Source organism: Doryrhamphus excisus, chromosome 17 (assembly GCF_030265055.1).
Source record: "Doryrhamphus excisus isolate RoL2022-K1 chromosome 17, RoL_Dexc_1.0, whole genome shotgun sequence".
NCBI classification, from domain to species: Eukaryota; Metazoa; Chordata; class Actinopteri; order Syngnathiformes; family Syngnathidae; genus Doryrhamphus; species Doryrhamphus excisus.
Window position 1 is genome coordinate 7,141,167 of NC_080482.1, and position 246,180 is coordinate 7,387,346.

General features: G+C 41.8%; 21 protein-coding genes, 1 long non-coding RNA gene and 1 other non-coding gene across 48 annotated transcripts; 7 read left to right on the plus strand and 16 right to left on the minus strand.

The window, feature by feature from the left end:
- Nucleotides 1–2,264: 2,264 nt before the first annotated feature.
- Nucleotides 2,265–11,437, minus strand: gnl1 (guanine nucleotide binding protein-like 1). Its single transcript, XM_058052862.1, has 12 exons — nt 11,063–11,437; nt 10,279–10,423; nt 9,804–9,940; nt 9,536–9,687; nt 9,143–9,214; nt 8,026–8,218; nt 7,865–7,963; nt 7,596–7,778; nt 7,344–7,522; nt 5,160–5,343; nt 4,915–5,055; nt 2,265–4,765 (listed from the first exon to the last, which is right to left on the minus strand). Exons 1-12 carry the CDS (start codon nt 11,133–11,135, stop codon nt 4,503–4,505), a joined length of 1,821 nt encoding a protein of 606 aa, XP_057908845.1. The 5' UTR covers nt 11,136–11,437; the 3' UTR covers nt 2,265–4,502.
- A 395-nt stretch (nt 11,438–11,832) lies between these two features.
- znf384b (zinc finger protein 384 b) lies at nt 11,833–22,191 on the minus strand. 3 transcript variants are annotated; one of them, XM_058052864.1, is made up of 11 exons: nt 21,767–22,177; nt 19,941–20,008; nt 19,437–19,674; nt 19,083–19,196; nt 17,400–17,527; nt 17,224–17,315; nt 16,509–16,733; nt 13,563–13,730; nt 13,401–13,479; nt 13,050–13,208; nt 11,836–12,893 (listed from the first exon to the last, which is right to left on the minus strand). In XM_058052864.1, exons 2-11 carry the CDS (start codon nt 20,001–20,003, stop codon nt 12,537–12,539), a joined length of 1,623 nt encoding a protein of 540 aa, XP_057908847.1. In that variant the 5' UTR covers nt 20,004–20,008; nt 21,767–22,177; the 3' UTR covers nt 11,836–12,536. The 3 variants fall into 3 exon arrangements, with proteins under 3 accessions (XP_057908846.1, XP_057908847.1, XP_057908848.1); XM_058052863.1 differs by having other exon boundaries at nt 11,833–13,208; nt 21,767–22,191; XM_058052865.1 differs by lacking the exon at nt 16,509–16,733 and having other exon boundaries at nt 21,767–22,173.
- A 518-nt stretch (nt 22,192–22,709) lies between these two features.
- On the plus strand, nt 22,710–36,572 carry si:ch211-154o6.3 (uncharacterized protein LOC563854 homolog). The gene is made up of 13 exons (XM_058052866.1): nt 22,710–23,015; nt 25,440–25,561; nt 27,235–27,491; nt 27,650–27,770; nt 29,290–29,411; nt 29,838–29,924; nt 31,575–31,664; nt 31,962–32,050; nt 33,911–34,124; nt 35,506–35,628; nt 35,714–35,879; nt 36,033–36,124; nt 36,249–36,572. Exons 1-13 carry the CDS (start codon nt 22,926–22,928, stop codon nt 36,350–36,352), a joined length of 1,677 nt encoding a protein of 558 aa, XP_057908849.1. The 5' UTR covers nt 22,710–22,925; the 3' UTR covers nt 36,353–36,572.
- Nucleotides 36,573–39,395: 2,823 nt separating this feature from the next.
- On the plus strand, nt 39,396–50,874 carry pianp (PILR alpha associated neural protein). 3 transcript variants are annotated; one of them, XM_058052870.1, is made up of 6 exons: nt 39,396–39,519; nt 39,918–39,970; nt 40,042–40,439; nt 40,812–40,890; nt 46,486–46,632; nt 48,887–50,874. In XM_058052870.1, exons 2-6 carry the CDS (start codon nt 39,960–39,962, stop codon nt 48,906–48,908), a joined length of 657 nt encoding a protein of 218 aa, XP_057908853.1. In that variant the 5' UTR covers nt 39,396–39,519; nt 39,918–39,959; the 3' UTR covers nt 48,909–50,874. The 3 variants fall into 3 exon arrangements, with proteins under 3 accessions (XP_057908853.1, XP_057908850.1, XP_057908851.1); XM_058052867.1 differs by having other exon boundaries at nt 39,918–40,439; XM_058052868.1 differs by having other exon boundaries at nt 39,481–39,970.
- A 5,002-nt stretch (nt 50,875–55,876) lies between these two features.
- On the minus strand, nt 55,877–66,198 carry cops7a (COP9 constitutive photomorphogenic homolog subunit 7A). Its single transcript, XM_058053939.1, has 8 exons — nt 66,096–66,198; nt 61,707–61,829; nt 60,895–60,970; nt 59,956–60,044; nt 57,987–58,189; nt 57,785–57,890; nt 57,013–57,182; nt 55,877–56,300 (listed from the first exon to the last, which is right to left on the minus strand). Exons 2-8 carry the CDS (start codon nt 61,827–61,829, stop codon nt 56,261–56,263), a joined length of 807 nt encoding a protein of 268 aa, XP_057909922.1. The 5' UTR covers nt 66,096–66,198; the 3' UTR covers nt 55,877–56,260.
- A 5,441-nt stretch (nt 66,199–71,639) lies between these two features.
- On the minus strand, nt 71,640–81,216 carry cd4-1 (CD4-1 molecule). The gene is made up of 10 exons (XM_058053061.1): nt 81,085–81,216; nt 76,919–76,979; nt 76,690–76,848; nt 76,468–76,620; nt 74,618–74,860; nt 74,164–74,550; nt 72,266–72,526; nt 72,105–72,205; nt 71,982–72,025; nt 71,640–71,853 (listed from the first exon to the last, which is right to left on the minus strand). The coding sequence occupies exons 2-10, from the start codon at nt 76,971–76,973 to the stop codon at nt 71,787–71,789; spliced, it is 1,470 nt and encodes a 489-aa protein (XP_057909044.1). The 5' UTR covers nt 76,974–76,979; nt 81,085–81,216; the 3' UTR covers nt 71,640–71,786.
- A 1,204-nt stretch (nt 81,217–82,420) lies between these two features.
- LOC131105196 (netrin receptor DCC-like) lies at nt 82,421–86,384 on the minus strand. 2 transcript variants are annotated; one of them, XM_058053066.1, is made up of 10 exons: nt 86,234–86,384; nt 85,780–85,874; nt 84,994–85,169; nt 84,750–84,911; nt 84,535–84,615; nt 83,584–83,814; nt 83,479–83,508; nt 83,277–83,413; nt 82,708–82,775; nt 82,421–82,565 (listed from the first exon to the last, which is right to left on the minus strand). In XM_058053066.1, the coding sequence occupies exons 3-10, from the start codon at nt 85,016–85,018 to the stop codon at nt 82,481–82,483; spliced, it is 819 nt and encodes a 272-aa protein (XP_057909049.1). In that variant the 5' UTR covers nt 85,019–85,169; nt 85,780–85,874; nt 86,234–86,384; the 3' UTR covers nt 82,421–82,480. The 2 variants fall into 2 exon arrangements, with proteins under 2 accessions (XP_057909049.1, XP_057909048.1); XM_058053065.1 differs by having other exon boundaries at nt 84,535–84,675.
- A 242-nt stretch (nt 86,385–86,626) lies between these two features.
- Nucleotides 86,627–96,041, minus strand: usp5 (ubiquitin specific peptidase 5 (isopeptidase T)). 2 transcript variants are annotated; one of them, XM_058053058.1, is made up of 20 exons: nt 95,689–96,041; nt 95,114–95,242; nt 94,969–95,032; nt 94,759–94,886; nt 94,540–94,685; nt 93,658–93,842; nt 93,485–93,579; nt 93,213–93,406; nt 92,011–92,082; nt 91,829–91,916; nt 91,618–91,743; nt 91,362–91,515; nt 91,120–91,282; nt 90,960–91,048; nt 89,013–89,198; nt 88,600–88,743; nt 88,354–88,496; nt 88,084–88,234; nt 87,859–87,943; nt 86,627–87,129 (listed from the first exon to the last, which is right to left on the minus strand). In XM_058053058.1, the coding sequence occupies exons 1-20, from the start codon at nt 95,794–95,796 to the stop codon at nt 87,036–87,038; spliced, it is 2,544 nt and encodes an 847-aa protein (XP_057909041.1). In that variant the 5' UTR covers nt 95,797–96,041; the 3' UTR covers nt 86,627–87,035. The 2 variants fall into 2 exon arrangements, with proteins under 2 accessions (XP_057909041.1, XP_057909042.1); XM_058053059.1 differs by having other exon boundaries at nt 86,629–87,129; nt 89,070–89,198; nt 95,689–96,011.
- Nucleotides 95,582–102,953, plus strand: p3h3 (prolyl 3-hydroxylase 3). Its single transcript, XM_058053060.1, has 16 exons — nt 95,582–96,878; nt 97,089–97,273; nt 97,595–97,753; nt 97,867–98,059; nt 98,131–98,262; nt 98,659–98,792; nt 98,985–99,074; nt 99,142–99,194; nt 99,265–99,338; nt 99,417–99,544; nt 99,612–99,707; nt 99,783–99,933; nt 100,721–100,838; nt 100,932–101,007; nt 101,095–101,235; nt 101,532–102,953. Exons 1-16 carry the CDS (start codon nt 96,593–96,595, stop codon nt 101,685–101,687), a joined length of 2,172 nt encoding a protein of 723 aa, XP_057909043.1. The 5' UTR covers nt 95,582–96,592; the 3' UTR covers nt 101,688–102,953.
- Nucleotides 99,575–113,996, minus strand: LOC131105197 (uncharacterized). 2 transcript variants are annotated; one of them, XR_009119895.1, is made up of 7 exons: nt 113,549–113,996; nt 112,511–112,727; nt 111,210–111,279; nt 111,011–111,109; nt 102,865–102,976; nt 101,507–101,710; nt 99,575–99,689 (listed from the first exon to the last, which is right to left on the minus strand). It is a non-coding gene; the product is annotated as an uncharacterized LOC131105197 (long non-coding RNA). The 2 variants fall into 2 exon arrangements; XR_009119896.1 differs by lacking the exon at nt 101,507–101,710.
- On the plus strand, nt 105,065–115,452 carry gnb3a (guanine nucleotide binding protein (G protein), beta polypeptide 3a). The gene is made up of 9 exons (XM_058053064.1): nt 105,065–105,285; nt 107,990–108,110; nt 110,064–110,209; nt 110,315–110,378; nt 110,959–111,121; nt 111,216–111,282; nt 112,258–112,459; nt 112,530–112,746; nt 113,923–115,452. The coding sequence occupies exons 2-9, from the start codon at nt 108,054–108,056 to the stop codon at nt 114,027–114,029; spliced, it is 1,023 nt and encodes a 340-aa protein (XP_057909047.1). The 5' UTR covers nt 105,065–105,285; nt 107,990–108,053; the 3' UTR covers nt 114,030–115,452.
- Nucleotides 114,705–118,107, minus strand: cdca3 (cell division cycle associated 3). Its single transcript, XM_058053062.1, has 6 exons — nt 117,974–118,107; nt 117,194–117,360; nt 116,959–117,064; nt 116,096–116,887; nt 115,971–116,035; nt 114,705–114,998 (listed from the first exon to the last, which is right to left on the minus strand). The coding sequence occupies exons 2-6, from the start codon at nt 117,323–117,325 to the stop codon at nt 114,903–114,905; spliced, it is 1,191 nt and encodes a 396-aa protein (XP_057909045.1). The 5' UTR covers nt 117,326–117,360; nt 117,974–118,107; the 3' UTR covers nt 114,705–114,902.
- A 278-nt stretch (nt 118,108–118,385) lies between these two features.
- Nucleotides 118,386–127,352, minus strand: pex5 (peroxisomal biogenesis factor 5). 4 transcript variants are annotated; one of them, XM_058053958.1, is made up of 17 exons: nt 127,108–127,352; nt 125,456–125,614; nt 125,334–125,372; nt 125,117–125,234; nt 124,898–125,044; nt 124,619–124,703; nt 124,291–124,381; nt 123,976–124,098; nt 122,808–122,921; nt 122,423–122,506; nt 122,080–122,199; nt 121,804–121,947; nt 121,655–121,725; nt 120,262–120,483; nt 120,023–120,188; nt 119,792–119,949; nt 118,386–119,289 (listed from the first exon to the last, which is right to left on the minus strand). In XM_058053958.1, exons 2-17 carry the CDS (start codon nt 125,567–125,569, stop codon nt 119,043–119,045), a joined length of 2,043 nt encoding a protein of 680 aa, XP_057909941.1. In that variant the 5' UTR covers nt 125,570–125,614; nt 127,108–127,352; the 3' UTR covers nt 118,386–119,042. The 4 variants fall into 4 exon arrangements, with proteins under 4 accessions (XP_057909941.1, XP_057909940.1, XP_057909942.1 ...); XM_058053957.1 differs by having other exon boundaries at nt 124,898–125,234; XM_058053959.1 differs by lacking the exon at nt 122,808–122,921 and having other exon boundaries at nt 127,108–127,351.
- A 652-nt stretch (nt 127,353–128,004) lies between these two features.
- clstn3 (calsyntenin 3) lies at nt 128,005–161,817 on the minus strand. Its single transcript, XM_058052999.1, has 19 exons — nt 161,499–161,817; nt 160,941–161,007; nt 157,097–157,219; nt 154,394–154,604; nt 154,108–154,316; nt 152,652–152,801; nt 151,145–151,330; nt 150,779–151,066; nt 148,845–148,957; nt 147,351–147,510; nt 143,534–143,581; nt 143,306–143,454; nt 140,358–140,506; nt 135,547–135,773; nt 135,144–135,305; nt 132,626–132,771; nt 132,419–132,548; nt 130,811–130,995; nt 128,005–130,743 (listed from the first exon to the last, which is right to left on the minus strand). Exons 2-19 carry the CDS (start codon nt 161,005–161,007, stop codon nt 130,588–130,590), a joined length of 2,859 nt encoding a protein of 952 aa, XP_057908982.1. The 5' UTR covers nt 161,499–161,817; the 3' UTR covers nt 128,005–130,587.
- A 255-nt stretch (nt 161,818–162,072) lies between these two features.
- On the minus strand, nt 162,073–183,700 carry lpcat3 (lysophosphatidylcholine acyltransferase 3). 3 transcript variants are annotated; one of them, XM_058053001.1, is made up of 13 exons: nt 183,422–183,700; nt 180,297–180,404; nt 175,774–175,883; nt 173,073–173,166; nt 172,863–172,900; nt 172,151–172,329; nt 171,966–172,074; nt 171,807–171,893; nt 170,390–170,553; nt 167,478–167,625; nt 167,068–167,223; nt 163,891–164,011; nt 162,073–163,800 (listed from the first exon to the last, which is right to left on the minus strand). In XM_058053001.1, the coding sequence occupies exons 1-12, from the start codon at nt 183,504–183,506 to the stop codon at nt 163,892–163,894; spliced, it is 1,398 nt and encodes a 465-aa protein (XP_057908984.1). In that variant the 5' UTR covers nt 183,507–183,700; the 3' UTR covers nt 162,073–163,800; nt 163,891. The 3 variants fall into 3 exon arrangements, with proteins under 3 accessions (XP_057908984.1, XP_057908985.1, XP_057908983.1); XM_058053002.1 differs by having other exon boundaries at nt 163,886–164,011; nt 175,774–175,880; nt 183,422–183,699; XM_058053000.1 differs by having other exon boundaries at nt 163,886–164,011; nt 183,422–183,699.
- Nucleotides 183,701–184,360: 660 nt separating this feature from the next.
- Nucleotides 184,361–184,417, minus strand: LOC131105757 (U7 small nuclear RNA). Its single transcript, XR_009119990.1, has one exon. It is a non-coding gene; the product is annotated as a U7 small nuclear RNA (small nuclear RNA).
- A 571-nt stretch (nt 184,418–184,988) lies between these two features.
- tpi1b (triosephosphate isomerase 1b) lies at nt 184,989–190,258 on the plus strand. Its single transcript, XM_058053228.1, has 7 exons — nt 184,989–185,305; nt 187,009–187,132; nt 188,399–188,483; nt 188,550–188,682; nt 189,381–189,466; nt 189,550–189,637; nt 189,707–190,258. The coding sequence occupies exons 1-7, from the start codon at nt 185,197–185,199 to the stop codon at nt 189,823–189,825; spliced, it is 744 nt and encodes a 247-aa protein (XP_057909211.1). The 5' UTR covers nt 184,989–185,196; the 3' UTR covers nt 189,826–190,258.
- A 1,246-nt stretch (nt 190,259–191,504) lies between these two features.
- LOC131105533 (zinc finger protein 431-like) lies at nt 191,505–214,161 on the plus strand. 4 transcript variants are annotated; one of them, XM_058053719.1, is made up of 5 exons: nt 191,505–191,744; nt 191,814–193,849; nt 194,908–195,033; nt 208,467–208,528; nt 213,358–214,161. In XM_058053719.1, the coding sequence occupies exons 1-2, from the start codon at nt 191,582–191,584 to the stop codon at nt 192,461–192,463; spliced, it is 813 nt and encodes a 270-aa protein (XP_057909702.1). In that variant the 5' UTR covers nt 191,505–191,581; the 3' UTR covers nt 192,464–193,849; nt 194,908–195,033; nt 208,467–208,528; nt 213,358–214,161. The 4 variants fall into 4 exon arrangements, with proteins under 4 accessions (XP_057909702.1, XP_057909704.1, XP_057909703.1 ...); XM_058053721.1 differs by lacking the exons at nt 208,467–208,528; nt 213,358–214,161 and adding an exon at nt 197,165–197,266; XM_058053720.1 differs by lacking the exons at nt 208,467–208,528; nt 213,358–214,161 and adding an exon at nt 195,121–195,563.
- On the minus strand, nt 197,444–208,874 carry atn1 (atrophin 1). 7 transcript variants are annotated; one of them, XM_058053704.1, is made up of 10 exons: nt 208,644–208,874; nt 207,442–207,573; nt 205,317–205,418; nt 204,992–205,111; nt 202,131–204,826; nt 201,819–202,029; nt 199,717–201,184; nt 199,449–199,592; nt 199,134–199,314; nt 197,444–198,134 (listed from the first exon to the last, which is right to left on the minus strand). In XM_058053704.1, the coding sequence occupies exons 2-10, from the start codon at nt 207,466–207,468 to the stop codon at nt 198,101–198,103; spliced, it is 4,983 nt and encodes a 1,660-aa protein (XP_057909687.1). In that variant the 5' UTR covers nt 207,469–207,573; nt 208,644–208,874; the 3' UTR covers nt 197,444–198,100. The 7 variants fall into 7 exon arrangements, 6 of the variants coding, with proteins under 6 accessions (XP_057909687.1, XP_057909685.1, XP_057909686.1 ...); XM_058053702.1 differs by having other exon boundaries at nt 199,425–199,592; XM_058053703.1 differs by having other exon boundaries at nt 199,717–201,187; nt 208,644–208,873.
- LOC131105529 (gamma-enolase-like) lies at nt 211,437–220,118 on the minus strand. 3 transcript variants are annotated; one of them, XM_058053710.1, is made up of 14 exons: nt 219,698–219,812; nt 219,579–219,615; nt 219,396–219,481; nt 218,760–218,855; nt 217,397–217,455; nt 217,244–217,313; nt 217,035–217,168; nt 215,427–215,649; nt 215,154–215,351; nt 214,860–214,936; nt 213,658–213,782; nt 213,476–213,584; nt 212,276–212,334; nt 211,437–212,178 (listed from the first exon to the last, which is right to left on the minus strand). In XM_058053710.1, the coding sequence occupies exons 1-14, from the start codon at nt 219,810–219,812 to the stop codon at nt 212,109–212,111; spliced, it is 1,458 nt and encodes a 485-aa protein (XP_057909693.1). In that variant the 3' UTR covers nt 211,437–212,108. The 3 variants fall into 3 exon arrangements, with proteins under 3 accessions (XP_057909693.1, XP_057909695.1, XP_057909694.1); XM_058053712.1 differs by lacking the exons at nt 219,579–219,615; nt 219,698–219,812 and adding an exon at nt 220,049–220,118; XM_058053711.1 differs by lacking the exon at nt 219,579–219,615 and having other exon boundaries at nt 219,698–219,842.
- Nucleotides 220,119–221,760: 1,642 nt separating this feature from the next.
- On the minus strand, nt 221,761–227,391 carry mlf2 (myeloid leukemia factor 2). Of its 2 annotated transcripts, none has more exons than XM_058053724.1 (8): nt 227,081–227,391; nt 225,652–225,763; nt 225,529–225,564; nt 225,384–225,437; nt 223,877–224,005; nt 223,527–223,686; nt 223,242–223,459; nt 221,761–222,207 (listed from the first exon to the last, which is right to left on the minus strand). In XM_058053724.1, the coding sequence occupies exons 1-7, from the start codon at nt 227,122–227,124 to the stop codon at nt 223,245–223,247; spliced, it is 750 nt and encodes a 249-aa protein (XP_057909707.1). In that variant the 5' UTR covers nt 227,125–227,391; the 3' UTR covers nt 221,761–222,207; nt 223,242–223,244. The 2 variants fall into 2 exon arrangements, with proteins under 2 accessions (XP_057909707.1, XP_057909706.1); XM_058053723.1 differs by having other exon boundaries at nt 221,762–222,207; nt 223,235–223,459; nt 227,081–227,390.
- A 577-nt stretch (nt 227,392–227,968) lies between these two features.
- cdc42l (cell division cycle 42, like) lies at nt 227,969–234,863 on the plus strand. 2 transcript variants are annotated; one of them, XM_058053725.1, is made up of 6 exons: nt 227,969–228,118; nt 230,923–231,027; nt 232,037–232,109; nt 232,217–232,326; nt 232,547–232,744; nt 233,541–234,863. In XM_058053725.1, the coding sequence occupies exons 2-6, from the start codon at nt 230,923–230,925 to the stop codon at nt 233,628–233,630; spliced, it is 576 nt and encodes a 191-aa protein (XP_057909708.1). In that variant the 5' UTR covers nt 227,969–228,118; the 3' UTR covers nt 233,631–234,863. The 2 variants fall into 2 exon arrangements, with proteins under 2 accessions (XP_057909708.1, XP_057909709.1); XM_058053726.1 differs by lacking the exon at nt 227,969–228,118 and adding an exon at nt 229,610–230,111.
- Nucleotides 234,864–235,150: 287 nt separating this feature from the next.
- Nucleotides 235,151–240,477, minus strand: wnt4b (wingless-type MMTV integration site family, member 4b). Its single transcript, XM_058053728.1, is given in 8 exon segments — nt 235,151–235,875; nt 235,943–236,105; nt 236,770–236,911; nt 236,913–237,123; nt 237,335–237,632; nt 238,807–238,960; nt 239,287–239,582; nt 240,320–240,477. Coding segments are annotated over 7 exon segments (1,227 nt in total). The 5' UTR covers nt 239,376–239,582; nt 240,320–240,477; the 3' UTR covers nt 235,151–235,705.
- Nucleotides 240,478–246,180: the final 5,703 nt, after the last annotated feature.

Here is a 246,180-nt window from a genome sequence, read left to right on the forward strand (position 1 = left end):
ACCATTACTGTACAGTATATTTGTACTCAGAACACTATTACTATACTACAGTTATTTTTAGTATATTTACAATGAGTTAATAGTTGTACTCCATCAATCAAGCGTATGTGTGACTCCTGCAGGAGATGCTGAGCCAACAGAGGTCAGCCCACTGCCGCACCACGCAGCACTCCAGGACAGTTCAAAAGCTGGAATCCCAGTATGGAAAAGTCAAATACAACAAAATATAAAATAAAATAAAAATCTTACAAAAGAATCTGAGGGAGAACATTAACGACAGGAGGAGATGGAGGCCAAAACAGGGATGTTTTTAAACCTTGAAATGATGCTTGCAACTCCGGTTTCCTCCCACATTCCAAAAACATGCTAGGTTAATTAGCGACTCCAAATTGTCCATAGGTATGAATGTGAGTGTGAATGGTTGTTTGTCTATATGTGCCCTGTGATTGGCTGGCGACCAGTCCAGGGTGTACACCGCGACCCTAGTGAGGATAAGTGGTAGAAAATGAATGAATGAATGAATGTCTAAAGGCTGCATGGTGTGCAAGTGGTTAGCATGCAGGCCTCACAGCCAAAAGACACACGTTCAATTCCACCCTCGACCATCTCTGTGTGGAGTTTGCATAGGTGGGTTTTCTCCGGGTAATCCAGTTTCCTCCCACATTCCAAAAACATGCTAGGTTAATTGGCGACTCCAAATTGTCCATAGGTATGAATGTGAGTGTGAATGGTTGTTTGTCTATATGTGCCCTGTGATTGGCTGGTGACCAGTCCAATTCGAAAATGAAAATGAATGAATGATGCTTGCTAAGGTTTATAATATTGATGATGACGTTTGTTCTATTGTTCTATTTCAAGTATAACTCGGACAATAGTACACACAAAAAATGGTTTGTTGAAAGAACATTATTGTAAGTAGTTTCACACAATAACCTTATCTGAAACTAGATATTTTAAGTTGACTGAACTAATAAGTTTTAAGTATAGTCAAATAAACTATATTATAAAACTCAACTTCAGATTTCTTTAAGTGGTTAACGCACAGGCCACACAGCTAGGAAACCTGCCACAGTCTCAATTTCCTTCGCCAACTGTCACAGTTCTTCTTGTTAGCCTGTCTGTTCCCGTGAAAATGAACTCCTTTACCCTGACGTTGTGTCCTTTCCTCACTTCCACACTTCCCACTTAACAGCATCTCACCTGCCTCGGTGTGTGCCAACGCTAAGACTGTTTTTGCGCTTCACTTCTCATGAATCCACTGACTGATGTCAGCCACATGTCAAGCGTGTGGGTCATAAAGTGTGTACAGTGAAGTCATGCAGACCGAGTCCATATGGAGCTATAAGAGGTCAAAGGATCAAATCTAAAATACATGGATTTGACAGCATGTCTGAGTCAAATCAAAAAGCTTCAACACGGTACATAATGTTTGAAGTGATGTCATGCACCAGTACGTCTAGGGGTCCTGCGTCTGGATATAATTACTGCTATCTAGGTTTGGAGGGCCGCAACATTCGGGGGTTCTGGCTGGGGGAAAAAATCAAACAATGAGAAACAATTCCAGATGTCTTTTGGAGATGATCTAGTCAGAAAAGAGCCACGGATGAGAACCATACGAGCTGGCACGTCACGTGAATGATGCAAAATGAGGGAGTTTCCACCCCCGTGTAGACCGTAAATACTGTTTATGGTGATGATTATCGTCTGACTGTCTGCAGAGTGGTGCTCAATTAACATAATGAGATAATAACTGTGGCCAGATTGTCTCGTCACAGGAAGAGCGGAATACGTGGAATTATCCGGTTAGTGACAATCCTCAAAATGCAAGCGTCACTGTGGAAATTCATGTTTAATGTACTGTTATCTACTACTGGTTCCCTATGTACTTTAACTAGGCTGCACGGCGTGAGTGGAGACCAGAGTTTGATTCCACCCTCGGCCATCTCTGTGTGGAGTTTGCATCTCCCCGTGCATGCATGGGTTTCCTCCCACATTCCAAAAACATGCTAGGTTAATTGGCAATTCCTAATTGTCCATAGGTATGAATATGAGTGTGAATGGTTGTTTGTCTATATGTGCCCTGTGATTGGCTGGCGACCAGTCCAGGGTGTACCCCGCCTCTTGCCCGAAGACAGCTGGGATAGGCTCCATCACCCCCTTGTGAGGATAAGCGCTATAAAATGAATGAATGAATTCCGCATGGTAAATATAACATATACGCTGTTCTATAATACCTGAAATTGGCCAATCAGAACAGTCCATTTGTCTTCATTTCTTCCAATCTACCTGTTACAAACAGCCATCTGCAATAGGCCAATAAAGCGGTTTTAACATGTGAGCCTCCTGCATCTGCTCCATTTTCCTAACAGTGAAGATTATCAGCGGTAATTAATGTGACAAAGCTCATCAAAGATTTCCTCACCGATTAAAAGGCTTTCTGGCGTCAACACAGAGAAGAGGGAAAAAGTTCACGACGTCATCTGTTATCGCTTTAATGACATGTGGGAGAGCGGTTGTTGTATCAGAGATGGTGTTAGCTGCGCCGAGGAGGTTGTTTGCTTTCCTGGCAGCATTATGCAATAAATGATTTCTGCACAACTTTTCAGGAAAACAGAGGGAAAAAAAAAAGCATCCGTAGTTACCGTAGTTACCACTTTGTATAGCAGTTAAGCAAAACAAGGATTACTTGATTGATTTCCAATGTGCAATTAGCCCAAAGCTTTTTAGGAGGATAACGCAAAAACAAATAACAAGATGGCTTAGAGGACTATTTTTTTTATTGCATAAAGCAGTCCAGTTGAGAGATGCTGGGAATGAAAGAAGGAATACTGCAGGTATTATGAACAAGCATCCAGCCTTCACACTTAGGAATGTCCTTTCAGTGTCATTAGTAAATATAAGGGACAGCTTTTAAGAATCCATAATGGCGTGCCTGCCTATTCCGGTTGTGTGCACTTAATGTAACAAGTCCACATTTTGGGGGAGAAAAAAAAACTGGAGTTTTGTTTTACTCTTTGCTGAAATGCTGGGCTTATACAAAACTAAGAAAATGTCTCCATTAATGCTGAATACTTCCTTGAAGTGCTTTGTTGGAACGAAAAAGCATTAGCGGATAAACGCAGGCAATGATTGTACAGCCAAATTCTTACTCGTTTCAAACATGTGAGGCTTCATTGAGAAACACTGGATCCTGTATCGTCCTGCCAACTGTGCAAAGCCACACCAAAAAGACCACAGCAACTCTCAGAAACACGATACTCTCCGTTTTGAGAGAATCAAACTGGTAATACTGGTTTTCTGCTTACCTGAGTATGAAATGTTGTTGTATCCTGCCATATACCAGCAGCAATAAAAAGTGCATCCAGTGAATGACAGCTTACAGACAAGGAACTTCTAATGTGTGCATTATTTGGCATGTCAGCTCATGAGGTCACGTGTCAGTATACAGAATGATAGATGGCCATTTGACTGCATTTCCATATTATTTGGAACCAGTAGAGTCGCTGTTGATGGGGTGTTGTCACATATATCAGCTTCAGTTCAAGTTGAATACTTTCATTCATTCATTTTCTACCGTTTTTTTCCTCACGAGTGTCGTGGGGGGGGGGGGGGGGGGTGCTGGAGCCTATCCCAGCTGTCTTCGGGCGAGAGGCGGGGTACACCCTGGACTGGTCGCCAGCCAATCACAGGGCACATATAGACAAACAACCATTCACACTCACATTCATACCTATGGACAATTTGGAGTCACCAATTAACCTAGCATGTTTTTGGAATGTGGGAGGAAACCAGAGTACCCGGAGAAAACCCACACATGCACGGGGAGAACATGCAAACTCCACACAGAGATGGCCGAGGGTGGAAGTTGAATAATTATGTACTCAAAAGAAGTTGCTGAAGCTGCATCATCAGCGCCTCTACTGGTGACAGTCAAGTACTGACCTTCATTTCGCATTCATTGCTGCAGCAATCAGTTGCACTGGATACACTTGATCATTGTAAAATGACCAACCCGACAGCAGACTGGTGTTTTTTTTTTTTTTGTACATTGTCTTGCAAAACAAACCCCCACCACTACTGAAAGCTTTGTGCATGAACGTGCAGAGCCGAGGCACAGCATGGAGTAGAAAAATAATGTTTTGCAAATATTGACTCAATTATGCATTTTTTTCCCCCCCACTTTTGTTATGATTTGTTTACCTCTGGTACAGGTATCTTTTGTTCGTTTTTGTTCAGTACCTTGTGCCATCTAGTGGCTGCTTATTGAACTGCAGGAGGTAAAAGCAATGGTGGTGTATGGTATCTGCAGGCATGCTAACTAGCTTTTTCCTGCAGAGTTTAGGCCAATACAAACTCACAATAGTAGCCTTAGCATAGGGAGAAGGACATGTTATTTTGGAAATGAGAAGGAATGCATATTCGGGGGAGGAAACAAAGAGGAGTGTAACGAGTCAATCCGGGAAGCATCGGGATACTTTTCCTCTCTGTTTATCCCTGTTCCGTCACTCACAGTCATTCTCCCGAAGGACATTAAACATGTTAACAGCTAGACTGGGCTTCGTATTTTCCTTTCGCCTTGCCTGTCCAAACCCCTCATCTTCGTCGCCGTCATCGTCGTCGTCCGCGTCCCGGTCTCTCTCTTCCTCGGGCTCAGTGCTGGACTCGCCGTCGTCTTCATCGTCCTTTTTTCCTGCGGCATCCTCCTCAGATGTCCTTCCCTGCAAGGCCAAGATCTCCGGGATGTCGGTGTGGTTTTCCCAGTGCTCTGCAAAGATTACAGAGTGAATTAGATAAATAAACATACAGTTTATTTTATTTAATATAGTTTTATAGTGGCCGGGTGCGTGGTCCGTTGGTACGGCAGCTCCAAATTTTCCAAATCATTGTTCAGTTTGAAAACAACAGAGCTTCTACCTTTCAGGCAGCTGTAGCCACGCGGTCTGAGGCAGAGGCAAAGTCGCCCGTCGGTGGCTAACCTCAGAAGGCTATTGGCTGCTCGGTAGACGTCGTTCCGAGCAGCTTTGGCTGTCTTATATCCTCTCCTCTCCGCCCAAGCTGGAGATCAACGTAGAAGATCGTCTCATACCAATATCATAATACTGTATAATGTAAACAAATGCAGTACACTATAGTAGTATGGCTACTGATGTAGGACTCACCCTCGCAAACATCCCAAGCGGTCCAGGGGGGCTCTTCGGGACTCTGGTCTCCTTGGGTGCCAAGGTCTTGTAAATTGGGATGTTTGAGCTTCAACACAGAGAGGAAGGGGGTCCTTTCACACAGATAACCGACAGAGCTGTAAGGCTCCTGCAGCTGGGACACCGGGTAGATGCCGGCCAGGATCTAGGAAAAGAAAACACAGTAGAAGAGGGACAGACGAAAAACAAAAGGCCATTTTAGAGTAGAAATGTTCAGATCAGGGTTTTATGGTACCGATACCGATCCAATCATCCATGAGTGCAATCGGCTGATACCGAATGTGTTAAATGTATTACTAGCCATATTACGGGTCAACAAAGTTTTTTTGTTGTGAGATACTTTTACATAATGAAAATCACAAATAGCCAAATAAAGCCAATATGCTTGTTTTACCAAAACATTACAAAATTCTGGTATACACAACTCACGTTTTGTATTTCACAATGCATTTATTTATGCACATGCTCACTCTACACCAGGGGTCAGCAACCCGCGGCTCCAGAGCCGCATGTGGCTCTTCAGCCTCTTTGTTGTGGCTCCCTTTGCAATGCTTGAATATTTTTTAACACCACAGTGGGGAAAAAGCATGTCTTTGTAATGAGTTTAAAAAAATCCAACTTTGTGTGAGTCCATGAATGCATCCTGACTGAGTTCTGACTGGTGATTGGATGAGTACAAGGATGAGCAGACAGGATGCTATTCAGTTCTCTCTCACAGGTAAACATTAAGGAAAATACTTTTCATACTTTCCCAAAGCTATTTGACAATTCTAAAAAATAAATTAGAGATCATATAAAACAGCGACATTGGAACTTCAGGTATCAGGTAAGTTTACAGTAATTTACACATATATTTATGTAAGTTTATATTTAATATAATAATAGCAAGAGTACTCCAACTTGTTTTTTTTCTTATCTGAACTACTTTGATAGCCCCAAATTCCCTCCAATTTTGTTTTAAACATACTATGTTTTGCGGCTCCAGGCTATTTTTCTTTAGTGAGCAAGGGGGTGAAATGGCTCTTTTCATAATAAAGGTTGCCGACCCCTGCTCTACACAGTCCAACCGAGCAGAGCGCGCTCATTGGACAGGCAAACTGGGAAAGTGCCGAGACTGACGTGCACCCATCACATGTGTGGTCAGAAGTGACGCAGACCCGCACACAACAAAGAAGTGCTACATAGTGCATGCTTTCAAATCTGTACTGAGGCGGTATTTTGCTCCCCACCCTTGCAAGTACAGTGGGTTGATCATGATCACATCACAAGCCTCAAACTCACCACAGCCTGCCAAGTGTTCGCACCCAAATGCCACACCAAGTTTTCTAAAGTGGCACATTTTTTTGAGGCATGTTTTGCAGGGTGCAAAACTTGTATCACTGTAGAGCCGAAAGACTCAAAACTAGTTTGAAAAACCTCAACGGCTTAATGTTTCCAAATTAAGAGAGAACAACTTGTACCTGTGGTGGTTAGTGCGCAGACCTCACAGCTAGGAGACCAGGGTTCAATTCCACCCTCGGCCATCTCTGTGTGGAGTTTGCATGTTCTCCCCGTGCATGCGTGGGTTTTCTCCGGGTACTTCCGGTTTCCTCCCACATTCCAAAAACATGCTAGGTTAATTGGCGACTCCAAATTGTCCATAGGTATGAATGTGAGTGTGAATGGTTGTTTGTCTATATGTGCCCTGTGATTGGCTGGCGACCATTCCAGGGTGTACCCCTCCTCCCGCCCGAAGACAGCTGGGATAGGCTCCAGCACCCCCCGCTACTCTGTGGTAGAAAATGAATGAATGAATAATTATATGCAGCTTGCAGCTAGGAATCCCGGGTTCAATTCCACCCACGGCCATCTCTGTGTGGAGTTTGCATGTTCTCCCCGTGCATGCGTGGGTTTTCTCCGGGTAATTCCGGTTTCCTCCCACATTCCAAAAACATGCTAGGTTAATTGGCAACTCCAAATTGTCCATAGGTATGAATGTGAGTGTGAATGGTTGTTTGTCTATATGTGCCCTGTGATTGGCTGGCGACCAGTCCAGGGTGTACCCCTCCTCCCGCCCGAAGACAGCTGGGATAGGCTCCAGCATCCCCGCGACCCTCGTGAGGAAAAAGCGGTCGAAAATGAATGAATGAATGAATGAACTTGTACCTGTAACTGTTTGTCGACACGGGAAGGAAAGACAAGTCCGGGGCAGTCGCAGAGTTTGACAGTCGGGGTGAGGTAGTAGGTCTGGAAGTATTTAGTGTGGCCTGGGGTCCGTGACACGCTCACCACCTTCCTCCCCACAAGGCTATTGATGACAGATGACTTGCCCACATTTGGAAAGCCTACAAAATAAAAATTTTATTGATGAACTTCAAGTGAAGAAGTATCCTCTAAACAAGTGCGTGTCACGCAGACCTATGCAACCCAGAGTGAGAACGCCATCCTTGTAGAGCTCCTGTGATGGGTTGCTCATCTCCATGGCGCTATCGCTTTGATGCTCCACCAGCACCGACTCTGCATCCTCGTCCGGCCCGTCCCCGTCCAGTTGCTCGGCAACGGCATTCGCCTGGATCTTCTGCTCCCAGCTGGACAGGTCGACTGCGTGCAGAGAAGTTAACGAAATGAGAGCATCATGCAGGCATGGCATGCTAATAGATGTTTAAACAAGACAGCGCTACGCTAACCTTTGCCTGCTGTGATATCTTGACATGCCTTAAGGATCTCTGTGGGTCCTCCAGCATGACTCCAGTCAGCCTTCCGCCTCATCCGCTTTTTCTGCAGCACTGTTTGGCCAACATACAGTACTGTAATTGTTCTTACTTACTAGCATCACTGCATGCTTTACCTGTGCTGTAAGACTGTCCGCGGTGAGAGGTGAAGCAGACAATGTGCAGCTGGGGGAACTGCGAGGTCATGTAGTGTTTCCATGATATCACCAGCGGGGGGGGACACAGGTCCACTTTGTTCAGCACCAGCACCACCTGCTTCTTCAGCTCACCTGTGATGCAGCGGTACACCTCAGGGGGGAACTGTAGCACCTGGGGGGGTGTACACATGTAGGAGACCAAGATTTAAATGAGAAGGGACACTTTGGCATACATTTACAATGAAGCTGTTCTCAAAGTTATGCTTTCACAAAAATGATAAAACCTGTTCTCATAACATTCATTCATTTTCTCCCGCTTTTTCCTCACAAGGGTCGCGGGGGTGCTGGAGCCTATCCCAGCTGTCATCGGGCGAGAGGCGGGGTACACCCTGGACTGGTCGCCAAACAATCACAGGGCACATATAGACAAACAACCATTCACACTCACATTCATACCTATGGACAATTTGGAGTCGCCAATTAACCTAGCATGTTTTTGGAATATGGGAGGAAACCGGAGTACCCGGAGAAAACCCACGCATGCACGGGGAGAACTTGCAAACTCCACACAGAGATGGCAGAGGGTGGAATTGAACCCTGGTCTCCTAGCTGTGAGGTCTGCGCGCTAATCACTCGACCGCCGTGCCGCCCGATCTTATAACAATATTTGCGCAGACCTCACAGCTAGGGGACCCGAGTTAAATCCCACCCTTGGCCATCTCTGTGTGGAGTTTGCATGTTCTCCCCGTGCATGCGTGGGTTTTCTCCGGGTACTCCGGTTTCCTCCCACATTCCAAAAACATGCTAGGTTAATTGGTGACTCCAAATTGTCCATAGGTATGAATGTGAGTGTGAATGGTTGTTTGTCTATATGTGCCCTGTGATTGGCTGGTGACCAGTCCAGTGTGTAACCCGCCCCTCGCCCGAAGACAGCTGGGATAGGCTCCAGCACCCCCGCGACCCTTGTGAGGATAAGCGGTAGAAAATGAATGAATGCCTATGGTGTACAAGTGACCTGGATTGTTCTTTTATGAATCCCTCGGCCTGAACCACTCGCCTGGTTTTGGTTTATTCATTCATTAAAAAAGGTACCTACCGGATGCCTGATGTCCACGATGAGGAGGACGATGTCGGACATCTCTAAGACTCGCCATAGCTGCCTCCATGTCTGAAAGAAAGACAACAAACAAGCGGGGAGAATGAGTAAGACTATAAACCACATCAGAATGAAGAACAACAACAACAACAGTGAGGAGCTGCTGTGGTGGAGTAACTTCTGCCATCTGCTGGCATCTTCTTGAACTACACCCTTCACAACAAACAGAATGAAGTCCTCTCGTCTAGTATATCCTACAATCTGTTACAGATTTGTGCAAAAGCCAGGACAATATGGCATAGATGTATGCGCTAGTAAACATGCAAAATATGCTACAGTGGACAGAATCATTCAAATGTGCCAGGAGATCTAACAAAAGCGCCAGTATTATACCTCCAGATTGTGCTCAAAGTGGCTGAGAGATCCAGGTGGGTTTTTCAGGTGCAGCTCATCCAGATACTGCCTGTACGATCTCTCCTCTTTCCTCAGCAAGTCCTCGCGGCTCATTTCGTAGTTCCAGGGCGGCCGGCGTGGGAAACCCAGGCCTGGAATAATCCATTCATGGTAAAGACAATGACTTATTAATCTCTACTGACTTTAGGTGGCAGTCATGTGATGAGTATTTATATAATAATAAAAAAAATAAAAAAAACAGCACAACCTCGCTCAGGAGGGTAGATGTCATTGATGCCGATCTCCAGTTCTTTGTCCGAGACGGGCTGCAGAATCTTCTCCCGGGCGATCTTCTTTCGTTTTTCCACATCCTCTTTACTCTCCTTTTCAAAGTGTAGACGGAATCTTGAGAGATGAAAGAGAAGGACTTAAGTTCACGTACTTTTCTTTTGTCTTCTTCAATAATGTTCCGACTGCAGGGGAAAAAAACTCTTAAGAAATATCAATCGGTATGGATTACTGTCCTCTGAAAATGAGTGAATGAACAGCATTTATTGGCTAAATGGCAGGAATATTGTGGTGGTAGTGTCATAGTTTTCCAACATAATAAGGAGCCTTAACACACCCCCCAGCCTTGCTAAGTCAGTTGAATTTACTGTATTTATAATGTACAAGTTTTTACTTCCACCCTTTATGCCATGATCTGTTATAATTAACAGCAGCTAATTACATCAGCAACTCACCTATTGGGATCATATCTCCCTTCCCTGCTGGTGGGCTGCTGGTTTATTCTCCTGACGTCTGTGGTTTCGCTGTCTGATGTGTCCGACTGGCGCTCTCCTCGCTCCACGCTGGCATTACGGCTACTTGGCCCGGACCCAGTGTCACCTAATGAGATGAGAATGGCAAAGATAACACAACAGGCCCTCAAATCATACTATTACTTCTCAACACATCTAATATTTCTGTTTTTTTTTCCATTTGGAATAAGCCTTAACAGCACCATTAAAGCAATAACATCAGCAACATTGCTAAAATCAAGAGAATTGTCAACGTTACCATAGCATAGGTCCGGCTACCTATGCTAACAGAGTTTAGTGTTTGTGTCTTGTTTTTTTTATTTGGAGCATTCCTGTGAACGTTATCGGCCACCGTAGGAATCTATAGTTTTTGGCACGCATTAAAAGGGAACTGTTTAGATAAGATATGTATTTAACATGCGTGTTTCAGCTAGTATGTTCTTTCAATTACTCTTTGTGATAGTGACTTTAAAGAGAGCTCTAGTGGGACTAAGGGTTATATGGTACAGTTCCCTACACTTAAATAAGGCTAACCGATTCCTTTGAGTTGTAATGATGTAACAACAATGACAGCAGACTACCGCAACAAGCGATATTCACGACAATGCTTAAATTCAACACACCCGAGTCAAAGCGTTAAAGTGTCACTGTAATAAGAACAACATCAAGCGGCATTATTTGAAACTTTAATTGGCTAACTGCTAATGCTAACAAGCTAACACCTTACCTCGTTTTCTCTCCCGTTTGACTTGCAGCTGCTTCTTCTTCTGCTTGTTGCTGAATGGCTTTTTCCTGGGCATACCTACAAAAATATATGTGTTCACAAAAATAATTTTGGTTGTTAGTGTCCTCTTCGTTAGTTGTATTTACTGAGGGGAAGTTTCTAGAGTCTGGCTACTTTTCTGTGACGCCATATTTACTGCAGACTGCGGAGAATGTCGGACGAAACCATTATGATGTTCGCAAATCGACCAAGCTCGAGTATTTGAATTTTAATCAAATATGATCACAAATGCGTTTCTTTCGATAAAGCTGGCACATCTGTATACGTATTTATAAACAACATGCGGCAAAAACGGTAAATATAACAAGAATGTACAACCCCCCGCACAGGAGTTTAATAGTGAAGTCCACTTTTGTAAACACCTCATAATGCTGCGTTCAAGTGCTGTGGGAATTAGTTTAACAGAAATGCCGATTGCTTGGTTTAGCGAAAGTTAGAAACGGGCATAACTGTGGCGTCAATTAAGCATCAATCACCTTTACCAACGACCGTTTGACGGATGTGAAGTTACACCACAAGCGTTCCATAAATAGCTGTACATTTTCAGAACATTCATTCCAAACAGAGCATTTTTGTTTGCTTTCTAGCTAAGTTCTAAACGCATACATAAAATATGGCGTCAATACAGCTTCAATCACACGATTGTTTGACGTATTCGCTCACAAGCCTTCTGTAAATCAGCGTACACTCTTCGAACATCAATCAATCAAACGTATAAACCAAATAATAAAAGTTGATTTAAAAAAATAGGGTTTCCAAAGTTTTATTATTATCAAAAACACATATCCACATGTGCAAGTGTGTCCGGTAAAGACGTCATTACAAATATTCTGAAAGTATTATAGCAAGACAAACTTACATACACCATAAGCAGAATGATAGGATTACAATGTAAGAATTGCAATTGGGTGTATATATATATGTGTATATATATATATATATAATGGGAGATATGCAACCTTTTTTAAACACACGTCACACTTTTACCAGCTGGCCGTAAGTATCTACATAATTATAGACTTGTTTTAATTTCCCGAAAAAAGGAAATAACCACATTGTCCCTTTTTTATAGCATTGTGTAAAGGTGATAACACCGATGTAAAAAGCATTACAAATACTTTCAGGAGCATAACATGGTTATGAGCCGTGGCTGTACTCGTGTGGAAGAGCAGAAGAAGGTGATAAACCAACAATAAAGAGAAGCCACTCTCGTTTTGTTTCTTTCCATTTTAAAAACCATCACTGTGATGGACCATTAATGTTCTTATTGCGGCCTTTCCACACAAACATTTTATCGGGCTCTTTGTCCTGTTTGCAAAAAAAAAAAAAAAAAAAGAAATATTCCAGGCACAGTTCCAAAAAGCTCTTATTTCATGTGAGTATTGCTTCTATCCGTTAACACACTGTCCTCCATCTTTTAAGAGTTGAGGTGCTCCACTTGGATGCTGGATGACGACACAGTCAGGCAGAGGTCCTTATGGGAAGAAAGGTCCGATACGGTGACTGGTTTGTACTGGATGTCACTGGCAGACACCGTCTTATACTGGTGTAGGTCAAACGGGCATGGGAGGGGTTCAGGTTGGGGGTAGCTGCCTTGGCTCTGTCCGCTTCCACCCACTCCGGGTCGGCCGGACCTGCCATCCGGGCCCTCCGCCTGGTTTTGAGCTCCAGGCTGCCCGCGAGACTGGTTTTGGTTCCGTTGTGCCTCTGGAGCGTCCGGTGCGCTCAGCTGCCCTTGGTTGTGTTTCTCCATGTGTTTCACAAGATACGTCTCCTGGGGTGAGGGGAGGACAGGTAGAGGGGAGACAGTGGACACATGACTACACGTAGTACACGGTGGTGTAAAGTAGCTGCCAGGAGTCTGATGCCAGTGAGGCCATTGGCAGTGATTCATGTAGGAATTCTCTTCAGAAATGGATATTGGTCTTACTGAGGTGTACGTGCGGTTGCACAGGCCGCAAGAGTAGATCCTGGCGTGCTTGACTGTGTGTTTGGACATGTGCACCTCCAGACTTGCTGCGTCTATGTATCCTTTATTGCAGTTGGAGCACTTGTAAGGTTTGTCTTTGTTGTGCTGACGTCGATGGGACTATGAGCAAAGTTGGAAAAACGTTGTAAAACGTCGTGTAAAAAGAAAACAATACAGTATCTCACTAAAGTGGGTACACCCTTTTTTAGGATACGACTAAAATATGAATAAAATTCATTTCTTAAAATGTGAGTGGTGTACTCAATTTTGAGAGACACTGTACATATTTCACTCGAGAACTTTTCCCCCCACCTGTAAATTTGAGAGCTGCGTGAAGGATTTCTCGCATCCAGGTTGTGTACACTTGTACGGACGATCTCCAGTATGAATCCTGATTAAAACCACAAACACCACTGGTCATCAGCGTGACCAGAATAAGACACAGCGAGACACCACCAGTGACGAGTATTTTACCTGTTGTGCTGCTGAAGGTGGCTAAGCTGCCTGAAACTCTTCTGGCAGTAAGAGCACGAATAAGGCTTCACTCCGGTGTGAATGCGGATATGCTGGGCCAGGTAGCTGGAGTTGGCGAATGACTTGGTACAATGTGGACACTTGTGAGGCTTTGACTCTGTGTGGTTGCTGAGAGAACATGGAAAAAAAAAAGACATTTTATGGGTCATATGGAGGGAATTTATTTTTTTCCCGTTTCAATGTCAACAATTAACAAGTACTGTATGAGTTACACTGTAATTAATGTAAATGCACCAATTCTCTATTACCGGTTGTCTACAAAACCAAACAACTGCTGCAGTTTCGAATTATCGCTGGGTCAAAAACAGTTTACATTAAGAGCTGTGGCTGTAGGCAACCTCCTGATGTATGTTATGAACTACATGAAATGGCAGTAGCTGTGTTTATCATGCCTTATCTTCCTTTGCATAATTAGTGTAAAATTCATGCATGTTACACTTATTTAGTGATATTTTTGCTCTTTACAGCTATTACAACATTGGTTCTGTTGCTGCTGTGTTGTCCAAGAGAGCTACGCTAATGCTATCTAAATCCATACTAGAGTTAAAAAAAATTGTTATAGTTTTTTGTTATGATAATATAATTGTTACATTGTTATAGACCTGACTTTTCAAATGTGGGGGAATAACAGCCTCTTCTTCCAAGTTGGCATACTGCCCTGTTTGCGTATTTGCTACATAAATACTCTGGCTATAATTACAGCAGTTACAGTAATGGTAAAGGAATACGTAATGTACACTTGGCAATGTTGGCTTTCTTGTTTAACAGCATCAGCAAGTATCTATATTTAAATATTTTTTTCATAATCTGTACTAAAAAAAAATTCTAATTAAAGCTTCTTCTTCATATTTAGAAAAGTAATTCAGCAGCTTATTACAACACAATAGAAGCAATGTCAACCACAAACAGAAAAAAAAAAAACAGCAAGCAGCAAAGTTAGTCAAACACAAAATTTGAGTTGGCGCCAAAATCAACTTTTGGCTACGACTGTACATACATACAAGGGGCGGGGTGGCAGTGTGCAGATCGTGCCTGCGACTCCCATGTGTGTACACAGCTTTAGAAAGCAGATGTAAAGAATGTGCATGCATGATTGGACTTGTGCAAACAGATCAAATCCAAACAGTTCTACGGATGCGGCACCCTGGAAGAATGAATGAGCGACGCTACAGCAGAGCAGGGGCAACACAATGTTGCTCCACACAGACAAAGGAGTTTATTATTGTGGGGGGAAAAATAGCATTAAACAACCAATGAAAGGGTTTTAAATGACAAACACATTTGGGTTTAAATGGTGACGTTTTCAAGAGGAAAGCACATGCAGGGAGGATGAGAGAGCATGCAGTCAGGAGAGAGACCAACACAAATAAAATAAATGTTGACAGTGCCATCTATTACAAGCTATTTTCAAAAGAGCAGTCCCACTAATGCATGAATTATGGGACCCATTCAGTGTGGAAGTGGTACATTTTTTAGTTTGTCCATCTTCCCCGCTAAGTTTAAAATCCCTTCTTATGTTTAAAATAAATAACTTGGATGCTAACAACAGGGTAATTGAAAAGTAACTCCCTGTTTTTAAGTACTTTATTTCAGAACTTCTTATAAGAAATGAACATGGGAAGAAAGTGCATTGTATGAAGTTTTATATATATATAACTAATATATACTTTTTTACTTACATACATTACACCATATGAATAAATTATAAATATTTTAAAATAAGGAGTTACCTTTCAATCACCAGTTGTTAGCTCAGTAGCTTAGCTTAAAGCGCAGCCTGTGCATTGGAGTTAACACAATGTGGTGTAAACAAAGTTACATCACAACGAGGATCGACGACATCTGCCGTTGATACAAAATACTACAAGGAAATTTTCCATTGCTAATGTGTGAGTTATGTCTTATTATCGCTTATCTCTTCTACCATATTGGATAATACAAATATAAAGGTGACTATAGGGCTGTTATTTCATGTCTGCAGGGCTCTAATAACGTTAAAAATGTTTTAGGAGGTCAGAAACGGGTTATTTATGCTCTAACTACAAAATATTGCATTTATCATTATTGAATCCTACTTTTTACTTATCGTGGTCAGGTCTGGAGCAAATTAACCACAATAAAGAAGGGGCAACTGTACTTGCACTTGGGAGTAGGGATGGGCATTTGGAGCATTTCCTGTTAAGCAAATGGGGAGAAATTGTTCCTTTTTTAAATATGGGCAAAACTACAAACAATTTATTGTTATTAAAATGTATATATTTTCCCATTAATTAATACTACATGGCAGGAATGACTACAGTGTTTAGGGTTAGGGCATCACATTAAATGCTATGTAAAAAAAAAAAAAAATTCAAGAGCCGTTATTATCGAACAACTGACCTTCCGGTTTCTGGACTACCCGCTCAAATGCTCAGTTGCAAATATGAACGAGATCCACTGCATACATTTAATATTTGCATTTGCAAGTTATAAAAGGGTTCATTACAAATGTGAAGGTATTTTTCTAGTAAAAAATATATAAATCAAATTTTCCTTATTCCAACTTTAGGTTTTAGTGGGATTTTTGTAATGTGTCACATCACAGGACTTCAAAATAAAAAAAAATAACACAGTAAAAGTACTTAAAACATCTTAATCCTATCCTGGACTCCCAAGAGTTTTTTTATTTTTATTTTTTAGAATTTTTAAAAATGAATTAACTGACTTATTAATATGCCCATCTCTACTTTGGAGCCATTTGCATCTAATGCAGGGAGGCGCTACACCATGCAACATCTAAATGGCATTGTGATATGCACAATATGCATTCCACTGCACTCTAGGAAGGGTGGGGTGGTGTGGGGTGGGGTGGGTGGTATACATGTAGGATTGGGGTAGCTGCAGTACCGTGTGTGCTGCTGTAAGTGACTGAGCTGCCTGAATGATTTCTGGCAGTAGGAGCAGGTGTAAGGCTTGGCCCCGCTGTGGATGCGGATGTGCTGGGCCAGGTAGCTGGAGTTGGCGAATGACTTGGCGCAGTGCGGACACTTGTGAGGTTTGGCCTCTGTGTGCGACTTGGAGTGGATCTGCATGTCAGACTTACTGAAGAAGGTCGCCGCGCACATCCGGCACCTACAGGCGGGAGAGACACAGAAATGGGAAGAGGGGGGTGGGGGGAGGCAGGGTGGTGGATAGCACAAGGAGGAAGTGGACGTATGTACGGAAGAGGGGATGCAAAGACAAAGGAAGCCAAATGACAACAACGAAGGAAAGAATATGAAGGCACAGAATAAAAGTTAATGAAGACAAGGGAGGTGGGAGGGGGGTAAAGATAAAATTTATGAAGTCAGGGAAAGATCAGTGAAAGCAGAAGAGGGGGAAGTCGATACTAAAATGCGCTACACTGAAAGGGCATGCCATGTAGAGGAAGCAGCAGTTTATGTGTGCAGCACAAATTGCGTTTTGATTTATTTGTGTTTCAAGAACGAGCTACAGAGGAGGCGCATCCTGGGCCCGACATGCAGTGAAGCTCTACTGAAGCGTCTAACTGAGGGTGCGCTTGCATTCCGCAAAAAATCAAGCATGAGGATGCCCTTTGTTTCATTCCGTTTTGACGTCATACCTGTATGTTTTGGTGCTATCTTTCAACCCAGGTTCCTCGTCCTCATTGGAGAGGTCATATGGGTCCCTGGTGTGATGCTGCAGAGATGCCACCTGCACATAGACAAAGTCGCATTGTTGACGTGACAGGATTGTCGTCGTCTTTTATTCCGGCTTTCAACACGCATGCCGTCTTACCTGGCCGCCGGGGTTTAGATGAGCCAGTATGACGGTTTCGTTTCCGCCCGCGCTCTTCTTCTTACGGCCTCGTTTGGAGGGTGTCGGCATCACCACTACGTGGGGCGCTCCGTCCGCTTCTTTTTTGTCTTGGGGATAGGATCGAAGAAGGCAGGTTGAGATAAACATAGTGTACCATAACTAGTCCTCCTTTTAAACATAGTGTACCATAACTAGTCCTCCTTTTAAACATAGTGTACCATAACTAGTCCTCCTTTTAAACATAGTGTACCATAACTAGTCCTCCTTTTCCACTGCACAGTACATCACGGCTTACCCACTTGCAAAACCGGCTACTATCCTTAGTTCTAGACATCTGTATTATACTCCATGCATTTAACCTGACAATATAATACTCAACACCGTCTACTTCGCTGCCCTCAGTCTCCTCTGGGATAAAAAAAATGTCTACTTGCCAAAAGCCACACGCCAAGAGGTAACAAAAATCAACCAAACAAATCACATATGTTAATAATATTTGTTTAACATGTTATAATATCTATGGTCAAGAGGTTAGCGCGCAGATCTCACAGCTAGGAGACCCGAGTTCAATTCCACCCTCGGCCATCTCTGTGTGGAGTTTGCATGTTCTCCCCGTGCATAGGCGGGTTTTCTCCGGGTACTCTGATTTCCTCCCACATTCCAAAAACATGCTAGGTTAATTACGCGACTCCAAATTGTCCACAGGTATGAATGTGAGTGTGAATGGTTGTTTGTCTATATGTGCCCTGTGATTGGCTGGCGACCAGTCCAGGGTGTACCTCGCTTCTCACCCGAAGACAGCTGGGATAGGCTCCAGCACTCCGTGCGACCCTCGTGAGAAAAAAGCGGTAGAAAATGAATGAATGAATGTTATAATATCTATGGTCTAGTGGTTAGCGCGCAGACCTCAAAGCTAGGAAGCCCGAGTTCAATTCCACCATCAGCCATCTCTATGTGGAGTTTGCATGTTCTCCCCGTGCATGCGTGGGTTTTCTCCGGGTACTCCGGTTTCCTCCCACATTCCAAAAACATGCTAGGTTAATTACGCGACTCCAAATTGTCCATAGGTATGAATGTGAGTGTGAATGGTTGTTTGTCTATATGTGCCCTGTGTCTGTCAGTCTGTCAACAGCAACTCACTCCCCACTTTGTGTCCTGAACAGAGTTCTGGTCGGATTTCGGTGAGGCAAATGTGCGTAACAATAGACAGGCGGGAGCACAAAGTGATACGACAGCAGAGAAAATAACACCAAGTGATTAATGAGGTCTGATTTTTTTTCTAATAGGCATTTTTGTGATGCAAATATATTATATTTTTGAACACAAATTAATTCCAGAAGCCAAACTCTTTACTTAACTTTTTCAGCACCAAAATCCGACCAGAACTAGGCTCCGGACACAAAGAAATATACATTACACATTTTAACTATATTTCGGGGATGAGTTTGTTGACATATATGTGTTACCACACGCACAGGCTACGCAATTTTTGAGAAATTAATTGGCTGCGGTCAGCACGTAGAGTTTGATTGGCTGGCGACCAGTCCAGGGTGTACCCCGCCTCTCACCCGAAGACAACTGGGATAGGCTCCAGCACCCCCCGCGACCCTTGTGAGGATAAGCAGTAGAAAATGAATGTTCTAATATGTTTGTGTGCTTTACCTGGAGAATGAACAGCAGAGACGATCATGGTGGTCGTGGGATGCGCTGACACAAATGACTGCGAAGACGTGGGGGAGACTAAAGTTCCCTGTGGAGTGGTGATGACTAGACCCGCTGCACACCACACACACACACAAAAAAAAAGAAGATGAACTGCTTTCACATGAGGCAGTTTAATTTAATGTTAAGAGGTAGGATATTGCTTTTTATTTGGTGTTGTTCTAGAAGCTGTAATGCCAATCAGTCTCTACCTAATGGAGTGTGTGTCTTTTCACGGTACCAATGACAGCTCCTATATAATCCAGCTCCAATTAATTGTGGAAAACAACAACGGAGAAAGAGAACAAGACCTACCTGCTGTCATAATGCCAGTGGAGGGGACAGGCAGCACTGTTATGTTCTGGCTGCTGTGTGGCGGGTGGAGATGTGCGGCAGCAGCAGCAGCAGCAGGATGGCCACCTCCATCTGTCTTGGCCCCAGGAGTCGGGATGGTGAGTAGAGCGGTTTGGTAGTGGGACGCCGAGGACGGAGGAAAGGATGCATTCTTTTCCTGCTGCTCTTTCACTTTGTTTAGGAACACGGCGTTCTCAATCTGCAAGCATGTCTGCGTTTACATCACTGATGCTTCTTGTGTGATTGTGCAGTTTAATATTCTGGTCACTAAATAATAAAGAATGTAATAAAACGTTAATTTTTTACATTTCGGGTGAACTGTGTTTCACTTTGGAGGTTCCGCTGCATTTTAACAGGCCTTTTTGAATTTGTGTATGAATGAGTTGAACTGGTAAATGTACACAAATATACCCATGTACAACATACAAATGTACACAAAATCAAGTAAACAAATATCTGCCATACCTGTCCTGGCACAGTAGGGATGGGAGACCAGAAATAGGATGAGTTAAAATGAGAATCCTCCATTATTCCTATAAATAAAACATGACATACCATCAAGGCATGTAAACACAACATGACACAGTCCTAAATAGATAAATAAATTTGGATGTTTCTATCCTGCTGCTTTGTGCAGCACAAAATAGTCATTAACCCTTGCAAGGTCTTTAAACACGCACTTTTGAATCTAGCAACAAGATACATATATACACGTATCACATTATTATACAGGGCTGCACGGTGGGTTGAGTGGTTAGCGCCGTGGGTGAGTGGGTTTTCACCGGGTACTCCGGTTTCCTCCCACATTCCAAAAACATGCTAGGTTAAGTGGCGACTCCAAATTGTCCATAGGTATGAATGTGAGTGTGAATGGTTGTTTGTCTATATGTGCCCTGTGATTGGCTGACTATTGTTCACACATCAGTGTTTGTGAGCACTGCCGAGATAAGGCATATCAAGATGCTGATGAGACAACATGATTATCGCACAGGTGTGCCTCAGGCTGGTCACAGTAAAAGGCCACTCCAAAATGTATTGTGGGAAGGTCCGTCCGTGGGTGTCAGTATCTGGTATGACTGCCCTTTTCCATCTGCTGTGCAACATATTTTTGCATAAAGCTGATCAGGTTGTTGATTGAGGCATTTTTGTGATGCAAATATATTATACTTTTGAACACAAATTGATTCGAGAAGCCAAACTCTTTACTAACTTTCAGCACCAAAACTAGGCTCCGGACACAAAGAAATATACATTACACGTTTTAACTACATTTTGGGGATGAGTTTGTTGACATATATGTGTTACCACACGCATTGGCTCTGCATTTTTTGAGAAATTTGTTGGCCGCGGCCATTAAGTAGAGGAAATAGGGCCGTCAGAGGGGTTGCAAGTGTGTCTTATTTATGGAGCAAGTGATTCACATGCCGCTCACCAAATCGATGACAAACACACAAAAAAAAAAACCGCACACTTCCATGTCAGTAACAAATTAACCTTGCAGAAACAATTTTGCTGCATGCTTTGAATGGGAAACCTTAGCGCCAAATATAAAAATTAAAAAATTGACAGCTAGTAGAAGAAATTTAAAACTGTAACATAAAAGGTGTTAGCATGTTCGGATAAATGCAGGATCAAAAATGGAATTTAGGGCATTTTTCTCTCACAAACATGTTGGTTTTTGTGGAGTGTTGCTATTTTCGTCTACTTTACGAGCAACCCAGATGACAATTATAAAGTGTTTTGACCTATATTCACTCAAGACAGCTTGAAAATGAAAACTGGAATCTAATCAAGGGTTAATATTCAAGGAGGTAGAACATGAAAGTCCACCATTGACACATTATTATTACATTTTGTATCATATAAATGTGATAAGACACAGACACATTTGTGTTGTCTATTTATTACATAATAGTAAACCGACTGTTGAAGTGCTAGCTATACAAGGAACCTATATGCAAAATAATGAAAAGCGATAGCAGATTAGATAAAATATCGGTTATAATTAGTCCAAAAGCCATTTGTTTTGTAAGGTTAGCTAATCAGGCCCGACGTGCTGATTAGCATAGTTAGCAAGCAACACTAAACCTGTGCGTATGTGTGTGTGTTCGATGGTGTCCGGGTGCTAGCCATAAATAAAAAGCAAAAAAAAAAAGAAAAAAAAGGTACGAAGGGGTGAAAAAAACAAGAGAAGGTCCACACACACTTCCGGTAGCACAGTGAGTGAGGCGCCTGCAGAGTCATGCAAATGTAGCAACAAATAGCACACACTTGGGTGAAGAAAAGCTTACCGGTTACCGTCCACTCCTCCGTCTTCCTCCCGCGTAACGCCGATTGTTGTCCACTATTTGTACACAATGGATATAATGTGTCGATAATTCCCACAAAACCGATGGAACTTCGTTTCCCTCTTTTTTTTTTTTTTTTTTTTAGTTTTTTTTTTCTCCGATGAAGCGACTGCCTAGACTGGGCTTTACTTCCTCCGGATGAGGTCGTCAGACAAAAGGAGTGCAACGTCGTGACATCACTTCCGGTAACAAAATGGCACCTCTTTTTAAACAAGAGATGCTTAAAAGTCTCATTTTTTACTCAGTTATCCTGGATTTTTGTGACCTTTAGGAATTTATAACATGACCTGTAATTGAATCTTTATCATTTTTATCTTCTCGGTTATATCGCATAATTACGTGAAGTGTTGCATTCATGTACTGTGGTTCTTCAAGAATTATTGTATATTATAAAGGCATTCCAATGAATCTACTTTTTCCATCTGTGTTTTTTTTTCTTAGACTATATATCAATTTTTGTGTGTCTTCTCTTCACTCAATTATCCTTGTTTAATTTGATGACAATGATATTTCCGATAGAAATAATTTTACTCTTTGATCTTGTATGGATGCTAATTATAATAAACATGTATGTTTAATAATACTATTGTATATTGTGTTTATGATGGACTGTAAACTGGGCCTTTAATTGCTTTATCCAAACATGTCATGATAAATGTCGGCTAATCATATCAACTCAGTGTTTTTATGTAATCATATTCGGCTTCTCAGCAGCAGTAATACCAGTAGCACATCCTTTCAATTAGTTGTTTATTTTTGTAGTAATTTAAGACGTGAAAGGCTATTAATAATTAGTGTGTATATTTATTTTCTACAGTCTGAATTATCGGACTTCCAGTTCACTATCTAGCCACAGAGTGGCGCTGCAGGCACAGCTCGACACCTTTTGAGTAACTCGTCAACATCCGGCGACACGTTTCCCCAAACAGCCTTAATTCCCACAAGATCTCCCTCTCCCTCTCTTTCTCTATCTCTCTATTCAAATCCGATTATTGCATTTTTTCCCCCAAATCACCATCCTACGTCTTTTTTGTTATTTCACACGATATCCCAATTCGAAAGCTAGTTAGTCATCCAAGCAGAGGAGTACTTGAAAGCCCAGATGGGGGAGGTGAGGAAGCTGCAGAAGAAGTTAAGGCAGATTGAGAACCTGGAAATAAAAATCAGTCTCACACCAGAAGAAGAATACAAGGTACAATAACATTTGTGTCTTTCCCGTTTGTTTCTATTGCATAGATTAACCTCAGTCCATGCTAAAAAAAATTATTACTATAAACAGACAAAATATCTGATCACAACAAATCATAGCACTCCTCTGAAATGGCACAAATATACACCCCTAATTGACCTTACTGTGAATTAAATCCACAATTTTGCTTATAAAAGGACCAATACATGAAAATACTACTCTGCTCTTAGCAATTGTTTAACACAATCCAGCTTTTTTAAATCCTCATGATGCATGAAATGATCTCGAAAATGAATATGATGAATTAATAATGAAGTGGACTGAGTCTACTTGGCACCTATTTCCTCGGGATGTGAACAGATGAGCAGAGGCCACGGTACCAAAGTAATTAGCAGGGCCAGCTACACTATATTAGTATGCTGTTGTGTACGTGGAAGTGCATCCCTGCAACTGTCGAAACTTTCCCTGCATCTGGGAGTAAGCAAACAAATAGATTCACTTGTGGGCTATACAGCATCGGCTCATTGATCTGCTTTCAACGCTAAACACGTTTGTGTTGCTTATTTATTTGCAGCATTTCAAGAATTAACTGTACTGTATTTGTTTTCAGCAATATATAGCCTTGTTGCAAAACACAATATTGGAAAACTATATACATTTTTATTGGGTGGGAGCGTATGGTGATGCATGGGGGTGGGGGCAAAAAAGATTTAAAACGCAGTGGGGGGGGACTAAACATAAAATTTCTTCAAGGTTAGCAGGTCTGTTAGCGTCTTTATTAATGCTTCTTTAAAGATTCTGACGCCAGTAACTCCTACAGTGGTTTGTACAGGTAAATAAGTATTATCAGGTTCTTATAGTACAGTGGAACCTTGGTTAGCATCATTAATTCATTCCGGAAGGTCTGACTCTTAACTGAAATTGACATAATCGGATGAATTCTTCCCCAAAATAAATAATGTAAATCCAATTAATCCGTTCTAGAAAGCCAAACATGTTAACACAAAACATGTTTTTGTAGTTTTGCAATTAGCATGGTTAGCATGCAGGTCTCACAGCTAGGAGACCCGAGTTCAATTCCACCCTCGGCCATCTCTGTGTGGAGTTTGCATGTTTTCCTCCCACATTCCAAAAACATGCTAGGTTTAATTGGCGACTCCAAATTGTCCGTAGGTATGAATGTGAGTGTGAATGGTTGTTTGTCTATATGTGCCCTGTGCCTGTGATTGGCCGGCGACCAGTCCAGGGTGTACGCCCGCGACGCTCGTGAGGATAAGCGGTAGAAAATGAATGAATGGGTGAAAAAATGATAGTAGCGGCATAACAGAAATTATCTAAAATGATATGACCGCAAACTATATGTCACATGACCTTTATGTGATGGCTAAGCAGAGTGCTCCTCCAATTCAGTTTTAATTGAGATTGTTAATGCAAAATTGTCCCGACCTAATTCATATGTAATACCGTATTTTCCGGACTATAAGTCACACTTTTTTTTTAAAGGTTGGCTGTTCCTGCGACTTATACTCCAGAGCGACTTATAAATGAAAAAATTGTTCATGTTACATAAACACTGGTCACCTTTTCTGTTCATGTTTATTTTTTGTGTAGTTGAATAACCATTGTGTTAGCATATCTTACATTCTTTCAGACTGTTCTCTATTATTTTATTGTTAGAACTTGCCTTCCGGCTGCATGGTGGTCAAGTGGTTAGCGCACGGACCTCACAGCTAGGAGACCAAGGTTCAATTCCACCCTTGGCCATCTCTGTGTGGAGTTTTCATGTTCTCCTTGTGCATGCGTGGGTTTTCTCCGGGTACTCCGGTTTCCTCCCACATTCCAAAAACTCCAAATTGTCCATAGGTATGAATGTGAGTGTGAATGGTTGTTTGTTTATATGTGCCCTGTGATTGGCTGGCTGGTTGTACCCCGCTTTCAAAAACATGCAAGGTTAATTGGCGACTCCAAATTGTCCATAGGTATGAATGTGAGTGTGAATGGTTGTTTGCCTTGTGATTGGCTGGGTGTACCCTGCCTCTCGCCCGGAGACAGCTGGGGTAGGCTCCAGCACTCCCTGCGACCCTTGTGAGGAAAAGCGGTAGAAAATGAATGAATGGATGTCAAGTAGTTTGTAAAATATATTACCTGCAAAAAATGCGACTTATACTCCAGTGCGACTAATGTATGTTTTTTTCTACCTAATTATGCATTTTTGGCATTTTGCGACTTATACTCCGGAGCGACTTATAGTCCAGAAAATACAGTAATAAGTCAGACAGGACTGATAGATGTACCAAGCTTGTTGCTGCCACGTGAAATGAAGACAGGCGGGGGTGGGGGTGGGGGTGTACATCACTTGCGCATATCAACAACTTGTGGATGCACTGCCTTGCTTTACAGCCAATTTGGCTTCCTCTTTCTTCTCAGATCTCCACGAAGGAGGAGCTGCGTCGCAGATTGGCTGAGCTTCAGCTGCAGCTCTGTGGCCCGCAGCGAACTCTGGGGATCCAGCAGGCAGACGGCGAGGAGTCAGAGATGAAAAGACATGTGTAAGGAAGCGAGCGGGCCCTATCGGCAGATGGAGAGAGGCGTAATTAGTCAAAACATTGACGTGGGAAGCATTTGATCTTTTTTTGTGTGTGTGTGTGTGTGTGTGTGTATCATTCCAAAACACATAGCAGGTCAAACACTGTCTTTCAGAACACAAGTTCTCCTGCTCATTATGTTTAACATCATTCAGGGATTACTACAAAAAAAACCCTCAAGGGCTTTAATAGTAACGAATCACATGAGACACAACAACAGGTGTGTGCAGCTTACCGTGCATCCGTCCTACTTTTTCCGGGGATGCTGGAGCCTATTCAGCTGACTTGGAGTGGGAGGCATGGTACACCCTTGTCGGATCACCTGCCGATTACAGGACCACCTTTGCACCTTTCATTCCTATAGTTGGCTTCCATTTGTTTACAGAGTACACATGTGACAATATCATGAGACAGTTACTTGTATCAGGGCTGCACGGTGGTCTAGTGGTTAGCCACACAGCGAGGAGACCCGAGTTCGATTCCACCATAGGCTATCTCTGTGTGGAGTTTGCATGTTCTCCCCGTGCATGCGTGGGTTTTCTCCAAAAACATGCTAGGTTAATTGGTGACTCCAAATTGTCCATAGGTATGATTGTGAGTGTGAATGGTTGTTTGTCTATATGTGCCCTGTGATTGGCTGGCGACCAGTCCAGGGTTTACCTCGCCTCTCACCCAAAGACAGAGTTACTCGTATCCAACTCGCCACAAGTCTGTGAATGCATCTAGACGAGGGGTGCGCCACTCGATCGGCCACAGATCGGTTTCGGCCGATATCAGTGAAAAAAGACGGTATCGACATTAGCCGATACTTGCTTTAAAAGACCCCCTCCCGCCCCCGCTGCAGCATCCAGAACAAGCATGTCTGCCGTGTGTGGGACTTCCTGTCTTTGTAAGAGTGATGTAAGTTTTGTACCTCGGAAAACATGCCTCAAAAATGTCTCATCTGGGTGGCTCTTTGAACAGCTTTAGATTGGGGGTTGAACACTTGGCAGTGAGTGTGGTGAGTTTGAGCGGCTATAAAGCCCCGGTGCCAATCCGGTGTATTTGCCAAGTGTGGGCAAAATTTGTGGATGAGTACCACCTCAGTACGGATTTGGGAGCATGAAGATACGATGTAGTACTTTTAGTGCAGGAGGAACTTTAGTTGTGTGCGGGGCTGTGTCGGATTCCGGATGATGTGTTAGACTCGACGAGTGTGACGAGTGAGCGTTTGCGGCGCGCTTGAAACGGGTGTTGTGCACGCTGATATCACGCTGCTATCATATTGTATCAATGAGGCAGCGGATGCGGCTGGAGGGGCCCTAGCAGAGGTGGATGAACATACTTTTCATTCAGGTTCAGTTAATAGAAATAAGTGGATTGTGTAATACAAAAGCTATGAAAATAATGTTACAAAAATTAGTAGCTTTGTAGAAGTATCTCTCACAAGAAATGTAAACATTTATATGCATGTATGTGATCCATATTGTCGTTTTTTTTGTTTTTTTTTAAAGACAAATTTGTGGTCTATTAACAGGTAGCATCAAACGATGAAACAGAAATATTCCCCATATTCAGTAAACACTTAACCCCTAATAAGATGTCCCCTCCATCTTTCCTGCTTAGTCATTCCACTCTTGTTTTGTTCACCGGCACAGTGAGGACACCCCTGAGGCCCTTCCATCACAAACGCCTCCGGCCTCAAAGATCCTGAGGGGCGACGATGCAAAGTGTAAATGTGAAGCCGGGCCGACTCTGCCTGCCATGCAGAGGACAACAACAGAAGGGGCGGTGAAGACGGCCCAGACGCAGGAAAGGACACATAATGTCACAGTGTCACGTCATCGCAGGCGGGACATGTCAGAAGGATGTCCGGACCGTGACGACGACGATGATGATGACGGGGGGCAGGAAGGTGGGACAGAGAAGAGAAAAGAGAGCTGGATGGATGACAAGCTAGTGACCTGATTAGGATCTAAAATGAGATGCTACGTATTTGCTAGCGTTACAGCTTACCATGTCAGGACTGCACACGCTCATTTTGTATCCTTACAGACGCTATGTTTCTTTCAGATGAGTTCACGTCCCTAAAAACGAGTTGGCAGAAAGCAAAGTTCCGCTTGAGACTGTTGGAGGGTCACAATGACATCATCACCTCGGTGGTTGCTGTTGACAACCTGGTGATTTCTGGCAGGTAAAGACCACACAGTCGAAGAAACACTACCCAAATAAGATGTAGCATAGAAATCACAATCGAAATAACATATTTTCTTAATTATCAATACTTTTTCAGGATCGTTTTGATCCTCCCCTATTTTAGCCGAGATACCACCGTCAAAGTCACAAAACAAACAACATTTTTTTTAAGTCAAATAATTAAAATAATGAATAAATATTACCAAAAATTTTTTTAATTTTATGAGAATTAAACGGTTGATGTTACAGTGATATTACTAGAAAAGATCTGTTATTTTAATAATGTTGTCACATTACCAAAAATGTCAGAAATTGATTAAAATAATGTAAAAGTCAGAATTTGATGAGAATAATGTCTTAATATGAGGAAAAAGTTATAATTCTATAATAAAATAAGTTGTAATAGGAAAAAAAGAAAAACAATAATACAAGAAAAACATTAAAATGGAAGTTGTAATATGAGAATTTTTTCATAGCCGAGATACCACCGTCAAAGTCACAAAACAAGATTTTTTTTAAGTCAAAGAATTAAAATAATGAATAAATATAAAAAAAAAAATTCAATTTTATGAGAATTAAACGGTTGATATTACAGTGATATTACTAGAAAAGATCTGTTATTTTAATAATGTTGTCAAATATTATTACCAAAAATGTCAGTAATTGATTAAAATAAAGTAAAAGTCAGAATTGGATGACAATAATGTCTTAATATGAGGAAAAAGTTATAATTCTATCATAAAATAAGTTGTAATAGGGAAAAAAAAGAAAAACAATAATACAAGAAAAACATTAAAATGGAAGTTGTAATATGAGAATTTTTTCATAGCCGAGATACCACCGTCAAAGTCACAAAACAAGATTTTTTTTTAAGTCAAAGAATTAAAATAATGAATAAATATTACCATTTTTTTTATTTTATGAGAATTAAACGGTTGATATTACAGTGATATTACTAGAAAAGATCTGTTATTTTAATAATGTTGTCACATTACCAAAAATGTCAGAAATGGATTAAAATAAAGTAAAAGTCAGAATTTGATGAGAATAATGTCTTAATATGAGGAAAAAGTTATAATTCTATAATAAAATAAGTTGTAATAGGAAAAAAAAAGAAAAACAATAATACAAGAAAAACATTAAAATGGAAGTTGGAATACGAGAATTTTACGAGAATAAAACTGTAAAATACAAAAACATCTGTACTTGTAATAAAGTTGTCATACTACAACGCAAACGGCATAGTATGACAAAACATCAGAATAAAGTACGGATAAAATACAAGAATAAAGTCATAGCATTACATATGAAAGTTTTAATTTTTAGAATAGAAAAGTTCCGCTTGAGGCTGTTGGAGGGTCACAATGACATCATCACCTCGGTGGTTGCTGTTGACAACCTGGTGATTTCTGACCACACAGTAGAAGAAACACTACCCAAATAAGATATAGCAATCAAAATAATGTCAAATAATATTTTCTCAATTATCAATACTTTGCTACTGTCTCCTATTTTAGCCGAGATACCACCGTCAAAGTGTGGCACGTTCCCACAGCAACGGAGCACAAGAACCTTGGGGGTCACACTGGCGGGGTCACCTGCCTGTCTGCCCCTCCTCCTGAGTACTGCAAGAAGCTGGGTGAGGACACACACTCGCACACACACACACACACACACACACACACACAACTTCAATGCTCCACCTCCTCCTCGTGTCTCAGCGGTGTGGTAATTATAAGATCGCTTCATCACATCAGGTCCAAAGAGAAATAAGCCCAGAAGACTCCTGCCTGTCTGTGACAGCCATGATTTGAACTCTTATGCTCTCTATACGTCTAGGCTCCTATATCACCCCCGCATCATTAAACACACTTGTCTTCCAACTTAAATTACCATAAATAATCATAAAACGTGGCGGTGGTGTAAATGTCTCACTTGATGTTGTACACCAGCACTTAATTGGAGTTATGTAATCCTCTCCTCTCCACCACTCCCCCAATCACCCTACCCGCCATCTATCCTTTCTTCCTCCTCCTCCTCCTCCTCCACTGCCCCTTCTCCACAGCCTGGTCACTGTCGTTGGCAGACAAGGAAAGGTTTATTTTGAGCGGCTCGGCCGACTGCAATGTCAAGATCTGGGCCCTGGGCATCGGTACGTTTCAATACAGACAAATCTTAACGCTTTGCATTGTCAAAAGTACACCTGAATCACTGATCTATGCAGTACAAACATAGTTGTACTCTATTATTGAAGTACCCATCCAAAGTACATCCACTCATGTTTTTCGATTAGTATTTCCATTACAGCGTTAGGGCCACAAAACAACATTTTTTAAAGTCAAAGAATGAATAAGAATTACCAAAAATTCAACAGTTGATATTACAGTGATATTACTAGAAAAGATCTGTTATTTTAATAATGTTGTCATATTACAAAAAATGTAAAAATTTGATTAAAATAAAGTAAAAGTCAGAATTTGATGAGAATAAAGTCTTAATATGAGGAAAAAGTTATAATTCTAGAATAAAACACATTGTAATAGGAAAAAAAAGAAAAACAATGATACATGAAAAACATTAAAATGAAAGTTGGAATATTATGAGAAATTTAAGAGAATAAAACTATTCATATTACAAGAAAAAAATACTTTAAGTCATAGTTTGACAAAACATCAGAATAAAGTATGAATAAAATACGAGAATAAAGTCATAGTATAAGTATGAAAGTTTTAATTTTTACAATATGAAAAAGTCATAATATTTTGATTTAAAAAAGTTATTATTGTGCGTCAATAAAGATTGTATAGCAAGAAAAGAAAAGATAGAAAGAAAGACAAAAAAGTCCTATTAAACAGAAAAAAATATGAAAATGAAGTTGTAATATTATGAGGAAAATGTTAATTTTAGGATATAATATTAAGAGGAAAAAGGGCAGGATTTAAACTGTATTATTACGAGTGGAAGGCTCGAATTTTATTTCAGTATTTTTAAGTATATTTATATTAGGAAAAAGTGAATTTTATGAGAATAAAGTCATAATATTAGGAGAAAGATGTTCCAATTGTATGAGAATAAAAGTTGTACTAGGAGAATTCTGAGATTATCAGAAAAACAATGATGAAAATGAAGTTGTTATATTATGAGGAAACATTGGAATATTACAAAAAAGTGTTGTATGGGAATAATCTTGCAATGTTATGGGAAGATTATTTTAAGAAATTAAAGTCCAGAAATTATGAGGGGAAAAAAAAGGAGTAACATAAGAAAAAAGTTGGGATTTTCTAGGAATAATGTAATATTATGAAGAAAAATGATGATTACATGAAAAATCTTACGAGATTAAAGTCAGAATATTATAAAGGGAAAAAAAATACCATAATTAAAGAAAATGTAATCATAATATTATCAATAACATTGACAATGGAGTCGAAATATCTCAATAAAAGGTAATTTTATGAGGAAAAAAACGTTACATAAGAAAATCTTGACAAAAGAAAAAAAAATGCTGCAATTTTTAAAGATAAAGTTGAAATATTCCAATGAGAATTTAACAACTTAATAACATGCTGCAATGAAATCCCACCATTTACTTATTGCTTCCATTTGCTTATGCAGCCAATCCACACAAGCCTGGTCAAGATTCAGTGCTGTAAAAGCAGAGGCAGTCGAACTGTACTGTCAGTAAACCCCCCCCCCCTCCACATCCTGTATACGAAGGAAGAAACCGCCTTGGGCGTGTGTCTGTGTGACTGGTGGTCCATGTCTTTTTTTTGCAATTAAGCCTATATTTTCTCCTCTCCAGGGCAGTGTGTAAAGTCTCTCTACACTTTCAACGCGGTGACGGCACTCTGTTTTGTGCCTGAGGGAGATGGCTACATCATCACTGGCTCAGGTGCGGTGTGAACAAAGAACAAAGAAACAGTCAGTCAAAGCCTGCTGCATCAGATAGAGTGGATGATGTCTTCCTCTGTATACACTATGAAGACGAATGCATGATGGGTTGCCAAAAACACACACACACACAAACACATTCACCCACTGAGCATATTGCAGGGCTAGTGGGCTGCATCAGGGACACGGAGGCACACAATTTAGGCAGGCAGGCTCAGGTGTGTTGACTGTGACTAACAGTAATGGCTGCCAGACGCCTGTCGCTGCGTGTTAACCTCACACTCGGTCTCCCTCTCAGACGGGGGCAAAGTTCAAGCCTGGAGCTGGCACACTTTGGACAACTGCCAGTCAATCAGTGCACATCAGGAAGCAGTCACCTCCATCCAGGTAAGTGGCGACATCGTTTTAAAATACTCGATTTCCTCATAGTGGCTCGAGGTGTTTATCGACTCAACTTCAGAGAGTAACAAGGCATCTATTCAGGGACAGATGTTTGCTAACTTTCAGGTTAAATGTTTGAAATATTTTGCAACTTTGGCTCACGATCAAGCATAGCATAGCATAAACATAAACATAAACATAAATCAACTCCTTAGTCATGAAACTTAACTTCATCCCCAAAAAACATTTCCACTGCATTTCAGCCCTGCCACAAAAGGACCAACTGAGTCTCAGGTTAACAATAATGTTAACGACTGGAAGCTTTAACGGGATGGTGGTACTTGGTATCTTTCTTGGTTCTTCTGCTAACCATGGTTCCCTTCAAGGAAACAAGTGGAAACGACTTGGGATCATGAAGAGTGCAAAATATTTTAGGAAAACCATCAGGGACAAACATTTTCCCTTCAAATCCAACAAAACATAGCATAGCATAGCAAATCATAAACATAACTCAACTCCTTCATCATGAAACTTCATCCTCAAAAAACATTTCCACTGCATTTCAGCCCTGCCACAAAAGGACCAACTGAGTCTCTGGTTAACAATAATGTTAACAACTGGAAGCTTTAACGGGATGGTGGTACTTGGTATCTTTGTTCTTCTGCTAACCATGGTTCCCTTCAAGGAAACAAGGAAACAAGTGGAAACAACTTGGGATCATGAAGGGTGCAAAAATATTTTAGGAAAACCATCAGGGACAAACCTTCAAATCCAACAAAACATAGCATAGCATAGCATAGCATAGCATAGCATAGCAAATCATAAACATAAACATAACTCAACTCCTTCGTCATGAAACTTCATCCTCAAAAAACATTTCCACTGCATTTCAGCCCTGCCACAAAAGGACCAACTGAGTCTCTGGTTAACAATAATGTTAACAACTGGAAGCTTTAACGGGATGGTGGTACTTGGTATCTTTGTTCTTCTGCTAACCATGGTTCCCTTCAAGGAAACAAGGAAACAAGTGGAAAAACAACTTGGGATCATGAAGGGTGCAAAAATATTTTAGGAAAACCACCAGGGACAAACATTTTCCCTTCAAATGCCAACAAAACATAACATAACGTAGCATAGCATAGCAAATCATTAACATAACTCAACTCCTTTGTCATGAAACCTCATCCTCAAAAAACATTTCCACTGCATTTCAGCCCTGCCACAAAAGGACCAACTGAGTCTCTGGCTAACAATAATGTTAACAACTGGAAGCTGGAGCCTACCCCAGCTGTCTTCGGGCGAGAGGCAGGGTACACCCTGGACTGGTCGCCAGCCAATCACAGGCCACATATAGACAAACAACCATTCACACTCACATTCATTTAGAGGCTGCCCTTTTTCAGTTGCTTTCTTTCGACTTCCTCCCAGGAGGATTGTTTTGTGTAGCAATCCACCTGCCTTGTCAGGTTATTTTTAAGCTTCTTTCGAATGTAAAAAAAACCCCAAAAAACATGAAAATGTTCCTCCCTCTGTAGAAGTAGAGGAAGTAGTTTTACGACACATTTTTATCCTTATTTTGTCCAAGCTTGCAAGTATTTATTGTGGAGATGTAAGGTGTTGCGCCTACCAAAAAAGCCTTTCACATGAACAATATGAAATCAATTTGCTAACGTCATTACAGACCCGATGCATTAAAGCATAGCCGTCATTGTCTTTGTTTATCTCTCAAGGCACACCATCCATTTCCAAATAATTGCCCCCTCAGAAGCATACATTTTGATGCTGTTCACACAAACACACAAGCTGTATAGTAGTGTACACACTGGCTACAGAGGCCCATCGTCATGACAACTGTGCCCACCCCAGTGTCAGGGGCCGCTTGTGTTCAGCGGTTCTGCCGAGGGTGAGGTGTCCGTGTGGGAGAACTGCTGCTCCGACCGAGACCCCTTGAGGCTTCTCCATCGCTGGAGCGGCCAGGTGACGGGCTGTGGCGGAGGGCGTCTAACTCTCAGCCCCCGGGGGGACAGAGTACTACTGGCGTACGGTCAGGCGTGGATCAAGATCCTGGATTGGAGGACGGGTGAGTGACATTCATTTTCTACCGCTTTTCCTCACGAGAGTGGTGGGGGGTGCTGGAGCCTATCCCAGCTGTCTTCGGGCAAGAGGCGGGGTACACCCTGGACTGGTCGCCAGCCAATCACAGGGCACATATAGACAAACAACCATTCACACTCACATTCATACCTATGGACAATTTGGAGTCGCCAATTAACCTAGCATGTTTTTGGAATGTGGGAGGAAACCGGAGTACCCGGAGAAAACCCACGCATGCACGGGGAGAACATGCAAACTCCACACAGAGATGGCCGAGGGTGGAATTGAACCCTGGTCTCCTAGCTGTGAGGTCCGTGCGCTAATCATTCGACCACCGTGCAGCCGGTGTTGTTTTAGTTTTTTTAAAAATTGGATTAAACTTAAATTTTAAGCGAGTGATTAGCACGCAGGCCTCATAGCTAGGAGATCCGAGTTCAATTCCACCTTCAGCCATCTCTGTGAAGGGTTTGCATGTTCTTCCTATGCATGTGTGGGTTTTCTCCGGGTACTCCGGTTTCCTCCCACATTCCAAAAACATGCTAGGTTAATTATGCGACTCCAAATTGTCCATAGGTATGAATGTGAGTGTGAATGGTTGTTTGTCTATATGTGCCCTGTGATTGGCTGGCGACCAGTCCAGGGTGTACCCCGCCTCTCGCCCGAAGACAGCTGGGATAGGCTCCAGCACCCCCGCGACCCTCGTGAGGAAAAGCGGTAGAAAATGAATGAATGAATGAATGGATTCAACTTAAATTTTAAGCGAGTGGTTAGCGCGCAGGCCTCACAGCTAGGAGACCCGAGTTCAATTCCACCCTCGGCCATCTCTGTGTGGAGTTTGCATGTTCTCCCCGTGCATGCGTGGGTTTTCTCTGGGTACTCCGGTTTCCTCCCACATTCCAAAAACATGCTAGGTTAATTATGCGACTCCAAATTGTCCATAGGTATGAATGTGAGTGTGAATGGTTGTTTGTCTATATGTGCTCTGTGATTGTACCCCCTGGCTCTCGCCCGAAGACAGCTGGGATAGGCTCCAGCACCCCCTGCGACCCTTGTGAGGATAAGCGATAGAAAATGAATGAATTAATGACATTTTAAGCAATGTTTTTACAAGAGACTTCAGGGAAAAATGAGTTCAGGGAGCCAGCCGGGCTTCATGAACTCAGCCTAGCAACAAGTCACTACAGCTTAGCAATTCTGTTTCTAACACTGCAGTCATAAAAAAAACAAAGTTTTCTTCTAGTAGTAGCTGGCACCTGACCATTTCTTCTAAAATACACACAAAAAAACTCCACTACTGACGTAGCTACAAAAACAGATTAAATAAGGTCGAGTTAATATTTCAAATAACATCTGTCCAATCACCACAGGAACCGTATCCAAGCTGACCAATCACAGCAGCATCACAGGCGTAACAGATTGTGTCCACCAGACATCCGGCCTCCTAATTGGCTCCTGCTACGATCTGGCCAATGGAGAGAGCATGCTAAATTGTGAGTGAGCCCCAAAATTGATCCCCCCCCCACCACCACCACCACTTCCTCCTGTGATTCACGACCTCATTTCTGTCCCTCCAAGTATTCTCTGTGCCTCAGTGTCGCTACCTGGCCTCTCTGACCTGGCAGCGAGCCCCCAGAATGGTTTGCTTCGCGGCATGGACCACAGGGAGCGGAGACCACCGTTGGGTCACGGGAGGGCGCGACCTCGTTGTGTGGGAGCAGATCCCCAGCTCCGGGAAGCAGAGGTGCGCTATTATTAAAGGGGGTTGGGTTCATCCTGGTCAATCATGCTGTCCTATTTGCATTGCTAATCCAATCAGGATTGGTGCGAGTGCAAAAGGTGTGGGCTGATGTTCTCCTCGGACAGTTGGGGTTAAATGCATTTGTCAATGCTGCAGGGGGGACATCACTGTGAGGAGAGACAGACGATTAGAATCGCCTCTGGAGTCCGAGGGGGACACGGAAAACGACGAGGATACAGATGATGACGGTAAAGCGGTTTTTATTTACCGAATCACACGTCACAGTCGGGCAGATTAGCATGTTAATTTTAGATGACGTGCGTCGTGACAAATTCTTCTTCTTCTTCTTCTTGGCCTCCTTGTTAAACTTAGAACACCTTGATGATGAAGAAGAAGAAGACGGAAGACGGGGAGGTGGAGAAACTGATGGCGAGGATGGGGGGTCCGGCTCGTGGTTACGCTGCGTTCTCCAGTGAGGACATGGAGACGAAATAGACAGCGGATTAAGAGCCTATGCACACTTCTGTAAATATGATTTTCACATCAAATAAAACTGTCATAACCCCAAAGTTGCATTTTTTATATTATTCATCACATATGAATGCTGAATTCTATTTATTATTCATTTCATTTCATTCATTTTCTACCGCTTATCCTCACGAGGGTCACAGGGGGTGCTGGAGCCTATCCCAGCTGTCTTCTGGGGGAGAGGCGGGGTACACCCTGGACTGGTCGCCAGCCAATCACAGGGCACATATAGACAAACAACCATTCACACTCACATTCATACCTATGGACAATTTGGAGTCGCCAATTAACCTAGCATCTTTTTTAGCATGTGGATTTTGGAATTTTTGGAATGTGGGATGGAACCGGAGTACCCGGAGAAAACCCACACATGCATGGGGAGAACATGCAAACACTGATGGCCAAGGGTGGAATTGAACTCTGGTCTCCTAGCTGTGAGGTTTGCGCGCTAACCACTCGACCGCCGTGCAGCCCCAAAAATTCATTCATTCATTCATTTTCTACCACTTTTTCCTCACGAGGGTCGCGGGGGTGCTGGAGCCTATCCCAGCTGTCTTCGGGGCGAGAGGCGGGGTACACCCTGGACTGGTAGCCAGCCAATCACAGGGCACATATAGACAAACAACCATTCACACTCACATTCATACCTATGGACAATTTGGAGTCGCCAATTAACCTAGCATGTTTTTTAGCATGTGGATTTTTGAATTTTTGGAATGTGGGAGGGAACCGGAGTACCCGGAGAAAACCCACACATGCATGGGGAGAACATGCAAACACAGATGGCCAAGGGTGGAATTGAACTCTGGTCTCCTAGCTGTGAGGTTTGCTCGCTAACCACTCGACCGCCATGCAGCCCCAAAAATTATTTTCTGAAATTCCAGATTTTCCGTGACACAATTCCCATCGATGTTCCCATCGAATTTGTTACTATTTTCACATTTGTCAACCAATTCAAACCACTCAACTGATTCAGCAAATGTCCAAAAAATGACAAAATCTCCGTAGAAAATGAATGAACCATTTTTTACAAGCTCAACTAATTCATCTCACTTGAGAAAATGAGTAAATATTCCACATTTCCCAACTTACTTAAACCATTTCAGCACCTTGTTTGCGTGTCCCCAAGTTGTGAGGGGCCTTTATGCCCCTGGTAGGGTCAACCATGACAAACAGGTCCTAGGTGATGGACCAGACAAAGAGTAGCTCAATAAGACGCCTATGAAGAAAGAAGTTTTCGCTTACCCAGACGCAGATCACTGGTGCCCCCTTTTTGGAGCCAGGCCTGGAGGTACGCCACAGCACGATGGTGAGCGTCTGGTGGTCGGACCTATATCCATGGGGCCCGGCCGGACACAGCCGAAAGAGACAGCATGGGCTCCTTACTCCACTCCTCCATGTTTTTACTCCTGTATTAATTTTAAAAACATATTGTATAGCTATTTCATTCATTCATTTTCTTCCGCTTATTCTAACGGGGGCTGCTGGAGCCTACCCCAGCTGTCTTCAGGCGAGAGGCGGGGTACACCCTGGACTGGTCGCCAGCCAATCACAGGACACATATAGACAAACTACTTGGCATTACAGACATTACATCAGGCGAGTTCATTCATTCATTCATTTTCTACCGCTTTTCCTCAAAAGGGTCGCAGGGAGTGCTGGAGCCTATCCCAGCTGTCTTCGGGCGAGAGGCAGGGTACACCCAGCCAATCACAAGGCAAACAACCATTCACACTCACATTCATACCTATGGACAATTTGGAATCGCCAATTAACCTAGCATGTTTTTGGAATGTGGGAGGAAACCGGAGTACCCGGAGAAAACCACGGGGAGAACATGCAAACTCCACCCAGAGATGGCAGAGGGTGGAATTGAACCCAGGTCTCCTGGCTGTGAGGTCCGCACGCTAACCACTCGATCACTGTGTAGCCGGTGTTGTTTTAGTTTTTTAAAAAAATTGGATTCAACTTAAATTTTAAGCGAGTGGTTAGCGCGCAGGCCTCAGAGCTAGGAGACCCGAGTTCAATTCCACCTTCAGCCATCTCTGTGAAGGGTTTGCATGTTCTCCCCGTGCATGCGTGGGTTTTCTCCGGGTACTCTGGTTTCCTCCCACATTCCAAAAACATGCTAGGTTAATTAGCGACTCCAAATTGTCCATAGGTATGAATGTGAGTGTGAATGGTTGTTTGTCTATATGTGCCCTGTGATTGTACCCTCGCCTCTCACCCGCAGACAGCTGGGATAAGCTCCAGCACCCCTTCAACCCTTGTGAGGATAAGCGGTAGAAAATGAATGAATGAAAATTAAAGGCAGGGGTACACCCTGGACTGGTCGCCAGCCAATCACAGGGCACATATAGACAAACAACCATTCACACTCACATTCATACCTATGGACAATTTGGAGTCGGCAATTGTCGCCAACATGCAGGGTGGGATTGAACCCGGGTCTCCTAGCTGTGAGATCTGCGTGCTAACCACTCGACCACTCGACTCTATATATTTTGCTAATTATTTTGATGTATATTTTTTCTTATACATTGTTTTAACACCTCTTTCATACTCCCAACAAACTATCAGTAATTGACATGGAAAATAAGCTCTGATTAATGTTGAATTGTGCAAATGTAAATTTAATGTTCCTTCGTGTAACTTTGTTCCATCTGTCCAATGAAACAAATAAACCATTACCATACATTCCAAAACCATTACCATAAATTCCAATCTAACCCCGTCTCCTCTGGAATCACCACTTTCATCCCCTGCTGCCATGCCATGCTGGGTGACCTATGTAAATGAATGTAAATTCAATTTCAGTGCATCTCTCCCCCCTCTGAGGCTCAACTTTTTGGTCGACCCCTCCTTCCTGTGAAATGATCTTTTCTGTTTGTCACATGTCATTTTCTCCTCTACGCCCCTTTTAATTTGAACACACACACATAATTAGCATTTAAATCTCTCAGTCGCTCTCCCTCCCTTGCTCGCTCTCTCGTGGACTCTACATGTCTCGGTCGCTAAGGCAACCAATGCTTTTTTTTTTTTTCCTTCTCCCTTGCTCTCCCCCTTTTTTTTTTTCCTTTCTCACTGTCTCATTCCCTCTCTCCACTTGCCAGAGGTAGGCATGAAAACTGATATGTGTCGGACCGTGTGTGTGTGTGTGTGTGTTTTTGAGTGACATTTTGCTTGGCATTTACGCAGCAGCTGGAGATAAGAAGTTGCCACTCGCCGCTCAAAGTGTCATTTGGACTAATGATGATTTACGTGATGGGGTGCGAGGACCGGTTGCGGTCCGGAGTGGGGGATAAATGTGTACTTTTTGTGTGGCGGGGTGTTATAAGTGATGCATAATTGAGCGTTAAAACTTCAATAGCCCAGGGGGAGCATGTATATTTAGAGGAGATTAGAGCTGGAATTGTGCCGCTACTATCATTGTTCGCATCCTTCTGATCTGGCAAGCCGGACCCTCCCCCTTTGTTTTCCTCTCTCTCTTGCCCCCTCGGTCTTATCTTCCAGAGATGATCGGCGTGGTGGCGTCTCAGTGAACAGAGCGAAGCGATGGAGAGATGGTAAGGCGACAAAGCATCGGACATTGGATATTTTTTCCCCCTCCGGATAACTTCTCACCTTTCTTTCCCAGCTCCATCTCTCCTGTCGCACGACTGACTGCCCTCATCCTGGTCGCCCTGGTGACGCAGCCCACCACCTGTAACCGTGACGACGGCGAGGGCGAAGAGCGAGTGGATGCCCTCTCGGTCCAGTTGTCTGTCACCACTCAAGTGACGCCCACCCCTCTATGGGCGGTGGTGTGGGGCCCCACGCAGCCTCTGGAGGATGAGACCTATCACTTCCTCTCCAGCCAGGAAACGGAGCACCTGCGTCAGCAAGGGAACCAGCGGGAGGCCAGCTCTGCCCCTGCTACCTCCGAGGACTGGCTCTATCCTGACGCCAGCACGCATCCTCAGCAGGAGTCCTGGAGTCAAGAGGGTGTAGGGGACGGGGGGACGCAAGCGGAGGGGACAGAGCTGGAGGAAGAAGGTGGGCATCATGATTTAAAAAAACAAAACAAACAAAAAAAAAACAAACAGTCCTGCCTGACTGCCAGGAGTCTTCCCAGGAATTAGCTGTCACCCGAGTGAAGTCTGGCGCCTCCGTTCAGTGCAGTCAGCCGCATCCGTTGCCTGAAAAACCTCATAAAGTTGGCATCGCTCACTGCCAGGAATTGGCCGCCATCGTGACGGAAGACGGGATTGCTGTTGTAGTTGGAGGCCGCTGTCACAATCGTGCATCCAATTTCATGTTCAGCTGCCCTCATTGATTTGTCCCTTTTGTTCTCACTACAATTATACATGGTCACGCTCTGAGAATAGTAACTATCGGAATGTGTGTGTGTGTGTGTGTGTTTTACAGTGGACCCTCAGTTCTATGTCACTGTGACCATCTCCTCGCTGCTCATCCTGACTGCAATCATCATTACGGCCAAACTCTGGTAGGAACTACTACTACTACTCCTTTGTTTATGATGATGTGACAGTTTAAGAGGTTTTTACTATTGTTACTGCTTTTATGGAGTTTGTAGTTAAAGAGCAATGAGCTCCACCACTTGAAGCAACAATGATAGTTGCTATGTGCATATTTGTGGCAATACACGAGACAGGTTTATTCTTCCTGTGATTGATGATCCTCCGGATCAAGAAACATGCATTTTTATTGTCAAGGGAAAGAATACAAAACAAGGCTTTGTATTACGTTACAATTTGTTTACTAACTACAACCACAATGGCTAGTGTTAGGGTTCATTCATTCATTTTCTACCGCTTATCCTCACAAATGTTGTGGGGGTGCTGGAGCCTATCCCAGCTGTGTTTTGGACGAGAGGCAGGGTACAACCTGGACTGGTCGCCAGCCAATCACAGGGCACATATAGACAAACAACCATTCACACTCACATTCATACCTATGGACAATTTGGAGTCGCCGATTAACCTAGCATGTTTTTGGAATGTGGGAGGAAACCGGAAAAAACCCACGCATGCACGGGGAGAACATGCAAACGCCACACAGAGATGGCTGAAGGTGGGATTGAACCCACCTCCTAGCCGTGAGGTCTGCGTGCTAACCACTAGACCACCGTGCAGCCCGTATATCTATATATTTTGCTAATTATTTTGATGTATATTTTTTGGAGTCGCTAATTAACCTAGCATGTTTTTGGAATGTGGGAGGAGAACATGCAAACTCCACACAGAGATGGTGGGATTGAACTCAGGTCTCCTAGTTGTGAGGTCTGCGTGCTAACCACTAGACCACTGCGCAGCCCGTATATCCATATATTTTGCTAATTATTTTGATGTATATTTTTTGGAGTCGCTAATTAACCTAGCATGTTTTTGGAATGTGGGAGGAGAACATACAAACTCCACACAGGGATGGTGGGATTGAACTCAGAGGTCTCCGAGCTGTGAGGTCTGCGCGCTAACCACTCGACCACCGTGCAGCCCGTATATCTATATATTTTGCTAATTATTTTGATGTATATTTTTTTGAGTCGCTAATTAACCTAGCATGTTTTGGGAATGTGGGAGGAGAACATGCAAACTCCACACAGAGATGGTGGGATTGAACTCCGGTCTCCTAGCTGTGAGGTTTGCGCGCTAACCACTCGACCGCCGTGCAGCCTAGTGTTAGGGTTTTGCCTTGGATTTGGTTTAGGTTTGAGGTGAGGTTTGGGTTGTGGGTCAGGGTTAGGAAATTGGACTTGGGTTTTAGTGCAAGGGTTTTAGTTTGTGTAGGTTGGGTTAAGTCTAAATCTAGGGTCAAGTGTTGGTTTAGGGTTAGATTTGGAGTTAGTGTCAGGTTTGGGCTAGCGCTAGACCATTTGGGATACACTCCAACCCACTAGGGGGCAGCATCTTACCATTGTGTACCACTACTGTATTAACTACAGATGCTAAGGATCTGAAGAAGTACTAAAATGGACAGTTCGGTTTGAGGTAGCGAGCTTTGCTGTGTCGTTATTGGTCAAAGGCTCTGATACTGGAGTTGGACTCTTCTAGATCTACCTTGGGCCACATCTCTTATATAAGCATTGATAAAGCCTTTCCAGTATAAGCGGTTTTCAAAACTGAATATGGACTACTGGGACCTTTTGGATGGAACCTGTGTACCGTGAGTACTGGTACCACAGTTTGAGAATCAATGCAAGAAGAAATTGCTGGTGTTACGGCTTGCAATAGGAGACTCTCAGACATTTGATTTTATTGTTTAGTGTTTGTTGTTATTGTTATTTCTATGTTACCTTCCAGGGGACTCTAGATAGAAATTAGCATTTGTGCTATAATGTAGCGTATTTCATCTGTATTGGTTGTAGATGTTCATTGTCCCTAATAAGCAATAATAATTAGCATTACCAGATAGAAAGGACAGGCGGTACCTTGTTCAAATGTGTACAAATAGCTCCTTTAAAGATTTGCTATCGCTTTAAAAAAACATGTAATATTCCACCTGCCATTACGGCGCTAATACAAGGATGGGCGTTCCTTATATATATATCGCCCTGCTGGGGAGCCTCGCCATTAGCGGGGAAACGGGGACTCATCTTGTTGATATAGTGAAGCGCTTCCACGCTTTGCTGATCAGACCAATAATGTCAAGTTGATTTGACCGCCAGGCTTTTTCTTGCCTTGTTTTCCTCACATCTTCTGTGATTTTTTATTTTTATTTTTTATGTGGCTTATTTATACGTTCGTTCTCTTGTCCCTTACTGCCAATCATAATTTTTCAATTCAGCGCCTGGAACAGTATAATTTGTTCCACTTCATATTCCCTTTTCATATCTCTCAGCTGAGATTTGCCCCCCCTCCCTCAGTCATACATTATCAAATGCACTCTCCTTTTCCTAGTAGGGATTTCGCTCTTATTCTGAGTACCTGCTTTCCTTGAGGTTCTTGGCTTTACAGTACATTAGTATGTAGTACAGTAAACCTCGGATATATCGGACTCGGATATATCGGAAATTCGCTCACAACGGACAGATAAAAAAGAACAGATTTTTCTGTAATGCATTTCCAATAAAAATTCATTGCATATATCGGATTTTTTATAACGGATTTCGCCTATTTCGGACAAAATCTCCAGTCCCGTTCCAATGCATTTCCATTAAATTTCCCTCGCATATATCGGATGGACGCAACGTGGCGCTCCGATTCGCCGAATCGTGACAGGCCGCTATACGACGTCATTTGCAGCGTTGCGTGCGCGTCCAGGTACATTGGAAACATAGTCAAGGAAGTGCCTTTTTATAACGGATAAAATCCGATTTACGCATATACCGGATATAAATCCGATATATGCGTAAAACGGACATTTTCCGGTATACGCATATAACGGATTTCGCTTATATCGGACAAAACCAGTGGGAACAATTGAATCTGATATATCCGAGGTTTACTGTATATTAGTTACCTCCAACACCAGTCTTTTCTGATTAATCCTCCATTCTGCCGAGAGCTGGTACCCCAAACCTTCTAAACCTAACCATAACTCATAAAAATTTGCTTCTGGTCCTGAGACTGGACCTGTCGCTTCTATGCTTGTCACATTTTGTTCACTTAAAACAAACTCTGGTGCATTTACTCTGCTAGTATGGTTCGTTTGGTTCACGAACGCCATCATCCAAACACTGGTGTGTGTCAAACAAGTGGACCAAAATTCATCTCTCCGCTTGCAAGTGGACATTTGCAGTGCGAATAAAGAAATAACCTGGCTGCACGGTGGTCTAGTGGTTAGCACACAGACCTCACAGCTAGGAGACCGGGGTTTGCATGTTCTCCTCTTACAAGTGTGTTTTTTTTCCGGGTACTCCGGTTTCCTCCCACATTCCAAAAACATGCTAGGTTAATTGGCGACTCCAAATTGTCCATAGGTATGAATGTGAGTGTGAATGGTTGTTTGTCTATATGTGCCCTGTGATTGGCTGGCGACCAGTCCAGGGTGTACCCCGCCTCTCCCTCAGAAGACAGCTGGGATAGGCTCCAGCACCCCCGGCGACCCTCGTGAGGATAAGCGGTAGAAAATAACCTAAATTCCTATATACTATTGAGTTCTTCGGTTCTTGGCTGTGCAGCCTTTGGTCCCATGACAAAAATACTAGTGGGAGAACGTAATTTCTGGTCTGAACCAAAGTACTGAACCACAAGTGTGACGTTCGTCACCTGCTTCTGCTTGGCATGCAAACCAAAGTGACCTTATTCACACTGGAGATTCTCGCTCTCTATTTCGGTGGTGTGATAGACTGGCTGGCACTCCAGTGTCATAAATGTGTAAATAACGCCATGTGTTAGATGCGAGGGGGGCTGGGTTGGTGCAGATGGACTGAAATGATAACGTATCGTGGAAACTGGCCACAGTCCAGTTCATTACGAGCACAGAAGAGTGGCATATTGCGCTATGTGTTGGTTTTCGACTAAAATCACGGGTCTGGTGTTGTGAAGCATGACAGAAGATGAGGACAGGTGTTGCAGCAGAGGGGAGACGAGGACATTGCATGTGGCTTTTATGACCGTGAGAACGTATAGCTATGTGACTTCTGCAATATTGGCAATTTTAGAAGAGCTGAAATGATATTTTTCCAAAGATGGATTTTATAGGAGATTTAAATCAGAATACTTTATTGAGGGAGGCAGTATAGTGGTGCTGATGATACTATATCCAAGTTGTGTTGCTTTGCAAGTTAGGGTAGGGGAACTTCCTATCTGTCTGCATGACCAGAGAAGGCTACGGTCTGGATGCCGCAATGCCGCAATTTGCATTGTGACGTACGGCCTCTGTAACCGGATTTGCACGTGGGCGTACAATGCTTCCAGGGGCTGGAACCGTGCTGTTCAGGATCCAGTGTGAACTACCCGTCCCGTTGTATATGCTTCTCTATGTTTGTATTGAATCCCAGTCATGCAGGCTACGGTACTACACAAGGGTTGAATCGAGGGAATGTTTGTTTTCCAACTAGCAAGAAGAGTCCGGTTGCCTCGATTCAACTCCCAGACTGTTAATTAGCTTCCGAAGTTGAAGTTAAGACATTATCCGCCAATTGTTTCCGAGCTTCATTCATTCATTTTCTACCGCTTTTTCCTCACGAAGGTCGCGGGGGGTGCTGGAGCCTATCCCAGCTGTCTTTGTACAAGAGGCGGGGTACACCCTGGACTGGTCGCCAGCCAGCCAATCACAGGCCACATATAGACAAACAACCATTCACACTCACATTCATACCTATGGACAATTTGGAGTCGCTAATTAACCTAGCATGTTTTTGGAATGTGGGAGGAAACCGGAGTACCCGGAGAAAACCCACGCATGCACAGGGAGAACATGCAAACTCCACACAGAGATGGCCGAGGGTGGAATTGAACCCTGGTCTCTTAACCTACAAAATTATCATTTTTTTTTTTAATCCATCTTATAAAATGCAGTACTGCACAAAAGTTTAAAGCCCCCCCGAGACCCGAGTTCAATTCCACCCTCGGCCATCTCTGTGTGGAGTTTGCATGTTCTCCCTGTGCATGTGTGGGTTTTCTCCAGTTTCCTCCCACATACCAAAAACATTCGTTCATTCATTTTCTACCGCTTTTCCTCACAAGGGTCACGGGGGTGCTGGAGCCTATCCCAGCTGTCTTCCGGCGAGAGGCTGTGTACACCCTGGACTGGTGGCCAGCCAATCACAGGGCACATATAGACAAACAACCATTCACACTCACATTCATACGTATGGACAATTTGGAGTCGCTAATTAACCTAGCATGTTTTTGGAATGTGGGAGGAAACTGGAGTACCCGGAGAAAACTCATGTGTTTCCGAGCTTATAATATAATATTTAGCTTTTAGGTGCAATTTTTCCGTTTCCTCTACCTCCTTCCATTGTAATTGTTCTAACAAGTCCAATGCGTGCTACTAATCCTCTCAAAGTGGGAACCTTAAAGGCATCATCAATACTCTGCTGTTCTGTGTTATTTCTCTGCCTAATGCCACTTCGTTGCTTCTCTCTTCTCCATCCATCCATCCATCCATCCATTCATCTTCCTCCCCTCAGTTATGATCGCAGCTGTTCCCAGCATCCGCCTCCGCTCTCCCGCGGTGTAGCGCCACCCCTGTCCCGCGCACTACCGTGTTCCCTTGCGTCCGAGGAGAGCCGCCAGACACTGCACAGCACCTCATCCTCCTTCGTCGACCGGGAGAGGTAATGTCTCCCCTTTGCCAGCGAAGGGGTCTATGGTTGCATTCACACTTGGGGTTCAGTACTTTGGTCTGGAGGAAAGATTTTTAAAGATGACTTTGGCGCTACTTTACTTAGTGTTCACTGGTATTTTTACTGCAAAAAAGGTCAGTCAGGATAATTCATAATGCCGCCTACAGAGAACATACTAACTCATTATTTCTAAAATGACAAATACTTAAACTTGCTGATATAGTTAATCTTCAAACAGCTAAAATAATGCATAAGGCTAAAAATAACCAATTCCCTATAAATGTCATCCAATACTTCTCTACAAGAGAGGAGAAATATGATCTCAGGGAAGAACTACATTTGAAACACTTATATGCTAGGACTACGTTAAAAAGCCATAGCATTTCAGTATGTGGAATCAAACTATGGAATGGATTGAGTAAGACCCTCAAACAATGCACAACGATGAGCCAATTCAAGAAACAATACAAGCAGTTGATGTTTGCTAAATACAAGGATGAAGAGTCTTGAACCAGTCATGATGTGCTATACATATCACTATAAACTGTATTATTACTATAAACACTTAAACTGTATTATGGAAAGCAGGAAGTGAACAAATGTAACAGTTACTGATTGTAAAAGTACCAGATGGAGGGGTAGGATTTAATAAGCTTTGCTTCTTCCTACTCCTTTTGGACATGTGGAACTGTGAACTGATTATGTGTTGCATTCAATTGTAATCTGATGCATGTTCAAATGAAATAAAACCATTACCATATAAAATTTGAGGACTCGCCCACTATATTGACATATTACTATGGTACCCATTATGTTATTGGATGGTCATATCACCTCGTACTTATGGGACAAAAAATTACTAAAAAAAAAAAAACAAAAACCTTAAACTGTATTACAGAAAGCAGGATGTGAACAAATGTAACAGTTACTGATTGTAAAAGTACCAGATGGAGGGGTAGGATTTAATAAGCTTTGCTTCTTCCTACTCCTTTTGGACATGTGGAACTGTGAACTGATTATGGGATGCATTCAATTGTAATCTGATGCATGTTCAAATGATATAAAACCATTACCATATTTTTGTCATGGGACCAAAGACTGGGGAGTAAAGAACATGACATATTATGTGATGTAATTCAAATACAGTAAACCTCGGATATATCGGATTCAATTGTTCCCACTGGTTTTGTCCGATATGAGCGAAATCCGTTATATGCGTATACCGGAAAATGTCCGTTTTACGCATATATCGGATATCCGGTATATGCGTAAATCGGATTTTATCTGTTATAAAAAGGCACTTCTATGTCTATGACTATGTTTCCAATGTACCTGGACGCGCAGGCAACACTGCAAACGCTGCAAATGACGTCGTATAGCGGTCTGTCACGATTCGGCGAATCGGAGCGCCACGATGCGGCCATCCGATATATGTGAGGGAAATTTAATGGAAATGCATTGGAACGGGACTGGAGATTTTGTCCGAAATAGGCGAAATCCGTTATAAAAAATCCGATATATGCAATGAATATTTATTGGAAATGCATTACAGAAAAATTGGTTCTTTTTTATCTGTCCGTTGTGAGCGAATTTCCGATATATCCGAGGTTTACTGTATTACAAACCAATTTAAAAAAAAAAGTTTTCATGAAATGCTTCTCCATGTACTTTTGAAGGGCGAGGTTGTCACCCACTCAGGGAGAGAGCCGAGCAGCGAGCGTTTTTCTTACATATTTCTCATTTTAACATTGGCCCATGTCTTTGGACCGTGTTGCATTCATGTGAACCCGAACTTGCAAGCTTAACCAAACAAACTGTACAAGCAGAGCATCCTTTTAATCAAACGTGAAGGCACTCTGTGTCTCCATCTTTGTGTTCGAGTTCAGTAGAGTTCCACCATAATTGGACAGCAGCAACTATTTCTCAGAGGACCACTCAGGCCGGGGGTGTTGTTGCTGTTTTCAAACTATCCTCGCCGTGATGAGTCATTATGGAGAAGGCGCCTAAACTAAACCCGTGCCGCCATCCACAGAGCGTGGCTTTTGTTCAAGGGTATTTAAAGTTAATCTCAAATCAGGATAATTATAGCGCCGCACTCCTCCTTCTGAGTCCCTTGTGAAGCGGCTTGAGTAGTTTTAGGAGAGCACCCCTTTCTCCGAGCTTCAGGCCTGAGTGTTCCACTTTTCCGGATTCTGTTTTTTTTTTTTTTAACTGTTTTTTTTTGTCTCGTCTCTTGCTGTGTCAGGATCCCGGTGGTGAACCTCTGAGGTGGCTCTTTTTTCCATATGGTGAATATTTCTACAATTGGAGCATCAACATTTTTGTTTTGCCTGCAGCATCGTTTTTATTTTCTCCGAAACTTTGAAATGCATTCAGGGACCAGCGCGCACACTCCTTGGCTACCCTGAGGTCTTTTAAAAAAAAAAAAAACCCAACCCAAACTCATCTCTTCTTCCTTCCCTGTGTGCTAAATTTTGTCCGTGTGGCTCTCTGCGTCACTGTTACGCCCCCCCTCCCCCCGAGCTGTGACAAGCGACTCCACAGCTTGGACCCTCCATGACTAATTCACAAACAAACAGTTTAACAGCCGTGCAGCATCCCATTTGAGGACCCAATCACGCTACCTTTACTTCCACATCAACACTTCCTGTCATAATACTCTCAAACCCAAGAAAATGACGCCCAAATTCATGTTTTTGCCCCCCCCCACCCCCTCCAAATGGAAAAAGCCAACATCAAGCATCGGCATCTCCAAAGAAGGACTCTAACAAAGCTGTTTAGCGGGGCTGCTGCCAACAGGCAATGTGTTTAACATGTCACGCTCCAAAAATGCTGCTTGCTTCAAGCATGCTGGATAAAAAATGCAAATTACGTTTGTGTACCCCCCCCCTCTCCGTTTTTCCTCATGATTTGTTTCCTTAATTATCTGGCATTCACCTCATAGCGAGCACCCTTTGTTCACACCGAGGTGTGCGCCCAGCGTGTATTTCACCGTGCAGATAAAATATTCAAGACGTGAATGGATCGTGGTGGAATTTCTGCCAAGAAGCAACAAATCCCAAAGGGTTTTTTTTTCTCCCCCCCCCCCCCCCCCCCCTTGTTGACAGTCAAGACATTCTTGAAAACAAAACCCGCCATCATCTGCCTTGGCATCTAATCATTGTATGTCGTCTGTCACCGTGGCACCAAAGGAACTTTTGAAGGAACGTTCATGTCGTGTCTGTGAGATTGGCTTCAAATCTATTATTCATAAATGTCTATTTTATCTATCAGCTCCTAGCGTCCTGTAGAACCTTGCAAAAGCCAAATGTCCAAAAGTTTTGTTTTCTCTGCAACTTTTTTTTTTAAAGCAGCTTTAGGAATGATGCTAATGGACAAAAGTCTTGAGACAGCAGACCTTAATTAATGAATCAGATTACATTTTGAATGATTCCGTATTGTAACGGTCCATTACCTTCACATCCGTAACCTTTGGGATGAACTAGAACAGAGATTGAGTGGCAGCCAGGGGTGTCACAAGATTTCTCATTGTGCCATGTAATTAATTCATTACACAATCAATGAAAATTATGGGTTGCACGGTGGTCATGTGGTTAGCGCACAGACCTCACAGCTAGGAGACCCTGGTTCAATTTCACCTTTGGCCATCTCTGTGTGGAGTTTGCATGTTTGCACTCCGGTTTCCTCCCATATTCCAAAAACATGCTAGGTTAATTGGCGACTCCAAATAACTGGGACGCACGGTGGTCTAGTGGTTAGCACACAGACCTCACAGCTAGAAGACCGGGGTTTGCATTTTCTCCCGTGCATGCGTAGGTTTTCTCCGGGTTCTCTGGTTTCCTCCCACATTCCAAAAACATGCTAGGTTAATTAGCGACTCCAAATTGTCCATAGGTATGAATGTGAGTGTGAATGGTTGTTTGTCTATATGTGTCCTGTGATTAGCTGGTGACCGGTCCAGGGTGTACTCCGCCTCTCGCCCGAAAACAGCTGGGACAACAGCCCCCCCCTCCCCGGCGACAGAGTGAGTGTCAGCCATTTAGTATCTTTGTCTCGGTGGGTGGAGGCTGGGCCAGTTGCATACACACAGTCCAGAAGAGTGTAACGTAGTAGAAATTATATTAGTATATTCATTCATTCATTTTCTACCGCTTTTCCTCACAAGGGTCGCAGGGGGGTGCTGGAGCCTATCCCAGCTGTCTTCGGGCGAGAGTCGGGGTACACCCTGGACTGGTCGCCAAACAATCACAGGGCACATATAGACAAACAACCATTCACACTCACATTCATACCTATGGACAATTTGGAGTCGCCAATTAACCTAGCATGTTTTTGGAATGTGGGAGGAAACCGGAGTATCCGGAGAAAACCCCACACATGCACGGGGAGAACATGCAAACTCCACACAGAGATGGCCGAGGGTGGAATTGAACCCTGGTCTCCTAGCTGTGAGGTCTGCGCGCTAACCACTCGACCATCGTGCCACCTATATTAGTATATTTTGAAGTGAAGTTCAACTTCTCGTGACCCCCCTGATTGTCCACCTTTACAAATGTTCTTCTGGATCAGTGTTTCTAAAACTAGAGTAGTCAATGTACAGCTACATTATACTGTATATTTACTATCCACTGAACATGGATTACTATCTCCATAACCGGAAACACAAGCAGCAGTCAAGCATGGCGGTGGTCGTGTCATGGTCTGGGACTGCAGTAGTGCTGCCAGCACTGGGGAGCTACGGTTCAATGAGTGGGAAAACATGAATTCCAACACATACTATGACACTGTGAAGCAGAGCATGATACTCTCCCTTGGGAAAATGAGTCGTATGGTATTTTTCCAACATGCGGAGTCCAAACACACCATCATGTGCCTTGCTGAGGAAGCTGATGGTGAAGGCCGTGGATGGAATAACCGAGTAGTGCATCTTCAATCAGACGTAAAGGAGGGTGGGGGAGCGCAAGGAGTCTAACATCCACCAGCTACCAGTGATGTCATCATGGAGGATGATTCCTAGATAACAATTGTACTCCCACTAAACGTAGACAATAATGGCTGTCTGTTGACTCATTTTCAGTGGATAGTAAATCTATGGTGGTTTGAATATTGCTCCCTAATTATGAATTATTATTATGTCAAAAAATATCAAAAGACAAGATATATGTAGTATTCTGATCACTAGGCATCAGTAATGTTATGAGAAATAACAATAAATGACATTACTGTTCAAAGTGCATGAAGACTGCGTGCTATGCTAGCAGCAGCCGTTTGTTATGTCCCTGCAGTGATCGCGTAACCTGTGCAATGTGACGTAAACAAAAAATAATAGGTATAAAAGTGACTATAGGGGTGTTATTTTATGTTTAAAGGGCTCTAATAATGTTAAAAACTTATACTTAAAAGTCCTAAACAGGGTTTCTATGCTCTAACTACAAAAATATTTAGTTTATTAATATTGAACCCGTTCAATTCCACCCTCGGCCATCTCTGTGTGGAGTTTGCATGATCACCCCGTGCATGTGTGGGTTTTCTCCGGGTACTCCGGTTTCCTCCCACATTCCAAAAACATGCTAGGTTAATTGGCGACTCCAAATTGTCCATAGGTATGAATGTGAGTGTGAATGGTTGTTTGTCTATATGTGCCCTGTGATTGGCTGGCGACCAGTCCAAGGTGTACCCGGGCGGCCTCTCGCCCAAAGACAGCTGGGATAGGCTCCAGCACCTCCCACGATACCTTGTGAGGAAAAAGCGGTAGAAAATGAATGAATGAATGAATGAATATTGAACCCGTTCAATTCCACCTTCGGCTATCTCTGTGTGGAGTTTGCATGTTCTCCCCGTGCATGCGTGGGTTTTCTCCGGGTACTCCGGTTTCTTCCCACATTCCAAAACATGCTAGGTTAATTGACGACTCGAAATTGTCCATAGGTATGAATGAGAGTGTGAATGGTTGTTTGTCTAAATGTGCCCTGTGATTGGCTGGCGACCAGTCCAGGCTGTACCCGGCCAGCCTGTCGCCCAAAGACAGCTGGGATAGGCTCCAGCACCTCCCACGATACCTTGTGAGGAAAAAATCGTTAGAAAATGAATGAATGAATATTGAATCCTATTACGGTCGGGTTTGGAACCAATTAACCGCAATAAACGAGGGATTACTGTACATCTCATATCCAAACACAACCGGTCTCCATATTGATTCAGCAGAACAATAACGAGTTCACCTTAAAATGCTAAGAAAACTACTGTCCAAAAGCTGATGGGTTTGACTATATTCTTTTTACACTTGCATTAAATTTCAGAGGCAGAATTAAAAAACTAACTCAGAGATCAAAGGTGTCCCAATACTTTTGTCCTTTCCAGTGTTTGAACCTTCCTTCTACCAACAAGTGTCGTGCTGGTGGGGTAACATGCGTGACTCATGCGTGCAATGTCACAGATATTCCTTCTTGTGATTTTTTTAGTACAAAAATAAAAAACCCTGTAGGACAATATGGTCTTGCTGTACCACGCCAGTTCAATAAAGACTGTGTTTTAGCTTTGTGCTGTTATCTGTCTATGTCATTGTCAATGCTTGGAGCTGCGTGAAAGGCAGTGCTTACGTTGCAAATGTTATTTCAACAGCTATACTGTATCCCCGTGGTGCAACGCGACTGCGGAGGCTTGTATTGATTTCCAAGCATGGCACTTTTTTTTTTTTAACAATCCTCCAGCATGTGTCAATCATGTTTTTTTTTTTCCCCCTCCAAACCAAAAGACTAGAGCAAGCTGAGGGATTGAAGGAACGAAGCGTCAGCTCGTGATGCGTCTCCTTATCTCCTCACCTCATATGGATTGCTCTGGCTTCGAGGCAGATTAGCGTAGGTAAGAATTTCCCCTGTGCACAGTTCCTCACACAAGCACCAATAAAAAAAACAGGGAGTGCGCTGGAAAAGAAATACCACACAAGTGTACCGAGTCACTGCAGAGCCACTGTCAATCAAATGGGGAGATCTTACTGATGGTGGTAATTAATTGGTTGTGTTTTTGTCTTTGTTAAGATGTGAACTCATGCCATCACTGACATGGTCACACCTAAAAACACATTCACTGGTGTACAGCTGTTAGAATTCACGGTGGAAGAATGAAAAAAAAAAAAAACTGTGAGTGAAATTAACGCCACTATTTATAGACGTGGAGGACAAGACGGAAGATTTAACATTGAACGGGATTATTATTGTTCTTCTCTCCACTCCTAGCGAAACAGCTAATTGCTGCCATGAGGGAGACAGGGAGTGAGCGCAAGGAAAGGAAAGATTTGCAGTTTATGACCTTAAAACAATATAGTGGAACTACCGCGTCAATCATAATGTCTTACAGGACGCTGGTCAACTTCATATTTGTTCTTATTAACAAAAAGTGGTCTCAATAGGGACCAATTATCATTGAAATCATCTGTTCCACAGTCAAACCGTGACCACCATAAACACTTATTAACTGTCACATAGCCTTTATACAGGGTAGCTAACCAGTGGACAGTTTTTGAGAGATTTTCGTACGTTATTCACACAGGGCCATGTAGGTTTGGATTTTTTTTCTCTCTCTTAATAATAAGCAGTTTCAAAATTTCAGCTTTTGGTTTGATTTTTACCATTTTTGTTGTCAAGGGCCGTATGGATGTACAGGATAATGTATGTCTATTGTTCTTTCCCACTGGTTTACATACATTAATTCATTTTCTACCGCTTATCCACACAAAGGTCACAGGAGGTGCTGGAGCCTATCCCAGTTGTCTTCAGGCAAGAGGCAGGGTACACATCCTGGACTGGTCGCCAGCCAATCACAGGGCACATATAGACAAACAACCATTCACACTCACATTCATACCTATGGACAAATTGGAGTCGCTAATTAACCTAGCATGTCTTTGGAATGTGGGAGGAAACCGGAGTACACGGACAAAACCCACACATGCACAAGGAGAACATGCAAACTCCACACAGAGATGGCCGAGGGTGGAATTGAACACGGGTCTCCCAGCTGTGAGGCCTGTGCGGTAATCACTCCCCGTGCAGCCCATTGTTATTATTCATTCATTTATGTTCTGCCGCTTATCCTCACGAGGGTCTCAGGGGGTACTGGAGCCTATCCCAGCTGTCTTCGGGCGAGAGGCGAGGTACACCCTGGACTGGTCGCCAGCCAATCACAGGGCACATATAAACAAACAACCATTCACACTCACATTCATACCTATGGACAATTTGGAGTCGCTAATTAACCTAGCATGTTTTTGGAATGTGGGAGGAAACCGGAGTACACGGACAAAACCCACACATGCACAAGGAGAACATGCAAACTCCACACAGAGATGACCGAGGGTGGAATTGAACGCTGGTCTCCTAGCTGTGAAGTCTGCGAGCTAACCACTAGACCATAGATATTATAAAATGTTAAACAAAAAACAACAAACTTAAACAAAAAAGTTGACTTCCGGTTCCTGTTTTCATGTACCTGCATGCTAATATGTTGCTAACAAGGACATTTGTCATTAAAATACATTAAGAACACAGTTGGACTCACACTTCATCATCACAAGGGTCGCGGGGGTGCTGGAGCCTATCCCTATCCCAGAGTACACCCTGGACTGGTCGCCAGCCAATCACAGGGCACATATAGACAAACAACCATTCACACTCACATTCATACCTATGGACAATTTGGAGTCGCTAATTAACCTAGCATGTTTTTGGAATGTGGGAGGAAACCGGAGGACCCGTAGAAAACCCACGCAAAAAAAACACACAGAGATGGCAGAGTGTGGGGTTTACATACAATGTATGCTAATTTTATAGAACAGACGTCCTCAGAATGAACTCTAATTTAGGCTTTCAACTAAAAAAAAAAAACTTTGGGAAGCCCTGCTTCATTTGCTCACCGAGCTGAAGTCTCAGGGGTGACTTCCATCCTGTTCCGACTTTTAGAGTGTTCAGCATTGGAGGTTCCTCTTGTAGAAAAGCTCAGGGCCAAACAGGAGAAATATGAATGCTCTTTGCATGTAGCAACACTGCTTACACACAGGGGAAGCCTGGGCTCCGTAATGCATGAGCGTCTTCAGGGACACGCCCTAATTAACGGCTTGACCTCCTAATGGTAGCCCCCTTTCTGTGAGTTAACATTTAGCAGCGCGCCCTCCAGAGATGCACTCAAAAGTGCATGTATTAAAAGATGAGACAGTGACATTAATGAGGGCTCGTCAGCATTAAGTGCAAGATTTTCTTTTTATTTCCCAACATTTTCCACAAGTCAGCGGAAGGAAAATGACAAAGAAGTCAAAGCCAAAAAGGAACATGTTGAAAGCAATAAAATACAAGCACACACATCAAAATGCGTCAGACAGGCTCGTGCTTATTATGGGCGAAGGCATCCGGCCGTCCCCTTCTTGTTCAACTGCTTAAGAACAGCAGGAAGTGACGTCGCAATGGCCGCGTTTGCAAATTCATCAAGGTGAGATTAGATGACTTATAAAAAAAAATAATAAGAGGTGCCCGCGGCGAGGGTGTCCCCCCCAACCCCCGTTTCAATGCTCTTGTCCCACAACAAATCCAGTGAGAGTGTCGGATCAGTGCTGTTGATTCTCACGTCTTCAGTTGGACTTGGACCAGATCTTCCCGCTGCCTCGCAGCCTGGCGAGTATAGAGAATGATGTCATCGTTATTTCTAAAAACAAATACTACACGGAGGAGGGGCTGGATGGGTGCTGATTTGGTGTTCACATCCTTTCAGCAGCTGTTTCAGAATGGCCATCAAAAACTCATTTTAATTCCAGGATTGAGGTTAAGCTATTATTATTACACATCAAGTGGATCTTCTTCCAAGTGCGGACAAGAGGTGGGTTCGGTCACAATGTGGTCATGAAATCACGACTTTGTCCTGCAGGAGCGGGAAGTATGTGGACTGTTTGGGACATGCAGGGTGGATCCGGGTGGTATTTTTACAATCCATGGACAGATGTGCAGTCGGAAGCTGGTAATGGAGGTGGACCAGAACAACCCTGATAGTCACTTACTGCAGCAGCTGGCTTTTTAGTGTTTATTGAAAAAAAAAAAGTGCGCCCACGGAGGCTCCCCGCTGAATTAACTTGGCACTCTCTGAGAACATTGGACTAATGGCTTTCATTTAATGTTGAAGGAGACACTTAGTGGTGTTGTCGTTATTACTCGGCAAATGCATATTTATAAAGCACACTTACACAAAAAAACACAAATTACACCACGGGAATCTATTTTTAAAAATTCAGCCGCGCTTTTTAGAACAATTATGTGACTTTTAAAACATATTTAAGGACAAAATTTGATTTATTTTTTTGTTTTGTTTTGTTTAAGTAGCAGTACTCACCCTTTCACCTTTGAACTTTTTTTGCCTGGTTGTCGCGGTTCCTGAGAGGAGGCGGGATCTCGTGGTTCAGCCGGCTGGTCCGCATCCTGATTGGACGCGGCTCCAGCAGGGGCAGGTCCTGATGACGGTGAGGCAGCACTGGCCTTCAGTGTTTTCTGTAGGTTTGACACCTGGTCGAGGGGGGGGGGGGAGTGGTAGTGGTTTGGTCATGAGTTTACCCTTTTAAAAACAATCTGCTCTTTAATTGTGACTAATTATGATGATGGCAAAGTAGAAGGTCACTTTTTAATGATGTTCTAAGATTATTGTTTGTCCATAGAGCCCGTTTATGAGCACCAAACGGAAGAAAAATCTATCATCTCTCTTTGCTTTAAAAGGTCACTATTGAAGTTCAGGGTTTTCACGACAGAAAAATCTCCTTCCGTGCGGACATGACACCACCGTCGATGAGCTTGCCGTGTGTGGACTTTCAGCTACAGATGTAGAAACTCTACGTTTAGCTGTTAATTTTGCTGTTGCTGTTTATTTTGTTTAATTTGGTAATAAATGTAATTGAGGGGCTTTTGAGAGATGACTTTCATAAGAGAGGGACTGTCAACTAGCAAACATAACTGGATTTACGACAGCTGAGAGCAATGAAGAAAAAAAAAAGTACCCAGTTGGCATTTTTTTTCCTTCTTAAATATCACAAGTATCCCACGGGTAAAGCGACGGCTGCTCAAGAACTCACATTGAGTGGAAAAAGGAAAGGACTCGAGCCTTCAGCACTGACCTCTGTTTCCACTTGGACTTTGACTTTCAGCTGGCTCTCCCTGTACTGGTTCGCCCGGGAGACTTGTTCTTCGATGCCACACAGCACCGCCTCGCAGCCTGTGCACCTGAGTGGACGAGAGGGTAGACGGCGATGATGCTAACAGCTAAGTGAGTTGTAAAACGGCAAGTGTTCACGACGACAGGACGTGGCGATGACTGACCACTCTTGCAGCGTGTTAATGATGTTGGGGAGCTCGTTGGGGCCAAGGTCGCGGCCCACGCTGCAGTCCACCTCCACCTGTTGGTTTCGCTGGTCCAATTTGCCCTGGATGATGTCGCAGTAAACTGCCTCAATCAGCAGGTCCTCCAGCTCGCGTACGTTCTTCAGCTCGAGCTGCTGCAGCAGCAGCGAGTACGGCAGGCACTGGGGGGGGGGACACCAAACACACCACTCAATCACATTCTCGGCTCTGAAATCGAGGAGAGTTGTTGACCACTTTGGTGGAAAATGACGCTATAATATTACATGCCATGGATTGCTCATTTGCTTAAATGTCGCTGGCAGAGGAGAGGCATTTAACAATCTGCTGGGGCAATTAGAGACGTCAGGCTTGTGACATTAAAAAGCAGCAATACACGAGGCAAGAGAAAAAAGGAACAAACTCAGCAGGAAGTGAAAAAGGACACAGGTGGTGACAACATGAATAATCACTGAATATGAGCAGAGAAATAAATATAGACAGGTGCAAATAGACTGGAAATACCATTTTACAGTAGGCCCCCGTCACTTTGCGGTTCACCTGCATTCTATCACGGCTTTTCAAAATAAATAAATAATGACTGTTTTATAGGCTAAATCAGCGGTGGGCAAACTTTTTGACTTTTTGACATTGATATAACAAAATTTCCGGGGGGGGGGGGGGGGGGGGGGGGGTAGACTATATATTTTACACGTAACAGTCCACCTGGTATTATTGTATCTGTAAAATTGTCATGCAATCTGCTATTATTATTTATTATTTTATATTTATATTTAAATATTTTAAAAATAAAATATTATAATAATTAAAATATAATTAAAATAATAATTATTATATTATTATGTAAAATATGCAAATATAACAATATTATTATATATAATTAATATAATAATTAGCATTAAGATAATAAATATAATAATCATAATAGTTATAATAATAATATAATAATTCTTATTTTAATTTTTATTATTATTATGTGCTTGTGTCTCTTTTTTCAGGAGCACTTTGTAAACAACAGACCATGTCAAACAACGAAATTGATACAACCATCAAAAGGTTGGCTCAGGCCATGATGCCAGGTTGTATGTTGAGTTTAAATTAAATACTTTTGAAAGATTGGGCGGGCCGTATTCAAACACTTGGCGGGCCGGATATGGCCCCCGGGCCGTAGTTTGTGAACAAAAATGAACAAAAATACATATCCAGAAAACACATTTAAAACATGTGATATGTAGTATTCTACACTGGTGACTAAGTGTAATGTGTATTATGGAGTTCTGAGTTTAGAGTGTCGGCTACATCGGTGATGTTCTGCATGCTGGGTTAGTCTGTACAAGGAGCATCACTGCCCTGTGTCTATTTCCAAATAAAAAAGGCTGACTAATTTACAGCCACCCAGACACGGTGTCTTTCAGACACCAATAAATTACATTCATGAGACAATAAGCCCCGCAGGATATACGCTGTCCAGAAAAAAACAAGGAACTCTGAACCCAATGCTAAGGTCTTATGTGTTATTATGTCTACTAATATTAATGGTGACTATAAGGGTGTTATTTCATGTCTTAGGGGGCTCTACTAATGTTAAAAAACATATTTAAATAGTTTCGATCAAAACATTCAGTTTTAAATAAGTAATGCTACTTTGCTGAATCCACTTAACACAGTTGGGTTTGGAACCAATTAACCAAACAAGCAAGTGATTAGTGTGTATATTCTCAGGGCATTGAATCGATCTCCAATGAACTGTTCAGGTTGTCAGGTCCAGTCATGATCAAGTCAATGCCCTTATAATATAATGACCTGGATTAACGAGAAGATTCACAGGCGTACTCCAGACCGTGTGCCTGACAATAGTGAGACAATAGAGCCAAATACAACATGACACTTCCCTGCAGGGTGAGAAAGAAAGTGGAATAGGAAGTGATACCTTGAGGTTGGAAGCTAAGCTGATGATGGACAGATGGCGAAGTTTGTTTCTCTGAGCGGGAGTCAACTCTGGGAGAGAGGCCGCTCTCTCTAAAACAGTATGGAATAAAAGAGTAAAAATTAGTTATGATCTAATACATGAGCTGTATCCAAAAATATGTATTTAAACTTTAGACAGTGTCAGATATGTATTCATTTAACATTCATTCATTTTCTACCACTTCTTCTCACAAGGGTTGCGGGGGTGCTGGAGCCTATCCCAGCTGTCTTCGAGCGAGAGGCGAGGTACACCCTTGGACTGGTCGCCAGCCAATCACAGGGCACATATAGACAAACAACCATTCACACTCACATTCATACCTATGGACAATTTGGAGTCGCCAATTAACCTAGCATGTTTTTGGAATGTGGGAGGAAACCGGAGTACCCGGAAAAAACTCACGCATGCACGGGGAGAACATGCAAACTCCACACAGAGATGGCCGAGGGTGGGATTGAACTCGGGTGTCCTAGCTGTGAGGTCTCCGCGCTAACCACTCAACTGCCGTGCAGCCTCATTTAACATTATGTGTATTAATGTGGTTGTACTTTGTAATAGTGTTGCACTGGTGTATGTAATGAATGTGTTATATATATATATATATATACGTATATATATTGAGGCACTTGTAGCCGGGGTGTCCAAGAATATTAAGCAGATACCAAAACAGTAATGAATATTTGTGTCTTTCCGTATCGTTGTTGTGACACAAACAGTAATGAGCCAGCCAGAAGAACTGCGGCAATTTGCTTGTGAAGCACCTGCCCACGGCGCCTTTGGAGACCATGTTTATTTAATACCTCCGAGTCAAAGCTCCTGCCTTGAAGCAACAAAATACAGCTTGTAATAATAAAAGAGTTGTTTGCGAGAGAGGAATGACTTATTTATGCCACCTCTTACCTTTGTAGTCGCAGTAGGTTCCATAGGCAAAAAGGTTGAGGAGCTGGTACACGGGTGCGTGAGGGCCGTTCTCCAGCTGTGTAAATGACATAGGTGATGAGAATTGATGCACAGGGAGCAAATCTTAAAAGATTGTGATGTGAATCAGAGGGAGGCAGTCTGCAGCTTCACTGTGTGATAATTAGTCTCCAAATAATCAATTTCCCCTTTTTGGTCATTATTAAACACCGCTCCTTTATTGTTGTGCAGCAAAAAAAAACAAACAAACTGGGACTAAATTGTCCTTCACACATTTTAAGTGACTCATATCTGACTGAGCATGTGAGGATGAGGTGCGGCGCTTCAGTGACTAATCACACATGGATCAACCAATCACAGAAAAGGACGCTATGCATCTGTACTATTCTGGCCTCAGTTTGTTTCTCAACCACCGACACAATTTTATGCATTTAGAAGACAGAGTAGAAATTACCAGGGATTAACCGAGATGGGTTTTAAAATAAATTCCTCTGAAAGTAAACAAGTGTATTGGCAAATTAGCCGCTCCAGTGCACAAGATGAATATGCATATTAGAGCAAAGTGTCTCAACAGGCCCAACTGCATTTAGCTTCCCAAATATTACTGACAAAGCCAATTCGCATACATCATAAACACTTCATTTGGTACACCTACGCAAGCAAATGAGATCCAATGTGCTGCATTGAAAAAATGTTGTCTTTAGAGAGGCATTCGTTTTCAATGGGATGGCAGCTGCAGATTAAGTGTATTGAATGGAAATGTGCAGGTGTGTTGTGCAAAAGGGTTTTTTTACCTCTCTGACGTTGGGCAACTCCAGGATGTCGGAGAAAACGTAGAGGCCAGGGGTCTCAAGTAGAGAGCTGACAGCCTGGGCCAGTGCAGAACCAGACAGAGACAGGAGCTGCTCCACCTCCATCTGACATAACGTACACGACACAGAGTCTGACAGTTAGTCACCTGCAACACAGCTACTCATAAAACAGATGTGGCACGTTCAGGAAATATCACTGTTATAATCTCTGCCATGCTGTGTGATGGCAGAAAACACCATTCCGGGACAGCGTTGCATATGAGCATATTTTAAAAAGGGACTCCCTCCACTATTTTCATGCCCTTCAAAATGAGATCCAGTCTCTCGTGGTGCAATGAAAGGACATCCAATTGAACACAAGCCCACCGCCTCATTTAAATGTGTCAAAGCCACACACATTGGAACTTCTAATGATGAATGAACACAACAACCTCTGATTTTCCGGGATTTCTCAACAACTTTTCCCATTGGAAAATAATCTGAACATCTGTTCCAGGGTCAAAGTGTTCGAAGCTTTATTAATGCAGTGTGTAAAAAATTAGTTAACCACTGTTAATATTTACAAAGACAACACTCATTTGTCAGTGACTAAGGCGTGAAGATCTTTGTCTCCTTATTAGTGTTACAAAAAAAAAACCAAGTGTAAAAACAAGTTAACCAATGTAAAAACAACAAAAGACTGTGCCTGAACTTTGATTATAAAAAGGTGACAGCAGCTCACACTCCTTTTATACAACTTCTCCAGAACTTTTTGGTCCAATTCTGAAGTTTACATAATTAGGAGCATTTGACTTTGGAGGTTCAAATTCAGTCACATATTGTCTGTGTAAGCTAACTCATCTACACATGTATGCTAGCATGCATAACAAGATTAAGATTAAGATATGCCTTTATTCGTCGCTCAGTGGGGAAATTTGTATTGCACAGCAGCAAGAGTACAGAGTCAAAATAAACAATATAGAAAAAATAAACAATATAAACAACCCAAGTATTAACAAAATCATTTTTCCCAGAGTTATATACAATACAGTATGTAGATAATATGAAACGAGATGAGATATATGACCAGTCTATACACTGAGATCATGTTAGTGAGTTAATATGAGGCATTATGGAAATACTTCACATAGAACTTAGTATATTGCATTTAAAGCCCTTAATATTGCACATGGAGGTTGATCAGATATTGCACAGTGAATGGGGGTCTGGAGTAACTATACTGACTAGAAAGCAAGTATTACACAATGCTTTGTGAATTGTACCATGGGGCCTAATTTTTCTCATGTGACATTTATTGCATATACATAAACATATGTTGTGAAAATGCAACTTCAGACAAACAGTAAGCACCTCGTATCGATCATATCCTGTAACAAAGCGTTATAAGAAATAACAACACAAAAATCTGATGTAGGTTTGAGTGAACTTGTCAAATTAAAAGTACAAAAGATGCCAGTGCAAAGTTATTGACTTGGATGTGCTATTTCCGGAGCTTCCTCCCAGAGAACACATTGTGGCCCACATGGGACGCTAGTCTACAGATACAGGATACAATTATTCAGCTTGCATCAGATCACTTTCACAACTCCGGGGCAATGTCTTAAAATTAATACCGCAGAGTGAAAACCCCCCACTTCTGACGAATTCCTATTATTCATCTTGTTTCTCAGGTCATTGGCTTAGGCGTCTGACTGTAAAGTACATACAGGTGAGGTCCATATTACTAAGAGTGTCACAAGATTATGCCTGGGATGATAATACATTAATTATTCATTCATTCATTCATTTTCTACCACTTCTTCCTCACGAGGGTCGCGGGGGTGCTGGAGCCTATCCCAGCTGTCTTGGGGCGAGAGGCGGGGTACACCCTGGACTGGTCACCAGCCAATCACAGGGCACATATAGACAAACAACCATTCACACTCACATTCATACCTATGGACAGTTTGGAGTCGCCAATTTTTTGGAATGTGGGAGGAAACCGGAGTACCCGGAGAAAACTCACGCATGCACGGGGAGAACATGCAAACTCCACATATGGCCGAGGGTGGAATTGAACCCTGGTCCCCGTAGCTGTGAGGCCTGCGCGCAAACCACTCGACCGCCAATACATGAATTAATCACACAATAAATGAATATAAACGTGATAATTTTGCTGGCCTCAACATATTGCCATGTGTATGCGTTGCGTATGAGTTTTCCTCGTCTCCCGCCTCCAAACAGGGACAAAGAGAGTTCACTCCATGTATTGGTGTCAGCACTTAGGTGTGTTCATTTCATAGAACAACGGCATGAACGGACTGAGCCCTTTTGTTATACAACTTCACACACTGCAAAAGAGTTGGCTATTTTGGACAATAATAGCTATGTGTTGAGTCATTTTTAGTGGATAGTAAATTTATGCTGCTGTGTAAGCTGTGCACTGACTACTCTGAAGTGTATCCCTTGAGAAGATACAGCAGGTGTGAAAACAAAAGCATTTAGCAACCAAGAGTTTGTCAGTGACATTGAAAGCAAAATATGTCCCAGCTTCTGTCTGTGCATACACAATGTGCAATTGTGGTAAGCAGCAGATGGCGGCATAATAATCAGGAAAGAAAAAGATTTAACAACACAGCGCAAATACAAGTCTGATATCCAGCAGCTGACAGTTAGGTCACAGGAGCACATCCCCAAGTGACTTGGAAGATTTCACATCAGCAAGTCTCAAGTTTTTGGACGGGTCTGACAGGCAGAGTATCAGCAACTAAGAAAAATTCTACACAAAGATGTGCTACATATTAAATAATAAACAATACTCTGGTTTATGCACTAGATATTAAATTATAAACTCTACACTTCTCCCAGAACTACCAACAACATCAGCCATGCTGTTTTTTTTTTTGCTTTACTATTGCAGTATTTGATCTATCAGGGGGCTTTGGATGTGGAAAATATAAATAATAGGCTATGAAATAATAAAAAGAAAAGAATATATTGGATCTGGACTGAAGGAGCAGCAACTTTCTAACACCAGAATTCTCCTGAGCAGCACTTGCTGAAATAAGAAGACGCTGTCAGCTATTTTTATGCTAGTGTTTTACTGAAATTGAAGGAAAACTGCACTTTTTCAAATTTTGCCTGTCATCCACAATCACGAGACACGTTAATCCCGCTTCTGTGGATTCGAAAGAAAGAAAAACAGTTAGCATCTAGTGCTACTTCCCTCAAAAAGCAGCATGTCAAGCATGTTGTGTGTTTGCAACGACTTTGTGAGAACTGCTGCCGCCATAACTTTTGAACATATGAGAATGTAGAACCTTTTCTTTTTAAGACTGAATATATTGCAGATGAGCTACAGGTTTTAGAAGCTGACCCCGCAAGGAGAGTGTGTGGAACTTCATAGCAGATGAGTGGAAATCCTTTACACTGGCGTGACTTGGTGGTGTAAACGTGGAGCTTCCCAAGCCACACCGACAGAAAAGGAGCTTTGTGTGTATGGCAAGGAGGACATTACTCCAAGAGATTGCCTCACAACAAAGGAATAATTGTTGTACCAACTTCTTTCCACCTAGATAAAATAAACTGGAAAAGACGCAACAGAAAAGCTGGACCAGACACACAACAATCCATCCAGCAAGTCACAATGATATCATGATACTGATTTTGATACATAGAGCACACAGCGTATGATATCCCACCACAGGCCATCTATCCGTGTATAAAAACAATAAAGAATGTGCAGGGTTCTGGTACATGTAATTGATCCTCCTACATATAGAGCTGCAGTACATTTCATGTAATGGCGTTTGTAGCGTTCCATTAGTGAAGATTATTTGATCCTTACTAGATTTTTATTCAGATTAAAAACAAAAAACTCCAGCAAATAGCATCTGCGATGTTTGTATTGGATGAGGTTTCCTAGATTCCATAAATAAGTGTAATTAAATCTTTAAAATTAAAGTTGAACCTAAACCATTACGTCACTTGATAGTTTCAGAAAATTCAACTGCGTGGAACACAATAATGATATCACATTCGCCTATAAATACATTTTAATGTAAATTGTTTTAACACTACCCAGGCCTTGTTATTATACGAAACACGCTCACAACTCTATTTAATATATTGTTAATATTATTATTTGTAAATGGAGCAAACGCAAAAGCGTTAGGCTTCATCACTACTTATTTACATGACTGAAGCTTAGTGTGTCATGCTAACTAGCATATTAGCATCCACAATGCTATGAAACGATAGGCCACAGTCCATTATTATCCTCTCCACGGATAAAATTACTACATAAGTACGCCATACATGTAAATACGATGCCAGCATCAACGTTGGAAGGAAACTATTTTAGAAAATGAGGCTATTGTATGTCAATCTTACCTTGTTGTGTTGATTTCAAGTGGATTAGCCTCCCCGGTCAACTGTTCATTCACTTCCGCTCAGCTCACGTACGACAACAAAGTAACGTGTATTCTGATTGGACAGTCAGGGGAAGAGGAGGTGTGTTTTTGTGGCGAGCTGTGCGTCACCGGCCTGAATTAGTGTAAACAGCGCTATCTAGAGGTAATCTGGTGTTACAGAAACATACTCTGAGTTAAAGACACCCCCAAAAATTGAGTCTAAAATTAGATTTTCTCTACCTAAATATAGTTTTTGGTTAATAAAATGTTACTTTGATTAATGGCAGGTATGATTTAAAATTGTTTTAATAATTTAGCTTTGGGAGAGAGGACAAGATTGGACATATATTATCATTATTGTTTTTGTAGATGATTACATGATATAGAGGTTATGGTAGGGCAATAGACTCAACCTGTGGTCTTCAATCACCACAAGGATATTAAATAAAAAAAAAAATTGACCTTGGTTCCATGTACTTTAGTGTGTCTGCAGACAGCGTGATATAGCCGAGCCAATTAAACAATAGTGGCGAAGAGAGCACCAGCTCCACAGGGTTCCTCGGATATAAAGGTCGTCTTTTTTTCTGGGGAAGTGTGCAGATGCATCCTTCATACACAAACATCCACTGAATAAATACAATATAATATATTAGTTATTATATACAATGTGCGAAATGTGCATTGGACTGCTGCACAACAGGATGAAAATATGTCAAAATATGCACACTTACTGTATTTCATGCGCTATTATACACGTCACTGACCATTTGTTTAATGTCTAATTACATTTAAGGATATCTGTTTACATTACATGTATCCTACCGTGTATTATAAAGCATCGAGTACAACCAACAGGGGGCGCCACAAATGCCATTGTGTTAAACTAATAAGAGCTATGAACGTTAAAGATGGCGCCGACGAATCTTACAGCAGGGGTCTCAAACACGCGGCCCGCGGGCCAAATGTGGCCCGCAGGACACTAGTTTGAGGCCCCCGCCTTGATATGAAAGTTTACTGTCAGTGCGGCCCGCGCAAGTTTGATATGGATGCTGTATGGTATCATGTACCCAGAAAAAAAATTATTACGTTTGATTAATGTTCATGTTCAAGGTTAAATAACTGTTAATAGTTACTCTCCCTATCCGTGTGGAAGTGGTAAGTTTTTCAATATATGTGAGTGGTCTTTCATTTTATACTTCCAATATGCCACAAGCCTGTGAAAGAAGAGCTGCAGGCCACAAATGGCCCCCGGGGCTGCACTTGGGACACCCCTTGATGGAAGTAGTAAATATGTTATGCTAAAGCTCTGCTCCCAAGACCCAGTGGAGGATTAAACATAGTCAATTGACAGCTTCCATGCAGCGACTAACTCGTGTTTAATCAGCTCCCTGGTACTGAAGTGGCGACTCTTCAGTGTTTTGAAGAGTCTGCTCCCTCCCCCTTGATGCTTATTAACTTTTTGGCCTCCCCATCTGCACGGGCATCAACCTCCTCCTCCTTGCAGGCTGAATACTCCCTTACAAGTGTGTGTTTCATACACGCAGTTTGAGTCTATTTCACTCCCTTGCTGATTATTGTCTTTATTTCAGTGCTGGTGTGCTTTCGGACACCTATAATTGGCAATAAAAATAAAGAAAAAAAGAGATAAAGTACTCTTGGAGTCCTGAGTAGGTTGTGTAATAGAAAAGAGAGGGAAAAAAAGTCTATAATTGTGAAATATTTCTCCTGCAGGGGCCAATAGACTCTGGCGATTCAGCTTGGTAAAGTGCTTGTGAGAGCCCTTGCTGGTTGAAAACAAACACCGGTTGGGGGGCGGGGATGGGGGGGGTGTCAGCTTGATCTATCACCAACATTCCTCTTTACGCAAACACACACACACACACACACATAAGACTCCTCTTGCTTCATTCGCTTTGTTTGGTCCCTGCAAACATTTATGTTCGCTAGTTTGTGTGTTCGGATTCATGTTACAGTAATCACTACAAGCTCGGACACACACAAGTGCAAGCTTTTTTGTTTGTGCTGATCTAGATTGTTTGTCTATATGTGCCCTGCGATTGGCTGGCGACCAGTCCGAAGTCTCTGGGATAGGCTCCAGCATACCCATGACACTAGTGAGGATAAGCAGCATAAGAAATGGATGGATGGACTATGTTGCAATCACTATGTCCTGCCTTTATATGACTGACAAAAGGGCTCACTCCGTTCATGCTGTTGTTCTATGAACATATGAACTCTCTAGCAGACATGCATGCATATGGAAATATATAGAGGCCTACAAAATTCATTAACTCATTCATTTTCTACCGCTTTTTCCTCACAAGGGTCGCGGGGGTGCTGGAGCCTATCCCAGCTGTCTTCGGGCAAGAGGCGTTACACTCTGGACTGGTCGCCAGCCAATCACAGGGCACATATAGACAAACAACCATTCACACTCACATTCATACCTATGGACAATTTGGAGTCGCCAATTAACCTAGCATGTTTTTGGAATGTGGGAGGAAACCGGAGTACCCGGAGAAAACCCACGCATACACGGGGAGAACATGCAAACTCCACACAGAGATGGCCGAGGGTGGAATTGAACCCTGGTCTCCTAGCTGTGAGGTCTGTGTGCTAACCACTAGACCACCGTGCAGCCCGGTTATTTTTATATTCTGCTTGATGTGATTCATTCATTTTCTACCGCTTATCCTCACTAGGGTCGCGGGCAAGCTGGAGCCTATCCCAGCTGTCTTCGGGTGAGAGGCGGGGTACACGCTGGACTGGTCGCCAGCCAATCACAGGGCACATATAGACAAACAACCATTCACACTCACATTCATACCTATGGACAATTTGGAGTCGCCAATTAACCTAGCATGTTTTTGGAATGTGGGAGGAAACCGGAGTACCCGGAGAAAACCCACGCATGCACAGGGAGAACATGCAAACACACAGAGATGGCCGAGGGTGGAATTGAACCCTTGTCTCCTAAATCCATCTTATAAAATGCAGTACTGCACAAAAGTTTAAAGCCCCCCATTTGTTTTAATGGCCTCTTTCACGGCAGTCATTTTCACAGCCAAAACTACAGGAATGCAAAAAAAAAAAAAAAAACAATCTCCATATAATCTGTAGAAGGGTGGAAGAAGCTATGAAATTTTGAGTAGGATATAAAAGAACTGCAATACTTTTTTTTTTTTATAAGCCCACACTTCATTTATTTAATAAAGTTGAGCCTTCTTGCCTCACTGCTTTTCTATCAATGACAATAATTGCTTTTGCACCTCTCCATTCCCCATCTCAAATTCAACAACTAAAGCAATAATATAGTGGTCTGCCAGTAATACTAATACCATAAATAAACATGATGGTGGCTGAATCTGTAGTATAATCAGAGATGTTGTTTTCGAAAGAGGAAGGTGGCACCATCGATCCAAACCGTGGATGTTGTTTTTACACATAAGATAACTAACTGGGGCTCTTATCACCATTTTGTTGCATCATTTGACAGATGAGAGTCAGCAGGTACAAAACAGCAAGTATTTGTTGATATTAGCATATGTTCTGTGTAGTGACATAAAAAAATGGCAAGAAATGGAAAAAAAAATGACGGCTGTGATGTGATGGCTGTGCTGAAGCAACAGCGTGAGCATCTGTGGCATGTGCGAATGTGTATGTGTGTGTGTGTATGTGTGTGTGTGCGTCTCACAAGTGATAATTGTGGCAGCTGCTTCATGACGGAAGAAAATGCAAATAATTCCACCTTTGCCAATTTTAAAAAAGGGAAAAGAAATCTTAAGGGAATTTGGTTCATGCAACACAAACTTTGCATTCATTTCCATCTCTTTTCTTTATCTAATCCACAGAAGAAGAAGAAGAAGAACGCTACTGGCTAGATAATGATTATTATGAACACAGTCCAAACCTTTTCTAAGCTGCTTTATTTATTACGCAAAAGTTTTGTTATGTTTTGTATTGATTGTATTTTCCCTAAAGAGTTTAAATAACAATAAAAGATAATGGACCAGTACTAGACGGAGTACACCATTCAAATGTAATGATATGTCATCAGTTTCTAAGATTGGTTAAATATTTAGTTGTATTTAATATAGAATTTAGTTATTTTGAACTGAAAACATACCTTTAAAAACTATATATCAAACTGATGGACCAATATAAAAAATACCATAAGAGCCTGCAGACGCACTTATAGGTTAAGAAAGTGTTTTATTTTCTACTCCTGTGGACTTTTAATCTATCTGAGAGCCATATAGAACACCTGAGATCTACTTTACATTCCGCTGCATTATCAGCTGTCAGCGGGATGCTTGAGTTGTGTATTTTCCTTCCCCATAAATGAAGATATTCCTGTCATAAATTGATGTTGTCAAGGCTGTAAAAAGCAGTGCATTAAAAAGTGCAGCCAAATGTAGAAATATTTACTGTGCAAAGTCTACTCACAATGCAGATTGTTTTCTTATTCAATCTGGTATAAAAAAAATATAAATAATATCGGGAAAAAATGTGTGATGATTGTATTGAATTAAGGCAAAATGGAGCACAGAACTGGACTGCAACCAGCAGAGGCGCAGTGATGGATAGAGGGGATGAAGGTAAAGACAGAAGGCCTATAGGACGGGTAACTGGAGCTGGGTTGGATGACCACTGTTCCGTTATTTTCAAATCCCAAAGTTGACACCAAGGTATGATCATGCTCGGTTAGCCTATTCTTTAGAGAAAAACCAAAAAGATCATCTGAAGCTGACTGACATGTAGGTGCCAGAGCTCCAGGTTTCATTTTAAGATGTGTAGCTTTTTTCAAAAGCAAGTGGAATAAACAAGTGAGGGAGAAGATACAATTTTCTCACGTTAGACAAACGTATATTCCTGTTGGAACATTTTCTACCGCTTATCCTCACGAGGGTTGCGGGCGGGAGGCGGGGTACACCCTGGACTGGTTGCCAGCCAATCACAGGGCACATATAGTCAAACAACCATTCACACTCACATTCATACCTATGGACAATTTGGAGTCGCCAATTAACCTAGCATGTTTTTGGAATGTGGGAGGAAACCGGAGTACCCGGAGAAAACCCACGCATGCACGGGGAGAAAATGCAAACTCCTCACAGAGATGGCCGAGGGAGGAATTGAACTCGGGTCTCCTAGCTGCGTGGCCTGGAACATCATTCATTCATTCATTCATTTTCTGCCGCTTTTCCTCACGAGGGTCGCGGGGGGTGCTGGAGCCTATCCCAGCTGTCTTCAGGCGAGAGGCGGGGTACACCCCTGGACTGGTTGCCAGTCAATGTGCCACAGGGCACATATAGTCAAACAACCATTCACACTCACATTCATACCTATGGACAATTAGGAGTCGCTAATTAACCTAGCCTGTGATTGGCTGGCGACCAGTCTAGGGTGTACCCCGCCTCTCGCCCGAAGACAGCTAGGATAGGCTCCAGCACCCTTGCTACCCTTGTGAGGAAAAGCGGTAGAAAATGAATGAATGAATGAATGAATAATTAACCTAGCATGTTTTTGGAATGTGGGAGTACCCGGAGAAAACCCACGCATGCACGGGGAGAACATGCAAACTCCTCACCGAGGGTGGAATTGAACTCGGGTCTCCAAGCTGCGTGGCCTGGAACATCATTAAGAAGTCAATTTTGCATGACGGGCACCTTTAATATGCTGAAAGGGGATATTCTGCAGGGTGTGTTATCTTCTGTAGTATCCTTTTTGGCTTGGGGCTGCAACAGAGAAGTTGATTTGAATGTTTTGTATCAGTATAAAATCTATTAATCAATCTATTAATCAATTCAAGGTCATGGTGAGTGTGACGTTAGTGTCATTATGACAGGAAATGGATGGTACGTACGTTTTACACCGGCAGAATCCATGCTGTCTGTGTATCATGTTCCGCTAGAGTGTGTGAGAGAGAGCGTGAGTGAGTTGTGGAAGCTATAAATAGTGTGATGTCACAGTGAGAAGGTTATGGTACCTGTCTGTGTCTCCAGGTGATGCAAATAAGGAGGAGAAGGACAAAGATGGTGACTGCAGCTCCACATATGGTCACAAGCATCCACACGCTCCACTTTGTCGCTGTGTAAACAGACACAGTCGTCAGACAGTGCATCGACACAAAACTCTTTCCATACTTACTGATACTCAGCGTTATCTCAGCCGACGTCAGAGATGTGCCGCCATGACTCAGATCACACTTCCATATCCCGTTGTCTTCTTGGTTCACTTTCGGAATGACGATTCGGGTCGGGTGATGCTCAGCGCTGAGCTGGGAACACATGGAGGAGCGCTCCGGTGGGAACCATTTCACAGAGATATCCGAGGGCAACGTATGACCCAAACTGCAGGTCAGATTGACAGGTTGGCCATGAAGAAGGGCTGGACCCGCAGAGGAGACGACTAGATAGATAGATAGATGTGCAAATATCAGTGGGTCTAATAGTGATCCTTGTGGGACACCGTCCAACCTATTGAAATAGGATGCAGTTTTGCCTCTCATATGATACAAAATGTCAGTATAAATGAATACAAAAAGATACATAAAATCAAAATAAAGGAGTACAGTAGTCCTTCATTTAGTACACATAATTGATTCCAGACCTCACAATAAGGGAATTTCCACAAAGGAGGATTCCTTATTGAGAAATTAAATATTTTCATAGTTAGAGCATACAAAATATACAACCTAAATATGTTTATTAGAGCTCTCTAGATATGAAATAGTCACCCTTACACCCATATAAGTCAATGTCCAGTGGACATAATAACAGAAAATAATCAATTTAAGACATAAATAATACTTGTACTGCTGTGTTACTGTGTGTTCCCATGGGGACCTGAAAAAGGGTCGGACTGTGTTATAATGATAACTATGATAACACCAAAAAGATATACAATTAAAATTGATTGTGTTGCCACCCACCTAAGGTGGTATTCCATTAAAATAAATGGAGCCAGACAAGTGTTGTAAAGTCACTATTTAGGGACCAGGTTAAAAAGGAATAACATGGAAAATAAACTATTTAAAAAGGAGAAATTTAACAAATGAAATGTTAGAAAAAGAAATTGAACCATCCATTTTTCTATGGCGCTTATCCTCACTGGGGTCGCAGGCCAATCACAGGGCACATATAGACAAACAACCATTCACACTCACATTCATACCTATGGACAATTTGGAGTCGCCAATTAACCTAGCATGTTTTTGGAATGTGGGAGGAAACCTGGAGTACCCGGAGAACATGCAAACTCCACACAGAGATGGCCGAGGGTGGAATTGAACTCGGGTCTCCTAGTTGTGAGGCCTTCACACTAACCACTCGCCCACTGTGCAGCCCACAGGGCACATAAGGAAAAAACAGGAGTCGATAAGGAAACCAGAGTACCCAGAAAAAAACCCACATACGCACACCGAGAAGCTGAGAATCGAACCCAGGTCTCGTGACTATGTGGCCCACATGCTGACCATGTACCCCTATACAGTATTGTTATTCTCCCACTAAGGATTCTACAGTAAACCTCGGATATATCGGATTCAATTGTTCCCACTGGTTTTGTCCGATATAAGCGAAATCCGTTATATGCGTATACCGGAAAATGTCCGTTTTACGCATATATCGGATTTATATCCGGTATATGCGTAAATCGGATTTTATCCGTTATAAAAAGGCACTTCCTTGACTATGTTTCCAATGTACCTGGACGCGCAGGCAACGCTGCAAACGCTGCAAATGACGTCGTATAGCGGCCTGTCACGATTCGGCGAATCGGAGCGCCACGATGCGGTCATCCGATATATGCGAGGGAAATTTAATGGAAATGCATTGGAACGGGACTGGAGATTTTGTCCGAAATAGGCGAAATCCGTTATAAAAAATCCGATATATGCAATGAATTTTTATTGGAAATGCATTACAGAAAAATTGGTTCTTTTTTATCTGTCCGTTGTGAGCGAATTTCCGATATATCCGAGTCCGATATATCCGAGGTTTACCTCAACTACAGCAAATAACCACCATAAGTTTGTGTGGACTTACTCTGCAGCACTTCAACGCTCACAGTCCTTTTCAGAAGCAATTGACTGCTAAAGTTGAAGGTGCACACGTAGTCTCCCCTGTCTTCTGCTGTCACACTCTTGCTGTTCAAAGACACGTTTCCCTTTAGGAGGCCTGGGACAGGAGTAAAGCCCCTGCTTTGAACAAACGTCCAGGCCAAATTCTTATCCACCAGGGAGATGGAGAAGAGCTTCTGTTGACTCTCGGTAACAAGACGTGACGGCGGTTTAGGGATGAAGTACCAGTGGACTTCCTGGAGGCCTCTGGCTTTGAATTGTTTCCAAGACAGGTGAGACGGAAAGGAACAGTCGATGTTGAGAATCGACTGTTCCGCCACATAATGAGGATGCAGAGGAGCCGGGAGGAGGTCTGTTCAAATCAAATCAAAACACATGAAAAATAAAATCACTGACTTGATGAACTTTAGGTGTCTCACCAAGAACAGTGATGGAAACTGTGGCCCTGGCCTCCTTTTGTTCCCTTGTGACAACGCAGCTCCATATGCCGTTGTCTTGGCCTGTAACGTACACTTGGACTTTTCCTTCACGCTGACGAATCCTGTTTCCCGCCGGACTCAACCAATATATGTCAGCCATGTTGTCATTGTCGGCACTGTCCACATGGCAGGAAAGCGTCACAGGTTCTCCAGCTACCAGGGAAGAGGACGGGTGGGCAGACACTAACACAACAGATAACATTTACGTATTAGCATGGGTAAAGATGAAGCAAGAAAAAAATGTCAGATATTCAATTGGAACCCTATTGTGTTGCCAGAGCGTTTTTTTTTACAAATACACAACATGGTGGCACTGTACTTAAACTTCACTTAAACTTCAAAGACTTCTCCCCAAACGAGTCAAAGCTTCTCTTCCCGTCACTCACACTAGAGATATACAGCCATGACACAAACCAAGAAGTGTTGGAAGTATCTATAAGGTTGTTAGCCAGCTATCAAAGAGAGTTCATTCATTCATTCATTTTCTACCACTTATTCTCAGGAGGGTTGCGGGGGTGCTGGAGCCTATCCCAGCGTCTTCAACCATTCACACTCACATTCATACCTCGGAGTCACCAAGGTATGAATGTGGCTGAGTGTGGAATTGAACTCGGGTCTCCTAGCTGTGAGTCCTGCGTGCTAACCACTCGACCATCGTGCAGCCCAGACACAGAGTTCATTCATTCATTCATTCATTTTCTACCGCTTATTTTCACGAGGGTTGCGGGGGTGCTGGAGCCTATCCCAGCTGTCTTCAACCATTCACACTCACATTCATACCTTGGAGTCGCCAAGGTATGAATGTGGCTGAGTGTGGAATTGAACTCGGGTCTCCTAGCTGTGAGTCCTGCGTGCTAACCACTCGACCATCGTGCAGCCCAGAGACAGAGTTCGTTCATTCATTCATTCATTCATTTTCTACCACTTGTCCTCACGATCGCGGGGGTGCTTGAGCCTATCCCAGCTGTCTTAGGGTGAGAGGCGGGGTACACCCTGGACTGGTCGCCAGCCAATCACAGGGCACATATAGACAAACAACCATTCACACTCACATTCATACCTCGGAGTCGCCAAGGTTAGAATGTGGCGGAGTGTGGAATTGAACTTGGGTTTCCTAGCTGTGAGGCCTGCGTGCTAACCACTCGTCCACCGTGCAGCCCAGAGACAGAGTTCATTCATTCATTCATTTTCTGCCGCTTTTTCCTCAGGAGGGTCACAGGGGTGCTGGAGCCTATCCCAGCTGTCTTCGGGCGAGAGGCGGGGTACACCCTGGACTGGTCGCCAGCCAATCACAGGGCACATATAGACAAACAACCATTCACACTCACATTCATACCTTGGAGTCGCCAAGGTATGAGTGTGGAATTGAACTCGGGTCTCCTAGCTGTGAGGCCTGCGTGCTAATCACTCTTCTACTGTGCAGTTATGATGCTAAATATAATGGTGAGCAACATGAACAGTAATTAAGGTCATGTCAACAAAGTATTTTTTGCCTTATTTTTCTCAGGCTGCTGCACCTCGCCGGAAGTCCTCTGATGCCATTACCTTAAATCCATATTTTTATTGCAATTACTATTAATTTGCAGTGATATTAGTTTGAGCAAATAACAATAAAAACTAATTACTTACAAATACATTGCTTTGTTTATTTGTGTTCAAATTTGCATACATGGCTATTGTGCATAAACCATAAAAAATGTTGGTTGTTTGAGGTCCCCTTATTGAAATTAATATGCAATACAACAACCACAACGACTATAAGCTTGAGCTTGAAAATAAGATGAGACTACCTGTGATTTTGGAGAGTCTAAAGGTCTTGACTGGTCTGACATCACTTATTTTGACAAGTTTGGAGAGGACAAATGTGCCGAAGTCTTCCTGTTGAACATTTGTGATCTTGAATGCATCTCTGGAAACGGACAACCTGCCTGCCCAGCGCTTATCTGTAAGCAAGTTTAGCATCATTGTCTTAAATATTACTTCAATAGCTCAAAATGAAGATGCTAGCTCACCGTTTGTAAACATCCAGTCGCTGAGAGGGTTGTGCCAGGCCAACCGGTCTTGCCGGGAGGTAGTCCGAGACCAGTACCAGTAGCCCGTGTTGACTTGAAGCCCCTCGGTACTGAGATCGACAGTAGCTCCTTCTGCGGCATAGACCACCTCGTCACACCCTGCCACAAATGAAAAAAACGTTGTGCCCATGTGGAAATAAATTCCACTTTTATGCTGATAACGTCCTACCTGCGATCCACAGGAGAGCAGCCATGACAGAGAGAAGCTCGATGAGGAACTTCATGCTGGACTGTTGAATGGAAAAGTAACATATATTGTACCTATTAGATAATATTAATGGTAGTCAGAGGTGGGGGCAAGTCATAATATCAAGTCTCTGGTAAAGACGTTCAAGTCCAAGTCAAAACAATACAGGCTTAAGTCCTAAGAAGCACTGTTTAGTGCAGGGGTCTCAAACTCAATTTACTTGGGGGCCACTGGAGCTAGGGTCTGGGTGAGACTGGGACGCATCAAGTTTTCCAAAAAAACAACAACAACAAAAAAAAAACGCATTTATTAAAAACAAAAAAATTTAAAAAACTTCGCTTTGGTTCCAATTTTCTACAATAAAAGCTCTGATAAAAAATTCCACTGTTCTCAAATATCTTACTTTTTATTTTTCTTCACAAAATAAGAAAAATATGAAAAATAAATAAACAAATCAAGAATAAAGAAAATCAATCAATCAGTAATAAATAAATATAATAATAATAAAAAGGCAAATAATAAAAACTTAAACCACATATACATAGTTGGTGGGTAGACAAATTATTTTTTTCAGATTTAAACAAAGCATTATTAGAGCCCTGTAGACATGACAAAACACGACTATAGTCACATTTATACTCTTTTTTTATTTACAACATATTGCGCAACTGCAGGGTCTTGAGACACATGCTCGCAAACTAGAGCGCTAGCGACCTAAACGGTAGCCTTCAAGTTATTTCCTTTAAACTTAAATAGCCAAAAACTTACCACTTCCACACGGATAGGGAGGATAACTATTAACACTTATTTAACCTTTAACATGAACATTAATCAAACGTAATATTTTTTTTTTGGGTACATGATACCATACAGCATCCATATCAAACTTGCGCGGGCCGCACTAACATGAAAGGCAGGGGCCTCAAACTAGTGTCCTGCGGTCCACATCTGGCCCGCGGGCCGCGTGTTTGAGACCCCTGGTTTAGTGTTTCCTAAATAAAATGCTTGATTTATTGTCACTTTTCGTCATTCCTCCAGTGTTGTGCCGACACCTAACAGGAAGTGATGCGGGCCTCTTTTGTGGTGGTCTCAGATTTGTGTAGATAAAAGCCGACAAGAGCGGAGAGTGTGGGCGGTCTGCGGTGTGGTGGGCTTCGCATGAGCGTACACCGGGGTTGTGGTGGGCCTTGATTTAGCATAGATTCCTATCCTGCCGCTGACACCTCCTCTCTTCCTCCCTTCTTCCAAGAAAGACGGATCTCTCCTCGCTCAGAAGAGGAGAAAAAAAACCCACAGCAGAGACAGACTGTGGGTTAAGGTTGATGTTTGTCTCACCTTTACCTAATGTTATGTCAAGACTCATAGTACATATGTTATTGTATTGTTGATTACATTTACCCAGCAAATCAACCATAAATCTCAGTAAAGTGTGATGGTGGGCTATCGGAAGGTCCAATACAAGAAGATTACATTACATAATTGTATTATTTAACAATGACTGTAAGGAAATAGAGGTGCTAACATAAGAAATAATTATTTTGAATAATAATAATAATAATTACCATGGGTTAATTTGAAAATTAATTTCAACTAATACACAGTTAAAAACAAGTAGAAGAAGAATCTTTTTTTTTCACTTGTCCTCACAGGGGTCGCACAGGTATGCTGGAGCCTATCACAGCTGACCTTGGGGTAGAGGCGGGGGGTATGCCCTGGTCCAGTCAAATATTTTGTATTTATATATTATATTTATGTTTTTTTTTTAAATGTGTTGTATTTTATTTGAAAAAATCAATATATATGTAAAAAAAAAAATGTTTTTATTTTAAATATTTATATTTTATTTTTAGCATTTTAAAAAATATTATTTTGTCAAGACAAATACGGACACTTCAAATACAAGTTTAAAATAAATATATACAAGTGTACAAAATTGGTGTCAAAGCATATTAGTTTTTATAAAATAAAGTTCATTAAAATACAAGATTCTCCCTTATAAAAGTTTGTCTTTCTAGTCATTACAATGTATTTTTGTACAAAGAGCCTACAAATCTAGGGTGTGTGTTTCCCATTGTCCCACTAAGGGTCGCAACTTACTTTATATGCTAACTACCAATCCTGACAACCCTGGCCTTCAGTAAAAATTAATAAATGTGCCTTGTAAATAGTTATATTTCTCCAAATTATAGAGAAGTTTTTGTATAAAATCCTACAAAGTTAGTGCATATTTTAATAAATTGGACTGACTAAAAATCATATACTGTATTACTCCCTTGTTTTGGACTAATTATAGTGCATTTTTTGGTACAAAATCCAACAAAATTCATGTAAAGGCATATTTATATATTCTATTCACATAGGAAAAACGGTAAATAGTCAGATTTCTACTAATTACTGTGCTTTTTTAGTACACCATCGGCAAAGCGACATCAGGATTGTCTCCACCACTTTCATGTCATAGAGAGGCGCTCATGCTGTGTTAATGTGCATCATGATGATGATGATGATGTTGTAGAAAATCATATCATTTGATGACGGATTCTGATCATTTGCACTAATGGAACGACACCCCAGGTGCAACAACACACTGATTTCACTCGTCATTGTGTTCATTAGTGTCTCACACACACACACACATACATACACACACAATGACACACGAGAGTAATACAGGTCGTTATGACTCCATGCTGTTTTTTTAAACACTCCCACTTAAAACAGAATAGAAGAGACCGTTTAGCTTGTGGGTATTTACGGAAAAGATGAAATACATATATATATATATATATTTTTTTTTTTTCTTCATGTGACCTGTTTATGCTTTAGGCCAGGGGTGGGCAAACTACGGCCCGGGGGCCACATCCGGCCCGCCAAGTGTTTGAATACGGCCCGCCCAATCTTTCAAAAGTATTTAATTTAAACTCAACATACAACCTGGCATCATGGCCTGAGCCAACCTTTTGATGGTTGTATCAATTTCGTTGTTTGACATGGTCTGTTGTTTACAAAGTGCTCCTGAAAAAAGAGACACAAGCACATAATAATAATAAAAATTTAAATAATAATTATTATATTATTATTATAACTATTATGATTATTATATTTATTATATTAATGCTAATTATTATATTAATTATATATAATAATATTGTTGTATTTGCATATTTTACATAATAATATAATAATTATTATTTTAATTTTATTTTAATTATTATAATATTTTATTATTTTTAAAATATTTAAATATAAAAATAAAATAATAAATAATAATAGCAGATTGCATGACAATTTTACAGATACAATAATACCAGGTGGACTGTTACGTGTAAAATATATAGTCTGCCCCCCCCGGAAATTTTGTTATATCAATGCGGCCCGCGAGTCAAAAAGTTTGCCCACCCCTGCTTTAGGCCTTAAAAACTGCAACAATGTGTGATTTTTATGGAGGCCCCTTTCACAATGGAAAGTCATAATTATGAGACAAAAAGTCGAAAATGTGAGATAAAGTCATAATGACAAAAAAAAAATAAAAATAATACGAAAAGTAACTATTTCTATCCCACATTCCAAAAACATACGTTAGGTTAATTGGCAACTCCAAATTGTCTATATGTGCGCTGTGGGCTGCACGGTATATGGGGGGTTAGTGCGAAGGCCTCACAGTAAGGAGACCCGAGTCCAATTCCTTGGCCATCTGTGTGTGGAGTTTGCATGTTCTCCCCGTGCATGCGTGGGTTTTCTCCGGGTACTCCGGTTTCCTCCCACATTCCAAAAAAACTTAATTGGCTTAATTGTCAATTGGCGACTCCAAATTGTCCACTGCCGCTTTTTCCTCACGGGGGTCGCAGGGGTTGCTGGAGCCTATCCCAGCTGTCTTCGGGCGAGAGGCGGGGTACACCCTGGACTGGTCGCCAGCCAATCACAGGGCACATATAGACAAACAACCATTCACACTCACATTCATACCTATGGACAATTTGGAGTCACCAATTAACCTAGCATGTTTTTGGAATGTGGGAGGAAACCGGAGTACCCGGAGAAAACCCACGCATGCACGGGGAGAACATACAAACTCCACACAGAGATGGCCGAGGGTGGAATTGAACCCGGAATAAAAACAGTTGATAGGAAATAAAAATCTAACTTACGAGTCTTGTGATTGATAGGCGATCAGTCCAGGTTGTATACGGCCTCTCGCACTAAAGGAGCTGGGATAGGCTCCAGCTTATCCCCGGTCGCTAGTGATCCTGCACACACAGGATAAACAATGTAGAAAATGGACAGGTGAATGGAAGGAAACTTGCAGAAGATGTGATCAGTGCAGCTCTGAGGGAACGTGTGCACGAGGCTCCTATACATTCACACACACGTATACACACACACACACACACACACACACACACACACACACAGGAAGTCAAACAAATAACACATTAGATGTTGCGGTAATGTTAGGATACAGTCAATATTTAAATGAAATTGGAATAAAGATTTTCAGCAGTAAGAATCTACCATTTGCAATTTAGCATAGACAAACATAAAGGATTGAGTTTTGTTATTGAATGCGTCACGAATCTGGGTCTCACATTTCGGATGGTTCGTGGTTTACTGCATCTACTGTGTACTCATTTTGGCAACGCACCTGTGTCGCATTGTAACAGTTGTGGCAAAAGTACACAGCTGATGTTCACCTTCTTTCAATATAAACTACATTTTTTTGAAAGGCAAAAATAAGTATTTTATTTAGACACATGTAATGAAATATAAATGATACATAGATAATACTGTCTTGCTTTAGTCCAAAAAGATTCATACCCTGGTCAAATGTGAGTTGAGTGGATTTTTCTTTGCCCCCCCCAAATAATTAAATTTTGTTGTTTGAGTTTGTTTTAATTTCATTGAAGAGGTTTCCTTTTTTTTCTTGTTTTGTAGAAAGTGGCAAACAACTAAGAACTTCTGTTGAAAATATTACAGAAAAATATTGGCCGCTTTATTAAAACACGCATATGTATATTTTTATAGCACACATTAGTATATTCATAGTCATATTTTATATGAATCATATAAGGTAAATATATAGCATATATTTACACAGTGATGCATTAAAACAAATGTATATATATTTTAATATCTTATTTACTACTTTTATTTACACATTTTGTAAAACAAAAATTATTTTAAATTATCATTATATTTTTCAACAACATCTTAGTCTTTTGCCACTTTCTTGTGTCATTTCCTGATAGTAAAATACTAATAAATGCAATATAAATTCACTTACTTTGGTCATGGTATGAATAATGTTGGGCTTAAAACAATAGTTTTATACTTCATCATTTAAATAATAGTAAAAGTAGATGTTTTTAACCACAGGAATTACAAATGCATAGTGTGACAGTAATGTGTAATTAACTAAAAAAGTATTAATCCAAATTATAGTCATCATCTTTACATTCATGTCACTGCTAGTCAAAAAAAAAGAATATGCTGCATAATTAAGAATTCTTTGTCTTCACTCCTTATCCATCTTTTTGCATTCTTCTATCACTTCTGTGCCGAGAAGGCGGGCAGCGGCGGCGGCGGCGGCTTCTTCTTCTGTGGTGGTGCTGCTGCAACAGCAGCTGGCGGGCTGCGATAAAGGAAGGGGGGAGAGGTGGGATAATATGGTGAGCGGGTGGGTGGGGGTAGACGTTTCCGCACTAATTAGCACACATTAATGAAGTACATGGTGGTAAAAAGGCAAAAAATGAAGAATGGAAAGAGCGGAATACCAGCGACAATGGCAATACTGTCGGGAATTCAGAGACTTTCTGGGGTTCTTCGTCTGGTGGGAAATTTTCTAAAAGATGAAAAAAGGAAAGAACAATGAGACGAGAGCATATAAGGTAACTGGACTGAATCAGATTCAGACTCAATTTGCATTCTCATTGTCATTCATTTAGTTTCTATGCTGCTTAGTCTTCGTTAGGGGTCACAGAGGTGCGCTGGAGACTATCCTAGCTGACTTTGGAAGTGGGACGGGGTACACTCTGGATTGGTCGCCAGCCAATCACAAGGCACAAAAAAAAACAAACACCCTTTCACACTCACATTCATACCTATGGTCAACTTATAGAGTTGCTAATTAACATGATATTCATGTTTTTAGGATGTAGGAGTCTTTATGATAACCCATAATGACACAGTATAGCCGAAATTGAAGGTCACGGCACAAGATGACTGTCAACCAACCAACCAACCAATCAGATGATTAAAGTGCTATTTAATATGAACAATATCTGACCTAACAAATACATTTTTAACCGATCTCAATGTTACAGTATACATTTGCATAACTTGCCTTCATTCTTCTAACCCGTAGGAACAACACCAGCACCAAGACCAGCAGCAGAAACACCACCACGCTGCCACCGGCTGCCAGACTCCACAAGGTCGGCTCTGGAACTAAACCCTCACGGGGGGCCGGGGAAGTACCACCTAAACAGACAGTTTGCTCAAGAAAAAATGGCCTCACTCTCACAAAAAGACGCAGGTTCACTTACCAAAAATCTGGAAGGGGGTTGTCGTGGAGGCTGCAAAACAAAAAAAAAAACACATTAGATACTTAAACAAAATTTAAGCTGTTTTAGTTAGCAATTTTTTTTTACCTTGAACACTAATAACCATCTCTGCGTACGTGGAGGCATCATTTGTGATCATGCACCTCCAAATGCCATTATGAGAAGCCTCCACGGGGTTGAGGCTAGCCGAGGAGCTAGGATGATGACTCCCATCAGGACCCCTCCATTGGACCACCGTGTCCAAAGGCAGACCGGATACTCTACAGTTTAGTGTAGCCTGGCCACCCGCGTGGAGGAAACCCGGGGGCTCCACCCATACTGACAACACATAGTACAGAAGGTGGTCACATGATGATAGATTGTCGGCTGTGGTGGTTTTATATTCGAAATATTTGTTATGTTCATTCATTCATTCATTCATTTTCTACCGCTTTTTCCTCACAAGGGTCGCAGGGGGTGCTGGAGTCTATCCCAGCTGTCTTTGGACGAGAGGCGGGGTACACCCTGGACTGGTCAGATACGCCCGAGGATGGAATCGAACTTGGGTCCAAAAATTTTTTGCAACCATGAAGGATTACGATTCGGTCGTGATATCCATCCATCTAATTTCTATGTCACTTATCCTTACTGGGATCGCAAGGTATGCTGGAGCCTATCCCAGCGGGGTACACCCTGGACTGGTCGCCAGCCAATCACAGGGCACATATAGACAAACAACCATTCACACTCACATTCATACCTATGGACAATTTGGAGTCGCCAATTAACCTAGCATGTTTTTGGAATGTGGGAGGAAACCGGAGTACCCGGAGAAAATCCACGCATGCACGGGGAGAACATGCAAACTCCACACAGAGAGGGTGGAATTGAACCCTGGTCTCCTAGCTGTGAGGTCTGCGTGCTAACCACTAAACCGCCGTGCCATATTTGTTATATTCTGTAAATATATTACTATTTACATTACTTTTATATTATTGGTGGAGGTCACATGATCATATGATTGTACATACAGTATCATATGCTGAGTTCACTGCTCACCGGTAAAGACGGCGAGAGTGTGCTCTTCACGCTTGTAGTCTGCAATGCACGTGAACTGTCCGGCGTCTCCTTCCTTCACACCTGATATGACCAGATTTTTCTCATATGTGACCTTTGACCTCAACGCAATGTCAAAATTGCCTGAAGAATACACACATGAGCTGAATTAATGCATAATTATAATAATAGGGAGAGGTTTTTGTCATATAGGTCACCTTTCTGAGGAATGCGATTCCTGCCACTGATCCTGATGATTATATCTTTGCCGTGTAGCCACTCTAGTTTGTTGACGAAGTTGTTGAGGCCGCACTTGATGGTGACTCTCCGGCCTGCTGCGGTGTGGACCAGTTCACCAGTGGCAGAGAGCGCATTCAGTACTAATGAAGCAAAGATGAAGGGGGGGAAAAACTCAAGTTAATCTTAATATGAGCACATACGCCATTGCGTGTTGTCACTCACCTAGTAGAAATAACATGATCATCATCAATGTGAAAGGACTGCAGAATTGTGTTGTAATGTCAGTGTTGTTTTTAAATCCAGGCTAGACGCTCCACGGCGAGCTTCTGTTTGAGATACGATGACAAGATCTAAACGACTCGACTCCTTCTTCACTTCCTTCCTCTCTCTTTCTTTGTCTGGTAATCAAAAAAAATGTAAATTTGCTTTGCAAATAATTAAACATTATCACAGAGAAAAGCATCAAAATAAATCAAATACTGTAAAATAGTATGTAATTGTTTTGTTATTAAATGTAGCATAATTTTGGTTACTGAGCAAAAAAATGTAAAGCACTCATGTTTTAACTGTGTATTAACCAATGAATGTTGCATTTTGGTGTGTCTTCTATTCTGTTTACTTGCTTTATTCAACTTCACTCTTCTGTAAAGTGTCTTTGAGTATTTTGAAAAGCACTATACAAATAAAATGTATTATTATTATTATTAAAAGTGATACAACCTGGCATTGAAACAATCATTTTGTGTCAAAAGTCACAACAAAAGCTGGGAGTTTAAATAGTCAGCACCTTTAAAATCAGCAAATCTTGTGACTTCAGCTCAGTAAAAAATAAATGTCCTTTTTTTTTTTGTGCAATTGCATGACAAAAAGGCACCTGTGATGACAAACAGGACATAAGTGATAACCACAGAACCAGACATTGCTACATAAGTAAGGCTGCCCCATACACTACAATTAATTACAACTACAATAATACTTAATAATAATAATAATAATATCACCACACACCTTTATGTTTCCTCCCTGTTGCTGCTTTGTTTTGTGTTCGGGTCACGGGGGTATGTTGGAGCCTATCCAACGGGGGTACACCCTGGTGGGGTCGCCTGCCAATCACAGGGCGTGCCTGTTTTATTTTAAATGTTAAACATTGCATGTACAGTTAAAGGTTTTATGATGGTGAGTTTGATTTACTTTCCAAGATTTTCTTTGGGATAGTATTATTCTATTTCTATTGTACAGAATGTGAATACATTTTCTTCTGTTTTAAGTGCTTTTTAGCCTTGTATTACAGTTAAAAATGTGAATCATTGCTTGAACAGTCAATACAATGTTTATAGATGTTGAGTTAGAATATGGAAGAGATTAATTCATTTTCCAGGATTTGATTTCCCAAAGAGGAAAAACAGTCCAGTTAGTCACAGAGAGAACATTAGAGAACATGAAATAAACGAGTGCGTCTTACCTTCACTTGGAGGTAGTTACATGTCCTTTGTATTCTGATTTAAGGCTGAAATCCTTCCTCACTCTTGCGAGGATGCAAACTCTGTAAAGGTACAACTTCAAAAAAGTACAAATAAGGTTGCACTTTAGAAAGTTGTAGGCCAGTATAAAACTTTGTGGCTTTGCTCTTCATGTTGCGATTGCACTCACTGCATCTTAAATACACAATGTTATCTTTCAGAAATGTAACATCACTTCATAGGACAGCATTTCATCAACATTTCCAGCAGGAAAAATTATTTTAATGCACAAAAATGGGTACCTTTTGAAGCTGAACCTGAATAGGTTCAGCAAAAAGCAACTCTACAGAATTTGTTTGACTTTTTTTTATTCTTTTCTTGATAGCACACATTGGAGCTGACGCTACTTGCTCTGTGATTGAATACGGTGGAGAGTCCAATAGAAGTAACTGAAGCCATGCATTGTAAACCAGAGGTAATCGGATATTTCGTAAGGGAATCAAGAGTGTGACTCCCTTCACGTGATTTTGTTTCAAACATCACATAAAAGTCCAGATTTTCAGGAAAAATGAAATTTATGCAAGTAAAAAAAAAAAAAAAACAATTATGCGCAGCCAAGCATCGAGGAGTAAAGAGAGGTGTATTTACACTTCTTATAACATGGATGCTCCAAAGAGCTCGTTGGGGTGTGTGTGTGTGTCAATAAAAGTTGTGTGTGCGTGTGTTCTGTGAGCATCCACACTAGCCACATTCACTTTTTTCACAAAAAGTGCAGCCACGCGCCCCCCATCTTCCATTACGGTCTCATTCAGCCACCCGCCGATAGAAGTAGAGGTAACCCAGGTCTTTGGGAGGTTTCTCTGAGGCGGCCACCTTCTGGTCATTGAAGATAACCCACCTGAGAGACACAGACACACACAGAGAGCATCAATGAGAGGGTTCTTTATAACGCAACACAAAGTACAAAGCATATGAAGTATAAAAGTCAGTAAAATTATATAAAATAAAGTATGATATATTGAATGGTTCAATGGGAGAGTTTGTCTGTAAAACAAATTAATACAAATCACATTTTAGATATAAATTATAGAAAATAATACTGAACTTAAGTAGCATAAAATAAAGGTTCAGTATTATTACTTATATCTAAAACATAATTGTTAAGGTGAAAATGTAACCCTACTTTTGGCCCACGGTGTACACACCCAACACATTGGCACATATTGGACTAATGAAGAGCGCCATCTGCTGGTTTATTGTGTAGGTCGTTTACATACAGAAAAGTGCACTGCATCATATTGAGAAGTGATTCTAGTTTGGCCCTCTCATGTTTCTATTATAGACAATAACAATAAGTTAATTTAATAGAAACATGGCCGATGTGTCAATCAAAAAATAGTATTATTATCTTTGTAACGGCAGAATAAGTTTTTAACAGAATAGAAGTGAAATGTTTTATATTGTGAAGGTATTCCATTTTGGCTCTGTCATGTATCTATACACAATTGCAAGGTGAACTAATAGAAACACAACTCAATGTCAATCAAAAACTAGCATTATTATTATTATTATTATTATTATTATTATTATATATCTCCATGCCTGCTAATGTAAAAGAGACACTTACTGTTGATCCTTCTTGATGTGACAGACATAGTGTCCACACATGGTACTTGTACCCATGTGGCTGATGAAGGCAAACAGTTCGTATTCTGGATAGCGAGGAGAAAGCATAATGAGATATTGAGGACAAGGAAGAACGCTTTTTTTTCCTCCATGCCAACCACCTCACAAGCTCTGCTCTCATTCTAAGACAAGAAGCTTTCGTCCTGTCCGCCTATGCGGTACTCACTGCCTGGTCCATCTCTGACACAAGGCCCAGGAGGAGGATCCCGACCGCTCTCACTCTCAGCGGCTGAACGTCCTCCTTCAGACACCTCCATGGACTCGAGGTCGTCCAGGTGTGAGAAGATCCAGTCGACGGCCCGGTCCAGGGTATTGCTCTGAGAAAAAGAGACAATAAAATAACTGTTGAAAAAAAAAGAGCATTACTACCTTAACCGTTTCAATACATTGCTTGTATTTGTTTGTGTTGCGACCCGTGAGGGGGTGGGATTCTAACCGTTGCTCGGAGTGCTTTGGTCGCCTGGTCTCTGCTGAACCCCATTGACACAATGGTTGCCACATGCTCCTCGGAGATGCTCTCAGTCGGCGTTGTCCCACCACCTGAGCTGCAGCCGGGCAGGACTAGGGGAGTGGAGAAGTCTGCAGCCAATCAGAAAAGAGAGGAACAAAATAACATTTACAATTAAACAAACAGGTTCCTCGGATGAGGATATGAATTAATAAGTCTGGCTGCTCAGCACACCCGGGTCGTCCATGTGTCCCATAACCCAGTTCATGGCGGCATCAATTCCAGTGTTCCCGGTGTAGTACACAGCTTTCCGACAGGCCTCCAAGGGGAATCCCATGTCACAGAGCTGGGACACGGTAGAATCGTCTAGGGCCGGAGCTGAGGATTGTGGAGTTTAAAGAAAGAAAATGGCTGAATTACTTTGATGTGCTTTTTCTTCTCAGAGGAACAAACATCACAAATGTCAACAAAACTTTAAATAATGCTATAAATCATTAAAAACAAAATTATTACATGTAATATAACCCAAGTGATGCAAAGTGAACAACGAAGGCAACATGAGGACAGCAAAGGCAGAAAAGAAGTAGAAAAAGGAGGACAGGACCAGTGGACGTGAGGAAAAGAGCAGAAATGACAGACAGACTGACACAGCAGTGGGGAGTAGAGAGAGTCGTCCTCCTCGTTGCCGTGGGAACCCAGGATACCTTTAACCTCCACATCTGGGGTCATGAGTGGGGGCGGGGCCACCTCTGGTAAGAGCTCCTCCCCTGGCTGCTGGCCCGCCGCACGGAGTGCGCTCAGGTCCAGCGTGTCCGGGACATCGATGCTCACATCTGCAGAGAACGTCATTGCCGACATCACATTTAAAGACATGTTTGCACATAATTCATATAAAAAGTTATCATTTTATGACAGTAAATGTTCTTTAAGGACAATATAAATGAAACCGGAATATGCTTTAGAGTAGTCAGTATAGCAGTATTCAACTTGTGAAAATGATAACACACAGCCATTTTTGTGTAACTATCGGGCAAAACATGAGAGTTGTGTTTGAATCCCTGATCCACGCATTTATCACATCCAGAATTGACTACTGCAACAGTATTCTCTACGGTATAACATCCAAAACCCTCAACAAATTACAATTTATTCGGAACTCAGCTGCTCGCCTCCTCACCTCCACATTACCCCGGTCCTTAAAAACATCCACTGGCTTCCCGTCCCCCAATGTATCCATTTCAAAGTCCTTCTCATCGCCTACAAAGCTCTCCACAATCTGACCCCTCCATACTTCACAGACCTCCTTCATCCACACAATCCCCCACGTCCCTTTTGCTCCTCAGACTCCAACCTCCTGGCAACTCCCCTTTAAGACCAAACTCCGAACCTGGGCAGACAGAGCCTGCCATCCATCGCTGCCCCCACCCTCTGGAACTATTTGCCCCATTCACTCCATGCTTGCCCCGACATTCCCACCTTCAAAAAAAACTCAAACCCCACTTGTTTAAATCCGTTTTTAATGTCCGCTTTTTGCCTTGTTTTAGCTCTGAATGAATGTTTGGATATTGTATTTTAATGCATCGTTTACTCAACTCTATTTTTATTTCTTTTTTTTCTTGACTGTAAAGTGTCTTTGAGTACTCTGAAAAGCGCTATACAAATAAAATGTATAATTATTATTATTACAGTCAAGTATGGCCGTGGTTGTTATAGTATGTAGTTATAATATATACAGTAAACCTCGGATATATCGGACTCGGATATATCGGAAATTCGCTCACAACGGACAGATAAAAAAGAACCAATTTTTCTGTAATGCATTTCCAATAAAAATTCATTGCATATATCGGATTTTTTATAACAGATTTCGCCTATTTCGGACAAAATCTCCAGTCCCGTTCCAATGCATTTCCATTAAATTTCCCTCGCATATATCGGATGGCCGCATTGTGGCGCTCCAATTCGCCGAATCGTGACAGGCCGCTATACGACGTCATTTGCAGCGTTTGCAGCGTTGCCTGCGCATCCAGGTACATTGGAAACATAGTCAAGGAAGTGCCTTTTTATAACCGATTTACGCATATACCGGATATAAATCCGATATATGCGTAAAACGGACATTTTCCGGTATACACATATAATGGATTTCGCTTGTATCGGACAAAACCAGTGGGAACAATTGAATCCGATATATCCGAGGTTTACTGTAGTTATAGTATGGCAGTGTCATGTTATAGGGCTGCATGTGTGTTGCCGGCACTCGGGATTCCCTAGCCTAGGAATCCCAAGCCCAAGAGAAGCTAGGTAACAATGATGCTCATACTAAACATTCACACCCTGGACACAATTTGGGCGTGTTCACTGTAAGGAATCCTCACTTGTGTTGTCAGCTGTTTAGAGCATCATGGCTAACTGTAGACTCATTTTCAGTATATCTAACAAGCTCTACACCAACGACTCTAAAGCATTTTCATGTTATTTTTTTTGTATCATACTCTGCAATAAGAAAATATCCAAATTGTTTTTGACAGAGGACCCATTTACACAGATTTGAGCTACTGTAGGTGTCCTTTCAGCAGTGTTGGTGTACTTACCGAGTTTCTTGGGGACCCAGTCAAGGCCAAAGGTGAACTTCTTAATCTGAATAACCAAGTGGTCTGGGAATGAGGCAAATCGGGTTGTTCTGATGAAAGAAACAGAAACACTGAATAACATTGATCATACATACTTTAATGATGTTTCATCAGTGCATACTTGGTGGCAGTAGTCTTGGCTTGTATAGCAGAGCTCCAGAAGTCAGTAAGGAGTTCAGGTTCACTGAGGGCCGCCATGCAAGTCGCAAAGGGAATTTGCGCACGAACGGGCAAAACTGACGAGTCTCCATTCTCACGCCGGCGCTCCACTTCCTGTAGCTCGTCTGACGGGGAGACAATATCAGATCAAAAATACTGTTTGTGCCAAGACATGGCACAAACATGTCCCATCAGTCTTCTTACCGGTATTGGTGGCCTGGTCCATGGGCACGGGTAGCTGGATGATGTAGTCCACCCGCTGCGTGTACTTGGCCTTTTGGGATTGCTGACACACAATCTTCTCCTCCACCAGGAACCTGAAGGCTTCAGATGGGTTGGGCCCAGAGCGACAATTTCTCTGTAAAGTAAAAAAAAAAAAAAAAAAAAAAATGCCGAAAAAAATGAAGAAAATCTGAATAATGAAGGAGGACCAAGGAGCATTAAGTAATGTCACATTTACCTCCACCATGTTTATGAAGTGCAATAAAAACTCCTGAGCGTCTTGTTGCCGATTGGTGGAGAACTCCGGGTGACCTCGCCCAACAAGTGCTTTGAACATTTGAGGTGCTATGCCGATTTGGTAATCCTGGCAATAAAATACTCTGACAATATCAGCTTCAGCAATTATAAAAAAAACAGTGTCAGTATTTATTTATTTTAGCTTTTCTTACATTGTGCTCAGATGCACCATTTTCATCAGCAGAATCTGGTGCCGGTTTGGAATAGTCGCCTGACAACAGACCGTAGCCCAGTTTGGCTCTGAGTGACAGCAAATAATGACATTATTGCAGTGGACATCAACAAAATACCTCAGAAATGTTTATTTGTCAACACTTTAAAAAGAGACACTCACACTTGGGTCTTGAAATCTTGAGTGGGGTCGCTCGGGGCCTCGTCAATAATCTTGTCGATGTTGCACACATACCTAGAAAAAGCATGGGAACTACTTTACATTCATGGCTACTAAAACAGTCTCAAATTAGATTGTAAAAGCAAGTAAAAGCCATGGTTTTGTGTGTTTTTTTTTTTTTTTACTATTTGCTATATTTTGTTCCACTTACCTCATTCCAAAAAATGTATAAAATACCATTTCATTTCAACATAACTTAAACATACACTTAATCAGCCAACTAATACTGCACTCTAGGGTGTAGTTCCAATTATCAACCTAACAGATATATTTTCACTCATGGGAATAAATAAATAAATCTATAAACCAGGGGTCTCAAACACGCGGCCCACGAGCCAAATGTGGCCCGCAGGACACTAGTTTGAGGCCCCCGCCTTGATATGAAAGTTTAATGTTAGTGTGGCCCACACAAGTTTGATATGGATGCTGTATGGTATCACGTACCCAGAAAAAATTATTACGTTTGATTAATGTTCATGTTAAAGGTTAAATAACTGTTAATAGTTATCCTCCCTATCCGTGTGGAAGTGGAAAGTTTTTGGCTATTTAAGTTTAAAGGAAATAACTTGAAGGCTACCGTTTAGGTCGCTAGCTCTCTAGTTTGCGAGTTAGCATGTGTCTCAAGACCCTGCAGTTGCGCAATATGTTGTAAATAAAAAGAGTATAAATGTGACTATAGTCGTATTTTGTCGTGTCTACAGGGCTCTAATAATGCTTTGTTAATTTTAATCTGAAAAAAAAACAAAATTTGTCTACCCACCAACTATATGTGCTTTCTTAAGTTTTTATTATTTGCCATTTTATTGTTCTTATTATATTTATTTATTCATTACTGATTGATTGATTTTCTTTATTCTTGATTTGTTTATTTATTTTTCATCTTATTTTGTGTAGAAAAATAAAAATTAAGATATTTGAGAACAGTGGAATGTTTTATCAGAGCTTTTCTTGTAGAAAATCGAAACCAAAGCAAAGTTTATTAATTTTTCTGTTTTTAATAAATGCGTTTTGGGTTTTTTTGGGGGGGAAAACCTGATGCGGCCCAGTCTCGCCCAGACCCTAGCTCCAGTGGCCCACAACTAAATTGAGTTTGAGACCCCTGCTATAAACAAACATAGTGGAGAGGAGGACGACAGAATACATACTTGCTCTGGAAGTCCGGAACAGTGAAGAGCACTTGCATGACAGAGTTGAGGTAGCAGCTGTTGCCCAGGTTCTTCATGCCAGTCAGGCCGGGTCCAAACAAGGGACGCAGAGTAGTCCCTGATTCTTGGATCACCTCCCACTCCCCGACACGCTGATTAACGGCAATTTCCAGCTCTGTCATGGTCCGCTCAGTCTGAAGAGGAGCAGAGGAGGAGGACATCAGAAAGAGGAATGAATATTAAGTAAATACTTAATATTTAAAATAACTTGCCTTTTCCATGGTCATCATGTCAATGCCAAAATGAGAAAGATGCTCTGGTAACTTGGAGTCCAGTACCATGTCATCCTCGTCGTACGAGTAAACATCTGGACATAAAAATAACATACAATAAATCAAATAGGTACGTTTTCAGAATGAGGTATTTCCCATTGTGCAAGTCTCACCTGCTCCGTCGGGTGTGATGGTTCCCAATTTGACAGCCAATGGGTGGCCCGTCTCCTGGAAGTGGAGCAGGGCGTGGTTATTGCCGCCCGAGCCATCAAAGTACCTGCGACCGCAGAGCACTTTGCCGTCTGTCAGGTTCATCCAGATGTTCTCCTGGAGGCCGCACACTTCGCACCGCCAGCCGCTATCACAGAGGAACACACCAGGGTTGTAAACGCTTCCATAGCCACCTTTTCTTGAGGTGGTCGTGGTCGTATCCGCCATAGTCTTATACACGTGTGCTATGTTTACTGTGAATGCGGAGAATATGCTCGAGTAAATTGAAATGCTTATGTTTTGGTGTTGGACGCAGAAATGGGTGTTATGGATGTAAAATGAGACAGGCAGGAACAGACTGTTGCACAGGTTGCTGTGTTTGCATGTGTGTGTGTGTGTGTGTGTGTGTGTGTGTGTGTGTGTGTGTGTGTGTGTGTGTGTGTGTGTAATGCAGCCAATGACTGAGCCTCGCCATCCCATTTACATACCTCTGAAATTACAACAGTTTCTTTAAGCTGTAAAATTCGTAGGTCTTGCACCCTTGTCATTTTTGTGCGGTCCATGTGTTTGCTATGTCATTTATCTCGCTACAAACATCTTAAAATGGTGCCCACGACCCACAATGCTTTGCACAATAATGTGCAAATATCGTGCGATTTCATCTTATGCACGTGATCCAAGATAGCAGCATAAATAAAACAGATGTCATTTCGGAAGCTAAACAAGCGGACAAATGCAAGCTAAGGCAAAATTTGAGGAATAAATTTGGTCGTTAACAAAAAAAAAAAAAAACTCGAGGTACCACTTTCAATTTCCAGGGGGAAGACGGTGGACTTCAGTCTCACCTGGGAGGGATCTTGATTCCGTTGTCGAGCTGCTTGAGGCCGGCGGCATGTCGCGACTCCTGTCTCACCTCTCCGTCCCACTGTTGCACTTGCAAGATGTGCGACACAGAGTCAGCCGCCATGATGCCCGTCATGGAGAGTGACACCTTTGCGGATCGTTAAAATGATTCGGTCAAAAGTGCCGTTAAGAGTTTAGACATTAATGGCAGCCTCTCTCACCCGTTCTTTCACGACATCAGGCATAGCTGCAAGGTCCTCTGATGTCACTTCCTGTCTGTCTGGGAAGATGACAACCTTGACGTCCTCCTCATAATACTCCTGGTCTACATCAAAGCCCCCTTCGATCCCTTGGAAGCGACAAATACATATACATGAGTATTTCAATATCATGTGTATTTATGGTAGTAATAACAGGCATCAAAGCTTCACCTATAGCCAGCCTAGTGGGCTTCTTCTTAGGCGGGTGACCTGATCCAGCGGTATCGTCTTCCTTCTGAAAAAATAACACAATCAATTGTTACAACAGAAATAGTATGAAAGCGCTGTTGATTATCTTTTTTTTTTTTTTAAATACCTTGGCCTTACGAGTCCTGGTGATGTGCAGGTAAGCCCTCTGACCAGCCCGAGCATGGTGCCTGCCCACATACTGACTTCCAAAACCCAGGAAGCTGTTCATGCACACATAAAGGCCTCCTTCGCTTTCCTAGGGGGGGGGACACAAATCCAAAAGATGTTGGATGTTGTCCTCCTCCATCATCACAACGCTGGGAAGTTCTCAGCAATGTGGCTAACTTTCCATGAATCTGTTCACTTGACGAGACAGCAAACTAACTCGCCGAATAACATATCAACTTTGATGTAAACGTTATTATGTCTAGAATACTTACAATGAAAGCCTGCGAGTAAGTTTGACAGTGTTCAGGTTCTAAGTATTTCTGCTAGCTAGCATGCTAGGTGCTAAGTTTACTGTGCTCTATTAGCTTAGCTTAACGTCTGCTGGCTAGTTAATGAGGTGGTAAAGTAAATGTAGCACGACATTAACTGCTTATTAAATAGCAAAATAACACGCAGCGGAAATCCACTGTAGAACTGACGACTGTTGTTTGGTTTGCTGACAAATTAAACCATGAAAGGAGAGATGATTCTTACCGGGGAGGAAAATGACAAGGCGCATTCATCTTTGTGGACACGGTCTCCAGGTTTCGGAACCCGAATTGTGGACAAAACCGACATCAAAACCTCACTGACGTCCCCCATGGCCAGATAGCGAGTACCGACTTACAGTGAGACACTCGCTTGTGTGTAAATGTGGACACCCCCGGGCAACCTTAATTCCCGAAAAGAGTGCCTAGCCTAGCCCGTCTAAAGTGACTGTGTTTGGTTGAATGAACCATGAGACGCTGCTGCCGTGTGTTGTGGGAAGGCCCTGAACGTAGCAGCTACTACCGTAACTATTCTATTAAAATCGCAACTTAATCTTAAAATTAGTTTAATGGATGAGGGTGAAATTTGCCAAATAATTTTAACAACCTTTTTCTCATCGTTTTGGTTGTAATGACAAAAAATGTCCAATTTTTCACGAGTTATAATAAACTAATGCAACCCTTTATAAGTTTTTAGAAATGGGTGGATCAATCCATATATCAATACCAGGAAAGTATCAGTATTGGATCGATACTAGCATACTGAGCTCAATGTTGCTGACAATCATTGACCCATAGTAGGTTCTGATAAAAAATGTAAGGTGGGTGTTTACTCTCTCATTGTGTAAAATCAAATGTTTTAAGCGGTCACTCCATTCAGCGATAATTACGGTAATAGCTGTTGCAACATAAACACAGCGTCCTCTTTCGTTCACTTGCTGGTACTGCAAATCAGGATCAACATGGGCGTAAATAAATACGCATTAGTACATTTCTTATGGATGATTTTTTTAAGGTCGTGGTTTTGTTTTTGTTTTTTTTATGACGAAAGAGGAAGTTAGTTCCCCAAGTCCCTCCTCCTTCCCTCCAAACTTCCACAGCCTTGACGCTGTCTCTCCTCTCCTCGGACCATGGCGCTTCCCTCCGACTTGGTCGCTGTCTACGTGGCGTCTCAGGTCGTGTGCCTCCTTGTGCTATTTCACGGAACCTCTGCAAACTCGGACGTTTCGTCGTCGCTGCTGCAGCCTTATGACTTTTTGTACTACAAAGGCGTACGCGCGTACTTTGGTGGAGAGTGGGCCAAGGCTGCAGAGCTCCTGGAGCGCTCCATTGCCACCAAGGAGGCTCTGTTCAAGCACCGAAGGCTGTGTTATGATGAATGCTTGGCTGCGGGGCGAGATGCTCTACAAAAACTGGGTAACTTTCAGCTGCAGACAGTAACAGTAGTACGTTACAGTTTATAGCTGCAAACGTGCAAAATCAGGGGTGTCCAAAGTGTGGCGCATGGGATATTGGTGTACAATTAAGGTCTGTTTTTAAATCAGTTTGCACACCCCTGATTTAAATTTAAACTCTTTGACCTAAATGGGAAATATGAAGCCAATGGTCACTTCTATGTATTGCCAGACACCGAAGAAGGGAGCCTGTGGGACCTTTGGGTCTTGGACTGGATGCAGAAGAAGGCGGAGTGTTTGAGGTTCTGTATGGGACGTTCTGTCACCCATGTGGGACAACTTCCTGTTTCTACAGATATTGAGTATGAGTTCAGCTCCAGGAACCCTTACAACTTCCTGCAGGTTACATATTACAAGGTCAGTTGTTATTATTTTATACATAATTTTATAATGGCCGGGCTGGCCAATCACAAATGATCCCATTTATTGGATTGGCTTGAAACTTCTCACATAGCTCTATAAAAAAACAGTAAATTTAGAGTGCTTAGTCAAATCACCATGGAATTTGGTACATACCTTTTAGGGGACTGACAAGCACATGTGAAAAGTTTGAATAAGATCAGTTGAAAAACATGGCCGCTGTCAAACAAAGCATCTTTGTATGAGCATGGACGGGAATGTTGTTGACCATTTGTATTAAGATTATAGAATTTATCTGCTGTCACCTGTATTTGTCAGATGGAAAAGCTGCAGAAGGCGGCGTCAGCGGCTCAGACTTACTTCACGGCCAACCCCGGTCACCTGGAGATGAGGAACAACATTGAGAAGTACAGAAGGATGGAGGGAGTGACCAATGAAGCCTTTCAGGACAGAGAGACAGCGAATGAAAAGCACTGGGTTAGTTAGGAATGATGGAAAAAGAAAAATCATTCATTTCACATGTCTGCTATTGTGGTTGTGAGTGGTGAGGCTAGTCTGCATCAAATCGTTGATTGTTTTTACGTATACAGACGCTGTATGATTCCGCACTCCAGCATGAGGCGTTGTCCGAGTGGGCGCAGGCGGCGGATACATGGCGAGCGTGCGTGAACGAAACACTGCGTCAGACAGAAGAGTGCAGGGTGCAATGCGTGGTGGCCTGTCAGCGCCTGCCCGAGGACAGGGGAGAAGAAAGCGTGGATGGCGTGTTTGAGAAAGCCGCAGGTATAACAAAAGTGTTTTTCTACCAAAACCAAGAAATAGGACATCACTTTTTTTTTTTTTTTGTCATCTAGCGCTTTCCTTGTCGCTGCTGTCTTGTCAACAGTCGTGTGTGACTCAGGTGGCCACACGTCCCGGGAGGATCTCCTCTCAAGAGGACTTCCTGCCCACTCAGTTGGAGCATATGCACATTGCACAGTTTAAAGGTTTGTGTTTCCAATAGGGATGAGCAAGTACACCACTATCTGGACTCGGAATGGGCGGGGCTTAAATTGATAATTATTTTTACAAGGATTGATCAGAAGTTGCGATATTTATTGTTTATTATTCCGCTATATATGTATGTGTGTAAGTGATCTGTAAGACTTAAATGTATTAGTTGTTAGTATCAACTAAAGGTTCTTCCTCACAAAACTCCAAACATGGCTGCATTGACCTTGTGCTGTATACTGGGAACAGAAAATAGCCTTGAATTGTCCAAAATTAAGAGAGACTAAGGATTCTAATCCAACCTGAGATTGATTAATTAGCGCTGTCCATCAAATATGTAAATAGATTGGACTGATTGGGTGTATTTTATAAGTGTCACTGCTTCCTCACAGCTGGAGATGTCAGAGGTGCAGTGCAGACGCTTCGCTCCCTTCTCCTCTTTTACCCTTCTGATCAGGACTCCTTAGACAACCTGCAGCTCTACGTTGACACACTAGGGGGAGACAAAGAGGCACAAACTGCTCAGGTATGAGCACTGCAATGATGACAATGTTTCCTTCCTATATTAAATGCTTGATATTCTTTCTAATGCAGTCAGTTTTGCAGGGATTTGTGTAAATTAGGCGCAAATATGCAAATATTTCTGGTAAAAAATGTTGGTCATGTTGATGGGGGTTTTGTTAACTTCAAATATGGATTTCATGTGTTTATCACACAGGAGATCGCTCGTTATGTAAGCCGCTCATTACAGCAGAAGAAGCTGCTGTATTTTAGTATGGAGAATCTTAATTTCACCTTCATTGACCCTGTAAGTCACCATAAATGTGTACTATTCTGCTTATTTGGGACATTTTAATAAGTGTTTTCCTGTGCAGGATCTTTGGACTCCGGAGGATGTTGTTCCTGAATCCCTCAGGAAAACTTGGAGGTAGGACAGCCCAAAAAGAAAGTTGGTCAGTAATGAAAGTTAAAAGTATTTACGTTTTTTGGGGGGTCAGAGCAGAGAAAGAGAAAATTAATGAAAAAGCGGACGAGCAGCCGGAAGATGTGGATGACAGCGGCTTTTTTGCAGGTTAAACATGCATACTTTCTATAGTGCTTTCGAACACAACACACAATACTTTCCTTTTCATGCTCGTCCTATCTCCAGGTGGTCCAGTCCCTCAGGTGGGTGTGACCATCACCATGGATGACGTGCTCCTTAACGGCACCAATCGTGTGGTCCTGGATGGAGTCATGACTGAAAAGGAGTGTGACAGGATGTTAAAGTTAGCAGAAGTAAGTTTGAGTTTGAGTCTAGCGTAACCATCTTGCCTCATTAATGCATTCTGGTGTTTCTTCATAGGCTGTGGCGTCTGCAGGAGACGGTTACCGGGGGCGACGGTCGCCACACACACCTCACGAGACACTGAATGGCCTCACCCTGTTAAGAGCCGCGAAGGTGGGTGAACAATATGAATATTTTTGTTCACAAAAATGCAACATTTGCGAAACATTTTCATTCTGCACGTCACAGTTGGTTCAGGACGGCCTGGTCAACCACACTGACGCCAAGTTATTACACGAGTTGGGTGAGAGAGTGCGAATCCTTCTCCATTCCTACTTTCGGAGCCCATCGGGACTCTTTGTCGCTTTCACACACTTGGTCTGCCGGAGTGCTATTTCAGGTAAGAGGGATAACCTTGTTGTAGATTAAGATTGCTATATTATAGTATTTAAATAAGAGGGCCCACACTAGCGGCACGGTGGTCGAGTGGTTAGCGCGCAGACCTCACAGCACCCTCGGCCTGTGTGGAGTTTGCACGTGGGTTTTCTCCAGGTACTCCGGTTTCCTCCCACATTCCAAAAACATGCTAGGTTAATTGGCGACTCCAAATTGTCCATAGGTATGAATGTGAGTGTGAATGGTTGTTTGTCTATATGTGCCCTGTGATTGGCTGGCGACCAGTCCAGGGTGTACCCCGCCTCTTGCCCGAAGACAGCTGGGATAGGCTCCAGCACCCCCGCGACCCTCGTGAGGAAAAAGCGGTAGAAAATGAATGAATGAATGAAGTAAGAGGGGCCACACTAGCGGCACGGTGGACGAGTGGTTAGCATGCAGACCTCACAGCTAGGAGAACAGGGTTCAATTCCACCCTCGGCCATCTCTGTGTGGAGTTTGCACATGGGCTTTCTCCTGGTACTCCGGTTTCCTCCCACATTCCAAAAACATGCTAGGTTAATTGGCGACTCCAAATTGTCCATAGGTATGAATGTGAGTGTGAATGGTTGTTTGTCTATATGTGCCCTGTGATTGGCTGGCGACCAGTCCAGGGTGTACCCCGCCTCTCGCCCGAAAACAGCTGGGCTCCAGCATAGGCTCCAGCACCCCCCGCGTCCCTCGTGAGGAAAAGCGGTAGAAAATGAATGAATGAAGGGCCCACACTAAACATCAAATGTTTTTATGCCCAACAGGGGACCAGGAAGGCAGACTGGACCTGTCTCATCCTGTCCATGTGGACAATTGTCTCCTTGAGCCAGATACCAAACAGTGCTGGAAGGAACCACCAGCTTTTATACACAGAGACCTCAGGTACACTTTTAAATATGGCTTTCTTTCACTGGTTTTTAGTGTAGTTATTTTAGCTAGTTATTTCATATCAAATCTTAATATCTCTCTGCACAGCGCCATTCTATACCTGAATGATAACTTTGATGGCGGCGAGTTGTTCTTCACCAACAGGGATGCCAAAACGGTGACAGTATGTTTTTTTTTTCTATCCCCACATTTTGTTTTTTATTCCTTCCAGCTATTTAAAGTCTTATCGTTTACGATTTTGCCCCCGCAGGCTAGAGTCAAACCGACATGCGGTCGACTCGTCGGTTTCTCATCAGGACCGATAAATCCTCACGGTGTTACCGCGGTAACAAAAGGCCGGCGGTGTGCGCTGGCTCTGTGGTTCACCAAGGAGAAGTTATACAGGGACATGGTGAGTGTTCACGTCCTGATCCTTGTTGCCATGACAGTGAGAGCACAATGCAAATCCGGTGGTGGTTGTCCTTGTTTACAATATTGTTGTTAGCTCATGGAAGAGCAGTTAACCTTAAGGGGAGCTCTCAGTTGTGTGACTGTGTTATTTGCACTTTTGCTGCTTTTAAAGTGTAATAATATTTAACTGAGTGCCACTGAAACTCACCAACCGCATCATTAGCTGATAATGAGGGAGCCAATAGGAAAAAGTGTATGATAAAAATGTCTACCTTAATGGCATTGTCTTTCCTGCAGGAGCGAGAGGAGGTGGAGACAGCCTGGGCCGCCGATGGACAGGCTGTGACCAAGAAGGATGAAAAGGAGGAGCTCAAGAATGCTCGCAATCAAGCTCCAGCTAAGATGACCAGCAGAGGGAGAGGACGTGTGACGTCGGGCAAAGATGAACTGTGAGCGTGTGAAAGTGGATTTCCTGTCTGCCAGTGAAAGTAATTTATAAGTGACTTTAGACTGCATAAGAGAAACACAATACATTTCATGTGTTGTCATGACTGGAGTATTTGTCTTCAATGCTGTATTTGAGTAAGAACCGTGTTCGTTTTTAGCGGTTGTTTCACACAATATTTTTGCCATTCGCTAAGGTCAAAGGTCATCATTCAGTTCAACTAACTGATGTTTTTTTTGTTTTGCTTCATGTCACAAGGATATACTTTTAAATTATATGATGATGATTCAAGATGGCTGCTGTAGCTCAGGTCAACAATTCAACCGTTTTCCCCATAGGAAATAATGTAAAGTGGATTTATCCCTTCCAGTGTCAAACTGGCACATTCATAAAATATTTAACTGTACAGGCAGTGTAACATTCTTATCTGTCATACAAGTTTAAAAAAAAAAGTTAATCACTGTGCAATACAACTAAAAGTAAAAAAAAAAAGATGCCTAACATTTTTGTTTTGACGTTTTTTTCATTCGTTTTCTACCACTTATCCTCGCGGGGGTTGCTGGAGCCTATCCCAGCTGTCTTCGGACGAGAGGCGGGGTACACCCTGGACCGGTCGCCAGCCAATCACAGTGTTTTGACGCTTCATGTCTTTAAATGTTTTTCTCTTGTAAGTCATTGTATCGCTTCTATTGTCCATTTCTGGTTCTATGTTTATCATCACTTTTTGTCTTTTTTCCATTCTTCTGTGTTTGCAAAAAAATATTTAGACACAAAAAAAGGCACAGAAAAAAGCACAAGCACTACATGGCGTCTTTTTGAAGGGTTAGAGGTTCTACTTCATTACACAGTGGATGACTTATTTCTACTCTTGTATGACAGTTAGGGACGCTAATGTTACTTTTTACATCATTTAATAAACGTGACCCTGTTGCATAATATAATTCTTTTACCTCCCAAACCCTGATTAGGAGTCCAAAATAGACAAATATGCATAATTGGAATTGAACTATCAAGTTTTCTTTGATATTTGCACGTTTTCAGTTTCTTAATGCTGCAATTTTCCAGTTTTTCCTCCATTTCTAAGTATTTATTGCACCTTTCTGTATCACCTTACTTTATGGAGGTGTATCTAATATAATTAAGTGTGTGTAAAATTGCTTGTGTGTTGTTTGTATTTATACTTACTGTGAGCAAATTTTTTTTTTTGGTCTCCCCTTGTGTCTGTTCCTCTTTTTTTTCCACCTTTCAAAGTACAAGTCTGTCGGAAAGTGCAGTCAAATTCACAATCTGTTGAAACCTGCAAATAAAAAAAATAAGAAATGACTGTGTAGTTACATTAGTGTGTCAGAAATTGCAGCAGCAAAAAAAAAAAAACGAGCATAGAAAATAGGGGGGGTGCTGGGATAGAAATAGAGAGATTACTGCTAATCCCTCCATAAATGAGTGCATTTGTTTATGAAGCTTAAAAAGTCTCCCATTTAGAATATGGAATAGTAATCCAGAGTGATCATTTAATCATTCAGCGCTCTCATGCAGCCACGTCTGTCTTAACCCATTTCAACCAGTGGACCCCTGTCCCATCACCCCCACCCCCCACCGTCATCATCTTCTCAGTACAGAGTCAAGTGCTGTTTATGGCCCATATTAACACTCTCACCTCTCACCCCCCCGTCTGTGTGTTATAATCCCACTCCCACCACCATTACTTTTACTTCTGCTAGAATTGGGTCGGCGTGCCTGTTTAATGGCGCTTTAAACTTGTCGTCCTCTTGCAAGCGGAAAACACAGCGTACCCTAAACATCTGCAGTAATCCTCTCTTAAGTAGGTGTAATGTCTACATAATGCATATCGCGGCCGCATTGGTGCTCTAATTATGCGTGGCAGGAAGTTTATGGGTCGCCATCTTTGTATTTTACTTCATGACTCAAGGCTTCCTTGCATAATATGAATCAAGTGTCATTCAACAAGGGATTTAGTATGGTTTGTAGAACCATCACCGATGTCCTTTACAAAGAACCATGTGAAAATACAGCTGGAAAAGGTGCAGATTCAGGAAAATCTGGAAAGCTTTCCGTGTGGGTTATCATGCGTAACATGTGTTGATTTAACAAATTAAAGCCAAAATCAGTATGCGGATCGAAAGATGCTCTGTTGCGAATCCAAAATCAGGAAAAGCCCAAAAAAAAAACCAAACAAAAAGAAATAAAGTCAACATAGCCTGTTATTCTTAGATTACTGATCATTAAGCATCACTGCGCCTAGTTAGTTTACTGCCAGATGCTTTGAATGAACCCTTACTATGAGACAGTAAAAGTGCTGATTTCTCCCAAATCAGTGAAGAAAAAAAAGATGGAAAATATAACATTTAATTTAACCAATTATAATCATTAAATGTAAATGTTTAATATAATAACAAAAAATGTTGCATAAATCACAAAAATAAACAAATTTTAAGATTTTGGTAAGCACTCAATAGACAACAATCGTCAAGTGTCATTCAACAAGGGATTTAGTATGGTTTGTAGAACCATCACCGATGTCCTTTACAAAGAACCATGTGAAAATACAGCTGGAATAGGTGCAGATTCTGGAAGATCTAGAAAGCTTTCCATGTGGGTTATCATGTGTAACAAGTCAATACAAAGGGCGGAAAAATGCTGTTCAATGCCACTTAATCCTCACTATATTTGGAGCGTATCCAAGCTGACTTCGGGCAAGAGGCGAGGTACACCCTGGGCAGAGAACTGGTCCCCTTTAAAATCAGATATGTGGGAGAACTTTGCTTTAGCATTACAAGCTATGTCATTACAATGTAAAATACTTGGGAAATACTCAAACGTCACCTTTGGTTAGAACTTTTCCACTTTTATTATTATTATTATTATTGTGTAATAGTTGTAACCAAATATGGTTTGCTGCTGTATAAACAACTGTGATAATTGACTTTCATGTAATCAAGTCACACTGAGGTCATATTTGTCATAAGTGGTGTATTGAGTTATACATATATACAGTATATATATTTTAAATGTACTATATGTTAGCCTTGTTGTGTCTTTATCTAACGCTCTGTCCTATTAGCTTTCTAATCTTAGCTCTACTCTCAGGTTCTTCCTAAAACATCAATTGTGCTGGTTGCCAGTCATGGAAGTTTCAGGACTACCTCGTCGCCATAAAAAGTAATCTTCCCAGAGCTTCTTATTTTGCTTCTTCCACTCCCCCCCTCCCCCCTCCATTATTTCCATCCCTTTATTCACCCCACACTCGTGTCTTGTGACCCCTGCACTGTACACCAACACCTTCTTTGGTCTCCCCCCCATGTCTCCTCTCCCTTTTTGTCAGCCCCCACCACCACCAACTAGCCCACACCTCTCACTGTGTCCATCCCAGGGTTTATCCCCTCATCTCTGATCTCCCTTCATCCCTCCAATCCTCATCTGTTCCTCACAGGACGACAAGAGAGAGTGACTTACAAAGGGGAGCATCACACCGGCTGTGTTGTGTCCCATAGCAAAAGTGAATGGAAAGTCTCATGACAACATTCAGAGGACCACGGGTGCACGAGTGTGATTAAAAGTCTTTCGGAACATCCTGACCGGAAGCTGGTAAGGCCTATTTACGTGTTTTGTTTGCTGCTGTGATGTAAGATCCAGAATTAATTGGAACTAAATTGTGTTTTTTTTTGGAACTAAAGATCTTTTTTCTCAAAGTGCAAATTGTAAATATTGATAAAGATCAAAACATTAATTTAAATTACATTACAATGAACAATTTAAATTCATACATTTAACATTACAATGAAATTAATTAAAATCTTAAAACTGGAAATCATAAAATATTAAAAGACACTGTAGTATATTGCAATGTTAATAAATTACTGTAAATATATTTTACATATTATATATATTTGATCATATTTTATTCAAATTTTTAGACAAATTCAGCATAATTATGTTTCTTTTCAAAACATGGGCCAAAAACTGATTTATAGCATTTATATATATTCAAAGAATTATTTAAATGAACTAAAAATAAATTATATTTAAATGACCACATAATATTATCATACCAAGGGCAATGCCTATTTTTTTTTTAAATCAACAATTTTATTTAAGTGTACTTTGACTGATGGTTGAATGACTCGAAACATGTTTAAAATAAAACCGTCAATTGAACAGGTGGGTTAAGTTGATTTAACAAATTAAACCTCTGTTGCGAATCCGAAATCAGGCCAAAAAAAGCCAAAAGAAACAAACAAAAAGAGATAAAGTCAACATAGCCCGTTATTCTTAGATTACTGATCATTAAGCATCACTGCAACTCGTTAGTTTACTGCCAGATGCTTTGAATGAACCCTTACTATGAGACAGTAAAAGTGCTGATTTCTCCCAAATCAGTGAAGAAAAAAAAAGATTGAAATATAACATTTAATTTAACCAATTATAATCATTAAATAGACGTTTTTTATATAATAACAAAAAATTTTGCACAAATCAGAAAAAATAAACAAATTTTAAGATTTTGTTAAGCACTCAATAGACAACAATCGACAGGTGTTTCCAAACTGTGGGTCAGCATCCAATTTTTTTTTTTATTGGGTCAGAGTTCAAATGTGATACATGGACAGCACATATGTCTGTCATAATTAATAATCTTTATCATTCATTTCTATGTTTATATTACGGTAATACATGATGAAGTAACAAAGTCTGTCAAATTTGTGTCTTTCGGATCATTTCCAGTAAAAAATGCAAAGACAGCAGCAATCAGCTTTTAAAAAGTCATTTCCCACCTTCTATCCCTTCCATCTACTAGACCCTGGGTGTCATCCTCCCCATCCCCTCTCCTCCCTCCATCTATTAACCACATGCAAAGAGCAGTCAGTAATCGGATGAGAGCAGATTTGATTCAAAAAGCACCCACCAACCCACCCACCCATCCTCCTCGCCACCACCCGCCCTGCCCTCTTTAAAAATCTCAGTCTACAGGGATTTAAACTCACTCTCCTGCCGTGCCTCTTGAACTACCAGACCGTCCCCTTTCTCTCTCTCTCTCTCTCTCGGATGGTGTTAATGCACTTCACAATCCAGCAACGTCACCACTACCACCACTACCCCCCCCCAACACTCTCCTGGCGGCCATTTAATCACATACAACAATGGCAGGAGAAAAGGGCAGTGGCACGAGACTTTCCATTTAAATTATCTTATTGACAATTTCAGGAGTTAAATCATAATTCTAATGTCATTTTAACAGGAAGGTGAAATTCACTAGCAGATTTCCAGATGGCTAAAAAAAAAAGTCACACACGCTTTGGCCTTTTCCCTTTAGACAAATTAGAGGCAAATCCATGTGGTGAGGTGTTTTCACAGCCACTCTAATTCAAATAGGAAGGGAGAAAGTACTGCAGGGCTGCGAAAGATAGAGCCGAAATTCTCCCCATTGTCAATTTTTCACTGAATCTTGATTGTGACGGTTCCGGGTTTACTCCGGTTTCCTCCCACATTCCAAAAACATGCTAGGTTAATTGGCGACTCCAAATTGTCCATAGGTATGAATGTGAGTGTGAATGGTTGTTTGTCTATATGTGCCCTGTGATTGGCTGGCCACCAGTCCACCAGGGTGTACCCCGCCTCTCGCCCAAAAGACAGCTGGGATAGGCTCCAGCACCCCCCGCGACCCTCGTGAGGAAAAAGCGGTAGGAAATGAATGAATGATTGTGACGTGCAGGCAAGAAGGCACTCAGGTTTGTGTGGTTTGCCCCCCCCCCCAAAAAAAATGTGTCAGGGCGTGTGTCATGTGTGGCAATTATTGCACTCCATTAGATGATATAATGATTTTGTCCATTAGCGGATTGACTGCAGCCTATTTTGTAATCATGACGTGACCAAAATGAATTAGAATCACACCCCCCCCCCAAACCGCGACAGTGCTAGTGAGTGACAGACTCTACAGGTGATGACATTGTGACAGGATGTACTGGTTTGTGTGTACAAGGAGCAAATAACTTTCACTGTTAATGTCCCGCTTGAATATTCATACACTTACATGTAGCATGAGCTTGATGTGCGTGTCCGTGTGTGTGTGTGGGGGGGGGGCAGGGTGTGCTCTACCGGTTTCTGTGTGTTTATAGAGGTTTGCAAAGCAGCCAAGAGCGCAAGTTTGACTTGCAAAAACGTTACTTCCTATTAGACCTGGGACCTGTCACATAGGTAAACACTCACGCCGCACCGTCATGACGATGTGATGTTGTTAGCGCACGGGAAGTCCTTTATTTAGTTTGAATGAGTCGTTGTTGTGTTTCTTTAGTCAGTTTTTTTCCAGCCATCCCATCCCTGTTTCTGGTGGTGACAGTGCCTAAACGAGCATCGCTATGGGTGAAATGGAGCAACTGCGGAAGGAGGCGGACAACCTCAAAGACCAGATCACTGTAAGTAGACAAACCCTCTACTAGCCAAGTGCAGAACCTTCAAATTCCAACGCAGTGACACCGGTTCCATTCTAACTTCAATTTCAAACCTCTTTTCCACATAGTACTGTAATGTGAATCAAACTGTCCCCTTTATAAAACCATTACTAACTGTATAGGCCAGAGGTGTACAAAGTGTAGCCTGGGGCTACAAAGGAAAAAGTGAAAACATCAATGCTACTAAAACAAAGCTGACATGGAGCCATTTTTTTTTCCATTTTAAAGCTGCTGTATGTCATGAATAGTCCGCTCCCGAGAGGTGCTAAATTAAATACAGTAAACCTCAGATATATCGGATTCAATTGTTCCCACTGGTTTTGTCCGATATAAGCGAAATCCGTTATATGCGTATACCGGAAAATGTCAGTTTTACGCATATATCGGATTTATATCCGGTATATGCATAAATCAGATTTTATCTGTTATAAAAAGGCACTTCCTTGACTATGTTTCCAATGTACCTGGACGCGCAGGCAACGCTGCAAACGCTGCAAATGACGTCGTATAGCGGCCTGTCACGATTCAGCGAATCGGAGCGCCACGATGCGGCCATCCGATATATGCGAGGGAAATTTAATGGAAATGCATTGGAACGGGACTGGAGATTTAGGCGAAATCCGTTATAAAAAATCCGATATATGCAATGAATTTTTATTGGAAATGCATTACAGAAAAATTGGTTCTTTTTTATCTGTCCGTTGTGAGCGAATTTCCGATATATCCGAGTCCGATATATCCGAGGTTTACTGTACTACCGTATTTTCTGGACCATAACTCCGGAGTATAAGTCGCAAAATGCCAAAAATGCATAATTAGGTAGAAAAAAACATACATAAGTCACACTGGAGTATAAGACATTTTTTTTTGCAGGTAATTTATTATACAAACTACTTGACCAAAACAGACATTACGTCCTCTTTGAAGGCAAGTTCTAACAATAAAATAATAGAGAACAGGCTGAATAGGTGTAAGCTATGCTAACACAATAGTTATTCAGCTACAAAAAAAAAATAAACATAAACAGAAAAGGTGTCCAGTGTTTATGTAACATAAACAGTTTTTTCATTTATAAGTCGCTCTGGAGTATAAGTCGCAGGAACAGCCAACCTATGAAAAAAAGTGTGACTTATAGTCCGGAAAATACGGTAATTTAATAGTAGCATCATCATCATCATCACTGAAAATTGTTGGTCCCTTCTCTGCGACTGATTCTGTGTATGCGCTAAGGTAGGCCTGTGATGATAATATATTTTGCTGGACGATAACTGGCCTACAAAGGATAGATTGGTTGTTGCAAAATGGTGATCTCTGCTTTGCAAACTCATTGTAAAAAGGGTGGACACCCCTGCTAAAAGCGATGTTCAAATTTTTGTCTTTTGCATGTCCGTTTGCCGTGATAGTTCAGATTTTTATAATATGTTGTGGATCCATTTTTTTTAGAAAAAATATAAATATACGTGCAGCAAGTGGCCACCTGACTAGACTTCGGACATCATCAACATTCTAATAATTTCATGATCAATCATTTCAATTAATTCAAGTGTTATGTATGTAATGGAATAAACCATAGACCAAATAAAAACGAAGCTTCACATATAACCAAATAGCTGTATAAGACCCATAACACTATTTTGCCGACTTTGCCTTTCACACAGAACCCAGCAAAGGCAGGATATTGTTGTAACTGTGTGCTCTTTCACACAAACTGTATAAACTTGTCCACAGCAACAATCGTTTTCAACACAACAAGGTTTGAGAAGTGAGAAACTTCATAGCCCTATTTGTCGCTCTCTGTTACACAGGAGTTGTCCCACCTCTGTTACAGTTCTGATCAAACCTGAGATATTAGAAATTAATTACATTATATATAAAATTGCAGATTTTACATTGTTTTTGTGCCACCCCATTCATTAGGCGGCACGCAAGGCGATGCAGGACACCACCCTGCAGGAGGCCTCGGCCAGCATCAACGTGGTGGGCCGGGTCCAGATGAAGACCAGGAAAACACTGAGGGGTCATCTTGCCAAGATCTATGCAATGCACTGGTCCACTGACTCCAAGTGAGGACTACTGTACTGTATTATTCATACCAGTGCCAAAAGTTTTTTTTTTTTCACGAGAGAAAAATTGCAAAGAAAAATGATTTTCTGTCAACATGTCACTAGGCTGTGCGTCAGCGCGTCACAAGATGGAAAACTGATTGTGTGGGACAGCATCACGACCAACAAGGTAAGACAAGACGTGTGTTTAAACTCCTCCTGAGGGGAAAACTTATACCATTCGGCAGTGTTTACCGAGCAGGTACTATAGTGTGCAGAAGGTTTTTCTCTGCAAATGCGGCGCCAACGTGTCAAGTAAAGTATATGTCATGTCAAATGGGACGTATCCAAAAACCTGCATTAGCTACATAATTATCCCTTAATGCATTTTATTTGTTCCCAGAGAAAGTAATTATTGCATTAAAAATACAATAAAATACGGTATATATTATTGTTATGCAAATATATTTGTAGGTCATTTTAAAAAATCTATTCAATATAATTGTAATTAAAATGAAATTCATGTTTAAAACTGTATTATTGTGATATTATAATAAGGAAACATATTTACAACAATAACAATAATAATACTTGTGTCTAAGCATTATTGTAGCATAACCAAATTTTTACTTGTTGATATACTGTACATAAACTAAACGATAAACACAACATTAATATAATTATTTAATTTTTTGGGCCCCTGATCGACAGTGTGGCAAACACTGTTATACGTTATATATGTTGTACGTATATTTGTGTTTATTCTCCAGGTGAATGCCATCCCTCTCAAGTCATCATGGGTGATGACTTGCGCCTACGCACCTTCAGGCAATCTTGTGGCATGCGGAGGTCTCGACAACATGTGCTCCATCTACAATCTCAAGGGCAAGGACGGCAACGTAAAGGTCATGCGGGAGCTGGCTGCACACACAGGCAAGAATCAATACATATTTAATATAACAATAACGTCGCCTGCTTTCTTTGAGCTTATCTTAGTTGAGCATGTTGTCACTGTGGTCACCTGCAGGTTACCTCTCCTGCTGTCGTTTCCTCAGCGACACAGAGATCATCACTAGCTCTGGAGACTGCACCTGGTGAGGAACACGTTTAGAGCACTTCTGTGGAGACACGTGTATCAAAAGTCTGCCTTCAAAAACAAAAAAAGTTTTGATTTGATAAATCGTTAGTCAAAATTCCTCTCTGACAGGAGAGGAGTGCTCTTTTGTTTTTAAGGACCTATTGCAAAAACACAAGTCAAAGAGCCTCTATATCACAAGTGCGCTCTGCGATTTTAAAGGACCTACTGCAAAAAACATAAGTCAAAGATCCTCCATATGACAGGAGTCCGCTGCTATTTTAAATAATCTACCTTCTGACTTCTACACCGCTATGTACATCTGTGCAATACTCTGTTTTTTATATTCAGTATAGTTACTCCAGACTCCATTCTCTGTGCAATATTAAGGCTCTAAATGCAATATATTAAGTTCTATGTGAAGTATTTCTATAATACCTCATATTAACTCACGAGCAAGATCTCAAAGTGTATAGACTGGTCATATATTTTCATCTTGTTTCATATTATCTACATACTGTATTTGTATATAACTCTGGGTAAAACTGTTGATTTTGTTCATACTTTAATACTTGTTTATATTTCTTTATGGTGTATTTTGTACTGCTTAACTGATTCTGTACTCTTGCTGCTGTGCAATGCAAATTTCCCCACTGAAGGACGAATAAAGGCATATCTTATCTTATCGTAGAAACACTTGTCAAATGTCCGTCATAAGAATGCTAGTCAAAGATCCTCTGTCTGACAAAAACTGCACTGCTGTTTTTAAAAAACAGTTGTCAAAGATCCTCTATATGTGACAAGAGTAGTCTTCTGTTTTTAATAATCTACCACAAAATGCTAGTCATTAATCCTCTTTATATGACAGGAGTTATCTTCTTCTATACCGCTGTGGTGGTTTTAATGATCTACCTAGTACTATACTAGCCAGTACATTAGTACTATGCTGTATTTCCTATCAAATATCAATCTAAATGGTCTCCTTTCTTTCCAGTGTGCTATGGGACATTGAGACCGGGACCCAAAAGACCATTTTCTCAGGCCACCAAGGAGACTGCATGTCTCTGGCCGTGTCCCCGGACTTCAAGTTCTTTATCTCAGGAGCATGTGACTACACGGCCAAGCTGTGGGACATCAGGGAGGGCACCTGCAGACAAACCTTTGGAGGCCACGAGAGCGACATCAATTCTATCGGGGTGAGGAGAGTAGTTGTGCGACGTGTGATTGAGCATTTCCTAGTTCCTCACCACTTCCCTCTCTTTGAAGTTCTTCCCCAACGGCAACGCAGTCATCACAGGCTCAGACGACGCCTCCTGTAAGCTGTACGACCTGAGGGCTGACCAGGAGCTCCTCACCTACCAGGACTCCAGCATCATGTGCGGTGTCACCTCACTGGCGCCATCCCTGTCCGGACGCCTCATTCTGGCCGGTTACGATGACTTCAACGTCAACATTTGGGACTCTCTGAAGGCAGAGAGAGTGGGTGAGTTGAATTCAGTGATTACAAATTATTTTTTATACACCAGGATACAGTCATCAATTATATGAAAATGACTTATACCGGTAAAAATGATAAACATAACATCGTCATCGCTTTAATGTAAGCAGCGTTTCATAATGCTCAATGACGACATGCAAATTATGACTAAAGACAAGAAGCACATTTATTCTTGTATTCAACTTCTCGGACAGACATTCTCAACACACAGAGGCCTTCAAAATAAAAGCACTGTTTGCCGTCTAACTGTGTAAATAGAAGTCATAAAAATATTCACATATTAGTAGTCGGAATTGCGTGGGTGACTACAGTACATTTTCCTTAATCCAGAAATTAGCCAGTTTGTTACCAATAAATAAATGTGCTTTACAATATGTGACAAATTTTTATTTCATTTCTCATGCACTCCACATGATTATTTCTGCACTAGGGTTGCTGGAGAGGCAAGGTCGGTGGGGTACAACCTGGACTGGTCACCAGCCAATCACAGGCACATATAGACAATCATTCACATTCATACCTATGGACAATTTGGACTCGCCAAATAATTAATATGCATGTTTTAGGAATGTGAGAGGAAACCGGTAAAAAGCCACGAGACAGTGTAGCCTACATGCTAACCACTGGGAGGCTATGATTATATAGATTTGTAGAAAGATAAGGATAAAACTGTCACTATCACAAAACCTTTAACTGACACATTTTAACATGAACTGTCATACAAGTGTAGAAAACACCGTTAATAGTAAAAGAAGAAGTACAAGCAGTAAATATGTTGGCGACTTACCCAACTTCAATTAGCATGGTAGCAGTTAGCATGTTTGCTTTCATGCTCAATGGGGACAATCTAAGGATAATTTCCTCGCGACCGCCTCTTAAATTTCCATCGTCTATTCGCTAATAAATTATTAACAAACGACAATATTTACTGAATTTTCTGAGTTTCACGGATATTACTTCGACCTTTTTCCAGTTTACTTTCTTGCGCGCCAACTGCTGTTCAATCAGCGAAAACTACGACGTCATTTGGATTAGTGTGATGCATTAAGGTACAGTGGGAATTTTGGCCACTGAATCTGAACATACAAAAAGGTAAAACGGTTGATTATTGAGCTTCCAGTGTAGCCTAAATATGACATTTCCCTCCATGTGGTGGTCCAGGGGTGCTGGCTGGTCACGACAACAGAGTGAGCTGCATCGGAGTGTCTGCAGACGGCATGGCGTGCTGCACAGGGTCCTGGGATAGCTTCCTCAAGATCTGGAACTGAGGCCATCACCTGCTTATGGGTTGAAATCTGGATATCCAGAGGATGTTTTTTTGGGTGAAGGAGACACAATGGGCGGTATTTAATTGTGCCAAGTGCTATCTGAAGTAGGGTTGTAATGTGAATGGCGAGATAATTTTACAATGTCAATCAATAATTTAGTGGATTTTAGCACAATTGCTGCTGCAGTTGAGTGGTCACACACACAAAAAAAATAAGACAGAGGACACTGCAAAAAGTAACTACACTGGTATGCTGTGTTTAATGTCAAGTAAAGCAAAATGAAGACAGTTTTTGTTCCCCCCACCTCTTTAGATGCTTACTTCCTTTTCTATGTAGATGTTTGAGTTTATTTTGAATGTGATTGATGGATTTGGTGAAGATTAGGGGTTCTTGTTGTGACAACCCCCCTTGCAGCACAGACAGTACATGTGACAGATGGGACAATAAAAAATGGTTTCACTAAGCACTTACAATAAGCCATGACCTAGTTGTCTTATTAAAAGGATGCTAACAGCTATTGTAAATACTAGCTACCCTTCTCCTCAGTGCCACCTGCCAGACAAGGGGAGTAACATGTTCATATTAGTATACCACTTTTACAAAACACTGCACCATGTTTAGATTGTTTTCTTAAAAAGAACTGTCAAATAAAAGATGGGATTCTACTCGTGGGCTTTTCTTTTAGTTAACAAACACGTTTATTTATATTTACAGAAGGACAAAACAAGGTAAAGAAAGTTGCATTGCAATTTGACAGTAAAAGCAAACAGGGAAAAAAAGTCAGTTCCTTAGAAACTACATATAAAAATTTTGAGATTTAAAAAAAAAAAAAAAATGGAGGGATCTTACAAAGCTGTACAAATAATGTGGGTATCATCGATTCTCTTTGTCCAGAGACACGGCTAGAACTCTGCGGTCAATCTGTGCGGGCCGCAGCTTCTCTGGAGTGGACGAAACCTTCAGCTTCATCTGAAATAATATTAAAATATTACTTTTTAACTTCAAATCATTGATGCTACTGAGATGGATAAACACTTGGGAACCAAACGGATACAGGCACTGACTCTATTTAAATATACTGAGAAACTATAACTAAAATATACTAAAAAACAATTTCTTTCCTTAAGCCATCATCTCCCTCAACAAGACCATGTAACCAAGGCAACCAGTCATTCTCTACAATGTAGACCCTTTGTTATTCTATTATTATTTATTCTTCTAATTTCTATATTTTGTACTGTCATACTGTCTTGCACTGAAAATGGAGCTGCTGCAATTTCAATCTATCATATGTAAAATGACAATAAAGGGCATTCTGATTCTGATGTAGATTTATATATTTTGTACATCATACCCAAAAAATATACACATTTATAGCTAATGGAAGACACAGTAGAGTATATGTAATACAGATAACCAGTTTTATCATCAGATAAATGGTCAGGGACTAATGGACAGTTAGTTACCAACTCCTTGCTTGATGGCGGCCATGTTTTTCCAACCAATCTTGCTGAAATTGTACACACACCCGTTTACACCGAATTTATCTAAGTGGTAGCAACAGAAAAGCCAACACAACAAACTTACCCCCCTTTGAAACACATCCACCTTGTAAACTCACTTTTCCCATGATTGTTGTTCTCTTAAAATTGTTAACATCTCGTGCACCTCTCGTCTATTCTTGTGAGCTAGCTAGGTAGCAATAATCTAAAGATAATAGCATAGCTTGTTTTACATGGCTGGAGCCATTCTGTAGCTAGAGATATAGATTGCTATTGAAACTTTAAGTTCCAGCTAAAAGCTACAAATGGTGTAAATAAAATGTGATTAATTATAACTGCAAATAAGCTAATGCCAGTGGTAGAGGGCAAATGTTAAGAAGGTTGTGTTCTGTAGTGTCCAATTAAATTGTTCTTGAATGAGCGATAAAGTGAGCTTTACCTGAGGACGCCCTCTTGGAGAGTTGGTCTCTTTGAGGATCTGCAGTGGGGAGCGGCCCTCTGTACCTAAAACAAGAGAGATTTATTTAAAATATGCTGAGTCATAATAGAAAAATATGAATTTACCTTTCTGCTTTGGTTTTCCAGAGTGTCCCTTGTTTTCATTGTTGACATTCTTCACAGAGACCGACACGGCGAGAGGAGAGGATCCTCCTTTCCCGCTCTGCACCGTTCTGGCTCTCAGCCCCGTGGCCCCAAACCCTTTGCCCAGCCACTGAGGTTTGAACACCAGCTGACTTGGGCTCCTGGGGTCAAAGGTGAGTCGGTGGACACCCACAGAAGGTTGCTGGTGCTTTGGCTCGAGGCTAGGTGCCTCGGGAGATTCCTCGGCGTGTTCCGCAGGAGTTCCGAAGTCTGGGGAGTCGTCAAATGTGACAGTAGGGAGGGCGTAGAGGTGGTCCACCCCCTGAGTGACAGACTCTTCCACGTGATGCGACGAAGTGGAGGTCTCGTGGTGCACCTCGGCAAAGACCTGGGAGGCAGTGGCGCCCTCGTGGTAGGCGATGAGACTCATGCTGAGCCTCTTGTGCAGTGGAGACTCCCGGGCTTCCTCCGCCTCCTCCAGGCTCACATCGGCTTCGATCTCCACCTCCACTTGGGGCTCCTCCAGTAGAACAAAGGGGCTCGAGGCGCCCATGTTGTGAGTGGGCGTGGCAAGGAAGTTGGCATGCTCCGCCAAGGAACCAAAGGTGCGTGGTCTTGGCGGACTGAGAAGAGGCTTGGTGGAATCCAGCTCCTGGCTCTTGTGGACTTCCTTCTCTTCCTGGACAGTGTTGCTGGAACCGTGTTGGGGGATTTTGCCTTCAGCCTCCATGTGGAAGAGCATGCCCAGGCGACGAGCGAAGGAGCCCACCTTGGCTGCAACGTGAGGTTCGGTCATTTCACAACCCACATGGTTACTGCGCTCATTTGTTAAGCAAAGCGCTTACCTCTCATGACTTCTCTCACGGGCGTGCGAATAATGCCCACAGTGGGAGAGCGAGGGTCACTCAAACCCAAAGGACACTGTTCATTTGTCACCTTGAGCCCACCGACCTAAGAAAAATATAGTTATTGCGGTTTGGAGGTGCGATCACATGGCAGGCACAAGTTCTGGATTTTCCAGTATAGCTCAATTAGTGTTGATAGCGTGAGAGCTAAAACATAGATGTGTATATACTCTACCTGAATGGGAGTGCGATCAATAGCCACAGATGGAGAACGTGGATCCACCAAATGGGCAACCTGGGTGTTTTTGATGGGTGCTTCAGGTTTGTCCGCAGCGCACACGGTCATCTTGCTCTCACTGGATCCCATAGTTCCTACTTTGTGTTTGTATTATTTCTCCGAACCTGGTTGCCACACCAATACATCAACATGCATACAACTTTAATGATAAGATAAAAACACAAAAAGACAAATTCCATAATTATTAAATACCTACAGTAGTTTGTGAAATACAAAGTAGCATAATCACAGTTTATAGTGTGAAATATCGTTCCAAACAAAACAGTACTACCTAAAAATCTAAATACAGGTAAATAGCCATAATTGAACACAAAATGTAAGTCTTTTCAGGGTGAGTTTGAACCCAACAGCTGTTACACAAATCGATATATACTGATATACTGCTTTACTTGACATTAAACACAGCATACCTGTTATATATATATATATATATATATATATATATATATATATATATATATATATATACACATATACACACACACACTGATATATACGATATATCGATAAATGCGCATATTTATTCTTCAAGAGTCGCTTAAAGGCGAATAATGCTGTGCTAACGCTAGCTAGTTAGCAAGTTAGTTTTGCTAATGTGGGCTAAAGCTAAGGTTCGTGTCTTCGTTTCTCTTTAATTTCACATTAACTTTGTTGTATTGTGATAGAAATAATCTTGGAACAGCCCCGGTAGAAATAAGCGAATATTTTCTAGCTTACCTTAAAAAGGAGTCGACAGTCGAGAGGACGAGTGGAGTTTAAAGCGACTTTAAAACCTTCGTACAAACTTCACATTTGAAATAAACACAGGACTCTTGATACTTTTAAATGGCTCGGGAGAGGCCACGCTTTTTTTGAACTAACCAATCCGCTATTGGTTACTGCCCCTCTGCCATGCACTGATTGGCTCAAGGAATTGTGATCAACAGGTAGGCGGGGCGTGTGGCTGCATCTTTTAAAATAAAACTGTCGTTTGCACACGTGACTCACGAAGCTTGCCAAAACTTCCTTAAGATTAAAATTACTGTTTTCAGTAAGGCGTTGTTTTTTTTAAAGGAATGTTATATGCACATTAATGATCTCCAATAATTAATGTAACTTAGCATTATTGAACAAAACATAACATACAATCTGACAATTATAGAATCAAAGCTTTATTGCTGATTATTATATTAAACATTGCAGTCAGATCATAACTCTGCCTTGCAACAACTGTAGAGCAACAATTACAATGCACATAAATTACAATGGAGGAAATATTTTTTTTAAACATGAAATTTGAAAAAGAGAGGGAGGAGCCCAGAGGAACCAATCATTCCATACATGATGTTATCGTTCAATGTCCCTGCTTATTCTGGTGCACACAAACATGATGAGTAACAGTCACACTGGTTGTCAGTTCATTGTCCAGGTTAATTACCACAAATTAATTAATCTTGATATAAAAAGGAAACTATCACTTATGATTATATTTATATAATCATTCCATTAACAAGTACTTGTGATAAAAAAGTAACAGTACCATAAATCTGTTGTACATGGTGGGAGTTTAGAGTTCTACATATGACTTGCTTTGTAAGAGGAAACAGGGACTCGTTATGTACGCAAAATAAAGAAAATGCATTCTCATTGGCTGCTACTCTCAAACACTAATACTGCATTTGTCCCAGAAGTGCACCAGATGGAGGATGATTCACAGTGTTTTCCTCCTGTCATTGTCCCTTTCGTTCAAACATGTGCCTCCATGCAGAGAACATTCACACTCAATTCGTCCTCCCTGGACGGACCTTCATTCATGCCCTCCTTCGACCTCCCGCTGGCAAAAGTGAGCCAGCAACGTGTCCAAATCCCGCCGGTCAGCGGCCGAATACAGCGAGCTCTCCCCCATCATGCTGAGAGCCATGCGCAACGTGGACCAGATGTTGTCGGACATCACGGTGGCGGCGGCGCCTCCGGGGCCTCGCACTGCTCTTGCTTCATCACCGGCGGCCTGCCGCTGGAGAGACAGGGCTTCAAGGAAGTGCTCCACTGCCTCCCTGCAATATTAAGGAAACAATTGGCATTTATTGATGAGCTTCGGTATTGCAGACTAGCATTATAATGCATATTTGTTGACATACAATAATAACCACATTAATTGCGTAATAAATACCATAATTTGAGTGCAATGTACCTTGTAAACAGCAACTTTCACAGCACTGATTGTGCCATCTAGTGGACATACAAGTTACTTGTACTCACTGTTCAAACTAGGTGGTGAAAATAATAACCAAACTATCTAACTATAACGTAACTCTGTAATTAAAAATAACTTAACACAATTAAATATGTTTAATTGCAACAAATTACACTTAGTCTGAACCATCTATTGATCTATTAGGGGCATGTTAAAAAGACAATTCTACAAAGTTATTAGTACAAAAATGAAATATTAAATTACAAAAAAAAACAGCCTTAATGTTTCCACGAGACTGTCGGGGAAGTTTAATAAGAATAAATCATTTCCCAAAATGCTGTTCTTGGACGCCACACGCTCACCTGTGTGCTCCTAAATTGACACAACTGATTCCCAAGTTGTAGCGACTGCGTACAAAACCCGGCTGCAACTCCAGGGCTCTCCTGTAGGCGGCCACCGCTTCCTCTGAGCGGCTGCCGTTAGCTAGTGTTGCACCCAGCTTATTCCACAGCAAGTAGTCCTGAGTGGCGACAGCGAAGTGTCAAAAATGACCAAACCAAACACAGTTCAGGTCTACAGTGATGTTAGCTCACCTGTGGCGTGGCAGAAAGAGCTGCACTGAAACAGTCCACCGCTTTATCGTACTCGCCGCTGAGGTTGAAGAGAACTCCGAGACCACACTGCAGCTGAGGGTCCACCTGAGCGGGGTCTGTGTTAGCTGCCCGGAGGAATAAAGTCTGCACGTCTGTAAACAAAGATCTGCAAAAAGACAGACACATATTGAAACAGCTTTAAAATCACTGACTAAAAACAGGAGCTGACAGATACTCACTCAGGCAGCAGGGAGCCAAACCGCTCCCGTTCTTTATCCTGTTCTCTTGAAGCTTCCCTCTGCCGCTCCAGCTCGTGCTGCTCCCACACCGTGCGGTATTTGGGGTTGTGCTTCAGCCAGTCACGAAGAGTCTCGCAGGCTTGCCTGTGCAGCGACTCATTGGTAAAGCTGACGGCCAGCGCCATCAGAGCAATCAGGTTGTCATTCTTCAGCTCCAAACACCTAACACAAAGACAGATTGAATGTTATTCTACCTCAGACGCTTGCTTTATCGTCCAATTAAGGCTTCTGGAATGGAATGGAATGGCCTTTATTGTCATTATACAAGATGTACAACAAAATTGGAGAGCTTCTCTTTTCAGTGCAGTAGTCAAGTTTAAAAAACAAAAAAAGTATATAAAGTAGAGTAAAAAGACAATTTAACACATATATACAAGATATATACAAGATATCCAAAATATACACATAGTATTGCACAGGAGCATATGCAGGAGCAGATATACAGTAAAGTCTCGTTATATCGATATCGGTTATAACGAATTACTGCTTATTACGATACTATTTTCATTTCCCGGCAAATTTCTAGTCTTTTATGATATAATTAGTTCCGTTAGTACGATACCCGGTTATTATGATAATCCAGTTACTACGATGCCCTTTTCATCTCCCGCCAGCCAATTTGGTCTGCTTATATCGATACAAAAGCAGCTTAAATCAATCTTTGCTTAAGGATTTCAATACCAAAAAAAGAACACGGCGAACGGCTGCTTCCAGTCAACTTTATTTTTCACACTTCCACCACCAGAGCACAGCACACACACCGATTCCCGCACTTCCTGGTTCACAGGTCATGCTCAACCCGCCCCACATAGCTGGCCAAACACATGCCTGCAACAGAAGAACCAACTGACATAGCATACACACCTATTCCAACGAAGACACAAGCGTACAAATACATGTATTTAATTGTGTTGTATTCAGATATCTTTTTATTCTATACACACGAGAGAAACCACGAACGCAGTTGGTTCTTCGCCGTGTTCTTTTTTGGTATTGAAATCCTTAAGCAAAGATTGATTTATTGCCCACTTTTAATGCAGTTCGGCGCAGGATCGGATATATCGACAGTCCGGTTATATCGATATTTTTTCCGACTCCCCACAATATCGATATAACGAGACTTTACTGTATTAATTTTAGTGCAATGATCAATGGGTCATAGTGCAAATAATGACTGGTGTATACTACTGGCGTCTCTAACAACATTGGCATAAAACAGCCAGTAGTCGTTCAGGAAATATAGAAAAGTTAAAGTTTTGGCATGATTCTAACTCCTTATACTCCCTGGGTGGGCGTGCATGTGGCGTTTGTGATGTTTTATTATGTTTCTAACCTGCGGAGGGCGCTGATGGCAGCAAATTCTTGTTCATTTTCTGCTTGACACGTGCCCAGATATTGCCAAGCCTGCATAAATTAAAATGAGTGAAATTATCAGTGGCAGCCAAAACGCTTTCCTTCATGTTTGTGCTTTCAGATTCTCACCAGCTGGTTTTGTGCTTCTTTCTGCACCGCGCTTTCAAAGAAGCGCACGGCGCCAGGGATGTCCCCCGCCTCCATCCTCTTCACACCTTCTGTAAAAGGGTCCTGGTGAGTCAAGTAAGGGTTGTCTTCTTCAAACTGATAACCCTGAGAGAAGGGACGGAGAGAGAGGATGTTGTCTACTATGTGGGGATTAATTAATTAATGTGCATGAAATTAAGTAATGGTCCAGAATTTCCCCAAGGGGATTACTACGACACGTATCTAAGTGAGCTTGACCTTGTCGTAAGATGAACTGAGTAGCTGATCAAAGTCTGACAGCCATGGATGACTCTCTGCATCCCGTTTGGCCATCTCCTCCCACTCCTGCTGCAGCTTCTCCCAAAAATCCACATCGCTCTGATAAAATGACAATAAATCATTACTGAGGCACGGCAGAGAAGGCGCACATGGCGCTCTTCTTTAAAACTGATTTATGAGGAAGAGGAGGCGTAAGGAGGAATTTCCCTGCATCTCCTCGTGACATAATTCATTTTCAAATCTTGCACTTTCCCCCGATATGCCCTTCCATCATGTCTTGATCTCTGTATTCAATTATCAATGTGGTTTGGCTCCATCTCACCTCCACTGCGGCTTTGGCTTGGTGGAAATCCGGTCCTGATGTGGTGAACTCATCCACCCAGGCTTCGGCTGACTCCTCCGACACCTGAATATTAGGCCAGCAATGACACAATGGGTTGCTTGGAGTCTGAGAAGTCAACTTTGAGGTAGGAATATGTGTGTGTGTGTGTGTGTGTGGATGGGTGGGGGGGTTGGGAGGGCGCAGTAAATCAGGAAAAATATAGTGGAAAGTGAATGGAAAGATGGAAGATGAAAATACAGAAAAGGCTAATACAATCCTCCCTAATGATGCATCCTAATTATGCTTAAAAAATAAAATATGTCTGTCTAAATAATATGTGCCACAACACTAGAGTCTATCGCTGGCACGACCGCAGCGGTCCTACCTGCCTGATGACCTTGGCCCACTGCTGTGCCTGCTTAGCTTTAGCTTTCTCAATCTTCTCCTTCCTCTCTGTAGATTCCAAGGGAAGACTCCCTCCCCCTGTTTCAGTCAGGAACTATGTCGAGGAGGTGAGGTTTTTGAGGGGGGGTCGGTGTGGGAGTATGTTTAAAATGGTAGGAGGAGCAGGGTGAATGAATGGTGGTTGTTATTAATTAAAAACGGGGCATTGATAGGGTCAAAAGTGGGGAGAGTACATGGTAAAGTTAGAGCGCCCTGATTATGAGCAGGTACTCATCACACACACATGCACAGTACAGCGCAAGGAGCCCATTTCTCACAGAAAAAGAACACCAAAGTATCAGACGAAATGTCAAAAATATAAACAAGCAGCCAAACAACTTTTTTTTTTTTTTTTTTACACATGATTTACATCTGATTTATCTTCATTTTCCTCAGAAGAAATAGGCTTCTACACCGATTTGAAGGGGAATCCTGTGGAAGTTTAGCACCAGTCACAGTGAAAATACACTGTCTCACAAAAGTGAGTACACCTCTCAAGTTTTTTTTTATTTTTTATAACAATATATCAAAGTTCTGAGACACTGCAGGTATTGTTTCCAACCGATCACGAAAGCAGGTCATTTTAATGATCAACAACACCTTCAGTTTGATGGAAAATCACCTGAAATTGGTTGGAGAGAAAACCTGCAGTGTCTTCGCCCTCCATGGCACGAGTTTGACACATGTGCTATATCTTCTCCAGGGACAATACTATAGAGATGAAATTGGATATACTTTAACATTAGTCTGTGTACAGCTTGTATAACAGTGTAGATTTACTATCAACGTAGCCATTGTTGTCCAATAGCAATGTTGTGAAAAGATAAACTGATAATGACCGGGTATGAGGTTTGATAAGCGAGAATCGTCAAATTTAGAGACATGCACCGGGTATCGTCAAACCAGTGCGTCTCAAAAACAATGCTGCTAATGAAACACATACAAGCCATACATAGACTATTCTAAAGTTTATCCAAGTTTAGTATCTATGGAATTGCCCTTGAGAAGATATTATCAAATGGCTGCTGAGTGAGTTGGCTTTACTGCAGCGGAAAGACCCGTCAAAGTTTCCCAGTGGCGAGAACCTCATCCTCAAGGGGACAGCGTACCTGGTTGAGGTTGGAAGCCCAGTTGTGAGCCTCCGTGGCCTGAGCTTTATCTGTGAGCTGTTTGTCTGTTCTGCTCTCCACTGTCACACTGCCCTCGCCAATTTGCCTAATGAACCGCAGGAACTACACAACAATGAAAAACAAAAACAAGAACAAAAAAGCGATACAAAAAAAAAATTACCATGACTAGCTTATTAAAAATTATCTAACTTTAAAGTAACAAAGTAATGGGGAAGGTGAAAGAGCAGAGTGATAGAAGTGGCATGAACTGGGATTTGATGAGATTTGGCGAGTGTACAGGAAGTTGTTGCTCACCTCTGTGTTTTGTAACTTGGGGTCGTCCACTTTTGCCACAAGCTCATTGGCTGTCTGCCTCAGCTCCTCTCCTTGCTGGTATTCCTTTGTCCTGTTTAATTAACAAGAATAAATATTCTAGGTAGTATTTTTATGATTTCATAGCCTTTTCACACACAATCTTTGTTACAGTATAACATTTCTACTTTTTCACTTTGATTTTATTCTATAATGTGTCATGGCTCCAAAAAAAATGACCACAAATTGCCCCCTGGGACACACTTTGGACACCACTGCTTTAGAGGATGTCAGAATCTTTACAATAACACTTTTATGTCCTTTTTCTCACCAGGCGTTCTCTTTGTCTCCAAAGTCTCCCAGCCACAGCTTCTCCTCTGATTGCTCCAAATATTCCTCAGCCCAGCGTCCAGGATCTGGAAGAGAAAATAAAACACACACCAGGAGAACACACAGTAAGATTTGTTCCCCCTCCAAACACTGAAGAAAAATAGTGCAGGTTTAAGATTGATAGCGGCCCCACAGCACAGCAGTAGTCAGACAGTATAAATATATATAAATCCTATTCATTGTATTGACTTTGAGAAAAAAAAAGCCATTTTGAAGCTACCTGCAGCCTCAGCAATGAATTCTTTCGTCCAGTCGGCATCTGCAGCATCACCGAGTGCGATGAGGCCTGGCGCTGATGCGGACTCTGAGCCTGAGACAAACTCTGCTGCCCAGTCACCTGAGAGAGCCAAGGCCGCCACATCCGGAGCTGGAACATGAAATGAAAATATTGCATTGGAGACGGCCGTGAGGTTAAGTTGATGATTAAAGTGATAGGTACCTCTCTGTGGAGCTTGTCTGTAGCTTTGCTGGTCGATCTGCTGCATCTCCTCCAACAGCTGACCCATGTCAAATGTCTGTGGGGGCCGAGGCGGTGCCTGGAGGAACTCATTGACCAGCTGGAACCCCAAAACACACCTTAGTATACTTTCATGTGGTTCAATTGCCACATTAGCCAAAGTATAAAACAATGAAAAGGTGAAAATATGAGCACTCACGTCTTCCTCAGTTGCAATTTCAATGGGAGTTGGGGGAATCTAGCATAAAAAATGTCAACATTAGCAGTTTCATTTCAAGTACAGCAATTTAAAATTAACTTCAAAATTAAAAAATTGCCCACTGTGGGTGTAGCGCGGTGCCGCCATGCTCCGCCCTCCTTGGTTATGTGACCGGTCAACTTCATGAGGGGATTGGCACCGCCGCATTCTGCCTCCACCAACTCCCGCATCGCCATGGCGACACAAGGATGAAACAATCCCAATGAGGCCCACTAAAAAAACTTAGGACAAAAAAATACATTAATTTAGCATTTTCAAAAATAAGTTACTGGTTTATTGGATGACGTCCTGCCATTGACAGTCACTTTAAATGCACAAGTACAACATAAACAGGTTATCCTGAGAATTACCATTTTAATATCTTATATAAAATTCTCTAATCTGATGAACAGGTTTTCCGACTTCCTCTAACAGTGGAAAAGGCCAAGCGAGGTGAAACGCGTGCCCCAGTTATCTGATGCCACATAACCAAGTTAAAGCTCCATCTGCTGTTTTCCATGCGATTTCCTTGTTAGGCTGAACCATGAATAATGAGGTTGGAACGAGCCTGAACACACAAGCATGCTCCGCCAGTTGAGATACGTGGATGAATCTTTGCCTCGAAAAGACCCTTTTGGACGGCAACAAAGATCAAATTTAAAGTTACAGGTTTTTTAACCATGTTACGGCTACGAGGCACCAACATAATTTACAGTAGCATAGCATAGCATATCATTAACATGAGCAAAGCCAAACAGCGGTATTAACATTTGCGGTTGTTAAAAATGTTAATAATACAATTGGAATTGCATTGGTGACTACCTCTTCCTAAACCACAAGCACGGACATTACAGTTTGTTGAGAATTTGTTTCTGAAATACTGGGCAAAATTGTCCAAAGATGTATTATATCAATAAATGTCTGGATTTTTGCATGTCATTGTTGTCATAAAAGTACACACTGTGCGAGTAATTGACTGCACAAGACAGTCAATCTTCTGTTCTCAATTACAAATTCACACGGCTATGATATGATAATCAGGATCGATGTAAGAGGATTAGATATTATTAATGCACCCTCAACGCTATCGGTGTCCACAACAATAGAGACAATACATTAGTTGTGTCAAATAATCTGCCTTTTTGAGGACAACAATGCTCACTTTTGATTGACATGAGAAGGACAACATATTAGAAAATGTTGAATGCTCTTACAACTACAATGACAAAGATCCAGCTAAATACTACCACAAAACATGACATTATTCTCTTTGTAAAAGCTAAATTATAACAAATAGGCCAAGGTGACACCTGTCTGTTTACACACCACTGACCTATTGACCGTTAAGTATTTCTTTTCCGTGTTTCGCTTTTAATATTCCTTAATGTATTTTAATAAATACAAAATACATAAGTTATTCAGCAGTTGTTACCTGTTTTATCTAACATGATTGACTGTCATGTGTTACAATTGACTGGCAGGCAATGATTATTAAACACGTTTATTTAACCAGGAATAAATACAATTACGGTTTTAAATTATATTATGGTTTTATATAAGTATATAGAATGCAGAATGTTCGAGAAACAAGCCTGTAACGCATCCAACAATAGCAAGCTAGCTCGATGCTTGCTAGCTAAGCTAACTCAAAAGCTAGCTCCAGCCAGCGGTGCCGAAGAAGACAAGCAAGCCGCTTAAGACGCAAGAAGAGACGGGTAGCATGATATTCACTCACCGCCGACCGAATCTCAACGGTGGTCCCTCCTCTGCGTTAAGTCTGATTCCACTGCTTCAACAAAAGCTGTCAGACTGCCATCTCTCACGGAAAACAGTCAGTCGTAATCCGCCGTCGTGTGTTGCTCGTTCCTTTATTTACCTGCCTCCTCCATTCCACTAACACTGTACATTACACTGACAGCGTGGAGAAGCGCTTATTAATCAACTACAGAATGGTATTCTCGGAAGGCCTTTACGTACGTACACTGCCAATCATGGCTTAAAGTACCTACGTAAAATGATTTAGCGTAAAATATCAAAGTTCAACAGTTGTCAGGCGCCCCCAAAAGAGTACTCGAAAAAGACAAATTTGACTTAATCTTCTCGTGATTTTTTATTTTTTTGTTTAAATGTTAGATAACGCGATAATGGGCTCGTTTCTATCGTATGATTACATTATATGTAAAAAAATATGTAAAAAAACATTATATTACCAATTTATCATGCATTAACTACAGAATGGTATTCTCGGAAGGCCTTTACGTACGTACACTGCCAATCATGGCTTAAAGTACCTACGTAAAATGATTTAGCGTAAAATATCAAAGTTGAACAGTTGTCAGGCGCCCCCAAAAGAGTCATCGAAAAAGACAAATTTGACTTAATCTGCTTGTGATTTTTTTTGTTTAATCATAGATAATGGGCTCGTTTCTGTCGTATGATTATATTATATGTACTGTTACCAATTTATCATGCATTAAAGCAATCACGTGACTACATGATCATACAGTACATACAAACAATCCTCAATATTGAAAACTTTGTACTGTATTATTACATTTTTTTTTATTTTATGTTATTTTTGGAATGGATATCTACCATTCCATTATTTCAAATAATAAAAAAAGGCTTCTCGTGGAGACGTCATATATTGATTTTATTATGAATTTTGTTGACAGTGGTCTCTCTCTCTGTAACAATCCATGTCCTCACACCACACCGGTAATTACATAATATTCCAGTGGGTATAATATAATATAAGTTATGCAATGCAAAGTTTACTCCTTCATAACATCACATTCAAAAACAAAACAAAATAAACAGGCATTTAAATTGATTTACTGACAGGTTTTTAGCACTGCACATACACAGACGGACAGCAAGAAGACACGGAAGGGGTGGGGGGAGACGGTGGAGGTGTCACATTCACTGAACCCAAATATCGGTGGACAAAAGAATGTCGAAATTTGGTGAAAAGAGAGCAGAAGATGAGACATTTATCTACAGTTGCAGGTATCACAACAAGTGCGCCTCCCAGTCTTTTTTTTTTTTTTCCCCCTTTAGTTTTCTGTGAGTCAGATATGGACAAGTTCTTAAATTACAACATTATCACACATAAAAGTAAGAGACACTCATCAAGCCAGGAGCTATCATCCTTACCGCTACTACTATAGTATTATATATTCCTACTTATTTCTTTGATGTCGGAATTAACATAAACAGGAAATGACTTCATCTTCTCCATCTCAAAAGTGGCTGTTGCAATAATAACAATTCATAATGGTAATAATATGATGATAGTATTTATTGTTGTATGTACATAAAACTCATTACAATCAATTACAATCAAACTGCCCAAGCTGAGCGGACATTCCGGGGACAGCGGGGGGGTTGTGTGGTGTGTTGTGTGCGCGCATGTGTGTGCGGTTGTGTGGTTTTTGGAGACATTCCAGAGGTCAATGTGTGATGCCTTATAGGTCAAGTCCAGCTGTTTTTATTGTAAGTACTATAATGTGCCATAGGTACTTCAGAAGTACCATTTTTTTTATAAAGTCTGCATAATAAGAAGTCAGCATTAAGTTGTAATATGAGAAAGAAGTGGTAATGTTAGGATGTTTTTCTGACCAAAAAGTTGTATGATTATAAAAATGAAGTTGCCGTGTCATGAGAATACAGTCGTAGTGCCACAAGATATTGTTTGTCAAGAATAATAAGTTGCCACGTTACCAGAATTTGGTCGTAATATTGCGACAAAAAAAAGTCGTAACGTTACGAGGATAGTCAAATTTTTCAGAGGAAAAAGTCTAAACCTTTTGAACGAAGTTGCTGTGTTACGAGAAACTGTTTATCGGGGGGGGGGGGGGGGGGGGGAAGTTGCCATGTTAGACAAATGAAATCGTAACATTTGAGAAAAAAAAGTTGTGTTACCAGAAAGGTCATATTTTTCTGAGAATGTTTTCATGTTACGAGAATAAAGTCGTAATGTTACAAGAATTAAGATGTACTATTACGAAGAAATTGTTTATAAAGAATAAAATGACCATGTTATTAGACATAAGTTGTTAAATATTACGAGCCATGTTTTTCACTACCAAAAAAATCGTAGAAGTTGTCATTTTACGAGAATAAAGTCAGCATGTTACAATAATAAAACACGATATTGCGGAAAAAAAAATGTTAAGAGAACAAAATGGGAATGTTGGGAGAACAAAGTCAGAATGTTACAGGAATAAAGATGGATTACCGAAAAAAAAAAGGGAATATCGCAAATCGTAATGTTAAGCGAATAAAGTTATGAGACTAAAGCTACAAAATTACAAGAATAACGTTGTCATGTTCCTTGAATAAAGTTGTAATATTGCAAGAATATACTTGTTGAGAGAATAAAGTTGAACTGTTACAAGAAAAAAACTGCAATATTACAAGAATAATGTTGTCATGTTACGAGATAAATCATAATAGTATGAAAAAGTTGCAACATGACAATCATCATCTTTGTCAATACAATTACAAGAATAATTCCTGAATTAAATAGTAATATTATGAAAAAAAAAGTTGAGTTTTTAAGAAGAAAAATTAAATCCTAAAAATGTAAGATTAATTCTTAAAAATTACGACTTTATTTTATTAATATTTGTATTTTTTTCTTCTTGTAATTCCATGGTATTTTTTTGTTTTTGGCTTGTTTTTCAATGTGGCACTACTATTCTTTCGTAGATGTAAGCTTTACAAAACATATCTTTTGTACGGAATGTGTTGCGAGAGGTTGCAAAGAGGGAGGAAACAGCTTGTGCACTGACTTTGTGAGTCAGGTGTTGGCATGTGGAGAGCAAGTATTTCAATTGTGTTCGATAACCAAATACAATACAATCTATTTTTTGTTCGTTTTTTTTTTTAAAAAGAAAGCAGCCTCATTCATTCAGCTTCACGCTATACAGACACATTATCATTGTGATGCACCACTAATCATTTAGGTGGCTCAGACTGTTAAATGACATTAACTGTATACATTGTGCCACTGAACATTTAAGTGGAGAACAATCGCCCCATTGTTGGCTATAGGTTACGTATGGCGTGGTGTGTGTGTGTGTGTGTGTGGCCGAGTATATCACATTGAAGGTGTTGTGCGTGTTGTTTGCAGGTATACATTCCATACATGATCATAAAAGTGTTGTGACCGGTGGTTTCCATGAGAACGGGTGCAGGGTTTACATGCAGCTCAGTAGCGGCGGGCGTTGCCCTCCCTCCCCTCCTTCTTGAAGATGATACGCTGGTCGTCGCCGGTGTTGTCAGGCGACTCTGCCACCTCCTCTTCCTCTTCCTCCTCGCCTTCTCCCTCCGTGTCAGCAGAGATGCCCATGCGAGACTCGTACGACTGCAAGTGTGAAGGACGGAGTGAGACCTCGTCTTTTTAAAGATTGCACCAACTTTTTTTTTTTTACCTCCATGGGGTTAACGATGATAGTGAGCGCAGAGTCATCCCACTGGCCACCGCCCTCCTTCGCTGCCTCCCGGGCCTCCTCGCTGCGGCGATGGATGGAGCGGATTCGGAATACGCCGAGGATCACCATGATGACTAAGAAGCCCACACACACCATGATGATGATGGTGGCGGCCCCTGGCACCACTGATAAAAAAAACAACAACAGATAATTAATACATAAAATGAAAAAACATAGTCATACTTGGGCGGCACGGCGGTCGAGTGGTTAGCGCGCAGACCTCACAGCTAGGAGACCAGGGTTCAATTCCACCCTCGGCCATCTCTGTGTGGAGTTTGCATGTTCTCCCCCGTGCATGCGTGGGTTTTCTCCGGGTACTCCGGTTTCCTCCCACATTCCAAAAACATGCTAGGTTAATTGGCGACTCCAAATTGTCCATAGGTATGAATGTGAGTGTGAATGGTTGTTTGTCTATATGTGCCCTGTGATTGGCTGGCGACCAGTCCAAGACTGCCCGAAGACAGCTGGTATAGGCTCCAGCGACCCTCGTGAGGATAAGCGGTAGAAAATAAATGAATGAATGAGAATGAGCCCGCCGTAGTGAAGTGGTTAGCATTCTGGACTTTGGGTTCGAATCTCCACTAGTAAGCATCATTAGTAATCGTCAGAAATCAGTATTCTGATCAAAAAGATCCGCTGTGGCGACTCAGAAATCAGGAAAAAGCCAAAAGAAACAAACAAAACGAGAATTTAGGCATGAATGAGATTAAACTCATAACATTACAAAAAAAGTCTCAATATTACGAGATTGAGTTCTTTCTCAATTGCTTTTTTTAACCAATTAGCTAAAAATGTCATCCAATACTTCTCTACAAGAGAGGAGAAATATGATCTCAGGGAAGAACTACATTTGAAACACTTCTATGCTAGGACTACGTTAAAAAGCCATAGCATTTCAGTATGTGGAATCAAACTATGGAATGGATTGAGTAAGACCCTCAAACAATGCACAACGATGAGCCAATTCAAGAAACAATACAAGCAGTTGATGTTTGCTAAATACAAGGATGAAGAGTCTTGAACCAGTCATGATGTGCTATACATATCACTATATTGACACTTACTATGGTACACATTATGTCATTGGATGGTCATATCACCTCGTACTTCGGTACGTAATAAAAAATAAAAATAAAAATTAGGAAAGCAGAACAAATGTAACAGTTACTGATTTAAAAGTACCAGATGGAGGGGTAGGATTTAATAAGCTTTGCTTCTTCCTACTCCTTTTGGACATGTGGAACTGTGAACTGATTATGTGATGCATTCAATTGTAATCTGATGCATGTTCAAATGAAATAAAACCATTACCATTACCATAAATCACTCCGAGTTGGTTTGTCTGTTAGTAGGATGACACAAAAACCACACATAGGCTTTCCATAAAACTTTGTGGATATGTGATGTATGCATCAAGATGAAGTCCATTGCATTTTGGAATAAATGTCAATAAAAAATACCAATAAAAAAAAAAGTCATCCCAATAGTTCGATATTTTTTTTAATCTAACATACGTTTAAAATACAGGCTAAGCACTCAAAATGTCACCTGTGTTGCGATGTTGGCTGGGCAGAGCGTGCCCACTGAGCTCGCCTGCATGTTGATGGAGAAACTGTTGCTGGGACGCCATCAAGTGGGAGGGATGGTACATACTATCCAAGGAGTGAAGGAAGTTCACCTACCAGTAAAAAAAAATACATGACTATTTCCGTTCCTATATCAACCCATCAGGAGTCAAAGTGTATGTTGCTTCACCTCCAGAGTCAACTCATTGCTGGTGTATCTGCCGTTCATCTCAGAGCAGGACAGACGGAAGCGTCTCTCGAAGCGAGACGAGCTTCTGGACAGTCGGTAGTGGACCGAGCGAAGGACGTCCTCATACACAGAGATGGACTCAGCACCTGGAGAACATGAGAGTCAATATGGCTGTGCATAAACAGAATCAGAATCAGAATCAGAAAAGGTTTATTGCCAGGTATGATCAAACACATACTCGGAATTTGTTTTGGTATAGTAGGTGCAGACACATAATAATAATAATAATAATACATTTTATTTGTATAGCGCTTTTCAAGATACTCAAAGACACTTTACAAAAGAATGAAGTTGAATAGAGCAAGTAAACAGAATAAAAGACACACCAAAATACAACATTCATTGGTTAGTACACAGTTAAAAAAGCGGGGGCGGGGCACAGCAGTCAGATATAGAAGGTTAGACATTAAAAACAGATTTAAAGAGGTGGGTTTTGAGTTGTTTTTTGAAGGTGGGAAGGTCAGGGCAAGCACGGAGTGAATGGGGCAAAGAGTTCCAGAGAGTGGGGGCAGCGATGGAGAAGGCTCTGTCTCCCCAGGTTCGGAGCTTGGTCTTACAGGGGAGTGCCAGGAGGTTGGAGTCTGAGGAGCGAAGGGGACGCGGGGGATTATGTGGATGGAGGAGGTCTGTGAGATATGGGGGGGTCAGATCGTGGAGGGCTTTGTAGGTGATGAGAAGAATTTTGAAGTGAATGCGTTGGGGGACGGGAAGCCAGTGGAGGTTTTGGAGGACAGGGGTAATGTGTTCACGGGAGCGGGTGGAGGTGAGGAGGCGGGCAGCGGAGTTCTGAATATATTGTAGTTTGTTGAGGGTTTTGGATGGTGTACCGTAGAGAATGCTGTTGCAGTAGTCGATTCTGGAGGTGATGAATGCATGGATTAGGGATTCAGCGGCAGAGAATGTAAGTGATGGACGGAGTCGGGCTATGTTCTTAAGATGAAAGAATGCAGTCCGGGTTAACTGTTTGATGTGGGGTTCAAATGAAAGGGTGGGGTCTAGGAGGATACCAAGGTTGCGGATGAGCGGGGATGGAGTGAGGGTGGCGCTGTCAAATTGAAGATGGAAATTATGGGTGGGCGCCGTGGTGTTTTTGGGACCGATGATGATAATATCTGTTTTGTCACTATTAAGTTTGAGAAAATTTTGTTCCATCCAAGTTTTGATATCAGCTAAGCAGTTGGTGAGGGTGGAGTAGATGTTGGAGTTGATGGAGGTGGTAGAAATGTATAGTTGAATATCATCAGCGTAGCTGTGGAAATTGAGGCCATGTCGACGGATGATATTGCCAAGTGGAAGGATGTAGAGGATGAAGAGAAGAGGACCAAGCACCGAACCTTGGGGAACACCTTGAGGTAAAGGGGCTATGGAGGAGGAGCAGCTATTTATGTGCACAAACTGTTGACGGTTGGTGAGGTATGATTGGAGCCAAGACAGAGCAGAATCGGTGATATTGAGGCTGGTTTTGAGGCGGGACAGGAGGATAGAGTGGCTAATGGTGTCAAAGGCTGCGGTGAGGTCTAGGAGGATGAGGATGGTAAGATGGCCGGAATCGGAGGAGAGAAGAAGATCATTGGTGATTTTAAGAAGAGCTGTTTCAGTGCTGTGTTTGGGACGGAAACCGGACTGGAAGGATTCAAACAGGCTGTTGGAGTTGAGGTGAGATTGAAGTTGAGCAGCTATGACACGTTCAAGGATTTTGGACAGAAAGGGGAGGTTGGATATGGGACGAAAATTGGAGAGGTTATTGGGATCGAGACCAGACTTTTTGAGTGTGGGGGTGATTGCCGCCAGCTTGAGAGACTGTGGGACGGATCCAGTGATAAGGGAGGAGTTAATGATACTTGTGATCAGCGGGGAGATGATGTGGAGGCAGGGTTTGATGAATGAAGAAGGGATAGGATCCAGGGAGCATGTTGGAGTCTTCATACCGGTTAGTATTTTAGTGAGTTGCACGGGTGAGATAGGTGTAAATTTGGAGAGTCGTTGGGTGGAGCCAGATAGTGGAGGGTCAGGAGGAAGCGAGTGAGTCGAGGGGGGGTTTAGGGAGCTGTATATTTTGGTAATTTTGGACTGGAAGTAGGTTAAGAAGTTGTTGCATTTGGTGGTGGTGAAGGATGAGGAGGAGTTGTCATTTGGCTTTAGCAGTGTGTTGATTGTTGAAAAGAGGGATTTAGGATTGTTGGAACTAGATATAATCAGATTGGAGTAGTATCGTGAGCGGGCAGTGTTTAAGGCATCTTTATATTGCTGTAGAAAATCTGTGTAAGCTTGAAGATGAACAGTTAGGCCAGATTTCTTCTTCTTTAACATCTATTAAAAAAGAATGAAAAATACAAAATATACAGAATAACAGTATAAATATATGTACACAGTCTGTTTTTAAAACTCACTCTTGACCGGATCCACTTTCAAATAAACTTGGTGCAATGTGAATGCACCAGGATCAGGACTATTTTACCTGTGATGGCAATGTAGGCTGTAGTATTGATGATTTCCAAGCCCCGCTCCCGTACGACATCCATATCCACTAGAAGCTCCTCCCTCTCCGGGTCCAGTTCCTCCCCCAAAGGTTGGACCTCACAGCCGTCCAAAGTGTGGGCCACGGCGTCGGACATCAGCGCTGAGACACCAAATGTGAGAAAATTATTAAGAGTCAATTTGGTGCAGACCACATTGGCCCACAACCGTTTCATTGCGGTTCCATTAACAAAACATGTACGGGTTCTACAATGGTCACTTTTCAGTGGTCAGAAACCCACAACCAGGCCATTTGTGGCTGCAGATTGTTTACAATGGGAACACTAAATCCATACCATGCTGATCTAAACCAGACTGTTGGAAAAATTCAGTGTTCCACTCACCTCCACCTTCCATTCCTTGTGCAGCTGTGTTGACAGCGTGAGTCAGTGAACAGACGATGCGCAGCTCAGGGAAAAGGGGGACGCCTCGGGGGCCTTCGAACTCGGGAGCAGGGCGAGCCAGATGGGGGCCGACCCCAGACAGCGAGATCTGTGGAGCATCAGGCTGGAGGACCACCAGGTACCCTTCCAAGGGCTTGAGGGACAGACAGCTCTCCTCGTTGAAACATCTGGAGGAGAGGGTGGGGGAGCAATTACCCAGGAGGTTATCCTGCACCTGCTCCAGCTGTCTTCAGGTGAGAGGCGGGGTACACCCTGGACTAGTGGCCAGCCAATCACAGGGCACATATAGACAAACAACCATTCACACTCACATTCATACCTATGGACAATTTGGAGTCGCCAATTAACCTAGCATGTTTTTGGAATGTGGGAGGAAACCGGAGTACCCGGAGAAAACCCACGCATGCACAGGGAGAACATGCAAACCTTGGTCTCCTAGCTGTGAGGTCTGCGCGCTAACCACTAGACCACCGTGCAGCCTGGTTATTTTTATATTCTGCTTGATGTGATTCATTCATTCATTCATTTTCTACCGCTTATCCTCACTAGGGTCGCGGGCATGCTGGAGCCTATCCCAGCTGTCTTTGCGCAAGAGGCGAGCTACACCCTGGACTGGTGGCCAGCCAATCACAGGGCACATATAGACAAACAACCATTCACACTCACATTCATACCTATGGACAATTTGGAGTCGCCAATTAACCTAGCATGTTTTTGGAATGTGGGAGGAAACCGGAGTACCCGGAGAAAACCCCCGCAGGCACAGGGAGAACATGGCTCATACCTGAAGGTGGAATTGAACAATGGTCTCCTAGCTGTGAGGCCTGCGCGCTAACCACTCCATGCATCCCTATACCTAAAGAGCCGTAGCGGCTTACCTTGGACTTCGGACTAAGAAGCTAGCTACAAAAATTGCTATCAAAGCACAGGAGAGTCTTCTACAGAAAAATGAAAGTGAAACCTAATTTTTAATGCCAGTGTTGAATTCAGTAATGCTCATGAGGTTTGGTTGCAGTTCGCACTTATTTTGTCAGCAATCATACTGGTTCACACAATTTGCTTTTTGTCAGAATTTTGCCCATCATCCACAATGTTTATGTGAGACATGAAATGTAGGGCGGTACGGCGGTCTAGTGGTTAGCACGCAGACCTCACAGCTAGGAGACCAGGGTTCAATTCCACCCTCGGCCATCTCTGTGTGGAGTTTGCATGTTCTCCCTGTGCATGCGTGGGTTTTCTCCGGGTACTCCGGTTTCCTCCCACATTCCAAAAACATGCTAGGTTAATTGGCGACTCCAAATTGTCCATAGGTATGAATGTGAGTGTGAATGGTTGTTTGTCTATATGTGCCCTGTGATTGGCTGGCGACCATCCAGGGTGTAACCGGCCTCACGCCCGAAGACAGCTGGGATAGGCTCCAGCACCCCACCTCGTGAGGAAGCGGTAGAAAATGAATGAATGAATGAACACAAATGTCACTATTTGTGCATTCTAAAGATATACAAACATCTAAAAAGACGCATCTAGGAATGCACGTAATGGGTAACGTATGCCCACTCTTGCTAAAATGACTGCAGGCCCTTAAAGCCAAATGATTAAAGTTTGAATCAACAGCACCCTCTGCTGGTTTCTGCATACAAATTTTTTTTTAACCTCCAATTCCGGAAGAAATTATCAATTTGATGACAGATATTTCTTCAACTGTAGTATAAATCAGCATCATATTAAAAAGAGGAATTGAGTACAGTGTGTGTTGCATATTCTCCATTAGAGTGAGCAGCTGCTTCTGTCAGCTTCTGCAAAAAGACCTGCTGTTCGGCCATATGGATGACTCCTGACCCAAAATCTATCTAATCTTCACACACCCACGTGCAATAAAACATGCATGATGAGTAAGGGAGAAAAAAAAAAAACGACTGCACACTTGAGCTAAAACTAAAACAATCTCCTTATGACCTTCACTTGCTAAAAAAAAAAAAAAAAATCAGATATGCCCTGCAAGAAATCATTCTAATTTTATAGAGCGGCTTTCAAAGATGCAATATGTCGCTTTGAGCTTGATGGGATATGCCTTGTCAGCAGGCCGCTTTTCTTCTCTGGCTCTAGTATAAATATAAATCTAAACGACTCACCGCATATGCACTGGACTGCACTAATCTGAGGGGGGAATGAATATTTCAGTGACTAAAAGTGACTGCTAAAGCCAGAGACAAAGTCAGTTTGCAGTCGTGTAGAACACGCTGAAGCGCTGACCCAAGATAAAAGACAGTAGTTGTGTGATTTAGCCCCATTTGCTGAATACATGCATACAATATATACGGCGTCATACATGTGGTCTTATTTGAAATAGCCTCTTTGTACTGGCACCAAGTCCGTAATGAGACACTTGAATTAATATTTAATGAAAAGTAGACAGCAGTATGTTAACCATTAACGACTGAGTTTAGTTAATAAGAAGCCATGACTAAGTTAAAGTTTACAATTAGTGAGCCTCATAAGTATTTCATAGCATATCCACAAAATAGCAGTTGCTCCACGATTTCACAGGGTTTTTTTTCTCTAAATATTTACCAGTCCCCCTCGGGAGGTTTTGGCATCGTTGACATATTAATTAACACTGGTGCCAAATCAGTACTTTTGAATGTGTGCCTCAACGGTGCCTGAACCAGTTACTTAAATTATCACAGAAAAACAGGCAACATGGGGATGTGCAAAACATTTTTAAGTGGATACATTTACTGTGTAAGTGAATACATGCCATATAATTTGAGTTGAAATTGCCAATTGATACACCGATATCTTGCAAAACATTACTTGCACAATACCACGTTTAAGTACTTGTTGCAGGTCTGTAATCATTTTAATAAATGTTTAGTGGTTTGCTGGAGAGCCATGCAGCCATGTTTCTGTCAGACAACCACAAAGCAGATGTGACTACGGATGTACATTACCAATGGGTTCACTTCATTGTGAAGCGCTATAAAATGTAATCTATTATTATTATTATTATTATTCATTAATTTTTGACCACTTATCCTCACGAGGGTCGCGGGGGGTGCTGGAGCCTATCCCAGCTGTCTTCGGGGCGAGAGGCGGGGTACACTCTGGACTGGTTGCCAACCAATCAACAGGGCACATATAGACAAACAACCATTCACACTCACATTAATACCTATGGACAATTTGGAGTTGCCAATTAACCTAGCATGTTTTTGGAATGTGGGAGGAAACCGGAGTACCCGGAGAAAACCCACGCATTCACGGGGAGAACATGCAAACCCCACACAGAGATGGCAGAGGGTGGAATTGAACTCGGGTCTCCTAGCTGTGAGGCCTGTGCACTAACCAGTCATCCACCATGCATATAATAATAATAGTAATAATAATAATAATAATAATAATAATAATAATAATAATAATAATAATAATAATAATATAATACAATAACCAATGGGTTATTATTATCATTATAATTAATGTACATAAAATATAATAACAAATTATTATATTTAAAATAACATTATTATTACTATTAATAATAATAAGATATATAATAATACAATAACAACTATTAATTATTAATAATAATAATTAATATTTTTAACAGTTATTTTTATTTTTATTTATTTTTATTTGTAACAATATTAACAATTAATATTGTTATTATTATTATAGTTGGTGTTGTTGTTATTATTATTATTAACATCACACATTCACCCTCAAGGTAAAACAAGGACGTAAGGACGTGAGTGAGCGATGCAGGGACACACTTGATTGGTTGACAAAATGATAAGGTCAAAACACTAATCTTACCTAATTTGCAATTCGAGAGAAATATAGCATTTTCATGTGAAAATATAGAGTTTTCGGACCTCCTGGGGGTCATATTTGTGCAACCAAGATGTGGTTCTCATGATGGAAGCCAGAAATGTATCATAGTACATCTGTGTACTCGCACCATAGTACCATTGAAGTTTCTCATTGCAAGTCTTACAATTAACAGGACTTTATTAACAGGATATTTTGCACTATTTTAGCACGTCAGTTAATTTCAAATGTATCATTTTTACCAACATTGTTCAATATACTAGCTATATCTTTTTCCCTCCTACGCCCACACAGAAATTCATACTGCAGTGAAAAACAAGCCCAAGTCGAGTAGAAATGCGATGTAATAATGTAATAATGAAAGTGCTTGGCATTCAGAATGTGCTGATACTTGAAAACTAACTGAATTAAGTAATCATTGATGTAAGCCAGAAAGCCATAAATGAGTCTGTGACCTGCAGTTTGCTCCAGCAAAAAGAGCACAGGTGACTTTTGCAGCAGAAATGAGCAAAGAGATAAGATATTTCTCCTTATCTCTCACTTTGACGAGGTTTTCTTTTTTTTGCCTCTATTTGGCAGATGGAGCCCTTTCACGGCGCGGTAGGACTTATCGCTGCTGGGGCGAGGGTTCATGTTTGAGGAGTTCAATGTCAAAGGAGAAGGAGGCGTCACAGCTCAGCCGTGACACTTCCTCTGACAAGCGCCCGAGGACCTGTCTGCTGCCACTGTACGGTTTCAACTACAGAAACATTCAACTTTCACAGTTTCGAACCACGAAGGCGTTGTTCCCTCAGCTTGACTTCATTTTCTATTGATTCAGTCTTTTTGAAGAGCGGCAGCCAATTCTGTCTGTTATTTGAGATGAAAAAGCTTCTTTCTGCAACTAAAATGTGCTTCAAGACGATAAGAGACAGTTTTCGTACCTGAGCGAGGTGGTGAGTTTGAGGGGTCGCACTCCCGGCGTGGCGAAGCGGAGGGAGTTTCTGTAGGTCACCTGCTGCACGGCACGGTTAAAACTCTCGATGTCATCTCCCTCCAGCACCAAGACCGACTGACTCGGGTTCACGTGCACCTGTAAAGGTCAAAGGGCAGGTCATTTAAAGCAATTGGGGTAGCAAATTACGCACTGGACATGCACAGTACGTGGTTTAGATTTGATGTTAATATACATTAGATCTGAGGGTTTTTTTTTTTTTGAGAAAGTAATACTACATTTGCTAAAAGGGTATAAACAAACTTCTCAAATGTTTCAGAAGTTTGTGTAGAAATATGGGGTAATAACTAGAAAAGCAATCTTCAATCAAAATGTACTGCAAAAAAGGTCAGTAAGGATAATTCATAATGCCGCCTACAGAGAACATACTAAATCCTTAATACTAAAATCACAAATATGATAAGATAAGATAAGATATGCCTTTATTCGTCCCTCAGTGGGGAAATTTGCATTGCACAGCAGCAAGAGTACGGAATCAGTTAAGCAGTACAAAATACACAACATAGAAAAATAAACAATATAAACAACCCAAGTATTAACAAAATCAACAGTTTTACCCAGTTAGTATATACAAAAACAGGATGCAGATAATATGAAACGAGATGAGATATATGACCAGTCTATACACTGAGATCTTGCTGGTGAGTTAATACGAGGGAAATACTTCAACTTGCTGATATAGTTAATCTTCAAACAGCTAAAATAATGCATAAGGCTAAAAATAACCAATTACCTAAAAATGTCATCCAATACTACAAGAGAGGAGAAATATGATCTCAGGAAAGAACTAAATCTGAAACACTTACAGTGAAGAAAATAAGTATTTGAACACCCTGCTATTTTGCTATTTCTCCCACTTAGAAATCATGGAGGGGTCTGAAATTTTCATCGTAGGTGCATGTCCACTGTGAGAGAGATAAACTAAAAAGAAAAATCCAGAAATCACAATGCATGATTTTTTAACAATTTATTTGTGTGATACAGCTGCAAATAAGTATTTGAACACCTGTGTATCATCTAGAATTCTGACCCTGAAAGACCTGTTAGTCTGCCCATTAGAAGTCCACCTGCACTCCATGTATCATCCTGAATCAGATGCACCTGTTTGAGGTCGTTAGCTGCATAAAGACACCTGTCCACCCCATACAATCAGTAAGACTTTAACTTGTAACATGGCGAAGACCAAAGAGCTGTCCAAAGACACCAGAGACAAAATTGTACACCTCCACAAGGCTGGAAAGGGCTACGGAGCAATTACCAAGCAGCTTGGTGAAAAAAGGTCCACTGTTGGAGCTATCATTAGAAAATGGAAGAAGCTAAACATGACGGTCAATCTCAATCGGAGTGGAGCCCCATGCAAGATATCACCTCGTGGGGTCTCAATGATTCTAAGAAAGGTGAGGAATCAGCCCAGAACTACACGACAGGACTTGGTCAATGACCTGAAAAGAGCTGGGACCACCGTTTCCAAGGTTACTGTAGGTAATACACTAAGACGTCATGATGTGAAATCATGCATGGCACGAAAGGTTCCCCTGCTTAAACCAGCACATGTCAAGGCCCGTCTTAAGTTTGCATATGACCATTTGGATGATACAGAGGAGTCATGGGAGAAAGTTTTATGGTCAGATGAGACCAAAATAGAACTTTTTGGTCATAATTCCAATAAGCGTGTTTGGAGGAAGAAGAATGAAGAGTACAATCCGAAGAACACCATCCCTACTGTGAAGCATGGGGGTGGTAGCATCATGCTTTGGGGGTGTTTTTCTGCACATGGGACAGGACGAGTGCACTGCATTAAAGAGAGGATGACTGGGGCCGTGTATTGTGAGATTTTGGGGAACAACCTCCTTCCCTCTGTCAGAGCATTGAAGATGGGTCGTGGCTGGGTCTTCCAACACGACAACGACCCGAAGCACACAGCCAGGAAAACCAAGGAGTGGCTCTGTAAGAAGCATATCAAGGTTCTAGCATGGCCCAGCCAGTCTCCAGACCTGAACCCAATCGAAAATCTTTGGAGGGAGCTCAAACTCCGTGTTTCTCAGCGACAGCCCAGAAACCTGACTGATCTAGAGAAGATCTGTGTGGAGGAGTGGGCCAAGATCCCTCCTGCAGTGTGTGCAAACCTGGTGAAAAACTACAGGAAACGTTTGACCTCTGTAATACCAAACAAAGGCTACTGTACCAAATATTAACATTCATTTTCTCAGGTGTTCAAATACTTATTAGCAGCTGTATCACACAAATAAATTGTTAAAAAAATCATGCATTGTGATTTCTGGATTTTTCTTTTTAGTTTATCTCTCTCACAGTGGACATGCACCTACGATGAAAATTTCAGACCCCTCCATGATTTCTAAGTGGGAGAAATAGCAAAATAGCAGGGTGTTCAAATACTTATTTTCTTCACTGTATATGCTAGGACTACGTTAAAAAGCCATAGCATTTCAGTATGTGGAATCAAACTATGGAATGGATTGAGTAAGACCCTCAAACAATGCACAACGATGAGCCAATTCAAGAAACAATACAAGCAGTTGATGTTTGCTAAATACAAGGATGAAGAGTCTTGAACCAGTCATGATGTGCTATACATATCACTATATTGACACTTACTATGGTACCCATTATGTCATTGGATGGTCATATCACCTCGTATTTCGGTACGTGACAAAAAAATAAAAATAAAAATTAGGAAAGCAGGAAGTGAACAAATGTAACAGTTATTGATTGTAAAAGTACCAGATGGCGGTGTAGGATTTAATAAGCTTTGCTTCTTCCTACTCCTTTTGGACATGTGGAACTGTGAACTGATTATGTGATGCATTCAATTGTAATCTGATGCATGTTCAAATGAAATAAAATGGAGTCTATTACCTTCATACCGGAGCCCAAAGTCTCCAGGTCTCCAAAGTCCAGCCCCTCCCTGCAGGCATACAGACACTCCACCACGCTGTGAGGCTCCACGCTGCCTGGACGCACAGTCACCCCTGACAAGAGCCCGTGGTAACCTCCGACATACTTCACTGAAAGCACATACATGAATATGTATATTAAGAAAAACAGCACAAGCCAAGAGTAGCATTCTTTTTTTTTTTTTATTACCTTCTGTGATGCTGTTGTTCACTATCTCCTTCTGCTTCTCCTCTGGCTCTGCAGAGAATACAAATCAGGGGGGGGTGAAGGAGGAAAAAAAGCAAAACACAAATGAGAAATACACTCATCAAAATGTATGACGACAATGTGAGGAGAAGCCTGAACAGGCCAGAGACAGACGGGAAGAATGAAAAAGTAACATGGCTTAAAAGACACATACTAAAAAATATATACGTATACTCATGCATGACTAATACATTCATTTCAGATGATTTCAATATACGTGCATAGAAGGTGAATTATTTTTGTATTACTGGCAAAAGTATATCAGCCTCCGCTACAGTATAGTAGTACATACACAGCTACAGTACTATCTCTGATGAAAATAACATGTCTGGCACCGAAGCAATACTATTTTTATGTAAAGCAATGGTCAAAATGGCGTCATTTCATGTGCATAATGCAGAAATCTCCCACGGTATGATTTGCCATTTACAGTTGTCCCTTGTTTATCACAATTAAATGGCTCCAGACCCAACCGTGATAAGTGAATTTCCGCCAAGTAGGATTCATTCATTTTCTACTGCTTAACCTCACGAGGGTCGCGGCGGTGCTGGAGACTATCCCAGCAGCTTCAGGCGAGAGGCGGGGTACACCCTGGACTGGTGGCCAGCCAATCACAGGGCACATATAGACAAACAACCATTCACACTCACATTCATACCTATGGACAATTTGCATGTTTTTGGAATGTGGGAGGAAACCGGAGTACCCGGAGAAAACCCACGCATGCACGGGGAGAACATGCAAACTCCACACAGAGATGGCCGAGGGTGGAATTGAACCCTGGTCTCCTAGCTGTGAGGTCTGCGCGCTAACCACTAGACCACCGTGCCACCAAGTAGGATTCAATATTTATAAATTTCATAGAAAAGCATAGAAAACCTGACTTTCTAAATATATTTTATTGCCGTTATTAGAGCCCTGTAGTCATGAAATAACACCCCTATAAATTACATTGACACTTTCATTCTTTGTTTACGCCACATTGCTAACACACACATAGTACTGGACTACACAAACTTGAATCATAACATGATAGCGACCCAACTAGTTTGCCTCCAGTTTACAGTGAAGAAAATAAGTATTTGAACACCCTGCTATTTTGCTATTTCTCCCACTTAGAAATCATGGAGGGGTCTGAAATTTTCATCGTAGGTGCATGTCCACTGTGAGAGAGATAAACTAAAAAGAAAAATCCAGAAATCACAATGCATGATTTTTTAACAATTTATTTGTGTGATACAGCTGCAAATAAGTATTTGAACACCTGTGTATCATCTAGAATTCTGACCCTGAAAGACCTGTTAGTCTGCCCATTAGAAGTCCACCTGCACTCCATGTATCATCCTGAATCAGATGCACCTGTTTGAGGTCGTTAGCTGCATAAAGACACCTGTCCACCCCATACAATCAGTAAGACTTTAACTTGTAACATGGCGAAGACCAAAGAGCTGTCCAAAGACACCAGAGACAAAATTGTACACCTCCACAAGGCTGGAAAGGGCTACGGAGCAATTACCAAGCAGCTTGGTGAAAAAAGGTCCACTGTTGGAGCTATCATTAGAAAATGGAAGAAGCTAAACATGACGGTCAATCTCAATCGGAGTGGAGCCCCATGCAAGATATCACCTCGTGGGGTCTCAATGATTCTAAGAAAGGTGAGGAATCAGCCCAGAACTACACGACAGGACTTGGTCAATGACCTGAAAAGAGCTGGGACCACCGTTTCCAAGGTTACTGTAGGTAATACACTAAGACGTCATGATGTGAAATCATGCATGGCACGAAAGGTTCCCCTGCTTAAACCAGCACATGTCAAGGCCCGTCTTAAGTTTGCATATGACCATTTGGATGATACAGAGGAGTCATGGGAGAAAGTTTTATGGTCAGATGAGACCAAAATAGAACTTTTTGGTCATAATTCCAATAAGCGTGTTTGGAGGAAGAAGAATGAAGAGTACAATCCGAAGAACACCATCCCTACTGTGAAGCATGGGGGTGGTAGCATCATGCTTTGGGGGTGTTTTTCTGCACATGGGACAGGACGAGTGCACTGCATTAAAGAGAGGATGACTGGGGCCGTGTATTGTGAGATTTTGGGGAACAACCTCCTTCCCTCTGTCAGAGCATTGAAGATGGGTCGTGGCTGGGTCTTCCAACACGACAACGACCCGAAGCACACAGCCAGGAAAACCAAGGAGTGGCTCCGTAAGAAGCATATCAAGGTTCTAGCATGGCCCAGCCAGTCTCCAGACCTGAACCCAATCGAAAATCTTTGGAGGGAGCTCAAACTCCGTGTTTCTCAGCGACAGCCCAGAAACCTGACTGATCTAGAGAAGATCTGTGTGGAGGAGTGGGCCAAGATCCCTCCTGCAGTGTGTGCAAACCTGGTGAAAAACTACAGGAAACGTTTGACCTCTGTAATAGCAAACAAAGGCTACTGTACCAAATATTAACATTCATTTTCTCAGGTGTTCAAATACTTATTAGCAGCTGTATCACACAAATAAATTGTTAAAAAAATCATGCATTGTGATTTCTGGATTTTTCTTTTTAGTTTATCTCTCTCACAGTGGACATGCACCTACGATGAAAATTTCAGACCCCTCCATGATTTCTAAGTGGGAGAAATAGCAAAATAGCAGGGTGTTCAAATACTTATTTTCTTCACTGTATGTATTCTAAACCTAAGAAATTGTTTTCCAATGGAGTGGGAAAGGAATTAAAAGTAAGAAGCCCAAAATGTACCACTTCCACAAGGAATAGGAGGAGAACTTTTCTTCCCCCAGTCTATCGTGCAGTGTGAAGGCTGTAGACACGATCTTACAGTCATGTTTCTGTGACAACCACAGAGCAGCTGTGACTACGGATGTACATTACCAATGGGTTCACTTCATTGTGAAGCGCTATAAAATGTAATCCATTATTATTATTATTATTATTATTATTCATTCATATTTGACCGGTTATCCTCACAAGAGTCGCAGGGGGTTGCTGGAGCCTATCCCAGCTGTCTTCGGGCGAGAGGCGGGATACACCCTGGACTGGTCGCCAGCCAATCACAGGGCACATATAGACAAACAACCATTCACACTCACATTCATACCGATGGACAATTTGGAGTCGCCAATTAACCTAGCATGTTTTGGGGAATTTCCTTCCCCCAGTCTATCATGCAGTGTGAAGGTAATGTTAGATTCTTGTTTCTCCCAGCAGTTCTCCAGTGCTGGCAGCACTCATGCACTCACAGGCCATGTATTTGTATGCTCTTAAAATACTTGAACATGCATCCTAAAAGTCTGTAAAAGTCTGCTTATTATACACAAGCTGCTCCCAGCAACTTCTGCAGTGTTTGTAAGAGCGTATTTGCGCTTCTCTCCGCTAATTGGCATCCAGAGATTCAGACATTTTAGTTGGTGCTGCTGTCTGAGGCTGATAGCTGTCCGGCCCTTGCTGAATAATTGATGATTCAGTTATATTATTAGCCCTCAAAGACAAAAACGGCTAAATCATAAGCGAGCGAATGTGAAAAACATCCCACGAGAGCAAGTAAAAAAAAAAGTTCTGACGACAAAAAAGTGGAGCTGGCGGCGTGATTTAAACGACACGTCGGTGACGGAAGGGACCGCACGGCTGCAGCTCATGGTGTTTATGCAAAAAACGTATTTCACTCGCCCTCCGCTCTCTGATGCTGCCTGTCACAATCAATCCTGCTTAGTGAAGGTGAAATATACATCAGCATCGTCATCAGCGTTCCTCTCACCCCAGCAGGCGCCGATGAGCATCCTCTGACGCGGGACCGGGTTTGGCAGAGCGCCGTTGTCGTGGATGAGGGCGGGGTCAAAGGTGACGCCATCCACATACAGGGTCACAGAAGGGAATTGGACGCTGAGCGACAGGTGGTGCCACTCACTGTCGCATACCTGTTGACCACAGAGAACATTAAAACAGAGTATTATGGACAAACCAGCTGCAATCTAATTGGCCAATAAATACAATAAAATAATGACAAAATTTGCAGATCACAAGTTTAGGCTGCGGATTAAGTGCAGTAAATGCGGACCTATGTATCCAGAAGTCCTCGGGAGCGCTTGGGAGTGCTGAAATCTAAGATGAGAATGCTTCATTTTAACTGTGCATCTGACAAATTAAAGTATTTTATCTGCACTTTTTTGTTTATAAATTGATTTATGGAATTTTAATATATATATTTTTTATAATTTCTTTTGGAAAATATATTTGCACCTTCTCAAAAGCTTAACTAAATTTCGTTGGCAAACATTCCTTTTTATACTTTTAAAGAAATATTATACTTTTTAAAATATCCATCCAAGCATCCTTTTTCTAAGATGCTTGTTTTCAAAATATTTAAAGAATATTTCTATTTCTATTCGTGTTTGTATATGTTTTACACTTCTATTGTTTATATTTGAAAAAATATATTACCAGTAAAATATAGCAAATATCAAAAATACCCTTTAAATACATAATTAAAATATATTTATTTAAAAAATATTAATATATTTTATGTTCATCTGTTGTTATATTTTTAATTCTAAGATTTTTAATGTTGGAAAAATACATTTTGGAATTGGTGCCGAACTATTAGGTTATTAGAAAACACACATTATACTTGCTAATATTATCATCACTTTTATAATATATTATTTTAAATGTATTTTTAAAATGTTCATAAAAATAATGTTAAAAAATATACAAATTTTGATATTTAAATAAAATAAGAATATTAATATTTTTTTGTTAATTTTATATTACTAAATTTATATGTATTATATTTTCTATCTAAAAATATATATTTGGTCAAATGTTTCCTTTGAATATTACCTTAAGAAATATCAATAAATCCCACAGAATCATGCAAAGAAGGTAGAATAATGAACTTTAAAATAAACCAAAAAAGTCTTGAAATAATGGTTGTAATAAGAGCGGTGTAATGTAACAAGGTATCAGCAGGCGGTTCAGACAAATCTTAAAAGCTTAAACTCTGTATCAGCTTTAATGTAATCCTCTTCACTCTGTCTGGGGCCAGTGGCTCGAGCCAAAACTGAACCCACCACACCAAAGCCCATTGGTTTATGCTCTAATTATTCAACTTAAGATGATTTATTTCGTCTCATATGTAATGTATGGTCAGATCGGTCTTTGGGGCGCATGCGTGACCATTAACCTTTCACGGGTCTCAGAGTTTCCTTTGAAAGTTAGCAGGGAAAGGAAAGTGTTCTCGCTCCCACAGTACCTGTTCCAGTTTCCACAAGAACTTGACGGGCCGTGCAGCGGAGACGTCGGGCCAGTAGAAGAGAGAAAGACGGCAGCCATGCACCGACAGGGAGTAGTGGGAGAACGAGTCGTCTGTGAAGAAGCGCAGAAGCGGCAATTAATTGGCGGCTTAGAGCGGTCTGGTCTTCATCTCGGGTTTCCTATGGATTTTTTCTTTAGTTGAATCTTTCAACTGTGTGTGCCTCCAAGCATTACTTCTTGTGCTGAGCAGGCCAAGCCTTATACAGCAAAAAATATTCACACAATATTCCGGCGGGCCGGCTGGCGGATTCACTCGTTTATTGGACTTGTACTGCCCACTTGGCTGCCCGTGTGGAGCATCTGGAGCTGAAATGCCTCCTTGAAGAGCAGCGTAAAGACTCGGGCTATAAACATGCAGGAGTTTTCTCTGCCAAACTTGCACCCCTGAAGATCTGAGATGATAGCCCGCTGAAGGCCAAAGCAGTGAAATACGGTCAAAACATTAAAAAAAAAAAACCTCTTGAGAGGCAGGTGGATTGGTTATAGCAGGGAATCTCAACTGGTGGGTCACAGACAACTTGTCTGGAATAGAGTGGAGGCCGAGTTGGTCTTTAACACTGACATTAGGAGTGTAAAAAAACATGTCTCGTGGGCATTAGATTAGGTCTGGGATGATAATAAATAAATACATTTGTCACACAATATGGCTGCACGGTGGATGAGTGGTTAGCGCGCAGACCTCACAGCTAGGAGTCCGGGGTTCAATTCCACCCACGGACATCTCTGTTTGGAGTTTGCATGTTCTCCCCGTGCATGCGTGGGTTTTCTCCGGGTACTGCGGTTCCCTCCCACATTCCAAAAACATGCTAGGTTAATTGGCGACTCCAAATTTTCCATAGGTATGAATGTGAGTGTGAATGGTTGTTTGTCTATATGTGCCCTGTGATTGGCTGGCGACCAGTCCAGGGTGTACCCCGCATCTCGCCCGAAGACAGCTGGGATAGGCTCCAGCACCCCCGTGACCCTCGTGAGGAAAAGCGGTAGAAAATGAATGAATAAATGGATAATTTTGCCGGCCTCAATAGATTGCCATGTGCATGTGTTTCCTCATCTACCGCCTCCATACGGGCAGCAAGAGGGTTCACTCTGTGCATTGGTTTCAGCACATTGGCACGTTCGTTCTATAGAACAACTGCACGAATGGAGTGAGCCCTTTTGTCAATTATGCAGTCTCTTTGTCTAGAAGCGTGTGTAATGTAGTAGAAATTCAATGTATTGTCATATTTTTTTTTCCATTATACTTCATAGAAGTAATGTTAAAATCTCGTCTTGTCACGTCAACCCAATCTCGTGTATCGTCTTTCTTGTACACCGATTGTCTCGTGCCCCTAACATATAAATATGACTTGAATTACAATTTAACACACCATGACTTCATGTTGGAATTCATGTTTCACTCTCGGTGAACCACAACTCCCCATTAATGGCAGCATTCGTGCAGACTCACACGGTGACTCATCGGCAAGACAACTATCTTACAACTCACTTGTGTTTCCAACTACTTAGACAGTAATGGATGTGTTGAAATATTTAGTGAATAGCAAATGTAATACTGGTATTTAATATGATGCTGTACACAGACTACTCTAAAATATACCAGAGTTTACTTTCTATAGTATTATCCATTGAAAAGATTATTTAAAAAACAAAGTACAAAACTTCAGTTGATGTCAAAGTTCGGAATAAGTTTTGAGACTAAAGAGGGTAAAAGAGAGAATATTGTGGAGGTCAAGGGGTAATGAGTTACGAAGACAAGGGGCAGAAGTGGAGCCAACAAATAACAGAGATTTTTCTCATGTTTGATGCTCAAAAATAGGCTCATGTTTCTAGCTCTCCAATTATTTTAAAATAGAAGTATTCGGTGTAACTCACCATTCTTAACAGTGCCACACACGATGGTCTCCTCCTCCTTGCGACTCCCCTTAGTCTGAGCGGCCATAGGCTGGACATTGGTGCCCCACCTTCGCATCCACAGCTGCAAGGTAAAATGGTCGCCGGACAGCCCGGAGACGACTGAATCGGGCACCACGGCCACGTGATTTGACCCATTAAAGGAAAAAACCAAGGATGAATCCGAGGAGGGCAGTGTGGGAAGAGCTGACGTCCAGTTGGCTGCAGGTGACGGAGGAGGAAGGAGGTCCACCTCGCCACGAACAGCACCTGAAGAAGATTTAGTGAAGATATACATAAGAACAACAGTAAGAGTCCGATTTTTTTTGGATTTGGACCAAAACCCACCACAGAGTCGTCGCACGGATCTGTCGGAGTAGCTGTCTCGGTCACAACCTTTGCCGATGTGGCCGGTCTGAAGCTCTACGGAGGCTTGGATGTTCCACACGGTCTCCTCACACGTCTCCAAATGCAAACTGGGGAAAAGCGGGATGCTGCCTGATCCAGGTGTGTACTCCACTCGCTTGGTCCAACCTGCATTTAAACCATCCATGTCAGTCTTTATCCAGTACAGTATACTGATTTACAGGGCTAGAGACTACTTTAGCTTTTTTTTTTTACACAACAACCTCTTCAACACAGTGTCTCCACTGACAAAAAACAGTACGTATACTTTTTGCTATTTTTTCTCATCCTGACAACATTCCCACATTCCAAAAACATGCTAATAATTGTTGCTAATTGTTGCGGTCACTTAGGTCCGAGGGCCAGCTCCAACTTGTGGTGCCCAAGACGAGACTTAAGACCAGGGGAGACCGAGCCTTTTCTGTGGTTGGCCCCAAGCTATGGAACTCGATCCCCTCCCAAGTAAAAAAGGCCCCCAACATCGAAAGCTTTAAGTCTCGTCTTAAAACCCACTTTTATTCTCTGGATTTTAACTCAGAGTGAGTCGTATGGTCCTGTATCTTTTAGTTCTTTCTTTTATTTTAATTGGTTTTATTTTTTTAGACTTTTATTGTTTGGCTTTTTGTTTTTAATATTTTAAATATCAATTTTACTCTTTTATTTCTTATTTGATCTTTTAGTTTTGGATTAAATTAAATTTTGTACCTATAGTTATTGTTGTGTTTTTTAATTGTATTTTATTTTTATTTTTTGTGAGTGTGAATGGTTGTTTGTCTATATATGCCCTGTGATTGGCTGGCGACCAGTCCAGTATGTACAAAGCCTCTTGCCCGAAGACAGCTGGGATAGGCTCCAGCAACCCCGGCGACCCTTGTGAGGAAAAAGCGGTAGAAAATGAATGAATGAATTTCTTATTTGATCTTTTAGTTTCGGATTAAATTAAATTTGTACCTATATTTATTGTATTTTATTTTTTTTATTGTATTTTATTTTGATTTTTTTGTGAGTGTGAATGGTTGTTTGTCTATATATGCCCTGTGATTGGCTGGTGATCAGTCCAGTATGTACTCCGCCTCTTGCCCGAAGACAGCTGGGATAGGCTCCGCGACCCTCGTGAGGATAAGCGGTAGAAAATGAATGAATGAATGAATTATTATGTCCATCTCTTATGATAATGTAAAGTATTGCTGGACCATGAGACAAAGTCATAGTGCCTAAAAAACTATACAGACCGAATTGTAAGGAAAAACCCACAATGATGCAGACTTATATAGAAACAATGGAATTTAGATAACTTGCCTGAATATTATTAAGCCGCACCACCACCTCCTTCAACTCAAGGGTGACTCACAACAAGCACCAGCCCACATAAATCCCAACCCACAGACTAAAATCCAGCCATGTGACAATTAAAGCAAGAACTGGTGATGCAATGCAAATGCAAAGTTACCCATCCAGCCGGGTTTGCAGGACGGTTTCACCGTGACGGCAACTTGAGCGTCGGCTTGAGCGCGGTTCTTCCCGCAGTCGAAGGCGGTCACCCAGAAGGTGTGTACACGCTGACGCCTGGAGTCCAGCGGCTCGGTGTTCTTAATGTTACCTAGGAAACGGTGGAGAGAGGGGAGGGAGGGGGGATGCAGAAGAGAATATAATGACACCAGAACTAAAAGTGGAACACTCACCAAATCCCCAACACAATGGCTACTTTTTGATACACAGCACGTGTACTTGAGGGTGTTTGTGAGGTGAGACAAAGTGATTGTCTCACAATAGGATGCGAGAGTGGGGAACAAGGATCAAGGAGCATCAAATAGACAGGAGAAGCCTCCGAGGACGAGGTGGGGGGGGGGTCAGAACACAAGGTCCTCAAATTAAAGAAATACTGCAGCGTCACAGTGAGCCAGCTTCCTTCCTTCCTCCCTTTTATTTTCTTTCCTGTTTTGTTTTGACCGTCAGTCTTCCAGTGGACGGCTTAATGAGGACGAACAGCAGCAACAAAGAGACACTGCATATACCTGAACAGCTGCTGTAGTGTTTATGCAGATAGAAACACATAACAAAAGTCCACCCACCCACGCTTTAAGTCTATTTTCAACATTTTGGGGCTTCTACCTGGCAGAAGACAAAAATCGCTGCAATTGTTTGGACTATTCTTGTGTATGCGGTGTTGTGATTCATTCATTCATTTTCTACCGCTTATCCTCACGAGGGTCGCGGGGGGTGCTGGAGCCTATCCCAGCTGTCTTCGGGCGAGAGGCGGGGTACACGCTGGACTGGTCGCCAGCCAATCGCAGGGCACATATAGACAAACAACCATTCACACTCGCATTCATACCTATGGACAATTTGGAGTCGCTAATTAACCTAGCATGTTTTTGGAATGTGGGAGGAAACCGGAGTAAACCCGGAGAAAACCCATGCATGCACAGGGAGAACATGCAAACTCCACACTGAGATGGCCGAGGGTGGAATTGAACCCTGGTCTTTTAGCTGTGAGGTCTGCGCACTAACCACTCAACCACCGTGCAGACTCTGTTGTGATTGTTTTTTTCCAATTGGAATTACAATGTACAATCAGGTTTTCTCCAGGTACTCCGGTTTCTTCCCACATTCCAAAAACATGCTAGGTTAATTGGTGACTCCAAATTGTCCATAGGTATGAATGTGAGTGTGAATGGTTGTTTGTCTATATGTGCCCTGTGATTGGCTGGCGACCAGTCCAGAGTGTACGCTGGAGCCTCTCACCCCAAGACAGCTGGGATAGGCTCCAGCATGCCTGTAACCCTAGTGAGGTTAAGCGGCATAGAAAATGATGCCTTGCGTTTTTGTCACGTAAAAAGGCTAGTAAAGCTAATCTCCATTTGGAACAATGAAAAATGATGTCGGATGTATTTTAAGTGTCTTACCGTCGTTGTCAATAGCAAAGGGCACATTGGGGGTGATGATGTCATAGAAGCAAATCTGGCTGTACTGTGGAGAGCAGTCAGCATCCAGAGCCTCCACTCGTACGATACGGTCGAAGAGACGCCCCTCTGGGACAGATGCCTCATAGCGACGCTCCACAAACACGGGAGAGAACTCATTGACGTCATTGACACGTACGTGCACAGTCGCCCTGAGGGAAGAAGACAGTTTGGAATGGCTGGGAAAAAAAAAAAAGATGTGCAATCATTCCCGGGAGGATGGACTCACTTGTGGGATTTCTTGCTGTTGACTCCATCAGGTCCCTCGCCACAATCATAAGCCTGGATAGTGAAGCTGTGCTCCCGCTGGCTCTCACAGTCCAGCGGCTCCTTGGAACGAACAAGACCCTCACCGGTGGAGCGGTCCAGAACCACAGCCTCAAACTGGACCGAACCTGAGCCAGAAGGCCCGTTGTGTACCCGGAAGCCACAAATTTCACCTAAAAAATGGAGGGAAATGAGGCACAAATCACGTATTCATAAATATATTTACCCATCGCTACTTAGCAATATGTAGATAACTACCTAGCTTGTCATTTCTATCTATTGACCTATTGCTAGTTAGCAATATGTAGCTAACTACCTAGCTTGTCATTTCTATCTCTTGACCTATTGCTAGCTAGCAATATGTAGCTAACTACCTAGCTTGTCATTTCTATCTCTTGACCTATTGCTAGTTAGCAATATGTAGCTAACTCACTATCTCGTCCTCCCTGCCTCTGTATCAATCTATGTAACTGTATACTGTATGTCTAAATTTTTATGTACTTAATTTATCTATATTTTTACTGTATATTTGTGTCTATTCATTTATCCACCTATAGCCTATCATGGCTAATTTAGCTAACTATCCATATGTAGCTAACTATCTAGCTACCTTGCTAGCTAATCTTGCTAGCTAATGACAATGACTGACTCAAAGATATTATAGGATATTACCGTATTTTCCAGACTATAAGTCACACTTTTTTTCATAGGTTGGCTGTTCCTGCGACTTGTACTCCAGAGCGACTTATAAATGAAAAAAAATGTTTATATTACATAAAGACTGGACACCTTTTCTGTTCATGTTTATTTTTGTGTAGCTGAATAACCATTATGTTAGCATATCTTACATCTTGCAATGTCTGTTTTGGTCAAGTAGTTTGTAAAATAAATTACCCGCAAAAAATGCGACTTATAGTCCAGTGCGACTTATGCATGTTTTTTTTCCTGTCTAATTATGTATTTTTGGCCTTGTGCGACTTATACTCCGAAGCGACTTATAGTCCTGAAAATACGGTGTACTGATGTACAATATTGTAAGTAAGAAAAAAAATATATAAAAAGTACAGCCTACTCTGGGTGTCGACAGATTTCATGTCACAAGATCTCACAAGATTAAAATGTGACAAGATTTCTTGATTAGAAAAAAACTGTCTCGCAATCATCACACAATACATAAAAGCTAACTTGATCAATTTTGCCCGCCTCCATATTGCCATATGCATGCATGTCTGATTTTCTCGTCTTGCACCTCCAAACAGGCAGGAAGAGGGTTCATATGCTTCATGCATATATTCAACAGTGAACAGAGCGGGGCCTCTTGTCAGTCATACAATCGCTTTGTCTTAGTGGCGGAAGGCGGGGCCACTAGCATACACACATATACACACACACACACACACACAGCAAGAGTGGTGCTTCGTGAGGAGCAATGCAAAATAACATGAGGGGGAAAAAGATGCTTTCAAAGCCAAATGCCACAGCCTCCGTGTGGGATATTAATAATGACCAAGGTGAGCCCGTGAACACAAACAAGCCAGTATGCTAAATTTATTAGAAAATAAATACTGCATTATTATGATATATTATTATATTTTATAATATTAGTGGTTCATTTGGTTTTATAAAATGCTGAGAATAATATTGTTTTGTGTCATAATAATTTAAAATATTATATTTAATAAATTACGGATGTTCCGACCAGGGTTTTATGCTATTTTATTTTATGCTTTTATTTGATTCCAATACCAATCATCTGGGTCTGATATCGTCTGATACCATATTAACATTGCAATGCCAAAGAACTACTTTAAAGGTGTAGTAGTGTCACCACATTACATCAGCTAGCTGCTAGCCAGCTAGCAACTAGCTTCATCGCACATTCACTCACAGCGCATACATACATATTTTTCATTTTGGAACGTGCTACGTGTATCTTTTGTATTTATGTTGCTAATGTGAATCAATATAACCAGGAAGGGCGTTCTTTTAAAGCTTAAAATGACTAAAGTACACCAAAATACTTTTACAAGTATTACATGTTATCATGTATGTACAGTATGTATTATATATAAAACCATAAAACATTTGCGGAATAGGTGTGTCCCATTAAGTGCATCAATGAGCTGCCTCTTTTTTAGCTGTTTTTATATCTTTAGAACACACAGAAAAATGGGCAAAATTACCCCAAAAGTGTAGTTTTCCCTTAAGGTCTTAATATAAGGAATAAAATAACATACTGTATGATGTACCAACCATCAATTGGGATTTAATGACATAAAAAGAAGCATGTTAAGTGTATTTTAAATATAAAAGAGGCAGACTGCCTTGCGCTATCATTGGTGACAATCTGCAAAGTACAACAGAGACGAATGGTTCCACCACTCCGTGCCAAATTGAATGTCATCCAATCTCTTATTCTGAGCGACACTAGCCCATTACGTTGTAGCGAGTCCTTCGAGTTGCTCTATGATAATTTGAAGCAACATAGTTATTTTCAGGTCCCAGGGTGCACACATGATAGAGTAGCTGACTGTTACTGCAATGATGGCTTCAATTACACTACTGTGTTCTAAATATAGAAGCCCTCGGCGGGGCTAAAATGAGGAAAATATGGTGGAAGAAATCATCTCCTCTGAGGTTGTCCAGGTCATTGTATGTACTGTACCGGCGTAGTGCAGCGGAGCATCTTTATCCAGGGCGAAGAGCGGTGGGTTGAGGAGCACGGTGTTGTCGTTCTCCATGACGATGCCCTGGTACTCGGTCTCGATCCATGGCTTGTGCTTATTAGCTGGAAGGACCAAGGAGGTTTTAGGTCAAAGGGAGCTATTTAAAGAAAACAAATTATCGGACAAAAACTCTTCTACACAATGTTAGCGGACTGAGAAGCATGTGTACAATTTGGGAAAGAATGAAAAACATGGCCGCCATCATGCAAAACATCCTTGTAGGAAGACTGGGATTTAGCAACTCTATTGTTCATCGGCCATTTTTTTGGTTTGCATGTATTCAAGCATGTTTTCCAGTGCGTCAGCAGCCATCTTTACAGTTTCTGCCCAACAATAACACCCTGATCAAATTTCCCTTTTTTTTTTTTAAATCACCCTCATACCATATGGAGCGGCTATCCATCAGCTGCACAAGATTTCTAACTCTAACGCCTGAGGTTTTTCCTGTGAATTTAACCTTTAATTGCCAATTAATTATTCATCTCAGTGCTGGATGTTCAGTTGCTGGAGGATCAAAAGGCCAAGTTAATGAGCAAGATGGGAGGATTGTTCTACACACTGCCGCAAAGTCACAGTGTCTCCTTTTTTTTTTTTTTTGTCTATTGTCCCGCAGCTCCTTTTGCAAGTTGGAAAATCAAGACTGCACAAAAAAAAAAAAAATCCATCTTCCTCACAGATACGATGACGTGACAACTTTGAAGATAAGACCGGCTTTAAAATACCGTATTGACCCAAATATAAGATGGTATTTTTCCCAGAGAAAAAAAAAGTCAAAAAGACTATACTATAGCAAGTTTGAGCTTTTCTTCCAGACACTCACACACCGTGACCATATATGGTATAATTTGCAGCGTACATAATGACAACACATGACTATACTGATTTAATGATGGCGATGGGACGAATAAAGTAGTTTGTCACTCTAAGGTGACATCATAATGTACAACTATGCTAATCTAATTCATTCATTTTGGACAATTCTGATGCAAATATTACGGGTTTTACGGATAATTTTTGTTCTATAAACACAGACAAAGTCAGTTTTATCACTTTTTTTTATCACAACATTTCAGACATGCAGTCAATCCCAGAAGTAGTCATAATTTTGAGTTAAAGGGTTTTTAATCTGGAAGTGCAAAACACTGCAAGATGTTAATTTTTATGATAAAACATACATACTGTATGTTGAGTAATTATACTGCAATGAATTTGATTGCAATGTACTCCATAAACATTGCAGCAGCCATTTTGTTATATCCTCTCAAGGGACAATACTATAAAAAAAGCACTGTACTACATTAGTAGATAGTTGCATCCACACAGGAACAGACAACGGATCGTCATTTTTATAAAATATCAGTTTTGCTTGTCTACACGGAAAGCCGCCATTTTCAGACTTTCCCACTGTTTTCAAAAACAGCATTTAAAAGCACCCAGGACACTATTTCCATGTGAATGAAAGTCTGAAAGTCTAGGTCTGAGTCTTAGTGGTGGTAATATCATGGTCTGGGGCTGCATGAGTGCTGCCAACACTGGGGAGCTATGGTTCATTAAGAGAATCATGCTCTCCTTTACAGTGGAGTTCCAGAATTGAACTTAACTGAACCCCTGTGGGCGGAACGGCGGTCGAGTGGTTAGCGCGCAGACCTCACAGCTAGAGACCAGGGTTCAATTCCCACCCTCGGCCATCTCTGTTTTCTCCGGGTACTCCGGTTTCCTCCCACATTCCAAAAACATGCTAGGTTAATTGGCCACTCCAAATTGTCCATAGGTATGAATGTGAGTGTGAATGGTTGTTTGTCTATATGTGCCTTGTGATTGGCCACCTGACAAATGAATGGAAAGTTTAGCCACAGTAATATTATCATTAGGGCTGATCAAATGATTAAAACATTTAATCAGATTAATTACAGTTTTCTGTGATTGGCTGGCGACCAGTCCAGGGTGTACCCCGCCTCTCGCCCGAAGACAGCTGGGATAGGCTCCAGCACCCCCGCGACCCTCGTGAGGAAAAGCGGGAGAAAAAGAATGAATGAATGAATGAATGAACCCCTGTGGGGTTTACTCAAAAAACGGAATGTGGAATAGGTGTCTAATATTTACATAATATTTATATATTTCCATGTCCAAGAGGATTAAGGCAGTGCCAGATAAGCTTCAGAAGATATAATAAAATGCCTGCTGAAATATGTTATGAATGCTCATATACAGACAAAATAAAGATACAGTATAACAATTATCCAGTCTGGCCACGTCCCCTATTCTAGTTCCACAGTCCATTTTTTTTTTTTTTTTTTGGTCATTTATCTCCCGCCCTCAGCTGCCCTCCCTCCTCCGTGCCTCCCTCCATGTAGTATTAATCTGAGCATCAGGCATGTGGATTACATTCAGGATTACAGATTGAGAGGCATTCCATCTCCCTTGGCACCCGTCCTGCCTCTGTCACTCTATCTCCCCACAACACGCCTGCTTCGTCTGCCACCATTGGCCAACATGTCTTCCTGACACCACCTGATCTCAGAGACCACATTCACCCTTCCTCCTCCTCCTCCTCCTTCTCCTCCTCCTCCTCCTTCTCCTCTCTCCTTGTCTGCGTCTTTTCAGCCATGACTGCTTCTACTGCTCCTGTCACTGCTCCTTCCCTGCCGTCTCTCCATCCCCCATCCTTCCCTGATGCTGCATCCCGCCCCGTCTTTTCCCAACATCCCTTCACCCCCCCCCCCCCCCCCCCCCCCACACACACACACACATGATCTTTACAACACTGACTTGGAATCGAGAGGATGATAAATGTGACACCAAAAGGAAGGTAATAAGAGTCACGGCACGCACATGCAATGACATTCACTCTAGCAAAGTTGCTTGCCAGTTATTAGGCACGCCCATAATACAGCTCAAGCTGCTGGGGGTCCTAATATTCTGAAAACTGGCTACGTATCCAGAACATCTCCAAGTGCAGCTGTTTGTTTCAACAAAAACAAGCGGACGAGTGGACTTATTACAAATAGACACGAGCCACTTCATTAGGTACACCTGCACAATCCAATGAGCCAAACCAAGTACTCTGCATTCATAAATATAACAATAGAATGATTATATTATCAATATTTCTTCAATAGTAATACTACAAATAACAATAATAAGTTAATTGGCAACTCTAAATTGTCCATGGCTACGAATGGTTGTCTATATGTGCCCTGTGATTGGCTGCCAACCCGGTCCGCCGTGTACCCCGCCTCTCCCCCAAAGTCAGCTGACCCTCATGAGAATTAAACAGTATAGAAAATGAATGAATTATAAAGGTTATTACAATAATTTAAGGATAAAAATTGAATTAATAAATTGAGGGTCGCAAGGGGTGCTGGACTGGCTGCCAGCCAATCACAGGGCACATATAGACAAACAACCATTCACACTCACATTCATACCTATGGACAATTTGGAGTCGCTAATTAACCTAGATGTTTTTGGAATGTGGGAGGGAATCGGAGTACTCGGAGAAAACCCACGCATTACACACTCCACACAAAGAATACGGAGGTTGGAATTGAACTCGGGTCTCCTAGCTGTGAGGCCGTTATTATATATTTCCAAAAAACATTGAAATGCAGCTCTTAGTATAATGCAGTGCGGGTTCCATATGATCCCAAAAATAAATAATTACATTAATAGTTTAGGTGTACCTGTAGCGCCATGCCCACCGTATATAACCAGGTAACTTTTCGCCACAAAACAGAACACAGGACAACATGAAACAAGTCAATAATCAGACGAGGAACTGACCTTTGTTGCCACTGGCAACCGAAGTCAAGCAAAGGAAGAGGAAGGAGAGAAATTTCATTCTGCCCATCTGAGGGAGGAGAGGTGCACAAGGGGGCAACAGGGTTAGATTCTAAGGGGGGGGGGGGGCATGCATCAACAACTGATTAGAAAAGACAAGCAAGAGAGGTTAACAAAAATAAAACATGCACAAGCAATTCAATAAATCCAATAAATGATTCATATATATGTTTAAAACTGTGTTAGCCTGCCTTTTAATTATGGTTTGTGAGCTTGAGGCTTTAAGTGAAAATGACTCCTGAGGGTAGAGATGCTTAGTCGGGAGGCAGAGGGATAAGGGATGGAGGGGTAGGGTGGGGATCCAGCTACAATATACTGCATCCCCATAACATAACATAGACCAGGACATGGAGTACATGAGGCCACAATCCATGTGTGGACACTTGCAATGCGACATATAGCTGCGTGTATGTATTGATGGTTGGCATTCTATTTAAAGCATTAACGTGGAATATCTCAGCAGACATGATGCTAATGATGATGATGATGATGTGACATTACCGTGGTGATGGTTGAAGAGTTGCTTCCCGTAGCCCGTGTACCTACAGCTCTCCTTGCACCAGCATCCACCCCTCACGCCCCTGTCCTCGAATAAACAGGACCTCAGAGCCTCCCGGTGGGGGAAAAAAAAAAAAGATGGAGGTGGGAAGAAAATACACACACGCAAACGTACACAAAAAGAGAGAAGGCTGGCAAATGACGAAAGGAGCAATGCCCTTGTTTTTTGTCGTCTGTGGAGGAGAGAGAAGGAGAGATTGCGTGGGGATGTTACGCTGGCGTCCCCCCACACACACACACACCCCTCCCTCACTCACTCACTCACTCGCTCGCTAGCTAGCTCGCTCTCACGGCGTGTTAACCCGCCCACACTGCGTCCTTCTCAGGCTACATCCTCACAAATCAGCCTGCTGTTCCCATTTTTTTTTTTGCTTTAATAGCACAATTAATCTCATCACAATGTATTAATCGTTATGAAAAAATGTCAAATTAAGATAATTTCCTTAAACAATACACACACACGCATATTAAACTGCAAAATGACGTCATATCACCCATTAAAGGCAAGTAGACAATCTGAAACGCAGCATTTTTTAATGAACATTAGAAATATTTTTTTTTAATCATACCCCGCCATTACACTTTTTTTTAATATATATTTTGGTACATTTGGTAAGGCAAAAATAACAGGTCATCAATCTCAGTCACCATAGCTTTGCAAAAAATAATAATCAGAGCATTTGCTACAAGCAATCCAGCAAACTGAGATGACATGAAGCACATACAATGATGCCATTTTTGTTACTTAATAATAATAATGCCGTATCCTCATTTTTTTTCCACATGACTGTATTTATGTTGGGCGGCACGGCGGATGAGTGGTTAACGCACAGACCTCACAGCTAAGAGACCAGGGTTCAATTCCAGACTCGGCCATCTCTGTGTAGAGTTTGCATGTTCTCCGGGTACTCCGGTTTCTGCCCACATTCCAAAAACATGCTAGGTTAATTGGCGACTCCAAATTGTCCATAGGTATAAATTTGAGTGTGAATGGTTGTTTGTCTATATGTGCCCTGTGATTGGCTGGCGACCAGTCCAGAGTGTACCCCGCCTCTCGCCCGAAGACAGCTGGGATAGGCTCCAGCACCCCCCGCGACCCTCGTGAGGCAAAAGCGGTAGAAAATGAATGAATGAATTTATGTTTTGGTTTAACTCTCCTGAACAGATGCACCCCTTAATTTGCTGCATCGGCTAAATAAACCACATGGTGGCACTGTTATTTGACCCCATTCATTAATCGGACTTGAAATTTCTCACACAGGGCATTGCCTTGCTCCTTTCGGGGACTGAGAATCGCGTATATAACATTTGAGCAAGGTTGGTTGAAAAAAAACATGACCGCCGTCATTTATCATTTGTTTCATAAATGGTTAGTCATGTGGAAAATATCAGGACATGTAAAAAAATATGGTTACAGTTCTTTGTTGTAGTGACACTTGCTGTGCATTTCATAGCAAAAAGGAAGTTCGAGGGAGTGGCAGTGACTAAACAAAATAACAAAACCCCCGAAAGAGGGAAGGTGGACCGCACTGCCACAAATATTGTTTCTTATTCCAAACTACAAAAAATTGGAAAAATGTATAAAATCAAGTCTTTTTCATCACAATGCCGATCACAGGTCAGACAAATAGAAACATTCATGTACACAAGGCCATGTTGAGTCGGGTCGTGTTGTGTTATACTGTGTGTGTATGTGTGTGTGTGGTTATGACACTGCTCGTTTTAGCCATTGTCATAAATCACCCCCCACCAACCCCCTCTTTCAACAGTTGTTGTTTTCTATGCGAGCAGCGTGTTGTTGTTGTTACATTCCGAAAGTGCATTAACACCTCCCGGTGAAGATCTACTGCTGCTAAAAATTGTTTGGAGATATAGAAATTAAAATGCCAAACAACAAAAAAAAAAACACATAATAGGGAAAAGGGGGGCAATAGACTGGTTGTGAACCTGCTGAGTGCAAACTGTGTCTCTCAGAGAATAAAAACAAACAGGAAATTGCCCGCTGATGGGCACTCAACTGGCCCGTGTGGCACAATGGTCATTTTCCTGTAAACATTTTTCCAAAAATGTTTATAAAAACACCCTTATTATTATTCTTTTTTTTTTAAAAAAAAACACAAAAATATAGATTTATTTCCACGTGAACAAATATTTATATATTATATACACTAAAGGCCTTAAAATATTTTCCTTTCTGCTCCTTTTTGCCACAGTTCCCTTCTGTCGACAGTAGTCTCAGACGGACCTGAAAAGTAAGCAGAAAGAAAGTCAAAAACAAATAAACAATGATGCTGCAGGCCAGATGCTTTGCATTGAGTGTCTGCGGGTACCCGACTTTAATCCTGCTTGTGCTGGCTGCGCTCCTTCCTGGGAACCAGTGCCTTTCGCAGGTGTGGCATGATTAAAAAGGCTACAAGGAAGAAGACGTGACCGCAGAAGTAGACCGATGTGTACACCTGCAACACAAAAAAAAACACCATGGTCAAATAAAAATCACCATTGTTGTTGATTTTTATAATGATTACTTCCTTAATAATAATTTAGAGTGCATGAGAAAGTGTTACTTCAAATGCTGCGACTGCCATCTTGTAATATTTGTTTATTTTCTACCACTTATCCTCACGAGGGTCGCAAGGGTGCTGGAGCCTATCCCAGCTGTCTTTGGGCGAGAGGCAGGGTACACCCTGAACTGGTCGCCAGCCAATCACAGGGCACATATAGACAAACAACCATTCACACTCACAATCATACCTAGGGACAATTTGGAGTCGCCAATTAACCTAGCATGTTTTTGGAATGTGGGAGGAAACCGGAGTACCCGGAGAAAACCCACGCATGCACGGGGAGAACATGCAAATTCCACACAGAGATGGCCGAGGGTGGAATCGAACTCGGGTGTCCTCGCTGTGAGGCCTGCGCGCTAAGCCTAGCAGCCTAGTTAGAGCCTTCATTCATTCATTTTCTGCCGCTCATCCTCACAAGGGTCACTCACAGGTTTGCTGGAGCCTATCCCAGCTGTCTTCAGGCGAGAGGTGGGGCACGCCCTGGACTGGTCGCCAGCCAATCACAGGGCACATATAGACAAACAACCATTCACACTCACATTCATACCGATGGACAATTTGGAACTCGGGTCTCTTTGCTGTGAGGCCTGCGCGCTAACCACTCGTCCGTCACATCAGTAAAAAAATATCTACATCAGGAAGTTGCCTACAGCCGCATCTTTTTTTTTTTTGCTCCAGCGCTAATTAGACATGTTATTTGCTTTTGTAGACCGGGACTATGGTAGAACCGATGCCTTAATTGGTACATTTAAAGTGTATGACAAATATCATTACACATTTCTGGCCCGCCGTTACAGTGAAGGCGTTTTGCTACTTATTTATTTCAACACTCTGTAAAGTTTATGATGCTCAGTTTGACCGTGGAACACATTATTTCCATCGCCGGAAATTGATTCGCCAGCAATTGTCTTTTTCACCTCCTGTCAATTCCCACCCAAAATCACTAGGTGTCATCTTCGTCAGCTGGGGCTCCGATTCCCATGACAACCCTTCATTTCCTCCCCTAAGCCTTAGGACTGCGACCCCCTACTTGCAAATGACCACCATCACATAATTAATGTCAATGTATTCCCCCACCCCCGCATTTACCATGTCATGTACTACTATGCCTTTTGACTCTCATGCTACATGTTCTCTTAAAAGCATTCATGTGTAGTATAGATATATAAAATAACAGCAGGTTTCCAACCCGTAGCAGCTACTCCTTTGTGTACACATTTGCCCCATACAGTAAGTCCCTGACCAGTGAGATATACTCCCAGTTATCCAGTCTGACATTGAACTTCTTTAGATTAGTTTTGATGTTGTTTTCGAAGCACTTCTTTCGCCCCCCCCAGGGGCTCACTGACCTTCTGTGATCTAGAAGTATAGGATTTGTTTAGGGAGGCGCGTGTTGGGCATGTGGATGATGTGACCCGCCCATCAAAGTTGATGTTGCACTGATATAGTGGTGATATTGTTTATGTCGGCTTGCTTCAAAACACTGACGTTGGTGCGTCTGTTTGCACTGATCCCGTAGCCTGAGCAATAAGGATCGACACGATATTTGCGTTCTTTACTTGAATCGGTATCAGCCGATACGTGTGTGGGTTTGCAGATATATTTTTCCGCGTCACACTGCGGAGGAGCAGTCATCACATCGATGCTAGATAAAAGTACAACTACGACAGAAATGTTTTGCATGTGGTTGAATATTTACTCATTTTAACGTTGATAATGCCGTCTAAATGTGTGTTTAAGAAAGCTGAATCCTACTGTGTTCGGTGTTTACATTTCAGTAAATATTTGTTTAAACTTGAGACCTGTATATTTGTTATCATTGTCATTTTTTCATATAAATTGAGGGAGCAAAAGCAGTATCGGCCAAAAATATCGGCCATCGGCTAAGGGTGATGGAAAAAAATTGGTATTGGCATCAGCCGGAAAAAAAAACATATCAGTCGATCCCTACTGAGCAATATTATGTAAATGAATAATAGGAATAAAAACGTGACTATTGGACTATTTCATGTCTACAGGGATCCAATAATGTTAAAACCTGTATTTAGAAAACCATAAACGGGTTTTTGTATGCTCCAACTACAAAAAATACTACATTTATTAACTTGAATGATTAATTAATTGGGCTGTATGGCTTCGAGTGGTTAGTGTGCCGGCCTCACAGCTAGGAACCCTGAGTTCGATTCCACCCTCAGCCATCTCTGTGTGGAGTTTGCATGTTCTCACCGTGCATGCGTGGGTTTTGTCCCACATTCTAAAAACATGCTAGGTTAATTGGCGACTCCAAATTGTCCATAGGTATGAATGTGAGTGTGAATGGTTGTTTGTCTATATGTGCCCTGTGATTGGCTGGCGACCAGTCCAGGGTGTACACCGCCTCTCGCCAAAACACAGCTGGGATAGGCTCCAGCACCATTGCGACCCTCGTGAGGATAAGCGGTAGAAAATGAATGAATGTTACAAGATGGCAGCCACAGCATTTGAAGTATCATAAGTATCATAACGCTGTCTCATGCAAGCGGTAGAAAATGAATGAATGAATATTAATTAATTGACTCATATCGTGGAAATTAATCTATCGTTTAACCAGTTAAGCGAGATAAACAGGAGTTGACTGTATAAGTGGATTTTTGGAGTCACATCTTAAGTAGTATTAAAACGACAGACACACAAAATGGCGGTATCAAGGCTAGCGCACTTTCAATACAACAACACACTTTCAATACAGTATTGTGAGACCTTTGAGATGTATTACAAAATACTGAATAAGATTACAATATAGAAGCTTTCACACATTTACCATTGTGGCTTATTGTGCATGTGCTATTGTGATTCGAAACCTTTAAAGTTAAAGTCGATTGATTTCTGTTATGAAAAACAGATCCGAATTTCTGCATACTGCATACGCATTAAAGAGTCATAACACAATCATGATTGTGGTTAATTACCTTCAGCCATTTATCGTAGCTGAAGATGCAGAAGGGCACCAGTGCGTAACCCATGAAGAGCCAGTGGATGAACTGCTGGATGACGTATATGAGTGGGTAGAGGGAGCTGTTTGCCAACTTTGACAGCATTGGACTGTCCTGCACCAACGCCTGAGCCTGTCACACATAAGCACACAAATATAATGGCTTCTTTAAAAAAAAAAAAAAAAAAGGACTGGTGCAAAATTTCCACCCAAGTCAGTATTTAATAATAAGCACATTTAGCAATGATTTAATCAATAAGGTTTACTCACTTAAGAACGCAAAAAAACTAATTAAAAGGTTGAACAGTTTTAATGAGACAAACAAAGATAATGATTTTTCTCAGCGTGCTTGAGAAGTAAATGAAGAATAAGAGTGAAAAAGCGTACTTGTCTCTCTACAGTGATGATGAAGAACTCCATGGAGAAGCATAGGATGTATCCCGAGTGGAGACCGTGCCATATGGTCAGAAAGAACAAAGTGGACACATGGGATAGCATCTTGTTGCCCAAGAACTTCAACCGCTTGAACACGTGCCTGGTGGTGAAAAAAAGGCAGCGATACAGTTTAGCTTTTACATACTTAGAAGCTCATGTAAGGACTAATGAGGTTCATTTCATTTATCATCTATTAGTACGCGGTGAAAATGTCCTATACACCATAAGTTCTCAAATGGTTCTCAATCTGGGACCTACATTTTCCCCATGGTCATTAAGTTACAATCTACTTGTAATTAAATCAAACCCATCTTTTTTTTTTTTTTTTTTTTTAATGCTAGCAGTGTACAAAGTGTGGCCTAGAGGCAATTCCCGGCTCATTTTTTCATGCCCCGCATTCTAAAAAAAAATGAATAAAATTAGGGCCACACTGAAAATACATGGAGAAAAAAAAAATTGCCATGTTACAAGATATGGAAATAATACTTCTATTACTTCCCCACTGGTTTTTAAAACACACTAAGTTGAAATGTAATCACTAAACATAAACATTATGTACTGAGTAATGAGTCATTTATCAAATGTTGTTGATTGCTTGCACTACTCAGATGCAACCAGAGGAGGCACTGTTGAATCAATTAGTTTGGCATCTACAAAACATGACACCTGACGCTAAGCTACTTTATCACATACAGTAAACCTCGGATATATCGGAAATTCGCTCACAACGGACAGATAAAAAAAGAACCAATTTTTCTGTAATGCATTTCCAATAAAAATTCATTGCATATATTGGATTTTTTATAACGGATTTCGCCCATTTCGGACAAAATCTCCAGTCCCATTCCAATGCATTTCCATTAAATTTCCCTCGCATATATCGGATGGCCGCATCGTGGCGCTCCGATTCGCCGAATCGTGACAGGCCGCTATACGACGTCATTTGCAGCGTTTGCAGCGTTGCCTGCGCGTCCAGGTACATTGGAAACATAGTCAAGGAAGTGCCTTTTTATAACGGATAAAATCCGATTTACGCATATACCGGATATAAATCCGATATATGCGTAAAACGGACATTTTCCGGTATACGCATATAACGGATTTCGCTTATATCGGACAAAACCAGTGGGAACAATTGAATCCGATATATCAGAGGTTTACTGTACTACAGTATTAATTGTCCCTGTACCCTAGAAACCGCCCATGAATGATACGGGAAAAAGGCCGAAATGATACTGTGTCAAATCCCAGGGCAGTGATACTGATAAAATATAGAGTTTAACCATGTCCAGTATCAGCCCCCGTAGCTGTCCACTCAGAGCGCGCTGCTCTGGTATCGTGCCCGTGAAACAACCAATCAGAGAACAGCACACGAGTGCTTAGTGCCTAGTGCTTCTCCAGTCACCAAAAAACCCAAACTTGATTAATGGAACTTTAATTGTCAGACATTGATAAGATAAGACTGTCGATAAAATATATTGTTGAAATATTTTTTCAATTGTTGTGTTTACACTGTTTAGATATAATACATGTAATAAACTGAACATTTTCTGGAAACAAAATGGTCTTTTGATTAAATAGTACGTGATAATAAGCTCATGATTAAATAGTATATGATAATAAGATCATCACATGGTTTGTCTGGTATCAGGCCCAGTATCATGCCATGCGATAACCTATAAGTACAGCCTTGAAGACCTCCTCCAGGCCCACAACGCTGGCACGGAAACAGGAGTTCTGAACATTCGGAGAGAGATTCTCCTTTCTCATTCTTAAAAATTGGACGTTTTGCAGAACCCAACTGCATATTTCTTCCATTTTGACTGTGTTCATGTATGGTTAATGACCAGGTGGTGCTATTCTTTTTGTTCCATAACGTGTTTATTGTTGGTCAAGTGCTTTAGAAATTGTTTTCTCAGAATACGACACACCTGTTTTCTCATCTAGGACACAAAAAGCTCCAATTGCTTTTGGAGAAATAGATAAAAAATTATTTAGAAGAAAGGTCTACATTAACCTCATGGGTTTTGTGCAGGACGCACTGACAATAGAATGTCTTTTATGCGGAAATGGTTGAGTACTTTCTTGAACAGTGTATGTGTATGTGTGGTTTGACATTAGCACTGTCACAGGACTGCTCTAATCTTGAGGCGTGTCTCATTGACATTAAACAGTGGATGTCCTGTTAGGTTTTATTCATGAACGCTCGCAAAACTGAGATGTTGATGATTGGCCCAGCTAAACAGAGTTGCCTGTGTACTAAGGACACCGCTCTCTAGTTTTGATAAAAGTATCATTACCCAATGTGACTCAGAGTTGTGGTCGCATTTCGGTGAAGACAAACCTAATTACGGTTAGTTACTGGGGTCACCTCAGTAAAGAGTTTGGCTTCTCAAAACAATACGTGATCAAAAGAGGAATATATTTGCATTACAAAACCGTTGCTAACAAAAAAAAGTGAGACTGCGACGGCAGCAGTCGCCATCCGCGCATGAACACGCACAGGAACGTGTAGTGATACCAACAGAGAGGAAATAATGCGGAGATCTCACTCTTTTGTGATTGATACGAATGTATTACTATTTTGCGGTGCACCATTTGGCAGAAGAGGATCTTTTTGTAGCAGGTTCCTTTAAAAAAAAAAAAAGAAAGAAAAAAAAAAGCAGTACACCTTGGAAAAATATGCATGTCCACAGATATTAAAGTTTCATGCATAAAAGCTCAATGGGAAGACTTTTTTGGCACATGAACCCCTTTGACGCCTCTCCTTGTGTGAATTGGGACTGCGCCGCCGTCATCTATATTACAACTAGGATCTTGACTAAATTAACTTTTGTGACACCAGTTCCACGGTTTCCACTGACCTGGCGGCCCAGGCGTTGGTGTTAATGTTAAAAGAGGCGATGGTTCCCCCGAAGAGCGGCGTGGTCTCGAAGAGCCACACCTTCATATTGGCACAGGCGTCCCACTGGGGCTTGCCATCTTTCATGCCGTTGTATCCGAGCCCCGTCAAGATGCATACGCCCTCCTGTAGACGTAGATATCATCATGACTAGTGACATTTATTTAAAACCTGTCAAACTGGGTGCTAATCAGGGTGTGCCTTAAGACTCATTTACGGTCTAAGACTGCAGAAGGAAGTGTGAAGCTTCTCACTGTGTCAGGTTAACTGGAGCCTATTTCCAGCTGTCTTTGGGCCATATGGACTGGTGGCCAGCCAATCACAGGGCACATATAGACAAACAACCATTCACACTCACATTCATACCTATGGACAATTTGGAGTCGCCAATTAACCTAGCATGTTTTTTGGAATGTGAGAGGAAACCAGAATACCCGGAGAAAACCCACGCATGCACAGGGAGAACATGCAAACTCCACACAGAGATGGCCGAGGGTGGAATTGAACCCTGGTCTCCTAGCTGTGAGGTCTGCGCGCTAACCACTCGACCGCCGTGCCGCCCGTTAACTACTAATTCAAATGATATAATTATCTAAATACAGCTGTGTACCAGCTACCTCATAAATAACAAACACAATCAAAACAACAGCTTATTAATGCAAAAGGCTAAATTTTTCACTATCCAATGAAAACCCTGTATCGCCAAATGTTGGTATTTATAGTATGATGTATAGTACATACAGTAAACCTCGGATATATCGGATTCAATTGTTCCCACTGGTTTTGTCCGATATAAGCGAAATCCGTTATATGCGTATACCGGAAAATGTCCGTTTTACGCGTATATCGGATTTATATCCGGTATATGCGTAAATCGGATTTTATCCGTTATAAAAAGGCACTTCCTTGACTATGTTTCCAATGTACCTGGACACGCAGGCAACGCTGCAAACGCTGCAAATGACGTCGTATAGCAGCCTGTCACGATTCGGCGAATCGGAGCGCCACGATGCGGCCATCCGATATATGCGAGGGAAATTTAATGGAAATGCATTGGAACGGGACTTCCAGATTTTGTCCGAAATAGGCGAAATCCATTATAAAAAATCCGATATATGAAATGAATTTTTATTGGAAATGCATTACAGAAAAATCGGTTCTTTTTTATCTGTCCGTTGTGAACGAATTTCCGATATATCCGAGTCCGATATATCCGAGGTTTACTGTAGTATATATAGTATAATTTGAAATGAATACCTATCATAACTGAGCACTATTATCTTTACAAAGAGTCAAATTTTGATAATTGGAGTTCGTTGGTTTCTTTCTACCCAATGAAAAAAAAGAAACTAATGCAAATAACTGAAAAAAACACTTACAGCTATGAGCCAGCAGCAGACATATTTATATAATATGATTTTAGCCCAGATCAGAATAAAGACACAGCGATACCAGAACGGCTGAGCCTGTGGAGAAAGCAGAAAAGTTTAGACATGAATGAAAGAGAAGCGATGTTGGTCTCCCATGTCCATACTCACGTCGTATTCATCTGTCAGGTAGTAGCTCTCTTGGTAATGAGGGCTGAATATAGCAAATATAATCAGGAAAAGAAAACCTAGAGAAAACCTCTTCAGAGCCGGTGCAACGCTGCCAAGAGAAACATGTGACGAGATTATAGGAAATGTAAGATATATGAAATATGAACTCAGTCTAACTGGGTTACCTGTTTGGAGGCTTTCCAGGGCAGTCGCTGAGCTCCCCTGCAACCAGCCTCTGGTAGCTGCGCAGCGTGAACTGAGGGCCCACCAGGAACCCCCCATAGAAGTAAGAGAAGCCGCAGACCTCCAGCAACGAGAGCACGGACGGCAGGGCAGCGCTCTTCTGCTGTGAACTCAGCTCCGCCTGATTATTTAGGATTGAAAGGAAAACAAAACAAAAAAAAAACAAATAAGTGTCTAGACTACACACAATTCCAATATGGCTGCTTGGGAACAGCATTCACTACGGTATCAGCTAAATGATGCATATTTATGTTTTTTTAAGAATAAATCAACTTAATAAAACCTATAAAGCAACTAATCCAGATAAATGTCATTGAGTGAACTATGCTTAGCCACAAAATTAGGTACACCTGAACATCTACTATAGTAACATATAATATAAAAGATGTACTTTGTTTAATGTTGAGCTGTTTCTAGTATCTAGTACCCGTCGTTAAGTTAAAAAAGCCAACCAAAATATTCGGAAAAGCTTCAAGTAATCTAGCATTAGCATTAAAATTGAATATTCAAAATGGCATAATATGGGACCTTGAACATAAATGTGATTTTTCTTTTCTCCTCATGAGATCATACAGGTGCACCTAATGTCGTGGCTGGTGAGTGAATGTGAAGAAGACAAGACAAAAGAACGCAAAACGACATCAACCAACTCACTGGTTCTCTCCCGCCGTCATAGTAATCAAATGCCAAACCTGAAATCAGAGAACGCAAATCGGGCATAAGAAAACTATGTTAGGGTGACGAATGAATTAGCAGAAGAGCGTGCATAAGCGGTTAATGGGCATGATGAAAGCAGAGCTAGATAGACGGAGGCTGGAAAAAGGAAAGCCACAAGCGTGCGCCTTTTCGCAAGAGGGGGTTTACCAATAAGTTTGAGTGTGAGGACACAGTGAGGCATCGTCCACTTGATGTCATACTCCTCTGTCGCCGTGTAGTAGTAGCCTGCCAGCAGGTATAACTGCAAGGAAACGACAAGAATTAAAAAAAACTTTATTTACAAAACTTCAGTTTGCCCAAAAAAACAAAAACACAATCAATGACCAAATTTACAGTACCGATGTTGTGTCAAGATTGTCTACACTCAATAAACTTGGACCTATGTTACCACTATGAGTACACACATAGTAGGTCGGGGGTCTCCAACCAGTAGTAGCTTCTAACCACTTTTCAAGTACCTCCCCAAAATGGTTTATTCATTTATTATCAACTCAAAATTAGAAAGTATCGGCAGTCATCCGGAAGTCCTCAGGAGCACTTAAAAGTGTGAGCAATCACAGGGGGTGTGGGCGTGTCCGGAGGCGAGACATGGGTGGAATAAATGAACACAGATTGTTGTGGAACGCCAATGAATAGGTGCAGATTCTGGGAGATCTAGAAAGCTTTCTGCACGGGTTATTGTGCGTAGCTGCTCTAAAGGAGTCCACAACTTAAGAACAGCTGTCCAGTTGGACCTAACTGTCCAACACATGCTCGAGAACTGCGCACCACGAAGAGAGGACAGCATCTCACCACTGCAGCTTACGTTGTGTTGCAAAGTCCGCTTACCATTAAATAGAAGATAAAAATTCCACAATTTGGGTCACTGTTTGTCAGTAGCCATGTTTACATGAGGAGTTTTTCTCTTTCCGAATAGAATCTTTCCGAATGACCTTTCCGAAAGCAATGGTATACATGGAAAGGAATATTCCAATCGCGTGTCTACATGCGCCGCTATAATCAACCAGAATAGTCAATGGGGCATGCGCAGTAAAACGTAAACACCAACATCACGTGATACCGACTTCGAGTTTTTCTTTCACTTGTTGGAATAACTCCGTATTCCCAGTTTTTCCTTCGTCCAGTCTTGAAATTTAGTTTGAATCAAAAACAAACTTTCCGCAGCAGTCCAGTGCCGACTGCTCGCCTCCATTTTTTTTTTTTAATCGAACAACGTCTCGAGCTGCGTGTTACGTCATATCTCAGCATTCGCTGAAAGAACGCACCCGGGAACAGGAAAAGATAAAGTTCAATCTTGCTAATATTTTATAATTAAGCTAGGCACATGTTTTATATAGATATGTATTTTCTTTTTTAAGAAAACTGGACTTGTGAATGGCGTATAGAAGGGTTTAGATTCTGTTCCACAGATGGCGCTAATGCACACGAAAGCTGCTAATAAACAACAGAAGAAGAAAAACACCACAAAGACAACTTTCCGATTGAGTGGGTACAAGATACCTCAATCGGATTGGGGAAAGGAATATTCGATATGATTATATATTCATTCGGATTGGCACTTTTCTTTCGGAATGAGGTGTATACAAAGGTTACATTCTTTCCGTTTGAGCAAATAACCCGAATGGAATTGGAATATTTGGGTCCATGTATACGTGGCGAGTGAGCGGTGATAGTGGGTGCCGTAGCCAAACCAGTTGAGAACCATTGCTTACTTGTTGAAATGTACCTATACACACCTTCTACAAAAAAACAGAATAAACCACTGCAGTAAGGCTAACATATTTACTTAGCTAAATCCACATGATGACTTCACTTTTGGCCAGGCAAGCAAATCTCGGTTTGCACATCATTAGATTGATTATTACCATTTGCAAACACATACAAAAGGCCAACAGATGCAGGAAAAAAAGCGAGTGTTGCACAAAGAAAATGCTACATGATGCTACACAAGATCTTGTGAGGGCGACACGGCGGTCGAGTGGTTAGAGCCCAAGGTTCAATTCCACCCTCGGCCATTTCAGTGTGGAGTTTGCATGTTCTCCCCATGCATGCGTGGGTTTTCTCCGGGTACTCCGGTTTCCTCCCACATTCCAAAAACATGCTAGGTTAATTGGCGACTCCAAATTGTCCATAGGTATGAATGTGAGTGTGAATGGTTGTTTGTCTATAGGTGCCCTGTGATTGGCTGGCGACCAGTCCAGGGTGTGTACCCTGCCTCTCGCCTGAAGATAGCTGCGATAGGCTCCAGCCCCCCTGCGACCCTCAATTTATTCATTCAATTTAGTTGTACTTGAATATTGTGATAACCTTTATAATTCATTCATTTTCTATACTGTTTAAATCCCATGAGGGTCATACTGAGAGCTGCATTTCAACGTTTTTGGAGATATATAATAACAGCTAGGAGACCCGAGTTCAATTCCAACCTCAGTAATCTCTGTGTGGAGTGTGTATGCGTGGGTTTTCTCCGGGTACTCCGGTTTCCTCCCACATTCCAAAAACATGCTAGGTTAATTGGCGACTCCAAATTGTCCATAGGTATGAATGTGAGTGTGAATGGTTGTTTGTCTATATGTGCCATGTGATTGGCTGGCGACCAGTCCAGGGTGTAGCCTTCCTCTCGCACAAAGACAGCTGGGATAGGCTCCAGCACCCCACGCGACCCTCGTGAGGAAAAGCGGTAGAAAATGAATAAATGAATGAATTATGTGATGGGTATCAGTATTGATTTCACTCATGGATGATCTGTATTGGAATCGGCAGCATAAAACCCTGATCAGAGCAACCCGGTTCACTAGGATCCAAACTTGTTTTAAAGTCATTGAAAATCTCGCGTAACCCTACTCACCATCTGAAAGCTGAAGCTGCTCAAGACAGCTGTGACCGTCCTTCCCATCAGCCTCAGCATCAGGAACTGGACAAGGATGCATACTGCCGAGTGATAAATCTGGGAACCTGTTGGGACAAACAGCAAACAGCTAAGTTTGACCATTGAGTAGGAATTATCCGTACTAACGTACAGGACATGTAATGCCAGTAAGATGGAGGGAAAGGCGTGGGAAAGTCTTACACAAGGAGGAATATTGAGCAACAGACCTGCTGTGAGATCCAAAGTGCAGCAACAATGGAATAAAAGAAATAATAAAAGAAGATCAATGTCAAGGCCAGTGAGAAAAGTCAATTCATTCTTTTATGAGGTGCAGTGATCTCGAAAATACAGAGCGCTGCAAAAGATTATTAAACGTGTCTGCAAAAAAAAAAAAAAAACACCACAAATTCAAACAATCCCCCCCCTCTCCAATGCGAGTGTTTTTTGTTATCTGAAGTCAAACCTCCACCGTCTTCAATTGTATCCAAATTTAGCTAATATTATAAATCAGCCTTCAGCAAATCTCACAAGACTTTAATGCAGTGAGTCACAATAGCAGTGTTTCCACACATTTTTGTCTTGTGGACCCCCAGAGCCTTTTCGTCATACACCCCCCCCCCCCCCCCCCCCCCTCCACCCCTACTCATGTGGATAATTCTCCAGCGGTAGAATGTGAATGTAATACAGCTGTTATGATTTTGGCATAGCTGTTATTGTTTCCCTAGAGAAACTAGTTGAAGCGCATTGTCCCATTTTATTGTGTGGATGAATATGAAATGATATTGACTTATCTTGGAAATTTAATTTTTCTGCATTTCATTTTATCCTCCTGCAATTTGCTCCCGTACCACTAGGGGTACGTGTACCTCTGGTTGGGGATTCACTGCTTATTGGACTAACTCCACTATACTTGCTTTTTGTGTGTGTGTGTGTGTGTGTGTGTGTGTGTGTGTGTGTGATTGCATCACATAAGTGTACCAGTGCTGCCAAAGAGGTGGGAATGATGATAACCATAGAACAGGAAATTGAACTTGTTTTCACATTTTAACTGTGGTTACCTTACATTTACATTTGTTCTTCTTCAGGCGAGAGGCCGGGTACACCCTGGACTGGTCGCCAGCCAATCACAGGGCACATATAGACAAACAACCATTCACACTCACATTCATACCTATGGACAATTTGGAGTCACCAATTAACCTAGCATGTTTTTGGAATGTGGGAGGAAACCATAGTACCCGGAGAAAACCCACGCATGCAACGGGAGAACATGCAAACTGGAATTGAACTCAGGTCTTCTAGCTGTGAGGCCTGCGTGCTAAACACTCTGGAACAGATTATTCCTATATTGATATGAACAAGAAATTTATATAAAATATTAACTGTGGTTAACTTACATTTACACTTTATTCATTCATTTTCTACCGCTTTTTCATCACAAGGGTCGCGGGGGTGCTGGAGCCTATCCCAGCTGTCTTCAGGCGATAGGCGGGGTACACCCTGGACTGGTGGTCAGCCAATCACAGGGCACATATAAACAAACAACCATTCACACTCACATTCATACCTATGGACAATTTGGAGTCGCTAATTAACCTAGCATGTTTTTGGAATGTGGGAGAAAACCCACGCATGCACGGGGAGAACATGCAAACTCCACACAGAGATGGCCGAGGGTGGAATTGAACCCTGGTCTCCTAGCTGTGAGGTCTGCGCGCTAACCACTCGACCGCCGTGGCGCCCCATTTACACTTTATGGTAGATAAAATATTAAAATCTTACTGAAAACATTGATTTTAAAGATTTTGTGACGGCAACAGTTTGACCCTGTAACGGATTATTTTATTGATTTGTGGTTGACTTATGAAGGTACCGCTGCTCTTTGCTTAAATGCATTAAGTTAGCAAATACTTTTTCATACTCTTAGAATGTAAACTAATGGGCGAAGTATACAATGAGTCACGACACTAATTTGTTTCAGCTGCATTGCGTTTATTGTTCTCAATGCGGATAAGCTGATGACTCAACACGCATGAATACAAAAAAACAATGCATTCAGAAAACCATTATATTCAATCCAAGTGAAGGGAAAGTTGTTTTTTTTCATCACTTTTGTAGTTTTCGCTGTTTATCCACGGATGGGATACCATCCTCAGCCTGAGGGGTGTTTCCTTAAATAACTGAATTTGTGGAAAACCTTTCAACTCACACAGTCAACCAACCAAAGCTACTTTGCATGCAAATAAGACACACACACACACACACACGTGAGCCTGAGGTGGTGAGCCACCGACCAGCAATACGAGCCTGAGGAAATGCTAAACCCAAATATCACATGCAAACAGCGGGGGGTAAAAATAAATAAAACGCTCTTGTGAGTTCTGAGATATTCTCAAGACAGAGATGATACGATTTTAAAACCCCTTGAAGAGGCACAGGGGAGGGTTTTGTCTAGCGTATGCGTCCGTTTACATTATCAGTGTATTAAGCAGTTTCAGTCTCATTTGCAAATATTCTATTCACTCCTTTAATTAAAAACCATGAGCTAACAAAAGTGCGAAGCCAATTAAAAGAGGTGAAATTGAATAAGTGATATTGCTTTATGCACTCAGCGGGAAGTCAGTGAATCGGCTAAAAGTCAGAGAAATCCTCAGTAGATTTAAATTGTGTTTTACAAAATAAGCCATGCCCTGTGATTGGCTGGCCACCAGTCCAGGGTGTACCCTGGAATGTTTCTTGTATATCAGTGATGTTTGCCTCTATGGCTCTCTTTTGGCTCACCTGCCATCCTGCTGAAGAATTTGCCCTCTCTTGGGACTACAAGTTTATGAGCATGCGTTTTTTGATACTCTAGGCCAGGGGCCTCAAACTAGTGTCCTGCAGGCCACATTTGGCCCGCGGGCCGCATGTTTTTTGATATGGATGCTGTATGGTATCATGTACCCAGAAAAAAATTATTACGTTTGATTAATGTTCATGTTAAAGGTTAAATAACTGTTAATAGCTATCCTCCCTATCTGTGTGGAAGTGGTAAGTTTTTGGCTATTTAAGTTTCAAGGAAATAACTTGAAGGCTACCGTTTAGGTCGCTAGCTCTCTAGTTTGCGAGTTAGCATGTGTCTCAAGACCCTGCAGTTGCGCAATATGTTGTAAATAAAAAGAGTATAAATGGGACTATAGTCGTGTTTTGTCATGTCTACAGGGCTCTAATAATGCCTTGTTAATTATAATCTGGACAAAAAAAATTGTCTACCCACCAACTATGTGCTTTCTTAAGTTTTTATTATTATTATTATTATATTTATTTATTTATTACTGATTGATTGATTTTCTTTATTCTTGATTTGTTTATTTATTTTTCATCTTATTTTGTGTAGAAAAATAAAAAGTAAGATATTTGAGAACAGTGGAATGTTTTATCAGAGCTTTTCTTCTAGAAAATTGGAACCAAAGCGAAGTTTTTTAAATTTTTTGGTTTTTAATAAATGCGTTTTTTGTAATTTTTTTGTGAAAACCTGATGCGGCCCAGTCCCACCCAGACCCTAGCTCCGGTCTCTAGGCTGTTGATGTTAAACATCCACGCTGTTGCCTGGGTGAATCTTGGGTTCATGCGAGTTCCAACAGACCTTTTGCAGTATCTGCAAGTGATTGGGATGCAGTTCATTGAACGATTCATCAGAAAAATCAAACCTTCCGCCACTTTTCCACTATCCGTCACTGGCAAATATAACCCAATTGTTGAGTTATTGCTAAATTCTTGCTGCCTATTTCCTTGCAAATCAAAAAAGATTCTTCTTCTTATACTTCAGCCTCCACATTAAGGCTCCTCATACTGAGGAAGGTCAAGATGCTACAAGACTGGCCAGCCCCGTCACCGGATATGAACATTATTGAGTATATTTGAGATTAAAAAGGTAAGAGGAGGGTTGGAAGATCAAACCAAATAATCTTGATGAAGTCTGGGAGTCGTTCAAGATTGCTATCTTTTCCATTGTTTATCAATTAGGTATAGTAGTCATTGCTCAGACATATGGATGGATACACAATATTCATTTTTCTTGCCAAGGCATTTGACTATAAATGTAGTATTAAACGATGTTGTTAAACAATGCCAAAGTTTCAGATAATGAGGTTTACGCATTTGGAAGCGAGTCCTGAAAGAAGTTTGCGATGGATCAAAACGCTCCGTTTGAAAAGGCGTGGTAAAACTGTTCCTTTGTGACATCACAGAGGGGTGGATTTCCTATGTGGTTCTTAGTTAAGAAGCACTTTTGCCGTGTGACCAAGAAGGAGGGGGGCATCCAAAATGGGTTTAAAAATGAGCACAATAGGTCCCCCTTCAACGGTAAGATTCTGGTGCATTCCTAGATTTAGCATCACTGCTGTAATTTGAACCTGTGGTTCTGACAAAAGACATCTGCTGTTAAGTGCCGCCATTATCCACAAACAATGACAAACATACTGCCGTATAAACAACCCCGCCCGCCTTCCTTTTCATCTCACCAAAGTTGAACGTTGCCAGAGCCAGCCCAGAGAAAGTGTGGAACAGGTGGATAATGGTGGGCGGCTGGTGGAACAAGAAACTTCGGTACACCAGAGCGAAGGGATACCCTGCAGGAGAAAAAGAGAGACATGAGGCAATATGAGCCGAGTGAAGGTCTGGTGTTAATGTGGTGAAAAACACATGGTGCCTGCAAACACATGACAATCACTGGATATGAGGGCATGGAAATATGGCACCTCGGGGGTAAAGATAAACACAATCGGTCACTGCATGCGCTTTTGAATGCGCTCTCGAAATAATTCAATAGTCTAAATCTGAATGGCCAATAATAAAAAGGACGTTTTAACCACAGTTTGCCATTGTTGTCCTACTTTTGTGCAAAATGTAAATGGCTGGATTTTGTTATTTGTGGAAAGTGGGCCAACAGGACGGCTGTGAAGTTTACCATGAAAGAAGAAAGGTGTTGAAACTTTGAAGTGGCAGTTCCTTTAACTCCTCCCACTTTTTTGTGCTGTTTTTATTGATAAAGCTGGTTTAGCAAAAAACATGTTGAGCAATAATTATGGAATGGATGGAATGGCCTTTATTGTCATATACTATTTAGTAGTGTGTTCCTTGGTTTCTAATATCTGTTCATTTATTTCTTCTTGTTGTTGTTTTGTTTGGATTACTTGATAATATTTTCTTCATTCATTCATTCATTTTCTACCGCTTTTTCCTCACGAGGGTCGCGGGGGTGCTGGAGCCTATCCCAGCTGTCTTTGGGTGAGAGGCGGGGTCCACCCTGGACTGGTCGCCAGCCAATCACAGGGCACATATAGACAAACAACCATTCACACTCACATTCATACCTATGGACAATTAACCTAGCATGTTTTTGGAATGTGGGAGGAAACCGGAGTACCCGGAGAAAACCGGAGAGAACATGCAAACTCCACGAGGGTGGAATTGAACCCTGGTTTCCTAGCTGTGAGGTCTGCGCGCTAACCACTAGACCGCCGTGCTGCCCATAATATTTTCTTGTTAGTTATTTATTTGTTTATCCATCATATTTTGTCGGGGTTAATTAGTAGTTAATTTGTGGGTTTATTTCATTGGATAACACCCTGGGCACCTGCAATCTATTTAGGTAGGCAGTGCTCACAGGACCAGCATGCACCAGGGGTGGGCCTACGGTTTTTGTACCAGAGCAAGAGAGGCAACAGGAGACAATGCCTTTGTTTGCTTGCTTGGTAATAAATAGAAATACGAAGAAACGGGAACAAGATTGTATGGACAATGACAAATACCCACTACATTCTCCTTTCAGTGCAATAGTTAAGTTTTAAAAATATATACAAAAAGTAAAGTAAAAAAAAAGACAGTTTAACAAGATATATACAGGATATCCAAGATGTACACATAATATTGCACAGGAGCAGATATGTATTGCAGACAACCAGAACATATATTAATTTTAGTGAAATGATGAGTGTGTCCGAGTGCAAATAATGAATGGTGTATACAGAAGAGTCAAAGTCACATATGAGTGTATTGTATTGAGTGTATTGAGTTGTTAAATAAATAAATATGTTTTCGAGGTAGTGACAGAGGCAGTGATGGAAATATTGCACGTTTGCATTACGTTAATAAACGGTTTCTCAGTCTGTTTGTGTTTGCATTGATGCACCAATATGAACACACTCATTTATGGTGGCAAATTTTATGTTGACCAGTTTTTAATAATAATAATAATAATACGGCGGACTCCGGTTTCCTCCCACATTCCAAAAACATGCTAGGTTAATTAGCGACTCCAAATTGTCCATAGGTATGAATGTGAGTGTGAATGGTTGTTTGTCTATATGTGCCCTGTGATTGGCTGGCGACCAGTCCAGGGTGTACCCCGCCTCTCGCCCGAAGACAGCTGGGATAGGCTCCAGCACCCCCACGACCCTCGTGAGGAAAAGCGGTAGAAAATGAATGAATGAATGAATAATACGGCGGACCAGGACGTGATGAGTTGGTCGACTTTGATGGGCACAAAGTATCATTTTTGTTTTCATTTATTATCAGGACCAGAACACCGAACCACAAGTGTGAACCCTGAGAGATGTTTATATTTTTATATTACCATTTGGCTATATTAACACACAGGTAGGAAGCAGCACCACTACAAAGTAGTCTACTAAGTTCTCAAAGACGTTATCACCTACCTTAGTCATTAAAGCCGTTTAAAGGGGCACTGCAATGTAGTTGCTGTTGATGACCAATGTGTTACGCAAGACCCATTGAGCAACACAGGGATGTGGAACATGCATATGTTATCAGATCTACATGCTGTCATTTGGGCTCTGCAGCAGTTTAGAAAGTAACCGGCGCTCTCATATGTGTCAGGGCAAAGTTCACTCTAATGACACCCTTTCAGTGTCACGGATTATTTTCAACATTCTTAGCATTGATTGTGTAACTTCATACATTTCCACTTCACAGACAATTATGTCTCAGTAACTGATCAGTTCACTTCCTGTATTTATATTAATCGCTGAATGAATTAACACAGGAACAAATGATAAATGTTAGAATAAAACATGCCTATTGGTGTTTAACCTGCTTCATAATATATTGTATACATTTACAATACACACCGACGACACTGTTTTGTGTTACCTTCAGCAACCGTGGGAAATGTTACCACCATGGAGGTATTTCAATGTTTACCCACCAAACACTGCAAAATATGCGACATTCTAAACTTTACATGTCACAAGGCACACACGACTTTATGTTTTTGGCTGCTTCGTAGTACATTTCAAGTAAATTAGATTGGAAATGAGTGAATACAAAAGGTGAAAGTACACTTGAATCCCTACTAAAAGTAGTTACTATCTGTTACGAGCATCAATGCCGGTGCCTTTGCTTGAAAGGACATGTCCAGGTTTTGCATAGTTACGTTTTATGGATACATAATACATGACAAGCAAATAAACAACACAGCTACATGTTTTGGAGTGCCTTCAGTCACATTAGTACACGTCAATGTAACAGTTCATGAAAAAAAAGCATATCTAAAATCGAACGAAAATACCCATAAGACATATTGGGGAGTGACAATGCATAACCAGTAACTGGAGGTGAAACTTACCGATTAAAATGGAAAATATAAGCCGAACGGCAGGCTCCGGAGAACCCAGAGACTCCGATAGATTCTCCAGCCAGGGAGCCGCCATCTTTACTGTGGGCGGAAACGTCTCTACGCGACGGTTCACTGAACTCTACCGCAAATATTCACTCTCGCACACACATACACACACGCAAATAAATACACGACGTTTCGTGGGAACCCTCCGTGGTTAAGCCCCCTGCCTCCCCTCCCCTCAAATGTGGCCCATTCCGCTTCTCCTTCCGCCGCGTCTTTTCAGCGTGCAAGTCGCATGACCTACTCTTTACTATACATCAAGATCATTGGCTTAGGAAAAAGAGCCCACAGTTACCAACCAATCACGATGCGCGTTCTTATGAATATTAATCATTGCCATTACCCACATGAATTTGACACTTAAATATATTTTACTACTTATTTTAATGACAAATGACACAACAGCAGAGTTAAATATTTTTAATACGTCTGCATGGACATTTTAAAATTAGTCTTTTTAAAAAACGTCGTCAAATAGGGCAATATCGCCTCCAAGTGGCGTAATCCAAATACTACATTGGTATAATGTTAATACGCCACCAACCACCCATCAACTACGTATCTTCAATTCACTAACATTTTAAAAGCATCGAAAATAAATTATTTAGTTCGGGTAAACACATTTTCAAGTGACAAAGAAGGGTGGGATTCATTTCACACAAACCCAATAGACAAATATCCAAACATTCCTGACAATTGTTGGGTTCGGTGGCCCCTGTTACGACACTATAGCTTCATACTTTTTATGTCACGGTGTCAATGGCGGCGTTCCGTTTTCATAACCGAACCAGTAATGAGCTCCAGCTTTGCAACCTCAGAATTTTCGAAGAACCAAAAGTGCTTCTTTTAGTTCATAGTCGCGGACTTTGCTTTCGACAGTGAAGAGAGGGCTTCTCTTTAAGAGAAACCTGCTGGACAAATATCTAAAGAGCGAAAATTCCTTGTGTAATGTAAAGTCGACAGCGGTCTTATCACCCTCGACTCATACATTTTGGTCACGGTGTCAACAACTTTCTTTATTTCTTTTTCTTTAAAGCATTGCATTTCCACACAAGACTAAATCAAATTACTTTCATGTACATATAACTGCTTCTTGAACACATTTGCGATGGTTTAGTTATTAAAACAATGACACGTTTTACTACATTCTAAATATTCAAATTTTAATCCCAAATCTACCAATCAGCTTGAAGAAGGCGTGCCCTGAGGCACCCTAGCCAATCAAATAGCGTAACGTCACTCATAGCCCGTGTTCTCTGTTGCAATGTTCATTGTCCGGGCTTTTTCTGTCAAAAATTGAGCTCATGATGGAAAGGGAAGAAATCATATTTGATCTCATTTTGTGCATTGCGAATCAAAATCCAAATAGATGTGTTTTAGTATGAGCTTAAACTAACCATACAAATGTACAACTCCCAAAAGTTAATGATGGTTGCTGTTTATGCTAGTTATGATTGAGAAAGACACCTGTTTTTACGCGTTGCACCCGAACGCCTCATGACATTCTGCTGTGCTCTTCCCCTTCCTCAAACATGGAGGCGCGTTTACGGGCGGTCTTCCACAAAACCAATGAAGCTATGCCGGAGGAGGGGTTAACTTTCCCGTCATTATAAATAGGTCGAAGTCTCATTTGACTCTCGCTCTTCTCCCCAAAACAGAAGCAGTACATTGGAAGCGGTGTCGTCTTTAAATCTAGAGCAAAAACAACACATAACGCCAAAATGAGCAGGAAGTTCTTCGTCGGTGGAAACTGGAAGATGAACGGCGACAAGAAGAGCCTCGGAGAGCTCATTCAAACCTTGAATGCGGCCAATGTGGACCCTAATGTCGGTATGTGTTAGCTAGAGCATCGATGAAACAATATTTGGTCCTTATACATTTTTGTGAAGCAATGCTGATTGAAACGTGCAAGTGTAACATAGCATGCTAAAATGGGGTCTTGTGTCACGTCCCTCAATGGAGAGTGTGTGCGTTCATGGCGGCACGTAGTCCATTGCTCTACCATGCACCTATTTACTGTCAAATACTTATAGTTCACATTGAGACCAACGAGGAATATATTTGTGCTACATTTATCTTCTGTTAAACCAGTCCAAACACTAGTGTCGCATAAGTACACAACAAACAATCTTCGATTTAACCACGTTCTCTTGTAAGGTTCTCTCTTGTCTGATTTTTCTTGTGGGGCGTGAAGGGGACAGTTGTCATCAGCCACTATTTGCTGCAGACTAAAAAAAACACCAATATGGCCCTGCTTCTATAGTGTTTTTTGCTTCTACGGTGTTTTTTGATGGCTTTTTTTTTACACAAGTAAGGTCTGATTCCGTTGTCAACTTTATTTTTTTCCACTCCTGCAAGTTATGCAACTGTGTGATTTTTTTTCTTCAGAGGCCTGATCTACCATCCTCTAATTTTCCTTGGACCTTGTTATGTCAGTGTACACTGTGAGGGCGTACTATCAATAGACCAATCGTAGAGTGCTTGTGCCCGATTCATACTCTGCAGTGTAAACATAACCATAGACATACATTTGTGTTTATTCATAAAGATGTGTCCCTTATAATGAATGTGCTTGCTCCTCTCACAAGCACTTAATAACAGCAGCCACCTTGCACAAAGAGCCTGAATGCAGGGGACAAATGAGTACACCATTACCATTAAACAGCCATGACCTCTGCAGTATTGCAAGCATGCCTGTGACCTTTGCAATGTTGAACTTTATGCAGGGAAATGACCTTTTACCAAAGCATCAATAGCAGTTTTAATATAGATGACCCGGGGCTACGGTTACAATTTGAATGGCACACTCTTACTGTACTCTGTCTGACCTCACCACACTGTGCTGCTTTTTAGATAGCATCCAAATGTTTGCTCATGTAGAAATACAGGATTCAGATTATCTGTGCGACGTTGCACTATGAATCGCGACCCGTGTATAGGTGTGCATATAAGGCTATTGTGGTGTGGTGGTGTTTAATTGGAAAGTAAAATGTTTTTTAACGGGCGTTTTCATGGACCCCCAAGTGTGCTTCACAGTTCCAAATTAAACTAATTATGGTATGTAATATTCCATTTATATACACAAAGGGACGAGAAGTTACAAAGTCACAGGAGAGAACATGTACATAATATTAGGTGTCCAAATTCTCATTATTGTCTTGAAATATATGCTCTATAATTCCAGTTTATTTGGGTACTATTTCTGGTGGCATGTTGGAGCATTGCATTCACAAAAAAACGAGTGGCCATGAGTTTTGAACGCGAGTGCAACCAAAATGTGTTTATTTATGTACATATATGTATATATTATATAAGATTAAGATTAAGATATGCCTTTATTCGTCCCTCAGTGAGGAAATTTATAATATAATATAAATAATATAATATTATATTATATAATAATAATATATATATAATAATTATATAATAATATAAATGTATTTATTCATATAGACAATGGTCACCAAGCAAAATTAAAGCTTGCAGTATGCTTATGTGAAGTGACTTAAGAAAATGTCTCTTTTCCTCAACAGAGGTTGTGTGCGGCGCCCCGTCTATCTACTTAGACTTTGCCAGGTCCAAACTGGACGCCAAGTTCGGCGTGGCTGCTCAGAACTGCTACAAAGTCCCCAAGGGGGCCTTCACTGGGGAGATCAGGTACATACCGCAATGTCGTAGTTGAAATGGCTTTGGTTTAAATTGGACTTTTAATACGTCCCTGACATGATTTGTTCACTTTGCTTAAATGTTATATTATGTTTGTAATTATGTTCTACGTCGTTTGATTTTTTAAAGTGAACGGTTAATTTTGAAAAGAAGAAATTACATTTATAGCTCACGGTGCTAGCCATTTTGAACTAACTCACAGCTTAGCCTCATTTCCGGAAGTGATGTCATCAAGGTGACACATAATAAACACACCTCCAGGTGGATCGTCCACTTGGTTCAGTATATTTTTCATCAAAATAGTAGTCATGCCAAAACATTGTGTTGCTGCTGGATGTTCACAGTATCATAGTGAAACTGAAAGGTTTAAGGCAGGGGTCTCAAACTCAATTTACTTGGGGGCCGAGCTCGGGTCTGGGTGAGACTGGGTCGCATCAGCCCCCCCCCCCCCCCCCCCCAAAAAAAAACGGCGTTTATTAAAAACAAAATTTTTTTTAAAAACGTCACTTTGGTTCCAATTTTGTACAAGCTCTGATAAAACATTCCACTGTTCTCAAATATCTTACTTTTTATTTTTCTACACAAAATAAGATGGAAAATAAATAGAATAAAGAAAATCAATCAATCAGTAATAAATAAATATAATAATAATAATAAAACGGCAAAACTTAAGAAACCACATATAGTTGGTGGGTAGACAAATTTTTTTTTCAGATTATAATTAACAAAGCATTATTAGAGCCCTGTAGACATGACAAAACACGACTATAGTCACATTTATACTCTTTTTATTTACAACATATCGCGCAACTGCATGGTCTTGAGACACATGCTAACTCGCAAACTAGAGCGCTAGCGACCTAAACGGTAGCCTTCAAGTTATTTCCTTTAAACTTAAATAGCCAAAAACTTACCACTTCCACACGGATAGGGAGGATAACTATTAACAGTTATTTAACCTTTAACATGAACATTAATCAAACGTAATAATTTTTTCTGGGTACATGATACCATACAGCATCCATATCAAACTTGCGCGGGCCGCACTAACATTAAACTTTCATATCAAGGCGGGGGACTCAAACTTAGTGTTCTGCGGGCCACATTTGGCACATTTGGAATTGAAGCTGGACATTTTTGCAGATTTAGCATTAATGTAGAATATAATTACAAACAATATTTAACACATTTAAAGAAAGTTGCTGAATCATGTCAGAGAATCTATTAATACATGTAACTACACATACGTGTTTTCAGCCCTGCGATGATCAAGGACTGTGGCGTCCACTGGGTTATACTGGGACACTCTGAGAGGCGTCACGTCTTCGGGGAGAGCGACGAGGTGAGTCTGTGTGCTCTATAAAGACGCTAAGTTGATTTACATTCCGCACTCTTTGCTCCCCATCAGCTCATCGGTCAGAAGACGGCCCACGCTCTGGAGAGCGGCCTTGGCGTGATTGCCTGCATTGGTGAGAAGTTGGATGAGAGAGAAGGCGGCATCACCGAGAAGGTTGTTTTTGCACAGACCAAGGTCATCGCAGGTAGTCTTGACAATCTTTTTCTTTTGTTTTCCCCACAGGAATTTTGAGGCTAATTGGGAAGTGAAAGGAATATATCTAGTTGTTTTTTTCCAAAAATGATAATTTTCCATAAACATAACTTAATCTGGGGTGGCACGGCGGTCTAGTGGTTAGCGCTCAGACCTCACAGCTAGGAGACCAGGGTTCAATTCCACCCTCTGCCGTCTCTGTGTGGAGTTTGCATGTTCTCCCCATGCATGCGTGGGTTTTCTCCGGGTACTCCGGTTTCCTCCCACATTCCAAAAACATGCTAGGTTAATTGGCGACTCCAAATTGTCCATAGGTATGAATGTGAGTGTGAATGGTTGTTTGTCTATATGTGCCCTGTGATTGGCTGGCGACCAGTCCAGGGTGTACCCCGCCTCTCGTTTGAAGACAGCTGGGATAGGCTCCAGCACCTCGTGAGGAAAAGCAGTAAAAAATGAATGGCACTTTTCCAAGTTGGGGAAATTTTCCAGTTTTCTGGACTGCAGTAAGAGATTTTAGGATTTATTTTTGTATGATGTTTCACTATTCACTATACTGTTCAGTGCTGCCTCATTCTTGTGAGAGCGTACACTGGAGATTGCAGAAACTGCTCCTTGAATGTCTGAATGTAGATTTTGTTCTTCAGAGTTCAAATTCTGATGTTTGGAGGTCTTATCTTTTTTTCGTTCCAGATAACGTAAAGGACTGGAGCAAGGTGGTGCTTGCCTATGAACCCGTGTGGGCCATCGGCACGGGCAAGACTGCCTCCCCCCAGCAGGTAAACACAGACAACCACAAATGTTTGCTTTCTCTCCCTGACGCCTACAATGGTCTAATGTCTCCTGTGTTGGACTCTCCCAGGCTCAGGAGGTCCATGAGAAGCTGAGGGCATGGCTGAAGACCAACGTGTCTGAAGCTGTCGCCAACTCTGTGAGGATCATCTACGGAGGTACCTTGTACTCAAAATCAAAATCACATCATCTTGCGTCCGTCTTATTTCGACATCCTTCTCCTCCAGGTTCTGTGACCGGCGGCACCTGCAAGGAACTTGGCTCCCAGAAGGACGTGGATGGTTTCCTTGTGGGCGGAGCCTCCCTCAAGCCAGAGTTTGTCGACATTATTAACGCCAAGATTTAAAAAGCAACCATGTTGGATAATCCATCAACTTTCAACACTTAGTCCTCCTCCTCTTTTTTTTTTTTTATTCAAAGTGTGTAACGCCGTCATTCCCTCCTTGTATTTCACTTCCTTGTGAGGAAAAGGAGCAGCTTGGCACGTGCACTGAGGTCGTCCGTGTGCATCAAACACCGACCATTACGCCTTTTTACTCAAACCAGGAGGCTGTGTGCCATCACCGCTCTGTGTCTCAAATTGATTTGCCTTTTATTAATATCTGTGTTGCATCTTTGGTGCTCTGTGAATTGTACCTAACCTGTAGTTGTGCTCTCACTGGCTTCTTCGCCAAGAGGGGGCAGGTCCATTACGTGCCCATTCATGTTGTGTGTCATGGCGGATGAGCTTTTGAGGGTGAGGAAGCTGTAAGAAAACAATAAACCATTCAGAGACTGTATTTGGTGTGTTGTTTTTGTACATTTAATGTAGTTACATAAGACACTTAGACTAATGTGCATGTTCATGAATAGACTATGGTGATCCTTTTAGATTCTCTGGGTTCCACTGAGCAGGTCATATTTCAGTAGTGAGTGCTCCACTATTTGATGTATGCAAGAATGGAGCATTCTCTAAATTTAGAAACACAAATGAGCAATTACAAACATAACAGAAAAACACCCCAAAATAAGCCATTTTGATCGGTTTTATAGTAAAATCCAAATACTGCATGACATCCTCTATCAGACAACAAAAATAGTACAAAGGAACCATCTTTACAGTACTATGTTAGTATTGTTAGTGTTTATTGTCATGCAGTATGTAGAAATTACAACAAATTATCTTAAGCTGGCACGGCGAATAAGTGGTTAGCGCACAGACCTCATAGCTAAGACACCAGGGTTCAATTCCACTCTCAGCCATCTCTGTGTGGAGTTTGCATGTTCTCCCCGTGCATGTGTGGGTTTTCTCCAGGGACTCCGGTTTCCTCCCACATTCCAAAAACATGCTAGGTTAATTGGCGACTCCAAATTGTCTATAGGTATGAATGTGAGTGTGAATGGTTGTTTGTCAATATGTGCCCTGTGATTGGCTGGTGACCAGTCCAGGGTGTACCCCGCCTTTCGCCCAAAGACAGCTGGGATAGGCTCCAGCACCCCACGCGACCCTCGTGAGGAAAAGCGGTATAAAATGAATGAATGAATAACCTAATCTTTGTTATTGTACTTTAAATCACACAAATGTATCTTGTTCTGTGTGCTGATTCACTGTCAGCAGGGGCATATGATGCATTCAAGATTCAGCTAGCAAGTAGGAAATATCCAATCTCCCAAAGCATTATCATAAAAAAGTCTCAAAACTGCATAAGAGTACATTATAGTCTTATATTATTTTATATATATGAATGAATTAATATATTAAGCTGTGGTAATGGTTTATTTTTTTTTTTACCTTTTCAGTCAATAATTATGGGTAAAACTTACTAATTGGTCACAAAATACACATATACAACCTAAAAAGATCACAACCCTGCTGGAAATTATACAAATGAGCAATTAAAAGGATAATATTAAGTGTTTGTTCTTATTGGAATTGTCAAATTTTGATGTAGTAGCACTTCCACACCAATAGATGGCAGCACGTAAATTTGCAGCACACTCATCTACTCACTCGAGCTCATTTCCGTATTTACAAGCGAAGCGTGACGTTCAGGGTCTCGTAAAATACGGCTTTGAGGCGCAAATTCGCTCATTTTAAAATTTCCACTCCGGGTTCGACCACAATGATGTCTTTAAAGGCTTTTCTCAACGAGAGACTGTTGGCGGTGGCGGATGAGATATTCGGGGCCGTCGAGAAGACAATAGACGAGTACAAAGAGGAGATTTGCCGTATGAAGGACCTGGAAATCGGTCGCCTTAGAATGCAGCTGAGGCTCCTGAAGCCAGGTTGGTGTGAATTTAATATGTATATAATAATAATATATTACATTGTATATATTTTATTCTTCTATTTAGATCCATTGATCGGTGTCCAGCTGCAGGAGCACACACGTTACCCCCTGCCTCCTCCTCCTCCTCTTTCTCCTCCTCCTCCTCCTCCTCCACAACAGCAACAGAATGATGCAGCAGCAGACATGGAGGCCCCACACAGTGCAGAAGAAGCCAGCAGCAGCAACTTGGAGCAACCCAGGGAGCCTGCTCGAGTGAAGACGGAGCCCCACAGGAACCACAAGGAGTTCTGGCTGGGCCATAGCTCAGAGGAACAACTGGAGGATCTGGAGTCGGACATAAAAGACTTCATGTCCTCTGCCTCCAATGTGAAGAACAGTCTCCAGGACTTCCCTTCATTGCCCTTTTATTTGTACCACAACAATATCGGGGAGGAAGCCAAGGAGAAGCCGTACAGCTGCAGTGTTTGCGAGAAGCGCTTCGCCAACTGCTCTCACCTGGCGGCTCACATCAGGACGCACACGGGCGAGAGGCCCTACAGGTGTGACATATGCAGGAAGAGCTTTGTCACCACCAGTGCCCTCAACAGGCACCAGACCATACACACCGAGGGCAAACACTACGTGTGCATTTACTGCAGTAAAGCCTTTAAATGGATGGAGTCTCTCGGCAGGCATGTGAGGATTGCGCACAAGAGACTTAACGTCCCTGAATGACCTCAATTTAATCCAAATATAAACATATGTAGTTAGTTTACATTTATACGCATTCGGCCAGGTTCAAGTGGGGGTTCAAAATGGACCAGTCGTAAACAGAATAATCCATCCATGGCTTCATTTAGTGTTATCAGTGAGCTGACTTTTGGGGTGAAAGGTAGGGTACCACCTGGACTGGGCGCCATTTAGGGTATTTGCACCTATGGAATGTACAATTTAAATTAACATGCATGTATTTGGACTTTGGGAAGAAACCGGACAGGGAGAACAAAGCGAATATTCCAACGGGGGTGGAACAGTGGGCGAGTGGTTAGCCTCACAGCTAGGAGACCAGGGTTCAATTGCACCCTCTGCCATTTCTGTGTGGAGTTTGCATGTCTCCCCGTACATACGTGGGTTTTTTTCGAGTACTCCGGTTTCCTCCCACATTCCAAAAACATGCTAGGTTAATTGGCGACTCCAAATTGTCCATAGGTATGAATGTGAGTGTGAATGGTTGTACCCTAAAAGCGGTAGAAAATGAATGAATGTTCCAACGGAAATTTGGACCCAGGCTGTGAGGCTGAAATGCTAGCCGCCACACCACAGTGCGGCCTTAACATAATGATAATAATCCATTCAGCCATTTTCTGCCCCGCTTGTCCTTGTTTATGTTCCCGGTGAGCCGCAGCTTCCCTCAGTGGCATCAAACAGTAATCCATACTCTCTCTCGGTGCAATGAAAAACAACACATCCATAGCGAGTGAACGCATCCCATAAGTCAACAAATAAGCGCTAAACATAACATGTTTAAAACTTTTATTATGTGTTGTTTGGGCTTTTTTGTATAAGCTATGCATCTGGCTATCTGGTGGGCCACACGAACACACTTGGCGGACCTGATGTGGCCCATGGGCCACAGTTTGCCCACCACTCTTGTTGACCCCTGTTCTAACCACAATTCCACTGTGCTGCCCTAAATATAATAGTAATAATCTTAGGATAGAATATAATGATAAAATGGAAAAAGTGGCATTTATTTAAGAAAGCGGTGTATTGTTCTCCAGTACTAGTTTAGGCTTCAAATTAATGTTCTATAAATAACCATCAACGGGTGCAAACTGTAGTGTTTGTTTTGAATGTTGAGAATATGTGCATTTTGTCAAGGCTAACGCCAATAAATGATGTAACTGTGTACTCATTATGAAAATGTTTTTACTTGGCTTTTAATTCCGCTTTGGCCCCTTGCGTTGACAGCATGTCAGTTTCCCTTTGATCCGCTAGGTGGCAGCAGCGGCACGCCATTGACAAGCTACGGTATTTGTTGAAAAAAAGAGAAACTCAATATGAGCGTCACTTCCTGGATAACAGACTTCTTACAATCAAAGGTTTAAAAATAGAAATGAGGTAAGGTAACCCCTTTATGTATTGATTTTTGACCAGAAATGAGGCAGCTGTAGTATTGTACAACTAAAACATTTTAGTATTAGCAGCAAAAACGCTAAATGTTGTTGATTAGGAACACCCTGCCTGCACTAGCAAATGATACTGAATATTGTAGTTTCCTATTTCCTAATGGCCTAATATCTCATTTCTTATCTCCCCTCATCTCTCTATTTCCCACCCTTCCATTATTTTACTTTATTTTATTAGCCTTTAGTGTCACCTATAAAGAAATACCTATAAAAATTTGCTTTGCTTTATTTTACTTCATCTCATTCCTTTAGTGCACAGCTTAACAAATCATCCAATTGTTTACTTTAGTAGAGCCTGAAACAGGTTAAAGACACTATACATAAATAATATGAGTGCCGAGGTAGCAAATGGAAACAAAAGACTAAAAACTTTGAAAGTTTAACTTGCCACCAAGCGTGAGCTCGCGCACAAGTATTAGCAAGTTTAAGCTAACTGTGTTAGCTTCGTTTAGCGGAGCATGCTAATGCTGTTGTGTGTGTGCCACTCTGTATGTGTTGTTGCTTTCGTGCTTCTTAATGTAACCGAGCGTTTTTGTATGGCTGCTGACTTCGTCCAAGTTGTGTGTGAAATAGTGTTGACAGCCACAGTCGCAAAAAGCAATTAGATAGCTCTCCCGCGTAGCCATTTTGAAAACACATTTTCAACACACATCACACTTCCGGCCTTCAAAATAATAGCAGCGCACATCCGGTCTCATAGAGATCATAAAATAAGGGCGTCAGAAAAGTAAAGCTATTTAATTGCATGTACAAGAATGGTTTTTTTAACCACAAGCACGGATATGATATGATAACAAAATCTATGGTGAGAAAAGAAGTTTAAAAAGGAAAAAAATCAACAGAATTTGAGACAAAATAAAACACATTTCGGCCTATGTAAATGGTTCACATAAAAAAACTAATGCTATTATTTTATGTAATTAGAAAGGATTGTATTTGATCTCCTCATGGCAGAGAGCCCTCACTGTGGTCCTCTTTCAACTGTTGTAGATAACGACTTGAAGATGTTCACCAATCATTCAAGGAGATCCTCTATGGATCATCTTCAGTGGGGCTGAAGTACTGAGAGATGCACTTGAGATGGCGCTTGAAAAAGACAACACACTCAGCTGCTCAGTGAGTTCCAAGTGATGGTGATTCTGCTGAAGATGAACGAGATTCACTTTTCTTCATTGACTATAATTCTACTGTCCCTCGCTGTAGCATGTGACAATGACGGTAACAGCCAGAGCCTGAAGACTCCTTTTTAGTTCATATGGGCAACAACGTGTCTCCACTGTGTGGCCCGGCTATGTGCAGTCAAGTTGTTATTGGCCACGGGGCGACCGTTATTGAGTTTGACGGCTCCACTGGGAGGAGAGGCATGACTGTGGAGCTGTTGCATCAGCTCGAGGATGCAGCAATGTGTTCTTTGTGTCACACCAAGCATGTCAACATAGTCTGTGGGACCGTTTAGAGACTGTCCTGCTGCATTTATAGCACGTTTTATATATGACGAATGAATCAGAAAATGCAGACGTTCACAAATTGGCCTTATTTTGTGCTGAGTCATTGCTTGGTGATTAAAATTTATGGCCACAATAAATTACATTATTTGTTTATTAGCATATTGCACCAATTAACCACAACATCAAGTACACCTGCAAAACAAATGGGCTCAGTCAAAGTAGTATTTGTATTTTTTTTTCAGTTTTCAATTCAGTTTTCACTCTCCATGTGCATCCACATGTATTCATGTTTCATCCTCTCCTTTCACAATGCCCTTAGCCTTCCTCACTGATGAAGTGCTAAGAATATCACACGCAGATGTGATGTCATCAGTGGGGGACAATCACATTCATCCTGCCAGAATTCTCGTGTACATTACGTTGACACACTTATTCAAGGTGACTTTTGTGACACACTACCTGCATACCTTATCATATACTGTATGTCCTATCATCATACCGTATCTTCACAGTCTTCAGGCAGTGAGTCGTCATACAAGACGTCATTGTATTTTGTAGGCCTGTTAACGTTAGAGGACAAACGGGACAGGGTATATCATAATCATTGGACTGTGTTCTTTATTTCCTTTACTTCCTTTCTTCAGGTGACTAAAAAGGGTGAAAGGAAAAAACTTGTGAAATAGGAATTGCATTTTTTGGGGGAATTTAACCCATCATTCGCTTTCCCTTTTCTGTGCATTCTAGTGAGAGAAAATGAGTTAATATGAGCTAGCGAATAATGGACGTCATGAGAAATATACGTATTTTGACGCTAAGGCCCTCACAAAAAATACGCCAGCGCCACTTCTATATTAACCAAGCTACAAAGATATTGTTATTGTAGCAGCTGACCTGAAAAACGATATTTATCTGTCGGACTAACACGACGCCTCGCTAGCTCGTGTCATCATCACTCACAGACGGAAGAGTGCTCAATTTCGCTATGAAGACTCAACAAGAGGCTTGTTTGCTGTCAGCATTTTTTTACCTGACGACTGGAGCACATGTCTTGTGCTGGAAGACACAGCCATGCCAAGGAGAGTGGGCATGTAGCTGTATCTATGCTGCTGTTATTGACGGTAATAGCGTAAGCTATATGCACGATGTGAAATCAATGCGCCTAGGAAAGAAGTTTCGGTAATGTTTTAAATCATCAAAATATGGCAAATGCAAGTATTAGATGTTAGCATCAATGTACCTGCTTTTGCTATAAAATAATAATAAAATGCTGTGAGGGTTGTTTTTTAGAGGGCTTCATAGTCGAAATAGGTGTGCCCCAATTACATGCATTGTTAGCTAGCTCGTATTAACTCATTTTCTGGCGTTTCTTCTTAGCATGAAAACATGGGGTAGTAATAATAACAATAATAATTGCTGTACATTGTTTGTATTGGTGCCATTCTGGCCACTCAAGGACATCATACAGAGTGTAATTAACGCTATGTTTCAACAGCAGTTAGGCAACTAATTTAGAAAAACGGGAAACATAAATAACTTAATTATGTTTTGTAGGACTTTTGACCTTAGAGGACAATGGGGCAGAGCATACTATAATAAGAAAAAAGAGGAAGACTGTAGTTTGTTCTGCAGTGTCTAAAGGCCCCCCATTCAGTGATCCGTGTCCGTTTGAAGGAGGTTCCTCTGTGCCAGACATGGCAAGAAACACATCACGCCTTGGAGCCTTCAGCAGCGCTGTCCGTAAATCGTACTCTCGCAGCTCCTCCTCCATTTTTTTTCCCCCTCTCTTTTCATTTTTACAGTTCACTATGGAATGCCAAGTCTACAGGGCTGCTGCTGTTCAATGGAGCAACTCAACTCCCATGTCTCGCACTCATCCCATGTGTCTCCTATTAGCCACACTCGCCAAAAGACGAAGGAGGGGGGGGGGGGGGGGGGGTGGTGGCTAGGAGAAGGAGTCCGAGAAGGGGGGAGGGGGAGGCGCGTGAGGAATTTGATATGCTTTGTTTAAGAATGACTTGTATAACACAAAGACGTGGACTAAAAAAAAGTCAAGGTAAATAACTGCAGGTAAAAACATAGCAAAAAAACCCCATAATTTATTTCCATGTTGGTTTTTTTGCTTTCATCTTGTTTCACAAGGTCAGTTTCAAATGAAAAGTGAGTCATACCATGAAAATGTAAAAAAATAATACAAATAATATGTACTTATATATATATATATATATATAATTAATTATTATAGACAAACGGACCACATTAATAATAATAATAATAACAATAATACTGCTGTAAACAGATCACTAAAAGGCTGGTCTCATGCATATAGATTCCTCAAGTACAAATGAGGGCATAATTACTAAAATGAAGAACCAAAAAGTTCCACTGGTAAGCTCCTCTAGCTACATGCAATGACATTAAAAAGACTCATTCTGTCTGGCGTTGAGTATTTTACACATACTGTACTTCACACTATTGCCCAAACCCCTCCCTTCTAATTCATATACTGTACAGAGCACAATACAAAAAACAGGACTGAAGTTCAAGAACACAATGCAGGACAAAAAAAAAAAAAAGAGTCTGGAACTTCGACTTGGTGCAGTTCACAGGGACGGTGTGTAAATTCCCCATCCCGTCTTTGTCTTTTCATAGTTTGTATTAATAGTGCTTTCGTTTTCTTCTTGAATTCAACTTTGCACGCATTTTCATCATTGTTTTTCCTTTCTTGTGCCGCTCCCTCACAGGGTCTTGTCACTTTCTTTCTTCAGGTGACTACAAAAAGTGAAAGGAGAATCAGAATCAGTCGTTAGTTTTACACGGTACAATCAACTGTGCAAAGATGGGAAGTTTTCTCCCAGCATGAGAACACGAACATTCATTCATTCATTCATTTTCTACCGCTTTTCCTCATGCTTCCTCAGCTTATCCCAGCTGTCTTTGGGTGAGAGGCAGGGTACACACTGGACTGGTGGCCAGCCAATCACAGGGCACATATAGACAAACAACCATTCACACTCACATTCATACCTATGGACAATTTGGAGTCGCCAATTAACCTAGCATGTTTTTGGAATGTGGGAGGAAACCGGAGTACCCGGAGAAAACCCATATTTTTTGTAGTTGGAGCATACAAAAACCTGTTTATGGCTTTCTAAATAAAGGTTTTAACATTATTGGATCCCAGAGATGGCCGAGGGTGGAATTGAACCCTGGTCTGAACACGAACATAATAATAATAATAATAATAATAATAATAATAATAATAATAATACATTATTTTTTAGAGGTGCTTTCTTGGGCACTTAAGGGCACCATACAGAGTCTAAATAATGATTTGTTTTTATTACAATTACTTAATTTTCCAGTCCATTCCACAATGTTGTGGAAAGCTTCATTAGCTTCATTAAATTGTCATTAAATAGCACAGTAACATGAAAGGGAAATGCCTCAGTATAAATAAACTTATTTCTGCAATTCTGTCAAACTAGCTAACAAACTTTTTTTCTACGTAGCTACTTTTGGCATTTTTGGTGCAAATGAAGGGGTATACTTTAACTTTTTGCCAATACAGTCTGCTTGCATTGGGATCAGATGGGGCCTTGACCCCTAGATTCAACAGGAGGCAACTTGTGTAGCATTTGGAACATACTTTGTGGAGAAATGGCATCATTTTGTTCTCTACTGATTATTGTGTGACTTTGGGTTGCACCAGGTGGTTTTTGGATATGTCAGGACTAATAGAAATTGGTACATTGTGGTACATAAACGTACCTATAGTACTCGTCCTGGGTGAGGGAATGGTGGTGATGGTGATGTATCCACTGTTGTTCCAGGGCCAGTCTCTGGATCTGCAGCTCCGCGCTCTGGGCCTGCTGCATGGCCTGGAGCTGGTGGGCTGCCGACATGGGACCAGTGAGGGAGGACGGTTGGGGCAGGTCACGGAAAGGAGCACCTGGGAGAAGTGTCCCCCCCGAATGTGGAAATGAAATCATCAGTATCATTGCTAAGAGCGATGTCTGAATTTTTAGGACTGTTTTTGATAGAAAAAAAGTGAGCGAGTACATGGACGAGGAGTCTTCTCCTCACCGAACAGCTGTTGGCGAAGCACCTCGCTGTCAGTGAGGGGGTGAGCCAGGATGGGTGTGCCTAATGTTGCTGCGGGGTAAGGGAGGCGTGCCAAAGGAGACCCCGACGCCAGCGGGTCCATCAGGGGGTGAACCCCGCCCGCCGCTGGATGCCAATGATGTAATAGGAAATATAGGAGATATTTAATAAGAGCCAAAGAAGCAGAAATACTTCAAAGGAAATGAAGAAGTACATCAACGTAAGCGGCATAGTTAGTAGCAGTGGATACCTGTGTCTTGTTGGTGCAAATGAAGGTGCGAGTGGATGTGGGAGTGCTGGTGATGGTGGGGTGTGACGTTTAACATCTGGACGCGACCCATGTTTTCTCCTCCACTTCCACCTCCGCTTGTTCCTCCTCCGTTTGCGTTGCTGCCTCCTCCTCCTCCTGCACTTCCTCCCCTTTCTCTTTCCCTTTCCCTCTCTCGTTCCCTGTCTCCGAAGGCTGGCGGTGCCGTTCTGTCTCGTTCCCGCTCCCGTTCTCTGTCTCCACTTCTGTCTCGCTCAAAAGAGGCGGGTGATCGAGTGGGAGTCGGGTAAGTCTCAGAGGAAGTGGTTGGTGGTAGATGAGAGGGCAGGGAACTGGGAAAAGATGAATGGGGGACTGGGTGATGAACTGAGGTGGCGTTGGAGGTTGGTGGAGCAGGAGGAGGAGGAGGAGCAGATGGAGGTGCAGCCGGGCCTGTGGGAGGTGGGGCAGATGAAGCATGTGACGGCGGTAGGAGTGACGAAGGAGGTGGATTGGACAAGGACTGCGGGGCGGGAGGGTTTGAAGGTCGAGCTACTGGAGGCAGAGTTGGGTTCTGGAGATGTGGGGGGCCAGCAGGTGGCGGGGGAGGAGGAGTGCAATACAGTGACACCTCATTCGGTCCCCCTCCACCTCCCCCAAGGAGCAAGGAGTGGGCATGTGCGTGAGCACTGGCATGGGAATGAGAGTGAGCCAGGGCTAGGGCTGCGGGATCAGGAATGGAGCTTGGTGGGTAGACCCGTTCATCGCTCTTAAACTCAAATCCCGGCTTCATGCGCTCACGGTGAGCAGCAACTGCATGAGGAAAGCCAACTCCTCCTAACCCTGAACCCCCAATTCCTCCAGGTACCGGGCCTCCCCCGACCCCAGGGTGACCCCCAACACCGTGGCCCCCTTCAAGGCTGCCACCGTACAGAAACCCCAAGATTGCTGCAGCTGTTGCAGCATCAGCAGGTAGATGATGCGGATGAGCTAATGCATGATGATTCTGGAATTGGGGTAGAAAAAAGGAGGGGTGGACATGAGGATGACCGTGATGAACTTGAGGGTGGTGTGCTTGAGCCCGATTCGCCGCCCCCAGTGGGGACATAGCATGGGGACGAGCATACTCACTCAGGGTTCTTAGAGCTGGGGTATCGGGACCAAGATATGGACCACCGATACCTATTCCCAAAGCACCCTGAGGGCCCCCAACTACTGCTGATGCCCCAGCCATGGATGGCAGGAGAAGAGAGTGGGGGATCGCGTGAGAGAGGCTGGGATGGAGGTGGTGTGCTGGAGGGAGGTGAGCATGCGGGTGAGAGGGATGATGTTGAGGGTGAGGTGGAGGGTGAGCGGCCGGGTTGCCCGGACAGGAGGAAGATGATGAAGGATCCAGGATCATAGAGGATGAAGACGGGAAGAAGAGGGAAGAACCATGACGAGCCCCTGCAGCTACACTGGCATCTTTCTGCTGCTGCAAAAAACGAAAGAAGAAATAAATAATTTTATTATTATTATTTAAAATAATATAAATTAATAATTTATAAATAATACATTTCATTCATTCATTCATTCATTTTCTACCGCTTTTCCTCACGAGGGTAGCGGGGGTTGCTGGAGCCTATCGAGCGGGGTACACCCTGGACTGGTCACCAGCCAATCACAGGGCACATATAGACAAACAACCATTCACACTCACATTCATACCTATGGACAATTTGGAGTCGCCAATTAACCTAGCATGTTTTTGGAATGTGGGAGGAAACCGGAATACCCGGAGAAAACCCACGCATGCACGGGGAGAACATGCAAACTCCACACAGAGATGGCCGAGGGTGGAATTGAACCCTGGTCTCCTAGCTGTGAGGTCTGCGTGCTAACCACTCACCCGCTGTGCCGCCCCAATAATACATTTATTATTTATAAATTAATTCCATTGTGCGATCGCTTAAATGTAGTGTCCATTGGGTTATGTAATGGCCCACTGAAAACGGCCTTGCAACCCCCTTTTGGGTCCTGACCCACCATTTGAGAACCACCTCTTCTTCACTATTCAGCACTATATTTAAAAACTTTATCGACACAGTTTTGCTCCACAAGCTCACCTGTAGATGGCGATCCAGTTCCCTCTCACGCTCCCTTTCCCGCTCTCTTTCTTTTTCTCTTAGATCCCTGGCCCGTTGCTCGACCTCCCTCCGAGCTCTTTCTATCACCTCATTCCTCTTCTTCCATAATTTGGAACCATCCAACGGAACAAAGAGGACATCGCTGCGGGCACAGGAGTTGCCGCTGCCCCGGTCAAGGACTTTGTGAAACCTAGAGACAAAGTGAAACAGCACACCGGTTATTTCAGCCATCAGGAATCAGTATTACAATCATTTGGGGAACTCAAGTGAGAGACAAATAACAACAATTACCTTGCTGATTGGCTAGCGTGGATGGGAATATCTACGGGCTTAGGTTCAGGAGACGGGCTTCTCAACACAGGTGGTGGACTCTCACTCTCGTCCCTCTCCTCTGGTGGTTCCTCCTTAATTACAGGCGGTTGTGGCAGGCCTGAATCTGAAAGGCCGTCTCCACCAGGAAGTGTCGGGGTAGCAATGCTGTTGTTAGTAAGAGGTGGAGGGCCCTTACAGACGTTCTGAGGTGATTGGGAGTTTGTATTGCTGCTAGTGGGTGTACCACTGTTGCTATTGCTGTTAGCCAGATTATTGCCGCCGCTCCCATTAGAGTGGTATGTTCCTGTGAAGCTCGGGTGGCTGTTCAAGGTGCTATGTAAAGGGGAGGGACGGCATCCTGGTGATGGCATGCCTGGCCCGGGAAGAGGCATGTTAGGTGCAGAGGTGGATCCGGGGGGGAATGACGAGAAACCTCCCATCTGATTGGTGGAGGGGCTTGGTAGTGGAGATAGATGTGTCGGAGGAGTCTGAGCAGTTGACTGGTAGTGTGGGGCACGTATATTAGGTGCCATACCTGGTGGGGGTTGCTGAGTAGGAGGATATGGAGCATTTGGAGGATGTCCATGACTGGTAGCAGAGGATGGAGACAGGGCAGGAGGTTGATTTGGAACCCCGCGGTTTTGGTACAGAGCAGACTCTCGCAGGTTTGAGTCCCTCTCTCTCTCTCTAGGTCCTGGCTGGTAGTGTGGGTGAGAAGGGTGAGGATTTTGGATTCCACCAGACCCTGAAAACTCTCTTCCTAGATTAGAGGTAACGCCAGTTGGGCTGAGATAATCTCGATTGGTCCCAGTGGACGGAGGAGCGCCAGCATTGAAATCTTTCCCACTAGTGGGAGGATACTCTCTGTGAAAGCTGTCAGGTCCAGAAGAAGGGGTTTGTGCCTGGTCTATGGGAGGTGGAAAGTCCCGATTGGAGGAGTTTGTTGGATGTGAGTGTGGGGGCATAGAAGAATGAGGTGGGTGGGCGCTGTTGTTTTGCGGTGATGCTGGTGGATCTCGGCTCAGCATGGGGTTAACAGGTAGTCCGCTAGCTGAACCGGGGTGGTTTCCTTGTGAGATGGAGTTGTTGTTTGGGTTACAGTTTCCTTCTCTTGCTTGGCCTCCAACCTCACCCCATCTGCCTCTGTCTTTGTCTCTGGTATGCCCCCCTCCAGCTCCGTTAGGGCCAAATTCTCTACTCTGGTTTTGATTTGGCACGGGAAACTCTCTTCCTATATCCCGTTCCCTTTCTTGATCTCTGTCTCTGAAAGCTGGAACGTAGTCTCTTCTTTCAGAACCTATATTAGAAGGTCCATCTCTTCCAGAGCCTTGGAACTCCCTGTTTTGACCCACAGACAAACCTGCAAACTCCCTGCCTTGGATACCAACCATCCCACCACTACTATTAGCCCCACTATTCGTGTTGCTGTTGTTACCAATGGGAGCAGAGAACTCCCTGTTGAGCTCAACCCTCGGTCCCCTCTCCCTGTCTCCCACAGCCCCCCTGTCTCTATCCCCTCCCCCTCCAGCATACCTGGGAATGTACTCCCTGTGTGGGTGAGGGTGTGGATGGGGGAGGTAAGAAGGGTGAGAGGTGGCGTGTCGAGAGGAAGGAGGGTTGTAAACAGAGGGAAGTTGCTGCTGCTGCACTGGGGGCTGGTGCTGGTGTGGGTGATGGTTGCCAGGGTAACGGTTGTAGCCCCAGCTCCCCTGGCAACCGGTTGCTGTGCCACCCTGCCAGGTGGGGGAGCTGTAATGGTGAGGGTGGGTGGTGGTTTGGGTCTGGGGTTGGGATTGCGGCTGGGAGGCGGTCTGCATCAGGGACGCGGGAGTGGGCTGGGCCTTGTCCAGGTGCTTATCTGCTTTATCCATTTTGTCTCTTTCTATTTTGACCTCAGCGGGAAGATTTTGCCCCCCCAGCTCCAGTGGTTTAAGAGCAGGTGGAGGAGGAAGAGGTGGGGGCAAGGATTGCGTAATGCCAGGGCTGTTATGGGAAAAATCTCCACCCACGGCAGATGTCTTTGTCACACATTGTGTGTTGGCTTTGGAATTAATTCTATTGCCACTTGGCAAGGCATCGGCGCCAGTAGGTCCACCATACTCAACTTTACACATGAGTTTGGAGTCCAGAGAGAAATAAGACTTCCTCCCAGCAGAGCTGTCATTTGAAGAATCCCCAGCTCCACGGAGCAAGGGATTGAGACCCGAGGAGGGGCAAGGATGGATAGGCTTAAGCGCACAGTCCTCAATTCGCGCATCCGTATCCATCTTTTGTCCATCTCCACAGGGATCCTCCCCTCTCCGCTCTCGTAGTGTCCTTCTGTCCTCTGACGCCAGGCCTCCTGCGCCTCCATCTTTGCTTTTCTCCCGTTCCCTTTCTCCTTGCTTTGGTGAGTCAGGGCCCTCGGAATCAGAGTCTAGGCTACCCAGAGGAGAAGCGGAGAGACTTGGGGATGAGGAACGATTGTCCTGGTCGATGTCCCGCCCACTGCTAAGGCTGCTGCTGCTATTTGCCAGGCTGCCCACAACCGAACTCCTGCTGCCTTGGGATTGGCCGTCTTCATTGTCACTCTCACGGGATTGGTTGGACACAGAGGTTGGAGGCGGGACTGCGGAGGGAGCCAAGCTGTCAGTGGAGTGTGTTGATGTTGGAGGGTTCTGGTTGGCGGCTGGATCCTGGACGAGAAAAGATCATTTGTGGATGAAGTAAAAATCAATGTTGTGAAAGCGATCTATTGCCAGAGCACGGCAGAAATAACTCCTTATAGGTCAGACACACAAGCCGTTTGGATGAATTATTCCACTGCTTTATATAACTGGCTGATGAAATGTAACACAAACCTGAACTTTCTGCCTTTTTGCAGGAGACACAAGTTCCTCCCCCTCGCTCTCAGATGAATCATGCCCTTGTGATCTGCGACTGAAACGATTTCCAGCCAGTTCCTCACCGCCACCTCTTGGCTAAAGTGACACAATACTTTTAATTCTACAGACACATGTTATTTTGAATGCATAGTCTTTCATGCAGTTCACATGCATTGTTACAGATATCGATACTGTACTACAAAGACACTATAACAATGATTACATGGGTGCAAGTCATTGTTACCCTAATCACAATCACAGGCATGCACACACGTTACATAGAGAGTGTACAAGCTCCAACCGTTTGTCTATCGTTACGTTCGGGTCGAGTGGGGCTGGAGTGCGGGCGTCTACCCCTCCTCTCCTCGCTCGCCCCCCGCCGCCGCCCACTGCGCATGGGCATCTGCATGGTCCAAAATGCAATAATGTTAAAACAAAATGGGAAAACAAAACAGGAAGTGGTAGCATGTAGTCGAGATATTAGACCTCTTGGATCGGTTATTTTGAAAGTGTGGTAGTACAGTAAGCCTTTACTGGTTTTTCTTTATTTTCATCAAGTTGCTACACATCCGGGTACTCCGGTTTCCTCCCCCATTCCAAAAACATGCTAGGTTAATTGGCGACTCCAAATTGTCCATAGGTATGAATGTGAGTGTGAATGGTTGTTTGTCTATATGTGCCCTGTGATTGGCTGGCGACCAGTCCAGGGTGTACCCCGCCTCTCGCCCGAAGACAGCTGGGATAGGCTCCAGCACCCCCCCCCCCCCGCATTCCAAAAACATGCTAGGTTAATTGGCGACTCCAAATTGTTCATAGGTATGAATGTGAGTGTGAATGGTTGTTTGTCTATATGTGCCCTGTGATTGGCTTGCGACCAGTCCAGGGTGTACCCCGGCTCTCGCCCAAAGACAGCTGGGATAGGCTCTAGCACCCCATGTGACCCTCATGAGGAAAAGCGGTAGCAAATGAATGAATGAATGCTACACATCCGGCTGCATGGTGGATAAGTGGTTAGCGTGCAGGCCTCACAGCTAGGAGACCCGACTTCGGGTTTTTTCCGGGGACTCCGGTTTCCCCCTCACCCCTTCCAAAAACATGCTAGGTTAATTGGCGACTCCAAATTGTTCATAGGTATGAATGTGAGTGTGAATGGTTGTTTGTCTATATGTGCCCTGTGATTGGCTTGCGACCAGTCCAGGGTGTACCCCGGCTCTCGCCCAAAGACAGCTGGGATAGGCTCTAGCACCCCATGTGACCCTCATGAGGAAAAGCGGTAGCAAATGAATGAATGAATGCTACACATCCGGCTGCATGGTGGATAAGTGGTTAGCGTGCAGGCCTCACAGCTAGGAGACCCGACTTCGGGTTTTTTCCGGGGACTCCGGTTTCCCCCTCACCCCTTCCAAAAACATGCTAGGTTAATTGGCGACTCCAAATTGTCCATAGGTATGAATGTGAGTGTGAATGGTTGTTTGTCTATATGTGCCCTGTGATTGGCTTGCGACCAGTCCAGGGTGTACCCCGCCTCTCGCCCGAAGACAGCTGGGATAGGCTCCAGCAACCCCTGCGACCCTCGTGAGGATAAGCGGTAGAAAATGAATGAATGAATGCTACACATCCCCCTGGAAGATGCCAGTCTCACACTTCCTGTTCTAGAACAATGTGAACCTGGCAATATTGTAGTTTCTAATCAACACAACCTTGATTATCTGTCAACACTGTGTATAAAGATTAGCACCTGACACTCACTTATCTGTGCCTGTTGTGAGCACAAGGTGCTCACGACGATCACCAATCCCACTTAGATGTGGTCTGTATGAAAGGCACAAGTGGATAAATGCCAGATTTTATTTTACAGTTCTGATACATTAACCTTTTGAGAGATCTCTGCGCCAAGAGGCTATGGCATTGATTCTCAAACTGTGGCAAGAGTTCCCCTGGTGGTACGTCGGCTCCATCTAGTGGTATACAGAAACCCCATTTTAAGTCAAAATAAAATGGTATCAGAAATAGTAGTATATGTATGAAATATGTAAATTAGTCAATGGTAGTTGGTGGTTGATTAGCCTGACTTCAGTTACATTCTGTGTGTGTTCATTCCCCCTCCCTCAGCAATGATATGAATAAGTGTCAATGGTTGGCTAGAGACCAGTACAGGGTGTATCATGCCTCTCGGCCCAAAGTCAGCCAGGGTAGGCTCCAGCTCACCCATGAAACTGAACAGGATAAGCAGGAAAAAAATGGATGGCTGAATGGATAATAGTAGAAATACAAATGTATGAACCAAAGATTGGAATTGAGTTTCAAAATTCAGTTCATATCAAATTTTCTGGGATTAGAAGTCATGGATTATGACGAGCTAGGTACTTGGTGAAAAACATTTGAGAATCATGCAAAAACTCTATGGCCGTGTGCCTCACCCATACCGATTCTTTGTGTGTCCGCGTTTTCATGATTTCTTCTTTATAATGTCCATTTTACAAAACACCAGGCATTGTAAGACCTCGAATGGGTCGCTTCTGCCGTTTCTGTTGTTGTTTACTCACTCCGCTGAGAACCTGTAAAGAATCATAAACAAAGAAGGCATTATTTGGCCTGCAGATGTTTTTTTTTTAAGATGGCATAAAGTCTCTCTTCTATTTCTCTCTCACACACAAACACACACAAACACACACACTCAAAGATGCAGGAATAACCAATGTGCAAAATAGGATTTGACCACGTGTGGAGATGAAGAATTTGCGCCATTGTGAAAACGTGTAATTTACAACTGCAGAAGGCCTCGTTTTCATCGTTTAAAATTCCCAGCATGCCTCTCTTTCTGTCCCTGGATCAACACCACTGCTGGCTCAAAACACACATACACACATTCACACACACACACACACACACACACACACACACACACAGTGGTGGTTTGGCCTGTGTTCTTACACCAAAAACTTATATATTAGGCGTGCATGCAGTAGAACAGGCAGGGTAGGGAATATGGAGGCACACACACACACATATATACACACCCCTGTGGCCACTTGTGGTTAACCCTATGTCCTATGACCTGGTTATGGCAGGATCACATGTTTATTTGAAATATATAAAAAAAAATCCATTTGCTGTATAATGAATGATGAATAAGGATATAAATAGTGTGCACAAAGGTGATTTTTTTCTCTCTCAGCTGCACTGCTACACATGGCTATGCATTAATTATTAGTGTGTATGCTGCAGTGACATGCATAATAGGAAAAATAGCACACACTTATAATAATAACTATAAATAATAATAATAATAATAAGGATGAATGATGCATGGCACATACAGGTGGCAGCTGCCTGCACTTACATGCAGGAATTGAGTACTGCAGTGCCAATGTAAAGATGCATGGACGGACTGAGAATGGCGAAATTATCTCACACCGGCTTTTCTTTTTTTTCTTCTTTTTTTTTACAGGAATGTGGCTATGCCTAGTAAGTCATTATGGAGCCTGAACGCAGCACCGGGATGACAATAAGGTACAATGGAGGGGTGTGTGTGTGTGTGTGGGGAAGGGTAAGGGGTGGGGGGGTAGATTCCAAAACACACAGCATACATTATTTTGTCACCCCCCCCCTTTTTAATCCTGCTTACCTTTTAATATCCAACGATGACTTCTGGTTCTAGTGTCCTTTTTACTGCCATTTTCCCCGCTTTCTCCCAAAACACGCCGTCTCACGTTTGGAAAAAAAAAAGCCAACAAGGCGACTGAAATCGTAGCAGCAGCAGCAGCGTGGAAAAATCTGAACTGTACAAATTGATGCGTATGTGCCCTGGCTTCTTACCCCACCCCCTTTTTTTTTTGCTTTTGCCTCCACCTCCCCTCCTCCTACCTTGTACCCCACTCTTCCTCCAAGACGACTTTTATTTTTTATATACGAATATGTCTCTCCCTGACTGGCTTTTTCTCTGTGAGAGAGCACAATTTTAGCAGTGGAGAGAGGGATGAGAGAAAGGAGGAGGAGAGGAGGGCGTGATTTGCATAAGGAAAGGAAAGGAAAGGAAAGGGGGGAGACGTCAGGAGGAGGAGGAGGAGGCCAAAACTCTGAAGAGGGAGGGGTGTTGGTGGTGGTGGTGGGAGGGGGGTCCCTCTGGAGTCACCTTTACAGTACACTGAATTATATTTGTCATGCACAATAAATACGTAGCTAATATACAAACCCAGCGTTAATAATAACAATAAGAGTGATTTCATTTGAATACAATAAGTTGTTTTCAAAGAATGTTCCCCCGTGATTGAGTCCACGTCCACGTCTGTCCTGCAGCTGTCTGTCTGAGCTTGTGTCCAGCCAAGCGGCTCTGCAGACCTCCTCTTCCTCCTCCTCCTCCCTCTCTCTCTCTCTCTCTCGCTCTCTCTCTACCCTTCACACAGCCCCCTGTCCCGTCTCCTATTGTGTGGTAACTATAGCAACCTAGCCGGAGACTTTCCCCACTGCGCCTGCGTGGCTCCACAAGCCTTTTCTTTCTTTTAAACCATCAGTCGTCGTCACGGAGCAAAGCCTCGCCAGGCAGCACACAGCCTGAGCATATAGCACACTGTCGCACTCTGCTGGTCACTTGGTGGTACTGCAGTCCTTTGAGATCCCATACAGCTATACCGTGTTAGGTTTGATCAATGAGTGATGAATGAGCATTAAGCAGAAATAAAATAACATCCCATAATTCAGTGAATAACATTACATTGACAATCATTTAGTTCACATATTCAAAGCTGTATTTGTAATAGAAAAATATGTAATATTATCAGACTAAATGTAATGTAATTACAAGAAAATTGCATAATTCTATTTTAATAAAATGATAGATTTATGATACAAAGATGATACAGTTTTACATGAACAAAATCGTACTTTTGATATACTAATCAATGATAAAAAGAAATCATTTTACAAGAATAACTAAAGAATATTACAAAAAATATACATAATTGGACAGTAAATATTGTCAAATTGTTAAAATATTATGATGTAATGTAATATTACAAGTGAGAATTTTTTTTTATTATTTACCCGGGACACATTTGCACGATGAAGGGGGAAAAATGAGCATATGTTTTGAATGAAAAAAAAAGCAATATGGCAAGATTAAAGGAATCAATGAAAGTCACTATATTCTGTTATATTGGACAAACCAGCAACACATTAAAAATAATGAAGTCTAAATATTACATGAAAACAATTGTGATTTATGAGAAAAAATAATAATTTTAGGAGAATAATTCAAAATATTATGTGGGGCAGGAGGGTTCACAATTTGAGGAAAATAAAGTAGCAATATTCTGGCAAGAAAAGGAATGATTTTAAGAGAATTTTGTGAGAATTAAGCCCTAATATTATGAGGGGAAAAATGTAAACATTTTACTAATGTAAGGTGTAGACGGGAACATTACAAGAAATACCATAATTTTACAGGAATTCTTGTAACTATATAATAATACATTTTGTATGATTATATGTTTATACGAAGATATGGGTTGTTGTTGTAATTTAATTTGTAATAGTACAATTTTAGTTTTATGCCATTTTGACCACTTTGTTGTCCCAGGGTTGCTGATAGTGTAATGTATCATCTTGCCCACTAGAGAGCGCAATTACACCCTTAAATAAATCAATGTTGAGACAGACGCATTTATACGTAGAGTCAACATATGAAGAGCTTGCAACCAAAAGGCGCTAAATCCAATTTTCACTAAGTTGCATGTTTTTCATGAGTTAAATCACATATTTTGGTCTTGAAATCATTTTAAAAAATATGAAAAAAAGTGATATGCAATGTATGCTTTCAATCAAAAGGCGCTATTTCCATTTCAGATTTCAACCAAAAGGAGCTAAATCCCTTTCTTTATTCTTTATTCTGATTGGCCCAAGTTTCCCATCTATTGATAATCTGACCAATCAGAGAGAAGAATACAATTGGCACTGCACATACAGAAAGCCAGTATCAGTGCGCATTCTGTTTTGTTTGTGTACATTTTGATCGAATACGAAGTCGCAAAAATACTGCAATTTATACAATCCTAGTGCAGTTTTACCATGAATGAGCTAGCTGATATAACAAATAACCCAAGGAAAAGACAGAAGAATGAAGGAGAATGGAAGAAAAACAAGGCTAAAAGGAGATCAAATAGCGGTGAAGGTGAGTTGAAATTTTGTGTTTGATTCAGTCCCACATGATGTGCGTGTGGCTGTATGTTGATGTGAACATGAAAATAAGAGATATTCTTGGATGTTTCATTTTCTATTGTTGAAATTAATGAAATTTAAAAATTTATCAGTAACAGTGTACTAGTGGTAGGTTATAACATTTTGTTTCTGTAATGTGTGAAGGTGAACGAGTGCATGTGTGTGTGTGTGTGGGTGGGGGGGTGTATTGTATGTTGAGAATGGCTTCTGTGTTGTAATTATTTTATTAGCATAGCACATTAAATCACCTTACATTCTTTTACAACAATGCCATTGAAGAAGTTAAAGGTGACTTCAAATTTATTTCAGCCAAAAGGCGCTAAATCCATCATTTCAGCCAAAAGGCGCTAAATCCGAAAACATTTTTATAAAAAAAAAATATAAAATACATGGTGTGTGCAGGATTTTTATAGCATGCATTTTTATGACCTATATTGATAGCTCTTTCATTTGCAATATAGACTTGATGACCAAATAGATTGATATGTGCATAATTAAAAATCATTGATTTTCTCGAAATCAGTCAAAATGGATTTAGCGCCTTTTGGTTGCAAGCTCTTCATATAGCCATCTCTTTATTTTCCACAATTACACACAAATATTATTTAAAGCTGTGTAAAGCCGCTTGGTGTTCACAGTATCGGAAAGTCAGGGAACGTGGTAGAGCACAATAAAGATCAAAGGTCATCCATCCACAGTCGACAAAAAGTAGAGCCAGGCGATCAGTGCAGGGTGACAACACAACAATAATACAGCAACAGTCAACCACATAATAACAAAGCTCGGAGCGACACAACATTTGTTGTGCTTTGCACACAATGATTGCTAGTATTATTATTATTATTATTATGTTTGTTTTTATCGTCACCACTCATGTTCAAAGTGCACTGGGATTGCGAAAGTTGTGTCCAGCAAAGCGAGCCTGGTCACCCAACTCCTCCTCAATCCTAACAAGAATTGACAAAGAAAGTCGGAAAGGATGAAGTTAAAGAAGTACGGATATATACAATATATACATACATATATCTATATAGCGATACACACCTCATGAGCTGATTGTATTTAGCCAAACGCTCAGAACGACAAGGAGCTCCAGTTTTAATCTGAGGAAAGAATCCAAACATTATTTATTATTATTATTATTATTATTATTATTGCTGGTAGGCATTTTTTAGGTTGCTGTCCTTTATACATAACATAAAATGATGGAGAAGAAGAAGTCGTATCCGAGGCAAGACACATCACCTCTGTTGTGTTAGCAATCCTAGCTATATGATAAACACAAAATGGTCCTAATTTTAATGAGAATAAAGTCATAATATTACTAGAAAATGTCTTAATTTTATTACAATAATATGTTTATTATTGGTATATATCAGGGGTGGGCAAACTACGGCACGGGGGCCACATCCGGCCCGCCAAGTGCTTGAATACGGCCCGCCTGTTCTTTCCAAAGTATTTCATTTAAACTCAACATACAACCTCGCATCATGGCTTGAGCCAACCTTTTGATGGTTGAAGTAGCTGGTTTATCAATTTCGTTAGTTGATGTGGTCTGTTGTTTACAAAATGCTCCTAAAAAAGGGACACAAGCACATAATAATAATAATAATAATAAATATAAAAAATATATATTTTCCAATAATATTAAAAATAATAATTATTATATTAATAATACAATCAATAAAATATTATTAATTATTACCATTAATAATATTAATTAATAATAATATTAAATTAAAAATAATTATTAATATTAATGATATTAATTATTAATAGTACTAAATAAAAATAATTATTAAATAACAATAATAATCATTATTATTATTATTATTATTATACATTTAATTTCTAACACACTTTATATCAAATAAATAATTTCAAAGTGCACATATAGCAGATTGCATGACACTTTTACATGTAAACATGTGTGAAATATACGTGTAAAAATTGACCGTTACGTGTAAAATATTATAGTCTGCCCCCCCCGTCAAAGTTGTTAAATCAATGCAGCCCACAAGTCAAAAAGTTTGCCCACCCCTGGTATATGTTATTCAGTTATAATATTGTGACAAAAAAAGCTATGTGAACTTGTCAGCGTTTCCTCTCTCCTCCCTTTTCCCAAGCGAGTGCACGCCAAATACGGGTTCCGCGTTCCGCGCTCTTCACCAAACTTACAATCTACAACCAGTGACGGAAAAAAAAGGTAACACCAAATATCATGTCATGAGTGTCTTTGTGTACCTGTCCAGTGCAGAGTCCCACCACCAGATCGGCTATAAAGGTGTCCTCTGTCTCACCTGAGCGGTGGCTCACCATCACTCCCCAGCCGTTCTCCTGAGCCAGCTTACAGCTGATGGGCAGAAAAAGAAGAATGATAAATAATCTAAAAATCTAAAATCAATACAAACACAAAATGTACTCACGCCTTAATGGCCTCCGTGATGGAGCCAATCTGGTTGACTTTAAGGAGAAGACAGTTGCAGGCCTTTTCCTCCACGGCTCGTTGTATCCTACGCGGGTTGGTGACCGTCAGATCATCCCCAACCACCTGCATGATGCAAAAATTGCTGAAATACTCATATTTATCATATAAGATATATATATATTTCGGCCTCACAGCTAGGAGACCCGAGTTCAAGTCCACCCTCGGCCATCTATGTTTGCATGTTCTTCCCGTGCATGCGTGGGTTTTCTCCGTGTACTCCGGTTTCCTCCCAGATTCCAAAAACATGCTAGGTTAATTGGTGACTCCAAATTGTCCATAGGTATGAATGTGAGTGTGAATGGTTGTTTGTCTACAGCTGGGATAGGCTCCAGCAAACCCCGCGACCCTAGTGAGGATAAGTGGTAGGAAATGAATGAATGAATGAATTTTAGTAGCATATTTTTTTTAAGCTGTGATATAAAAAAACAAACAAAAATCCAAGATAAGCCGCCACGGCTCTTTAGGTAGGGCTGCATGGAGTGGTTAGCGCGCACTCAAGTTCAATTCCACCCTCCACCATTTCTGTGTGGAGTTTGCGTGTTCTCCTTGTGCATGCGTGGGTTTTCTCCGGGTACTCCGGTTTCCTCCCACATTCCAAAAACATTTATTCATTCATTTTCTACCGCTTTTCCTCACGAGGGTCGCGGAGGGTGCTGGAACCTATCCCAGCTGTCTTCAGGCGAGAGTTAGGGTACACTCTGGACTGGTCGCCAGCCAATCACAGGGCACATATAGACAAACAACCATTCACACTCACATTCATACCTATGGACAATTTGGAGTCGCTAATTAACCTAGCATGTTTTTGGAATGTGGGAGGAAACCGGAGTGACCGGAGAAAACCGGAGAGAACATGCAAACTCCACACAGAGATGGCCGAGGGTGGAATTGAACCCTAATCTCCTAGCTGTGAGGTCTGCGCGCTAACCACTAGACCATTCCAAAAACATGCTAGGTTAATTGGCGACTCCAAATTGTCCATAGGTATGAATGTGAGTGGGAATGGTTGTTTGTCTATATGTGCGACCAGTCCAGGGTGTACCCCGCCTCTCGCCCAAAGACAGCTGGGATAGGCTCCAGCACCCGCTGCGACCCTCGTGAGGATGAGAAAATGATTGAATGAATGTATATCCTTTTTACCTGGATGCCCACTGAGGATGTAAACTGAGTCCAGGCAGGCCAGTCATCCTGGTCAAAGGGGTCTTCAATAGAAACAACTGCAATGAAGCATAGAAGAACTCTTGATTACTCTGCTGTGGAATCATGTTCCACACAGATACAGCACACTATCATCTGGGCAAGGATACACATCCTCACTTGCCAGATGAGCACCGTAATTAAAAGCGCTTTAAGAGGTTGTAGTTGTCAGGGCTGGAGAGGCAACACACTTCCTTTAGAGGTGACAGTGGAAGCTCCACAGACACACACACACACCTGGGTAGTTGTTGATGAAGCCTTGGTAGATGTTTGCCAGCTCCTCGCCACTGATGTTGCGTGCGGCAAGAGGCGGAGACTTGAAATCCAAGTCATACTTTCCCTCGATGAAGAACTCGGAGGCGGCCACATCCATCCCGATGACCACTTTATCTGTGTAGCCCGCCTTCTCTATGGCCGTCTTGATCAGCTCTAGAGCTGTATGGTCACACAACCAGGAAGTGATGTCACAAGATTCTGTAAGTTTTATTTTATTTTTTTGGGCATTCTTACCTTCACTGTTCTCTTGAATGTTTGGGGCAAATCCCCCCTCGTCTCCTACATTGGTAGCATCTTGACCGTACTTCTCCTTGATGACACCTCTCAGGGTCTGATAGAGCTCCGCCCCAATGCGTAGGGCCTCCCGGAATGACTCCGCCCCCACAGGAAGCACCATGAACTCCTGCATGGCCAGTCTGTTTCCAGCGTGGGAGCCCCCATTGATCACATTAAAAGCCTAAATGAAGGGTAGGACAATTTTTTGTATTTTGATTCAATTCAGTTAATTGCATTTACTTATGTTATTTACTTTATTAAACTAAGCTAAAACTAAATGAGTAATGTAATATTTAATTGTGGACTGCACGGCGGTCGAGTGGTTAGCATGCAGACCTCACAGCTAGGAGACCAGGGTTCAATTCCACCCTCTGCCATCTCTGTGTGGAGTTTGCATGTTCTCCCCGTGCATGCGTGGGTTTTCTCCGGGTACTCCGGTTTCCTCCCACATTCCAAAAACATGCTAGGTTAATTAGCGACTCCAAATTGTCCATAGGTATGAATGTGAGTGTGAATGGTTGTTTGTCTATATGTGCCCTGTGATTGGCTGGCGACCAGTCCAGGGTGTACCCGGCCTCTCGCCTGAATACAGCTGGGATAGGCTCCAGCAACCCCCGCGACCCTCGTGAGGATAAGCGGTAGAAAATAAATGAATGAATGAATATTTAATTAGATGCACAAGCTGTTTTAAGGAACTTGTAATATGGAAAAAGACATATATATATCATCATAATTATTGTTGGCTGCAGTTCTGGAGGTTCTACAACAGGGGTCTCAAACACGCGACCCGCGGGCCAAATGTGGCCCGCAGGACACTAGTTTGAGGCTCCCGCCTTGATATGAAAGTTTAATGTTAGTGCGGCCCGCGCAAGTTTGATATGGATGCTGTATGGTATCATGTACCCAGAAAAAATTATTATATTTGATTAATGTTCATGTTAAAGGTTAAATAACTGTTAATAGTTATCCTCCCTATCCGTGTGGAAGTGGTAAGTTTTTGGCTATTTAAATTTAAAGGAAATAACTTGAAGGCTACCGTTTAGGTCGCTAGCGCTCTAGTTTGCGAGTTAGCATGTGTCTCAAGACCCTGCAGTTGCGCAATATGTTGTAAATAAAAAAAAGTATAAATGTGACTATAGTCGTGTTTTGTCATGTCTACAGGGCTCTAATAATGCTTTGTTCATTTTAATATGAAAAAAATAATTTGTCTACCCACCAACTATATGTGGTTTCTTAAGTTTTTATTATTTGCCGTTTTATTGTTGTTATTATAGTTATTTATTTATTACTGATTCGATTGATTTTCTTTATTCTTGATTGGTTTATTTATTTTTCATCTTATTTTGTGTAGAAAAATAAAAAGTAAGATATTTGAGAACAGTGGAATGTTTTATCAGAGCTTTTCTAGTAGAAAATTTAAACCAAAGTAAAGTTTATTAATTTTTCTGTTTTTAATAAATGCGTTTTTTGCGGCCCAGTCTCGTCCAGACCCTATCTCCAGTGGCCCCCCAAGTAAATTGATTTTGAGACCCCAGTTCTACAAGAATAACCACAAGGTAGACTTACAGGAACTGGAAGCACCAGGTCCCCGTTCCCCGCCAAATCTGCAATATGACGGTAGAGAGGCACGCCCTTCTCCGCTGCTCCGGCTTTGCATATGGCCAGCGACACCCCAAGAATAGCGTTGGCGCCAAATTTAGCTACAAGCAGTCAAACAACATGTGGATTCAGCAGCCATTGATTCAAAAGGAAAAAAAAAAAAAAAGGAGACTTACATTTGTTTTCGGTACCGTCCATTTCAATCATCATGTTGTCCAGCTTGTCTTGCTCCAGCACGCTGACGCCCTGAGACATACAACATGTCACTCACCCACATCATGCCAACAACGTCCGTGTGAATATGAACACGCACGTGGAGTTCTACTCACTGATTGGATGAGGGCAGGTGCAATGCAGTCATTAATGTGACCAACCGCTTTGGTTACACCTAAGAAAACATACATAGGGCAACATATTCAACATGTTATTTTCATTTTACAAAAGTGACCATTTATCTACTTAATTAAGCTTAATACTTAAAGCACCGAGATGCATCAGATAATGAGGTTTGGGCATTTGGAAGTGAGCCTTGAAAAAAGTTTTGGATGACTCTGCATGCTCTTGTTTTACAGAATTTCAAACACTGACTTCAACTGATGTCAGTGTAACCCGGCCTTCCTCTATAGGAGGCCACAACTTAATACAAAGGGCCGAAAAATTAGCATAATAGGTCCCCTTTAAGTAATGACTAATTTTATTAGTAATTACCTATTTAATAATAATAGTAATTACCGATTACCTTTATATTCCCCCCTGGCCAATAGCACTATTCATTCATTTTCTACCGCTTATCCTCACGACAGTCAGCTGTCTTCGGGCAAGAGGCGGGGTACACCCTGGACTGGTCGCCAATCACAGGGCACATATAGACAAACAACCATTCACACTCACATTCATACCTATGGACAATTTGGAGTCGCTAATTAACCTAGCATGTTTTTGGAATGTGGGAGGAAACCGGAGTCCCCGGAGAAAACACAAACTTTGGTCTCCTAGCTGTGAGGCCTGCGCGCTAACCACTTAACCACCATGCAGCCGGATGTGTACCAAGAGTTCTTCTATGCTTCCTTGCAGTTGTTTCCATTGAAGACCCCTTTGACCAGGATGACTAGCCAGCCTGGACTCAGTTTACATCCTCAGTGGGCATCCAGGTAAAAAGGATATACATTCATTCATTTTTTACCGCTTATCCTCACAAGGGTCACTGGGGGTGCTGGAGCTTATCCCAGCTGTCTTTGCGCGAGAGGCTGGTACACCCTGGACTGGTCGCACATATAGACAAACAACCATTCCCACTCACATTCATACCTATGGACAATTTGGAGTAGCCAATTAACCTAGCATGTTTTTGGAATGTGGGAGGAAACCCACGCATGCACGGGGAGAACATGCAAACTCCACACAAAGATGGCCGAGGGTGGAATTGAACTCGGGTCTCCTAGCTGCGAGGCCTGCGCGCTAACCACTCATTCACCGTGCAGCCCCAATAGCACTAATTGTAAATAAATGGAAAAAATATAATTAAGCTATGTGATCCATATCGGCTGATTTCACTCATGGATAAATCGGAGCATCCTTCATTTTTGGATGATTATGAGTGTTTACTATAAAAAAACAACATACTTTTCACCCTTAGGTATCGACATGGTCCTTCTCGAGGGGTTAATTAAGAGATTGGCATATTTTGCTGACCTTTGCCCTTGTAACGAGTCTTGTCTCCATCTCGCAGTTCCAGAGCCTCATAAATGCCGGTAGAGGCGCCACTTGGCACGGCCGCCCGGAACAAACCTGAATCGGAGACCAAAAACAGTGAGCTCGGTCCAGAAGTATTGGGACAACGACACCACAATGGATTTTAAATTGAACAATTAAGACGTGTTTTATGTGGGCAAGCAGAGGATCTTCATCTTCAGTACCGCATTTACAACCATGGATAAGACAGTCCCTTTTTTTCAAGACTCATTTGTGGAAAAATATTAACGACAAAAAGAATAATTTTTGTATTTTTAATTAACAGGGAAAACTTAATATTAGTATTCAAACCTCCTCCTTTTTTTGGTAATTTGCTAACAACCTTTGAATATTTTTTTTCTGTTCTGCGTCATGGCTGCTCCGTCGAGGTGTGTGTGACAGGAAGAAAAGCTCTGACTTGTTTCATGTTAAGTTGTTTGGCACCACCTGTCGGATTGCATGTATAAATCCTCCCATTTGTCATACTATTTTATTAGGATTGATGCAGTATGTGTACATTTCTAGAATTGTTCAAAAAAGTATAAACATAGCTGCACACATACATAAAAAAATGTATTTTTTTTGGTCATTGTTCACCTTTATTAGTATGAAGATCGACTTCCACTGTTGGGTTACCCCTGGAGTCTAGGATCTCCCTGGCAACAATATTCAGAATGGACATCCTGTAAAATAAACAACAAGGTTTTGCTATTTTACATTGAATGCACAAGCTATTGTATTATATATCAGTACTGCAGTACCGCACTAACAAACACGTACATTTTCCTTCCCGCAGGAGAGACTCTACTGTCGAGACCTGAATCACCATCGTAGCGATGGTGTTGTGAGACGTTGAGAAGATGGAGGAGTGAGAGAATGGAATGAGGAATTCTTCTTACCTGCAGCCTGTGTGGAGCGTGGTGGAGACGGCGAGAGGATGTGAGGGAATGAGAGGAGGAAGAAGATGAAGGAGCGACACAGGGAAATGGGAGGAGGGTGAGTACTACAACGCATGCAGGGAGTGGGGGGGTCGGTGCTGATGAGTCACGGGAAGATGAGGAGGGGTGGGGGATCAAAGATGGAGATGCTGTGGAACAGCAGGAGGCTTGTTTAAAGCGACGATGCGGCCACATTCATCATTTATGTGCACTGTTGCCATTTTTCGTTCATATATGAATATATATTATTACAACATTGTGTCTGGTGGATACAAACACAGAATATTATCTTACATATAGTGTAATAAATACCTTAAGTCAGGTGATATCTAGCGATGAGGCAATCAAAGGAGACAGGTACGACGTGTGCGTTTAAAAATAGTTGACAGTGTCAGAGCAAGAGGGCTGCTATTGGATGGATTTATTGGGAGTCAGTGGAATCTCATTGGCTGCTCCACGGGCTCCATCTGTATGTCACATGACCTGCTAGATTACAGCACCGCATGCATTCTCACTGGCCACAATAATAGGTACAGTCTCCAACACAGAATGTTACGGTTTACTATGCTGCATCATCACTCCTTGGAATATTTTAGTTCCCATGAATCAATTTTCTATGCCAGCTTAGCCTCATTAAGGATGCCGGGGTATGCTGGAGACTATCCCAGCTGACTTTGGGCGAGAGGCGGGGTACACCCTGGACTGGTGGCCAGCCAATCACAGGGCACATATAGACAAACAACCATTCACACTCACATTCATACCTATGGACAATTTGGAGTCGCCAATTAACCTAGCATGTTTTTGGAATGTGGGAGGAAACCCACGCATGGATGGGGAGAACATGCAAACTCTACACAGAGATGGCCGAAGGTGGAATTGACCTCAGGTCTCCTAGCTGTGAGGCCTGTACGCTAACCACTCAACACCATACAGCCCAATTAATTAATCATTCAAGTTAATAAATGTAGTATTTTTTGTATTTGGAGCATACAAAAACCCGTTTATGGTTTTCTAAATAAAGGTTTTAACATTATTGGATCCCTGTAGACATGAAATAGTCCAATAGTCTTGTTTTCACTCCTATTATTCCTTTACATAATATCACTCACATTCATACCTATGGACAATTTGGAGTCGCTAATTAACCTAGCATGTTTTTGGAATGTGGGAGGAAACCGGAGTACCCGGAGAACATGCAAACTCCACACACAGATTCAAATCCAGGTTTCGTGCAAGCCCATTTTAGTTCCCTTATTTTGCAACATTTTATATGTGGGGACAAAGTCGACGAAAGGCAATGTTCCACTTTGAGAGATAGTATCAGAAAACCCTTTCACATGGCCTGGAAAAACTGTTATTCAACCTTCTGACAGCATTTTTTGTGTTGTTGTTCTGTTGTTCAATTTCCCACTTTGGACGTAGCGTCAGAAAGCACAGCCTGTTACAGCTACAGTAAACCTCGGATATATCGGACTCAGATATATCGGAAATTCGCTCACAACGGACAGATAAAAAAAGAACCGATTTTTCTGTAATGCATTTCCAATAAAAATTCATTGCATATATCGGATTTTTTATAACGGATTTCGCCTATTTTGGACAAAATCTCCAGTCCCGTTCCAATGCATTTCCATTAAATTTCCCTCGCATATATCGGATGGCCGCATCGTGGCGCTCCGATTCGCCGAATCGTGACAGGCCGCTATACGACGTCATTTGCAGCGTTTGCAGCGTTGCCTGCGCGTCCAGGTACATTGGAAACATAGTCAAGGAAGTGCCTTTTTATAACGGATAAAATCCGATTTACTCATATACCGGATATAAATCCGATATATGCGTAAAACGGACATTTTCCGGTATACGCATATGACGGATTTCGCTTATATCGGACAAAACCAGTGGGAACAACTGAATCCGATATATCCGAGGTTTACTGTAGTATTTTCCAATCCTTTTGTCTGTTCTGTATAAATGGTCTCCCAATGTGGAATCGAGGGCATTTCTGTATGAAAAATAGTCCACACAAGACACAGAACATGTATTTATCTAGCAATTACTTTAATCTAGCTTGTTCCATTAGTCAACAGTATACAGTTCAATTCACAGACACACGTGTGCCTCCACAAAACAAAACGGACTGTACAGCAGATGCACTGCATACTTTTAAGCACTTTAGTGGGCAAAAACAACACACATCAAACTTTCGGGGAACGGGTTAAGTAAAGTAAGGGGCGGGGCGGGCAGGGGGGGGGGGGGGGGGCGTTTGTACAAGTGTGTAAGTGTGGCACTGAGGATCAATTCTAAGACTACCAATGTTCTGTGTGTCGAGAGGGTTGTTTGTTGAGTGTGTTTATGTATAGACAGTCCGGTCAGATCAAACATCAGTGAGGAAGATGGAAGGATCCTCAATGTGGTTCACAGCATCCGTGGAGTGTTTCCTTCACTCGCCACCAACCCACAAAAGGCTCCTACGAGGAGAGAAAGAACACTTTTACAACAGAAATTAAATTTTACAATGAACCAGTGCAAGAGACTTACTGATCAGCCTTCATTAAATACCTAGCTGACAAGAAATTATCAACTATTCTAACATATAACTACTCCTTTTTAGTCTCTCTTAATGTTAAACATCATTTTTGGATGTAAACTTACATAATATAATCACATGACCCAACATGGAGCGTTGCAGCTCAGTTTTTACATTCATGGTTGGGTATTGCAATGGAATACCGAACATAGTACTTCTTCCCACTCAGAGCATGCAAGCCAGACCCCACATGTACATATTACACGCAGTAGAAGGTGAAGTGACCTTGTGTATGTGCACGAGCACTGAGTGAGAGACAGCCATTAACACCACACCCCCTTTTCGGACCTAATGACAAATCTCATTCCGTTTGACTTGTGACCTGTTGTGACTTATAAAGAATATACATTTTTTTTGTACAATCTGTCTCTGAAACCACTATTGGTAGCATATGCTAGCCAGTGTTGGTGTTCTCATATTTTTTTTTTAGGAGGGCAAAAAAAAAGTGTAAGGATGGATAGTGTGAGCCAAGCACCTTTAATTTGCACATATGCCACTCAACTGGATCAATTTATAAATATGCAGGATTTATTTCATATTTCAATATTATGTACAGTCAAGTGAAAATAAAATGTGAAAGCACATAAAAACCTGACCCCATTAAGTCAGATTGACTTAAAAATAATGTTCAACAACACACTGTAACTTTGTTTAGGCGAATTGACACAAAAAATTTGGTACACACTATCGACATGCATGTTGGTAAGATGCCTGCCAAGCAAAACATTTTTCTATAAATATGAGCAGAACAAATTCACCATAAGTAATTGACTATTTGTCTAATGAGTATCAAAATTATGAAGATATCTGTATTATGTATACTGTATGTTTAAACATGTCTGTCATAGCATCTTTCCCCATGTCTTCTTGAAAGGCACAAATCTATCTCTATGTGAAGAAATACACACCTTGTACCTTTCACCAGTCGTAACGTGGGCGGGGCTGGGGTGGGGGGTGATGTCGGGGGGACTCGTGCCGATGGCCCGGTGGGGTTGTGGAGCTAGGCGGGGCAGTGAGAGCCAACTGCTGTCCCCCTGCCCGTCGCTCACGGCCGTAGTCTAGCCCCCGGGTGTTTGGCGGGGCGTACCGTCCCGCCTGACTCCTCCACTCCACATCGAAGGCTTCAGCCTCACCTGGCCAGGAACGTTGGTTATTAATTAGCTCAACTACTTTTCTCCGTCGTGAAATAAGACGACTCACTCTCATCCAAGTTGATGAAGTCCTGCCGTTCCTCACGGTCTCCGGTGCGGCGGTTCCGTGAGCGCTCCATGATGTGCGCGCGCTCGCCGATGTGATGACCGATGGCGAGGCGCTCCAGGCCGCTTTCGCTGTCTCGCATCGACTGACGTGTCTCACGAATCTGTAATGAACCGCACGGTGGTTACAAAAAAAGGTCGCTCTGGATGAAATTCAATTATTGATATGACAGGTTTAATACAACATAAATCATTCCTTTATATTATCATCACATGGGATTTTTAGAGGATGAGGAGAGCAAATAGATCAATAGCTTGTGACAATACTGTAGGAATTTAACCACATATTCTCACCCCTCCGGGGCCTGTCCTTGTCGCACTGGTTTGCTGGTATACTGTAGGAGCCCCGGAGTCTAATGAAGAGTAGGAGATCACTGTGGAAGAGGAGAATGTCTGACAGTTGGGCGAACCGGATAGCCTTTCCTGGAAGGGAAATTTCAGGTATTGTCATGTCGATTACGAAGGAAGTGCGAGACTGCGAGAAGAGGCACATTTCTACCAATAAACCCTGATTGTTTCCACAGCTGGGGTGTGTAGGCAGACTGTTTACTGCTGCGTCAGCTACACAAACCAACTGACATAATATACCAGTGAGTGTCATTTCTTTATTGACTGAACAAAGACGGCCGCACGGTGGCCAAGAGGTTAGCATGGAGGCCCCACTGTCAGGAGATCTGGAAGACGATGTTCGATTCTTCTCCTTGTGAGTGTGTTTCCTCCCACATTCCAAAAACATGCTAGGTTAATTGGCGACTCCAAATTGTCCATAGGTATGAATGTGAGTGTGAATGGTTGTTTGTCTATATGTGCCCTGTGATTGGCTGGCCACCAGTCCAGGGTGTACCCCGCCTCTCGCCCGAATACAGCTGGGATAGGCTCCAGCAACCCCCGCGACCCTCGTGAGGATAAGCGGTAGAAAATGAATGAATGAATGAATATTTAATTGGATGCACAAGCTGTTTTAAGGAACTTGTAATATGGAAAAAGACGTATATATATATATATCATCATAATTATTGTTGGCTGCAGTTCTGGAGGTTCTACAACAGGGGTCTCAAACACGCGGCCCGCAGGACACTAGTTTGAGGCCCCCACCTTGATATGAAAGTTTAATGTCAGTGCGGCCCGCGCAAGTTTGATATGGATGCTGTATGGTATCATGTACCCAGAAAAAATTATTATGTTTGATTAATGTTCATGTTAAAGGTTAAATAACTTAATAGTTATCCTCCCTATCCGTGTGGAAGTGGTAAGTTTTTGGCTATTTAAGTTTAAAGGAAATAACTTGAAGGCTACCGTTTAGGTCGCTAGCGCTCTAGTTTGCGAGTTAGCATGTGTCTCAAGACCCTGCAGTTGCGCAATATGTTGTAAATTAAAAAAAAAAAGAGTATAAATGTGACTACAGTCGTGTTTTGTCATGTCTACAGGGCTTTAATAATGTTTTGTTAATTTTAATCTGAAAAAAATATTTGTCTACCCACCAACTATATGTGGTTTCTTAAGTTTTTATTATTTGCCGTTTTATTGTTATTATTATAGGGATAGGCTCCAGCATGCCATAGTCGCAACAAGAAATACATCTTTGAATACACGTTTTGTTTTTAAATGGCACTTGTTTCTTTCCCAATTAACTACATTAGGGGTGCCCATTGTCATTCCACAGCTCATTCGCATTCATTCATTCATTCATTCATTTTCTACCGCTTATCCTCACGAGGGTCGTATTATAAAATTAATTCCAAACTATGTGGGGCAGTTACATTTTCTGCATGATTTGAAAGCAGTCTTATAAATTACTCACCATGTTCCCCATCATTTCCCCCATCATGCCAAACATGTCCATGAAGCCTCCACCCTGCAAACAAGATATGAGGTGATCTTGATTCAAGCTAACCATGATGTATAAAAGAAACCAAGCCAACAAAGGTTCTAGATGCAACACTTACCATTCCCATCATGCCAAATGGAGTCAGTGCACCAGCCTGGAAAATAAACCAAACATAAGCTTGAAAAAGATAAAACAAAATAAAACAAACACGCAACGGGTTTGCGGTTTTAGTTGTTGTTACCTGTCGCCGTGGTGCACGATGTGGCTGCATCTGTGGGGCAAGTGCAAAAGGGTCCACGGCAAATGGTCCAAACATACCCCTCATCTGCTGCCTATGAGCTGCGAATGGATCCCTAGGAGCACAACAACCACAACATTAGGGTGACGCCAATATTGAATTACCATGAGAAAATGTGTATATGGTGTATATGCCAAAAGTACAACCCAGAAGTATATATGAATTCATGTCATTGTGTTGATTATAGGAGCATTTGGGGAAGTAGCAAATGAACAGTGTAATTCCCATTTAATACATATTTAGCAATGTTGTTTGATGCTTTTGTATTGTATGTATTGTACATATTTACTGTATTGATATTTGTAATTTTATATAATGTTGTTCTTATTTTCAGCACTCCTCTCTCCGGTCAAAGTGCTTTTGCTCTTTGTTCAGGCTGCATTTGTAATTGCTTGCCTGGGTAAATAAAGGTATAATAATAATAATAATAATAATAATAACAATGTATAATAATAACAACAATGTAACAAAATAACCGTGCATGCGTGCGTTTTCTCCGGGTACTCCGGTTTCCTCCCACATTCCAAAAACATGCTAGGTTAATTGGCGACTCCAAATTGTCCATAGGTATGAATGTGAGTGTGAATGGTTGTTTGTCTATATGTGCCCTGTGATTGGCTGGCGACCAGTCCAGGGTGTACCCCGCCTCTCGCCCAAAGACAGCTGGGATAGGCTGCAGCACCCCCGCGACCCTCGTGAGGAAAAAGCGGTAGAAAATGAATGAATGAATGAATAACACTCTCATAATGGTATGCGGGCTCCATCTAGTTGTATGCAGAAACCATGACTTTTCTTTTAATACAATTACAACTATATTCAAAACATACACCTGAAATAATCATACAAATACAAATGTATTATAAAATAACGTATTAAATGATTTTGTAACATTTAAATATAGCAAATATTGTACATTGTATCTCATATATATTGTATTTTTAACATGATCTATATATTTTCTTAAAAATATTGAAAAGCTTTGTCACATAGAAAGTAATTGGTCTCATGCACCATGCATCATGCAGTGTCACACATGTTTTTGTTGTCATGATTAGATTGTGTTCACTAAGCTATGAGGTGCAACGCTGTCAGGCAGCAAATCCTCTTATTTCAGGTAGTTGAACCTCCCATCGATTTACTTACAATATGCCATGTCTCCCCTTTAGGAACTAAAGTGATGTTGTTGAGCTCCTAACATGTGAATCTGTTCAACATGGTGGCAACCAACTAGGCCGTCACAACTGGCCGGAGGAACGAGTCACCTGCCTCCTTTGCACACCGACAAACCCACGTAATGTGCCGACATGTAGCTCTTTTCACCAGTGTTGCAAACGCCTAAATGTCGAAGCTAGGATCTACTGTGTTTACTCACATCATGAAGGGGTCGTCATCAACGTCATTCAGGAATCGAAACATGTTGATGGGGATTCAACTCAGCTGGCTGTTGTTGTTAGCTAGCCAGCTAGCTAAGGTAAATAGACGTCTTTGCTACGTATGGAACTGGATGCTAAATTGAATCAAACGCCCTTCCCCCAAAATAGCAACGGCTGTAGAATTCTTTCAGCTGAGTACAGCGATAAACTAGCTCACTGTGACACAAGATGGCACATTCCACAACCTCGAACAAAACATGAGAACGGAAGTCAGTTTTTGACAAAGGAGAACCAAATGAGCTTAACAAGCGTCTGTGCAGACCGACACCGCTACTTCCGGTTTAGAATGTTTAAAGAAATAAAAGCCGAATGAGTATCTCGTTAGATAAATGGCATTACACAGGCCCGGGAGTTCAGTTTAAAACGTGGGAATGCCTCATGTTTTGCAGCTGATTCCTAAAAACAGCAGAACATATTGAAGGGCTTTAACTAACGTGTTTCAAATCCTCAAATCCTGTCACAAGCTACAGGATCTTTGACATCATTTTTGCGGTTGATCCTCAAAACCAATAAAGCGCAGAAGGGATATTCAGTATTTTTGAAACAGGTCCTTAAAAGCAATGGAGCTTTTCTCTCAGAGAGGTTCCTTTATGAAAATCTTTGAAACAGATTTTGGAAAACTGCACAGTACTCCTGTCCTAGAATGTTGGACTAGTGTAAACACATTCTATCTTGATTTATGACTGTGATTTTTAATAACATTGTTAGCCATTTGGTGAGGTAAATAATGTATGACAGCCACTAACATTTCTTCTAAACCCAAAATCATTAAACAAATAGCCATGAGCATTACCATTAGGCATAACCTTACTTCCTGTATTTTATTGTTTTACCTGCTAGTTTTTCCGGTTCCTGTGCGTGGCGCTGTTTCCTATATACTGACGAGAATGCGGCACGTCTGCCCTGCGCATGCGCACAAAGTCATTCGACCCTCAAACCCGGATGTAACCAACGCCTAACCTGTCGGAAGAAAAACGGTGAGTAGAGTTTTAAAAAGCGGTTTTAAATGTAACTGTTTTGGTATTCTAGCAACTGGTTAGAACTGGGATATCACGTTTACAATTCCCAGTTTATAACGAGGGGAAAAGTTAGTTTATTTGGCCATGAAACCTCAGGAACCACGACTTACCACCACCAAGCTCAGCTCAGCGTAGAGTAGCGTAATGTAGTGTATTGTAATGCTGGCTGGGCTAGCATCAATCTGGTTAATGCTCTTTTGTCAATTGTCATATATTGTCTCTTAATCAATATTTATATCTATGGCAAATTGTTGTATGTATACTTCAAAATGTGATTGAAGTGAAGCACTGTATATCGTTCACGCTTTGAAGTACCTGATAAAATGTTTATATAAGCGAAAGTCCGTGATATATTTGTTGCAGTATTAGGGGCCGACATGTTTCTTTTTGAGGGACATCTTTGGCGTGTGGCCTGTGCGGAAGTGATTTTCAGTCGTCAATGTTTTTTTTTTGCTTGTACATGTATTAACAAGTCTGCCTCAGTCAGGGCAAAATCCTCTTACGACAGTAAAACACTGCCAAATATGAAGGCAATTTCACAGGAATCCTTATCAGATTAAAAGAAAAAGCAAAAAAAAAAATACAATGTTCACTTTTGAATTATAAATATGACTGATGGATTTATTGTTCAGGTTTTATTTGTGGTGTGTAACTATTCAGTCTTTTGACAGACAACTTGCCACTCTTTTGTTATAAAAGAGTTAAAATATTATTATTGTACACCCCAACTATGTATTAAGATTATATATTGTAATATACCACAGCATTTTTATTTTCAAGAGAGAATATTTGGTGCAGTCTTAGATTGAGCAGGTTGTTGCAGATGGTAAGTGTGTTTAGTGACATCTCAAATGCGAAACTAGTATTTGCACACCTTATTTACTTGGTTTATCAAAGCAAAACGTAGTCAAATATATTATCTTAAATGCTCTAATTAGCTAAAGTAGCTGCACTGGAACAATGTAATCTAATGCACAAGTTCTCACTTTTGGATGAGTGTGGTGGAAGTTACATGACAGATCATAAAACGTTTACGCTTGTGCAATTCATTGTGTCTGAAAAGAAGTAGGAAGAAGCGGATCTTCTTTGATCCAACCCTGACTCTATGTCTCAAGTTATAATTCAGTTTAAACTAGGGGAATGTTCTGATCAGGGTTTTATGTTGCCGGTACCAAACCCGATGTCCGCCTCTGCTGGGCCCCTCCAGCTGCATCCGCTGCCCTCTTAACCGCAGATGCAGGCTTCTGTGCCTGGAAAGGAGTTGCTGGCACATGTCTGTCAGTTCGGCTCCACTGTTGTTTTAAACGCGCTGCAAACGCTCACTTGTCACGGTCCATGTGAGCTGTGCATGCTCATTGGACAGCCGAACTGGGGAAATGCTGAGACCGAGCTGCACCAACCACGGAGTCAGAAGTGGTTGCAGAGTGCACGCGTGTCGCATGTCATCCGGAGTCTGTCATCCGTCTTGGCCAATCGATCAAAGCACCCCTAGTTTAAACTTTTCGTGGATACCTTATTGCTTGCCTATTCCTTGATCGAAACATCTCTTTATTCGGTGTAAAAAGAATAAAAGGAAGCAATGTTTATACAAGTGGCAGATGAAAATCTGAATATACACTGACGTGAAGGTACAAGCTGAGACTCATCAAAATAAATACCTGAAGGCTCCAGGGACCAACGGATAAACAAATGAAGACTTAGCAACAGTAAAGGAACAGCAATTGCATCCTCTCACTCATTAGTAAATCCCTCATTGCTGTCATCCTCAACTACTATTCATTGTGGAACTACTCCTCTTCGTCATTCTTTATCATTTTCCTCCTCTGCTCCCTCTCTGTCTTCGGCCATCCCAATCTGTCTTGCCTCAGCTAACAGTTGTCGCCCTGATACGCCCTGCCAGTAAATGGGACGGGCGTCAGTTTGAGACTAGGTTTGTATTTGAGAATTTACGGTAAGCATTCTGTAATAGTGAAAGAAAAGAATTTGTAGATGACATACTCAATAATGAGAAGAATGAATACAGGAAAATAAAAACATTTTACAATGAGTAAGTAATTCTAGAATCTGTTTTCTATTATCTTGTTAAATGATAAATAACAATTGAGGATAAGTCATATCAGAAGCTGTTGTTTTCAATAATAGTGGCACACAGGGACACCACATTATAATAATTGCTGATAATAATTTCCTCTGCTAGGTAACAAAAAACGTACTTGCAAGTTATATTTTTGTGATGGTGCTAGTGGTAAAAAGCTAGAGAACCACTGCACAATATGATGTGTGTTGTGTAAAAAAGAAAAAAGCTGTCAAAACAACATGCAACAGGACAGGAAATCTTAACAAATCTCCCTTCCTGTTTTGTGCTTACTTTGACACTCATTATGCATGGTTTTATTTTCAATAATTCTTATGTTTTCAAGTAAATTATCTGACCATGGAACTGGTCACATGGTGCAGAGTTAGCGCTCCTTTGTTACGGAATGCTTAAAATGCCATTTAAATTAGTGTATGGTGGCCATTGTTAAGATGTGTGTGCACAGCAAAACACCTACAATGGATTAAAAAATGAGTAATACACACGAGCAATAGACTAAAAACTGCTATACTCAAATTGAATATACAATTATCACTTCGCCCATGACCCTATTGAGGTTAAGTGGTATAGAAAATAGATGGATTTATTACATCATCTAAACTTCAAAGGTTTATTTTATCTTTGTCTGCACTTAATGATGTTTCTTATTTTTGCTTTGCCTCTGCAGATGCAGACTATAAAATGTGTAGTTGTAGGGGACGGTGCTGTGGGAAAGACCTGCTTGCTCATCTCCTACACAACCAACAAGTTCCCCTCAGAATACGTGCCTACGGTAAGAGTCTTGATTTGATATGTATCATTACCGTCATTTCTGGTGTGTGCATACGCACCAGTGTTTAAGAAGCCTATGCTAAATTTAGAAAGAAAAACAGATTTGCGCATACGTGTACAAGCTGCACATGTCCACTTCATAAAAATACATTGTCATGCGCACAAGTCCGTGAGGACCAGGCGGTTTATTAAACAGGAGTCAATCATGAACTCACAATGAGCTTGTGAACCCATCGGAAATCGCAGGAGGTCATTACTCAATACAACAAAGGCTGAAATCATCACACAGCACATTAACACTCAAAGGTAGCAAAGAAATATACAGTAATATCCCACAACTTATTTTTTCCCAGCAGAAGAGTTGCCATAGCATGGATTAGGGCTGCACGATTCTGGAAAAAATGTAAATCATGATTTTCTTGCTTGGAATTCTGATAACAATGATGTATGTTTGTGTTTTTCTTACTACAAATGAAAAGAAAGACTGAAAATAATTCAAGTCACAAACATGGCACCTTTATGCATGTAAAAAAGTCAATGTCTGTCGTCAATGGGTAAAACCAGGGCATCAGAGCCAACTCACCCTTTGTCGGTGAGGCTGGCTGGGGGTGGGGAGTGTGAAGTATCATCCGTCATGCCAGAGACGGTGCACTGTGAGCCGTTCATTCAGCTCCTTAAGTAAATCATGAAACATTTTGTCATTTAGAAATGAGATTGCTTGTTCGTGTGAATCGAGATCGGAGTGCCCTAGCGTGCATGTAGCTCATTGTCCCTCAGCTGATGTCTCCTAGCCTCTGCGGCATCCACGTATTGCACTTCCATTTACCCTACCTTCCATTCAGCTGTTGAAAGGAGGTGGTCGATCAATCTCTTCATTGAAACTATCTATACGAAAACTGATAATTACCATTTTTTTAACCCCCTACCCCCATGCATACATACAAAAATGTCTGTCCATATAACATCTCCGTGATTGCATAATTAACTGATCAAATGTTGTTTTTTGAAAGGTTTTTGACAATTATGCAGTGACAGTGATGATCGGGGGTGAGCCCTACACACTAGGCCTTTTTGACACCGCAGGTAAGAGGAATTTTAGTTTGTTTACGAAGTCTCGTTTGTTTCCATCACTAAAAGAACTTAAAAGAAAACCTTATTCCCCCCCCCCCCCCCCTCCCCGATGCCCTCAGGTCAGGAGGACTATGACAGGCTGCGTCCTCTCAGCTATCCACAGACAGACGTGTTCCTTGTATGCTTCTCTGTCGTCTCCCCTTCTTCATTTGAGAACGTCAAAGAGAAGGTCAGTGTTGAATCAGGTGGACTGTTTTGTGAGTTAAAACCATAACAATGCCCTTTAAAAAATTGCATAATTGTTTAACTGATTGCTGGCAATATGACATCATCAACACGTACAAACCTGCTCATGTTGTTTTAATAAATATATTTAGTATAAATTATTGTGCTGCAGACCAATGACATTACTCATGAATTCTATTCTTGTTTTTTTCCACCCTCTTCAGTGGGTTCCTGAGATTTCTCATCACTGCCCACGCACGCCCTTCCTGTTGGTGGGCACTCAGGTGGACCTTCGGGAGGACAGCAACACCATCGAGAAGCTGGCCAAGAATAAACAGCGACCCCTGTACCCCGACAGCGCAGAGAAGCTGGCCCGTGAGCTCAGGGCAGTCAAATACGTGGAGTGCTCCGCTCTCACGCAGGTATGATGCTTATTTTTAGATCGACAGTATAATGTACCTCAGGATAGCTAGACGACTTTGTTGGCTCACATACATTGGAGGAGTTGAATCAGTTGAATATAAAAGGATCAAGAAATGAGCTGAATCACAAAACATGTTTGTTGTTGTGTTTTGGATTAAAACTTAGCAACATGCCTTGTCTTCAACGGGACCATTTAGCATGTCTGAAAGTATATTTATGTATTTATATTATTTACGGTAGGGCTGCATGGCAGATGAGTGGTTAGCACACAGGCCTTACAGCGAGGAGACCCAAGTTCAATTCCACCCTGGGCCATCTCTGTGTGTAGTTTGCATGTTCTCCCCGCGTCCGGGTACTGCGGTTTCCTCCCACATTCCAAAAACATGCTAGGTTAATTGGCGACTCCAAATTGTCCATAGGTATGAATGTGAGTGTGAATGGTTGTTTGTCTATATGTGCCCTGTGATTGGCTGGCGACCAGTCCTCTCGTCCCAGGCAGCTGGGATAGGCTCCAGAACCCCCGCGACCCTCGTGAGGATAAGCAGTAGAAAATGAATGAATGAATGAATGAATGAATTATTTACGGTATATTCCTTATATTTAATTATTTGGCGACACAGAGTGTGAAACACAAACAAATCAAATATGTAGCAACTTTTGTAGCCTTGGTCTCTGTACGTCTGTATTGTACAACAAGTTATGTTTTTGTGCTGCCCCCCAAGACAAAAGCATTCTGACTTTTGAAACAACATTCGTGACAATATGTGACGCCTGCTTCCTTTTCTTGTGGACCAGCGAGGACTTAAGAACGTATTCGACGAGGCCATCCTGGCTGCACTGGAGCCCCCGGAGACCAAAATCAAGAAGAGGTGTGTTCTTCTATAGATGACGACAGCAGCAGTTGGAAACCAAACGGTATAAGAAATGTGTTGGGGGGGCAAAATTGAAATATCAAGTGAGTTCAGTAGCCAATTAAGACAAGGGGAAGGTTGGAAGAGATGTAAGAACGTGGTTATGGCGATTGTGCCTTCAAAAAAAAAAAAAAAAAGAGTTGAAAGAAAGCCAATGGAGAAAAAAGGTCAGTGTGCAGTAAACTCGGGTAGCATCACCCATCTCCTCATCACCAAAAGCTTTTAGAAAGTGCAGTGTTCTCCACAAATATTCCAATGGGGCAGGACCCCCTCCCTGCCTCACTTAATCACCCCCTGCCTCCCTTTTAAAGAGTTTTTTTTTATTATTATATAATTGCTTTTTTGCCTCCTGGGCTTGATGTCATGTGACCTGCTGGGGCTTTTCCTCACAGTAATGGAGTACAAATAAAAATACTTTACACCTTTTCTTTTATAGTGAACTTTGGTTAGTACCTCTAAAGGGGCAACTTAATGATATGTGGTACTCTGCTTTATTTCTGACTGATTGATGGAAGTACGCTCCAAAAAAGATAGCAGTCTGCTCCTTTCTTCCAACAGTCAGTCATTAGTGGGGAGGCCATTTTCAGCTTTTTCCCTTCTTTGGGTGACTTAAAAATTTGTATTTTATTCTTCCTTTTGTGTATATTGTATTGATTGTGACTTTATTTTGGGACCTTTTTTTAGGTGTAATTTTTTTTAACTTGAGGTTTTATTTGTTTCATCACTAGACTACCAACGGGGTGATTGATAAAAAATAAAAAAATAAAACAAAGAAAGGAAAATTTAAGCTGTAATATTTTGCATAGATCTCAATTCTGAGTGATTGAGATGTTAACCTTTGCTAGATAATTTGTGGGAGTTTGTAATCGCATAATATTTGTAATAAAAATGGTTTCATTGACTTGAACACAAGCACCTTGTTTTGACCACATTAATACCATATAATATCACTGGCGGTGTATTGGTATACACTGGGAGGGTGGTGGTGGTGGATAAAAATACCTCATAATGTTTTTTTTTTCTTGTAAATTAAACATTTGTACTTCAGGTATTACTTAACAGCTTATTAAGGTAAACTTGTTCTCCATTGTTAGGGCATTTTCTTGTTTCCCACGGTCCTCTTTGGGATAAAATGTGTCTCCTTAACAGTTTAGCAATTTTGACATCGTGGGGGAAGTACTTTGCAATAAAAACACACTTTTTCTTATTGCACTCTCCGAATGAGTTCAAATTCAAAGACAATAACTTGCGCTCATATTCTAGTGAAAACTACTTTTATTAGATAACAAACTGCTAAAAGCACTGCTGATACATAGCAAAAAAAAAAAAAAAAAAAGCACAAAACACAAGACAGACACGCATGTCAGTAGGAGCTATTCTGTGTTTTAACATGTCTGCTGGAGGCTGAAGTGTCACAAAGACTTCCGGTATGCAATAAATAAACAGCAATATAGAAGACGGTGAACACAGTGGATGCACCTACCATGCAGAAAATAAAATAAAAAATATATTGTGCTGGAAAGTTTCCACTTGTTAGTTCCTCTTATGTTCCGCTTTGAGAGCATTGTCATTTTCAGGATGACAGCTGTATGAGTGATGTCTGTTATGCATACGCATATTTGGTCAGTTTCAGGATTATGATTGGTAGTGGTAATGGTTTTAGTTTAGTTCGAACATGCTTAACAAAGTTGCATTGAAGTACATCATGTTTACATTCACATAATTCAACACGTCCGAAAAGTAGCAGGAAGAGTCCGATCTTATTTATACAGTCCCTTCTCTGTGTCTCGGGTTACTGATTATTTGTAAAGTATGGACCTTTTTAGTGTTTCATTTTTATGTTAAAAATTCTGATCAGCCTCACTGCTCCGTTGTAAAAAAATGATTAAGTAAGCTCATGAAGAGATAAACGTGTCATCGATGGTACAATAGTCTTATCCTCATCGTGTCGTTGAGGAGTGTCTGTCTGGTGTTTGTTGGGGTTCTCAGTCTAAGGTGTTAGCTTTGTTTTAATAAAGGGTAAAGGCAGTTGCAAGGCAGAGGGGGGATTTAAACTCTGCAGGTGTGAATAGTGACCGTGTTCTTGCATTGCTGGCAGCGCACTGAGCAGCACCAGGAGAACTTGCACGAACACCTCTGCACAACCTCGGCTCTGCCGGCTCTGTAACCCGGTCCACAGCAGACCAGCTCGCAGCCATCTGGGGCTAGCCGCGATGTTCCTGAAGGAGGATTGTAGAACATGTCAGGAATTTGTTTTGGTCATCTTCTGGATTCGGTTCCTCTTACCATTGCATCTTCTGCCCGCCGTACCGGGGATACCGTTGTCAGGATCCAGGTGACAGAAGTCTGGGGATGGTGCAAGGTACACCAGGTCTCTGGCAGCAGGGGGTTTGACCTGGGGGTCACGGGGGAGCAGGGCGGTCCTGGATCCGATACGAGTCAAGCGTACCTACCATACGAATCAAAAGGATTTGGGGAAGCTTCTTGGGTTTGATGACAACTTCTAATCAAATTAATCAATTTTTTAATTTGTATTAATCACTATTTGCAACTGAAATATGCCCTTACACTAAATGTAATAAACAAAAGGATTATATATACAGTAAACCTCGGATATATCGGATTCAATTGTTCCCACTGGTTTTGTCCGATATAAGCGAAATCCGTTATATGCGTATACCGGAAAATGTCCGTTTTACGCATATATCGGATTTATATCCGGTATATGCGTAAATCAGATTTTATCCGTTATAAAAAGGCACTTCCTTGACTATGTTTCCAATGTACCTGGACTGGGCAATGAAAAGAGACGTAAGGTAATGAGAATTTAACTTTATTGGACTCTGAGCATAACAAATTGTTAATTAAGCTAGGCCCTGTTACGCCCGTCAGGCCTACGTTATTTCCAATAGTGAGGTTAAGATCTCATTCACTGCTGCCCTGTGATTGGCTGGCGACCAGTCCAGGGTGTACCCCGCCTCTCGCCCAAAGGCAGCTGGGATAGGCTCCAGCACCCCCGCGACCCTCGTGAGGAAAAGCGGTAGAAAATGAATAGTTACCACAATTGACCGACTATTTTTGACAGTTTAAAACAGGAAGTTGATTTTCAGTACCTCTGTGGCTCCATCGAAGCGCTCCTTGAGTACGATGCCGACACGCCGGAATGGCGGCATGACTTTCCAGCAGGTCCTCAACTCGCAGGAACCGGAGACACCATGACACTTGCACTCCACCTGCATGTTGTGAAGGATTGCCTAAAGATGGAAGGACAAAACATGAAAATAATCACTTGAATCTCCACAGTGGGGAGAACGAGACACTAACTTTTCGACCAGCCTCATTGTTGTGGAGATTCATCAGCGGTCGTCCCGCAGAAAGGCCCTTAGCTCGTTCCAGTTCATCCACAAATGTTTGGGAGAAGGCGACACCGTAGGACAGGTTGTCACTACAGCCGGACCACTGGAAACCTGCACGGTGGATGGCAAAATGACGTGTATCATCCCGGAAATAGTACTTAATAGTACATTTGCTGTACTGTGCATTTAAATTCATGCATATTTAATATACAATTTACAGTAGCTGCAGGACTAAGTTTGAGTGACAGCATGTCAATGCCTGCTATGCAAGTCACTGCTTTACCGCAAGCCGCATTTTCATGTAATAGAATCCAGGCCTCACCCTCGGGGCTGACCCCCCTGACCTTCCTGTCACAGCCACACCTCTCCAGCTCCCCACGCGTGCACGCTCGAGTCACGGCTACTGCCACGGCTGCCGAGGACAAAGCATGCACGAAGGCTGCCTCGCGAGTGCCTGTTAAAAAGCAAAAATATTAAACACTGACTCTCCTTTTTTTATTTTTTTTTAAAAATATTTTCTCCTTTATGAGCTGACCTTGGTACATGACTCTGCCGAATACATTGATCCCTCTGGGGGTGGTGGAACAGTTCCAGCGGCGATTCCGGAACTGGTGTTGACACTAACATGGACACCATGACAATTGTGATAGTCTGATGGTCATTTAAATATACTGGCCACTTAATTAGATACACTTGCACCATCTAATTATATCTAATACAAGAACTGTATCAAAAATTCTGCATTAGCATACATGATAGCCAATTTTATGAATACACGTAATGTACAGCTACTGTACATCATACTTTGTGTTTGTTTGCAATAAGTGAATGTCTTATCTACTCTTGTTTACAGTATAAGTCAATATTATGATTATGTATTTGTAGTAGAGCTGCCAATAGATTAAAATATTTGATCATGATTAATCACATTTTTTTTGCCCATAATTAACTCTCAATTAATCGCATTTAATCGCAGGTTTTTATCTATAATAAGTAGGGGAAAACAACGATAATTACATCAAATTTTATGTAAAAGGATATACATTTCGTAACCAGAGGCATTATTTAAAACAATACAGTCAGCAAGCATATTTTTGTATTACTATTTTCTGTATTTTTAGCATATTAGCTCTTAAACCAGCCCACAAACATTAAGCAAATACAATACGAGAGCGAGTGAGACCTCTCACCATGACAACATTTGTTTTTTTAATTACAGTGTCAGCTCAAAATAAGATTAGTTTATTTATGATACTGGTTTTAAATTCTAAATGGTTGTGAGTAAAAAAAAAGCCTATTTAGGAACATAAAGAGAGGATTATTATAAAGGATTTGCCACAATGCATCTTTCTTTTATGAAATACATGAAACATTTAATCAAAATTGCAAACTCGATAATTTCTTTTTTAAAACACATTAAAATACATACACATTAATCATTATATTACAGTAAATATTTTATTACAATACTGTAACTATTACTACTACTTAGAAATCCCACAGTTTTTGAATGTTTAATGTGAGCTGCGATTTGTCCTACTTCTTTGACGGTCATGAAAGCACCGCTGCACCGTTGTCTAACTCATTTTTAGTTAGTTTGCCATTTAATTTGGATTTGAGCTGACAGAAGTTTAGAAAACTGCTTTTGTTCATGCCAACTCCATCCACAATGAGAAGCATACTGTTAAAATAAACATTTCTTCATGTCTTCCATTGATTTTTGGTGTAACTAATGAAGTAGCTGAAAGTATCCACATTTCTAGTTATTTTAACCAATATTAACTGGTGTCATACCTCCTCTATGACCATCTCGGCAGCCTTGCGTACAGACTCCATAACCTCCCCCCGTGCCCTGCACACCCCCACCTGCCCTGGGGTCAGCCCCCTCAGCCGTGCACACGGGGCAGCACCGGACACGGGCCTGGAGCGAGGCAGCCTCGCCAGGGAGCTAAGAAGAGAAGAGGGGATTGGTTCCTAGTTTAGTGACGCACAGCGGGAGTTTAAGGGGACATAATTAAGGGACTCGGGGGGGAGCACATCAATAAAGAACGACGAGGTAACAAGTTGTCAGACTTTTAGAGGGGGGACGGAAACAAGGGGACAAACAGGCAAAGAAGACGAAGAAGGAAGAAAAGGGAAAGGTCACCAGCGGGGAGACAAAGAAAAAAGAGGGGAGCCACTGAAAGGCATTTGGGAGACATGTCACCATCTTTTAAATGTTATAGCATGACAAACAAACTCCCCGTCCCCCCACCCGTCCCCTTCTACACTTACAGCCAGTTGGTTGCCATGGTGGGGTGGGTTGCCCATAGCAACAGGAGGAGGAGTGGTGCTGTGAGATTGACAGTGGAGACAGTTGGCATCGGACTGTCCGTCCGTCTTTCCGTCTCCGTGTGTCAGGCTGGGTCTTCGGACAGCACACTGCCCGTCTCTTCAGTTGAGATGCTCAGTCTTGGTCCGCTGTTCAAACTCTCTGGATACGTCCCTGCTACTGGTGCTACTGGTGATGATGTTGGTCTGACGGTGTGATGGTGTTCCGGTGCCAGAACCTGGGGTTGTTCCCCTCATATCTGTTTGCAAGTTGACAGGAACATTAGAACATTGGATCTAATCTGATTAGAGACAAAAGACGAAAAAAATGCACTTTTTCAGAAGTCGTTTTTGTTTATTAACATTGTTGAAGAGCAGGATTATGCAAAATGGTGATGAGCTGATGGTCTTGGACCATCTTATTTAATAATCTATAATAATCTATAATCTAATATAATCTATAATATAATCTAATATAATCTATAATCTATCTATAATAAGATATATAGAGAGAGTATGTTAAATATACCCTAGGTTTTTTTTTAGTTTAATTGAAAACAAACTTTAGACCAGCAACTCTAAAAAAAAACACTATATATAATTTCAAGTTTATTATGAAGTAGTTTATAAAGCTAATTAAATATTATTTTACATCTGAAAAATATATATAATTATTTTTATATATATTTATTTTTGTTGTATTTTTTAAAATAAATATATTATGATAGCAGCTATTTAAAATAAGTTTTGCCAACCTGAGGGCTGGTTCCCAAAATGGGTCACTTTTCAATTTTTTTTTTTTTTTTTGGGGGGGGGGTCACCGACTGTCATGAGTCAATTGAGGTTATTTGTTTTATTTGAAATTGAGACCCAATTTCTATGTTGTAGTAAAATATTTTCTATATATTTCAATGTTGTGGCAATACAAACACAGTACTTATTATGTATTTGTGTTTCTAATTTGAGCACGAAAACCTAATTTTGAGTAATCGCTTACCAGTTCATAGTCCTGTGGTATCCAGCGTAATATTTGCAGATGAAACTGAAATCCAAGTTCTAATCCAGTTAGGTTCCACTGTTATGTTGTCTGCAAAGCATGCTTGTCCCACAAACTGCATGCAGCCACACTAAAACGAACAAAAACAAAGTCCACGTGTTGACTTTAAACTAAAAAAAAAAAAAAAAAACTCTCCTCTGATGACGAGTGAGATTTAATATCGAGAAGCATCTATCGGAGAGTCACTTGAGTAGCCCCGAGTCATCGGTTTCCATTGCGGGTGAGAAAGAATTCCAGGTTGAAGCAGTGAGGATTGAAGGCGGTGTGGAAGCGCGGCAGGATGATCAGTGATGGTGGTTATAAAGACGCGGAGAGGGTGAGGGTGGGAGCGAGGACGGGCGTGATCCAGGGTGTGGTGAGATACACGATTGAAGGGGTTGGATAGGGGGCTTGGCAGGATAGTAGTACTGCACTAAGCAGGTAGCAAATGTTTTCTATTGTGGTTGATTGGCATGAATGAGAGGTTCAATTGCATTGTGTTCACTTTGCATGGTTAAACAAACGCAAGAACAAACCATTTTCTTATTCATATAAATTGGAAGATGCCTTGCAAAAAGGCCACCCAAACAATGACCCTGAACCTCCGCATCCTATGCACGTGAGAAAGCACCTTACCTAATATTTAATTTTCCCAAACTTTGTTGCTCTTTTTTACGAGTTTCCCTTCGTGTCCAGCCACCCCCTCCACCCGCCATCCACCACCCCCCCACTTCCATCCCACATTTGCCCTCTGGCTCTCCCTCTCTCCCACTCCCTATATTGTCTTAGAAGAAGGGGTGACATTTAGACAAGGGGAAGAAAACACACTGCCGACAAATATTGGAACTGAGGCAAATAAATCACCAGCGATAGGGAGAGGGAAAAGAGGGCATAGGGACACAGCCCTATATGGGACATGGGGGGCCATTTACATTGGCGGCAGGAAAACAGCTGTAAAGTAACACTTGACAACACTGAAAGAGAACACTGGGGGGGGGGCAAAAAAGGAAAAAAAAATGCCACAATCACATATTTATTTTATTATTTCATTTCTTTTTTGGCTTTTAATTAGGTTTTGTTTAGTTTTTAGCCGGCCAGAATGTCATTTTTATAACATAGAGGGACAATGAAAATGCCTTAAAAATGCTCCCTGAGGCACCCCAGATGAAGATGAATAAGCTAAACTGATCCTTCTAATTTGAACTAATTAATACCTTTTCTCCCATCAGCAACAAACACTATATATAATTTTAAGTTTATTATGAAGTGTTTTATGAAGCTAATAAAATATTATTTTACATTTGAAAAATATATATTTTTATTTTATATATATATTTATTTTTGTTGTATTTTTAAAAATAAATATATTATGATAGCAGCTATTTAGAATAAGTATTTTTTCCAGAAAAAAGTTTTGCCAACCTGAGGTCTGGTTCCCAAAATTGGACACTTTTCAATTATTTTTTTGGGGGGGGGGGGGGGGGGGGGGCAGAATGTAATTTTTATAATATAGAGGGACAATGAAAAATGCCTGAAAATGCTCCCTGAGGCACCCCTAGTCTGAAGATGAATGAGCTAAACTGATCCTTCTAATTTGAACTAATTAATACCTTTTTTCCCATCAGAATCAAGCACTATATATAATTTTAGATTTATTATGAAGTTGTTTATAAAGCCAATAAAATATTATTTTACATATGAAAAATATACATTATTATTTTTATATATATTTATTTTTGTTGTATTTTTAAAAAATAAATATATTATGATAGCAGCTATTTAGAATAAGTATTTTTTCCAGAAAAAAAAGTTTGGCCAACCTGAGGTCTGGTTCCCAAAATGGGTCACTTTTCAAATTTTTTTTTTGGGGGGTGGGGGGGGGGGGGGTCAGAATGTAATTTTTATAATATAGAGGGACAATGAAAAATGCCTGAAAATGCTCCCTGAGGCACCCCTAGATGAAGATGAATAAGCTAAACTGATCATTCTAAGTTAAGTTGAACTAATTAATACCTTTTCTCCTATCAGAATCAAGCACTATATATAATTTTAGATTTATTATGAAGTTGTTTATAAATCTATTAAAATATTATTTTACATATGAAAAATATATATAATTATTTTTTTATATATTTTTATTTTTGTTAAGCTAAACTGATCATTCTAAGTTGAACTAATTAATACCTTTTCTCCCATCAGCATCAAGCACTATATATAATTTTTAGATTTATTATGAAGTTGTTTATAAATCTAATAAAATATTATTTTACATATGAAAAATACATATAATTATTTTTTATATATATTTATTTTTGTTAAGCTAAACTGATCCTTCTAAGTTGAACTAATTAATACCTTTTCTCCCATCAGCATTTTTGTTCATTGGTTAATGGAAGCACTTTAAATTCCAGCTGACCTTTAACCTTGCAGACTCTTCTTTTTCCATCCGAAGCGCCAATAAAGTGACTCTGAGCTACATCCTTGTCCCACCTTGATGGCACTTATTTACGGCTCATTGTTGAATCGCTCGGTGTTGCCGCCGAATTCAAACATTTGCAGACGCCACCCCAAAAAGTCCTCCAGCAGGCCCATGGCTGTGAACCCTGTGACACCCATGACTGCTTCCTGAGTAAATGACCCCCCCCCCCAACCCCCACTGCTCCATCTCTCCTCCGCCGACCAAGACAGTCAGGTCCTCCTCGTGTCATATTCCTCCCTTTGTGTCCCCTCTTTCTCTGTGACGTCTTCCGCAGTCTCCCACAGCAACGCCATGGTGATAAGTGGTCCGCTGTCATGTCCGGCGCCTCTGTTATGCTCATCCCTTCACCCTCCTCGTAAATAACTTGTCTCCACTCTCTCTCTTTTTCATCTTTTTCTTTCAACACCATTTTTTTTTCCAAAACTGTGCTTTTGATTGTCATTGGGAGGCTACTCGGAGGCGTTAAGTCACTTAACGTATATAATTCCCCCTGCTGGAGGTCATTGAAACTTCTCTTTTTTTTGCTATGATGATTGCATCTTGCAGAAGCAGCGCTCCAACGCAACAAAGAACCACGTGCACCGCTCTGTATGGATATTATGGGATGCCAACGGTGTTGTTAGGCAGGGAAAAGTGGAGGGAGGCGGGGGGAGGGGGCCAAGCGGTGATAGTTATGGAGGGGCTGTGCGTGAGAGGTGGAAGGAAGATGGCTGAGATGCCAGGAGGAGGAGGAGGAGGAGGAGGAGGAAGTTGCACATAGCATTCACGCAACAGTAATTGAACACAAACACATTTGTAGGCCTTTATTGTGATGTGCGTGTACGGTGACATATTGCCATAGAAGGCCTACCAATGCGTTTAAACATATAAATATCCAATTATCCTTCAATGAATTTTCCAGGAAGAGAAAAATTTTAGGTTCAATGCCGATGTTAGTGACTAAATTCATATCACAGCCTTACTCATTTGCAGCTACTTTGAAGTAACCCGATAAGAGGCCCTACGCGAAGGTGGAATCAACACACTGAGCAATCAAAATCCAATATCACCATCGCCAGGAGCCGCTTCACACAGTAATAAACAATTGATTACAAATTGAAGCTTCGTGCAGGAGATCTAGTAAAACAGTCATTGGATGCTTCATTGGGTACACCAATCTAATACAAGGTACTGTATGTGACAAACCCTGACCCTTTTACATTGCCTTTAAAAGCTGTCTTTTTTATCTTGTGTAGAAAAAGTAGTTAGCACGCAGACCTCACGGCTAGGAGACCAGGGTTCAATCCCACCCTCGGCCATCTCTGTGTGGAGTTTGCATGTTCTTCCCCGTGAATGCGTGGGTTTTCTCCGGGTACTCCGGTTTCCTCCCACATTCCAAAAACATGCTAGGTTAATTGGTGACTCCAAATTGTCCATAGGTATGAATGTGAGTGTGAATGGTTGTTTGTCTATATGTGCCCTGTGATTGGCTGGCGACCAGTCCTCTCGCCCCAAGACAGCTGGGATAGGCTCCATCACCCCCGCGACCCTCGTGAGGATAAGCGGTAGAAAATGAATGAATGAATGAATGATATGGACCAGTGTTAAAATTACAAACAAATGGATACAGAAGTTGTCAATACGGTGGTCTAGTGGTTAGCGTGCTGACCTCACACCTAGGAGACCGGGGTTTGCATGTTCTCCCCGTACATGCGTGGGTTTTCTCCGGGTACTCCGGTTTCCTCCCACATTCCAAAACCATGCTAGGTTAATTAGCGACTCCAAATTGTCCATAATTATGAATGTGAGTGTGAATGGTTGTTTGTCTATATGTGCCCTGTGATTGGCTGGCGACCAGTCCTCTTGCCTGAAGACAGCTGGGATAGGCTCCAGCACCCCCTGCGACCCTCGTGAGGATAAGCGGTAGAAAATGAATGAATACAGGTTCTGTATAAACAGTGCTGGCATGGAATATGGAGCATGAAGATGACTCTGCAATATCCAGGCATTGGGGTTAAAAGCTCCTTTCACACTGTAAAAGTCTGCATGTTTTACGCCCTTTTACTGTTATCTATAAAATGGCACCTGAACTGAATGAGTGTCTAATGTCGACCCAGCAGTTTTCTACCTTGTAAGTTAGGAACCCCTTTCACACTGCCTGTTCTGTATCAATGGCAGCAACAGGATGGGGGGCACAAAGTCATACATTTTCATACCTTTGCAGGTAGTGGCATCGTTTTAAAGTGCCTGTTAAAGGTAGACTTTTCCTGGCTTTCTTCCTTTTGTGGCTGTTCTGTTTAAAAGGCACTGATACAGAATGGGAGAACAAAGTTGACCTGGCAATTTTACAGCTTCTGAGGGAGAAGCATCTCCCCAGGTTCTTTTCTCTAACACCGTTTGGTATGAACAACACCAATACAGAGAGGGCTTCCAATGCCGACCAGGCTTTTTTCCAGATTCTGAGTAGTAGCTGTTATTACAGAGAGGGCATCCAAAGTTGACCAGGCTATTTTCCAGGTTCTGAGTAGTAGCTGTTATTACAGAGAGGGCTTCCAAAGTCGACCAGGCTATTTTCCAGGTTCTGAGTAGTAGCTGTTATTACAGAGAGGGCTTCCAAAGTCGACCAGGCTATTTTCCAGGTTCTGAGTAGTAGCTGTTATCATATTGCCTGTAGATGTTGTAATTTCCTGAGCTTTTCTGTATAAACAGCAAAGGTACAGCTTGGCAATGGGTCAACCTGGTAATATTGTGACTATGGAGATAGTAGACTCTTTCACACTGCCTGTAAATGCCAACATCTTCCCAGTTTTTTGCGCTTTGTCGGCATTCTGCATAAATGGCATCAAAGAAGACTGTGTCAAAAATCCATTGGGCAATTTTCCATGTCACTGTGTGAAAGGCTTAGTCTGTGTAAATAATGCAAAAAGTAACATTCATTTTGTGTCCTGCGTCCTAAATAGGATATATGAACCACTTATCCCATTGGCTGAATATACACCTGCATTACACCTGGTTCTTCCGACACCTGTCCCATGCTGAATAAGCCTCATCTGCAATTTTAGTCCTTGAAGGCAACACTTTGTGTGTGTGTGTGTTTTTTTCCCCAAGTCCATGCACTTGATTTGTCCTTTGAGTTGTCGCTGTGCATCGACTTGTTGACCGTGACACCAGCAGCTGTCAGGTCCAGTTGTGGAGACATCAGGGGCAGTTTGGGGACACCCAGTTGGACTTTTTTGGACTGCACATTTTCATATTGTAATGCATGATTGGTGAATTATGTGCTCGTCAGCACTATTATGGTCTGGAGTGGAGGGTTTAGGCCCAGCCTACCCTTTCTTGTCCTTTCAGGTGTAGTATATTATAG

Coding starts and splice junctions, on each gene's coding strand:
- znf384b (XM_058052863.1), bottom strand. CDS start 20,003: ATGGAGGATTCTCATTTTAACTCATCCTATTTCTGGTCTCCCATCCCT. Junction 17,528..19,082: donor CTCTGCTGTTCATTCTCCAG/GTAAAGCACACA, acceptor CCTATCCCCAAG/ACAAAAAAGAAGCGGACGGA. Junction 16,734..17,223: donor GATAGCACCAAAACATACAG/GTATGACGTCAA, acceptor TCCCGCCTGTAG/GTGCCGGATGTGCGCGGCGA.
- LOC131105196 (XM_058053065.1), bottom strand. CDS start 85,018: ATGATGATCATGTTATTTCTACTAG. Junction 84,676..84,749: donor GAATCGCATTCCTCAGAAAG/GTGACCTATATG, acceptor TGTATTCTTCAG/GCAATTTTGACATTGCGTTG. Junction 83,414..83,478: donor AACCCCCTTCCAGATTTTTG/GTAAGTGAACCT, acceptor CTGTCTGTTTAG/GTGGTACTTCCCCGGCCCCC.
- pex5 (XM_058053957.1), bottom strand. CDS start 125,569: ATGGCGATGCGGGAGTTGGTGGAGGCAGAATGCGGCGGTGCCAATCCC. Junction 120,189..120,261: donor TTTGGCTCCCTGCTGCCTGA/GTGAGTATCTGT, acceptor GTCTTTTTGCAG/ATCTTTGTTTACAGACGTGC. Junction 119,290..119,791: donor GTCAATTTAGGAGCACACAG/GTGAGCGTGTGG, acceptor TTAATATTGCAG/GGAGGCAGTGGAGCACTTCC.
- tpi1b (XM_058053228.1), top strand. CDS start 185,197: ATGAGCAGGAAGTTCTTCGTCGGTGGAAACTGGAAGATGAACGGCGAC. Junction 188,484..188,549: donor TCTTCGGGGAGAGCGACGAG/GTGAGTCTGTGT, acceptor GCTCCCCATCAG/CTCATCGGTCAGAAGACGGC. Junction 189,467..189,549: donor AGACTGCCTCCCCCCAGCAG/GTAAACACAGAC, acceptor GGACTCTCCCAG/GCTCAGGAGGTCCATGAGAA.
- si:ch211-154o6.3 (XM_058052866.1), top strand. CDS start 22,926: ATGGGGGAGGTGAGGAAGCTGCAGAAGAAGTTAAGGCAGATTGAGAAC. Junction 25,562..27,234: donor TCAGAGATGAAAAGACATGT/GTAAGGAAGCGA, acceptor TCACCGGCACAG/TGAGGACACCCCTGAGGCCC. Junction 32,051..33,910: donor AAGCAGTCACCTCCATCCAG/GTAAGTGGCGAC, acceptor TGCCCACCCCAG/TGTCAGGGGCCGCTTGTGTT.
- atn1 (XM_058053701.1), bottom strand. CDS start 207,468: ATGAAAACGCGGACACACAAAGAATCG. Junction 205,419..207,441: donor CGCGGACACACAAAGAATCG/GTATGGGTGAGG, acceptor TGGACCATGCAG/ATGCCCATGCGCAGTGGGCG. Junction 204,827..204,991: donor CAAAAAGGCAGAAAGTTCAG/GTTTGTGTTACA, acceptor TTTCTCGTCCAG/GATCCAGCCGCCAACCAGAA.
- lpcat3 (XM_058053001.1), bottom strand. CDS start 183,506: ATGGCGGCTCCCTGGCTGGAGAATCTATCGGAGTCTCTGGGTTCTCCG. Junction 175,884..180,296: donor TCTGGCAACGTTCAACTTTG/GTGAGATGAAAA, acceptor TGTTTGTCCCAA/CAGGTTCCCAGATTTATCAC. Junction 172,330..172,862: donor ATGACGGCGGGAGAGAACCA/GTGAGTTGGTTG, acceptor CTAAATAATCAG/GCGGAGCTGAGTTCACAGCA.
- usp5 (XM_058053058.1), bottom strand. CDS start 95,796: ATGGGGGACGTCAGTGAGGTTTTGATGTCGGTTTTGTCCACAATTCGG. Junction 89,199..90,959: donor CTGGGTCCCCAAGAAACTCG/GTAAGTACACCA, acceptor CGTTCTCTGCAG/ATGTGAGCATCGATGTCCCG. Junction 87,944..88,083: donor TGTCAGAGATGGACCAGGCA/GTGAGTACCGCA, acceptor CTCGCTATCCAG/AATACGAACTGTTTGCCTTC.
- LOC131105533 (XM_058053719.1), top strand. CDS start 191,582: ATGATGTCTTTAAAGGCTTTTCTCAACGAGAGACTGTTGGCGGTGGCG. Junction 191,745..191,813: donor GCTGAGGCTCCTGAAGCCAG/GTTGGTGTGAAT, acceptor TCTTCTATTTAG/ATCCATTGATCGGTGTCCAG.
- gnb3a (XM_058053064.1), top strand. CDS start 108,054: ATGGGTGAAATGGAGCAACTGCGGAAGGAGGCGGACAACCTCAAAGAC. Junction 108,111..110,063: donor ACCTCAAAGACCAGATCACT/GTAAGTAGACAA, acceptor CCCATTCATTAG/GCGGCACGCAAGGCGATGCA. Junction 110,379..110,958: donor ACAGCATCACGACCAACAAG/GTAAGACAAGAC, acceptor TTTATTCTCCAG/GTGAATGCCATCCCTCTCAA.
- clstn3 (XM_058052999.1), bottom strand. CDS start 161,007: ATGGGCAGAATGAAATTTCTCTCCTTCCTCTTCCTTTGCTTGACTTCG. Junction 130,996..132,418: donor CAGCCAACATCGCAACACAG/GTGACATTTTGA, acceptor TTTTTTTATCAG/TGGTGCCAGGGGCCGCCACC. Junction 130,744..130,810: donor TCATCGTTAACCCCATGGAG/GTAAAAAAAAAA, acceptor TCACACTTGCAG/TCGTACGAGTCTCGCATGGG.
- cd4-1 (XM_058053061.1), bottom strand. CDS start 76,973: ATGAAGTTCCTCATCGAGCTTCTCTCTGTCATGGCTGCTCTCCTGTGG. Junction 76,849..76,918: donor TGCTCTCCTGTGGATCGCAG/GTAGGACGTTAT, acceptor CATTTGTGGCAG/GGTGTGACGAGGTGGTCTAT. Junction 71,854..71,981: donor GGATTCTGCCGGTGTAAAAC/GTACGTACCATC, acceptor TCTCTGTTGCAG/CCCCAAGCCAAAAAGGATAC.
- mlf2 (XM_058053724.1), bottom strand. CDS start 227,124: ATGTTTCGATTCCTGAATGACGTTGATGACGACCCCTTCATGAT. Junction 225,565..225,651: donor ATCGTGCACCACGGCGACAG/GTAACAACAACT, acceptor TTTATTTTCCAG/GCTGGTGCACTGACTCCATT. Junction 225,438..225,528: donor CATTTGGCATGATGGGAATG/GTAAGTGTTGCA, acceptor TCTTGTTTGCAG/GGTGGAGGCTTCATGGACAT.
- pianp (XM_058052867.1), top strand. CDS start 39,968: ATGGTAAGGCGACAAAGCATCGGACATTGGATATTTTTTCCCCCTCCG. Junction 40,440..40,811: donor GACAGAGCTGGAGGAAGAAG/GTGGGCATCATG, acceptor TGTGTTTTACAG/TGGACCCTCAGTTCTATGTC. Junction 46,633..48,886: donor TCCTTCGTCGACCGGGAGAG/GTAATGTCTCCC, acceptor TTGCTGTGTCAG/GATCCCGGTGGTGAACCTCT.
- cdca3 (XM_058053062.1), bottom strand. CDS start 117,325: ATGGGATCCAGTGAGAGCAAGATGACCGTGTGCGCTGCGGACAAACCT. Junction 117,065..117,193: donor TTGATCGCACTCCCATTCAG/GTAGAGTATATA, acceptor TATTTTTCTTAG/GTCGGTGGGCTCAAGGTGAC. Junction 116,036..116,095: donor TGGAAAACCAAAGCAGAAAG/GTAAATTCATAT, acceptor CTCTTGTTTTAG/GTACAGAGGGCCGCTCCCCA.
- cdc42l (XM_058053725.1), top strand. CDS start 230,923: ATGCAGACTATAAAATGTGTAGTTGTAGGGGACGGTGCTGTGGGAAAG. Junction 231,028..232,036: donor CCTCAGAATACGTGCCTACG/GTAAGAGTCTTG, acceptor GTTTTTTGAAAG/GTTTTTGACAATTATGCAGT. Junction 232,110..232,216: donor AGGCCTTTTTGACACCGCAG/GTAAGAGGAATT, acceptor CGATGCCCTCAG/GTCAGGAGGACTATGACAGG.
- p3h3 (XM_058053060.1), top strand. CDS start 96,593: ATGGCGCTTCCCTCCGACTTGGTCGCTGTCTACGTGGCGTCTCAGGTC. Junction 97,274..97,594: donor TGCAGGTTACATATTACAAG/GTCAGTTGTTAT, acceptor TGTATTTGTCAG/ATGGAAAAGCTGCAGAAGGC. Junction 97,754..97,866: donor CAGCGAATGAAAAGCACTGG/GTTAGTTAGGAA, acceptor TTACGTATACAG/ACGCTGTATGATTCCGCACT.
- gnl1 (XM_058052862.1), bottom strand. CDS start 11,135: ATGCCCAGGAAAAAGCCATTCAGCAACAAGCAGAAGAAGAAGCAGCTG. Junction 9,688..9,803: donor CATCTACCCTCCTGAGCGAG/GTTGTGCTGTTT, acceptor GGATTATTCCAG/GCCTGGGTTTCCCACGCCGG. Junction 9,215..9,535: donor ACTTTGAGCACAATCTGGAG/GTATAATACTGG, acceptor TCTTTCTTTCAG/ACATGGAGGCAGCTATGGCG.
- LOC131105529 (XM_058053710.1), bottom strand. CDS start 219,812: ATGCGTTGTAGTACTCACCCTCCTCCCATTTCCCTGTGTCGCTCCTTC. Junction 218,856..219,395: donor CGATCTTCATACTAATAAAG/GTGAACAATGAC, acceptor TCTCCGATTCAG/GTTTGTTCCGGGCGGCCGTG. Junction 215,352..215,426: donor CATTCAAGAGAACAGTGAAG/GTAAGAATGCCC, acceptor GTGACCATACAG/CTCTAGAGCTGATCAAGACG.
- cops7a (XM_058053939.1), bottom strand. CDS start 61,829: ATGGAGGTGGAGCAGCTCCTGTCTCTGTCTGGTTCTGCACTGGCCCAG. Junction 60,971..61,706: donor AGTTGCCCAACGTCAGAGAG/GTAAAAAAACCC, acceptor TCATTTACACAG/CTGGAGAACGGCCCTCACGC. Junction 58,190..59,955: donor GCTTAGCTTCCAACCTCAAG/GTATCACTTCCT, acceptor CCCCCCCCCCAG/TGCCTGCCGTACTCGCTGCT.